The sequence below is a fragment of the Rhipicephalus microplus genome, chromosome 3 (genome assembly GCF_043290135.1).
Source record: "Rhipicephalus microplus isolate Deutch F79 chromosome 3, USDA_Rmic, whole genome shotgun sequence".
Lineage (NCBI taxonomy): Eukaryota > Metazoa > Arthropoda > Arachnida > Ixodida > Ixodidae > Rhipicephalus > Rhipicephalus microplus.
In genome coordinates, this window is record NC_134702.1 from 17,755,360 (window position 1) to 18,043,717 (window position 288,358).

Here is a 288,358-nt window from a genome sequence, read left to right on the forward strand (position 1 = left end):
TTGGCATCATGCGTATTCCCGAGCTTAGCGCATTTAGGCGTTACAGAACGAACGTCGGAGTGCTTGCCTGTAACTCGATGTCATGCGATGCTCGCTTGCACTTCAAGTGCCAGTCGCAGTACGCCGAATTAACTGAAACAACTTTCTTTTTTTCTTTCTTTATTGAAACTGAAACAACTTTCGCATTGTAGCTACAGTTTGTTTTGATGAGTTTCCTACTTTTCTGAAGCTAGGTTGGATTGAAGTAAGAAGCTTGCCAGGTCCTTGGTATTCAGGAAACCGCGCCTCATGGCCAACAAAACGGGAGGGCCTATGCACGTTCACTTGAGGACGGCTCGCTATGGCCGGCGCGTCCACAGGGGCGCTGATGGCGGCGTTTTCGCAGTGCCGCCTGGGCAGAGTCTGACGTCTATAGGCGAGCTTTACTGGCAGTGCTGTTTCATTATGATGCTTGTATCTGCGTTACATGTGAACATCGTGGCTGGGGAGTATTAAATGCGAAGCATTTCTTGGTGGCAAACATAAATGATTTTCAGCGTATCTATGTATCTAGCCGCTTACGTTTGGGTGCCCTGATGGTCACCCCCTTAACTTGGCATGAACCAAAATTAGCATGAGAGGTTAAGATAATTTAAGGAATACGACGTGTTGGTCAATACTTCACTAATGCCACTATTCCGTCGCGTATGTCGTCAAACACTTCCCGCCAGCAGCAGTAACTGTGCACTTTTTACTCTCCAGTATTAGGGGAGTATTTATGCTACGCAACTATATTTCGCGTGCTAGCAGTGTGACAGCGTGATAGATAGGAAAGTGGCGACCACCGGGCTTTCAAGAAAGGAAGCGCGAGCAAGTCCAATGTCGTTGCGTGGCAGATATCCTCAAATACAACTATGTCAAATACATCATTTTTCCTCGTACAGACGCGGTCGCCGTTGCAATGTGCGTGCTGCTGGCGCTGTCGCGATTGTGGCAGTCATCAGCGGGCCCATCTACGTGCTGCGCTCTCAACACGAAGGGGCTGTGCGAAAAGAGTCCGTGGAGCGGCCGTATTGTCACCAGCGCTTAGCGAGTTAGGCGAGACTGGGTCTAAGATAGTTGGCTGCCAGCCTCACTTTGTAAACCATTACAATTTGTTGCTATCGCATTCATTGCTTCACCCTTGCGGTGAAACAGTTTTAGGGGCGAACCACCTTCGTATCTAGGCTTGCCCGTTGTCTGGTATGGTGATGACGAGAGAGAGAAAAGGCTTAATTCAAATATCCGGTGGACGACTATCCTATCCCCGTGAGGGGAGGGTCATTGCGATGCGGTCACACATCACCTGGGCGTGTCGTCCTCTACTCGGCGAGCAGACTCCCGCCTTTGGCAGGCGCGCCCACCCCTGTGCTGGGTTGTAGCGAGCACCTAGCGCTTTCGCTCGGGCTCTATCTAGGTGCTCCCTAGGGCTCTAGGAGGGGGGGCGACGCTCCTTCGCGCGCACTTATCTATCGGTGGGGAGAATCGTATGTCTTGGCGGGCCTAGGGATTTACCTGGGACAATTCTGTTGTAGTTACCGGGCGCACGAAGGTCGCTGCAATCATTGTAGTCTCCGTTCGTGAAAAGCGCGCGCTTTTCAGACGCAGCGAAGTAACAACTTAGACGCTTATTCGCGTGCATTTGTACCCGTGAGTTCGTTTCGTGCGTAATTTTTGCGTGAGAAACGCCGTGCACGTTTCGATCTGCTTTCCATTCTGCGCGTGACTTTCCAATTTGTTGCTATCGCGTTCATTGCTTCGCCTTTGCGGCACAGCTGTGACTTTTTTGCATTATCCTCTGCCGTTTTGACAGTGCTTCGTTGGAGGAGGTTTGCGTGGCGTTCTGAGATAGCGAGAACGAAAGCCTGGAAGATTGGGAGAGTTGTTGAGGCGGCCGTAAGAGCGGCACGCGCGCATTGTGCCCTTGTGCCGCTCCCCAAGTCAGGCCGTGACCACACCAAATCGTTGTGCCCTTTTAGCGGCGAAGCTCCTTACGCCGTGGGTCGTTCTCTCCTCTTTAGTACCATCCTGGTAGTAGTAGTAGTAGTAGTAGTAGTAGTAGTAGTAGTAGTAGTAGTAGTAGTAGTAGTAGTAGTAGTAGTAGCCACCTCTAGTTTGAGTTGCTCTATAGTTGGCGTTTTATATACAAGTCCTTGGGAATAATATAACTATACGTTAGTGGTTTTCACAGCATATCCATGGAGTGAATGACAAGTGGGGCGAAACGTCCGTCCGTTCCAAGGAGACAGACGGGTAAAACCCTCAGACGCTTCGCCCCACTCATCATCATTCGCTCCATAGATATGCTGCGACTTTTTTTTTCGCTTGAGGGAAGGTGCATGCGCCGTGTCACTGTCAACATTCGTTGAGTCCAATAATTCCATATGTTTTCATACGGAATCCATATGCTTTCCGTATATTTTCCATATATTTCCGTAAGATTCTTACGGAAATATATGTGGTGGAGGTGGTAGTGGTTTGAGCATGACATGAGAAAAGGCACCTAATTTCTGCAACCCGGTCGGGAGCACGGCGCAGTGCCTCATGTGCAGGACTGAGGAATGCATTTCTCAATCCTGCACGAGTCGTTCACATGGAAGCTCTCTCCAACACCGGCGAACATCGTGCTTGCGCAGGCCCGGTGCTAAGAGACTAGAAGGCAACAGATACCTTTTACTAGCGCGGACGAAGGCGCAGTTCTCTTTCCCAATGTGGTATGTGTTCTCTCGGACGGTTTTTAGGGGCGAAACTTCTTATAGCGTACCCGTTCGTCTCCCGTAGTATGTAACAAGTATAACATTTTGACCTCCAAGGTGGTGCCGGTGAGAGACTTCTTCTGTGCATTGTTGAACAATAAAAAATAATGCTCAATGTACATGTCAATGGCTGCTAATGGGGAATGAGAGACAGGAGCATTCAGCTTTTAGTTAACGCGCAGGCTGCGATCACCATTAGCAGCCATTGGCATGTACATTGAGCACTATCTGACAAAAAATGTTTGCTACGTCATACTCGCTGGGCGTAACCTCCTTGGTTTTCGAAAGGTTTAGCGAGCGTTCGGCCGCAGTGCCATGAATGCAGTGAACTAGTATATACCATGAACTCGAGGTGGTTAAAGGTGGGAAGTGGACCCGAAGCGCAAGCCGTAAGAAAGCGTGCGTGTGCCACCTCTCGTTTAGTCCTTGGAATGTCCGCTGGATGGCGGTGCTTCTATATGGGGAATATATGATGAAAAGATGCGAGATGGTCGTACTTGGAGTGTTGGATAGATGGACGAACGGACACATAGACAGATGCATGGATGGACGCATGAACGGACGCAGGAGTGGCTGCATGGACGAACGCATGAACAGACGCACGCATGGACAGGCTGATGGACGCATGGACGGACGGAAGCAAGAACGAATGGACGGACGAATTCTTCGCCCCACTCTTCATCATTCACTCCGTGGATATGCTGCCATTTTTTTTTTTTTTGCAGCGAAGTGAAAGGCTTCACTTTGGAGCTACTGCATTGCACTTACCTCTTCCGCGAAATAGTCTGGAGTGGCGCGCGTTTCGAATTTAGTTTAGGTTTCTTGACCTTGCATGTTTATTGCGACAGCCACTCCATTATTCGAGCAATCGTGCTCGAATATTCGAACCTAGGAGTGTGGATGTTTTGTTACCATGTCAGTTCATGTTACAGCCAACACGTCGTAGCGACACGACGTGGTTTTTCTAGAGCATTTGCGTGTACCTGTCATTATGCTAGATGTTTTTATGTCACGTGATAGATTCGTCGATGTCGCGCGTTACGTACACACCAAGTGGCTGGGGTGAGCTGACGTAATAAGCGGTATGTATTATGTTGAGATATATCTTGCGCGCTCGCTGACGTTACACCTCTGTAAACATCCTGTGCGTGAAAGTCCACCTGGTGGGTAGCGCGCTGTTATTCTAACGCACAATCTCATTACTCCACTATGTGGGGTTTAACGTCCCAAGACCACCATATGATTATGAGAGACGCCGTAGTGGAGGGCTCCGGAAATTTCGACCACCTGGGGATCTTTAACGTGCACCCAAATCTGAGCACACGGGCCCACAACATTTCCGCTTTCATCGGAAATGCAGCCGCCGCCGTCGGGATCTGAACCCGCGACCTGCGGGGCAGCAGCCGAGTGCCTGAGCCACTAGACAACCGCGGCAGGGCATTCTAACGTACAATCATCTGGGCTTTAAAAGGGGAACAGCAATTGGTTAAAAAAAGTGCACCTGGTGTGAGTGGAACGCTGCATAAGTAGTTCCGCTTATGTATTTTAATTGTTTCGTTCTTAAAACCATCTACGTTATCAAAAAGTTCGTCCTTCAAATTGAAGGGGAACGGGTAACATAAGTGGTGACGTACGAGCGCTTGTAATGAAGCGCGCTGCACGCACGTTCAGAAGCAGACGGGCGCCCTCGTCGTTGCTCAAAAGACTTCACACTTGGCTTCTGGGTTGAGAAACGTGCCGGGCTCACACTGGAAGGCCTCCGAAAAGCGGCGCACGTGCCGCAGCACGTGCGAGCACGGGTCGACTTCCACGTTCTCGCCGTCAACGATGCGCTGTTCGCCGCAGCGTAGGAAGCACCAGGCGATGAAGAACATCTGCATCTCGCTGTACTGCTCCAAGCCACCGTGGAGCACGGATAAGTCGTTGCTGCCGTTGGTTACGATGGCATCGGCGAGGGCTTCGAGCGAGGCCAACTCGGCGACGACCGTGGCGACGGAGTGTGCCACGCCCTGCAGCGACTTGTTGACGCAGTCTCGCGCGTTCCTGAAAGACATAGACTGATATTTGTTGCGCGATTCACCGAAACGACACCCGGAAGAATCATAGTTCAAGGTGTGCGGGTTGTGGCAACGCCTCCTCTAGGAAGATGCCTGCCGCATGAGAAAAAAAAACAGCTGCCACACTCTTTCTCTCCTTCATTTTGAAAGTGTTCTCGGTCGCTAGCGTCACCTGTGGCGGACGGTGAAACAACGCAACACTTTGCATAGCCTACGAAACAGCGGTGCACAGTTGCAGATCTCGAACAACTCTCGACTGACGCGCCCCTATGGGCCGCAGATGAAGAACGCTGAACTGGTACCGCCCGTCAGGCAAACTCCGCTGGGAGCGCGAGCCATTCCTCTGGCATCTTTCTAGAGGAGGCGTTGGTTGTGGTAAGGCCGAATAAATAAGCCGAGTTCTATCAACACCCTGGGGACTAGCTATAGTCTGACGGGTGTGGACAACTCGTTTAATGAACCCATGGAATGGGTTCAATAAGTGAGCCTATTAACGCACAAATTACCCACCGCAAAAATTTTCAGAATCTGGCCAGTACGAGCGGAGATACAAATATTTATCGCACGCTGCGATTGCTTTCTCTGTTTTCTCGTTCCGATGAAAGCGCTGGAAGTTAAGCAGGAAGGCGAGGCACGGGGAAAGGAAATGCGTCACGCGTGCCTCTTGACCGTGCTGATAATCGACCGTACGATCGATCGCGTGCGCACGTGTGGACAAGTCGCAGCCTCCCGCGGCGGCCTCTGTAATGACCGAGCCCGCCATGCTCAAATAAGCCAATGGTCGGTAGTTGGTCCCTGCCGCCATGATTTTTTAGCCAGAATAGCGCCATTTATCGAGAGAAAAGACATAGCTGACATTTTTTTTTTGTGAGTTCCAGGCAATGTTCTTGGTTATAATATTTGGCTCGCGTGTTTTCGGGAGTCTCGGCTACCGATCGGCAGCGTTTTCTGACCATGCTCAAAAAGCACTGCCATGGGCCTGACCACAAATACGCGTCGCTGTGTGTCAGCGCGTTCCTCTTAGAGAGAAGGGGCATGCAGCTTCGCGTAGCCATCGTAGCGGGCTGACGTAGCGCTAGCAGAGGAGGATATGAAGAGGCCTTAGTTAGCCTAGAGGATGTTGTTTCTGTGCAGTACGAAAGAATGAATAATCAAGATAACGTCATACAACAATATAGACGTATGACAGATGAGATGGCCGATAGGTGTGTACATATATATAGGGCGACACGGATAAGCTCAAGTATTGATTACCTAATTTATCCATCTTCTAAACTGACGTCATCAAAAATCACCAACTCATATTCCGGCTCATTGCGTCAGTGAGGAGGCTCTGTACTACATCAAGCAGGGACGTTGTCACTGATGGCTACATTGCGCTAAATAGGCTGCATTTCGACACCGTTTGGCGACGAAGTAACCATAACACCAACCAGGAGAAGCTAACGTTATAGCTACCGTCTGGTCACCTTTAAACTTGTGATGTGGCGCATTAGGCAGCCATTTCTTTCTCACTATATGCAGATAAAATACAATATTAGCTCCTCTGTGGTTTCAGCCGCTGCATACGCGCCCGTCCGTCCATCAACAAGCGGGCTGGTACGGTTCGAGGAACCCTCACACAACGTTCAGGGGCAAAATCGCGTATGTATACATGTTGACAAACACGTGGCCAGCACGCTTGCTGTCTGCCATCTCTGGTGGTGCAAAGCGGAAGCGTTGACGAGTAATGCTGATGCATTATAGTAAAGTGACTCGTTAGGCGAGTTGGTTCATTCTTACGGTAGACTTAGCGCAAAAAACAAAGACGAGAGAAGAACCACACAAATTGCCCACCTTTCGTCTTCGTTTTTTTTTGTTTTTTGCGTCAAGTCTACCGTAATAATGCTGGTGCGCAGTGCGTGTTCTCGTGTAAGCTTGAAAAAAAAAACGGGTCCGCAACAAAATGGAGCTGGTCTGTTCATGATCAACCACATTTTATTTTCAGAAATTGGCCTTGTATTACGTAAATTCCGCTAATCAAACCGAATTACACATTCAAGGATAACGTCAACATTTATTTTCTATATACTGACCACGACCTTCTCTATAAACTTTTTTTATTGAGGAGGTCGCGATACTGACTTTCTCGCTGAAATGTTCTAAAAAAGGGGGGCCTCATACATGTGGCCTGCGGATTCACAGAAAATAAACTTTGTGAGTTCATTAAATGGCTTTCACTTGAATTTCTTGGCTATTGTGATTGATGACGCTTAGTTTTGGGGATAGTTCTGAAGCCTTTCTTTCCTGAGGCATCCCATGTAATCATTATGTGTTGAAACACCACCGTTGAACAAAAACTCTATTTCGGAATTTTAGTCATTATGCAGGTCGGTATTCATATCTTTCTAACCTGTCTTTCTATCCATAAATTTCTAAAGGCACACTAAAAGGAAACGATTTTTCTCGTCATTAGTAAATTTAAATTTTTCATTGTGACGGACTCTTACCGCGAGAAGACGTGCTATAAGAATTGATAAAACGCACGATACGAAAATGGGTGTGGCGAGGCCACTTTGTAATTCCCGCACCAAATGCAGTGACATGATAGTTTTAGACGGCGTCTCCGTGGAGATACAAAGCTTCTAATCGGTAAAAATGAAGTACATCGTCCTCTGAGGGGGTCGTAGACTGAACATTCCATGTTTCGGGAAACTAAAAGTGAGGATTGACCTAGAAATGCAAGACACCACGCACAGATCTCGACGCGAAACTTGAAAAATGATATCTTGACTGATTTTCTCCTTCCTATAATGAACCCATCATAGCGAAATTACATAGTTCTTAGAGTGTAATTTATCAACTTAAACTAATTCGATGTTTCTCTTCAGTGTCCCGTTAAAAGTATTACTCACTGAAGGTACGTTGCCATGTCCCAGTCGTTATGGGCGTGCTGCTGGTAGTGGTAGAGCAAGACGACGGAAGACGCCAGCGCTACTTGACTACCGAGCCCGCCATATTTGAGCGCTGGTGTGAGCTCCACGTCATACAGAGGGAAGGACAATGCGAAAGGCGACAAAAAGAAGTCTTCGTTGTTCCAGTCGATGCTGAAGAAACCGTAGCGGAGGATGTCCTGGACGTCCAACTTGCCTTTCACCGAAGCGCCCGAGCGCCACGCCTGAGCCATGATACGCCAGTTGGGCACGAAGTGCGTCGTGTTCATGTCGGGAAAACCGGGCACCGGTTTCCTGTAGTCCACGTGAAGCTTGTGGTCCAGTACAGCGAAGACTGGTTCCACCGAGGACCAGCGCGCCACGATGTCCAGGTTCCGCGAGAACGGCTTCCTGTCGGTGATACGATCGGTGAAGCCGCGGCGCACCGCGTACACGAGTGCCCTGGTGTCATCGCGGAAGAGGGAAAGGGGAAACGCGTCAGTGAACCCTGCGAAGACTAGGTCTCCCATGCTTCTGTAGCTGAGGACCAGGCACAGCTTGCGAAACTCGAGGCCATGCTCCTTGAGGTCCTTGCCGTACATGTTGTACAACAGCTCGCTGTTCGCGGTGAGGGCGGCGTACTGCACGGCATGCCACGAGACGCATCGGTGCATCATGCGCTCCCCGAGCTTGCTCCAGAGGGCGAAGAGGTGCGTGACAAAGCTGTCGTTGTCGGTGAGGAAGCGTGCGTCCTCCGGCAAGGTCCTGCCGAACCTCCGCGAGAGCGCGAGCAGCCAATCGGCGGCGCTCGGGAACAAGTCCTCGTCTCTTAGCCAAACGTACGGGCCCTTTCGCAGGAAGTAGTTGAGCGGAGCGACGGCGATGTCGGCTTCCAGGACTTCCCCGAAGGCGACGTCGTTGCTGGTGGATCTTCCGGTGTAGTGCTTGTACAGTGTGTCGAAGTAGGACCGTCGCTCGTCTTTCGTGAGCTGGGTGCTGGCGTGGTGAATGTTGTAAAACGAGCTCGCCACCGTGATGAAGACGACTGCGCGGCCCACATCTGTCGTCAGTTGGAAGTGCAGGAACGCGGGCCAGTTGAGCTGGACGTCCAGATAGAGCATAGTATCCATCACTTCCGGATTGGCGGCCTGCTCGGGCCACAGGACTCCAGCCTCGGCGAGGTACCGCTTGACGACCTCGATCTCGTCCTGCTCGCCCTTTTTGACGCGGTCGCAGGTGGCGAGCAGCGCTGCTGCCTGTTGCGGAGCGTTCTGGTGGCTGACAGGCACCTCCGTGGACTTGGCCGTGCGCATGAGCAGTTCCAGGGCATTTCTGTAGTAGAGCGCACGCACCGACAGGGCGCTGCTGAGTTTCCAGCCGTCGCAGACGAAGCGGCCGAAGCTGTGGCACGGATTCACAGAGCTGCTGGGATGAAACAACCGAGATATACTATGTATATTCCAACGTAAACACATGTGAAATACTGTATGTATATATACTACCGCACTATTAAGCTGTGGCCGACCTCATGTGCTCGTACATGGTGCTAATGAGCCGACGTACATATGGCTACTCAAAAAATTTTTCGCATTTCGTGCGCGAAATGTCTAAAAGTGGGATATGGCACTAAGCGCATGCTGAATTTAAATGATGAAAGAGCGTATGACAACATAAAAATAGTTCAAGACGTTGTCTCGGTGTGGCTTCGCTCTCGATCCGCAAACATCACAAGTATACAAAGGGGGGCCAAAAGTTCCCAGGTCACTATCCCATGTATTTCTATGGCAGCGTGCCCTGGGGAACTTTTAACCCTCCCTGTACTTATCAAAAAGTTATTTAGCCTTGTGCAGGTATCCCATGATATGTATGATTGCTGTTTTCCTGAGTATTAACGTCCAAACGCAACGCAACGTGGTTGTTAAACGCCAAATTTGTGTTTAGTCGTCTTCGTCTTGTCCTGCGCTGTTTGACCATTCAAACTCGGGTATATAGGTGGGTGCATCCCGGATCATATCAAAGGAAGTCACACTGCATCAACGCATGAAAAGATTATAGTTATGTACATGTGGCAGGAAAGTTTGGGTGCAAAAAGCTATACCCACGTTTAGCTCGGAAACCTGCTCGTATACCAGCTGCAGAATTTGCTTTCTTATTACAAAAGCTACAGCTCCTCGCGAAGCATGCATTGTCACCTGTTCATGGAGGACTTGAGGAGCTTGGCAAATGCTGTACAAGCGTTGCTGGAGCAGTGAATGGGTCTCGAGCGCCATTGAAGCATGGCGAAAAGAACGGCCAAGCAGACCACAATCACCACTATTGCCAATGGCAGCCATAGAGGGCACTGCTGCAGGTGCGACGACGCCTTCTCTCTCAGTGTAAGTCCTGTGGCGGGGGTCGTCGCGGGAGGCGACACGAATATGTCCACCTGCAAGACCGTGTTGCATGCGTGGAGCGTCGTTCATTCAAACTTGGAGGACACTCGAGCTTCGCCTTCGAAAGAAGGAGGGAATTGCGCAATCGGGACTCGTTAAAGCCGCCTTTGTCATCACTCCCGTCATTGTTAGTTCCACGACGCTTTGTGCACGGTAGACCCGCCTCGTCGGTCTAGCACTTATAGTAGTTATAGTACTCGACTGGTGATCCGACGGTCGCGGTAACAAATCCTGGCCGCTGCGTCCACGTTTTCAGTGGAGGCAAAAGTGCTTGATTGAGGCAAGTGTGCTTTGATTTAGGCGCACCTCAAAGAACCCCAGGTGGTCGAAATTTCTGGAGCCTTCTACTACAGCGTCTCATAATTATATCGTGATTTTAGAATATTAAACCTCAACAAACACTATTTTGATTATATAATTTGCACGCAGGAAAGGGGCCCTCACCGCGAAACATGCGAATGTAATCTGACATGCGGCCAGGCACGGCCAGATGGTTGGCAGATGACACGCGTGGCTACCGGGTCACACTCGGGGGCGGCGCCAGGATTCTCTCTCTGGTGGGCATCCACAACAAGCTAGTTTTTTCTGGGGGCATAGAGGCTGGGAACGTATGCGTTGTGTTTTGACTATGCTCGTTCTTGGTGGGGGGGCAGGCGGAAATTTTCGGGGGGTCCCAAGACCAACCCCGCTGGCGCCACCCCTAGTCAGACTTTGCGACGTAAAGAAAGAACATACCTTTCTGACGGGTGCCGTCTTCGTGTCTGCCATCACGTGTGCTTGCGGGAGAGACGACGATGCTGTCGATCGAGGTAGCGCAGCTGCAGGTACTAGCGTAGCGCTCGACGATGTCAGACGGCGAGCTCCTTCGGAACGCAACCATTGGTTCGGCTCACGAGATCGAACGCAAGCACATCACGCGGAGCATGCAGCGCGCACTCTTGCTTCTCAAGGATGGCGCACACCCGCTACAGGAAAGAAATCGAGGGGGGGGAGGTGGACTTCCTTAAATAAATTAAAGCAACTTCACACAGGTGTTGCCAAACCTGAGGGGAGTTTTCGCTCTTCTTCCTCAAATTCTCGCCGCAACTCAACCCGGGGAATAGGTGAATTGGACTGTGCCTCGCTGAAGAACTTCACTGGCTGAAGGAACGAGCTGAGAAATGAATATAGTTAGTCAATTTCTCACGAACAATATAACCTCGTAAAATAAAGAAGAAACATTTATGGAAAAGCGACTAAAAATACGTATATGCATATGTGATATACAAAATGAATTTTCGAAAAAGAAACAGACTTAAGTTGCACTTACGTGAAATGTGGAGCTACACGGTGTGCCTTGTTGCGCTTAATTTTCTCTTTCTTTCATCCTATCTTTGCTCTCTTCTATTTCTCTCTCTTTTTCAATGTATATTTGCCTCGTATATCTATTTCTTTATCTCTATATCTTTACTTATCCCTCTCTTTCATTTCCTTTTTTCTCTCCCGCTTTTATTTCTCCCTTTTTGTGTCTCTTTCTAAGCGTCTCTCTCTTCGAACGCATTATCACGCCTATCAGTGTTATCGCATCCGACGCATGACAAATTGGTGCACGTGACCCGAGAGTTTAATAGTCCCTTGTAAAGCCTAACAGCACTGCTGTAAAAGCAGAAGTGTTTGCGATGGGCACCTTGGTAGCTTTATATTTCCTTTATTTGTGAACTGTCAACACTAAGCTCGTGTGGATGTCCTGGTATGGCGTACTACCAGAATAGTTTAGCACAACCTAACGCCGGATAAGCGCTTACTACAGTCTTCATTGACAAATAATGGTTAATATTGACTACTACATGTTTTTAAATAGTGGCAGGCACCGTCGTCCTACTGATGTGCTTGTAGCGACGTCATGGTGCGTATAGGCTCCGCCCAGGCCAAAGCTTGCCACCACGCTATGGTCACGTGACAACTGACACATCCGTCGCAAGGCTGCCTCTGAGCGCCCCTCGAGTGGAAAGCTGCAAAGTGCCTCTTGGTGTCGGAAGCCTTCGAAGTGTAGGTACCAGTTTTACTGGCCTTTATTAGGGCCCAACTAAAACGGCGGAAGCTGGTACAAGAAAATGAAAAAAGGCGGATTTTATAAACACTTTCAATCTTACAGGCATGTCTCATTATTCATTGTCCAAGTCTTAAGAATTGTTAGCGGTTCGCGTCCCAAGACTACAATATGATTATGCCAAACACCGTTGTAAAGATCTTTGGAAATTTCGACCAGCCGGGTTTTTTAGCGTGTACCCAAATCTAAGTACTCGGGCCTCAACCATTTCTGCCCTTACAGAAAATAAAGCCGTCATCAGTCGGGCACCACAGCCACTAGAACACCTTGGCAGGTGCTTAAATGTCAGTCACATTGAGAAGTGATGTCCACACCGAACAAAAAGAATTGTGTGTCATATTTTTTGTTGGAGTCCATATTGTTGTTTAGCGATTTTGGTTCCGGGTTTTAGTAAATGTGTTAGGGAGCGCTGCCCTGCTCTCTATATTGCGGCGCCCTCGTTATTAAAAGAGTTTCCTGAGTGTCAGCCTGGGTCTCGGCTTCTGCTCTCCCCTTCTTCTTGGCCCGCGCTCCGGCCCGGACGCCGGGCCCCTTGCTCTCCGTACGTCAGGATACTACACTTATATGCTCTCGCACATATATGGACAACAAGCATGCTGACTGGTACAACCAACATATCTTCTTCCTTTATTATACACTGCTGTGAACGCGTCCTTCTGGGGTTTAATACGACTCTTGTTCAATCCCCCTGAGTAGTTAGGTCCGAACAAAATACCGAACCATCATCATCATGGTCATTAGCAACCACCATCATGATTGTCCTCATTATTGTCGTCATCGTCGGAAGCACGCGCCTCTGTGCTTACGTCATTCAGAAGAAGTTTTGATTTGTGAGCGCAGTACATCTACCTCTACATCGACTGGCACTTCGGTCGTACCGCCGGGGACGATGGAGAACGAAGAGAAGACCTCTGATGTGTCCAAGTCGCGCAAAAGCAGCCGCTGCAGAAAGTCAAGCCGTGACTTGCGCCACAATCCCACTGCTGAAGAGGCCCAGCACACTGACATGGGGCCGACCGAGAACCCGATGTCGAAGCCGCCTAGGAACACTTTGGACGGAAGGATGGACAAGTCCAGGCTTTCCCAGGATGAGTCGCAGAAACTCAAACAGGCAAAGGAAAAACCACAGGGGGAGGTCAAGCCAGTCCTCCAGGTAGGTACAGTCACGCTCAACACGAGTTGCAACATTGTGGCCCTTAGCAAAGGGGGCTTCGAGCTTTAACGGTGAAACCGGCAAACGTTCATTTCATTTACAAAACATCAGTAGCCGGAACGACGTCTATTTCACTGATTTTGCTATTATGGCACCGCTTTGCGCTGTTGACGCCATTCAGAGCGTTGTTATATATACTTTGAGATGTCTATTCGGGGACACCAGATTTTTCTTTGTCTGCAATCTTATAGTACGCTGTAACAATATATACCCGGGGTTTCACTTGCAAAACCATAATATGATTACGATGCCCTCTGTAGTGGGTGGCTCTGAAATTTCTATACGGTGTCTGTGCACTATATATCGTGCGCTGGCAATCTGCACTGACATCACACGGTGCAAGGCCTCTAACGTTTCAGTTGTAAGGTAGTTGCAAGGAATCTGTTGTGAGTTAACTTAAGCTCATCGGAGGAGTGCCATCTCACTCTAGCAAAACTATTCTTTTATTATTTATTGAACACGATCGTACAAAGGAATAGAAGATGAACTTGGTGAAAAGAAGGTGAAATGCGGGGGATTAAAAACAAGAACCATATATGGCGCGTTATACTTTCGTGATATGCACTTTAGTATTCTCATTACCGCATAGTGTCGGAACAGTTAAATAAAAACTAGCCCCACTTTTTTTCTGGTTTACTGAACTGTCTTGTTGGGTGGTTCTGTCACCGACGAAGACCACATGATAATTGAGAGAGCAAACTCGAGAAGTTGACATGGTGCATTCGCAGGAACAAGTGGTAGCACTGCCACCAGGGCCAGAAGCATCAATACCTAGGCCACCCGTCGAGTTACCTCCGACTACAGTAGCTGTGGCCGAAAGACGTACGCCCAAAACTGGGCCGCTTATTGACCGACATGATGCCAACGCGTCGACTAAACCTGTGGTACGAGACACTTACGGAAGCGAAAATTTTATCCATCCATCAGTTAGATTTTTCCGCAGGAAATGCATCAGCTTTGGTGCTTTAAAAAATCCGCCAATTAACGAGTGCCTATTTAAAGCGGCCTATCCTTTGCCACTTCCTCCTGATGAACTACGTCAAGTAATCGTCAAATAAACGTATCGGCCAATCGTTTTTTTTACTTTTTTGGGCTTTCTTTTCTTTCAGTCGCCTCGAGTAGGCCTTCTTTCGGTGATGTTCCTCCGCACAGCTTTATCTACTGAATGGTCCACTTGGCTACCACTACCATCATTAACCTTTGCCAAGCCTATGCCACTATGTTTTGACAAGAGCTGAAATCCGGCCATGTCCTAAACGCAATTGTTTCCTTATTTATTTATTTACTTATTTATTATTTATTTACTTATTTATTTATTTACCTACAGCCTCAATGAGCATTATTGTAGGGGAAGAGGAACGAAAAGAATACATTACAGGTGGTATACAGTATCAAGAGGTAACATAACAAGATCATTAATTTGCTTAAGATTACAGATGATATTGCACGTGTGCATTCTGATCAGATGTCCCTTTAATATCAGACCCGCCTGCACATCTCGTTTAATTCGCTAGATTCATCTTAAACACACGCCGTCAGAAAATCTGCCGAGTGCCACAGTCTGCTAGGTTCTGTAGAGGTTCGTGGTTTCTCTCGTAACATCGCAAACTGTCATAAATGCACTTTATTCGTATGAGAGTCTGGACAGAGACGGATTTTTCGAGTTTTGACAAAGGAACACGCGTTCTTGCAGCCGAACCAGGACGTCGCCGTACAGATGACGCGCGCCAGCACCGCCGCCATCCCGGAGCCGTCGGATCAGAAGGACCTCTTGTCACTGGTCGCGCTCTTCCTCGCCGTCACCATCGCCATCGTGATCGTGTTCGTCGCCGTCCAGTCGAACCTCAAGCGCGAACTGTGCACCACGGCGTCCTGCTCCGCGTTCTCGAAGCTGCTCGACGACTCCGTCAACGTGTCCATGAACCCTTGCGACAGCTTCGGCCGGTTCGTGTGCGACGGCTGGCGCAGCAAGCACATGATCTCGGTGAGGGAGTCGGTGTTCCGCTCTGCGATCGAGGCCACCGTCGAGTCGGTGTCCAGAACCGCCATCCCAGACACGAACCAGAACGCCGGCGAGCAAACAGCGGCTCTATTCCGGTCCTGTTACGAGTCCCTCGTGAAGGCAGACACCGGACCGGCGAGTGACGAAGTCGACCTTGTTAGGGAGTACCTAGCCGAGGCCGGCGTCGTGTGGCCGTGGGTTCCGTCCCACCCGGACGTGTTGGAGACAAGCTTGTTTCTCGCTTTCGAATTGGGCTGGCCTGCAGTCCTCGACTTCAGGGTCAAGGGCACCTCGGCGCATTCGAGCAACGTGATCGTCGAGCCATCGGCGGGCTTCGCGCGGCTGATGGCTCTGACCGAGCCTCGAACGTCGAGCGAGCACGAGCAGAAGAGATATTTTGACGCTCTCGTCCGGCATTACGGAGACGGCGACGTCGGCAACGTCACCTACAGTGACGTCCAGGACGCCGAGCTCCTCATGAGGAAACGTTTGAAGGACGCTCTCTCATTACAAAACTGGACCATGCTGGACTCTAGCGAAATGCACCCCGGTGCAAGCGCGTGGGCCGCCGCGCTGGCGAGGCGCAACGTCACCGGGGCGCTACGATTCGCCACAAGAAGTCCGTCTTTCGTTGACGCGTTCAGTGAGCTCTGGGAAGAATACGGCAACGATAGGATGCACTTGTACGTCTCTTGGTGCGCTGTTCAGTACGTCTCGATATTCACCAGCCGAGACGCCGTGCTCGCCGCCATCGGCGGTACCCGACTCCCCAGCTGGACCTCCTCGCCGTCGATCTGTCTCATGTTCACGTACGGCGTGGTTGGGGACGCCGTTTTCGTGCCGTACAGCACGCAAGTTCTCAGGTCTGGCGTGCGCTCGGACGTCGCCAAGCTGGTGTTCTCTGTGCGCAAAGCGTTCACCGAGCGCTTCAAAGCCCAGCCGGCGTTCTCCGGCAGCACGACCATGCTCACCGAGTGGGCCTCCGTCAAGGGGGTGTTCGAGGCGTTTGACTACCCGGTAGGTCGTGACCTGCGCGCCCCGTTTGTGGGTTATCCAGACATGACGTCGTCTTTCGTGCGCAACTGGAGGAACGCGTCGCGGCTGCGCTACCTGGCGGACACTAACGCCGACGTTCTGGACACGGTCGACGCCATCATGAACAGCCAACTTTACACCGTCAAGAAGGGCGCGCAGGACTTCGTGATGTTGCCCTTCGCGCTGACGTTCCCAGTGTACGACGCGGAGATGTCGGTCGCGATCAAGTACGGCACGCTCGGCGCTCTACTGTCTCGCGCGTCGGCAGAGATCGCCCTCGACTATTACGGCAGGCTGGATGCGACCAAGGAGCATCTGGACGAGTCTCGCGAGTGCTTCGCCAGAGACGCCCGCACGATGTCGATCGCGCCGCGGGACGACGTCATGCTGGAGGCGGTCGCCCTCGAGGCCCTACGGGATGCCGTCCAGGAAGCCTTTGACCGGAAGCGTCAGAATCGCGAGGGTCTCGGTCATTACTCGGCGGAAGAGACGTTCTTCATCTCCTGGTGCCTGATGAAGTGCGCCTCACCTCCCAACGAGCGTAGCGCCGACGTGGACCCTTGCTCGGCGCCGCTGCGGCACCTCCGGAGGTTCTCGGAGACGTTCGGCTGCCAGCCGGAGACGTCGCTCAATCCCGTGCGCAAGTGTCTGGTTTTCTGACGATAGCGTTGGCCGGGTGTATACTGCTCTCGCACCACTTTCCCGCGAACGTATTTTGGAAATTTCGACGCACGCGAGTTTTAAAAAAATAGGTAGAAACTGCCGAAGAACTATAAATATATGTCTGGAAATGAACGTGTATGCCATAATATATGATCAGCTGCAAATACTTTTTATGTTTTTGGCGACGCTTGTCGGCGTTGGAACGACGTGCTGGTTTTGGAAATTTCGGTTTACATGGCGGGAGTTTTGCAGACTAATTATTTTTCTTTTCATTGTACTGTGTTTTTGTGAACGTATGTTTTTACGTTCTTTCTTTAGTACGTGTGGTGTTTGATTTAATTGCTGTGAAAGTATGTAGTGCGCCTTCCGATTCACAGGGAAAGCCGCATTTCTTTACATGCACCTTCAAATAGCGAGGCTAATAACAGGCGCACAGCAACGGATGGTAATTACAACTCATGCTCATGTGAGTCAATTTATGAAGATTCGCAACTTCACTCAGCCCTTTGAAAGTTCGTTGCTTGAAGGCGATGCCCTCGGCCTGTGCGGAATGCCTACAGACCACAAACAGTATAAGACCTATACTGCAGGAGCACCGTGGGCACAAACGAAAAAAGAATGTTTTCCTTCACGATTCATAGTTGGGGCGTCTGCATAAAATGCTCGTCTCCATGAAGCGTATTGTGAAGCGAAGCCTTTTGAGTACATTAATCATGATCTGACATTTGCCTGCAGCGCGTTATGTTCGTGTTCATTATGGATGTTCTCATGCTACGAAGTGGAGAGTCGTCAGTGTTCGTAAACGCAGCGTTTTCTGATTGCTTATGCTTTCTAAATCTGCATGACGTCATTTCCACAGTAAGTGTCGAAAGAAAGTGGGATGCATATGGGGTGAGTTCGAATTAAATATCGTTGGAGCCTCTATAGCAGCATAACATTCTGTGCTCATTAGTGAACGCATACAGCCATATTTAAGCATACCTGAAGGGCAAAGGCCACTGAGTCGGAACCGTATGAGGTGTTCGGAAACGTAAGTAGATGTTCGCAGAATACTGATGCTATAATGCCCTTTGTCTACACAGTTTTTCATACTCCATGTTTGGGACACTGACAACCGGAGAACACTGAATTCGGCTGTAATCTATCCTGCATTCACAATGTGGTGGTCGTGAAATGAAAGGTGCCTGGGTTTTGCCTGGACGATGTACTTTGCACTTCTAGTGGATATGTATCTTGCAAATACGCGTCGCAAAGAAGAGATATATGTAGGCCTTTATTGACAGCGATATGTATTGAAGCTGCCGGTAACTTGCGCTGCGTCGTGAAGAAAAACTTCTGTCAAGAATCGGCACGCGTTCTCTCTATTCTCTTTGCAGTAAAGCTGTTTAAGCTTATTGGTAACTTGTGGCCCGTCGCGCGAAATTTCTGGGTGAGCGATTTTTAAGCACCACTACCACGTGCAGAGGATGCGAGTGTTGTTTGTTGTTTGTTGACGTTGTTCAAGCTACGCCGCGCATGGAGCGCCGGCGACCCGATTCAAAGGGTATAGTCGTGTCGCCATCGCCATCGCCAATGAAAACGAACGCGTGAAATAAGAGATAGGGAAATAAAAAGAGCGAGACAGAAAGTTATATGAAGAAAGAGGAAGAGAAAAATTGAGGGAATGTAGATGAAAGAAAATACAAAATTAAAAGGAAAACAGAAATAGAAAACAAGAGAGAAAAAGAAAGCGATAGAAATAAAGAGATAATAAATAGACAGAATAAAGATAAACTTCAAACAACAGAAAAAATATATAAAAATCGAAAAAGAAATGGAAATAAACGAACACAAGGTAGAACAGAACCAGACAAAGAAAAAGAGAGAAAAACAAAGAAATAGAAAGAAGCAGGAAGATATGGCGAAACGAAGTTCGTTGCTGGGCTGGCTCATAATCTTATACCGGATAGCGAGAGTACGAAATAGTCTTGTGCTTCTGTGTTCTCTCCTTGTTCTGTATTGAATTCGGGTATACAGTATTTCAAAATCAAAGAAAAGGAAGAAAAAGAAATAAAAAAGTTGGAAAAGTGAGGAGGAAGAAGAAGAAATGTACAAGAAAGATTCAAGAAATTTATAGAAAGAATAAAAAAGAGAGAAGGACGGCCTGGCAGTGTGAAGCTGTCAAAATGTTTGCTTGATGCAGAGACATCGGAAGTTACGCTCTTTGCCTTAAGAGGCCACAAATGACGTTTCCCTTTCTTTTTTTTAAACTCACGCAAGTCGTACTGATAACCAAGCAATCATTTCCCGCGCGTGTTTTGCATAGACAGATGACATACACAATAAAAAACATCCACCCAGGTAACATGAGGATGAAGGGGACGCGAAATGCGGCAATGGTGAATCACTGATCCCGTCGGGGCGACAATACATATTTCGTGTTGCATCATACTCACAAACTCGTAATCATGCCAGAGCTTATTTGATGTTTTACTGAGGGGGGCGAGGAGAAAACGGTAGGGGCGGGAAAAGGAGAGCAAGTGAATATTCACCGAAAAATGCCGACTCTACGGCTTCGACCGCTCATCTGCGTATCGGGCCACACAAGCATCGCTTTTCTCTTGCAGTGAAACACAACATTGCAGCTGTGTTTGATCGCTCGCCGAACGCTGTTTAGACCGAGGCGACGGAGGCAAGTTGCGGGACAACTATATTTGTGCATGATTAATACATCCGTTTTTGAAGAATACCTTATCACAATGCCTAATTGGCTCACGCGTGCTAGGAAACCATTTGTAGCTCCCTGTGTCTTAGGGGATACCAAGAGATGATTATCAACTATAGAGACTAATACAGTAGTGGTGTCGTAGCATCTGCATTCGTTTATTTACATTCAGCGTTGTGGTTTCTTATTATGTCGTGCAATCAAGGGTATCCGCTTAAGACCGTTGTTCTCTCATCAGCAGTTCCCTCGACATAGCCCGCTTATTACACAGCAATTGCCGCAGGTGCGGGTGCGGCAGGTACCGGAGCAGGTGCTGCTGGTGCTGCTGGAGCTGCAGGCTCAGGAGCGGCTTGCGGTTGGGGCATGGCAGCAGCTGCAGAGAGAAATAGATGATATAACGAATGTCGCTCGCTTTTCGAAACGTTGAACAAAAATTGTGTTTAACGTTATTTATCTGGATGTCGCAACAATCAATGTACACTATGATCCACTGTTAAGGAAAACACTCGAATGAATACGTTTGATATTACGGGCTTGCTAACTAAATCTGGACATAAAAACATGGTTCATGCTTGGCTCTAGTCTGTCAAGAGGATTCCGAACTTTCTGTTAACACAAGAGACTGCTGCCTCTACCACACTCCTCGCTATGCAGGGCCCAAGCTGTTACTCTCCGACTGCTACAAACAAACACTTACCCGAGCCCTGCGGCACTGCACACAATGTACCCTGAACGGTTTCCAAGCCCGGACTGCCCCCTGTGTGGTGGTTATGCGGACTTCGAGCATGTACTGTGGGGCTGCGCCTCTGCCGGTCCCCCTTTCACCCAAGAGGAAATGAAGCGACTCATTAAGGCCCAGGACCAGACCTCTCAAATCCTGGCCGTCCAGAGGGCCCGCGCGAGGGCCGTCAGGTTTAACCTGATGGTCCCCGAGTGGGCCTAGCCAGGTGACGCTGAGTGTACTCGCGTCTATTGTGGACCGAATAAAGTTGTTTCACTCACTCTGTTAACAGTAGCCTTATACAGGTCTAAGCCACTATGCTTTTTCCAAGACTGCGCAATATGAATAGGCAATGCATGCAACTGTTACCTTTAACAGTGGATCCGTCTGTACAGCGGAGCCGAGGGGGCTGTTTCACTGACTTAACCTCGTGAAAGCTGATGAAACAGTGAACCATTCTTAGTTGCTGTGCTAAGCTGTGCTAAGCTTCACGAAACGTCACAAGCATTACAAAGCATTTCGTAGCCAGTAGATCAGTTTGTACAAGCTTGGTAACGTGGTTGAGCGTTTTTTTTGTCAAAGTCTTCGGAAATATTTCTCTAATGTGATTGAACTTGGACAAACTCAGGGTAAAATGAACGGTACTTGTAGCCGTTTCGGAGGTCAAGAGGCGGAATTTTACCGGCGAGCAGATATTACAACTTTGGGGGATCAAGTAAACTAAGGAAGCTGCCGCGAGACAAGATTCAGGCCACCAATTCGCAGGTTATTTAAAAGTTTTCTCTATCCAAAACATTTCAGCCACTTGACGCTGAGGCTCGACAAGTAATAAGCGAAGGTGGTCAGTCAAAGAACAGAGTCCTTACGACGTAGAAGCTGTGTGAACCATTGTACTTTACCGGGGTCGCATCCGGCGAGGGCTGCGGGCAGGCATTTGCCAGCGGCGGCACTGAAGTGCTGTCCCTCTGAACAGTCGAGCTTCATATTGAACAGCTGCATACACAGCGAGTACTTGGAGCAGTCGTTCGGGTCGGGAACCTTGAGCGTCAAACCGGGCACTGCCTGCGCCGGACAGTCCGGCGATGAAAAGCTGAACGACGACACGACTGTGGCACAAACGGCCTGGACAACCACGATCATCACCAGGGTCTTCATGGTTGGCTGTGCGAAACTCTGCGAAGAAAGTTACCGTCGTTGTAGCGAGGAGGACGTAAGCACGGGTTCATATGAAAGTTTATAACTAATCATGACGGGGTGTATATGTGTACACGAATACATCATGCGATAGGCGACAAGTTGGGTTTGTTGGTATAGCATCTTTAAGACGACGTCAGCCCTTTTAGCGCACGAAACTACCCACCGCGTTGGTCCTCTGGCTATAAAGCTTGCCTGTTGACTCAAAGGTTTCGAGATAGAATCACGGCCGCGGCGGCTGCATTTAAGTGGAGGCTTGTATCTGATTTGCATTCTCCGGTTGCAATTTGCAATTTCTTGCTGCCATTTAACTTTGTTCAAATGTAATTCTGTGTTCTACTGCCTTGACATGTTTTTATTGCTTGAACATTCTTTTTAATTAGGTTACATTGTGAATCACTCTTTATTATGCCCCCTGCTTGGTATTTCGGCCGCAGTATTCTGTAAATAAAATAAATAAAATGCTAGAGGCACGTGTACTTAGAATTAAGTGCACGTTCAAAAACGCCAGGTGGCTCAAATTTTTGGAACCCTTCACTAAAGTGTCTCTCACAATCCTGAGACGTGAAAACGCAACGAGTCACTCATTTCCTGAGACATAAAACACCAACAACTATCATTGAGATAGCCTTTAAAAGTTCATGGAAATATGTGATCTTGAAGAGATGGAAAATCTTTGAAGAAACACGGAGTGCCCCTTGAGTTCTCCTCTCGACTGGCGGACAAGTCTTTTTTCAAGGCTGAAACGGCCTATTGCCAACTGCCTCGAAGCTTCAACAGCTTATGAAGTTGCAGCCTTGAAGAAGACAACTCCGTTAGTCGAAGCGCTGGCTCGAACGACACCCCGTGTTTCGAACATTTTTCATCTCAAAAATTATTAACAGCGTACAAAAAGACGAAAGAAGGAAACACAATTCAATGGAGCCCACCACCCATAGCTTTCACGTCGTCTAATTATTTTACGCGCTCCAATGGTATCTTGTGTCTCATAAGCAACTTAGAAGTGTGGCAGCTTGGACTAGATGGTATGAAATTACGATAGTTATAGCGTGAGAACAGAACGATGACGATAAAGATACAATTTAAGGACGCGAAGGACACAAAGTGCTCGTGTCCTTCTTGTCTCTTCGTCGTCGTACTGTTCTCGCGCTATAACTATCCTCATAAGCAACATTTAGGCTGCAACCGTCCGTTTGTCTTCAGCTTGACTACAGCGTTATGCCACCCTACAAATGTTTTACGGCAGTCACTGTTAAGGGCCTACTACCTCTTGACTACTCGAAGTAGGTCAATGCCGTCAGTCAAACTCCCTAATATTTCGTGAGATAACTACTCTGAAGAAAAAAATGAGACGTTCTCATCGAGCCTCGATGACTCGAACACAGTTGCTAGTTTGAATCATACAGTGTAGACCAACCTTTGTATTTTTATGTTTCTCTATCCTATCTTCACAGGTGTAGCTAAGGAAGCTAATGTGCCGCGGTCTCTCTTTCTGATTACTCCAACCTGACATATAGTGAGTACTAGACAAAATGATAAAAGAAGAAAAAGAAACATAACTGGTGGTTGTGCAAGAAAAGGAAACACGAAACTAGACAAAATCTCTCTAAGCTCGATTTCATTGCCAAGTAGCAGAAATGTTGAGCAATAGGATCACAAGAATTGTTGGGGTTTTAAGAACTAATACCACTGCATGATTATGAGAAAGGCCGCAGTGGAGGGTTCCGTAAATTTGGATCACCTTGAAATCTTGAACGTGCACCTAATAAAGGCACACAGGCATCAAGCATTTTTCCTTCATTGTACCGCGGCCACCAAGATTGGGATTCGATCCTGGGACATTCGGGTCAGCAATCAAGCACCACCACCACTAGATCACTGCAGCGAATAGCAACAGGGTCAAGCGTGCACAGCAAGAATACGCTCGCCAAAAACCGGGGTTGCAAAGAACTCTACCAGGTCTGCGATCTCCTCACCTTGTCTGCTTGTTGGTATGCTCCTTGACAATGACGCTATGTGTCCTTATATCTTTCTACCGCGAAGCAACGTTCTTATAAACGGACCTAAGTCCGTGTCACGGAGAGTGTGGGGAATTGTAAACACATGTGAGTTCCACGAGACTGCTCTTTCTCCTTCGTTATCTGTTCCTGATTGCTGCAATCCACGTCTGCAGTCATTAGACAACCAGACGAGTAACGGAAGTATAGAAGAGAGAGTAAAACAAAAATGAAATGTCGCATGGCCCGGACTCGCGAACAGGAGGTGGACATGCTTTTTTATGGAAGCACCACCAGTGCAACGTCAAGAAGGAATGCACCTGATGTCACTTGTCATCCGGCTTCTGCGTGCAAGTGACAGCTTCCCTTCTGAGCCTCACGCCTCCTCCTTATCCCAATTTATTTGGTACAAAAAAGTGGCATTGGCTGTCAAGGTTTGTCAAGAGGCCAGTTCACTGAGCAGCATTGCTCAGCGCTTTCGGCGATGAATGAAAAGCGGAAAGGAATGTGTGCAGGTATCTGCTGTGACAGCATGCGAATGAATTTTCATGGCGTCATGTCTGACGTTCATTGCATCATGTGGAACAGGAGAAATAACTTCAGCAATCGTTCATGCACCCTTGCTCATACGTTTTACTAAGCCCCATTTATGCGAGATAGAAAGTGTCTTTCTTTACTTGTGGTCCAGCGCATCAGCATTAAATGAGACAGCTGAAGTCGAACCCACTACTTCGGGATTCAGAACGTGACGCCAAGATCATTGCCACCGTAAAGATCATTTCTCGTTAGGAAAAAAATACGTGCTGATTCTGCTGATGATGATAGTGCAATCATTCAGATAGTGAGATTGTGGTGCGTCCTTCTTTCCATTCACCTCCCAGCGGCACTTGTTGTTCGGGAAGTTGACGCATCACAACGGTGCAATAACGTGCACGCACCGAGTGCCTGACGGAAAGATTACAAGCGTAAAGTTCACTCCACCGCGTCGAGATGTATTTAAAAAGCTCGGCCATGCTGTCGAGTGCTGTCTAAACAATGCGTGCATAGCAGAGCGGTCAAACAGAGGCCACACTTTAAAGCAACCATGAGTGCTATTGGTGTAAATACAGTCGCAGATGTAGTTGTTTTATCACTGTATGCCCAAAGGCATCCTACCTCTTCTACCTCTGTTTTGTTTTTGTTCACAGGGCATTTAGCGTTTTGTTAAAACATGGTGGCAGATTGCAAAGAGAGATCAAACAAAGCTTTAAGAACATGCAGATAAGGTCACATTAATGGTACCGTGTGGTTGGCGGGTCCATAAAAGCGAGCACTGCGCAGGTTGTAACTGTAGTATATATGTCCCGGTGCTTCAAACCGTCGCTGTCCGCGCCTTTGTTAAAGACTACGAAGCACTGCCGCTTCCGTGCGAGAAGGTTAACGGAAATCCGGGACTAAAGTGTTAGTGAGCATTATTTGAGGATGGCGTACTACATTGAGCCCACAAAAACGCATAGACGAAGTAATTTTACAACGGAAGCTGGTACGAAATCCCAACTGTCGATTTTGGGGGGTGTAGCTGTCCGTCGCCGCCGCCTGACTCCGTAACCGCTATCACGCACAATGAGAAAATATATCCAGCATCAAGCGGGACTTGAACCCAGACCCTCTACGCGGCAGTCGGGCCAGTCGACCTCAGAGCCACGCCGGAGCTCGAAGCTGCTTCGCAAAGAAACCGTATGTACACAAGTGCTATGTCGGGCAAGGAATCTTGTAAACAGATGTAATACAGGGTTGCAGAAGTTGCAGAAGACCAAAATAATAAATGTAGACGTCATGTGATGCAAAGTGCATAACTGTTTGGTTGTTTAAAAGCTTTCCATTCTATACAAATCGTTCATCGCTATCGACCGCATTATCAATGCATGCCTTTTGTTTCGTTAGGGCGGCTGCTTCGTTTACCCGCATAACTGGTTGTTTATATAGATTATTTATTATCTATATTTGGAGGTGTCAGTGAGCGCCATTGCATGCAATGGCTGCGTAGCTAAAGTGCTCTTCGAGTCATCATTACCTGTTTTAACGGCTACTAAGCTTTGATATCATGTTATACCGAGTTCGAATGTGTATTTTGCTCTTTTGTATTTATTTTTGTGACCGGGGTTTTCCAAAATCTGTACCTATAACAGTAAGTGGAACCCCGCAGTTTTCCGGTCCCAGTATATGCTTTGAGATGAGGTGGCAAATTTTGTCCGCATGCTGTGGACATGTCCAAGTGAAAACGATGGTGTAGTCCAAGTCAAAACGATGCTCCACACTGTAGAATCCTGAGATGCCCTGCTCCGCAGCCCAGACCCCAACGTTCAGCTAGATATCAGCCAAGCCCTTGCTGCTGCCGAGTCCCTAGGGATTCTGGGCGACGGCTATAGGGGCGATTGGCCATGCCTGATGTAGTTGACTGGCTTTTATTGCAATATAACTATACGGGCACTCTCAGCTGGATTTTGCCGCCGGCGTCCGCGTACCTCACCATATATGCAAGAAGGAAAAATAATCCATAAAGAGATTCCGACGCACGGAATTGAACTTCGGGCCTCTGAATAGTGGGTTCGAGGCGTTAACCACTGAGCCACGGAGAAACACGTCATTAAATGTTCAAACGGCAAGCTATTTATATCTGCCACTTACCGCAGGTGACGGGCATCTAGGGGGGGGGCACGAGAAGCACAGACTGCTGGGTGAGTTGGTAATTCATCTTAACTGCATGAGCGCGCAAAAAACTTGCATTTGGGAGAACTATCGTGTTTTCAGCATTACCAGCAAGATGGCGCAATGAATGGCCGTCGTCACATCTTCTGGACTCCTCGGCGCGCGCTCTCATCTCCCACGCGTGTTTTGCCCCGCGGAGAGGAGGGGGACACTCACTCGCGTGCCCTTATCTCGCGGTGGGGAGGATCGTACGTCTTGGCTGGCCTTTGGATTTCACCAGAACAATACTGTTGTAGTTACCGGGCGCACAAAGGCCACTGCAAAAGTTTCACAGCTTCCGTTTGCAAAAAGAGCGCGCTTTTCAGACACAGCGAAGTAACAACTGAGACGCTTATTTGCGTTGATCTGTACCTGTGAGTGCGTTTTGTGCGGGCACGCAGAAACCCGGGGCACGTTTCGATGTGCTTGCCATTCTGCGTGTAACCTTCCAACTTGTTGCTAGCGTGTTCATTGCTTCACCTTTGCGACAAAGTTTGAGTTTTTTTCTCTCTATGTCTTGCGATGTATACTTTCGTACTGTGCGGTAATTAAAACATTTCTTGTGTGTTCTTTGAATTGTTTAATTGGGAAGCGTTGAAAGTCAACTTAAACAGGCCTGTCTTCTCAGGGAGAACACCGCAATAACATTGATCATAAAATATATTTTTAAGAATCCCGAACTAGTTTTCCAAGTAATCATTACATGACCTTACTATCGGAATTCATTACACCACGAATCGGTTGCTGTAAAATTTTCTGGAATCCGCCGAAAAAAAGCAGAATTAGTGATCTGTCGTACACTTTAAAAGTGCTTTCTGTTTTGTTTCGTCCCCACGAGCGCCGAGTTGGAAGTGATACAGAGAGAGACAGAGAGAGAGACGCAACATTTATTAATACTAATAATAAAGCTAGCAGTTGTACCGTATACGAATACAACCGAGGGGCGAAACTCCTTAGAAATGGCGCGCAAGCGACTATACGCCTGATCTGGCTGCTGGCTTTCATGAAGGCGGTAGAGTGGGGAGTGGGTGGGAAGAGCGTTTGGTGCGTTCTACGGTGGGAACGACAGAGCGAGTGAGCGAGCTGCGCGTGTGGCTACGCGCGAGCCATCTGCCGGGAGCACGCGCCTGTTGTTTCGCTCGGAGTGCTAGCCCGGTGCAGAGAGCTTCGACGGCGACGGCGGGGTGTGGGCCTAAGGAGCTTCTTTTTAGAAAGAATTGGCGCAGTTTGCACAAACAATGTTTGAAGCAGCGGAACTGTACAATTTTTAAGACTAATCTGGTCGCCTGTAGGTTGTTCCTGGGCCTTAGCTGTGTGATGCGGGCTCTATAGGTTCCTTCTGGGTCGTTTCCATAGGCTTTAGCTAGGTGATGCTCGCTTGCTTGTGACAAACACCTGTGACGCGTACCTGCATGCCGTGGCTCATGGTATAGGAGCACGTGCTCCATGTGTCTGCCACACTCGTCACGCACGTGCCACACTCGTCACGCACGTCGTGTGGTACATTTAGCTTAATTTCTCGCTAAGTAGGGCATTGCTGTTGACGATATGTTGTCATACATTGTGCTTTCACTCTGACACAAATTGCTAATAGCCTGAATGCTATTTGACTTTAGTGTCCCTTTGACGCTATCGCGTTAATATCAACGCCTTTTCTGAGCCCCAGCGAAGTCCTGGCGCTTAGGCACAAATGAATGTTAACTAAGGATCAGAATAAAGCGGCGCATTTTCCTCTCCACATTCCTATCGGCTTCAGAACGACTAGACCGATAATTTTTTTCCAAGTTGACAGTTATATGGCTAGCCGTATAACTGTCAATTTCACTCGCCCTCCGCCATCTCCTGACGCCGTGAAGCTCTCGCTGAGTGGCGCCCCGTCCTCGGACTCCTTCGACCGTGTCTCCATCTTTCTTTGTCTTATCTTTACTTCACACTCAGTCCAATTTGATCCCTTCTTGTCCCCTTCCATCGTGAGCCATTGTTGAGGTATCGTACTTAGATGCAGACAGTTATGGGACTCACTTTTATCTTTTCTCTTATTTAGGAATTCTCCCCCCCCCCTAACTAGTAAAGCATTCATGTTGATCCGAACTTAAAGACAATGATTTCCAATCAGGAAGTACAGCAAAAATAACGTGCGAAACATATCTTTTTATTTGACAATTGCAAGCTCCTTTGAGGGTTTGAAACAACCTAATCAAACCAGACTCCAAGGAATAGGCACGCTTCCTTTCGATGAAGCGGTCAACAATCAGGCTTCGCGCGTTGACGTGCGTCAACGTCCGCGAGGAGTGCAAAGCGCTCCGCAGTTAAGCTGCGACAGCAACCTCCTGGGCGACTGCTTCAGCGTCAGCGGTGACAACGGTGACATCGACAGCATCGATGACCTCGGCAGGTGCGGCTTCTGGCTCAGCCTCGACATTCACGGCTGCTTCAGACGCTTCGGCCTCAGCAGCGGCAGCCGGTGCAGCTGTAAAATCTGTAAAAAAAAAGAGAGAAAGGTTGACAACAATTCCTCGAGCCATGCAACGCGGCGCCCTTGTCCAAATAGTTTGTAGTCTCTCTTGCAGAAAATCGTGCCATGAGTTAGCGATAAAGATCGTATATAGACTGACCTCTAGAACAAGCCATACTGCAGTGCTTAATAAGGCAGAATTTTGTGAGCACAATTTTTGTGCAATATTTGACTTCAACATTCCACCAAGTAGAGATTGGTGCATAGAAAGGACTAACTTCATTACCAAATGTATTTTCAAATCGAGCACTGATAGTGCAAAAATTTATCGCATATTGCAAACGGCTAATGGAAACGATGTCAAAAAGAGAAAAAATATATATAGTGCACAAAAAGGGCGTGACAGGGGGGTTTTCGTAAAGGCGTCGGGTGGTCCAAAGGTGATGTAAATAAAATGACGATGCTTCTTTAGATTTAGGAGAGTACTCTTACACTTCGCGTTTTTATTGTATTCTTCTTGCGTTATTTGTTTCGCCAACCTTTTGGCATACCCTATACGAAACTACACTAAAACCAACAACCCATCATTCGGTGTGATGAGGGCCGTGTTAAAAACTCTTCACGGGCCTGACTAACTAGTAACATGATTCCGTAGAAAACTTTACTAGGCTATACTACACTACACAATATATTACAAAACTGTACTACACACGTGATCGTTAGCATGATCCCGTCGTTTGTGTGCCTTAATTTTTTTACTCGTTCCTGTCACACTTTAGCATAATTAACCAGTACCACCTATCTCGTTTCACTGAGCTCCTACACTTCATCAAGAAGAAAAGAACAGTATATAGATGGAAAGGCAGAAACGTTAACCAGTAGCACGGATAATTGTGTGCATTTTCTTGTTCTAGCGTCCGTGTTTGCGTGCGCGCCCTTGTTCAGTTAAAAGAGGCTAACCAATCTTGGAAAACCGGTTTGCTATACCCTTCTCTTGGGAACGAATCGAGATAGATTGGATTGTCGAGAGCAAAGAGATACGGGCTTGAACTATCGTCTGTGATGGTCATGGACCTCGTAAGAGTGATGGACTGTGATTGTCTATGCGTGCAGTTATGCCGTGTCTCTTGTTCTTCTAAAGCTGTCCACCGTACGTACCGGGGTCACATGCAGCCTGTTCCGGTGCTGTGCACCTGTTGTCGGCCACGCTGAAGTGCTGTCCGGGAGGACAGGTGAGCTTCAGGCTGAACATTCCCGTGCACACGGAGTACTTGGTGCAGTCGTTCGGGTCGGCCACGAGCGAGGCTCCGCCGCCGGCGGCCGCTTCAACGCCGTCGCAGTCCTCGCTGGGAGGAGGAGGTGTCCCGAACGAAGCGCCGCCTGGTCCCTTGCCGACCTTACCGGCCTTACCGGCCTTGCCAGCTTTGGCACCCTTGCAGTGGACCACGGGAACGACCATGGAAACGACGACCATGACGACAACCACAACCACCACCATCCGGTTAACCACAACCCTCGTCATCTCGCCTGCTATCTGAGTCTAGTTTGCAAGATCCTGCGTCCATGATAAAAAAAGGTTGGTAGGAGTGGAGGCGTAGAAGGAAAATAGCGGGTAATTTTAACGCCCTAGATGTCTTATTATTGCTGAGATTCACCGCTTGGGGCCGTCAATACGTGTTATGCAACAAAGCATAATCACGTGGTGACGTAACCATATGACACGACTTCACAGATGACCAAATTTGAGTTGTCATCATTGCGTTGTGATTACTTCACTACTACGTTACTGTGACTCATGTGGTGATACGCGATGACGTCATCACATGGCATCGTCGCTCGGTTAAAAGTGGGACGATCATAGAGGGAGAAAAGAATCAATACATCGACAGACAAAAAAAAAAAAAAAACATAGCTCTCACTTTCGAGTCGTCTCTGACAAACGCAGGAGGCACCCTGGGAGGGCTTTTTTTCGCAAATCAGCGTCGTTAGACGCGCAACAAAAACAGCTATATTTCTATCCTATTGTTTACTTCTTGCTGCCTTGCCGATGCGAGTGCTAAGTGTTCTCTCTCCCGCTTATTGTAATCGTGCAGGGGGCGAGTGGGAGAACTAAAGCACCGTTATGACTGAGACAAGGCTCATATACGGAGGCATTACAGAAGCCTTACTATCGCGGTAGTTGACCTTGCGTCCATACAGGGACATAAGCTGTCATTACCTCATCCACCGCTATCACATCTCGTCTCAATGTCTGCCCGAACGAGATCCCTGTGTCGCTACATGGTGGACACGACGTAAGGCCACTTTTCACCAATGCCAGATTTCTCACTTTTGATTACTTTATCGGCCGTGCTTTATGTACGCCCTTCGCGGTTATCGTTGCAGAATACGATAAACTTGAAACTCCGTAAAAGGTAGACAGCCGCATAGAGGGAACGTGCTCATATTAAACTGTGTTTGATCCTCACCTGTGCTTTATTAATTTCTTATTTCGAGCTCTCATAGTACTGTATAGTTTATTCAATCTATTTTGTCGTATCTGAAGTAGTATTGTATCTTAAACTCTCGCTAATTATTGTGACGCACTACTCAAAACAGTTTTCCGGACAGCCCAATGCCAGGGGATTTTCTGAACATGCTATACCGCATATACCGTATGGGCGTGTAACCTGTAGCGATAATCATGTCAACCAGTGAAATATTAAACGCCGGAGCAAATAACCATCCCTCAGGTCTTCCTCAGGCATCACAGTGGTTAAACATTTTTCCGGGTAAAATAAAGGCAGAGATTCAAAGATAAACGCGAACCATCCGGCTGTACGAAAAACAGCTCGGGTAAGCTATTTATCCTGAACGACAGAGGCTTATACGAACGCTGTGTACTCCGCTGTTTGCTTTCTTAGAACCGCGCGTGTCGTAAAACATTCTCCCTAATTGCATCCTCGTTTATCTCCTTTATTAGGGGAGCGAGTCCTTGTTCTAAATGTCCACTATCGCTGCGCATGGAACGGCTTTCTGCGTGACAGTCACTTATTAACAGACGAAATGACGTCGAAGTGTTGTGTGACCAGGTTTACGTTTACCTATAGATAACCATAAAACGAGGAGTTATTGTTCTTTTTTTGATGTTTTGAATTCAGCTATTGCGTCGTTATGCGCAACCTCATCCTCCTTCTGTTCTACCTATTCGATTTAAGAGGTAGAGTGCAGCTATTCGTACACGAAAACACTCCCAAGGAAGGTATTTGCTGCACTGAATAAAAGCGTGCGCATTAGCGCCATCTCTTACTCTATGTACGTACTATGTACACGTCATAGTAATGTAGCGAATTGGGCTAGTTGGAACATACTCATCACAGTCACCGCACAAAAAAGCAAAAAAAAACCCCAGAAATTGCACGACACAAGCGCTTGTGTCGAATACTTCTTTGTGTTGTTTTTTTGTGCACTGATTATGATGAGTACTGTTCATAACTTCAGGTCTCAACGTTATGATCAATAATTTTTCATGTTAACGCTGCTTTATGAGTAATTAAAACTACTGCTTAGATAAGCTGCATTTGATATCGAAAGAAATTACGCAAAACGTAGCTTCATAACCGTACATATATAGGGCTCAAATAAATGGCATCAGACGCTGTCTAGTCGGAAGCACTACGGGATAATGCACATCAGTTTTTCCTCATCGGTCCCGGCACCTCCACCAATTGTGAGGCACGGCGTTATTCGAGTCGAGCTCAGGTTCACGCATGTTGATGATAATATATACAAACGCGGGAGTTGCGAAAATGATGATATGTCCAGATGACAAAGAAGAGTCAGCAACTGCGCGCACAACTGTTTTACTGTCCGAAAGCTATAGCTACATAGGAGACACCTCCTGCATTCAGAATACGGTGAGTGGTAGCGAAATACCGTTGCCTATTCGAAGTAGGCCAGCTTCTTTAGTAGCGAGCTGGCTTCTAAGAAGGACATAAATGTGACTTCACTGAAACGTTTCAGCAAAAACTCGTTTTGAAAAATCATTGAGTTATCCTCACCATTCGTTTTGGCATACTGCGAGCAACGAGAGCACTTTTATGGTGATACAAGTGCATGCTTTGGCTCAGTTGCTTCTTCAGAAGTGCACGTATTTCAGCAAAATACGTAGCATAAGAACGATGCGAGTCAGAAATAGAAAGGGGACAGAAGGGAGAAAGAAACAAGAAGCGAAGTGAGACGAAATGTTCGAACAACGCTACGCCTAAAATTCACAAAAAATCATGAACTTGTTGCTGAGCTCTTAGAGTATTGCGGCTCAACAACTCTAGGACGCATTTCGCCGAGTAGAAACTTCAGTGGGCGTTGAGCCGGTTAAAATGAAATTTAGAGGGATAGCCGAGAGCAAAATAGAAAACACATGTGTTAAAAGGTGGGGTAATAGCTGCGAAGCAGACCTGAACTTCACTGTAGCGGTAGAAATGGACACTGTGTCAGCGAGACTACTTTCGTGGAGATCCGCACAAAACTGAAGAGTACAAGGTGCGTTAATACGACGGGACGTAATTTTACTTTGTGTTCGCTTAAAACTATCAAAAAATAGTTTGGGCGCACAACACTTACTTATCGTCTCGGTCTCCTGGGCTCGTTGGCGAATGCAAAAGTCTTTGGGACTGGAGGAGAAGGGACACCAGCCGGCTTATAAGGCGGTTGCCGCGTCGCGCACGTACGAGAGAAAAGAAAAGGATTATCTTTATCACGGCTACACCAATTGCCCTCAGATAGAAGATCCACAAGCTAAAAGTAAATTAAAGGTCGTCGGGGTCGCGGCCTTTACGACGGGACCCTGAAACTCGCCCAGAACTCGCTTTGAGCGCAAACCGGATTTTCTACGGACAGGAAGCGGATAACCAAGATCTCCGCCAGATATGCTGCGTAATTGTTCCTGAAACCGTGATGCGAACTTTAAGGGCAATAGTCAATTTTATCTTAACGCAGGTCTCAAGTAATTATCCTTTCTTAATCCTACTAGGGCAGTCTTCCCACCGACTTCCTGCCGTCTGCTGCATCATCTATAAGCCGAAACTGGACACTAAGCAATAATCTTTACCTGCGGGGATGGCACGTATGCATGAACATGCATTATGTTCATAATTTAAGCGCGACAAAATCATCTCCACTTCATATTGTTATAGATATATCGTCATCTAGAAAAGAATTCTCATTCCTTCATGTTTTCGTATTTGCGCATGCCGGAGTGACTAGAATTTTTCATCTATGTATTTTTGATCCGGCTTCAAATAAAGCATTGATAGAATTCAGCGCTTGTGTGCGTTACTCGCTGTTTCGTCATTTCAGTGCCACGCTTAAAATCATGAGTATGTTACACCAACGAAGTCAAGTACCGACTTGAAAATGGTGTTGATACAGTACGTCATACATCAAAAGTCATCGCGTAATGACGTATAACACGTGGAGAAGAAGCAGACAGAACAAGCGCTTGTCCTGTTAGCCTTTTGTTCCGTGTTATTCGTACTTACGCTATGGTTTGTAATGTACGGAGATTGACGCTTGCTAAAAACACGCATTGACAAACAAATTCAACTTGATCGAGGACACCATGCAGATCCCCATACGAGCGTCCACTGTTACGATACATGTGTAGTGTGATTGATTGATATGTGGGGTTTAACATCCCAAAACCACCGATGGCATAGGCATGCGCAGGCTTCGACAATAAGGGAGGTTAGTTTTTTTTTTTCACCGGAACGATTACCTCTTCTCTCCCCCTCCCTCCCCTTACTCCCAACATCTATTGGCTCAATCCTAAAGAATACAAGCTACAAGATGGATGCAAAAATGATAATAAAGCAATGACGTTTCTCACAACGGCCTTCCATTGGTCCTTGTCGTCTCAAAGGTAAAGGTGACAGGTAAACATTTCTTTGGATGCAACACCAGGAGTCTTCGGTCACCGTCGAAGTCCAAAGGCATGTTTAGCCATAAAAATTTGCAGTGAAAAGTCACGCGATATGTCCGTCTGAGTAAAGGTATGCGTCGAAACTGGCACCTCCCTTATATGATTAGGTCGACAGTCACAACCCTTCCCTCCCCATCACAGCTTATGCACACGTTTAGGGTGAAGGGTGTATGTACTTATATTTAATATAACTCGCGCACAATGTCATCAGTCCGCACCATTAGTTACAGTCGAAAAATTACACTTTGCTAGATTTCGTGTAGGGTAGGTACAATTGAGACATCCTACGTCGTTAACATTATTGGAATAGGGTTACTTCATCATGCTCCTCTATATTAGGAGCCAAAAAACATTTACTGCCTGCTGCAAGCCGATTTATGGGCTGACTTTGCCCTATATCCGGCACCCGTTCATTTTGGGGTTCACTTACGTTGCCACGCCTGTCAGCAGGGTTTTCAGATCTGGGAAATATGCTTGCTTCAAAAAGGCTCGGCATGGTGGACAATTATGATATCTCGCTTTCGAGGTAAGCGACGTTCAAACAGCGTTCATCCCCTCAATGAAAATACTCTTTTTATGTTCATAATTTCTCTATTTTCATTACGAGACTTTATTTCACACACACGGACGAAAGATTGCGGTATCTATTTTTTTTTTGAATATTATTCGGCACTTTAATACGTCCACCACCTTCCTTTAGAGACGTTAGACTCCACCTCGACATTCTTAGAGTTTTATCTACGCCACGTATACTCCACCATTTACCCACTAATATCATATCTTCTTGCTTTGCGGGCCCTTTTACACTTAAGCAGATCCTCACTTTTTGCCTTAGCTTTGCAGAAATTTATCCTGATTCCTCCTTTTACGACCGTCAGCTGACACTTGTCCGTGAGCTGAAGTAAAAAAAGAAAGGGGGGGGGGGTTAGTAATGGAGGTGACTTAACAGGCCAAATCTGCGACGGGATTACGAGGCAAGCCATAATGAAGTGGAGGGGGGGTGGAGGAGGCGCCGGAGTAATTTTGACAACAGGATTACGTGCACTTAGCTAGGCACAGGCAGGCGTTGATGAATTACGTCCTAAAATGCGCACGCAGTGGCCGGGAAGATGGCACCCATGCCTCTGAAGGAGCTCCGGCACTCAATGTTTGGCCACCGCCCGAAGGGAGGGAGCAGGGCTAGTTTATTGGTCCCCGCACATCTTGGCCCCAGCAATGACAGAAAATAAAACTTCACCTTCTCCTGTCGATGTTATCGACCAAATATCGACGATGTCCCTGACAGAAGATAATGCACTCGTCGAGATGTTGCGCTGATTGCTTTGAATACAGGCAATAATATGTAGATAAGCGTCGTTAATGATCCAGGAACTATATGACTCTACCTCGGTTTGACGTATTTGCTGGCCTAATGTACTTTTTTTTCTTGCGGTTCCGACATTCGTATCGTTGTTTTCCTTTGCAAGGCTTAACGGCTTCTTGTTTAAAATATACATTTGAAGGCCACATCACTCTTCATACTTCTTGTTTTTTTTTCGTTTGTTCTCTGTCTAGAGTACCTCATTATGGGGCCACTTATTTTATTTAGTGTAAACATAAATTACGCTGGTGATCTGTATTGCTTTTCTCCTTCATATTAAGACGTAAGTAAGCGTTTACTATACATAGGCTAATACACAGCAGTTAAAACGCACGCTATTTCTTTTCTTCATGCTTAAAATATCAATACGAACAAGCCTGACCCTCGGATTTTTTTTTAAACTGAGTTCAGACTTCATATAATAGTGACATACTGGGCTAGTTGGGATAGATTAATATTTTGCACTGTGTATGCCGTCCCTTCTTGATTATCACCATGCACCCGTTCGCGCTGCAGATGAGAAAATGTGCGTTTTAACGTACTTAAATATATCAAAATAATTGCAAAAGTAAAGAATTTAGCCATCCACGATGTTTATTTATTTACAGGTTACTGCTAGCCTGGGTGCCAGGCTTTGAGCAGGTGTGGGCGATACAAAAGAAGAAAACAGGATAACATACAAGCATAACAATGCACTTCTAAGGGTACACTTTGAACCGGAAAAAAAAACTGTACAAGTGCAATCGGTAGGATAACAACTACTATTGAAGACTAAATCATGCCGAATTCAACAGGGCACGAAGAAAGGATGAGACATCAGAATATTGCACAACATTAGCAGGTAACAGATTCCACTCATGGCACGTACGGGGAAAAAAGGAGTTTTTGAAGACGTTTGTTTTACACGAAATTTCAGCGACCTTCATTGGGCAATTAGATCGTGTTGGGCGGCAAATGCTCGGCTGGATGTATGCTTCCTTGTCAATTTGAAGTCTATCGTTATACATCAAATAAAAAAATTTTAGCCGATCATGATAACGTCTTACCGCAAGGCTTTCCAAACCGGCCCTGTGGAGAAGACTCGTAGGAGACGTTTTCCAGCTGTATGAACTGTAAACAAATCGCGCGGCTTTTCTTTGTATGCTCTCAAGCTTATTAGTATTAACTAGAGTGTATGGGTCCCAGATAATTGAAGCATATTCTAATAGTGGTCTGATGTAAGTTTTGTAAGCTAGCAGTTTGGTATCCTGAGAAGCTTTCGGTAACATTCTCCTTAAGTATCCCAGTTTTCGCATTGCCTTTTTCTGAATGTACGTGACGTGCTCGTTCCATTTCAGATCGGATGTGATTAAAACTCCTAAATATTTGAAGCATGATACTTCAGCTAGACTATGTGTTTATTTGGTACGTGTGCTTCAACGGGGCCTTTTTGCGTGTAATGGTCATTGAAACAGTTTTTTTGTAATTAAGAGTCATCTGCCACCTAGTACACCATGTTTGTATTTTTTCAAGTGACGCGTTTAAGACGGCCTGATCGTTATGGTTGCAGATTTCATTATAAAGAACGCAGTCATCTGCGAAAAGTTTAATTTTTACCGGTATGTCATGTACAATATCGTTAATCAAAACGAGAAAGAAAAGTGGCCCGAGAACAGAGCCCTGTGGGACGCCCGAAAGTACTGGCGAGGCCACAGAACATGCGCCGTTAACGGCTACGCTCTGTTGCCTGTAGGAAAGGTATGATTTAATCCATGCCACTAAAGTTTCATTTTTCAAAATGGCCGTCAATTTACTCAGCAATTTCGAGTGCGACACACGGTCAAACGCCTTCTCAAAATCTAAGAGTATGACGTCCACTTGCCCCCGTTTGTCCAGTGTTGCAGCGAAGTCGTGAAGCTGAGTTACAGTGGACCGTCCCCGGCGGAAGCCATGCTGTCGGGCGTCCACAATGCAATTGCTCTCAAGAAATTGTGAAATGTGCTTAAATATGATATGTTCGAGCGTTTTGACACATTTTGAGAGAATAGAAATCGGTCTGTATGACGATAAGTGAGAACGGTTTTCGTTACCTTTCGGTATTGGAGCGATTTTAGCATACACCCAATCCTCGGGAAGTTCAGAGCACTCGAGAGATTTGTTAAATAGTAAACACAAGTACTTCGCGCACCACTCAGCATATCTCACAAGAAAAGCGTTGGGTATGCCATCAACACCTGGGGACTTTTTAACATTTAGATGGAGCAGAAGGGAAAAGACACCTTCTTCATTGACACACACGTCACTGATAGGAGGCACTTTAACGAAAGAAGGAAATTGCGGGATGTTTCCATCGTGATCAGTAAACACTGAACAGAAGTACCGGTTCAAAGCATCTGCAACATCTAGGCTGTCGTAAACAGGCTCATCGTCCACGTAAAGACTGATAATAGTGTTCTTTTTCGGTGCGAGATAACGCCAGAACTTGTCTGGAGACGAAATCATGAATTCTTTTAACTACACTTGCTGATAATGCTCTTTTGCTGTCTTAATTTTGTTTTTCAGTTGCATTCGCAAATCGTGCATTCTATCAGAGGCAGCTGTTGATGGGCGCTGCTTACATTGCTTTCTTTGCTTTTTTAGTTTTCGTCCCATGCGTACGATTTCTTTATTCATCCACGGATTATCCTGCCTCAGTACTTTCCTCCGGAAGGGTACAAATTTATTCATTGTGTCAAACACTACGCTTTTAAAGAAACCCCAGATGTGGTCAATCGAATATTCTTTTGATCCGCACATAGAAACAAATTCAGGAAACGAGCTGTCAAGCACATCAAGTATGTCTACATCACTAGCACGTGTGAAATCGGGTATTAGACGTTGTTCTTTTGTAGCTTGAAGCGGAGCGTTTAATTGCATAGTGAGGCAGGTGCTTTTATGGTCCGATATACCCTGAAAAACCTCAACTTGGGGATTTCGTCGCATAATGCCGTTATTTACAAGGAACAGGTCTAAAACGGACTCAGCTTCATTTTGCACTCGGGTGGGTGTAGTAACCAGTTGTTTTAAACCATGAAGCACTACGCAGTCAACAAACGGCTCCGAACCAGCACTAAGGGCTTCAGGTACGTCGTTTTGCCAGTCTACGGAAGGGAAATTAAAGTCACCCGCCAGGAGCATATTAGAGGAATGTTTGCCATAGGAGCACAAGAACTCGTTAAATATTTCGACAAACATGTCGCAGCTAGGAGGGCGATAAAAGGCGCCAATAATGATGTGAAGTTCTTCAAATATTGCTTTAACGACGACACATTCTAGTCCATCCATATCGGGTAATCTGACTACACGTAAAGATTCTAAAAACAGAATAGCAACACCTCCCCCTCGAGAGCCTCTGTCCTTGCGGTATACCTTGAATCCGGGGGGTGTTATTTCAGAATCGCCAATATCACAGTGTAGCCAAGTTTCAGTTATTATCAAAATATGTGGTTTATACGTGATAATAAGGCTTTCTAAGTCCGCGGTTTTGTTTATTATGCTGCGAGCATTTAAATTCATGCAACGGAGTGTCTTCTTTTTACGCTCTTTAGTAGTTCATTGCGCCGAGTCTGTTCTGGTATATTGCGCCGAGAGATAGGAATTCTTTTCGCTTGGGCATTGTCCCATTCAAACATGTCATCGTCAATTTTGATTTTGTTGTGCATGAGCTTTACCTTCTGGCCCGCTTTTTTTGGCTTCTTTTGCGCTATCCCAAAGCTGCTTTCTTATTTGCTGGGTAGCGGCCGAAAAGTCCTCTGATACGGATATGCCCCCCCCCTTTTAGTTTAGGGAAGTTTATCAACACGGCTAATTTTTCGCGGTGATCTAATGTTTTCTGAAATAAGTCTTCGATTACACTCTTAGCGAGCCCTTCTGCTGTCTCGTTCACGACTTCTGGAAGCCCGAACACTATCGAATTATTGCGCCTACTTCTGTCCTCCAGGTCTACCATCTGGTTTTCTAATGCCTTTATGCTGTTCTCGAGCTGACTGAACTTATTATGGAATTGTTTGATTACAGCCGTACATTCCTCAACGTTCTTAAGTTTTGTTTCTATAGCCTCAAGCCTATCCTGAACGTTCTTATGACCATCCAGAATTTCCTTCAGCGCCTCCTCGATGGGAGGCCCTGGGTTGGGCTCTACATCCCCAGAAAGCATTAGGAGAGAAAGGATAACATCCATGGCAAACGAGAAGCATTCACATACGCTGTTTGGGCATGTCAGCTGGAGAAAACATCGATTGCTCGTTTTTACAGACGAGATTTTTTCACTAACCTGCATTAAGAAGACGAAAGGGTTTGACATCGCTGCTTCCTGCGGCCAGCTGACACGCCCACTGAAGCAGTCTTGCGCACGTGGGGTCTTTATATCGGTCGATGTAGGGGGTGGTGTCCAGTTGAATTCCACGTGGGGTAGTGCATCCCTTGCGCAGTTTCCGTGATCCATGGCGATAAGGTACGGCGGTGAATAGTCGCTGGCCGTCCGTGACGTTCCCAGCAAAAGCATCTGCATTAAGAAGACGAAAGGGTTTAACATCGCTGCTTCCTGCGGCCAGCTGACACGCCCACTGAACCAGTCTTGCGCACGTTGGGTCTTTATATCGGCCGATGTAGGAGGTGGTGTCCAGTTGAATTCCACGTGGGGTAGTGCATCCCTTGCGCAGTTTCCGTGATCCGTGGCGATAAGGTACGGCGGTAAATAGTCGCTGGCCGTCCGTGACGTTCCCAGCAAAAGTATCTGCATTAAGAAGACGAAAGGGTTTGACATCGCTGCTTCCTGCGGCCAGCTGACATGCCCACTGAACCAGTCTTGCGCACGTTGGGTCTTTATATCGGTCGATGTAGGGGGCGGTGTCCAGTTGAATTCCACGTGGGGTAGTGCATCCCTTGCGCAGTTTCCGTGATCCGTGGCGATAAGGTACGGCGGTGAATAGTCGCTGGCCGTCCGTGACGTTCCCAGCAGAAGTATCTGCATTAAGAAGACGAAAGGGTTTGACATCGCTGCTTCCTGCGGCCAGCTGACACGCCCACTGAACCAGTCTTGCGCACGTTGGGTCTTTATATCGGTCGATGTAGGGGGTGGTGTCCAGTTGAATTCCACGTGGGGTAGTGCATCCCTTGCGCAGTTTCCGTGATCCGTGGCGATAAGGTACGGCGGTGAATAGTCGCTGGCCGTCCGTGACGTTCCCAGCAAAAGCATCTGCATTAAGAAGACGAAAGGGTTTGACATCGCTGCTTCCTGCGGCCAGCTGACACGCCCACTGAACCAGTCTTGCGCACGTTGGGTCTTTATATCGGTCGATGTAGGGGGTGGTGTCCAGTTGAATTCCACGTGGGGTAGTGCATCCCTTGCGCAGTTTCCGTGATTCGTGGCGATAAGGTACGGCGGTGAATAGTCGCTGGCCGTCCGTGACGTTCCCAGCAAAAGTATCTGCATTAAGAAGACGAAAGGGTTTGACATCGCTGCTTCCTGCGGCCAGCTGACATGCCCACTGAAGCAGTCTTGCGCACGTTGGGTCTTTATATCGGTCGATGTAGGGGGTGGTGTCCAGTTGAATTCCACGTGGGGTAGTGCATCCCTTGCGCAGTTTCCGTGATCCGTGGCGATAAGGTACGGCGGTGAATAGTCGCTGGCCGTCCGTGACGTTCCCAGCAAAAGTATCTGCATTAAGAAGACGAAAGGGTTTGACATCGCTGCTTCCTGCGGCCAGCGGACACGCCCACTGAACCAGTCTTGCGCACGTTGGGTCTTTATATCGGTCGATGTAGGGGGTGGTATCCAGTTGAATTCCACGTGGGGTAGTGCATCCCTTGCGCAGTTTCCGTGATCCGTGGCGATAAGGTACGGCGGTGAATAGTCGCTGGCCGTCCGTGACGTTCCCAGCAAAAGTATCTGCATTAAGAAGACGAAAGGGTTTGACATCGCTGCTTCCTGCGGCCAGCTGACATGCCCACTGAACCAGTCTTGCGCACGTTGGGTCTTTATATCGGTCGATGTAGGGGGCGGTGTCCAGTTGAATTCCACGTGGGGTAGTGCATCCCTTGCGCAGTTTCCGTGATCCGTGGCGATAAGGTACGGCGGTGAATAGTCGCTGGCCATCCGTGACGTTCCCAGCAGAAGTATCTGCATTAAGAAGACGAAAGGGTTTGACATCGCTGCTTCCTGCGGCCAGCTGACATGCCCACTGAACCAGTCTTGCGCACGTTGGGTCTTTATATCGGTCGATGTAGGGGACGGTTCATTAAATAATTCATCCATTTATTCAATGGCTCCTCACAATATGAACATAAGGTGTCCCCCTTTTTTCATCGTATTTCCGTCATTGTAAGGCGTGTTTTTTCACACTAGTTATCATATTCCAACTATAGTCTAACAACATTTGTTAGTAACTTCAATACTGACATAGCAGCAGCCATCTAAAGTGTCGTTGAAATAAACTGTAAGTGAACTTTAATTCGAGTTAGAGTTGGCGTGAACTTCTGCAGCGTTAACAGTGTCTTCAATATATGCACTGATTAGGCAAACCGGTGAATTTGTCGGCCATTTGGTTGAGAGTCCTAAACACGGGGCAGCCTGAAAATCGGAGACGCAGAATTTCCACCACGAAAAGAAATTTCTCCGTGCGCCCGCGGTACCATGTCATGGTGCCCACCTCATATGGTCACGTGGTCGTCACGGTGCAGAATACTACGGCAGAACTCGGGAATACGCAACTCTTTATTTTGCTGAACTTGTAGCACTGTTTCCTATGTGGTTGTATACGTTTTTCACCATAATAAATACCACTTGATATTTACGATTGCTTAGTGCCCATTTTCTCTTCGTCTATCTCGCCGTATCCTTGTTGAACTTACAGCCGTGCGTGTTCTGAACAATCATCGTTTTTAAATTCTTCAATCACTCGTCTGATGTGATATGAATGTTGTTAATTAGCTAAAATTCTGAGAATCACCTCCGATAACAATTTTCTAGGTCTGATTTGTGCCTTCGACCGTTCGAAAAAGGCGCTACTCAATACCTTTGAAGTCAAGTAATCCGGTAACGTGAAACTCACCAGAGGGTGGATTTTTTTTTCTTAGCGTACGTTTGAGCCAACATGAAGGCTTGGGTTCCAGGGACAACCACGAAATGATGAAGGACTTTCGCAATAAAAATAATAAAATCTATTCAGGAAATTTTTTTACAGAAAGTAAAAAAGAAACGGCAATACAAATAAAGGGGAAAACAAGCTCAATTTATACCGTAACAAGTCAAGAGTTGTCCTGTGAATTCATGGCAATTTTTTTTCCATTGCGTGTTCGATTTTAAATGCGAAGCATTTTTAGTGAACTTCCGCGGCTTTGAACGTATCTATCTATCTATCTATCTATCTATCTATCTATCTATCTATCTATCTATCTATCTATCTATCTATCTATCTATCTATCTATCTATCTATCTATCTATCTATCTATCTATCTATCTATCTATCTATCTATCTATCTATCTATCTATCTATCTATCTATTTAATCTAGCCGCCTACAAATTTTACCTCTCCTGGCCGTTTCGATAATGGTATAGATAACAAACTTGGTATGGCATAACAAGACTGTATGAAGAACATATTTGACTAGTCATAACATAAAAAGCATGACATGTATGTCATGAATGTCATGATTTACATTTCATGGTCCTGCAGCTCTTGCGGTGGTTTCATTCACATGACATGTTGCAAAGCTGGTATGGCATGACATGATTGCATGGCGAACAAAAATGACAGACCCTAACACAAAAATTATGACGCGCGTGTCATGTAACAACATGACTACATTTCACGCTCATGATGCGCACGCGGCCGTTTCACTAGCGTCACATATACCAAAATTTGTATTATGGTACGTGAATGGATGGCGAAGGTATGTGACTGGAGCAAACATGATAATAATGAGACGCTTGTCATGTAACAACATGACTACACGCAACGCTCATGATGCGCTGGCGGCCGTATCGCTAGCTTCACTTATAACGAATTTGGTATTACGGGACGTGAATGGATGACGAAGGTATGATACTGGTGCAAACATGATAAACATGATATGCGTGTCATGTAACAACATGACTACATGCTACGCTCATTATGCGCTCGCGGCCGTTTCGCTAGCTTCACATGTACCAAACTCGGTATTACGGGACGCGAACGGACGACATAGGTAAATGACACATCCGAACATGATAATCATGACATGCGTGTCATGTAACATGGCTACATGCCACACTCATGATGCGCTCGCGGCCGTTTTGCTAGCTTCACATATGCCAAGTTTGGTAATACGTGACGTCAATGGATGACGAAGGTGTGTGACTGGTGCAAACATGATAATCATGAGATGCGTGTCATGTGACAATATGACTACATGCAACAGTCAAGGCGCCAATACATTTCGACGTGACGCGGTGCGCGTGCTCACCGGCCTTCATTTCGTCGTGTCATACCGGCGTTCATTTATCGCGCCACTCCGGCGTTGCCATGCCAGGCGCCGGTATTGCCGTATACTCGCAGGCGCGCGCTGCGCTGCGTTGGTCTGACGCATGCGCGTTTCAGTGCGTCTGGCGTCCCTCCGTCACGAAAAGAAGGAGACGCAGTGTTGTCTGGGTAATGCATCTGCGCGAAATGCAGCATGTCGCATTTCGCGCCGGTTGCCGTCCGGCCGCGTCGACGGACGCTGGTCGCGCTGGTCACGCCTGGTGTCAGACTATAGAGTTCTCGTGTTGCGCTAACATAGCGTCGCTGTGTCCAGCGTGCGCGTGCGTTAAGGATAGATTGGAGTATATGGGACCCTTCATGATGTGCTCGCGGCCGTTTTACTAGCTCCACATATACAAAATTTGGTGTTACGTGACGTCAATAGATGACGTAAGTATATGAATGGTGCAAACATGATAATCCTTACAAGCGTGTCTTGTAAGAACATGACAACATACCACGATGATAGCGTGCTTGCGGCCCTTTCGCTAGCTCCACAAATACTAAATTTTGTATCACGTGACGTGAATAGATGACGAAGGTAAACGACACTTCCAAACATGATAATCATGGCACGTAAGTCATGTACGGCATCATTTACCTCCACCTCGTAACATTGTGCTGATTTTAAAGTGACATATCAACCTTTCTCATTTGTGCTTCGCATATCATGGATTCCCACTGTACGTGGGATCTGCCAATTTTTATTCACGTACACAAGCCAGTCATAACTTTTTTTAGTTTGGTTGCACACAGGTTACTGCCTTTTTATTTCATCCATCCGTCCATCCATACACACATACAAAGTAAAGACAATGTTCAGGAACACACAACGCCATCGCTTTTATTTCTTTGCAACGGGTATCTCGGAGGCTAGGAAAGAATCCATGGGCATCCTTGTTCCGTAATGTGTGGCCCTGTTTCACGCACGTCTCTATAGCGAAGGTGGTCGTCGAGTATAGACAAGATGTCGGTACTTGCGGGCACACACAGCCGGCGTGTGGTGCACACCGAATGTTTAAACATCGGTGGCGACGATGTTGGCGGCATCAACCTCCACGTCGGCGGCGTCAACGACATCGGCAGCAACGGACTTCACATCGACGTTGATTGCTTCGTCTTCGGCTGCATCATTGTCGGCAAAAGCTGCCGAAAAAGAAGAGAGAAAACGTTATGCTGACTGATTGCATAACAAATGTGCATCACCATGAAGTTCTTTTTTAGCATCCTGAGCAGTTGGACCAGCGCACAGGGAAGGGAGCAGCCCTACCCTGCTCCCCCGTCCATGTGAAGGGAGTTGCCAAGTCTGCCCTCATGCGTTTACTCAGCCAGCCCTGCCCGTCATTGTTTGCTCAATATACTGGGCAAGGGCCATGTTGGTTTTCGATAATAATTATTGCTCTAGAACAATGATGTTGCGTTCCGCTTATTGCTTAAATCCCACCTTTACCTTTCGAAAACCAGGGACCAAATGCAGGACGACCTGCATGACCAGGGACCAAATGAACCAGGGACCAAATGAAAAGCACGTTATCACATCATTCCGACTAATGCGTCGATTGCGACGATTGTTTTCATTGGGACTCGATGAATTTCTTAAGCAGGGGGTGCTGCTGTAAGATTTCTACCCCCCCTTTCCCTACTACCTTCTTGATAGAGAAACCTGCGCATGCATGTGCCTTGAAGCAAGATACTCTAATAATTCTGATTCATTTCAAACATCAAGGTCATTTGCCTTGACGTTCTCCACCTGCTTCAAGAGCTGGATAGAAGCGTAGTTATTGCTTCTTGTTATCCTATTTGATAATATATTTTCGAGACAGTGTCGTTTCGTAGTTCCGTAGAATATTCAAGACGTTATTGCATCGGGTCTATCCTAGCTTCAGCGTATGTCGGTTATATTAAATTTTTGCTCTCACGTTGTGCCACCACTTCAAGTCTGATAAGGGTGGTCTTAGCGGAAAGCCGAAGTAGAGGTATTGATCAGTTTTATCTGTCACCTTCATGACTGAATGTACGCCACAGAATAAGGGAGGTATATGGAATGTATAAGAAAGTATATGGAAGGTTCTTCTGTTCCTCCTGCCTTCGTTCTCCTCTTAATTCTTGTATGAACCAGTTACGGCCTCAACAATCGTTTTTATGCTAAAAGAGAAAGCCTTTTAGTGCGTCATAAAATGCGAAAATTGATTGTCGACGCCAACACGAGTGACACAAGGAGTCACCATTACGTGACGTCATATGAAGTGATCATGAATGGCGTGATCACATGACGTTGACATTGGTTCAGGTGGGGGGGCGGAGCAATCACGGAGACGTGCAAAACCAGGTGCGGGGGGGGGGGGCAGAGAGCTTGCAATGACTTCGATACTGAGATCGCCGGACGAAGTGCAAAATCACCTAAGTGCAGAACTGCTATTTATGGTATTAGCCAAAAGGCCGAAAAGCTTTCGGAGGGGGAGGGGTGGGGGTGGGGCGAGTCACATCGAATGAGAAGAGAGAGACGACCGCTTTCTCCTTCAAGACGTTTTAGACGAATGCATAAGGAACCCTGCAAGTTATATTCCCCGTAAATTTAGTTAGGTTTGCTGAGGTTGGTAGTTTAGTTAAGTGCCAGTATTGCAGCTGTTGAACAGACAGACAGACAGACAGACAGACAGACAGACAGACAGACAGACAGACAGACAGACAGACAGACAGACAGACAGACAGACAGACAGACAGACAGACAGACAGACAGACAGACTTTATGAGGCAGCTGTTTAAATGGGGTGAATAGCTTACCGGGGTCGCACTTGGCCTCCTCCGGGGTCGCGCATCTGTTGTCGGCCGGGCTGAAGTGCTGGCCGGGTGGGCAGTCGAACTTCGAGCTGAACGTCTCCGAGCACACGGAGTACTTGGTGCAGTCGTTCGGGTCGGCCACCAGGGCGGCAGCACCTGGGGCGGCCACCACACCCACGCAGTCCTCGCTGGGAAGAGGTGGTCCCAAGAACTTCGAGAAGTCCGGGGCGCCGGCCGCTGGTCCACCACTGCTGGCCTTGGGCTTTCCCTGGACCACCGGCACGACCACGGACACAACAACCATGACGACGACCGCAACCACTGCCACCCCCTTGACCACGACTTTCGAATTGACCATCTTGATTCTTGTCGATGTGGCTGCGAGTTCCTGCGTTCACGGCATATCATAAGTCACATAGGGGTCCAGAAAACGGGGGGTGGTGGCTGAAAGGGTAAGGGGGTGTGCTGCCTCCTGGAATTCTCGATAATGATTTTCTATGCGGAAGAAAGAAGGTACACAGCTTGTTTAGCATACTGGTCCCGCACATCAGTGTAAATACGGCCTTTAGGATTGCCCGATAACTTTGCGCGTTAAGACTTTCGACTAATTGTGTTGCCGGTCATGTTACAATAGTGGAACAAAGGCCACCTGTGCTGAATTTAATGCCCAAACGTCAATAGCGTTTTCTCTTCATGTTCTTTCATAGTATCGTAGTATGAGGTCATGGGTCGGAGATAGAGCCCTGTTACAGTAGCTGTCTGCCGACGTTGGCTAAGAAACTGTTCAGCGTCCGTCTCTAATGCGTGTGTGCTTCTAATTCGCATAGTACGAGTTTCAGTGATGGCCATTCCTGTAAACGAATTTTTTACCAAAGAGTGTAAATTATATATTCGTAATATACGTTGTCGCGATAGATTCGAGCGGCCATGCGCACTGCAGTTCAAGTACAGTTCGTCCTGTGTATACAGCTTGCGCAGCTTGTCGTTTATTGCTGATTTCCACAAAAATCAGCTACGGCGCTCTGAGCGAGCACTGGTGGCCTTTAGAGATGTTGCCAACAATATAGTTAGGCGTTCGTATTATTCATGACTGTCTTTAACAATAACTAGTGGGTCCACTTCATAATGAATATTGGCACCCAAGAGAGACCACGGTCACAGTTATGCTTATATCGCATGGGTGTATACCTTCCCCGGATACACTTGGGTCATGCTTTGGAACACGCCGTAAATGCTCAGAACGAGTTTCGACATAATAAAAGAGGTCTGAATAGCGGCCATGTTGTAGTAACAATACACGGGTTTTACGGGCTGAAACCATGATGCAATTATAAGGCACACCGTATAGTGAGTGAATGGCTCCGAATATTTAAATCTTCATGTATTCTATGTGTGCACTTACATCGCACACTACACGGGCCTCTAAAGCATTTCGTCTATATTTATATGAGACCACTATGGCTGGGATCGACACCACGAATTTAGTGTTGGCAGCGGAGCATCGTATTCATAGTACTAATGGGGTACGCAGGGGCCAGGTTGTAGGTTTTGTTTATTCTGATGCATAGGAGATATTTTAAACAATTGGGGTGTTTAATACTTTGCTATGAGTATGCCGTTAATTTCATGTCTAACGCCATGCTGTGCTTTGAGTTTCATAGAATGTGAACTGGACTACGCGATTGAGACAAAGGGACTACATACGCTGCTTTGCCCAGAAGCACATGAGCTCTGTGACCACGCTGCGATAATTTTCACGAAAACGAACCATCATACGGCATAATTGGCAAACTAAAACTTGTTAAAATGCTGTCCATGATTGCGTCGAGTGCAAAGCTGTATGAATTGCAATAAAAAAATACTGTTACACCGCTAGTCCACATTGAAACTCAGTTGTTAAGAAACCATTGGCAAAGCTTACCTCAAAAATGTGTCTTGTGCACGCCGGCGGATGAGCGACCTCCGTGACTTGGAAGGGTGGTACCAGCTGCTTATAAAGCAGACATTGCGTAATGTGGCGATTAAAAGATTGTTCTTATCGTACCTATGCTAATTGCCCTGAGATAGAAGATCTACGAACACAAGGTCCGTCAACTAAATCTCTCCGGCAGCTTTATGACCGGACTTGTGCATCGCAACCGCAGCTCTCTTCGAGATAGACTTAATCTCAAAAAGAGAAAAAAATAAATAAAGAGATGTTGAAACCTCAGCTTTATTTCTCTAAATGCTATCTAATCTGCCCTAGAGCAGGGTGCAGCCTTCATCAAAGACATTTTGCAACTTCATCGTCCCGCGTGCGCTGTATGACCTTCTTCCCCATTTTCGGTCAGTTTTTTCACCGCCCTTCCTTCTTATCAGCTTTATTCTGTTTCAGCCAATGTCGCTAAACGCCAATGGACTACTGCTCTTTGTTGCGTGTGAACGTAGTCTCGTCACTATTTCAGCAAATGCAGGAGCTCTCTTTAAAGAAAAATTGCTGGTGATCGCAATATTGCCTGAAGTGAAAAAAAAAATCACAGCATATCCACGGAGTGAATGATGATGAGTGGGGCGAAGCGTCCATCAGCCCGTCCATGCATCCATCCGTCCGTTCGTTCTTGCTTCCATCTGTTCGCGCGACCAACCGTGCGTCCATCCATGCGTCCGTGCGTCCATGCGTCCGTGCGTCGATTCGTCTGTCCATGCGTCCGTCCATGGGTCCCTCCATCCATCCATCCATCCATCCATCCATCCATCCATCCATCCATCCATCCATCCATCCATCCATCCATCCATCCATCCATCCATCCATCCGCCTGTCTGTCTGTCTGTCTGTCTGTCTGTCTGTCTGTCTGTCTGTCTGTCTGTCTGTCTGTCTGTCTGTCTGTCTGTCGGTCTGTCTGTCTGTCTGTTCGTGCGTCCACTCGTCCTACGTCCACGCATCTATCCATTCGTCCGTCCATGTGCTGGTCTGCCTGTCCGTCCGTCCGTGCGTCCGTGTAGTGAACAGTCCAAGTACCACCGTCTCCCATCTCGCATCCCCTGTGGCACATACCCGCTCTAGAGCGGGAATGTGCCACCGGTGGCTACGTGCGACTACATACATACAAGGAAGGACAGGCCCACGTATAAGGAGCTTCGCTCCGAAATATTTTTTTGCGTGTGCGATTCATTCGCTTCATATATGAATCTTTAAGAAGAGACGCTAAGTTTCTTTTGGTTTCCATGTCCACTTCGTTCTTTGGTCAACATAAGCTGTAAATCACCTCTAGTACATTGACAACGCCTCCTCTGTTCTAACAATGCCGGCCAGGTGCTCCCGATCTAGCCGTTCACCGTCCTCTCATCTAGCCATTTCCTGTTCTCCCCCATCACCTAGCCTTCGCGTGTGCTTTGATATCATGGGGGAGAGAGCCCCACATGCGGTGCCTCATGAGGAAAATCATATGAAGTAATGTTTTGTTCAGTTGTGTACAGATCCGTGGGCCGGTGTCTTGCATTCCTCGTGTTCGCAATACTGGTGCCCGGTCATGCTGGCTCCACGAAGTATATATTGTTTTGAGATAGCGTATAGCCATTGTAGTGGAAAACATGCCTATCGCATCTACGGGGGAAAACGCTAGGAAGCACGCGCGACGCCAGCAGCGCGACCTAGAGGTATTTCGTATAAGCTACCTTTAGGTAGCATGGCCTCCGAGATTGCGGGCGCAGCTTGCTATCTCGGAGGCCATGTAAGTAGTAAAGTTGCGCCTCTGTTTTCCGGGCGCCGCTCGCTCCGCCTGCAGGAGTTCAGTGCCCTTATTCACCGAGTGCCATCCCGTGGTCGTAAGTGGTTCATTTGCACTGCGCAGAAGCCAACACCACGCAGACGACGCTGACAACTGCGATGCTTCGCAGATTCCTGGCAGATCAAGCCTAGTTGAAAGCGACATTTGTTATTCTCACCGCGCTGTACAGATAACTCTGCTCGGTACTGTAGCTATGTTCCCTGTTCGACGCGAGAAATGGGGTAGCAAATGCATTCTGTGTTGAATTCTGCTACGTAGTAGGGCTCATGTGATTAGACGCTGGAGCAGCGGGTGTTGCTATAAGAAGATTCGTGTTCAGTGAGGAGGGCAAAACGCTTGGCGATGGTCGTCGGCATAAATTTCTCTTGATGGTGCAAACCATTGTTCCTTCGGGGCTTAGGAAGAGGCAGAGGGCGAGTCTAACTACAGCGTAAACACGAGATTCTAGACAGAAGCGAAAACGAGCATGCATGGTATAGCCTTAGAAACTTACCGCATAATGAAGAGCTCAACAATGTATCAGTAATACTTTTTGTTCTGGGACTAATATAAATTTGATACCGTGTTTTCACGTATTTAAGACACTGGCTGCCATTGTTTTTCATCGGAGTTATTGTGTGCACACGTGTGGTAGAGTTGCCTCGGCTACGTATACATGGTCGTAAGAACGAATGAAGGTTACCCAGCGTTTGTGTGTCACGTGTTTTCTTCGTGGGGCACCTGACGTGCTTGCTCTGTCACTTATCACATCTCGATTAGGAAAGCACCGGGAAGTTTGCGAAGAAATCTTTGCTTCATAAACCGCAAAAAAAAAGAAACGTTTACATATGTTTTCGCTCACGTCATCTACGTTATGAACACTTGCAGCTAAAGATCTAAAAGCTACAAGGGCTAACATTCGATTCTGTACCGACACAGTTTGCGGATATGCGGACGAAACCTTATTTTGGTTAGCTCGCTGTCCCACGCGACGCGTTAAGGGGACTTTAAAGTCAAATAACAATTTACGTCAGAGTGAAAGCTTAATGTATGACAGCTCTAAAACGACAATATTATGAACAAAAGTGCCCTACCTACCGAGAAATTAAGGTAAATGTACAAGAGCACAAGCGCCGCAGTAGGACATTTTCAAAATGATCGATATGCTTAGTTTAATGTCCCAGATTTTCAAAACAATCCCGATGACATCAGATGGACCACCTACAATTAATCACTAGTAATCGATCTAACTACACTGAATAAAGAAGCTTCCGTGCATCAAGAGACGCAATAAAATGCTGCTTGTTTGTTTCTGTTTGATTCATGGAAATAAGAACCGCAGGACGTTACTACGGGCCGCAGTTGAAACAAAAACGTCTGCGATCTCGAAGCCGATGGCGAGAAATCGATCAATGGCCGTTGTTGCTGCTGTGGCTCCCGCTGCTTTCGGTCTGCTGCTACTAGCGTAGTAAAGCTGGGCAACGTTGTGCACGGCAACAAAGACGTGAGTCGGTCCGGTTGGTCCGCTTCTTTAGGCGGGTAATTTGAAGTGCGCTAAACCAACGCGGACCACTAAAACATGATTTCATTTCAAAATAGGCCCTTTCTTGTCACATACGTAGCACTACAAGGTTTCTGGACCATTATTTTAACAATCGACGTTGACTTCATAGTTGCCTTTGGTGTCCCTTTAAAGTACGTGACGTCGGCAGGAGGTAATAAACTATATGGCTGCGATAGAACGAGAGCTTAACGCCGACAACAGGGTCAGGGAATGTGTCTGCGCTACAGGTGCGCAGCCGATAAGCACGTCGGCAAACTGTTCTTGCGAAATAACGAACCATTGTAGCGAAGTACAGTCGGAGGAATTTTTAGAGTTCGGTTCGGAAGGAAATTTCTCAGAATACCCTTACAAAATCTCTACGAAATGATGATTTGAATGATTCGTAGTGGCAGCTTAGAGGCTCAAGGGGAAGGGTTCGATTCCAGCCTTTGAGCCACATTTTGGGGGGAGCAAAAGGCACAAAAACGAAAACAAAAATGATACAAAGCACTCGTGCGTTATGTTTAGGGGAACTCTAAGAAACCACAGCTGGCTAAAATCAATGCGGTGTCTACACTACGGAGTCCTTCATGATCACATCATCTTTGTGATAACTAACATGTGAGGGTATAAAATACCCTGGCCTTAAGAACTGTAGGTATACCCTCGATTTGCTTCAATGTATCTTTAAATTTAATTTTGTAGTTTATGAAAGAGCTGTCTCATCATGGTGCCCACAACTATGGCTACTTAGGTAAAAGTGGAAAAATCTTGTGCAGACAAACGGGCAATTTGGACGTATGCCCATGGGCACGGCTTCTAGGACGAAATAAGTTTCTCATTAGTTTCCTGTTCACTGAATATCATGTTTCACGACAGGTGTGCTTGAAAAGCCGAGTCTCTTCACTGATTATAGTTTGCCGACAATATAACTGTCACTTGCTTCACTGTCGGCAGTATATGTTGCGTCGTGCAACCAGCGGTGCCACATTGTCACAGATGATGTACGGTGATACACGCTATCTCTTATGTATAGCGAGTATCGAGAGTGATACAGAAAACTTTGCGATTTTGAGCAAATGGTGCTCACATTCAGAATGTACATACGCGAAATTTCATCGTTGCCACTTCTGAAGAGTCAACTGGAACTTGCCACGGTGCTAAAACTATAGATTATCAAATAATTTCGTTTTGTAATGCATAGCCATCCTTAATCAAACAGTTCAATGAAAACACACGTATTTTTTGTTGACAAAAACAAGTAACACTGTTTCTTATGCCTTCTTCAAACGTGTAACTTTTCAATAATGTAACATAATATGCCCATGATTACCTTTTGCTTTATATTGTACGTGGTTCTTATACAAAGAATGTTACTTCAACTGTTCCAGTTTGTATAAACTTTTTCCTTGGTACTCACGTCCAAGTGCTTCTTTTTGTTTTCATTCTTGTTTGCGTACTGCGTAATGAGCAGTGTAATTATTTTCACAATTCACATGTTTTCGCTGGTTTTGCTCCTGATGTCAGACACATAAGTCAGGACTCGGAGTGAAGGCCCATCAGGAGACATAGGAGTTTCCTTTTGCCGTATGCCTCGTAGACATATTTCACTCGATGAATTGGGTAAAAAAAATATTGGCCAGCTAATCTGATCACTAATATAAACGGATAAATGAATACCGTAAGGCATCACATGACCCCGTAATCGTTCGCCTAAAGTAACCAGATTGCGAGAGCCACCTTTCTTAATCTTCTCCGTTTATTGTGTTGATTTCTACATCGCCCTCACCCCCGCTCCCTCAACAGCAATCAGCACCTAACGCGATCTTTCGCTACCTGCAATTCTACACAACCTAATTGCAACTCAAGTTGCAAGATGCTATTTTCGCCTTACGTAGTTTTGCTGGTGCCTCCGAGATCAGTTCAACTTGATAATGTGATGACGCGATTTGATGACGTCATCACGTTACGTTGTAATGATGTCAAGGTTCTTGGCGGTCTGAGACGTCACGCAATGATTTATCGTATCACATCAAGGGGACGACGGTCACTCTCATATTTTATAAAGTATCTAAAGCTTTTGACCTAATAATTAGTTTATTTGATTGGTGTCGTGTGAAGTACAAAACAAGAAAAAAAAGAGGAACGGTTATCGGGATGTAAAAATTGTGTGCGCAGAAACACGACCGAATTCGCTATTCCGAGAAAAGAAACGTGATATTCTGAAGGTCGTCTAAGTACGAACGTTTTCTAATCTTCACCTGAAAGCGTGAAACAAACAAAGGAAAGAAATGATAGCCCCTCATAACAGTTAGCGTGCGATGTAAATCATTCTGATATCTTGTCACCGCGTCTTGTTACCACGTCTCTTGTCTGCGCTTCTGTTCATTTACCGAAATCTAGCGTCGAAGGAGCAAAGTGCTAAGACAGTTAGTGAGACTCACACTCAGAGATGGCAGCAGCTGCTTCGAGGAGGCATGCATGTCGCAGCTTTTTATCTGACTGTACTGCCACAAAGCCTTGCAGAGAATTCTCGACAACTGCTTCGCACTACACCATATCTTCGGTGTTGGTCCTCGCCTGTACAATCTTGAAGTTGCGTGCAGCATTGTTTTTCCAGTGCTGAAGACACCAGCGTGGCACTGGAAGTCAAGAAAGAGCTTGCAGTGTCAAAGAAAGGCGAAAAAGAAGTAAATGAATATAAATCAAGAAAGAAAACCGACCACTGATACAGTGGCAGGTTGAGTGATAAGGTGCCATGCTATTAGGTATATACATTGCGATTTGGTACCATACGATGCTCCTACCATACGATGCTCCCAAAGGTGGGAGCACTACGTATGCTCCCACCTTTCCTGCCTCTTGTCTTCAATTTTTTACGCCCAACCTCACATGGGCTGAAAACGAGATAAGGCAGGCACAAAATAGTATGCCGGGCTACTAGTACGGAGGACCTCAAAGGGCAGCATATTTATTAAAAATGTACCTGATGAGGGCATAGGAATGAGAAAGAGAGAGGTAGTGAAAGAGAAGTTTCCAGCTTGCGTGCACGGATGCAAAGAAACTGTGTTGACGATATGATATAATTACGATGAATTACACCTCAAATGTATCGCTGGATGTCATAGCGACCGCACTTATTAATGTCTGTCTCTAAGCCTGGTTGTACTTGAAAAGCGCGCAACACTTTCACCGCCTTCTGTGCTGATGTTGGACTAAGTCTGTGTCCCAGGCAGTGGCATAGACAGGGGATTGCACACCAGCCTCCCCCCCCCCCCTATCCCCGTCCCGAAATTCTTTTTTGCTATGGCATACAGAGCCCAAAACGACCCTCGACCGCATCTGCCTGCGCGGCCCCCACTTCACGAGAAGTAGGTGCCACCCTCGAAAAAAGAAAAAAATCTGCCTACGTCCCTAGTTCCAGGATCGTTCTTCCGACAAAGGGCGATTACCAAGTCTGTATGGCGTGTTGGGAAGTTCTTTTCAGCGCGAACTGAAACGGGGACACTCACGGCGAATAAGACGTTGCCACAAATACGTGACATGAGCCTCTTTTTTGGCGTTCCGAGTTCATGAGTGGTGTGATAAAAACCACCCACATGTGATAGCGCCCCTTTATAGGCAAAGGTATGTTCGCTTTACGTGATAAGGGAGCTGACCAGAGAAGAGGCGTAAATATTTAGTGCCCGTCTAGTACTTGTTGCGGAGCTGTTGTTTGGGTGATAAGTATGGCTCAATCATCACCCAAACTTTAAGAATAATTCCAAACCGACAATATTACTAGAGTATTGAGAAAAAAAAACAACCTTGACATAATAAACTACGAGGGCCTTGGGTGGGGTGGTGACAAAGGATTACCGAGGTGTTATTGCGTTATTTGCGCCAACCTAAGTAGTCGCGTCTGACTGTGCGATTAAAGGGAAATAAGAACTTCGTCACCTTTAGTTCTAACCGTAGTTATGATATGTACAGAAATACGCCATTAAAAGCGTGGTTCTTATTTGAACACACAAACTATTCATTGGCGTTAGTTGGAGTATATGAAAAACTAAACTATAGATTTTCGTTCAGTTTAGGACATTAACCACCCTGGGGAACATAAATTATAGTGTAGCATATATAAAAATGACATAATTGCGCTTACTATCACTCCTTTATTGTGTCAAAAATAATTAGATCAGTGGTCAGGTGGCCTTCTATAAAAATAAGCCAGCTGTGATAACAGTTTTTTTCAGTGTACTAATTACATGTCGCTGGAAACTGAACGGAAATTCTACAGTTTCATTTTTTCGTGTGCTCCAAACTAAACTAATAAATAATTTATACGTTAAAATAATAACTACGATTTTAATTATGTATGTTCGTACATACACTCGTTACATTTGCTGAAGCATCTCACATCGGTATTATGTCACACCAACAAGGCCGAACCCCAGGACTGTTCAAATTTTATTTCTTTCGCGACAAATTATAGCACACTTTTGTACTGTTAAACTGTGTATTTAGGGAAATTTGTCACCACGGGGCTGTTACAGTTATATAAAGCGTAATTGCGGCCGCCACAAACGCGTCCTAGCATTTCCTTCCATCTCGTCGATATGGATGCGTACTGCAACTGAATATGTTTCTTATATGCTATGCAGGGGTAGCTCCCACTTAAGTAGAGTGTACCATATGGTATGAAAACCAAGGACTCGTTTAGTTCGATTCTTTTCCTCAGTAACAACTACTTAAGAACGTTCACTCGCAGTGGCAACGCACTTGCTCAAAAACAACGTGAGGCACGAAAAGAAATAACGTATTGAGGTCAAACCGCTACGTTACCGGAAGTGGTTCTTAAGAGAGAAAGAGAAAAGTGAGCCCCGTAACTGTCTGCTTCAGCGAGCGACACCTCAACAGTTACACACAAGGTATGGGGGTGAGGAGGGATTAAAAAGGGTGGGAGCAAAGGTGTAGAAAAGAGGAAGAGGCGTGAGGTGGTAAGCCAGAGAGAGCGATGACAAATCGAGGGGATAGGAGAGATAGGAAAGATGGAAACACGGTCACAGGAGTCCGAGCACGGGGCACCACCTGCGAGAGCTCTTGTCGGCGTCAGTAGATGGCGTAGAGCAAGTCCAGTCGGTCACAGCTACACTGTCGTCGTAGGTCGGCGTCAGGAGATGACGTAGGGCCAGCCGAGTCGGCCAGATCTGCGCTGACGTCGGAGATCGCGAGGGCACAACCGGTCGGCACGGAATCCAGCAAGCAAGTCCTGCGCTGCAGCGCTGCTATTTGGATCCTGCTCGATTCCACCATTGTAACCAATTCTGTAATGGCTGAATTTTAAGCCCATCAGAGAGGCCGTACTGGAGTTCTGAGCCAATCAGAGTTGAGAAGATGGTGAGTTTTGCCACTGTGGTGGAATTCGAGTGGACAAAATAAAGCTTGAAAGAGTGTATTCTTGGTCATGTTGGTAATTAATGTTCACTTGTATTGTACACGCACCTTGTTCTTATTTTGTGCTATCATTGTAAACAAGAAGTGCGCAGTATATCACCCCCCCTCTTTCGACGAAGAGAAAACACAAGCGACTACATAACTAGCAACAAATAGTTAAAATTGAAAGAAAAAAATCATATTGCTCACACGGAAGGAAAACTGATGCTGAAATGACATTGAACTAGACACGCTTATGCGACAAACCACTGCGACGCACTTATGCTAGTACGTTCGTTGAGGAAAATCAGATATTAAACAACATTACGGTCGTATTGGTGAACAAAACTGTGATAGAAGAAGGACAGTATACGCACGCTGTTGTAGATTCAGGACCTGAAGTCGCCTCACGAATGGATGCGATGCGAAAAGCGCCCGGGAAAAGTTTGAAGCGCACTATTCACTCACTCATGGTTGGCAACAAGGCGACCTTTCGTTGCTCTCGCAAAGGTTTTGCCTGATAGCAGTTCTAAGATCCGCTTGCCCGTTGTGACAACCAGCACAGGACCTTCTTAGTAACACACCGAGTCAGGCCATACAAAAAGGGCTGAAACGCCTAACTTTCTGTCATAAAGCGCCCTAGCTGTTGCGCTGCGCCGGAACCTTCGGTCTATTATCACCGGAAAAGGGTATTCGGAGTTTCTCCCTGTGTGCTCAGCACCTCGGTATGCATTGCAGCGTGTGATACTGCAAGCGTTCCGCATTTAGCGCGCATAAAATTACTCACTAACTTGAACTTTATGTTCAATTCGCTCGCGATCTTCTATGTATGAACTTTCTTATCTATTTGAGTCTCAGTGGGAACCGTCTCGGCACTATGAAGTACATTCTGACGACCTGTTTACTTTGTGTCGCGGTTACGCTATGCGTCTCGGCTGTCCATATTTGCTCCAAATGTCAATGTCACAGAGACGGCAGACCGGGTTTATGGTTTAACGATGGCGCCATTGCGTCTCCTTGTCTGCGCACCCCGCAACGGGTGTGTGCTTACGGTCTTAACATGTGCGCAGCAAGCGCCCAGGTAAGCTTCATCGACTGGGGGATGGCAAGAGGGCATTCTCGGCCTTATCTCGAACCGGAGATGGTCATTCGTTGGGCCCCACGAAAACCAGAGGCCCCCCCGCAGACGCTGGCTGGGTGCCCGTTAAAACTGGGGGCGCACCTTCTGGAGACCAGCAGAAGGAGAGACGCCGGACTGCTGTTCAGAGCATCGCAGTCACTTCTTAGGAGGACGTAGTTTCGTTGTCTCGCCACCAAACCAAGCGTCCCTGTCTTTGTGCAGGTAAGATCTTATTATGTCATTGCTCTGTTAGATTATTTGACGTAAATGTGATGAGATATGGCCATCGTCCGGATTCTGATGGAAAATATGGGCTGATTACGAAGGAGTGTGGTCCCACACAGCGGCCCATTGCGTGATGGCCACCGTAGTGGAATAGGGGTCTGTTTAGTGTTTTGTGTTAGCTTAGTATCATGCCTTCGAATGTTTCTGTGGCTCAGTCAAACGAGAGGTGTTTTATAACAAATAGCTTTATTTCAAAGAATTGTATGCAATATTTTCAGCTGAATGTGTATCGCTTAAAGCGTTAGACGAACCATTAACTCCGACTTACGGTTGGATAGCTCATGTTTCTGGGCATGGAATATACCATAAGTGTGACTTCACTGTTGGATTGAAAGGGAGGGTGAACCTCCACAGTGGTACAGTAATAGTCTTCAACTGCCGACTAGGTAAGCGTGGGTTTGATCCAGGGCGGGCACTTTCGGTGAAGGCGGGAATAATAGTGACGTGTACTTAGATCGATTTATGTGCACATTCTTGTGTTTGAAATTTGCGGAGCCCTCCACTGCGGCGTGCCTCATAATCTTGATGCAGTTTTCGTACGTGAAACTCCAAAAATTATTATTATTCTTATAATAAGTCACTTGATATCAACTGCCGTGTTTACTTGCATGCTACTATAGCATTCGTTCTCACTCACCAACATTGGCTAGTGTGGCTAGATGACCGATGATGTCGACAGATGTGACTGCAAAACATTATGGCACCAACAACGTTTTTTTTAATTCCATCTCACTTCTGCCGGCACGATGTCTTACGATCGTTGCGCATTTGATACGAAAACCACCTTTTGCAGCTTAAATGATTGAGGCGCCTCTGTTTCGTCAGCTTTCGGGTCTTGGTTAGGCGGGTCGCCAAAGTGATATTACAGTGAATACTAAAACAGAGCAGTGGCCATGGAAAAAAGAAACCGACAAGATAAAGATACAACGGCTCAACAGTCAGCATTTAGGCAGGCTTGTAAAAAATACCACTAGCGGAACGAGTAAGCTTAGTAAGTATACGGACAGTGCTTGTCAAAAGATCGCAGACCACGCTCCCATAGGGATACATGGGAGATTGGCCTGTGAACTTTTGACAGCCCCTGTACATATAAGATGGTAAATAGTGATGCGTGAAACTTCAAATAAAATGTAAAGTTGGTGCAAAAAGAGGACCTTTTGTTATAAAATTAAGGAAGAACCTGTTTTAGGGCCGAACCGTTTTATTACTTGTCGAATGTGCGTGAGATCGATTTCCTGACCGATTTGAAAAATTAACTAAAATTTGAGATTTCAAGTCAAATTAAGTAGAGAACACGGGTAAATAATATTTATATAAGACATTAAACACATGCTTATATACGCGGAGAACGGATGAACGCTTTTGGAAATGGCTTGATTATTGTGGCTTTTACTAAACAACAGTAATCAATTATTTTAATCAATGATGAGCCATGGTCTTTGCGAAAGCTGCCATGAAGTTATTTCTCGTTTGTTAAGTTTGAATCTCCCTGCAGGGACATGTTGGCGCAACCGTCACGTACTTAGGTTCACAAACGTACTAAGCCTAGACAGGATGTCCTTACCCCAGTTAGGCTTGCAGTCTTTGTTTTTCAATCAACATGATCATGCTATTCTGGTGCTTTCTAGGAAAGGTAACCATGGCCCCCATTGGCACGCTGCTAGGGCTGGCGATTGTATCAGCCATTTCGGTTACATCCTTGGCCGCTAGCTTCGGCACAGGGTACGCCATGTCGCCGGTAGGGGCGCCCTTCTCGGGCGGAGCCCCTGCAGGCGGCGCTGCGGGGCCAGCGTTCGGGCCTCCCGGAGGCTCAGCTTTCGGACCTCCCGGTGGCTCAGGGTTTCCCGGATTCCCGGGTGCCGGCGGTGGCGCTGTTCCCGGAATGACCATGCCATCTGATCCCAGTTGCCCTCCGACCAACGGCATGGTTCCGCTGTACGTGCCCGATCCCGACGACTGCACCAAGTACACGGTGTGCAGCGGCGGCTTCGGCATGCAGCTCGACTGCCCGCCGGGACTGCACTTCAACCGCAACTCTAACCATTGTGACTATCCGCCGAATGCGGGCTGCGAAGAAAGTGAGTAACGGTGAATGGAGGAGGAGAAAAAGAAAAACAGAAGGATGGGGGGTTGAATAGCTTTGTGGCTCTGTAACAAACCTGACCACACTTTGCGCGGTTACCATCGTTGAATAGCTAACATCGCAACAGGGCTATAAATGCGGACAGAAAGAAGGAAAGGACGCGGCACTGCACTCGCTACTAAATTCATTTTTGAAAAAGAAAGAACGTATACAGATATCTATAAGTCATCAAAACGGCACACATGTGTTGCAGTTTATGTGGCTCATCGATATTCTTGTTCATTCTTTTTCAAATATAAATTTAGTTGTGAGTTCAGCGCTATGTCTTTTTCTTCAGTTTTCTTCAGTAAATCATCTTTTGCGCCTATAGTTGGTTGATATTCCTACAAGTACTTCTCAATTTAAAGACACGCCACAAAGAAAGAGATAAAGAACACAAGCGCTGACTATCAACTGACCTGTCAGTTGATAGTGAGCGCTTGTGTGCGTCCTCTCTTTCTTTGTGGCGTGTCTTTAAGGTCGCGCTGTAAAAGTACTTATAGTCCTCCTCTTCTTTCTGTCCGAATTTATAACCTTGTTGCACTGTCACTTATTCTGCGATGAACATCCACCAACCAGCCTTACGAGCCATACTGCTTTGCATGACGGCATTTGCTGATGCTGTCTCTTCGCAAAGCGATGCTTGATTTGACCCTCCCCATACTTTGATTGGACGGCTCTCACGTCGGGTTATGCCGATGCAGGACTCGGGAGACACTCTGACCGTAGGCGCGCGCGTAAAGGGGGGGGGGGGTGAGGAAATCGTCCACCATACTCTGAACCTCTTAGGAGGGTGCCCAGTTTGGCCCATCTATTCACTAAGTCGCACCTGTACCAGCATGCTTGAAGGGAGGGTTAAGATCCCACAGGCTTCTGACTGTAACGGCGACCGAGGTCCCCTGATGTTGCATAAAAAGAAATGCTCACTTCAGAACATCACCCCCGGGTAGCCGAGGACCAAAGTAAGACCGTTGTGAGAAGCGCATTCATTGCCCTTTTTGTATCAATCGCCAAGCTTGCTTTATTTTGGATTCGACCAAAAGAAGAGATAGAGAGAGAAAAGAGGGGGACTGCGTCGACATTTCCCTACCCCTCCTTATGGATAACTTTGCACACGCATATGCATCCAATGAAAGTGCGTCCATCCCAGAAACTACGTTAACAAATGTATTGCAATTTGGCATGCCAATCCCAGTACTCGTGTGTGATGTGAACTCGGGCAAGTCATTTAACACTGTCTGTAACGGGGACGGATCGTGGAAGTGGTGTAACGTAAAGAGCACCCATTATTCTTATAGCAACTATAAGTAGAGTAAAACCAATATATCTTTCCTCGGTACATATTTCAGCACGTAAATCGCGAAGCTATCGCTGGACATTGACAAACGTTTTTTTTTTTTGTCAGTTCCACCTGAAGATCCAACAACTCTGACAGGACCACCCGGGATCAAGAAGGATGCTTATTTCGGTAAGGATGACCTCTGTAAACTGTGAGAGTCCATGCACACACTGCGCGATTCTTTCTGTTTGATTTTAATCTTTTCTAATACGTGTGCGCATCCTTAATCAACAGATTCGGTCAGAGCCCGTTTTAGCGAGTCATCGGTCCTTACGTGACGAAAATATCAGCCGGCCGACAATCAGTACTGAGTGTTGCCTGCTTCAGGACAAGAATCACTTTATTCATTCAATAAATGACCGTAACTACATGAATAGTACATACAGAAGAAGGTCCCAATTTCGTCCTGAGCACAATGACTGGAATTTTTATAACAAACAGTAATTTCAACATAGTTAGAAATAATAAGATAAATTATGAAAAATAGCATAACTGAACATAAAATAACAGTTAAATGTGTAAGTTATCCAGGAAGGCCACTCGATCCTGCAGTGATACAGAGGTAAAATTTTTCAAAGCAAACTAGAAGTGTGCAAAACAAATAGAAAGATACACAAGTGATCGCGAAAGAAGAAACGTATGGGAATTATGAAGGTGATTCTGATGCACCGAAAAGAAAGTTATTCAGTTCACCTGAAACTTGTGAGCTTTCAGCATTTTTAAAGTGAATGGTGGCGGGTTTCAGAGCGATAATGCTGAAAAGTGTAATTACTTTGTCGCAGTTGATAAGAGTTCTAAGTTAAACAAAATTTTTTGGCAAATCTATTCTAATTAGAATGAATCAAGTAAGTTTATGTAAAGATGGGCTACTTTCAGATATGAGCCTCTTGAGTGGACCTGGCTTCCCGATGATTTTCGGACAGCCTAATCCGGGAATCGGTCAACTGAAGAATCCACCTGGCAAGCCTAAGACTCCCGCTGCATAGGAATCGCTACAGCCATGCTTAAATGCGCAATGGCTTGCTGTAACCGCACGGGCATTGAACATGAAGAGAAGGCTTCAACAGTGAAGGCCAGCACAATGATTTTCATCTCGAGTATTTCAGGTGTTGCGGTATCCCCGAGCTCTAACTGAAAAGGTCGATACAGTCATCGTCATCATGGGCTGATGCCCTAAAATAAATTTGTGCCAAGTTTATTTCGACTTTGTCGTCTCTCCGGTGCCATTTTGCGTTCAACAGTTCATTCACGGAGTAGCACAGCCTATAGCTTTTCATTGAATTCAGTAATTCAAATTTGGTTCTTCGTGGAATTGGTAGCAACATGACCGTGAAACAGGAAGTGGTAGCTTGAGCATGGATAAGGTCTTAGCCACTACAGCAGGTGCTGCTAGGGCATGGGCCGGCACACGTTTTTTTTTTCAAGCATCTCAACTCTACAAATAATCCAGTCACAGAACATATAAGATAATTATAAGGAAAATAGCGGAGACCGGCAGCTCTACTGTCCTTACCGATTTCAGATTTGGTTAAACTGCCGTCGGTTAGTTTTTCAACGCCAGTCTGATAGAGCATTGAAGGTGTTAAAAATCATGAGGTTTTGTCCTGTTGATTTTCCATTTTATAGAAATGAAATAAAAAAAAACGCTGTTGGCTGTCTTTATGTCCCGGTGGCTTTGGCAACTTCTGCATGCAGCTTCGCGTCATAAAATCCAGGTGTCGTTAGATGTCTGCATCACGATGCGCCTCCTCTAGTACAAGGTGCGTGGCCGTATCGCAGACCACAGCCGCCAGCGTGCTATCTCGAAGGCCATGGTGTGGCAGAGGCAGTTGAAACTTAAAAATGAAAGATCAAAGCGAGGTGCTTACACTCCTCGTTGTCTCCGAATTAAGAGTCGTGCCGTCACGTCCATGTATTTACATAACAACGACCGTGACAACTAGGCAACCACAAATGAGGGTGCTACATAACAGTTCAGCAGCGTCACATGTGCGAAAATATTTATATGTATATAATCTGTTTAGCAAGTTTTTGTAGGAATGAGTAAAAGACATTTTTTTTTACTGTCAAAGAAGCCACAGTGGACGTAAATTACTTTTCTATTCCCTCTTTCGAGCTTCTCGAAAATTTTCTTACCGCTGGCTTTTGTGAGAATCAGCATGGCGTCACGAAAAACTTGTTTCTTGCGAGCCCGGAAAACACATATGCGAGAAACGACCTGAAAAGAACCGTTATAAGCCGCTTTCCTGAAAACCATTTCATGGTTCAAAAAACACTGGCTGTCTCTACAAAGTGTGCATTTGTGTGCTTTGGAAGTTGAAATATGATTTGTCGCCTGCTTAGATTTAAGCCTTTATAATCCCTGAGCGTCGTTTACTGGCTGCTTGGTCGGAGATTTGTTTGTCATGATATTTTCAAGCCACGTCGAAAAGAAGATGATGGTTGGTTTGACCCTGCCGCTCTGGCCTGGAGATTAAGGTGCTCAAAGGTCGAGGGATTGAATCCCTGGCCACGGCGGCAGCATTGTGATGGAGACGAAATGCGAAAGGCTCATGTACATAACTTTAGGAGCACGCCATCCATCCATTAAAAAACCCCAGGTTGACGAAAGCTCCTGAGCCCTCCACTACGACGTTCCTCATAATCATATCGTAGTTTTGCTGCGTAAGATATCAACAATTATTATACGAGGATAGCTGGCTTTTCCTATGCATTCTCTCTAGTCTACATGAAAATTTATTTATTCCTATTTATTTTTTATCTGCGGAGTTCGAATTCACGAAGCAACAGCGTCGCGTGGAACACGCAACACATGTCTCCTCGTCAGCTGGATGGGAGGTCTGAGCCCGTTGTGACCCCGCTTAGAGCATTCACTGCAAGTGCTGTTGCAAACTAACAACTACGCCGTAATCCAAGTCGGGGGTCGCACAGAGGCCCGTACCCCACCACCTCCTGAATTTTAGTTTTTTTTTTTTACCTTGACATCAGATCACAAAAGGACAATGGACCACAACCGTCTGCCCGGCCCCATTTCAAATCAAGGAGATGTCTTTCCCCCCATCTTGCGACAAAAATTCCGCCACGCCCTTGAAAATAGTGGATTATCCGCCATACGAGTGTAAAGCAACTGGTGCCCCTTCATAGCTGTTCACGTTGCTGATGCATTACAAAGAAATTAGCTCTTTGTAATGAATGGAAAGCTTTCAACAGTCGACGCGTCCTTACTCGGTTTCTTTGGCCTGACGCTTGAGGCGATTCAACGATCCTTCCCCGAAATTGTATGTCCGTTAACGCGACTCATCGCCCCACGTAACGCCCGTGTATAGGGTCTATTTTTCAGAAGTAGTTCGAAGTGACCGCTTTGAGTTCTATCCGGACTGGTATCTGCCGTTTATGAAATCTAGTGAATTATTACCCGTTTAGAGAAGGCTTCCTTGAAGATTGTTTTTCGTAAGGCTTGCTGTCCCTGGTGAAGGCAACCTTGGCTACTTTGTTCGCTTTGCGCACACATTAATTCGCTCATAACAAAAACCATGAAAGAGAGAAAGCAGTGGTTCTCCGACAGAATACTTGCCAGCCGCGCAAAATGCGGTGTTCGATTCCGAATCAATGCCCCTCCCCACTCTTTTTTTTTCTTTTGCAGTTTTTTTTGTCTTTTTCTCTTTGCGCGTGGTAGCTGTGACAGACAACGGCGGCAGCAGCGGCAGTGGCGGATGACATCGCCACCAAAATAAATCAATTATGTGATCTCACGATAGCTTCCACTGCAAAAAAGAATAAATACATAACCAAACGACCATAGCCAAAACTGCGTGACCACGGAATGGTAACCCCTTTATTTTGCAGGCTTTCGCGTTATTACAGGTGCGCACATTTTGCCCAGGCTTAAATTTCTGTTTTAAGAACAAAAATCAGCAGTTCTCATCTGCATGACAGTCCTCTTCGTTGACAAGATCCACCTGCGTCGAGCAATAAGCCGGAACCGTTCCGGCTGGAACAAGTTGTTATCTATGCCCAACTCCACTGGGTTCGTTATTCTTCTCTTACTTATAACTCTCTCGATACTTATTTGTGCCAAATAACAGCCAATGATAGTAAGTAACTCAGTTCTTGGCAAACATGGACACTCCAGATATCTTGAACAAGACAGCGCCTCCATTAGCAGCCTTCATTGCACATACCGGTGACATTTGAACGAGAAAAAGACACACAACACGGGTATGCTGCGTGGGGTGTGGTGTTCGGCCTCGACTCCGTCATTGTTTTTGTTTGTTTTTCACATTGTTTCCCGAAACAAGAGGCCCAGCCAGCTAGCCAACAAGTTCACCTTATTAACGTGATTGCGTCAAAGAGCTCGGTTCGCCGCAATGTCGGTTCGGTGTCATTGTGTGTGTCGGTGTTGTGGAGCACCAAAACCGCGTTGTAAGTGACCAAAATATCAGGCTAAACAATAAACACATTCAATAAAAATATTTGGTTTGAGTGCGATTTGAACCTAAGCCATCTAAGCGGTATACAGGTGTTCTAGCACCGAGCCTCGTGTTTGCTTAAACTGCTTCGACAACAAAGAAAGAAAACACACAAAATGAATGTCATATACTGGAAGCAGTCTCGTTGACGCGTGTAATTCTGCGTGACAGAAGCGTAGAAGTGCGTAAGTCGTCTAAACACGTGACAATGAGTGGGTGTTTCAACGGCCCACCAATTACAAAATGCGGAGGTATGTTTAATCCATCGTCAGCAGCAAAGGCATCAACAAGGTGAGCGGCTGTGTATAGCCTCGCTTGTTGCCTTACGGCGACGTATAGCGGGCCTTCGCTGATTATTCTTCCTTCGCAATATGAGGAATTATGACATAGTTGGAACTCCGCAACCTTACTTGCAGTAGGCGTTCCGACATTCTTCGAAACTATACTATGCTATATGCGCATATATGCGTTTGCTTTTTCGCAGCATGGTTCAGGCATCCTCGGGAAACCGAAGCCAGGCTACCAAGTGACAAGGCGAAGCTCAAGTGTCCCCCAGGTTTTCAAACTGAGTAAACATATCATAAATAAAAAAGTCGCAGATTTGCTCCAAAGGCGAAGCAATGAACGCGATAGCAACAATTTGAAAGGTCACGCGTGGAATGAAAAGCAGATCGGAAAGTGGCTTGCGTTTCTCGCACACAAATTACGCACAAAACGTCCTCAAAGGTACGGATGCACGCGAATAAGCATCTTATTTGTTACTTCGCCGAGTCTGAAAAGCGCGCGCTTTTAGAGAACGGAGACTGCAATGATTGCAGTGACCTTTGTGCGCCCGGTAACTACAGCAGAATCGCTCCACGTAAAGCCCAAGGCCAGCCAAGGCGTACAATCCTCCCCTCCTCACCACCGCGAGATAAGGGTGCGCGAGGGAGCGTAGCTCCTCTTCTCTAAGCCGGGCGAATCACGCGTATAGGAGATTAGAGAGGGCGCTCTAATCTCCTATGTGACGACGAGCGCTCATTGCTCCATCTGTCTGGTAATGTCGAAAACACAGCAGCGGTAAGTGGTAGATATAAATAGCCGTTAGAACGGTGAAGAACGTTCTCCGGGGTGCCTCAGTGGTTAACGCCTCGCTTTCAGGACGCAGATGTCCCACGTTCGATACCGCGCGCCGGAGTGCTTTTTTCCTGCATTTTTTTCTTTTTTGCGTTTTCATATAGATACGTATACACATACGGTGCATGACATCGACGCTGACGTCAGCGGCAAAATTCTGCTGAGAGTGTCCACATAATTGCTATCGCAATAAAAAAACACTGTCCACCAAAGCCGTATGTCACTGGTGGAGCCAAGTGGCGAGGGTGGTATAGAGTGGAGGCTTTAGCTCTCCCCATTTTTTTAATTTTGTGTGCGTAGGGTTCATAAAAACGCACGCCCGATCATACATAAAAGCAGGTTAAATCTACGCTCGCCTTCTTTCTCGAGAAAAGAATCCCCGGCTTAACCACGGCACGCTCTGAATCACAGGCCTAGACGACCAATTCTTTTAAACTTCCCATACTTCCGACACTTGCCAAAGCATCACAAGAGAGAGGGAGAGGAAAATAAAGGAATAATTCGCTCATTAAATTTCGAAAGAGTGTTTTAGGCGATGTTCGCCATCACCTTGCACTGGGAAGGCTTCCTATTCCAGTCTTTGTCCGACTTCGACTGCCCTCTTGGTCCCGGCGAAACGTTGTCACTGGTCTTCCAGGGGCTTTAGAGTGCGTTTGGGCTCGCCTTTTTCGATAAAAAAAAAGTTGTGGTACAATCTCTTTCGCGGGAGGCGCACGTTCACATCATTTTTTTTTATTTACAGAAACGTCCCTTCCACGGCTTCGCTGAATCTTCAGAGTACTCGCAGTGCAGTTTTGCAAGTAAAGCCATCATTGCGATTTCACGGTGAAGACGTAGCAGCAAATTGGCAAACATGACATTTACATTTTCGCCACAAGATAACAGTTCATGGAAAGATGGAATATTGAAGTGAACGCTTGAAACCTGAAGTTTCGCTGGATCGAACATTTCGACAAGCGGGCTTAATTTTTGTCTTCTACAAGGCCGCTGCAGTCGTGAAGATGACAAGCCTGTTTGTCAAAACGCTGGATCCAGTGACAGCCCTTGCTCCAAAGAATTTGCTTTAAACTTTTTCACACGTCACACTGCACGGCTATACAAATGTTATGCCATCCACCATGTGCCAAAGCACGCAACGGTGACTATAACGAAGTTCAGTAAGAATGTCACGTATACCTAGAACAGTTCACTGAGGCTGAGCCAGTTGATAGCGATTTGAAAGAGACAACATAGTGTTTTCAGTGTATTGTAGGTTCTCTCGCATCCTTGCTTGCGTGCCTCCACTTTTGATAAGGTACTACGAAATCGGAGCCAAGACAAGTCATCCGCCGTGGTGCAGCAAGGGTTATGGTGCTCGGCTGCTGACACGATGGCCCCGGGTACGATTCCAGGGGCATCGGTCGCATTTTAATGGAGGTTAAAGGCCTGGGGTACGTGCGATGTCATAGCCTGTTAAAGAACGCCACATACTCGAAATTTCCGGAGCCCTCCATTACGGCGTATCTCGTAATCATATTATGCTTCTGGAACGAAAAGGCTCAAATAACATTATTACCTTCTTGGGGCCAGTGGTTCGCCGCTCCGTGAGTGAAAACGTTCCCGCACACAGTATACTGTGTTTGGGAACACTTTCATTCTTCAAGTATATACTCTCTTGAGAGATCGGTACAAGTAGCGCATTTACTCAAATGGTGCATCTGTTATATTCGCCAAGCTCAATATGACACAATAATCGAGTATTGCGTCTTGTTGAGAGAGATTGAGATCATTATGGGATAAACCAAGCGTAAGTGGTTCACCGGCCTCGACGGTTTTATCACGCAAGCCTGCAGCAGCGCAAGCCCATCTTGTTATCCATTCGCGACGCGCGTCATGGCCGACAGTTCATGAATGCGTAAAACTTGCACAGATCTAACGCCAATGTTTTATAGACTCAATATAAAGTTAATAATAATAATAATAAATATAATAATAATAATAATAATAATAATAATAATAATAATAATAATAATAATAATAATAATAATAATAATAATAATAATATCATGACCTGGGTTTTATCGTCCGAAAACCACCATATGATTATGAGAGACGCCGTAGTGGAGGGCTCCGGAAATTTCGACCACCCTGGGTTCTTTAACGTGCTCTGGCACCACACCGTTGTACAGGGGCCTCTAAATTTTCGCCTCCATCGAAATAGGACCGCAGTGGCCATGAACGGATCCACGTTTTTCGGGTCAGCAGCCGATCGCTGTTGTAACCCTGAGGCGAGTGCAAATGCAAGAATGAATTATAGTGTATTTTATAGCAACGAATTGCCATTGCCACCTAATTATTCAGCCAATTACTGAGCAGTCAGTGATCCCTGTATTTTTTTATAAAGCGAATTCAATCAGCCACTCTAATTACATCTTTGGTTATCAGTAAGCCAAAAAGCGTTCCCCTAAAACATAAAAAAGTATATATATTTCGAAATTCCTGCCGAAACGCCCCGAATTGAGTGCCTCGTCAAACAACGTACTGCTTTGACCGAAGTGTTGATGTGCAGCGAAATATTTCCTACAGACAGACTATATGATAACTTTAGCAATCATAGATGGTTAATGTACCATTAGCTCAGTGTTAAGTGGAGTTGAAAAAACTTTATTTGCCCAACGGTTGTTGCTGTGCCCGGGGCTAGGCTGCCAGGGACACATCGTTCAAGGAACATCTTTTGAGGTCCTCGGCGACGGCCCTGGCCCGCTGGACGGCCCACACCTGGTCTTCGAGGGCCTCGCTGAGAAGGGTGGCTTGCCATCGCTCAGCAAGGCGCCCCATTTCGGTGGGTCCCTCAGTTGACGTCATTATTTTTTTTGCAGTCCTTTTTAAGCCGTCACTCAAAAACGAGAAAAGTAAGTCGCGTGTGGAACTGTACACAGCCAGTCGCAAAGGGTTTCATAGCTGTGACGACGTGTGAAAAACAGCAAACGCATTGGCACTAAGTTGCACCACGCGGCATTGTATTTTCGCTCTTTTTTTGTTCTTTGGAGCAGCAAAGATAATCTGCGGGTCAACTAGTCTTGTTTCTGGAATTTTCGTCGCGCATGCGCAAGAACCACAAGACAATTATCCCGTTTTTATGACTTAACTACCTCGCCTCGAGGTATCCGCACACCAGCATCCGGTCTGCAGCCTTGAGTTCGTTTCCACGTCAAAGGCTATAACGTACGCGAAGCGAAGGCAACGTGCTATGTCGACGTCACAGGTCCGTTATCTCCTGACCCTTTCTTCTTGCCTGGGGTTGCACCTACGAAGACGGGCGCTGGTGATAAAGGTAGCGCGCGTGGACCCTTCGAGGTGGTAGAAAAGGCCGGCGTGCGTCCTTTCTGCCAACCACACGGACTCGAGCAACCACAGCCAGACTTTTGGACGGGCGATTCCAGTTATTGTACAGAAAGGTAAGAAATGTGTATCTTCTCTGTTTCGCAAGACTTCAGAGAGGGGTTCTCAGTGTTAACACTTTCTTAAGAAAACAAAGCTAGAAAAACACCGTGTCACTTATGCGGCAATTGAAACTCGAGTGTCTCAATTACGAGTGATGCTCGGGATGATGGCGTTAAAACTCTTTTCAGCCTTTAACATATCTACCCGAACAGTCATTTAGTTCTTCTTGCAAAAGTACAAATACGAGTTCGTCGCTCTTTTCGTGGAAGAAAAAAAAAGACGCAGTGCTTCCAGAAAGAGACAAAGGTGGCGTCGAATTCCGCCTGACAACTCGAGGGTGCTCACGAAGAGCGTTCTTGTTTGGCGTTTTTGTTGAAAAGCTAGAGCTTTATGAAGTAAAGCCAAATTCTCAAATGTTTGTAGCCGTTCTGCACTGTGAACCTCGTGCTGGACTTACAGCGTTAGCTATGTTAAATGAGCAGTATACACAATAAAAATGTTATGCGTCTTCTATAAACTGGTGTAACTGATATGCGAAACGTTTTGAGAAGCAGCTCTAACTATACTTTATTGTATTGTTAGGAATGGAAGCTTGAGCGATTTGGCATGTCTTAGTTGATACAGCAGACAAGAGAGAGTGATGAAGAATAAGAAACAGATGAGAGGCTATGTACGGGCTTTTATAAAAGTTTGCTTGATAAACCGAGTTGTATCTGGCCCGGTGAATTATCCTGTACCCAATTCTAACTACGATGGGTACACATGAAGTGGTGACGACAATATGGTACCGTGATGAATTAAACGCTATAATTCGTTCCGTTACAACCGCTTCAGTAGTCTAACTGCAATGACATCTATTGAGTGAACTTTGCCAAGCAAGTCAATAACATCCGGCCACTCTTTTTAGCGCCTTTTGTATCCAGCACTCAAAGTTAAAAAGAGCTGCGCATAAATAACGAACGCAACGATGGTCTCTAATCCTGGTGCATATATCCTCGCAACGTACTGAAAGGAAGCTCAAAAAGTAGAGTCGTTGAACCCATTCCTTAACTGAGATGCATTTCAAGATGGCCCAGCTCAGATTCTTTTAGACATATAGAAGCGTGCCTTAAGTGCAAGCTGCGGATGTTAGCATGGCTGATCACCTGAAATGGTATCTCACCGGGTGAGGTATGGTATTGTTTTACGGAAGCCTGTGAACTGTACATTCGTGGGCCAAAAGTTTATGTAAGCGCGACGTGTACACTCATATGCTACTATAAGTATTGTCGTGAACTTTCAGCACGAAACCGCCATTGCTCCTGTTTCCAGTTACGCGTCAGCATCTCTGTGACTATATAATGATCGGATGATTTAATACAGATGGTAAACTTTGTCAAAGTGCTCTGACATACCATACACATAGAATAGGCAAAGCAATGTCAAGTACATGTAGTGATGCCATGATATTTTGTCTTTCGTTTCATCCCTTCAGGTCAAAACCAAAACGACGCAGAAAACGACAGCGATGGGTTACCCAACATTCTTGCTCGTCGTATTCGTCGGGACCATGGCCGTGTCCGTGACGTCAGCTGCAATGTTCGCAAGTCCCGGAGGACCACCTGCCAACCCACCGCCACCGGGGATCGGGGGTAGCCCCGGTGCATTCGGAGGATTCGGCGGTGCACCACCGGCGGGGTCCGGGGCAGGGGGTGCTGGTGCACCAGCCGGAGGTCTACCTTCTGATCCCAGCTGCCCGCCAACGGACGGCATGGTGCCCCTGTACGTACCTGATCCGGACGACTGCACCAAGTATACCGTCTGCAGCGCGGGTTTCGGCATGAAGATGGACTGCCCACCTGGTCTGCATTTCAACAAGGTCTCCAACCACTGCGACTTCCCGCCTCTCGCCGGTTGTGAAGTCAGCGCCTGATAGGACTCGTGATGGCGGTGTACATATAAACTATGGAACTTGTATGCGGCTATATGTCGGTATACGGTATAGTTACTTACTCATTAATAATTGCTTGAGCATGTCCGTGTCCATGTTAGTGTCTACAACATTCCACATGATAGAGACCTTGATGCCAACGGTTGATGTGTGAATGAACAAGCGCCTAGTTGCAGTGATTTGATTGGGTGATGGTTCACTCCATCTAGCCGCAGCTCGGAATTAACTGCTAACTCTTCGTAGTGAAAGACTAAGTTTCAATTCTACCTTGACTTTAACCAAAATCAGATAACCTCCTCCAGGTTATTTCTCCCTGCTTAAGATCCATTTTGCCAGCCATCAGCGTCCCTAAACCTGAATGCTCTGAAAAATTTAGTTCCATTGCCTCGACTGTAGAGTTAAGCCATTTACAGCAAAGTATCAGGTGTTCAGCCGTCAACAGGAATGGTACTACCACCTCTCGTCGTTCAGTTCAATGAGATCGCAATGGTGAGTTATGTGCAACGCATGTATATTACAGCGTGGGAACGTCGGTAGTCGTATAATCACCGTTCGTGCAAAATCACCGCCCCCCCCCCCATTACCCTTCAAAATATTCTACTAAAAGTACATTGAGCTACTAATAGCACAACTGTAATTAGCAATCACCATTTCTCCAGTCGATTTTGTCTCTGTTTGTGTTTCTATACATTAGGCAAACTTCAAGATCTGTATAGCAGAATGAAGCTATAGGTATTTTACTTTGTGCGAAGGGGATTGAATCAGTTATGCTATTAAACTTGTAGGGCAAGCCTTTGCGAAATGTGCTTTACAGTAAGGTTTCTGCACTGCACAAAATTCCAGCGTTTCAACGTTGCTACCAATACGTATTACATCTTTTCTTGTCTTTATCTCCTCAGAAATACGATAGTGTCTGTGATTTAAGCGTCGCGTATTCTTTCTTTTGTAAATAATTCCATTCGGAAATAAACAATTCGGACTTTAGTCTTTATATCTTCAATGTCATTCATGACCCTCGTAGCCGTAAAAGAGACGGCTGGTTCCTCGACTTACAGCACTGGCGTCCATGAAGAGATGACATTTTGTAAGTTGTTTCCGATGAAGGATTCCCCTGATTATTGTTTCCTATAGCTGTTATGTTTCTATAATCCTCTTTTGCATTCAGTATAAAATATGCTTTTTGTTAAACATAATTACGATGCTTGCCACCCTCTCACTGATGCTATAGTATTTCTCTACATTTCCAGCGATATTCCTGTGTATGAGAAATCTCACTCCTAGTTCTCTTCTGTCAACTAATCCATGGTAGCATAGGATGCATCCCTTCTTCAGCACTTTATAAGCTTCACGTGTCCTCATAACTTCGCTGAGCCCTATTAAATCCCATTTAACAACCTCTGATTCCTCGAATAGCACAGATAGACTAGATTCACTAGATAGCTTTCTAGCGCTAAACGTAGTCAAGTTCAGATTCCAATGGCGGCCTGTCCGGACCCAAAGATGAAGGTGGTACAGGCCTACACGCCTACATCGAGCCACGATGACCATTTGGTCGAACGCCTAAAAAACACAGCAGTTTGGTCGAACGCTTAGGGAAACACAGTAAAAAACACAGCGTACTATACTGATGGGTGATTTTAATGCCAAAGTAGGCAAGAAACAGGCCTGAGAACATGCAGTGATAATATCGCATCAGCTCTATAAATGCCAGAGGGGAGCAGAGTTGGCAGAACGTAATAATTTACGGTTCTTGAATACCTTCTACAGAAAACGGGCGAAGTGGACGTGGCGCAGTCCTAATGGCGGAACTAAAATAGAATAGACTTCATTCTGTATGCACACCCAAGCATTGTACTGGATGTAGAAGTAGTTGGCAAGATCCGATGCAGTGACCATAGAATGGTAAGAGCTCGAATTCACATATATTTGAAAATGCAAAGGCATAAACTGATACGCAAGAAGCCAATTAATGAGCTAGTGATGAGAGGGAAAGTACAGTAATTCAGAGTTTCGCTTCAGAGTAGATTCCTGGCTATAAACGAGGTAACCGACGTTATCGTGTACACAATGAACGATAATCTTACTAGCATCATCAAAGAGTGTGCAATGGAAGTCGGAGGTACAGTCAGTAGACAAAGCACTGGCAAGCTATCCCAGGAGACGAAAAATCTCACCAAGAGATGACAAACCTTGAAAGCATCAAGTGCAACCGACAAAATATAGTTTGTGGAGCTTTCGAACTTGATCAATAGACGTAAGGTAGCCGACGTTAGAAGTTATAACACGGGGAGAATCGAACAGGCCGTAAAAATTGGCAGAAGCTTAAAAGCTTCGAAGGCAAACTTGTGCATAGGCAAAACTCGGATGTATGCATTAAGGGACAAGGAAGACAATGTCATAACAAATATAGATAGTAGTGTTGAGGCAGCAAAGTAGTTCTACAGGGACCTGTACAGAAGCCGAAACAACCAGGATGTTATCGTAAGAAGCAATAATAGCCCAGGGGACTTTAACAACCTACCAGTAACGACAGGAAAGCCTTAGAACGAATGCGAAAAGGCAGAACCGCTGGTGAAAATAATATAACATTGAAACCGCGGAAAGATGGCGGAGAAATTTTTTTAGGAAAATTAGCCACCTTATAGGCGAACTGTCTCTTTACGGGCAGGACGGGAAGGGTACCAGAATCTTGGAAGAACGCCAATACATTTTAATCCATAAGAGAAGAGACGTCGGGGACTTGAAAAATTACAGGCCGATCAGCTTACTGTCAGTAATCTACAAACCATTTACAAAAATAATAGCCAGTAGAGTTAGGGCGACATTAAAGCTCAATGAGCCAAACGACCAAGCAGAGTTTCGTGCAGGTTACTCCACAATCGACCATATTCATACTGTCAATCAGGTGACAGAGTAATGCGTGGAATGCACCCTATACATAGCCTTTATAGATTACGAGAATGCATTTTACTCAGTGAAGACATCAGCAATGATGCAGGCACAACTGAATCAGGGCATCGACAAACCCTACATTTAAATATACTGGGAAAAATCTACAGCGGATGCACAGCCACCGTAGTTCCCCATAAAAAAAACGGCATAATCTCAATAAAGTAGGGTGTAATGCAAGGAGTCGCGATCTCACCAACGCTATTCATCGCGTGTTTACAGGAGGTTTTCATGTCCCGATATTGGGAAGAGTTTGGTATGAGAGTTAATGGAGAGTATCTTAGTAACCTGCAATTCGCTACGACATTGCCTCGATGAGTATAACTCAGGGGATGAATTACAGCTCATGATTACTGAACTGGACACGTAAATCAGAAGAGTAGGTCTGAAAATTAATATGCACAAAACTAAAGTAATGCGTAACAGTCTCAGCAGAAAACAGTGTTTTGCGATAGGCGGAAAGACACTGGAAGTTGTAAATTACTATGTTTATTTAGGATAGGTAGTAACCATGGAGCCGAATGATGAGAGCGAAATAACTAGAATAACAAGGAAAGGGGGGATCATATTCAGCAAGCATTCAGAAATCGTGAATGGTAATCTACCACTACCCCTTAAGAGGAAGGTATATAACAGCTGCATCTTGCCGGTACTTACCTACGGAACAGAAACCTGGAGGCTTACAAAGGGGGTTCAGCCTAAATTGAGGACGACGCAGCGAGCGATGGAAAGGAAAATGATAGGTATAACCTTAAGATACAAGAAGAGAGCAGAGTGGATTAGGGAACAAATGGGAGTTAAGGATATCATAGTTGAAATGAAGAAGAGGAAATGGACATGGGCAGGGCACGTATAGCACGTATAGGCAGGATAACCGCTGGTCATTAAGTGTAACTGGATTGCCAGAGAAGGCAAGTGGGTTAGGGGGAGACGGAAAGTTAGGTGGACCGATGAGATTAAAGAGTTCGCAGGTTTAACGTGGCAGCTCGAAGCATGAAACCGGGTTGATTGGTGTATTATGTGAAATGCCTTTGCATTGTAGTAGGCGTAGTCAGGCTGCTGCTGATGATGAGAAATATCGAACGTCTAAGGGATGGCTCTACGAAGATGCTCATCGACGCGCTACAATTTCGCTGCCATTAGAATATTTTTTTAAGGAAAAACTTGCAGGATGCTTGAGCCTAAAACGTGATAGCGTCATCGGCCCTCGCGTACATCGCCTTCTCAATTGCTATAGCCGGCCTTCTATTCTCGGTGCATGCCTCAAGTGTGCCGTGAGGAATTGAATGAATGTGCACGCAAAATTGGCCATTTGAAAACATTATTGAATGCCAACTGCAGCTACAGTTTTTGAGTACCCACAACGCCATGATTCTTCACTTCAAGAATCAGTGAAGTGCCCTCTACGCGTCCTTCAAGAAAGAAGCGGAACTACTCAGCTGCTCACCTTGTTCATAATTTTGTAGCTGATGATGAATAAATATGTCTGAGCGTATTGAAAGGGCTGGCCCTTTAGAACACCAACTAGTTGCGCAATTCACAAGTCTCGACGCCTCGCTCAACTCTATACGCTTCTCCCACAGCAGTGTTACATGCGTTATGGAGACTTATTCCACTCCGTGACAAAAGTAATGGTCCTTTTTTTTCGAAGCAGCTCCCGGCAAAAACGTGGCGCTAAGTTAGAACCCTGACTTGCCACACAGACGCCCTGAGTTCAATTCTTACTGGAACTGAAGTTCTTTATTTCATTTGCACCTTTCTCGAATTTTTGGTCATTGAGAAAATGTTGATTTTTCGCTCACTACCAACAACGACGACGCCGACACCCACACTAGAATGTATGCCAAGTGAACTTTTTAACGCTATTATGTTAAAACTCGAGAGTGTTCGACCCGTGGCTTTGGAAACTCTTGCGTATTCGTGCGTGGGCGTTTTCGCTGACGACTCGGAACAAAAACTGTATCAGATCACAACAAAATACGTCGCAATGCAAGCATGGCAAGTGCAGCAGCGTATGACACTGAAGTTTTCATCACCCGTGAACAAAACTTAAAAAAAGAATTCAACGTACTTATCAGTGACACGCGTCGAACGAGTCTCGCGGGGAATTTCCTTTTCCTTTATTGCTATTCGCAATGCCCACGAGCTAATATTTTGCGAATTAATTTCAAGTCACTTTTCTTGTAGTTTTTAACTCAGGGTCCTGTTTTTAGCATTCATACGCTGGGACCCTCATATGTATACAAATGCATTATGCAATCGATACTCATATAACTAATAAACTGAAACAATAGGTTGTGCGCGCTACAATTCAAAATGACACCCGGAGGATGGTCGACCCGTTTAGAACAGATAAGACAAGCAAACGTACGGACCAAGCCACTTTCACCGGATGAAGTAATCAGCTACCGTGATCGCTTGCCGCTGTGTGAAAGGTTGTATTTCAGCTCCGTTACACAGTGAACGAACGAAGCTTTGCGAAATCATCAGTGCTACAGAAAACTCCATGAACTAGGATTGACGTATGAACTGAAGAGAACTGCGAGGCAGTATGTAGGTAGCTTGCCTGACTGATTTGCCGCAGTATTAGGCCCTATTCGCAACTCAAATAAACATGAGAGGGCGCTGTGGAGTTGCAGCATGGCGGATTCACGAAGGTCACCGCGTCCGCTGTGCAAATATTGCAAAACACAAATTTGCAAATATGCAAAACACAAATATTGAGTTCTCTGCAGTGTGATTGCTGCTAGGTGCCGCATGAATTGCTGGAGTCGCGAATAGCGAGTAGCGCCAACGCGGCTGCACGAGACAGAATGTTTGACTTCGTGATTGTTTGCATACATACTGCGCCGTCATTCATCACCTGCGCTGTCAGGTACATGGAGTTGCTTCTTCAACAGAAGACAAGCATTTAACATTCCGTTAAGTAGCACTTGAGTCACAGCCATTCTCAGACTGTAGTCGTGCGTAATTTACTCTAATGTTGCAGGTCCGGTCAGCCCTATCGAAACATGAGTATCGAAAAGAATAAAGGCGTATGCGACAACGTCGAAATTGCAAAAATTCGCGGAACAACGCCGTTCAGAAGACACCGGTAGTACAGATGTTAGTAGAAACACGTGAATTGTAGCCGTAACTGCACATTTCATCGCTCTATTTCACTTCGCTGGTAGAGCTCGAGCATGTTGTCTCCTCATGAGGCGCTTTATAATATCCACAGTAATAGGGCTACATGGAATGGACCAGAAAAACTATGTTTTTATTTTCACCTAACTGAAATATATACGGTAAATAGAAATAAAGTGACTTACGAGCGTGAAAAAAAAAAAACATCAACGCACGAGGGTACGGGAAGTGCAACTCACTCCTCGTGAGGCAACTGATCTTAATCGTCTGTGTCATTCTTGGCCCATTGACAGCCTTCTACGTCCAGTGAAAAACTCTCCTAGTCGGGTAGTTTTTTTCAACATCACTGCTGAAAGCAATCAGAGGAATGCCCTCCACCGAACGACTTCGACATCATCACGAACAACACCGCGTCATGGCTCCCCTGCGTTTTTCTGAGCGTGTGCAACATATCGCCAACTTCACTGTGAAACCCATCAACAAGCAAATCGGTTGCAGTGCGCTGCCAACTATCGACAAACGTACAAAAACAAGCGGTACAGCGCTGGCCAATTCGAGCAAATCGTGAGCCCAGGCGACTTTCTGTGTTCCATGTTTTGGGATTCATGCACTACAAAAGCACTGACGAATGCTATATGCAAGCAAAACTAGACGAGTATACGAACTGGAAAGGTCAGGCGATTACGTTTAACTAACTATATGTGGCTACAGAAAACCTCGCGGAGCTGATATGTATACTCTTCGGGCTATAATCGAAAGCGCGAATTGCCAGGTATTTTCACGAAAAGTTCATGTCACGCAAAAACGAATCAGTTTCATAGTGCCGCGGAGCGTCGGGTTCGTCCACTGATGCAGGAAACATGCAAAGTGGGAGCGTTCGTTTTTTGCTAATGCGTTAATTACCACTGAGGCTAGCACAGTCAAGCAAGGGAGCATCTGCAACGTGACCTTCCTCGAGAGGACGCTCCCAAATTCCGCTTGATGGCGTGACAGTCTATGGATAGTCTAGCGGGCAGACTTAACTAGAAGGAGGTTATCTGATTGGTGGCTAAAGTCAAGGTACGAGTGAAAATAAACCCTTCACTGCAAAGTACGAATCCTCAACCTGACTATTTAAAGGAAAAAAAAGATAAATCTAATGGTTAGTTCACTAAGTATTACGGCTAGGTGGCGTTAGCCGCCGCCCGATCTAAAGGGTACAGCCACATCCATCCATCAATCCATCCATTGTGAACATACAGGCCCAGCTTACATTCACTGATAATGATTCACTCATTTATGACAGTACCATGAGCATTAATTTGCATTCTCGAACATCTGTGTTAGCCACATGGAGGACAGCATACCAACAATAGTGCGAGAAACACTTTGTAAAATTGTCCTTACGAGCGAGGTTTGCAGACATACAAAACTCCGTGGCATGACGCAGCTGTTTTCTTTCTTTTTTTCCTCTCTCTTGCATTTGCATCGAGAGATGGAGCTCAGGCAACCACCACGTATGTGGGCCTGTTGTTCATAAGTTATTCGCTATTCTGTTATAGGAAAAAGAGTAAAAGATAGGGTGACGAAAACTGAACGTGCCACATCTGTTTACAAAGAGAGCACGGAGTTCATTAAACCGCTATGCGGGCATTCACGAATGAATTGTGGGAAGAAACACTCCCTGCGATGAGGCGTTCTCGAAACATCTAACAGGTGAAGCTGACGCAGCTGACAGGTTCAAATTCGTGGAAGGTGCACAGTATCTGCAGAAGTGACATCATGAGATCGCGTACCACTCACTCACTCACTCACCCATGTCACTAAGCCACTAACTCTCACTCAATTCACCCACATCACGCACTCACTCACTCCCTCAGCTCACTCATCAACATCAATGACGAACTCATTCGAGCAACTCACTCACTCACTCATTGAGTTGTTACAAAATCACTGAACTAACTCAGAAAATATAAAATCTAGATGGCGGCCGACACATGGAAACACTTAGAGGGATAGTCAGGTTGAACAGTAGAAGCTCCTCAGACAGGCTGGCCGACGTTTCGATAGGAGGATCTATCTTCGTCAAAGGTACCTTGTCATCCTTGGCATGTTAGTTTTAAAGGGGTTAATAGTGACGTCACCCTCTGGTGGTGGCGCGTGCCCCTGTAGGCAGTCGCCGTCTGGAAAGAGAAAAAAATTATACAGCAGAGGAGTGCAGTCCTCATAGTTGTTCGGGAACAGGCGTTAGCCGCTATCGTCGGCAATCCTTTGTAGCGGCTGGACGCGGTGACCGTCTGCAGGCTTCGAACTTTCAAGCTCTTTCCTTTTTTTCGTGTCTATAGCGGACACCACTTTGCAGCACACCCCTCCTAGTTGGCGTGTTCCTTCCTCCTTTTTCCCCTGTTTTTTTTCTTTCCTTTTTTGTCTTTTCTCCCCATCCTCCAAGAACATTTTTAACCTGAAATGAAGCGAGGACTGCACTCCTCCGCTGTATAGTTTTTGTCTTTCCAGACGGCAATTTCCAACAGGGGCACGCGCCACCACCAGAAGGTGACGTCACTATTAACCCATTTAAAACTAACACGCCAAGGGTGACAAGGTGCCTTTGAAGAAGATAGGTCCTCCTATCGAAATGTCGGCCAGCCTGTCTGAGGCACTTCCACTGTTCAACCTGACTATCCCGCTAACTCAGAAAATAGCAATTTACTTACCTCAGTGAAGTGGTCACTTAATCGCTCTGTCACTCACTGCATCAACCCTAGGATATTTCGGGCATCAGTTCGCATACACCAATCCATCTACAAGTCCTTATAGGTTCTTATAATACTCAATAGATTTGTCATTTGATAACTTATACTCCCGTTCTCACAAAGTTACTTCAATTATTCAATCAATCAATTAATCAATCAATCAAAATCAATATATCAATCAACAAAAAAAAACGTCGCTCTTCAGAGATGGGACTTTGCACTGCACGTTACACACGTCTGTAATGACATCGGCGCCTTTAGAGGCGCTGCAGTATATACTATTATTTCAAAATTTACACTTCGCAGTGTCGCGTCAAGCGTGTCCCTCTACTTGAGCTCTCTGCCCACAGCAGTCCACCTTGCCGCGAACGCAAGCAGCCTGTATGCACTCGCGTGAAAAACTGCTGTGGGAGGGGGTGAGGTGAATAGAATCGGGTCGGAATATGGGGGGGGGGGGGGGGGGCTGTGACTCCGGCGCAGCTGTTGGCGCTCACAGTGTTTCTTTTATTCATTTTGTTTTTCGGGGCTGAAAGTACGAGTATCGCGCTAGAGCCACAAATCGTGAGCGGTGCGGCGCGGGCATATCTTTGTTTGTTTGTCTTCATTTTGCGCCTCTCCAAATAAGCTCGTGAGCTCCGTTCACTGGATTGGCACGAACGACCGATTGGCCGCGCTCGCCGTATACGTACATACCACAAGCTGCTCCGTCTTACACGCGTAAACTTCTGCTGTTTCCGCCTGCGCGCGCGCGTTCCGTTAGCGCTGGTTATCGTCTGTACGTGGTTCTGCGTTAGCTGTAGTAGAGGTTATATCCCTGCAGTCACACCCTTCGTGCACGGAGCTCGACCGGCGTGACGACGCCCGGGCCTGTATGTCTAACCACAGCCGCACGAGGCAGGACCTTTTGAGGAAGAAAGAGAACTCGTGGCCTGCAGGTGCGGCGACAACACCGTTCGCCGAAAAGCTCCGTCGTTGTCGCCGCCGGCCGTTACGCCGCCGACGCTGGAGCGCGAGGGCTTGCTGCGCGCATCCCCGTCATCGTCTAAGACGTTGCCAACATCGAAGAGTCAGTACCGGTCTATCGACGTGGAGTGCAAGGAAAGACCTGGCTGTGTCGAGCGTAACGGAAGCTACAACGCGTCACGTTCCTCTTGGACCATGCGGCGATTTGAAATGGTGAGTATAAAAGGTCGACAAGTTCTGTTTCACGTCGAACGAAGGTTCAGAACATCCAAGCCATACGCGGAGAGCAAGTGTTGAGCAAAGGAGCTTCAGGTATGAAAGCTGTTCTTTGGCCATGACGCAAGTGTTTAGAACTCAATATGTTCTGCTTGTTCTTACGGCAAGGGAAATAGTGATGCGTAAGAACTGAAGTACAAACTTACACGTTCCCTTATGCGCACATCAAGGATGTCTCTTCCATGTGCTATTTTCATTATCTGATTGATTGGGTTTAACATCCCAAAACCACCATATGATTATGAGAGACGTCGTAGTGGGGGGCTCGGGAAATTGCTACCACCTGGGGATCTTTAACGTACACCCAAATCTGAATACGCTTGCCTACAGCATTGTCGCCTCCATTGAAAATGCAGCCACCGCTGCCGGGATTCGATCCCGCAACTTGTGGGCCAGCAGCCGAGTACCTTAGCCACTACACCACCATGGCGGGATTATTTTTATTAAAATTATTTTTTTTAATATTTTAAGATGACGACGCATTGTTCGCGCACCGCCACTCTCGGATAGCTTTCTGCATCTATGTAGTTTTGCATTGCCTCCAAGATAAGAGGCACCTTGCCTAGTTTTGTACTGCCCTCGTGATCGGCCACCAATGACCAATATAAGGTCAAGTCAAGTCAAGTCAAGTTTATTAAATAGTTCAGTTGAGTTACATGGCTCGCGTTATTACAGCAGGATGTCCCAAAGTTTCAGAGAAACTGACAGGGGGACCTTCTATGTCTACATGGATGGGGTAATTACAAAAAAATACAGCAATAGTATACGGACTTGTGAGTAATAATGAATAAGCTTGGTTAACAATAAAAATACGATCAATACACAACATAATGGTAATACTCACTATTGAAAAATAACAAGGAAATAGTCAAAACAAGTGAAGACAAAAAACAATATTAATGAACAACTCTACGTGACAAATGCAACACATTTCCTTATCTGTGTTATCAATTATACAAAGGCAAATTGACGTAGTAAGATAGCACAGAAATGTGGAGAGCTATTAACAGTTAATTACACAAATCGGATGAGTTGATTAATTCCTGAACGTAATATTTCTTGCTGCGCGGTGCATGTAGTGACGTCATAATGTGACGTGACGTCACCTTGATTGTGCTTGAACAAGTTGATAGGTTTGTTAGCAAATATAGATTTGCCCAACAGGTGTTCGTGAATCACGTGCATTTCTTGTCACGTTAAACAACGTAGGAAGCATTCTAATGGATATACAAGAAATAAGTAGCGTCTGAAGTTATATTTCATCGGCGGCGAATTCCGCCGTGATACTGCCCCAAATATGTTCCGCTAGGATTAGCATATGGTGAGGGTCAGATACAATTACGGGGGCCGGAATTACGTCCCGAGCGTAAAATCAATTGATTACGAAAGCTTCGAAACTTTCGGTTGCGAAACGTACGTCAGCGAAATCGTCTATTGTGTTCGAAAATTCCAATATATATATATATATATATATATATATATATATATATATATATATATATATATATATATATATATATATATATATATATATATATATAATGTGTGTGTGTGTGTGTGTGTGTGTGTGAGGAGAAAGTCTTTGATGCCTCGCGGAATGCGAAAATTCAACACAAAGTGTTTTATCATTATCCCGAGCCGTGAACAAAGTCATCATCACGGGATATCACCATGGCGTGGCGTCACAAATCGAGAAAAATTTGACGTCACCATGACATCGCACAATTTTACGTGGTATGATCGGTCATCATATGACTCCATCGCTTGATCAATGATGTGCCCGTCATGGAGGCAATGCAAAACCAGGTGACGTGCGATGGCTTGTAATGACTCAGAACCTGGAGGCATCACTCCATTCTGGGGAAAAACAACATAATGGAATCTACCATAGAGTTTCATACAATAATACTTAGAGAGGGATCTGGCACTGCGATCGTGTACCCTAATGGGAATTATGGGAACTACAGGCTTCGGTTTGGATTGCCTTAGCCAGCGAACTGTCTACGGATCTTTTTCTACAGTTTCAATTTCGTTCTTCGCTTAGGGTTTGTAGTTGGGTGGGTGCAAAGGACTGAAGCTGCGCATTTATTGTTCAAAAAAGCTGAAAACTGCTAGGCCTCTCTATTCGATGCAACGCTGGAGCTGTACAAGTCGTGTTTGACACTTTAAGCGAAGCGTCGTCCACTCACAGCTGCGCATAGATGTAACGTCCCACGCCAGTGTAGGATCTAACATTGAGTTCACGTTTGTTGTCGTGCGTCTTGCCAAAACTCGTTGAAATTAACTGCAAAACGATGGCGACGCGAAGTAGACGCACCGCCATGCTCTTCCGACTCGACTTCACAACGAAACGAGAGGTGCGTTGGGTGCAGACCACTTGAACAAGTGCACCTAGCATCGCAGCAGACGAAACGTCAAGTGTTCCTAACTTAATAATGTGCTGTTATTTCCATCAATAGATATTGCGTACTTTCGAGGGCAAAACAAGAATGCCTGTTTTGAAATGTTGTAAAGAATATTTCATGGCATTTTGATGCCAAACCTAGAACGCAATTGCACAGCAATGCATACCCTAGTGGTTGAATTTGCCCCGCTTTCACTTCTACCACCTAGTCACAAAGACCTTTTGCAATAAAGTTTGCGTACAAAAAATGAAGGAAGTATCAATTAGACATAACGTCATATAACTTTGTTTCACTCTCAGCAAACAAGCGTCACGAATCTCAAGAACGTGATCGATCCGAAGCAGATCCGAAGACTGTACTTCCCATAATTTTCCCAGCAAGGAAAAAAAACAACGCCATGATGGGCTGCGCGCGGGATTACAAAGGCTAAGGGCACAGCGTTGTCAGTGCATTTTCGAGGGTACGCGCCGATTTGCACAGCCCAAGAGGGACTATGGCGGCGCCCAGGGAGGCGTTTATGAAAGGGTGAATAAGCGCCGCTGAAGGAGCCCGCGTAGACACTAGCGCCAGATTCCCCTCTAGGTATCATTGTATGAAATTACATGGAATCTACCAATGGTAGGGGCTTTAACCAATAGTAAAGAGACTTTAACCAATAGAACACACGAGCTTCCTCTGGAGCAAATGGCAGAGTCAGAATGGAATGCGATGCGCGCCTCATTCTTCTTGCATGAGTGGACATGCTGGGCTCAGCGACACCATGCTAACAAAACGTGAGGTCCGACGCGACCAGCGTCCGTTGGCGTGCCCAAAGCTGGCACCATTTCAAGGCACGTGGCACTTGCGATTTCCGGTCTAACCCGCCGACTTTCGCGGAGTATAGAATAAGTTGCTCCGTAAAGTGGATCTCACGAAGGAGCTGTTCGATATCTGCACTCTCAATCTGCTGATGGAACAGACTTGGTCAGCGTGGAGCAGAAAAAAAATTAGAGCATATCCATGGAGTGAACGATGATGAGTCGGACGAAGCGTACGTCAGTGTGTCCATCCATTCATGCGTCTGTCTATTCGTCCGCGCGACCATACGGACAGACAGACTGACAAAAGCACGGGTGGACGCATGGACGGACGGACGCATAGATTGACAAACGGAAGCACGGACGCACAGAAGCACGGATGGGTGGACGGACGGGCGAACGGATGGATGGATGGACGCTTCGCCCTACTCATCATCTTTCACCTTGTAAATATGCTGCGAAAATCACTAACGCCATCTATTTATATTATTCCACAAGGACATACACACAACGCCATCTATTGAGCAACTCATAAACTAGAGGTGGCTACATACTACTACTACTACTATTACTACTACTACAAAGGAGGGAACGACCCACTGCCTCAGGAGTTTCGCCCCTAAAAAAGTATTACCGGAAGTGCTCCGAATCTCCTAATGGGTGACATCGACACCATTAAAAATGGGGTCGACAGTGTTAAAAGCCCGTTTTGCAGAATTTTGGCTTCCGTGTCGTTGGTTGTGAGCGAATATTCAAGAGGTGTAAATGAAATTGGAGAGAGAGAGAAGAAGACGATATCAGAAAAGTAGGGAAGTTTACTATACCAAGCCCAGTTTGCTACCCTACACGGGGAAAATGTTCTCTTTGAATGGAAATCAAACTAAACAAATGCTTGGCAAGCAGGCAGGCGTTCTGCCACACAACCACGCTTTTGCTCAAAACTGTTTTGAAAGAAAAAAAAAACTGTAACAGTGTCATGTTGTTCGGGTAGTCTCATTGATACAAGTAATATTGCGTGGAAAAGGTGTGAACAGGTCCCTTTTCCGGGTTCGTATAGTGTGAGCATGCGCGCCAGCGTCAACGAGGTACGTGCCATGATTTTCGGTGGACAAAACTCGATGACAGACACTGGACAAGCGACATCAGGTTTCACAATCTTGTAAATTTTTTTTTCCCTTAAGAAAGGTGTGAACGCCGTTCTCCAAGGTTGTCTACTGGCGCTTTTGATAATTTCGGGGGCCGAGGGACACCAGTTTCGATTTCGGCGATCTCCACTGCAGGCGCTGTTAGGATCCGGAATAGTGCAATTGCACCAGACGTCAAAGCATGGGAATTGCGCACCCAGTTTTTGGTTTGAAGATCCGCCATTTACAAAGTGAACAGACATAAACAATCATAACTGCCTGCAACAGCATCAACGAAGTGTGCAGCTGTGCACTTGCGCATGTTGCTTTACGGACGTGTATAGTCATTTCGCAAATGGAATAACTATTAGGTATCGGGCACTTAGTTAAAAGCAATACCCGCAGTCAGTATTCTAGCATAGTTTGAAACAACTGTTGTTGCGCGCACAAGCGTTGGTTTTCTTGCGGCATGTTTCAGATGTCCAACGGGAAGCGAAAGCAGGCTAGCGTAGAAGTGTGGCAGTTTGGGCTAGTTGGAATGACATGGCGATAGCTATAGTGCGAGAACAGAACGACGACAAAGAGACAAGAAGGACACGAGGTTGGAAGTTAGCGCTCGTTTGTTTGTTTATTTGTAGCCTCTAATCCATGGTTCATGTCCTTCTTGTATCTTTGTCGTCGTTCTGTCCTCGAGCTATAACTATCGGCAGGCTAGCGATTGAGAAGGTGATGCGAGCGGGGCTCGATTATACGCTTCTGAGTTCGATTCCTGATGGCAAAGCTCAAGCACCCTTCAAGTTTCGCGGGCTAATTTCATTTCGCTTGCCGTCATTTTCCCCCCAGGGCAAGGGTACCTAAATTTTTCGCCAACGTTATCTGCAACAGTCACATGCAACGCATTTGTCTGTCTGAATACCGAGGGCTGCAGTTAGAATTCAACGAATATTTGGGCCGATCGACTGACCATATGAGGCTGTTTTTTTTAATTGAATACTATATCTTGGGATGGTACGATGCGTTAGAACTAGTCATCCCTATATCACGAATCTGATATCGATACCTCTAGATACAGCACAAGATTACGGCATGATAGAACACTAACACCACATCAAACGCGAAATAATGCATTTAAATATTCTTTTTTCCCCAGAACGGTGAATGATTGGAATTTATTAACAAATGAGCAAGTGTTACAGTCTTCATTGGCAAGTTTTACTTCTAGTCTGTGTTCATGAACCTGGATCTCATTTATATTTCGTATATATGCACACATGCGTACTTAGTAAGAGTGCACATTTATTCTTGAAGGTCTATGCATGTATTTGTGTTTCATTTCGTTATTGCTATATTATTTACCTACACTCGGTATTTTGTTCTTGTGTGCACGTAATTGCATTGAGGATTGCTATATATGTATTGGTATGCATGCGTACGTGTATGTTCAGATGTGTAACCGCGTTTCATTTTTTTGATAGGTCACTTTCTGTTTTACGTCATACGAATTATGTGACCTGGTTACGCCTACCACTTGTTCCACACATTTCGTAGTACCAGATCATGCATTGTTCATCTTCCCACCCTACCAAAGTCCCGACTAGGGATTGTAGTATTTATAAATAAATAAATAAAAAATTAATAACTAAGCAAGGAAAAAACAATAGAAAATTAAAGTACTCGCAGTGTGCCTTGAGCGTTCATACAGCTCGATGGTGAAAGCCAACCACTTTTTTTTCTTTTCACTCGATGTAGTGATCCTGTCCCGCCAGCCTTCGTATAGCTTTCCGCACCTAACGTGTTTTTCAATGGCGTCCGTGATCAAAACATCATTGACCAACCTGCGGTGTCACGAAGTGACGTCATCATGTGATGTCCTTATCATGGCACAAGGCTTGCCGATCGGTCCCGCCATCATGACTTCGTAGGGTGACATCATTACGTGATGATTACTTTTTGCATGGTCGTCCTCCATGCCGCTGGACGGTGACGGTCAAATTTAGCGTTTGATGGGGCATCTAAGGCCTTCGCCTCAATAGTCAAGATCGCTATGCATACATACGATCGCCAGCGTGTAAAAAAGATAACTTCGCGGCAGTTAACTGTGCTTTTCCCAGGCTCCGCCATATCGTGTTCTTATCGCATAACATAGTTGCTGTTATGTTGTGGCAGTGATGTCTATAGCGCAGATAGGTTTTACACTGGAACTGTTAGGCCACGTAAACGGCAGCATTGCATGGCACGCAAAACTTAGTAGACGATGACTTTAGCTTTCTTGGAAGCGCCGCTACTTTGTCTTCTGTTTTCTTTAATTGTTTGAAGCCTCTTGTAAAGCTGCGGGCCTTTTCGCGTTATTTCTAGCGCAGACGCAGCATCCAAGCCGTCGTGATTCGTCGTGCAGTATACTCTGACATGACAGGTATTGATTTAGTCAGTGATATCCTTTTGCACCCCTAGAGTACCGACTGTTTTAGGCGCGTGCGCAGTTTCAGAGGCTCTCAGTTTCCCATTACACTGCGCAGTCGTGGTGGCGTCGCACATTGGAGCCACACTGCAGCGTGTGCATACTCTTACTAATTACAGCTGGGAACGCTCCGTCCGTTTCACTGATTTCCCGTTCCGAAGTGCCGCAAGCACGACAGGAATGTTCAAAAGTCATTCGGTGTGCACGCAAGCTCGAGTAATCAATCCAGCTGACAGCGCAAAACCATCCCAAGTGTGACGGACGCGCGCAGGCATGCACGCACTTTGACATTCATTCGTCGGCGGCCATTCACGCAGTGCAGGCGTCGTTTACTCTAAATATTCCACGGGCTATTCTACCTCTTTATCGTCACCCGTTGACTCTTTGCTCGTGGATCCCGCCTGGCTTCACTCACCACTTCTCTGCTAGTGACTCACTCTGTGGTGACTTTCGAAGATGAGAGACCCGAACTACAAGTCGGTGAGTTTGTCGTGGCGATCGCGATCAACTTTTGTTAGCCAATAGTGGCTCTGTGGGATAACTATGGAAGACAAGTATTTGCTTCCGCGTTTTTACAAACGATGCTTAAATTATATATGAAGTCTAGCTCTTTTGCGTGTCTTTCTGTGGCCAAAAGATGTCGGAATGATCTGTTGACATCGTTTTCTTTATAACTGATTCTATGCTAATCGGCAATCGCTTGATTTTGCGCACTTTGGAAACGTGTGGCCATTTCGGGCATTGTTGCAGTAGCCATTCTCGAGCCAGTGGCAATACACGATGCCAATTTTCACGATCTCATGTATGTACAGCCAGATCCAAATGTTGTTACACTCTAAAAAAAAGAGCGAGTAATGAAGGTGTCTTTTTGTCCTACAACAATAATCGTCATCTATATTGCGTTCCATCCTTGCGCTATCGCCCCGCGCCCTGTACAATCCGGTCACGATCGACATGCCCATTATCAGGGTCACATTGCATTCTCGATAGGAAAGTGGCCAGCGCCGAATTTTCAAGAAAGGAAGCGCATGCAGCAAGCCTGATGACGATAATTGTTATGCGGCAAAAAGACACCCTTTTTACTCGATATTTTTTTTAGAGTGTAGCTATGGGAATGTGTGTTTAGAAAAAAATATTTAACGATTTCGAGTACTTCGTACTCAACTATATGGGAATGGGGGGGGGGGGGGGTTAGAAAAAGGGGGTAACGATTTTGAGCACAGGGTATGGGAGCGTATGGCAGCGTTGTTGACGTATAGTGCCAGCTATGGCCAGTGCGAACAGGAGACGTAATTAGTTAAATGGACGCCACACTCCGTTCCAGTTGTGTGTGGAATTACGATTATATTCCGATTCACCAAATTGTCTTCCTCATTGCAGCACTCATTGTATCAGCTGTTCCTAGTTAGAACAAACAATTTTTTATGCATTCTGCAGCGTCGATGCATGACGTGTCGACTTCTAGGCAAAATAGCCGGAGAATGTGTTTATTCTGCGAATGTTGGACGTCCTTTTTGTCATTCGTTTGATCGCACATTAAACACGAGTTTTATATGACGCAAGACGTCTAACTGTTCGTAATGGGGCACGCCAGTCTTTCTGAGAAGTAGCCTGATTTTGCCGTCTTGACGTTATTTCACCATGAAGAACATTGTCGGCTTATCCGGCGGCCACCGCTTCTATCAACAATCAAGCGTGCTCAGCGACACATTTATAGGCACTGAGATTAGCAATCAGTGCATTTTAGCCTTATGAATGGATGCGAAACTTTATTGCTCTCACCTTTATGAGTTTTCTTCAAGGACTTAGCTTCTATTAGCGCGGTACATATGAAAAGGAAAGAGGAAAGAATACAGAGACGTCAAGACAGGTAGGCGCTAATTTAGCGCCTACCTGTCTTGACGTCTCTGTATTCTTTCCTCTTTCCTTTTCATATGTACCGCGCTAATAGAAGCTAAGTTCATGGATAACCAACTCGCCCGAGCCACAACACTTTTCTTCAAGGAGCGAAGCTCCTTAGGCTCGCACTCAACCCCCGATCCTCCCAATGCTGGCAAGCGCGCCAATCAAAACAACAGGTGCGCGCTCCTGGCTAGTGCAGGCGCGGCGGCAAATGGTCTGCGCCGCATGCACACTCCCTCGCTCGGTCGTTCCGCCACCGAGCGCAATAAACGCTCTTCCCAACCGTTCCCCACCTTAACGTCTTCACGAAAGCGAGCAACGACATCAGGGGCTTAGTTGATTTGCGTCCAATTTCAAAGGGGCATCGCTCATCGGATGTGTTAGTGCGCGGAACTGCTAGACTTTTTGTTCTTTTTTTTTGTCAGCTATCCTGATCAGCATCACAAGTGGATTTTCATGCCAATGATTATGCTTCCACAGACTTAGCTACTTGCTCTCAAAGACTGTAGGTATGGGTTTCAAGGTATAACGTGTCCAGTTTTGCTAATTAGTTAAGATTCATTCTTCTGCCTATACCTTCCTAACTCACACTTCGCTTAGATAGCACTACTACCTATCTTCGTGATAAAAAGGTGATCGGGTTAGTATTTGGCGATGTGAAAATGACCGCGTCATTCCGATATATTCACAACACGGAAATCGTACCGCGCGAAGATTCAGGGCACACTTTAAATTAAAAAGACATAACTTCGAGCATATCCTTTCAATTTTGCCATGTCATCTTCTAATTGTGTGCATGCGCAGTTTTTACATAGCAGATGACTGCACTTTTTTTTTATTCGCGAATGGTGACTGATCTATGACGATGAGCGCTAATCAGTCAATCATTTCTGTTTCGTCTTTCATTTTCAACGTCCAAAGATCTGCGGAAATTCCAGCTTTACGCTGGCTCTGCCTAAAACCAGTGTTTCTGCGTACCCGTGGCCTCCGCGATTTGCTGCCGGCGGTGCCGCGGGCCGCCGATCGCGGAGGCCACGGCGTACCTCCTGCGCTTAGTGCCGCCGCCACTCGGTGGCGGGTTTCAAAGAGTGGTCCATTATCAAAATAGCCAAGCCTCTTAGGGCCGCAAGCCCAGCGCCGCGCTCTGCGCATAACGCCAACAAAGACTAGCGACCCTCATGTGCCACCATTTGCGTAGCAGTGCCACGCCAGCGGGAACCTCTACACGAGAACCGTGGAGGCGAGGTGGACTCCCCGCTGTTCACTCTCTCTAAGCCGTGTGAGCATCCGACTCGACATGTTTCCCGCGGTAGACCTCTTGGAGGTGGGGAAGGCATGATCCGAGGTCGCGGCTACAACAAGGCTGGATTACGTGGGCGCGCCACCACCCATACCGTCCAGGTACCTGGATCATGGAATGGACCGGAAACTTCTCTGCCTGGCGTGCAAGGACCGACAATAGCTGCGGCATCCACATACGCTGGATTACAGAGGGACGCAAGCACCTCCTGCCAATGCTGCCTAGTCTGTCTGGTCTTGTCTCAAGGAATGCGTTCCTAATGCCAGCGCTTCTGAGTCGTAAGATTACAGGAGCTTACCATTCTCCCAGCCATTCCGGCACTGTTCTGTTCACACTGCGAACTAAGGTGTTAGCCTTCCTCGGGAACACACCATGGCAGAGTGGACCATTGTCCATTCGTGTGAGGTACCTCGCCCCCAGACGCTGGGTTACAGAGGCTCGCCACCACCTCCGGCGCGGATATAACCGGGTACCCGTCCAAAAAACACATGATTAGATGGATGGATCGGGTACAATTTTGATTGGAGTCGCCTATATGCGTAACTCATAATGTAATATGTGTAGTGAGAGCACATTTCACCCTTGCCTCGACTTTAGCTTCCCACCAGATGATCTTTTCTTAGTTATTTCTAGCAGTCAAAGCTCTATTTCTTCTTCAAGGTTCCTAAACCGCAATGCTTTGAAAAATGCAGCCCCGTGTCTTTAGACTCATCAACACCCTGACTACGGCCACTGCATGCTGCCTCCTCGCATCATACCACAATGCGATAGCCTACTTTCACAGGCATGCACAGGAGGTGCTCCTTAAAACTCGCAGTGGCCACGCGCTGTCTCCGTCGCATTTTTATCTGTGAATAATGTACAGCTAGCGGCAAAATAATACGGACCACATAGGCACGTGCCCAAGTTGTCGTCTAAGCCATCTATACTCCATCTCAAAAGTTCCCTTTAGCACTGTCGAGGCTACAGGGCCCATTAGCGAAGAGTAAGGGTGGTTAGCCCCTCCACACGTCTTCACCCGCACCGCGTTGTCTGCTAAGTGCGTGCACACGTTCGGCAAGCAGACGGCAGCGCAAAAAAAAAACAAAAAAACAAAACATGGCTGCACCTGTAGACGCTGGTGTCCTCCGCCACGAGTTTGTCACGTCGTTGTCGTTAGCATGCACCCGCAAGTTCCAAACGGACGCTTGTATTTGCTCCATATTTATGTCTTAACCCTCCTCCCCCAGTGTAGGGCAGCCAACCGCACGTCTTTCTGGTTAACCTCCCTGCCTTCTCCCTCTGTCTGCTTCCTTATGCCTTGGCGCTCGGAAGCAATGTACTCATCATCACACTGTGCTGTTTATATGAACCGCTATGAACTTCTCGGCGTGTTAGGCTTAGCTGTTGTCGCTAAGGAAGCAGCTTATATCGATAACAACGACGGAACCAACCCGAAGCTTTGTCCTCAGCGTGAGTTGGCACAAAGCAATAGCTCAGTACAGCATTTATTTGTTCGTGTAAGCGCTTTGGGCAAGCAGCAAGGGCAAGTTTGGATCGAAGAGGGTTGTCGCGTCTGAATGGGCTCTGCCATGTTGATTTGTAACTACAGTTACCGGTGGTTACGGATGCATAAATAAAAAAATGCGACGTAATTGCGATGAAGAACAGACGCATTACTTACTGATGTGCAGCAGTGTATGCTAAACAAGGGCAAATGAGATGGTAGGGAGGCGGCCCTGTCCAGCCAAGATGCCCTAGTGGCCAGCGCAAGGACTGGGGCGCAAGCCAATGGGGTCCCGGACTAGTGACTCCACCCCCACCCATTTAACAATGGGTGTAATAAAGTTTTTAATCATCATCATCCTCTCAACTTTGCAAATTGTGAGGTAATTATGACTAGAACTATTTCTTTTTCCTGCGCAAGCATGTGGCTTGATTACACGCCGTGGCTTTGGCAGGACTGCTGAACGATATTAGTGAGATGAAGCGTAGTGACGAGCCGTCTGCTATCGAGTGCATAGCTGTGGCCGCGCGTTTACCAGAGCAATGCTTTCGACCGCAAACGGCTTGCCACCATGTATACGGCAATTTCAGCCCCTGCTCGCGTGGTCCGTATAACTTTGTGGCCGACTGTATACGTGACCATATTGAATGTATAGGACTACGAAACGCCCTTATACGGTGTCGCTTCGTTGGCGCTTCGTTGTGCCATAGTACATGTCCCTCGAGTGCTTTGCACAACAATGGTTGCCGTTATAACTAGTGGCAGTTCCATTTCATCGTTACCAGTGTTCTTCATGCGTGTGTTTGGGCCGATTCAACGAAGCAAACGTCAATGGCGGCGCTCATGCAGCAGATTCCGGCAATGACTAAGCGCTTCAAGAATGCAAAACAAATCGACTAGTTGCGACATCTTTGTGTCAGTCGCACCAGGTGTCTTCCATCAGTTAAACACTTGTGTTATAATGCGACTCGCCGCCGCTGCAATGATAGACGTGCATGTGCGCAACGCATGTACTCCGCGACAAAAAGAAAAAAAAGAACCGCGCATCTCTCGCTTTGTTGTCATCATTGTGCAATTCCGACGCTGTTACCCTGGCGCATTTCAATGTTTACAAACAAAAAAAAAACGACTGTGTACTTTTATTTGACTTCACGTTAATGAAAGCAAGCAGGTCAAATTTTACTGTGCTTAGTTTTTCTGCCTTCATGGCGCGCGTCTTTTTGCATTTCAGTAAGCATGTGACCAGCTAGCCCACCAAGTAGTTTTATTTGGCTAGTCAAAGCTTATCCGGGATGCCCAGCTGTGCCACGTAATCATATTGCTGACACTATATACTAGTAAAGCTCCAGAATTTCCACTTAAAACTACTGGTACGTTTAAATGTCTTTGTCTGCTTGGTTCCCTAGCTCTCATACATTGTGTGTGTTTAATTCTTCGTTCTCATCTTATTATTATTGAAGTAAGAATATCTGAAGTGGGAACAACATACTCGGGTTGAGTACAGGCAAATATTTTGGACAGCTAGCGTTTTGGAATGAACACAAAAAAGGGAAAAGGGAAAATACACAAATAAAATAATGTGTTCCTCAAAAATTTGAAGGACTGCTGGACACTCGTTTATAGGCAAAATCAGTCATTACCAGATGATGCTGATTCAGAGGACAGTGCACGAGACGAAAGGAAGCGTTTCTACGTGCTAGTGAAAAAAAAAAGTTGTTACATTTAAAGCATGAGAACTTCGAGTACGATATTCATTTAGCAAACATGACAGAATGGCAGTTACGAAAGCCAGATAGCAAGCTAATGAGGAGGCGATAATACTTTAGCGAATCAATTTGATAACGCTGCAATAGTTATTTCTTTCGTAGTTGCATTCCCACCTCTATTTCCTGCATCGCAGCGTACACATACAACAGCAAACGCAGGGCACCCCTCGCACGTCAGGCTGTCCTGAGCAGGCTTTAATCACCTTACACAGCCGTCCTCACTTTGCGCAGGCGATAATACTTTAGCGAATCAATTTGATAACGCTGCAATAGTTATTTCTTTCGTAGTTGCATTCCCACCTCTATTTCCTGCATCGCAGCGTACACATACAACAGCAAACGCAGGGCACCCCTCGCACGTCAAGCTGTCCTGAGCAGGCTTTAATCACCTTACACAGCCGCCCTCACTTTGCGCAGCTGAGAAAATGTCACCTCACGGAGACCATCATTCGCGATGTGCGAAGCCATGGCCATCATAATAACTATTTTACAGGAGCTCGCTGGCAGTGGTGCATTACTGTCCGGATATTTTAAAGGGGCCCTGAAATACTTTTTTGAGTAACCATGGAATTAGTTAACTGGAAAAGCGTATTGCCTCACAAATTCAACGGCGCAAAAATTCTAAGAATCCGTTCAGTACTGGCGGAGTTACAAAGATTTGTCACAAGATCGCATTCTCTCTTCTCTCGTCCCGGCGAAAGCACTGGAAGCTAAGCAGTGAGGAATGGGAGGGGCAAACAAAAAACGTCATGTGTGCTTCGTGACCTTGAGCATTTTTTTCTTCTTTTTTTTTCTTCAAATACGCTGCTTTCTCAGTGCGATCGCGCGCGCACGCCTGGACAAGTGACGGCCTCTCGCGGCGATCTCTGTAACAACCAAGCGCGCCATATTCGAATAAGCCAATTGCTGATAGAAGAGCTTACTACGAGTGATTTTTGGGCTTATTTCTTGATTTGTTGAGGGAAGATAAAGCGATTTTTAGCTGACTTCGATAATCTATTGTGAATTGCAGGCCGCGTGCTGCACTGTAACATTTGGCTCGCGTGTTCTTGGTAGCCTCTGCTACCAATCGGCAGCGTTTTCTGACCATGCTCAAAAAGTATTACAGGGCCCCTTTAAGCACCATCAAGCAGCTCGCGCTTCTGCTGTCGTGTGCAAAAAGCATGCTAAGAATGCGACGCTTTTCTTTTCGCGGAAACATGCGCCCTAAACAGTTCGGCACCCAGCATACCCGAGCGGAACTATATTTTAAGAGCAAGTGCGTAGCCACATTATCCCGCGTGGCCGCTCGTGCAAAAGGGGGGAGGGGGGCAGGGTGCCCTAGGGCTTCCCCACCCCACTACAATTGTGATAGAGGGTGTTTTACAAAACATAGTAAGAAAAATAGGCATTTTACTGAATAAAAATTCAGACACCTTTAAGCTTCACCTTTAAGAGTTGGACACGATAGCGATATTCTATTCCACCCCGCCATGGTGGTCTAGTGGCTAAGGTACTCGGCTGCTGACCTGCAGGTCGCGGGATCAAATCCCGGCTGTGGCGGCTGCATTTCCGATGGAGGCAGAAATGTTGTAGGCCCGTGAACTCAGATTTGGGTGCACGTTAAAGAACCCCAGGAGGTCAAAACTTCCGGAGCCCTCCACTACGGCGTCTCTCATAATCAAATAGTGGTTTCGGGACGTTAAACCCCACAAATCAATCAATATTCTGTTCCTATAGTGCTCACTTCAAACAATATACTTGATTTTTCACTCACAATAAACGATGTCGGCACAGACAGTGAACTTTCTGCGTAACGAGCTCTTTAAACGTTAATAGTCGCGGTCTTCCGCAAGTCGGCCCCCTGAAAAAATTGGCCCCGTATCTGCATGTTACACTGCAAATGTCGTCGAAAGGCGATAGTCTTGCGTCTGGAGAGAGTGAACAAAAGGTTTATATGATGTTCTGCGCAAAAAAAAAAAAAGTCGGTGAATGGTATTCTGTAGGCACTGCGTTAGAGTGCCTCGAGCGTGTAGCGGAGGCGAACGAGTGCATCAAGGCACGTCACACGTGAGACATGAGCGCTATCTGGCAGTTATCTTGGTAAACGAAGCGGATGGCGTGTGCGCCCGTCTCTGAGGTGATAAAGTGTAGAACGTAAGGTGACGAGTAGGTAGGTGCCACCATAGAGTTTTTTAATATACACTAGAGGGAACTCTGGTGCTAGTGTCTATGGGAACTTCAACGCGCGGCGCTTCAGCGAGGAATGATGGGTAGTATACACATTTGTCTAATATTCGTACTTCTGGCCTGCTTTTGGCTCCGTTTGTGTTCGTGTAGCTTGGAACTGTTTTCTTACAAAAAAATATTAGCAAACGGTCAGCGGCTGCGCTTCACCATCTTATTCTTTTAGATTACCTCTCCAAATGGGGTCACGAAGTTCAAAAGGGTTGAATCTTTCTTTCAAAATAAAACCAAAACACAGCAATAAATGAAGCCGCAAGTACGATTCGCCGCCCACAAGTACGAAGACTAGGCAAATGTGTGTACTATACCCATCATTCCCATGGTCGCTGAACAATCGCAGCGCCAGTGTCCCCTCTAGTTAATTTTAGGAAATTCTATGAGGCCACCACCGTGTCGTCTTTGCAAAGCGTTGGAAACACTTGCCTTTTCGTGCAAGCGTTGCATGGTCCGTGCAGCGTGATAAACGGTACGGTTGTCAGAATTACTAATGTATGGCTTTTTTAGTAAAACGTACACATACATAATATTGGCATGTTGTTATGGTGCCTAAGATATGCGCAATGATTGCTTTTTATTTGACAGTAATAAGTATGAAAGCTGAACCTTGGGCAATATTGGTAGGTGCTGCGGTTGGGGTCGCCCGTTTGGAATATCGTTTGATCACTTTGGTGCTGTTTAGGGTACCGTTAAGGGCGGACAAACAGACAAATGTACAGACCGACAGACAAAAAATTTTGCGTCGAAGGTCCCCAAGAAAGGCTATCGTCTTTAAAAAATTACGCCGTCGCCCGCTAAAGGGAACTATGTGTATACGGTAGATGCGAATTAGCGGGCGCTAACGCTTACACTGGAGGTGACGTTGACGCTGACACTCATCGCGGCGTTCCGCTGGAGACAGAGAGAGAGAGCTAAATAGAGAGGAAAGGCAGGGAGGCTAACCAAGCTTGGCTCGGTTGGCTACCCTACACTTGGGGTGGGGGAAAAGGAGAATAATAGAACGGAAAGAGATAGAAAAGAAGAGGAGTAAGAAAGAGAAGCATGAATAGTCAGCTCGAGACTACACAGCACGGTCTCGCACAGTTATTTCACAAGCGGTCGTGAAGTCTGGTGGTCCTTAAAAAGTACAAGAGGGCTTTAGTGGCTTTGCGCGTATGGGAAGCCGTCGGCCGCTGGAGAGAAACCAGGGCAGGCGGATAGCACGCAGGGGTGGACCGGTGTTTCCTACTGGAACATGCAAATCACTGTTTATGAACAGTGAAAGACAGAAGACTCCGATTGGTCACAGAGACCCGTAGTCCGCGTTTAGTTAATGCGCACGCTTTCAGTTTTCATTGTTCAACAACGTACAGACGAAATCTTCCACCGGCGCTACCTTTGAGGTTCCAGTTCCTATATACGGGGTGGCTAGTGAACTGTTGTGCAGCGTGAACAATCGATTTTTTTTTCATTCGGAAAATTTGGTAGCAGTTGCTGCCTGCGTCGGTGTTGCGAGGCGAGAGAGGGGAAGCGTAGAAGAGGATAAAGGGGAAAAGGGCGAGCATGCGATATATTGGTTGTTAATGCCGCAGGGAGGAATGTCCTGAGGAGAGCGGGAGTAGGTTAGCACACGCTTCCTGCATCGGCGTTGCGAGGCGAGAGGGGGAGCGTTGGAGAGGAAAGAGAGAGGGAAGGAGGAGAGTTGCTCATGTGTAGTGTGAGTGCAGACGCCGACGACAACGCCGACGCCGCGGGACAAATACACGAGCAAGAGATGCATCTGAAATTTAATGCCAAAAGATACCAAGTTACAATCCAGTCTATAGTACAGTCGCCTCTCACCGTTGCTGCTGTACTGCGTTGTATAAACGAATCCCGTCCAGGGGAGCTATTGTCGCGGTGTCCGATCCTTGGACATGTCGAATTCGGCCTCTCCTAATTCGCTTGAGCACGCCGCCTTTTTCCGGTTTTTTTTTTTGCGCAACGTAATTTTGACCCCACGCAACTTTCACAACTTTCGACACAAGTGAGAATGACGGAATGCGTTTCGCCACAACGAATGCTGCCCCCCGAGATTCACTTTTGGACGCACGTCTTGGAGGCCGTGCATAGACTTTTATCACGTTAGCCTTATAGATAGGTCTAACGCGGCCGCCCACCTGGCGCCCCTGAAATGCCTGTACACATTCCCTGCATCGCTCTTCAAACGTCTAAACTTACATTCATACACACGGTAAGACTTGTCGAGTTTGTTTAAGAGCCCTGATACTCTACATTTCGTCAACTTAGTGTCCTATTGAAATACTCTGAAATGTCGCTATTCTGTAGTTCTCGCTGTGACTGCGCCGCTCCTTCCGCGCAGGCCTGGCGTTTTTTTTGTGTGTGTGTATATATAACTGAGAAGCGCTCCAGTGAACCGGACATGCCCAAGGGTCGCAAATCGTGGGAAGAGCTCCCCAGCACTCTCGCTTGGCAGGTAGCCGTGATTCCCGGAAAGCGGCTTCATCATCAGCAGTGTGAGCCTCCTTCGGCATCCCCATGTCTGCGTCAAGCGCCGCGCACCGTCGCCACGCGCGAGCTTTATACGTCACGTCTGGCACGACAAAGTTCGCTATAACCATGTGGCTGCTTGCAGACAGGAGCACTTAGTCTTAGTGTAACAATGTATGGTAGCGAATCAGGTGCACAGCTGTGCAGCCAATCACTAAGCGATGCGCGATGACGTCATCATGGCGTGGACTTTTTCGTTCGCCATGGACACATAACGGCTGGTTTAAAGAAAATTCAAGAGTTCGAAATTGGGGCATGCAGCTAGGCATTCGTCGCGCGAATAGTGAGAAAACCACGGAGCTGCTTGCCTCTTCCTTCTCCCCGCCCTCGCGTCGCTTCTCCTGCTTTGAATTCACCTTTCCCGCCTCTGGCTATGCTATGCTTTGCCTCCTCCCCTCCTCTTATCACCCAACCTCACCCCGAATTCCCTTTCGCATCTCTTTGGTATACTGCACTACGCATGACTATGTTATGTAAGAAACTGCTTGGCACAAACCCGCTTTCTGTGGCTCCTATCCACGCTGTTTTGCGCTGACGTTACCGGAGCTTCGCATAAAATCTTTGCTAGCTGTTGTGAATTGCGAGAACACAGCCTCAATGATTAGTGTGCGCTAGTTTTGAAGGTTCATCAACCTCACGTGTTGGGGGCGCGCACGTTGACCTTTGCCACGCAAGCTTTGCGTTTGATTTGCATTCCGCAGGAAAACGAAATACCATCCGTCCGGTGAGTGGAGGTGGGTAATCCCGTTTTGTGGACTCGCGACGCTGCATCCTTATCGCGCTTACTGCGCTAGCTGATAAGACTGAACTGCTTCCGGGCTTCCGCACGTGTCCGGTTCAAACCGGTTCCTTATTCCCTTCAACAATGCAAGGCGAGGGGCACAGACGGGGACGCTTGTGCACGCTTGGCTCCAGTGCTCTCTCGTGGTCGACTGTGACGTAAAAAATCCCTGTGCTGGCCCCGACGACAGATGATAACTGTGGTCGAGATTGCATGACGTACGCATCCTCTAAACAGGGAAATGATACTATACACTCTAAAAAAAATATCGAGTAAAAAGAGTGTCTTTTTGTCCCACAACAATAATCGTCATCAGATTTGCGTGCACTTTTTTTTCTTGAAAACTCGGCGCTGGCCACTTTCCTATCGAGAATGCAATGTAACCCTGACAATGGGCATGTCAATCGTGACCGGAATGTACCGGGTACGGGGCGATAGCGCAAGGATGGAAAGCAATATAGATGCCGATTATTGTTGTGGGACAAAAAGACACCCTTTTTGCTCGCTCTTGTTTTAGAGTGTAGAAACCAATCTGGTCTGTAGACGATCTTACGTAATACGTAGGGGTGCCATCACCTTGGGCTGTAAAACAAATGTTTTCTTTTTTTCATGACGTGAATTAATAACGCCACGAAACGCCCAACGCAACTAGCCGACCATTTTCATGCGTACAAATCCAACTAAACACTGTTTGTTGCGTTGTTAAAGAAAGCAGGTGTCAAGGGTACAGAGCCTACGGCGGTGCCGAAACCCGTGCGTAAAGTATAGTCTATATCAACTATGAAAATTTAGAGAAATCGCTTTTGAGAAATATGCACTTAAGAAATGAAAAACAAAAACGAATAACTCGCATAGTGTGGCTTGTGTCTTTTACCCTCTATACAAACTACGCTGACACAATAATATGTTCAGATTAGCACGTCCCGTCTTGTAATTCACGACGACAACAGCTGGTTCTAAGAAAGCTTGCATCGCTGTATGTTAATCTAAAAAGAGAACCTTCTCAAATCGTGGAGCACCGAGATGGGTGTATCATCAGTATTCCCATCAAGTGTGTCACGAGTCGCTAGGTGCTCTTTTCTAAAAAAAAAAGAAATTCAACAAAATTACGTAAGAGTAGAACTCGTGGCTGTCTCATTAGATAGTGCCGCACAAAATATAGAAAAGAAATATGTTTCAATTTGTTGCACTTACGCAAGGTAGCGCAGTACGGTGGTGATGAAAAATATGAAAGAAAAGAATAGGAATGACGGAAAAGTGCAGTAATATCGTCATGCATGGCTGTTCGTGAAAGCGGGGCAATAAAACTCGCTTCTGAAAGTGGTGCGCACATTTTTTTTTTCGTTCTCATTTCATGCCCCCCCCCCTTTTTTTTTGCCTTACGTGCCCCTTCTTTCGTTCTGTCGCGCCAAAGCTATGCCGAGTATGCAATTTCGCAAACTATTAGGTATGCGCTTGAACACCATAATATTTTTAATGCTCGTTGAATGTCCCGCGTTTCTACAGTGGATATTAAGAAAGTCGCAATATTCTAGTCCCGTCGCATCCTCCTGAACTACTTAGGCGACAGTTTTACATCTAAAAAACAACAACGTCGTCGCGAATAAATGTCGTTGCCGTCAAAACATATGCACATATACCGAGTAAATATCTGGTATGCGTGATTGCTTCTGCGCACTAAGAATTTGTCTCCGAAAAAAAGAAAAAAAGTAACTTTCACAGGTTGTTTCATGAATTCGGGTAAGCCAACTGGAAGGCGAGAGCCGCTTCTTTTTCTTCTATGTTCCGTTATAACTGTGTTGCTGTGGAGAGGTTGAGGGTCATATCACCTCTGCTACTCCATATCAATAAGTTAATAATAATATCTAGGGTCTAACGTCCAAAAAACACCATATGATTATGAGAGACGCCGTAGGGGAGGGCTCCCGAAGTTTCGGCCAGCTGGGCTTCTTTCACGTGCACCCAAATCTAAGCACACGTGCCTACAGCATTTTCACTTCCATCGATAATGCGGCATCGAGCCACCCGTCGTATAGGCAATAGAGAGGCAAAACTGTGACGCTGCTTTGACAGCTTTCACGTACGGAGTGGACCCGGCAGGATGTTTTTCCTAACCAACCGAAACGCATATGATATATTGGGTTTAACGTCCCAAAACCACCATATGATTATGAGAGACGCCGTAGTGGAGGGCTCCGGAAATTTTGACCACCTGGGGTTTCTATACGTGCACCCAAATCTGAGCACACGGGCCTACATTCCCGCCTCCATCGGAAATGCAGCCGCCGCAGCCGGGATTCGATCCCGCGACCTGCGGGCCAGCAGCCGAGTATACCTTACCCACTAGACCACCGTGGCGGGGCAACCGAAACGTATAAACATAGAGGAGTCCAAAGACGTGAGTGAGTCCGAATCCCTATAGTCCAACTCAGGATGGAAAGTCAGAAGTCCACGCAAAGAGACTGTAGCGTGATCATCATATTCATTCCGGTTTGATTTCGGGAGGTTGAGGGGGGGGGGCAATCTGTAGCTTATTCATCATCGCTATTTATCAACATCCCTTACCAACCACCACGCCAAGCCTCTTGCACAGCTCATGCTTAACTAGAGGCGCCAGCAGCAAAACGAGCTCGCCCGAATGGCGGTTCGGACGCCGCAGCCGTTGCCAACGCTCTGTTTCGGCCTTACATGAAGTGGCGAGATCGGCACGACCACGTGAGCCACCTTCGCGACGTCTCACGTCTCGTCTCGCTTCAGAGTCCCTTTAAGCAGTTCATCTCCCGCGTCCAAGTCGGACTCACAGTTCGATAGTCCGAGTCGGGAGTACACGCCACGTGTCTGAGTCATGAGTGCATCTGACGAGTAAGTCTGAAGTTCCGTGGAGGTTCTTGCGTCCGAATCATGTTCTACGGAGATCGAGAGAGCGAGAGAGAGAGGTAATGGTTAAGTGAAAGGCAATAATATTAGCCGGAATAAATTTTTGGCTTGCTTCTCTGCATTGGGGAAGGAGTAAAAAGAAATAGAAAGGTAAGGAAGAAAATATAGAAAAGGCTAAAAAAGTATTTAAACAAAGCCCACACACACTCATATTTAAGCACATGAGTTCCATAATCGTTTAACGAGACCAGTTGATGGCAGAAACTTCAGTAGCGCCTTTGTCGCTTTGTGGTAGGAAGCTCGAATGTTCCGGGGCTCCAGAATTGATTGTTCGTAAAGCGGCTTGGGATCTAGGTGAGCTAACGTTAGCGATAGCTGTTGTCTCTGGCAGCTGTAGTGTCGGGTATGATACAGGACGTGCGCAATGGTTTTCTCGCTGCTACCGACATCACAGCCAGCATGGTCAGCCCTTCCTATTGGGCGAGGAAGGCTGTTCGTGAATGCCACTGCAGGCCACAAGAGTCACCGTACTGTTGTTTCGAATCGGGATAGTCCAGAAGGAAATTGAAGTGCAAGTGACGGATCCAGACAGTGAAGGGTGCTATGCAGGCGGCCGGACGCGTTTCACATTGAATGCGTTATATAAAGCGCGGATACAGAAGGCGAAAAAAGCACTGTTGAAATTCCTACGCGACACGGACTTGAACAAGCGGCTGTAACAGCAGTGTCACACACCACGAAAGACAAGACTGGACTATGACTGAGTGTTCGCGCGTGTGCTGCTCAATGTGTTGTGCTTGTCTCTCTTCCCTCTCTGCTCTCTATATTTCATCTCCCCCCTCTCCCTCCCTTGCGCAGGGTAGCAAACCGGCTGCCTATAAACTGGTTAACCTCCCTGCCGTTCTTTTCCTCCTATTTTCCTTCCTGCCTATATAAAGCGCGAGATAGCGAATACTGGAAGCTGCGTCGGTTCTTGATAGTGCATTTGCTATTGAAACGCTATTGTAAATATATGAACCGTAGTGGGAGCCAATAATAAACGCGCCTCACTCGAATAAGTATGCAAAACAGGGGAGGCCTTTGAAGGTGGCCCTGTCATTGAGGCATTCTCGACGCATTCACGATTGCTTTGACCGTGAACTCCTATACGAGTGAAGCTATGCAGGCGCGAAACGCGCAGACAGAAAACGCGCCCTTTTCTCGCGTCGCCCTTCATCGACTTGTTCGGAGGCGTCGAGGGCTGGTTCGGCGACTCTCGATTAGCGAGATCGATAACGGGTATATGCAAAACCGGCTGTCTTTTTCCTGCTATTTCTCTTGAGTCGCCCCTTGAGCATTGTCTGAGAGAAACCATGAATAATAAAACATTGACGCAAAGCGAGAAAGGGGTACAAAGCCTTTGCCGCATTTGTAAAAATCGCTACTGCCTGTGTGTCTGCGTCGGCACATGCAAAGCGGGTAGTCCTCTAGCGTCGCATTATAACGGCTTCCCTTCACCGCGCGTGCCATTTGAAAGAACAGTCTGTGGCCTTCAGCATCGTCATTGGAATCATTATTCCGTTTATGTGAAGTCGTGAGTTGCCTTAACAAGAAAGCTCCGACGCGTGGACTGGAGTACTTTGATGCCAGCCGCGAAGTGCTGGAAGTTGTTGCCGAGATAATACCTCGGTGTGTTTAGAAAGTATGTCGGCATGCATATGGGTAACATCTCGGCAGCAGAACCCAAACCTACGCGGTGCTAGACTCTTCCATGACGCGCCGGGGAGCGTTCGTGTTGAGCTTGCTGACGACTCTACGTCGCAGGACATGCCGGTCGTGCACTTTTGTGTACACTTAACTCGGTCTTGCACTAGCAAATTCCAAGCTGTCCATGAATGCTTCCTAAATGTTAGACTTCGCCGAGCGAAGTCATTGTCGACGGTGCATTGCTTCCTGTGGCACGGATCCTGTACACCTCATAGATTGATCGCCGGTTTTCCACCTTTACATTTCATCTCCCTGATATACTATTTATCGCTCTTAATGGCAGATGTATATTATGTGTTATCTCAGCTTAGTCTAGAGACCCTTAATGTAACGTAAAAGTGCACGCCAATGAGGGGACACGCGCTGAAATATATAAAGACGGCTCTCAGTGAGACAGTGGGTGTGTTTTAAGAGCGAAACTCTTAAACCACGAAATAGAACGTCTGCCATTCACACACACACACACACACACACACACACACACACACACACACACACACACACACACACACACACACACACACACACACACACACACAAAGATTCTATCGCACCGTTCATTTAGCCCAGCGAATGCCAAGCAACGCCCGCCAACGGAAACAGACCGAGTAGTTGTCAACAGAGAGTCAATGATTGATGATTAGTCGTATATAAGTATCGAAACGATTCATCTTAAACGGCCACTCTAATCACAATAGTGTCAGACTCAGTGTTACACAAAATGGGAGTCGGCATCGGCGCCATTTTCGTGACTCATGGGAGAAGCAGTGGATGATATCATGAATGCAATGATAAAATGAATGAAATAAAAAAAAATGTTCAAGCTGGAATATAAACGAAGTATTCCGAGCGTGTGTCAATCGTTGTACCACTGAGCCACGCCCTTGCTTGAAAGCAAGAAAATCATCCTGCACAGTTGTCGTGTCACGCGTCAAGTCAAAATGAAATTCCGCCAGGTAGCAGTGTCAAACCGCACCAGGTATCACAGCATGCGAATCCAATAGCGCAATGAATGCGTGGTATTACGCTGCTCCGCCATAACAAAGCACTCGAAAACAATTCATCATCAGCTGTTTGCATCAGCAAAGGATGCTGCAACGCACGGGTGCGTGTTTCCTTACAGGCACGTGTGTACATCGCCACTCCGCAAACAATAACAAGTGACTCGTGCCTTCAACCAAGAAAGGAGTGTTGTCCTAAGATCTGCGTGGTTGTGCGACTCAAGAGCGGGGCAGGTGAAAGAGATGGCGATTGTTACGGAGGCTCCGATAACGCTATCGCGTACCTCTCTCAAAGGCGATAGCTCCAATTTTTCATACTGCACTTGGCGGCACAAGTCTCCTATTCACACTAAACTAAACGTTGGAGCATTCACGACGAGCTTTTCTTCAATCCCCGCCGCTTAACATATAACGCCTTTCTCCCTCCTTCGTTCATGCAACAGGCAGCGCATCCTTAAACAAGTCAGCACGTTTATTCAAATGAAGCCACAATACACGTCCGGCGCGTCGTCGTCATTTCGCTGCAGGAAACGCCTATACAATGCTGTCCCGCAAATCTCTCGAGTCCTCGAACATTTATTTACTTTGTCTTTCTTGTCCCACGCTCTCACTATTTCTCCACATCGCGGCGAGGAGGTTCTCACTGAACACAGCAGGTCTTGGAAACTGTACAGCCGATGAGGTACTGGAGCCACCAAGCTTGCAAGCTATAGCTATAGGCCGTTCTCCAGTGTGGTCCCCCCTTTCATTCTTCTTTCTTTTCTCTCTCTCCATATGGTGGGGAGGAGGTATTGAACTGTGTGAGAAAGTATAAGCCGTTTTCCAGTGTGGTCCACCCTTTCACTCCTTTTAATCCTTTCTCTCTCTGCATATGGTGGCGAGGAGGTATTTCAGTGAGTGCGAAAGTGTGTAGCCGACTGAGCTTGCAAGCTATAGCTATAAGCCGTTTTCCAGTCTGGTCCCCCTTTCATTCTTCTTTCTTTTCTCTCTCTCCATATGGTGGCGAGGAGGTATTGCACTGATTGAGAAAGTATAAGCCGTTTTCCAGTGTGGTCCACCCTTTCATTCTTCTTTCCTTTTTCTCTCTCCATATCGTGGTGAGGAGGTATTTCAGTGAGCGCGAAAGTGTGTAGCCGACTGGCTACTATAGCTAGCTAGGCTGCTAGCCAGCTATAATGCCCACGCACTCAGTCTGCCCGCGCTGACACGGCAATCGACGCCTGCCTGCTTGCCTGTCCAGTACGCGAGAGCTGGCGAGCAGCAATAGACAACGCGTTATCAGCGGCGCTGATCGTTTAATGGCCCCGGGCTGTTACCAAACTGCCGTATATAAGGGCGACCAGTAATCCGTCTAGGTCCGACCCCCTCACCACCCTCTCCACGTCGCCGCGAAAGCGTCTGTAGCGTGTCACTGCCACTCCTCGGCATTTTTTTTTTTTTCGTTGCTCTCATCCCGCCGTTCACACCTTGATCGTCGCCGTCATTTAGTCTGGAAAGAACGCACCGACTGGGACGATAGCCATGAGCTCCGCCGCAGCGGCCGCCAAGAGCGCGCTGCAATGTTCTGACACTGCCGAGGTCACCCAGGCACTGCTCAATGGATCTGTTGTGGACGACGGCCAACGGAGGCGGCATCATGTGAGTCAATAGGTCAAACTTTATTATACGAGAGGCGGATTGGATGCCATACTACATGTCGCCCATTTATCTTCATTTGCCAAACAGGAAATTCGACTGGGCTTGTTGATATACAAGTCAGTGATGCCAAGTTATTCCTCCCCCCCCCTTTTTTTTTTCTGTTCAGGCAGATTGGAACACAGCGCCACGGTCATTCCCGTTTTCGTGTATTCCCTAGACACTTAAATTTTTTGGAACGGTAACTCTTTATTTGCATACGTATGCAAGTTTATGGTCGACCAACCAAGTTTGTTCCCGAGTGGTTCGGTTTAGAAAGTCTGAAGAGATTGAAGCTTTTCACAATAATAGCTCGATGTTTTTCTTTAATTTCACGTTTTCATATGCGTCTTATTAGACAGGCAGTAGACGTCTACCAGTTTGGGGTTTAGATGTTAAAGAAAGTCGACAGCTCTCAACATTGAAGCATTCTGATTTGCCAGTTGCATGTTCTCCTGTCCTATAGGAATTATATATATCTTTTTTTTATTGGTGTGATAGTTCTCTCGCAACTTCTGGATGAGGGCATTCAGCTTTGATCCACTGCGCTGAAGCAGACAAATGGCGGAAAAAGATCTAAGGTGTGGATTTTCTTGTAGGTCGACTGTCTGGTGTTTTCTTTTTCTTTTATTTTTGTTATTACGCGCATATACCGCTTCGTTCGGAAGGCTGGTCTCTTGAGTTTTCGACTATAGCGTCCGTTACCGAGTCACGAAGTGGACGCAGGGTTGAACATGCAAGCCGTTGTAACCTCGTGTCCTATTACGGCCCGCGATACTCTCGTAGATGTTCCTCAATCACGGCTGCACGTTGACTTCACGCCGTGAACAGCGATTGCGTACTTTGCATTTTCGCGTCGAATAAGGATTTTCCATTGAAATCTCAGCTTACATTGTGACGTAGTCTTGGATGGTGATTTTCCTGACAGTTACTGCCCGATGATGATGATGATGATTTGTGGGGTTTAACGTCCCAAAACCACTATTTGATTATGAGAGACGCCGTAGTGGAGGGCTCCGGAAATTTTGACCACCTGGGGTTCTTTAACGTGCACCCAAATCTGAGTACACGGGCCTACAACATTTCCGCCTCCATCGGAAATGCAGCCGCCGCAGCCGGGAATCGAACCCGCGACCTGCGGGTCAGCAGCCGAGTACCTTAGCCACTAGACCACCGCGGCGGGGCCAGTTACTGCCCGACTTTGAGAGTTTTAACCCAGTGAGATCTTCCCTACGCAACATGTTGAGTGTGTGATTTTACATAGCTGTGTCTACGTTTTAACGACACGACTTATGAGATTGTCTTCTAAAGCGTAACGTAGCCGCCTAATTTCAATGTTCCTGTGCTGCTTTCTTCGCGCTGACCAAGCTGCCATAGCGCATCTCAGAGGCCACGTAGAAATAAGCGTGTGGTTGAGCTCAGCCCCACCAGGTGTCGAAACGATCCTAACCACTCACAATCTTTCGCTAAAATCAATCCATGTTCATTGATTTACCTTGACAGTTACTTGGCACCCTTTTTATAAGTAACTTTACACCATGGTGTGCCGTGTTGAACCCCATGAAATTCTTAACAAGAACTGAAAGATGAATTTATATTTTGTTTTGTTTAGAACTTTTTATCAATATTCGGGAAGCCTCAAGTACGTGCTCGACTGGGTACGATTCGAAATAAACTACAAAGCAGAGCGCGAAAAAAAAAAGACATAACAAACGGAACTCTTCGTCTTTCTTGTCGTGTCTTTGTGTGCTTTTCTTTTGGTTAACCACAATGAACCAGCTCGCCTAGAAAAGCATTCTATTCGACAGGATTTGAAGAGAAACAAGAACGTCACTATGTGTTCGGACCACTAAGAAAAATATTTTCAACTTTTCAACACGCATGCTTTTATAATAATACAAGTTTTAGTTAGTTATGTTCTAATATAATGATAGAAAAAAAGCTACTGCTTTAGCTCGCGACAAGGTGGCCCAAAAATAAAGCGTGCTCTATAGAGAATTCCGGTTCCATATGCTTCGCGCTAAAAGCACTGCGAGCTGTGCTATACAGCGTAGCACGTACACGTGCAGTCGCGTCTCTTCTCCGCCATACCGAGATAGCTTTCTGAATATTCATGAGGCGGTGGTATGCGAACTTGGCCGTAACCACAACGCACCTAAAGCGTATGTGTATCTATCACACTAGTCGGAGATTCGCGAGAAAAAAGAAGGAAAGTTCTCACGACCTTCTTCTTTCGTCGCAGCACGAGAACAGGGAAAAAAATTGCAAAAGAAAAGAAACCTATCCAGTGGAAAGAAAAAAAAAAACGAGAGACGAGAGGTCAGAAAACGAACTGAGCATGCATAAAAACTTACGCTCGCTGTAATATGAACAATGCAGCATTATCTCTAGACGAAGTAGGTCAGCGAGCTGAGGACTTGTGTGCATGTATCCATCCATTTAGCATGCCGGGGGGTGGACCACTCGATTTCGACATTCAAGCAAAAAAAAAAAAGAGCGATTGCGTCGCTTTTCGCTCGGCAGCGCACCAAGGGAGATGAAACGTGCGACTAATCCAAGAGTGGAAGTTTTATTTGTTTCTTTTTCATCTGCATGTGAGCTTGAAGGAAGGTAATTATGCGAAAGATTCGTCGTATGGCCAGGGTCGGGAGAACGGGGCGCGCCAGAAAAGTGAGGCAAACGTTACGTGTCGGCCTGTAAGTATATATGCTGGTTTCGGCCGCAAAGGAACGTGCCGGCGTACTTGTGCCCCGACTGTATGCTGTAATGGGCGCCGTCGTTTAGGGAACATGAACGGAAAGCTAAGCGAGTGAAACGTGGGATAAGCCGAATGAAGTATGGCGACTGTAAGTGGATTAGCAAACGCCATTCGGTTGCGAAACGATGAAAAGACACCATATCATCCGATTGTACTGTCATGGTGACGTGGTATGCGATACGATGTTCAGGAGAGTACGTAGCCAAAATGCGCGTTTAATGCCCAATGTATTTGACGACTGTCATAGGCTAGTCCACCGGAAGAGCTGGGTAGGGGGGGGGGGATGATGTGTTCCGTTTCCCTTACTGATGTTTCGTCTTTGCACGGCGTTCTAATCTTGAAGGCCTCAGTATGAAAGGGTCGGGAAGGAGAGCAAGGGGAGATAGAAACGATAAAAAAGGAAGGAAGGCAGGTTAACCAGATGCTAGTATCCGGTATGCTACCCTACGCTGAAGCCCCGCCGCGGTGGTCTAGTGGCTAAGGTACTCGGCTGCTGACCCGCAGGTCGCGGGATCGAATCCCGGCTGCGGCGGCTGCATTTCCGATGGAGGCGGAAATGTTGTAGGCCCGTGTGCTCAGATTTGGGTGCACGTTAAAGAACCCCAGGTGATCTAAATTTCCGGAGCCCTCCACTACGGCGTCTCTCATAATCAGAAGGTGGTTTTGGGACGCAAACCACACAAATCAATCTAATCAATTACCCTACACTGGAGTTGGGGGACAGGAAGGGGAGCTGCTGCAAAACTTCGCCTCCTCCCCTCTACCCCAACCCCCACTTTAATGAATAACCCTGCGTTTGCCTTTTACTGCTATGACAAAGAACAGCTGATAGAACTAGTAAGGCAGGCATAAATTTTACGAGATAACATATAGAGCGTATCTCAGACGTAACCGATGGCTGATTACAAGGAGTCGGCGTCATAAAAACTGTTTTATATTCTGAACATACGCACACTAGTGATCTCATTCTTCGCGCGTGGCGATAACGAGTGAGCAGAGGAGAAGGCTGCATGAGCACACACTCGTTAATGACGAGATTATCTCTCTTTAATGTAAAAGCGTAGCTGCGATAGCCCGCCGCCATGACAGAAAGTTATAAAGAGAATTGCTTCTGCCGTTAGACGATAGCAGCGCCCTCCAATGAAACCTGTCTCTGTCTTTTTTTTATTTTTTTGCACTTTTCTTCGGAAGAGATGGAGTGTTAAACAGCCAATTTTAGTTTAGCGCTCTATAGTTCACACACAAAAAAATGAAGCAACGAATGAAATGATCCGCCGGAAAAACGCCCACATGTAGTAGCCAATGATGTTTTACGAAAAGCGATAATTAACACATCGAGGGGCAGAGAATCAGAGAGGTAGAGATGATTAGTAAATTTCCGACACCACATAAAACTGTCCAGTGATGCCATAGAATGAGACCTCTTAAGGTCTCATAGAATGAGACCTGTGCCATGCAATGAACCGAGGGTAGGCTGTTGCTAGTCGGAATAAGAAGTCAATATTTTCACAGATAGCCTATGCTTTGGTAGGAACTAAATCCAAGCTATTACCGGTTTTAACTGACAAAAAGCCCCAACTGATTACATAGCATCGCTAAGGCTTAGATGAAATCATGCAAGTTTCGTGCGCTGGGCTGTCCCTTGAGAACTAGAACTCGTCGCTCCCATTCATTCATTCATTCATTCATTCATTCATTCATTCATTCATTCATTCATTCATTCACTCACTCATTCATTCATTCAATCACTCACTCACTCACTCACTCACTCACTCATTCATTCATTCATTCATTCATTCATTCATTCATTCATTCATTAAGAGGGCATGCGACGAGCAACCTATATTCACAGTCATTATTATTCACAGCTTCGTTTATAGTGACTGCCATCGCAATCGATAGCGATAGAGAATATCTGAATGAAAGCAAGTAATTCCACATTGTAAAACAAAAGAATGACATTCGTGCGCTGTGACGTGTGTCGTCTTAATAACAGTAACCATGCTGGTTTAGAACTTCATGCGTGATTATCATAACTTCCAGCTCTCCATCAGCGACGAGCAAAATGCGGTCATTGCCACACACCTTTCCGTATCAAGTCACCTAATGTTCCGGACTCACCCCATCTCGCCTCATTCCTTCGTTCTAGACGCACCTTATCAAGCTACGCAAACACTGCCCATGTGTGTGGTCTAGTTAGCCGAGGAGCGTTGGCCTTAACATGACATGTTCATCCTTATCGCGACGTTATCGCTTTTCAACACCTCGTGTGGGTCATATCGTGTTTATACACTGAGGAAGAGAGACGAGTAGCAGTACGTAATTAAGGTGTCATTTGGTTGTTTCAATGCCATCTTGAAAAAATAAAAAAGATGGTAACGTGTGCTGAAAAAGAGATAAGCAAGCACACCCCGTCTAGGCACTCCGGATGTTCCACGGTTGCTTTCGCTTGGCCGATAACAGGCCAGAGATGATACTGCATCCTCCTTTGCATGTCAACTATGACGTTTTTTTTTGCCGCGTCTTCTTCCAAGTATCTTCAGTTGTGGTCACAACACCTGCAAAAGAAAAAAAAATTGGGGAACCCTTAAGCTTCGCCTTTAATAGTTCAACGCGATAGTGAAATCCGGACCCTATAGTGCACCTTTCAACCGCTAAGTGCATACTTATTGATATGTTTTGTTACATACACACGCATGCACACAAATACGCACACATTAGATTGGACCAGCGCGCGCTATTATCGCCGAATGAGCTCGTTTTCGTCGTCACACCTGTCGAACAAAATGCGTTAAAGAGGCCCTGAAATACTAGAAGAGCATATTGCCTCGCGAGTTTAAACGCCGCAAATTTTTGTAAGAATCCATCCAGTGCGAGTGGAGTTGCAAAGGTTTGTCGCATGCTGCAATTGCATTATCTCTTCTCTCGTCCCGACGAAAGCGCTGGAAGCTAAGCAGGGAGCCTCGTAAGCTTGAGCACTTTTAGGGGCGAAGATCCTTAAAGCGGCACCCGTTTGTCCCTCGTAGTAGTCGTAGTCGTAGTGTGTAACCAGTCTTGCGTTTTGACCTGCAAGGTGGTGCCGTTGGGAGATTTCTCTTGTGCGTTGTTGAACAATGAAAAATTCGCAGCGTGCGCGTTAATTACAAGCCGAATTCTCCTGTCTGACATTCCCCATAGGCAGCCATTGGCATGTACATAGAACACTATCTGACAAGAAAGGGTTGCTACGTTATACTCGCTGGGCGTAACCTCCTTAGTTTTAGAAAGGTTTAGCGAGCGTTGAGCCGCAGTGCCACAAATACAGTGAACTAATATATACCATGAACTCCAGGTGGTTAAAGGTGGGAAGTAGATACGAAGCGCAAGCCGTAAGAAAGTAAAAGCCGAATTCTCCTGTCTCTCATTCCCCATTAGCAGCCATTGGCATGTACATTGAGCGCTATCTGACAAGAAAAAGGTGCTACGTTATACTCGCTGGACGTAACCTCCTTGGTTTTAGAAAGGTTTAGCGAGCGTTGGGCCACAGTGCCATGAATACAGTGAACGAGTATATACCATGGACTCGAGGTGGTTAAAGGTGGGAAGTAGACCCGAAGGGCAAGCCGCAAGAAAGTGTGCGTGTGTCACCTCTCGTTTAGTCCTTGTAATGTCCGCTGGATGGCGGTGCTTCTATATGAGGAATATATGATGAAAAGATGCGAGATGGTGGTACTTGGAGTGTTGAATAGATGGACGAACGGACACACAGACAGATGCATGGACGGACGCACGGATGGCTGCACGGACGGATGGACAAATGGACGGACGCAGGGGCGGATGCATGGATGAACGCAGGGAAGGACGCACATATGGGCGTGCGGACGCATGAACAGACGCACGCATGGACCGGTGGATGGATGCGTGGACGGTCACACAGACGGACGCATGGACGGACGGAAGCAGGAACGAATGGACGGACGGATGCTTCGCCCCACTCTCCATTATACACTCCGTGGATATGCTGCCATTTTTTTTGTTCAAATGCGTGGCTTTTTCAGTGTGATCGCGCGCGCACACGCGGACAAGTAGCGGCCTCCCGCGGCTATCTTGGTAACTTTATTTTTCGGTCACAGACGCACAGACGATTTTTCACTCACAACCAACGGGGCCGACGCCGGCAGTGGGTTTTCTGCGACACGAGCTCTTTAATGCTAAAGCGTTAAAAAACAAGTGCGTGACGTGGTGCGGCGCGCTAGCGGGTATATGGTGGGAACGCAGCTAGCCACAATGTTTTGCCAAAAGAGGTGGATATGGAAGCCCTTCGGCTCGTGACGCTCGAAACCCACTTTGCACGGCGAGAACACCTATAAACGCGGGGCCGCTGGACAGGCGTGCTCTCTCAATAGTTTAATGGAGGAAGTCTGGAGTAATTAGTTAGTGGAAACCCTTAGGTGCCCCACGAAACGCCAGAAGTTTCTGTCGCCGTCTAATGAATCAGTGCGACTGACTCGAAATGTCGATGACGCCATACAAGACGCCCAACATTAACTGAAGCACCACACGAAGTGTTAGAAGAAGAGATTAAGAGTACTTAAGATTAATTGAAAGTAACTGAAAATAATTCACAGAAATTGAAAATGGCGTCGAAGCAGTGCAGTCTCTTTAACTGTGTGTTCGTAGTAGCCGCGCTCCAACTTGCGGTGATGTCAGATTTACGTGATGTATTAGTACACGGCTGCACAGAGCACCGCAAATCCTTCCGCCGTGAATGTCGTTATGTGAGGTACCACGCATTCCACTGTGACTTGTTTTGAGTCACAACGTGCATGAGGTCTCCGACGTGTGCAGGATGACTGTTGCCTGTCGCAGCGCCACAAGTGGAACAGCCAGAAAGCGACTGAGCTCGTCGAAGACAACAAAGAGGAGACAAAGACAAGTATAAAACTCGCAATGAAAACAGCCGGCTCACCGAGGGCGCAGAGCTTGAGCCGCCGGGAGCGTTCATCATCAGCGCGTCACAAAACGTGACACAAATTAAGCGCGATTATGCGGCGCATTTCTCAATCCTCTGTTCGTACGCTAGTGTCTCAAGGTCAGGGACAGAACGCGTGTCCGATTTTGAAGGACGGCAGACGACGCCGCGACTCGCGGATGTTCTGGTGGGCGTGTACACGCCACCGTCACCGCGAATTCAGCCACGTGATAACCTTCATCGCTATTCATAGTTCTGTCAAGAGTGGGCGTTGAGTGGTGCAGCTGGAGCGGAAGGGTTGGCCACGTGGTTTGAGCGACGGGACCGAGTGAGCACAAGAGAGAGAGAGGAGAGAGAGTTGACTGCGTAGAAAGTGGCCAGGATGCGCGTAATCGCGCATACGAGAGCGGAGGACAAAACGAAATGGAAACATTAAGCAACAGTGATGTCAGCTTACGTTTGCTTACACCGTAGTCACACAGCCAGTTTTAGCGAGCAAAAATTTGTGAAGAAACATTTTTTTTCTGTCGCGTTTGCTCTTGCGGTGTCGGCCCTGCACACGACCTTTCGAAGATGAAAAATTCATAGGTGCCGGTCGGCTATTCGTAGCCAATTCAAAAGCTGAAAGGACAAGGACACGAGAGCCTACGAACACAGTGTTTTCCTGGTTCTACTTGTCCTCTACGTTTATTCGCGATTATCTATGAAAGCCAGCGTGTTAGCTGAGAATGTTTCCGGAATGAATTTTTCAGCGCGAGTTAAATAAAAGGAACATAGCAAGTGAAGGGGGGGGGAGCGACGACTGGGCGAGCTAAATTCTAACAACGATGCTTTATTATCGAAAACCAGGTAATGCGTGCACACTGAACCATGTGTGCATATCAAACAGTCGATAGTGCGTAAAGAAATTTTTGTTGCGGTATCTCTTGGCACGTTCGTAAAATTTCATTATTCATCAGCTAACGCGAGCTGTGGTGGCTTATGGATACACGCTTCCTAAAGCGCAGCGAAGTGTTAAGCTTCTATCATCCCTCTAGCAAGTTCGCAGCTAACACTACCACTCGTCTGGAATATTCGTTGGGCTCGGTGGATGTGCCTCAAACGTCAATAGCGGGCTGTGCCAATAAGACGTTCATGTTAAAGCGTGAGACTCAGGTAGGGGTGCGGCGATGGCGTAGTGGTTAGAGCATCCGCCTCGAATGCAAAAGTTACGTGGCTCAAATCCCGGTGCCGCGATTTCCCAACTGGATAAAAAAAAAATCCGCGTGGTGATGGAGCTTCATTAAGAGGCCTGGGGTGCGGCCTCACTGGTAACCACCGCCGGGAACGCACTCCCTCACCAGAGAAGGATTGACCACCCTGGTGCAGTATCTGGCCACTACTTCCCACATGCATAAGTCAAATAACTCACGGCCCTCAGTCCCCAGCAGCTGCGAAGCAAGTGACCACGGCGGCGGCCAGATCTGCAACGCAGCAGAGGGTGCTAAGAATCTCTGGATCCGGACAGGCCGCCATTGGAACCTGAACTTGGCAACGTTTAACGCTAGAACACTATCTAGTGAGGGAAGTCTAGCTGTACTATTCGAGGAGCTAGAGGGTGTTAAATGGGATATAATAGGGCTCAGTGAGGTTGGGAGGACAGATGAGGCCTATACGGTGCTACAGAATGGGCACGTCCTTTGCTGTCGAGGCCTGGCAGACAGAAGAGAACTGGGAATGGGGTTCCTAATTCACAGAAACATAGCTGGCAACATAGAGGAATGCTATAGCATTATTGAAAGGGTGGTAGGTATCGTAATTAAACTGGATAAAAAATACAAGATGAAGGTGGTACAGGCTTAGGCGCCTACATCCAGCCATGATGACGCTTCAGTTGAAAGCTTCTATGAAGACGTGGAATCGGCAATGAGTAAGGTAAAAACACAGTATACTATAGTGATGGGCGACTTTAATGCAAAGGTAGGGAAGACGCAGGCTGGAGACCAGGCAGTAGGAGATTATGGCATCGGTACTAGAAACGCCAGGGGAGAACTACTAATAGAATTCGCAAAACGAAATAATTTACGGATTTTGAATACCTTCTACCGAAAATGAGGAAACCGCAAGTGGACATGGAGGAGCCGTATAGGTGAAAATAAGAATGAAATAGACCTTATAATGAGTGCACACCCAGGAATCGTGCAGGATGTGGAAGTGGTTGGCAATGTATGATGCAGTGACCATAGAATGGTGTGGTCTCGAATTCGCCTAGACTTGAAGAAGGAACGACAGAAAATGATACGCAAGAAGTCAATCAATGAGCTAGCACTGAGAGGGAAAGTACAGGAATTCAGAGTGTCGCTTCAGAACAGGTACTCGGCTCTTAGTGAGGAAACCAACCTTAGCATAGATACAATGAATGATATTCTGATGAGTACAATTATGGAGTGTGCAGTGGAAGTTGGAGGCAAGGTAGTTAGACAGGACACTGGCAAGCTTTTCCAGGAAACGAAGATTCTAATTAAGAAGCGTCAAATCATGAAAGCCTAAAGTACAACAGACAAAATAGAACTGGCAGAACTTTCAAAGTTGATTAATAGGCGTAAGGTATGCGATGTAAGAAGGTATAACATGGAGAGAATTGAACACGCTCTGAAAAACGGAGGAAGCGTCAAAGCAGTGAAGAGGAAACTTGGGATAGGCAAAAATCAGATGTATGCACTAAGGGACAAACAAGGCAAAATAACTACCAATATGGATAGGATAGTTAAAATAGCGGAGGAGTTTTACAGAGATCTGTAGAGTAGCGGAGACAACCACGACCCTAATACTATAAGAACTAGCAGTAACCCAAATGACACCCCACCAGCAATGATAGAAGAAGTCAGAAAAGCTTTAGAGCGCATGAAAAGAGGCAAAGCTGCTGGTGAGGATCAGGTAACATCAGATCTGCTGAAAGATGGAGGACAGATTGTGTTAGAAAAACTAGCCACCCTGTTTACGAGGTGTCTCCTGATGGGAAGAGTACCAGAGTCTTGGAAGAACGCTAACATCATCTTAATACATAAGAAAGGAGATGAAAAGGACTTGAAGAATTACAAGTCGATCAGCTTGCTCTCTGTAGTATACAAGCTATTTACAAAGGTAATTGCTAACAGAGTAAAGAAAACATTAGAATTCAATCAACCAAAGGAACAAGCAGGATTTAGAACAGGCTACTCAACAATCGACCACATTCATATTATCAATCAGGTAATAGAGAAATGCTCAGAATATAACCCACCACTATACATAGCCTTCATGGATTACGAGAAAGCATTTGATTCAGTAGAAATATCAGCTGTCATGCAGGCACTGCGGAATCAGGGCGTCAATGAAGTATATATGAACATCCTGGAAGAAATCTACAGGGGATCAACTGCTACCATAGTGCTTCATAAAGAATGCAACAGAATACCAATCAAGAAGGGTGTAAGGCAGGGGGACACAATCTCCCCAACGATATTTACTACGTGCTTACAGGAGGTTTTCAGATGCCTAGAATGGGAACAGTTAGGTGTAAGAGTTAATGGAGAGTATCTCACTAACCTGCGCTTCGCCAATGACATTGCATTGCTAAGTAGCTCAGGGGACAAATTGCAACTCATGATTACGGAGTTAGACAAGGAGAGCAGAAAGGTGGGTCTTAAAAATTAATCTGCAGAAAACGAAAGTAATGTACAACAACCTCGTAAAAGAGCAGTGCTTCGAGACAGGTAATGGTGCACTTCAAGTTGTAAAAAAATATGTCTACTTAGGGCAGGTAATAACCGCGGAGCTGATCCACGAGATTGAAGTAACTAGAAGAATAAGAATAGGGTGGAGCACATTTGGCAAGCACTCTCAAATTATGACAAGTAGATTGCCGCTATCTCTCAAAAGGAAGGTATATAACAGCTGTATCTTGCTGGTACTTAGCTACGGAGCAGAAACCTTGAGACTTACAAAGAGGGTTCAGCTTAAATTGAGGATAACGCAGCGAGCAATGGAAAGAAAAAGGGTAGTTGTAACCTTAAGAGACAAGAAGAGAGCAGAGTGGATTAGGGGACAAACGGGGGTTAAGGATATCATAGTTGAAATAAAGAAGAGAAAATGTACATGGGCCGGGCATGTAGCGCGTAGACAGGATAACCGCTGGTAATTAAGGGTAACAAACTGGATTCTCAGAGAAGCGAAGCGGGTTAGGGGGAGACAGAAGATTAGGTGGGCAGATGGGATTAAGAAGTTTGCGGGTATAAATTGGCAGCAGCAAGGACAGGACCGGGTTAACTGGCGGAACATGGGAGAGGCCTTTGTCCTGCAGTGGACGTAGTTAGGCTGCTGCTGCTGCTGCTGCTGCTGCTGGTGATGATGATGATGATGCGAGAATCGGGTATTTTATCAAACGCGAAAACTGGCAGTCGGTGGCGTCGGCGTCGACTCGAGCGACGCGAAATGATCACCATCACGTGATGATATCACTACACAAGAGCATGACGTCACCGATCACCGAGTATTGTGACGTGATCATTACATCACTAACATGCCATATAACGTGACGTCACGTGACGACGTTATCACGTGACATCGTCACTTGGTGAATGGTGGGCCAATCACGGAGGCCGTGCAAGACGTGACGAGATGCAGAAAGCTTGCATTGTTTCTGATCTTGAAGGCAATGAAAAAACACGTTTCGTGCAGGACGCTTTTGGAGGGAGCCAGGGAATGGTTAATACAAAGACTGAAATAGAGAAAAAAAAAAGATGGATTTCGCTTTCAAGCAGTCGTATACGCGAATGCGTCAGCGACGTTGCAAGTTTTTTTTTTTTTTTTTGACGTCAGACATGTTGTGCTTCGCTTTCTCTTATGTCATTCCGCCTTCTTGGCTGTGCAACTCTGTGTGTGGTACCCAGGCAACGTGTTGCGCTTGAGCGCGAAATACAGACAATCGCGCTGATGAGAGACGGCTGAGGTTGGAATAGGAGGTGGTGGTTCTCCGAATCAATTGCTCGCGTGGTAGGAACCTTCCCAACGCGGAAATTATGTCACGAGGAAGGCTCGAGGGAACGTAAAGATAAAGAAAAGCAAAGAAATGCTGCCGACATTGACGGAGTGCGGTGGCGGCGGACTGTGTTTATCTCGTTCCGTCTGTGCGCATTTGTTTGTGTGGAGCGCATGTGTGCACGCGATGCAACAGCGGAAAAAACAGACACACCCCGGCCTATCAATCGTGATTCTATCTGTCTTATCTCTTATATCCTGCGTCTTTATTTGCTCTTGGAGACTTGACAAGCGATTCCTGGCACATTGTCAGCCCGCCAGCTAATCATATAAGGGTGAGAGAGCAACACACTCTTTCGTAAGAAGGGCCTAATGTAAAGACATGTGACTTACAAGAGAACCTATGTGCACCTCGACAGATAAGTCTCGTTATGTGGGCATAAACGTCACTTAGAACAGCAATAGTAGAACGACACATGGCTGTCGACTCTGGCTATGAGAGTGTAGTGATGCGGTCAAACTAAGAAGACGCACGAAGCGACACTGTGTAGAAAGATTTCACCCCTCCCCCCCTCGATCGAGTCCGAAAGGAAACTAGCTTTGCGATTTGAATAGGTGTGCGCAGGGATCGCCTTCAGGAGGGGAAGGGGGATCGTCGCAAAGGCTTTCTCCCTATTATGTATGGGGCTGACATTGCACCCTTCCCCTAGTCACAGCGCACCCTCACCGTTTTGTCAATGTACGCATCTGCTTCTGAGCCCTTCCTCCTAAAAGCCTAGGGAGGCAGCCCCCCCCCCCCCCCGCCCACCTCTTCTGCACCCCAATGGAGATTGGGGCCAAAAATATGCATGGAATCGTGAAGAGCTTTTCACAGTGACCTGCCTTTGGTCCTAAGCTTTCCGGAGGTAAAGGTTGGAAGTAAGCAGTTCTTGAAACACGCACCACATCAGTTGTGATTGGCCGCCAGTATCGTCAAAACCTTGCGTGGAATCCAATCGTGACCTTTCTCGTGGAATCGCGGAAAAAGCCACGTAAAATTGTCTTTTATTAGCAGTGGGTGGCATGTTCCGTAATATTATCATGATTTTGGCGAACAAAACCACCAAATATATAATTTTTCCAGGTGCTGAGTTCAAGGCCTTGGGTCAGTGCTCGAACAAAGCGACCTCCGTGGCGCCTGTGTGTACACATTTCAGTGTACGCGACGGCACGATGCTTGACATTGACAGGTCTATATAGCCGCTCGACGCCGATGGCACGCCAGGGGTCGTAGAGATAAAGTGGGTATACTTTCCTCGTAAAGTTGACTTCCTTCCTGTGATGACCCCGAGAACGTGCTAGGTCGCCATTCACCATATGGTGTGCTTTATAACTGTGCGCCCACGTCAGTTCAATATAAACAAGTCTATACGGAGCTTCCAGCTCTGTGGAGCTTCCAGCTATATGGAGGATGAGCTTCCGTATAGAACACAATCCGGCATACGGCTCCGGCAAGCGAAAATGCTTTTGAATAACAGTTATTATTTGCCACTGTAGCTTAGCCAAGTTTCTCAGTTTCAGTGTGATTCATGACACCACCCAACCGACAGTATACCAGTAAGCGTCCCCAGCTGTACGTCTCAGAATGGGTACCAGAAGGGTGTATCACTTTGCTATGACGTTCATCTGTTTATAGTTTCTGCAAAAATATCAAGTTCACCGAGACTCGATCATCATAATCCTATTGGTACGATACATTTAAAGGGTATAGTCGTTCATGTTATGTACTTGAAAACCGAGACTTTGTTAATCTGATCACAAAGACACAGGCGCACAGCCACGCACACTTGGCGGGTGTCATGTGAACAATGTGGTTCCGTTTAGTCCCCTCGTTCAGATGGACACATACTTCCTGTTTGCTGAACGTATGAGAAATGCTCAGATAATCTCATCGCTGAAATCAGGTGCACTGAACCGCAGGGCATAACCTCGCATTGCTTTTTCATCTTTGGTTGCAAGCTGGTGAGGCGGAGGTCGAAGCGTGTCATTCATTCATTCATTCATTCATTCATTCATAGTCGCTTACGAGGCCGCAGTGTATCGTCCATACACATGGTCAGTCTCCACCAAACCATATATGCAAGAGAGGGTCAACAGTCTTACGGCAGTTTAAGATTTCTACTGCATTCAGTTAGAGACATATATTCTTTAAGAAAATGCTAAATATGCAAGTGGTGGTCGATCATTATGACGCGTGCGCCGATAATTGTGTAACAGCAAAGCACATCCATGCACAAAAACACACATGGTAAACTGTTTATAGTGTTTCGTTAAGGTACATGGACTGCAAGAACGTCAGAAGCGCCAAACGCACATTTCGTGCTTTGCCTGGCCAGTAATATGCTGCACCATAACGTATGAGCTTATTTTATCATGTTCAGTTTTGTGCACTGGAAAGGTTTCGCTCTATCACTATATACACTAGAGGAATTAAGAGTCATTTGATTGTTTTCTACGGCTTCACTTGTCATGTACATTGCTCTCTTTCGGGAGACACAGGAACACTTTTTGAAAATGTTTGCAACTCTCTCCGGGGAGTCGTGGCAGCCAGCAGAGAGTTTATGTGTCCGTATAGTGAGAGTCATGCACGTGGAAAATGAAGAGTCATCAAAAAACAACGACAAAATTTTATATTTTCTGTCTGCAGGATCGATTTATTGGGTAATTCGGAACGACGTGCTTTAGCACGTTGCGGGTCGTTCCCATGTCGGAACAAAAAGACGAAGTCTCTGCTGCGTCGCGGGCCTGTCGGGCTGTCCATAATTGTTGTTCAAGTCCTGAACAGGTCGTTGTAGCCGCTCGATTTGATAGTCATATCCGGAACCCGGAGGAAGTCTATTATAGGAATGAAGGAGTCTAAAAGAATATTCCACCAGCCCGAAACGTGCGCAGCGGTTGCATTCACTATACTTATGAACGCACGTGGTTCAATGCTTCACAGGAGAACGTACGTGGTTGCCTTTCTTTACGTGTCATGACGACATCGCAAGCCGTTCGTTCTCTATTTTTTTGTAATGACTGCGCTCGATGTGCACGTAAAAAGAATAGGCTAACACTGTCTGTAGATGGTCGCGCGGTTCCAGAGGAAAAAAAGTTTAGCAACCTCGCGACTTTCGATGATGGATTCGTCTTGGAAGACGTGTGCGATGGCGGATTGGCGCCTGCCCCCCGGAAGGTCAAAAAGGGCGGAGATGGCGTCGTCCTTAACGAAACCTTTCCTTTCACCGATTTCAGTTGTGTCGCTTTCTCGAAAAAGAGAGACAGAGAGATGGTGGGGGACTTGCCCCCCGCTGTTCTCCTCGTCGAACCCACCCCCTTTTTTTGCGGCAGCCTTTCGTACTCTTTTGTCTTTCCAAACTTTCGCGCGGTCAGTCAACGGGGTGCCGTACCGCTGCTAGCACGTACCCATCCACCTCCGCTCCACATGCTTCTCCTCTTCTTACGCTATCCGCCCACACAATCCTTAGCGCAGCGCCTCAGCATCGGAAAGAAATCACAATAATCTCCGACTTCTCACCTGTGGCGCTTTTTTTTTTCTGTTGAAAGGCGTCCAAGTTCTGACGTGGATTCACCTTTGAGGGGGCGGAGCTCCACGTTTGAGTTTTTTACGATCGCACACTACAGCGCTTTTTTTTTCTCCTTTTTTTCACGCAACTTGTGCCCCGCAGTTCGACAGACGTCAAAGAAACAAACTGGCACCTCGGAGTTTCTCTGTCGTCAACTTTTTCTTGAATTTTCGTTGTTTGATGGAAGCCTTCCATCTTCACAGGCGCGCTACGTGAATGCAGACACTGCACAGAACGAGAAAAATTCAGCGCCTTATAGTGACAGCAAACTATCTCGTAATTAGCGCAAACTACCACGCAAGCTAACGACATGTCATGTATTTTTCCACTCCGTGCGGTATCTCTGTCCAATTAGCGCACCTCTAAAGATGAATAAACACCAAATAGCCAACACAATTGGCTTTCTCTTAATTTATTTTTTTTGCCGAGAAGTTTCCACAAGCTGACTGTATACCTTTCCTGAAATCCTTTCCTCGTTCTTAAACTTGGAACATTTTCTAGTTTTATACATTGTAATTCTTCGGAATTGACGTCCCAAAACGACCGTGTGATCATGAGAAACGCCATAGTGGAATACTCCGGAAATTTTGACCACCTGGGGTTCTTTAACGGGCACCTAAGTCAACGCACACGGGCTTCAAGCGTTTTCGCTTCCATCGAAAATGCAGCCGCCGTGGCCGCGATTCAATCCCGCGACCTCCGGGTCAGTAGCCGAGTGCCTTAGCCGCTGAACTACTGTGGTGGGTATCGTTTTTAACATTAAAGCGCAACATGAATTTTTACAGTATACTATCCAAATGTTCGATGATAAGAAGCTGTTCGTATACCGACAGCTTTTCTTTTTGTCTTGAATGCTCTACAGAGCTTTCCAAACAGAAACAGGCGCAGTGAGCGAGGTAACAATAATTATAAATTTTAACAAATCTAGATCAAACAATCACCTCATCATATATGATAGTCAATTTTTTGCACAGACCTCAGGAAAAGAGACGGATAACAAAATTGCATATTCAACGGTGCTGTTACGGTATTTGATGGTCATTTCAATCAAATGACGTGCGTCACTAAAGTGAATTAACACTTTACGTCTGAGTGAAGGCTCAATATATGACAACGTCCTACCCTCATATTCTAGAATGTCCCTCCACTCAGCGCTTCACCTTCACTTGAGAAGGCCGATGGGAGCGCCGTCTCTAGGCAGGGAAAGTCACTGCATATCAGCGATAATCTGCCGCGATTCTTGAGTAGCGCAGCGTCACTTTCAGCCGAGCAGTGGCGCAGTGCTCAACTCTGTCAAGTGAAGGGTGAAGGTCGAGTCGAGGAGCATTTGTGAATACGGGGGTTAAACAACTATACTATCAACAGCCATAGCCTACTTACCGTGAAATTAAGGTAAATGCACGAGAACAAATGCGCCACAGTATAGGACGTTCGCAAAATGATACCGATGGCGTCGGACAAACCTACAATTAATCCCTAGTAATAAATCTACCTGCACTAAATAAACAACTCTCCGTCATCAAGAGATGTAATAAAATGCACCCGATGTTATTATGGGGACGCAAGTGGTCAAAAATTCAATTTTCGCCTAGTTAAATCGGCAAGGTCGTGTCATGTAGCGGGCACCAGCTGAGCAATCATCGCTGAAATTTTGAAGACCGCGGTTAAAAATTGTTCGATGGCTGTTGTTCCCGCTGTGGCTTCCGCTACTTTCCCTCTGCTACCGCACATCAAAGCTGGGCAGCGTTATGCATGGCAACAGACATCACACGTTCCGTTGAGGTGGGTAATTTGAAAACCCGATGCGGACCACTAAAACGCAATTTTATTTCAAATTAAGCACTTCCTTGGCACAAAAGTAACACTACGAGGTGTCTGGGCTGCTATTTCAACACTCAACGTTGACTTCATAGTTGCCTTTAATGTCCCTTTAAATACACCCCGAGAAAAAAAAAAGTACAAGTTACGAAGGCGTTCGAAAGTGTTATGATTGGCGTAAACTGAGCAGGACAAAAAAGTATGGACAAAAAATAAAGTAAAAGAAAGTATGGACTTAGCTTTGATAGGTTAAATTGGGGTTGTTAATCTGGTGATAACCCTGCGAATTCAGTGAGGAGAAAGGAGGAAGAAAAAGTAAGCGGTAGGTCAGGTAGGTTAGCCAGTTCTTAGACCGACTGGCTACCCTGTACTGTTGAAGAGGCTAATGGGAAAAAAAGATGATAGAGAAGAGGTGTTACAAAGATAGAGAGAGAGAGAGCACAAAAGATAGTGAAAGATAAAAGCAATATTAAAGAGAATACGACAGTAAAGTCTGTCTCTAAGGGATTCAGTAGTTAGGATCACTCGCTGATGTACACAACAGCCCAGTTCTTGGGTCAATGCTAACTTAAAATACTTACCCTTCTAGACGCTGCTCGCCGAAATCTCGAGTGTAAATATTCTGCCAACCTTATCCTCCTTTAGCTGATGGATAGGCACTTCGTATGTCATTCGTCACTGACAGGAAAGCGTTAACAAAGAAAAAGAAAAACACTTTGCGTGCTTGCATGAATCCTGGAAAGAATTTCCCATTGTTTTTAGAACCATGGTGCTCAACTGCGGGATCAGTTGTCTGAACGTTATTGATGTGATATCAAACGGATATGTTACTAAATTTAGATAGTTGACGGTATTATTTCTCGTATCTATAATCATAGATACATTGATTATGCGAGTGGAGGAACCGAAGCCCGAACTTTCAGTTTTTTAACTATTACGTCTAAACTTGTCTTACATGCATGCATGCATGCATGCAGACAGACAGACAGACAGACAGACAGGCACATACACATACACACATACACACATACACACATACACACACATACACATACACACACATACATACACATACACACACATACACACACATACACACACATACACACACACACACACACATACACACACACACACGCACGAACAGAAATGTGCCCGGGAATGGCGAAGCATGGCATCTCGATACAAAAAGAAATGCTCATCAAAGCTGCTGGAATCTTCAAGGTGGCAAGCTGTCACGAAATTGAGCAATCATCATCGCAGCCATCCTCTTATCTCTTCCCGCCACCACATCCTCCCCTCCCCGCCTCCACCACCTAATCGCGGCCGCTATCTCATCAAGGTGGAAAACACGGCCCCTGTTTGCCCATTTTTGCTGTCTCTACCTTGGGCTTTCGTCACAGACACACACTTCTCGCGCAATTTTCTTTATTTCTCTTTAGCCGAGACTGTTGTGTCAGCTGAGAAAGAAAAGAATTACATGAAAAAGAAACGTCCTCATCGTGTCCCGTTTGTTGGCGAAGAGGCGCGAGTGTGCCGTCGTGTTATTGTTATGACCCTGAGATGACGGGACGAGGAGTGACAAGGAGAGGCGCGCCGCACGAGCACGCGCCATCTATGGCGGTAAAAAAGATGGGAGCCTATTTGTTTACGAATGAACGGGGATGTCTGCGTGAGAATGTATACCAGAGAAGTACACGTAAGCTGTCTGATCCGCGTCTGAAAGTTCTAGCTCGCTTCGGGGATCGTAAAAAAAACAAAACAAAAAATCCTCAGATAGAAGCGAGAAGTGTGACAGGCTGCTAAACCATGCCAAGAATGAGTGTCTACACAAAAGGCCGTAAAAGGAACAACGCTTTAGCAGCGGTTCATGGACGACAAGACACCACAGTAGTATGCAAAATTAGACGTGTGGGGGAACGTGGGGCTAGTTGGAACTTCGAACACCCCAGTTTCCCGAGCGAGAACAAAAAGAAAGAAAAAAAGACTTAAAGGGTTATGGCAAAAATTTTGTTTAACGTTTCTCGTTTTTCTTTTAGCTGCAGTGTATCACCGAGGGCCTATTAGTCATAACACGATAGATGGCTTACTGCAGCACTCGTTTGATTGATTGATATGTGGGGTTTAACGTCCCAAAACCACCATATGATTATGAAGACGCCGTAGTGGAGGGCTCTGGAAATTTCGACCACCTGGGGTTCTTTAACCTGCACCCAAATCTGAGCACACGGGCCTACAACATTCCCGCCTCCATCGGAAACGCAGCCGCCACAGCCAATATTCGATCCCACGACCTGTGGGTCTGCAGGCGAGTACCTTAGCCACTACAGACCACCGCGGCGGGGCAACTGCAGCACCCGTGGCGATATTTAAATACAGTCTGTCTTATCAAGCCCCCTCACTTTCGGTTTGGGAGTGCTCCGATAAGTAGAAGCTGCTGGTGCATCTAACGCCATTTAGTGTGTGAAACGGCACGTGGAACTATGAGTCCATGGACTCCGACATTTATTCTGGCAGCGCGCATTTTCGGGGGCCATGGTTACCCAGTCCGCGTGGTCCGCACCGTATGCTGACGTTGTTTCGCCGGCGACATGCGTTACATCATCAACTCTCATCATCGTCGTCTGGTGGCAATGATATTATACAGGCCTCCCCACTTTCCGCATGTTGCCTGCGTGAGGTAGAGAACGAAAAATAAAGGAGGGTGATTATGATTATGAGAGACGCCATAGTGGAGGGCTCCGGAAATTTCGACCACCTGGGGTTCTTTAAACACCCAAATCTGAGCACACGGGCCTACAACATTTCCGCCTCCATCGGAAATGCAGCCGCTGCAGCCGGGATTCGATCCCGCGACCTGCGGGTCAGCAGCCGAGTACCTTAGCCCCTAGGCCATTATGGCGGGACCAGTGGCAATAATCACATTTCAATAGGTGGTTTGCAATTTTTTTACGAAACTTTTGTTGCCAAGTTTCTTGGCTGTCTCGCTGTCTTCTGTAACTATGGCAACTGTGGGTCAAAGCAAAGAATGAAGAAGCAATTTGAGATTCACTTCGTGAATTACGATCCTTGTGCTGCCTTATATACCGAATGTACGTTTCGCGTCGCCATGCTTGTCATCGTGTTTGAGGTAAACGCCGTTTCATTCGACGCCTCGTTTCATCAAAATAAAGGCGCTGAGCGCACATTGTGTTTAACAGTGCGGATCATTGCATACGTTGTCGTTAAGTTAGTGGCCAAGGCGATGTACGCAGCTAAAGTGGCGCCGACTAAAAGTTGTAGGTGAATTTTTTTTTTATTCGGCAACTTGCATTTCACGTTGTTGCCATCACAGCGTCCGCCCTTGAATATTCAACTTTCTCAAAGCGGGGCCCAGTTTTGCTGCAACAGGGGCCACTACCTTCAATGAATGTGTTTGTGCAGGCAAGGGGGTTTTCTCTCTCCGGGAAATGCGAGTGAGTTGCGTGCCAGGCTTTGCATTCACAGGAGAGTGCAATGCGTCCATCTTTTCGTTCGTGGGAGTGTAATTTAATATAAACAAGTTATCTCTATGCGTAATACATGCACACAATACGGGCAAAGTTATATATATATATATATATATATATATATATATATATATATATATATATATATATATATATATATATATATATATATATATATATATATATATATATATATATATATATATATATATATATATAGTCTAGTAGATCCTCCGTGAGCGGTCACAACGTGGTTTATTTCGGCGTTTCGCCCTAGAGTCTGGCCTTCATCATATATATATATATATATATATATATATATATATATATATATATATATATATATATATATATATATATATATATATATATAAGACGGCCGAATATGATATCGTTAAGGACGATACAATGTCTTAAAAAACGAAATGTTTCTATTTTTTTTCGCTCAAGAATAGTTTTAGCGGCTTCGCTTCAGTGACGATCATGATCGATGTAACTGATCGTGATTGATGATGATTTATCGTGATTGCTGCTTCAATAACGATCGATGCATTGATATTACACAGCTCGCGTCATTTCCCGGTGTGAAGAACCTCGCACGGCGTTTTTCATGCAAGGCGTTCGTACTTAGATCCTGAGACAAGCGCTTACGCAACAGACACTTAAATCTGGCACGAAATTATAAGCCGGTGGGGAAAAATTCCGGTGAAATTACACAGCTGTGTTAATTGGCACACGTCAAAATAATGACGCTCATACACTATGACCACAATGCGCATTTTAATGCATACACCTATGCATACTCTCCCCACCTGGTTTGTTTACTCTCGTACTGTGTGACGCTGGCAGGTTCTCCCAGTTACTTTTTTCTCACACCTTGCCCAAATTTACAACAGTCGTATGGGTGCACGACACACCACATATCGCGAAAGATTACCAAGATTATCACGTTGCGACACCCAAGTAACACACTCACACACGCACATGCAGCAACGTTGATGCCACACGTTTTGCTGGCGGTAAATCACAGCCGCGCGCATTCCACAGAACACATACGCGTACATTCAGACTTCACCTTCACCTTACTGCACATGAATGACCCCGACAGTAGGCATCCTACAGGGACGTAGAGAATAGCTAGACGCCATTCTGCTGCTTCACGCTACCGAACCAACGGAACGCGGTGAAGCTCTGCCACTTCGGTGCACTTGAAACGTAGCAAAATCATAAACTCCAGCATCTAATGACGGCCGACGAAGATGATGCTGAGGTCCAGTGGATGAAATAGCTTCTTCTTGACAAAGAAACCAAAGAAAACTGAATAGACGCCTGGCTATAGTGCCTAGTCTCGGTGCAGCGACACATCGCCTCTCGTCACGAACGACGCCATGCTGAATTTGTCATTGGCTCCTCGTGACTCTTACGTCATAGTAATGAGCAGGCGCAGCTGGACGCGCATAATACAAATTGACAGTGGTAAATCTTACTTTTATTCTTAGCTTGCAGACACCTCTAGTGCACTCTAGCCTGGCTAGACGACGGCGCGCCTACCCGCGGCTTCTTCTCGCCTACAGACAGAGAGAGGCGGCGCGGGTGAGGATATGATGCTGACGTGAGGAGCGGGCTCGAGCGTTGCGAGCGGTAGAGTGGGGGAAGCGAGAGAGATGACACGTGGCGAGCGGTGACAGGCTATGGAGAGAGTGACGTCACGCGCTCGCATTGCGAGGAAAGGCGTGACCTACTTGGCACCATGCGCTTAGCGCTGATCCTCCGATGCGGAGGGACAGCGCTACACAGGCTAGTCAAAGAGCTGCTTCTTATCTAATAGATAAAAAATTTGTTTGGTACGGGGGGAAGAGTGTGAGGTACTCCCTAGAGACGATTTTCCGCAGCCGTTTCATTCAATCCAAGCTAGGTTGCACTACCACACCATGGGGCATGCTTTCTACGGCGTCTGAGCACAAGAGTAAAAAAAGAACTGGCGGCAGCACACACAAAAAAAAAATAGTTGTTGTTTCCTTCCGCCTCGAACCTATAACGTCGTTGTCCTGCGCTGCGCGGCCCGCAAGTTAGCAACGACCGCATTTATTTGCTTTCTATTTACGCCCTGCAGCTTCGAGAGCAATGTACTCATCGGTATTTTGCCATGTTTTCAAGATTCATTCTGAAATAGTCGCAGATGAGGCTTAGCAGGCATGGTCAAGTATAAACACCAATAATCTCAGCAATAAAGGAACATACATGATAATTTGCCTCAAGCGTGAGATAACAAAATCAGCTATCGCTTCGAGTATTTATTTATTGCTGTGAATACAGTGGCGTGTAGCAAGCGCGAGTTTGGATCGAAGCGAGGGGTTGCGTCTACGTGCTGCCATGTTGGCTCCTATAACCCCTGCTGCTGGCACTGAACGGCCATGGTCGTTTCGCTGACCCAGTGCGTTGGTGGGGCGATTGGCTGAGATATGGCCGGTTACGGTCACGTGATGACACTGATGAGACATGGTGCTGCACTCTCAACTCCTGGCTATTCCCATGTCGAAACAGGGATAGGGAGCCTACATGAGCGGCCGTTAAAAACGGCCGTTCATGTAGGCTCCCTAAACAGGGAGACCGAGGGGCGCCCTCTCACGGACCTTCCGGTCAGCCAGGAGCTGAACGTTGTAGCTTCGGTCGTTGTCGGTGTTTAGGCATGTGCCCTATCACTGGTCGTCGCGCGAGTTCTGGAATAATCTCGAGTGTTCGCGTCTTGCGCGCCACCTGAACAGAACGATCTACAATAATCGCGACCCTTCTTGGACAGTGAGGCGCAGTTTGCGCTGAGCATTCCTGACAGGCATTGTGGGCAAAAACCGAATGAAGCAAAATTGAAAATAAGAAACGCGCGTGGCAATATATGTATTCCTGATGAAGGCCAGACTCAGGCCGACACTTTCAAAATAAGACTTCCGTTGTTACTGTTCTCACGAAGGTTTCCCATACACTATATTCATAGAAGAGCCATAGAGAATACAAGTTTAAGAAATACAACTTGGAAATACTGAAATATATTGCTGGCATAATGTTTATTATTGCGAAATAAGTATTGACAAGCTGGTTGGCAATCCCCTGATCTTAAATGCACGTCCTCCTCTGTCAAGTTTGTGTGCACTTTTTTTTAATGTGCGCTGCTCTAACATTCGTGTTAAACAAGCAAAGTGAGCAATCGCCTAATGTTTCACAAAGAAAGAAAGAAAGAAGGAAAAAAAGGAAAGAAAGAAAGAAAGAAAGGAAGGAAGGAGCAGCGACAGCGAGAAAAAAAAAACTGGCACCCGAAATGCGAAAGGCATTTCGGAAGGCCTCAATCACCGGTTTTTAAAGAGGACTTCACGATACCCAGACCCCTGTTTTGGCCATCACTGCTTTACGGTGAAAGGCATTTTCATGTGAATAATAATAATAATAATAATAATAATAATAATAATAATAATAATAATAATAATAATAATAATAATAATAATAATAATAATAATAATAATAATAATAATAATAATAATAACGATGATAACGATGATATTGGAAGTACTGATAATGATAATAATGTGTTGACCTGTGGGTCGTGAGGTTGCTCAATGGGAGTACGATATGCATGCTGCGTGTCCTCAAGTATTGGGAAATCTGTGAACTTACTACCAGTGTCGGACGACGACGAAGTGATTGCTTAGCAGATCGCAGTTTCAGTAGGTGCTCTCTTTTTTCACCTAATTTTAAGTGAACTTCGCGATTATCACATCCGTGTCCGTCGGTGATGGACGTGGACCCCCACGGACGTCCGCCAGTTACGGCGGCGTCGGCGGTGGCCGCATCCAGGAAGCGTACGGGACTCTACAGCGACTACGACAGCGAGGGCACTCTTGGTTACTCAATGAGCAGCGAAGAGCCTTCTGACGACGACGATTTTAAGCTGGTGCTGAGCCGTAAAGCGAAGAGGCGGAACGTCAGAACATCTTCGTCATCGAGTACGTTGAATGACAGAGTGCCAAGGAGACCCGTGACAAACACTATCCTTTTTGTCCCTGAGGTACCGGACGGTAACATGAAGCGCCTCAACAGGCAATCTGTTTCGGTGATGCTGGAAGGACTCGTGCCAAACGAGATCACAGACATCAGAGTGAACACGCGTAAGAACGTATTGGCCATCGACGTTTTGCATGCTGCGGCACTTAATGTACTGCGCAACGTCAACGAGTTGGGGGGAATGAAAGTTCGCTCCTACATTCCTGTGAGCTCTAACGTCGTCACTGGAGTCATCTACGATGTGGATACTGCCATTCCCAGCTCCGACTTCGATGTTCTGGTAAAACCGGTAAATGAAGCCAGCGTCATTGCAAAAGTTGTCCGTTTGGGAAACTCACGCTGCTTGAAGATCATGTTCAAGGGCGACACTCTTCCTTCACACGTAAAGGTGGTCCATTTTCGGCATTCAGTGCGACCTTTCATACCGAAGCCCTTACAGTGTTATAAGTGCATGAAGATGGGCCACGTGAGAAGCGTATGCGAAAATAGGACGGTGTGTCCTCGTTGCGCGGAAGCCCATTCTGTGGATGACTGCGAAGCAACTACCCTCAAATGCTCGAATTGTCATGGGTCACATGAAGCTTCGTCAAAAGAATGCCCCAAAATCCGAAGAGAAATAGCGGTATCGAAACAAATGGTCAGAGACAATTCGTCGCATCGAGAGGCTGCCAGGACCGTCCGAAAGAGGCGTCACCGTCGCCGCAGTTCATCAAAGAACGCCGCAGACGCTACATCGAAAGCACCACTCCACCACCCTTCTCTTCCACCGCCCTTGCCTCCCAGACCTAAGGCGGCCAGCGCGGTCAACAAAACAACGAGCTGCACAGTTGCAGATGAATCAGTTTGGCCTTCATTGCCGAAATCACAGCCACCTGCAAATCCCAAGCGCACATCGACAGTCACATCACTCCAGCCAGCCGCTGACAAGCTGCCTGAGGAGGACACAGAAGTCATCAGAATGTTCCGAACACTGCTGGATGCCATGCGAAAGCTGTGCAGCAGCCTGAAGTCTCCACTCGCTCAGAGTGCACTACAAGTACTGGATGCTCTAAGTTCAGTATTTGCAAGTCTCCAGTAGCAACCATGGCTCGACCAATTTTCTCCTTCCGCAACGAGGTCCGACAAGCGTCGATAATGCAGTGGAACGCGAGAGGCCTGAGATCCCGCATCTCTTCGTTCCGTCAGTATATGTTCATGAATCGTATTCCTATGATAGTTATATGTGAACCAAACGTGCAACAACCTCCTAAACTATCAGGGTATGAATCTTTCGTTTCTTCAACGTGCGAGGAACGCAGCAAGGTGGTTGTTTACATTCGCACAGATTTCACTTATGTGCATCATGCAGTTCAACCGCATGATGACAATCAATATGTCTGCTTACGTGTTAAAAAGGAAAAAGTGTCATTCACACTCATTGGTGTCTACATATCACCATCCGGACGATTTGAACAAGACCGACTACGAGACATACTGACAACAACTACGGGCCCGTGGGTTATAACTGGAGACTTCAACGCACATCACTTAATCTGGGGTAGTTCGACGATCAACGCTAAAGGAAGAAACCTCGTGTCATTCGCTTCCAAGCATGACCTATGTTTCTTAAATGATGGCAGTCCTACATACCTGCGGGGCCTTACGTACAGCAGTTGCCTCGATTTGACTCTGGTATCCAGAAACTTCCGGTCGCAAGTGCACTGGTTTTCAGACATCGAAACGCATGGGAGTGACCACATTCCAACTTATATGCGAATAAGGGGTCTTACTAACTCCTTTCCTAAGACCACAATACGAAGAATTGATTGGTTCAAGTTTCAGCGACTCATGGAAAATACATGCCGTGAAGACCCTGACCAGAACTTGGAGGATGTCATCAAAGAGGCAATGAGGGAAGCTTCCTGTCTCCTCCCGTTCACCGGCAAGCGTTCAGATTTCGATGTTGAACTGGAAAAACTGTGCGCGCTTCGCCGAAGGGCGGAAAGAAGATACAGGCGGACGAAAGCAATATGCGACTTGAGGCTGGCACGACGCATACAGAAAAAAGTCCAACGACGTTTAGACAAACTTGCACAGGAACGCTGGAAATCATTCTGCGAATCATTGGATCCCCGAAAGCCGTTGTCCCGCATCTGGAGCACTATTCGTGGCCTGCGCTCGGCTCCCCAACAAAGACATCCTTTCATGGCTTTAGCCCTACATTCAGGCCACACCCAACTTGAAGTGGCAAATGAGTTTTGTACGCGAATCGCCGGTGTGTCCGCCTTGTCTGCTGGCACCATTAGGAGTGTTATCCCTGAACCCCGCATCTACGAAATGGACAATCTTTTCACTATAGAAGAACTTGACGCATCTTTGGCGGCTTCCCGACGATCATCTTCACCAGGACCCGATGGCATCACCTACGCCGCTCTAGCCAACCTTCAACAGGAGGCAAGGGGACAGTTGTTAAGCTATTACAACCACTCATGGCTGGCGGGCAATGTTCCCCAGGATTGGAAGATAAGTAGACTTGTGCCACTACTCAAAGCAGGAAAGTCACCATTTGATTTGACATCATTTCGCCCTGTTGCCCTCGCAAGTTGCGTAGGAAAAGTCATGGAAAGGATGATACTTACACGCCTAGAATGGTACCTTGAGCGGTACAACGTATACCCAAACTGCATGACGGGTTTTCGGCGAGGTAGATCATCTCTTGACAACGTGATTGATCTCACAACATTTATCCAGCAACAGAAGAGCCTCAAGCGCATACCACTGGCACTCTTCCTCGACGTCAAAGGGGCTTATGATAACGTAACACATAAAGCCATCCTAGACTCGTTGGAAGCTGTTGGAATCGGTGGTCGGATGTTCCAATGGATCCAGGATTATTTGATAAGAAGGTCCTTTTTTGTACAAACCTCAGATGGACCTACCACCAATTACTATATCTCCCGTGGCGTTCCTCAGGGCGCCGTATTAAGTCCCACTTTATTTAACCTCGTGATGGTAGGACTTCGTGAAATTTTGCCAAGTACCATCCTCATATCCATATATGCTGACGATATTTGTCTATGGACTTCGGCTGTAACTCGTCTACAAGTACGTGCAAGAGTCCAGCAGGCTGCCACCTTGACATGCTCATATCTCCGCAAGCAAGGTCTTTCCGTCTCTACGGAGAAATGTGCATTGGTTGCGTTTACCCGCAGAGCTATGACACAATACCCCGTTACCATCAATGGACAAAATATTCCATACCAGAAGAACCATCGCTTCCTGGGTGTGATCATTGACCGGGACCTTTCGTGGAGTGCCCACTGCAATTACCTGAAGAGAAGGCTAACTTCCATTGTCCATATAATGCGGTTCCTCTGCGGAAAATCTTGGGGCGCATCTATAAGGTCAATGATGCAGCTATACAGAGCACTGTTTCTGGGATTTTTGCGCTACAGCTTGCCGTTACTGGCAAGTACGTGCAAGACGAACATCCGCACTCTCGAAAGTCTACAAGGACAAGCACTACGCGTGTGCTTAGGATTGCCGCGATGCACCTCAACCTACGGGGCAATTATGATCGCAAGAGAGCATCCAATTCGAACATACATCACCACTGACAATTTGAGAGCCCACATAAGACACCTCTGCCGAGTTCCTGGTCACCATGTTGCAGTGTTGCCACTTCAAAGACCACACGCGATCTTTTCAAAGATTATTTCTGCCCATAGAGAATGCCTCCCTTTTGGCTTCACTCCCGCAACAAGACCAGCGTCACCCCCGTGGTGCCTACAACAACCACAGGTGTGCCTCACTATTCCGGGAATAACGAACAAGAGCCATCATTCAACAGTGGTTCTACGACAGGTGACATTGTCGCTACTCAACGAAAAATACGGCCAGAGGACCCACATTTACACCGATGGATCGGTCTCGGCTGACAGCTCCACAGGTGCTGTTGTCATCCCGGCGTACCAGGTCACTATAAAGCTCAAACTGTCGCATAGGACAACATCCACAGCAGCGGAGCTTGCCGCCTTACGTGCTGCTATACTTTATATTGCGGAGGCCCGACCTCAAAAATGGGCTGTGTTCTGTGACTCCAAGGCATCCCTTCAGAGCTTGCAATCAGCTTTACGATAGCGGGAGCACCAACAACTAGTGAATGAAATAAGAGAAGTGATTCACGAAGTTTTATCGAAAGGACATGACTTGGTGTTCCAGTGGTTACCGGGACATTGTGGTATTGTCGGTAATGACCTTGCTGATAATGCTGCCCGATCCGCCCACGCGGACGCCCAGACAACCCCAATTCCATTGTCGAGAACCGACGCTGCAAGGGGCCTTCACTCGTTCGCTAACACCATGTCGGAAACTTGGCTGAGTGACCCCAGTGTCAGGAACCGCCGCCTACACAAATTGGACCCATCGAGAAAGCTTCAAGTTCCATCGGACCTCTCCCGCCAGGATGCAACTTTACTGTGCCGCCTGTGGTTAGGAGTAGCTTTTACAAAGGCGTACTCCTTTCGCATAGGAATGGCGGATAGCTGCCGATGTGAATCGTGCGACACTGACGAGACAATAGAACATCTACTGTGTTCATGTGAACGTTTTGCGAGCGAACGCAATTTGCTACGCGAAACGTTGGAGACACTAGACAGTAGACCTTTTTCCGAAGAGAAGATACTTGGCTCATGGCTCTACGCGTCGCTGGCCAGCAAAGCGACGCGGGCACTGCTAAGTTTTCTGAAGACGACCGGACTACGCGACCGCTTATAAGCGTGCAATGGACAAGGTCCCACCAACATACACGTTGCCCTTCACTTCTCTCTCTCTTCTCCTTTAATCCCCTCACCCCTTCCCCCAGTGCAGGGTAGCAAACCGGACGTGCGTCTGGTTGACCTCCCTGCCTTTCATTTCTTCCCTTCCTCCTCCTACTACCAGTGTCACGTTAGAGGTTATATATGTCCAAACTAATACGTAGCACCACGTTACGGTATGCATGATAACCGACACTTCCAATACACTGTACTTCCAATCAAAGGAATGTAAACCGGGGGGGGGGGGCAGGTGGGAGGGGTGCCACCCCGGCTGGTCACTTGAGATGGCGGCGCGGAGCGCCAGTCCCATAAAATGACGTCAGGGGGGCTTGCACTGTTACAAAGAACTCCGCATACGCCACACCACGTGATCAGCCCACAAAAGGAATACAGTGAATTCATCCAACAGAGGGGGTTAGCTAACATCAGTCAGCAACCTTGAGGAGGCGGCGTTCGAGTCGCACGATTAACGCAGAAATGTCTCAGAAAGTGAAGCGATCGGAGAAAAAACATAATTATAGGACTTCTAAGGAAGCCTGCAGCGCTGCTTTTGGGGTGGGGCGCGGAAAGGAGTGTGTGGGTAAGGGGGTGTAGGAGCTTTGAAGGCAGTGACTACCTAAATGTTGGAAACGGTTCTCTTGAGCGAATAAGCCTCTGCTGTAAGGGAGGCGACGCGCTCTTTTTTATATCCTTCCACTCAAAGAACCGCTCTCCCCGTGCCCCGCTGCGGTGGTCTAGTGGCTAAGGTAATCGGCTGCCGACCCGCAGGTCGCGGGTTCAAATCCCGGCTGCTGCGGCTGATGGAGGCGGAAATGTTGTAGGCCCGTGTGCTCAGATATGGGTGCACGTTAAAGAACCCCAGGTGGTCGAAATTTCCGGAGCCCTGCACTACGGCGTCTCTCATAATCATATGGTGGTTTCGGGACGTTAAACCGCTCTCCCCGTATGTTATTTTTGAAAAGAGAACGTCTATTAAAGCAATAAGGGGAACAATGCGTGACGTCAGGAAAACTTAATCCAAATATGTAAACAAGAGAGCAGAGTCGGTGAGTTTGCCTCGAAGCGTTTTGCACTTTAGACGCACTGGCCGCACAACCCAGCGTCACCTTCCGTTTTCACGATCTGCTAGCGCCGCATTTGTGTGCCACGCCCCGTCCGCTCTTGCGCGTGCTTACAAGCAAGCAAGCGAGATAACGAATAAAAGCCGATCAACAAATACACACATGCATAGAAGCGCAAGTACACACGTCACAGATGCACATTACACTCTCTCCGCTCGCGTCGGGTTTACTAACAATCAGCTAAGCAAACGAACATTAAAAAGGAACAAGTACAGGAACACAAACAAAATAAAACATGTGCACCCACACGCCGTTGCCAACAGTGCGTCCTCCTCACCCGCCCATTTCGCAAGCGCCGTTTGAAGTGCTGCCTTGCTTTACTGCTGCCGCTCGTTTTTTTTTTTTTTTTCGGCTGGGCTTGGAGGGTGCTTCCGCGACAGAAGCCAGGGCTTGGGAAAAAAGAAGCAACCAATCAAAACAGAGCAGGAAAGAGAAGGTGTGATGCTGCGGGTGAGGGAAGCAGGAAAGGGACGTCCGCACGCGAAAGGAAGTGCACAGAGATGAGGGCTGTTGAGAAAGAGGAGGAGGGGAAAGTAATTCGTCCTGCTGGCGACCACGGATTTGCTGAGAGGAGTGAGACATTGAAGGCGAGGGGAAGAGAAGAGAGAGAGAGACGGATGAAATGGACTGTGCTTCGATGACATCTCAATCGCCACCAGGGGCCCTGTATACAGTATGAGCCTACCTAAGCCGGATTATAGTGTTGTTCTCAGCGGGATTAATGATCAAGGGGCTCGACTTACGTCAAGTTGAGAACATGTCGAAGACAGCTGGAAGAAAAGCCATGCTGTGTGAACATATCTTACGTTTACGGATGTTCGAGACAGCTTTAACGAGGTCGAGCTGTAGGTCAATAGGCTATTGTTTTCCTTTCATTTTCCGCATGTGTAGCGATTCTAGATCTCGGGATATTACACGAATGAATTCTGCGTACCAATCATGGTATGCAGCCGCTTTCATGCACATGAGTGGGCCAGCAACTATGCAATCCAAAGTACGGCTTCCGTGCTACCTATGAAGTTCTGTGGGCCGCTGCTGATTATATATATATATATATATATATATATATATATATATATATATATATATATATATATATATATATATATATATATATATATATATATATATATATATATATATATATATATATATATATATATATATAATGCCACCAGCCTGCAATTACATGCAAACCAGTAGAGATATGAGCCTGCGTCGCATGAGAAGCGAAATGGCAGTGGATATGAATTCGGACGTCCTCCGACTGCATTTGTTGGGGTAATATAATCATCTATATCATTAGTCTTTTTTTTTACTGGCTGCAGGCACGAGAGGCAGCTGCTCTAAGAGGATAAGAAAAGGGAAAATATTGAAGGGAATGGCGGGAAATACAGTATGCTCAGCTCTTCACTCCTGGCGCCTGCCAGGCACCCTAGCTGCTTGCTGGATCCTTCCAATGGGCTTCTCCACCATGCCTCCAAAATACGACTTCCGAAGGCGAAATATATAAAAAATTCAGAACAAGGGATGCGGACGCTTTGGCACGACAGCAAAAGAAAAAAAGAGAGAGAAAGAAATCTAAGCAAACGAATGCAAGACAAAAACTGGGGAGAACACTTTTGCGTACACATATCGCGTAGTGTCTACCCGTATAACGTGAGCAAAAAAGCACCGTTTTCGACGCCAATGGCTCCAAAACAAAACAAAAAAAAAACAATAGAAAACAACGACCAGTGGCAGTCACTGAAAAGCAGAATCATCTCCCGGTCTTCCCCAATCCACCCCCTTTATTTCTCTCTTTATTATTATTTCAACGTTGGCGTAATGATGTCTCTTTCCGACCCTCCCTACCATCGTAAGCTTCCATTCTGCTTCGTTTCTATCCCCGGGTTGGCCGATCCCCGGTTTGGCCGAGAAACGAACCCCGGAGTCGGAGAGGAGGACGCTATGAAGAAGAGAAATGAACAAGAGGAGGAGAGATTGTTTCGAGACAGAGGGAAAGGGTGGTGTTTCTCTCTCGATCCTCTGCAAGCCTTGCGTGCCTTACTTCGTACGTGAGCGCGTGCTCTTGAGAGAGAGGGAAAAGAGAGAGAGTGTGAGCGGCGTGTCTAGCGCACGCCGCCGGTAGCATCGGGGTGGGCGTCGGGGTTCGGTTCCCGTTGTTTGGATTCACCTCCGGTCCAGATCCCTCTTCCGTCTGGTGTTGGCCGCCACACACTAACCCTGCGCGTCGTCTGCTACAGCAGAGAACGCAGACGAAACTGCGTTTGTGCGTACCCTACGCAAGGAACTCTCCACCACACCATTTGGTGTTTTTGCCCGAAACCGGTTGGACCACGCCGAATCTGCGGCCGCGAAAGGAAGAACGGACAAGCCACTCTACCTTGTTACGCGGTGTCACGAAAGGTGATCTCAACGCTAGCCGGTCTCTTCAAGGAGGAACGGTTTTGACGTTGGACGGCATCCCGCGGTTCACGGTGGTGCTGCTTCTAGTGGCGGGTTGCAGTTTGTTGCTTTGTTGCAAACGGACGAGGCCTTTCCGCGTTGGATCCAGCGCGCCGGCGTTCGTGGTGACAAAAGGAAGCCGGCGGCTGCGGCAGCTCGGAGCCAAGTAGTCAACGGAGTAGGCGGTGTTTTGTAGTTGGGCGCCGTGTATTCACGCGATCGGTTGTTGCGGCGTCGACGAGGTGTCGTCCGAACGTTAACGTTGACGTCGTCGTAGTCGTCGATCAGTCGTTGAGAAGGCGAGTTGTGCGGTTGCGACCGCACGTCAAAGCCCGTGAACACGACGCCCAGGCGACTTCGAGACGGTGGACCGATCCCTTTGTTTCTTGAAGGCGGAGGAGGAAGGCGTGAGTACAACAGTTTGAGCTTTCTCTCTTCCAACAACATTGTTTTTTTTTCTTGTTAGTTCCGGTTTGGTTAGTTAGTTCCTAGGTTGTTACCCAACACACCGCTTGCGTTGGGTGTGAGCCAAGCGGCTATACTACTGTGTTCGCTTGCGAAAGGTAGCTGTGCTTTAGTGAAGAGTGATGTGCGCTTGCGCAACGTTGGATGCGCAGTTAGAGATAAAAAGGGGATACTTGGCTCGCACTTCCTGTATATATGCCCCGAGCACCCGTTGGCGGGACCTTTTTTTGTACATAAACGAAGCATGGTTGTAGTTTTCGTTTTCATCCACCCTTGAGTGGATCAGTTGGCCTTGTCGCGACGTAGCAGAGCCGCGATTTGCATATCTATAAAAATTCAGCGATATAAATCAGAAATCAAGTAGACAATACCACACATTGCCTGGAGTTAAGTCGGCTTGCGTTGGCGATTTTAGTTCGAAAGTGGCCGTTTCTCTGTGAAAGTGAAAAAAAAAAACTGGAGAGAGAGGGTAGCTTGAACTTCGGGGAACAGTGAAAGGATTGTCTTGAAAATGTACTTGAACGTAATTTAATCTGGTGTAAACCAGTGCGTCAGTTAGCACGCTGGAAAAGAAATGCCTAGATTAGTTTAATTGGTTTTTGTCCGGTGTACTTCGTTGGTCTCTCTACCGCTTAATTATACTAATCCTCGCGTGTTATCAAAACTGAAGAAGTCAGAAAACGCATCTTCTTATTTCGGTATTCGCAATGCGCGTGAAAAGTTTTCCGCCACCATCTTTTTTGTGTGCTACCAATTTTGCACCATTGTACCTTACGGGAGCATTTCTTCGTACGGGATACAGAATTACATTAGTACAAAATGAATACCATACTGACTCTGTAAAATTCGAACAAATGAAGTCATTCATTCGCTCTGTGAGTTAAGCCTGCACCGTGGCGAACGATCTAGAATGGAAAAAAACGAAGGCCTGCGTAATATAATAAAACGCACATATCAAATCGCTGTATAGAGCTAAGTGAAAATATCAGGGCTCGTTTTGCTTGCTAGACATGATATTAATGAGACCTAACAAGTAACGATGCCAACTATTATGTCTATTATCATTAATATTGATGACAGTAAAAAAAAACGTCGTTTTCGAGTGGCATTTCCTTTCTTACTAACTTAATTGTTTGCTTTTCATTTCGAAAATTGCAATGAAATGCAATATTAATAATGAAATGTAATTTCAGCATCATTTATGTCTAGTGTGCTTTTTTCATTTAGCGCGTTACTTTAGCAGTAAAAAATACGGGGTATTTAGGAAAAAAAAAGGCACTTTGTAAGCTGTTGCAGATCTTTACCGAACACCGAAGAAACAGGAAATAAAAAAATGCAAAGAAACGAATTGAACGGGCACTTATGCGAAAAGCAATCGGGGTCTATTTATACCTATGGTTTTTATTTTACTTCCTTTTTTTGCCATCAGATACCACCGAGTTATGTCTTGCTGGATGACATTGTTGATGCGCGTCTTATGTAACGTCTGTATACGCGATCACCACCCAGAACTCGTGTTACTGGATCTTAGATCCCGCAAAAGGCACCGGTCATATAACGCGTACGTTTTACAGCCACCGTCCCAGTTCCTTGTTGGCGCGATGCGAAGGCTTTTTCGAGGTCGCATGTCGCGGCCGCTTAACTGCCGTTATTATAGTTAAGGGCCGCTCCAGTGACCGGGTCAGAGCGCCCATCTCTTGCAGCTTCGAGAGACTGTGCACGCTTTGTTTGTTTGGGCGCTCTAAAGAAAGATATGAAGAGTGTACCGCATTTACTCGGTGTTGAGTTTGTACGCGGCAATCGCACCGAGAAGTCTTGCATCAAGTGTGTAGGTTCCAAGAGCAGTCCCGGGGAGGGGCAAAGCATGGTTTCTGTAATTGACTTCCGCTTTCCACACGATGGTTCGCCACTTTAGTTATCCACATCGGTTTGTCACTTCGGTTTGAGACTTCAGCTTGTGGCTTCGGTTTGTCACTTTGGTTTGTCACTTTGGTTTGTCGGTTTGTCACTTTGGTTTGTCAGTTTGGTTTGTCAGTTTGGTTTGCCACTTTGGTTTGCCACTTTGGTTTGCCATTTCGATTTGCCACTGCGCTTTGCCACTGCGCTTTGCCACTGCGCTTTGCCACTGCGATTTGCCACTGCGATTTGCCACTGCGGTTTGCCACTACAGTGTTCCACTACGGTGTGCCGCTACGGTGTGCCGCTACGGTGTGCCGCTACGTTGTGCCGCTACGTTGTGCCACTATGGTCGGCCACTACGGTCGGCCACTACGGTCGGCCACTACGGTCGGCCACTACGGTCGGCCACTACGGTCGGCCACTACGGTCGGCCACTACGGTCGGCCACTACGGTCGGCCACTACGGTCGGCCACTACGGTCGGCCACTACGGTCGGCCACTACGGTCGGCCACTACGGTTTGCAACTACGGTTTGCAACTGCAGTTGGCCACTACTAGGGTACCACTGTGATTTGCCACTTAAGTTTGCGGCTTCGGTTTTCACCTCGGTTTGTCACTTGTTAGTTTGTCTCTTGTTGGATTGTCACTTCGATTTTTTTTCTGGTCCATTTTTTTTCGCTTCAGTTTGCCACCTCGGTTTTCCACAAGGCATTGGCACTCGGGTTTGCCGATTGGGTTTGCACCTGGGTTTGTCACTTCGGTTTGTCGCACACCGATGTATTTCTGTAAAAACAGCTCTCAACTAAATTATGGTACGAAAACAGCGGCACTAGTCGAGCGATCAGAGCGTCCACCTCCAATGCCGGAGGCACTGGGTTCGATTCCCAGTGCTGGCGGGCCCCAACCGTTTCTTTTTTTTCTATTATATTGATGCACTCGGCTTGGCGCTTGGCGCTGTGGGTGCTTGTATATCTCGATGTGGCTTATCATTTCGCACTGTACTTCCTCGGAAAGAGACATACGCGCATTTTCTGACCTCAGAGCACCACTGCTACTGCACGCACAAAAATGTGCAAATGTGCTTGACAAGATACTTTGCTGTGACTGATTAAGGATTATTTATCGTTTCGGAGCCGCTATGAGAAACCAAATGAAAAAAAAAATTCTTTGTTCCTGGACTGAACTTTGCGATCCCGAGTGCGGCGGAAATTGCTTTATATTAGCCGTCATCGCGCACAGTAATCGTTTCATCGATTTGAAATTAAGGTACATACATAATAAATGCTCGTCAATAAGTGGTAAGACAGTCATGTCGATCATAGATATATATACCCCATTTTGTAAAGGTGTGGGCAAAGCGGGAATACGTATGAAAGAAGAATATATACTTAAATATATAAAGGTATATGTTTATTTGGCTACACCGACACATTAATGGGCAGGCAGATATGCAGGTGAGTATATGGTTGGACGTATAAATTAATACTTAAGTAGGTTTAATGATAAACAACTGAACATAAATATGGAAAATTGAATTCATTAGACAGACAGATGGATAGATAGATAGATAGATAGATATAGATAGATAGATATAGATAGATAGATATAGATAGATAGATATAGATATATAGATAGATATATAGATAGATAGATAGATAGAATTTAGTTTCTAAGCTTACGCCGATGTAGGAAAAAGAAGTTATCCTATAAGACTTCGAAGAAGTCTGTTTGTGTCCTCGTGACTAATACAATTAGCTGCGCCTCACAATTGAAGCGGGATTCACTTTCAGGAGGAAAAGTAGACACCAGCAATCCCTGTACTCATAAAGCTTTCCGAATACTGAGTCGGCCGATCAGGGTGTCAACCGTGGCTAAGAGTTCTCAGGATTGATTTGATTGTAATGTGGGGTTTAACGTCCCAAAATTACCATATGATTATGAGAGACGCCGTAGTGGAGGGCTCCGGAAATTTCGACCACCTGGGGTTCTTTAACGTGCACCCAAATCTGAGCACACGGGCCTACAACATTTCCGCCTCCATAGGAAATGCAGCCGCCGCAGCCGGGATTTGAACCCGTGCCCTGTGGGTCAGGAGCCGAGTACCTTAGCCACTAGACCACCGCGGCGGGGCAGAGTTTTCAAGACTGTCTGTCTGTAATAGAACCCCTTTCGGTACTCTCGCTCCTCCGCTCCGCGGAATGATTGTCCTCGGCGTTCTCCTCGGGAGCTGACACGCACCAATTTTGGCGTCGTCGTGACCAGTTTTCTGGGTGTCGCGTGCCACCGTCGTGCTGTCGTTCCTGCCTCCGTGCTCGAACCCCGTGCTCGCCACGTTGCGCAGGCCAACGCAGCCAGACAGAGACACTCCGACGCGGGTTCTATTTTGGAGAGAACGCGGGGCCCGCTCAGAGAAGAGCACCTTTCCCTTTCTGGATTTTCTCCCGGTCTCGGGTTGCGTGCGTCCCCTCTCCACTAGCTATAGCTGCCCGGTTCGGTTAAAATTGGCTGTTTACAATGGGACCACCCTCTCCAACTGTCTCTTTCCTCCTTGAGAGAGACATTTTATTGTTTTTAATCCTGCCTATACCCGGCAAGACGCACACACAAGTACGAATGCGTCTTGGTATTCAGCCAAGAAGCTGTTTTGCTTTGCTTTTGTTTGTTTGCGTGCTGTGGTAGCGGAGAGACAGAGAAGTGCAGAGGGAGAGGACAGAAAGAAGGAACGCAGTTCGCTCTGAAATGATGGCGCAGAAGAGAGCGCGATGATTTATCTATGCTTCTGTGTCGGCAGTAATGTGCTTTTCGGCGCATTTTAAACGTTATTTACGACTAAATATACAGTGCTCGTGAAGGGGGGATGAAGGAACTCTGGCAGCAGTATCATGGCATTGAACTACAGCCGGCGTTTCCTCGGTGATATCAACTAACGTGACGATGGAAGCTGGCGAAGCCAGCGGCTGGGGCAGAACGTTCTGCGGTAGCGGCTTTACGTCCTCAGCGGACCCATTCTCGATTCTGAGAGATTGTGGTTATAAGAGGGAAAAGAAGAGAAAAGTGAGCCCCGTAACTGTCTACATCAGCATGCGACACCTCAACAGTAGCTCACAAGGGATGGGGGTGAGGAGGGATTAAAAGGATAGGATTAAAGGTATATATATATATAGAGAGAGAGATAGATGCGCAAGAACAGCGAGCGACGACATAAGAAAGATAGGAAAGATGAAAACATGGTCACAGGAGTCCGAGGACGGGGCACCACTTGCAAGAGCTCTTGTCGGCAACGGGAGATGGCGTAGGGCTAATCCAGTCGGCCAGAGCTGCGCTGACGTCGTCGTAGGGGACCGGCGGCATGACCAACCCAGTCGGCCAGAGCTGTGCTGTCGTCGGAGATCGCGAGGGCACAACCGGTCGGCACGGAATCCAGCGAGCGAGTGCTCGATTCTGTGCGCGTGGGCACTCCTGCAGTTCCCGCTATTATTCGACCGAGTGATCGACACGCCTCCGCCCATTAGCGAGATTAAAGCACTAGCTACACGTACGCGTTACGGCGCGTCAGCGCTCGCGGCGAACCTTCTCGCCATGCGCTCCCTCTCCCTACGAAGGGAGAAGGCGCGCAGCGCCGCGTATACCTGCATGCCCTTTCCCCCCGAAGGGAAAGGACATGCTCCGCGACAGGCCACGCCAGCGCACTGCGACGCGTACATGAGGTTAGGGCTTAACGGGCACATTCCGGTAACAGTGCTAGCGCAATCAGTATGCGTCACGAGACAAAGGAGCACAGCGAATGGTGGGTAGTGCTACCACCGGGTATAGCGAGACTAATCAGCGATGGCAAAGGGTACTTACTTGCGATGACGGGAGCTGCCGAAAATTGTTGTTCCGCGCGTCGTCGCTTTGTCCACGAATACGTTCCGGCAGCACCGCACCATATGCGGCTCGCTAAGATAGGGCAGCATGGCACGCGATGGTATTGCACAACACACACACACGCACACACACGCACATGCACACGCACACGCACACACACACACGCACACACACGCACACACACGCACACGCACACGCACACGCACACACGCGCACGCACGCACACACGCGCACACACGCACACACGCGCACGCACACACGCACACGCACACGCACACACACACGCACACACGCGCGCGCACACACGCACACGCACACACACACGCACACACGCGCGCGCACACACGCGCACGCGCGCGCGCACGCACGCACACATAATATATATATATATATATATATATATATATATATATATATATATATATATATATATAGCTGAAATAGATGATCAGAGATTCTTCCGGCTACCGTAATAAAAGTTATAAACATCGAGAATAGTGCAGTATAGGAAACAAAACAATAAAATATTTATCTAATCCTAAATCCTAACAGTTTCGGCTGGCGGACCAGCCTTCTTCGGAGGATTTAAGCGAAATTTCGCTTAGATTCTCCGTTTCGCTTGATCCTCCGCTTAGATTATCCGCATCGTTGCAGACGTTTCGTCTGCAACGTGGCGTGGCTTCGTAAAGTGGTACCACAAGAGGAAGAATTTCGACGTCTCATTTCTGTCCCCACCGTGGTGGTCTAGTGGCTAAGGTACTCGGCTGCTGACCCGCACGTCGCGGGATCAAATCCCGGCTGCGACGGCTGCGTTTCCGATGGAGGCGCAAATGTTGTAGGCCCATGTGCTCAGTTTTGGGTGCACGTTAAAGAACCCCATGTGGTCGAAATTTACGGAGCCCTCCACTACGGCGTCTCTCATATTCATATGGTGGTTTTGGGACGTTAAACCCCACATACCAATCAATCAGTCAATCACGTCTCGTTTCTTCGTTTGACGACGCGACACTACCTAAATGAGAACAAGCAGATAATGAAGCCAATGAAGGTACCGGGGACGATAAGTGAACTGTTTTAAGTGTATTGTTCACTTGCCACCCATGGGGATTTAGCCAGCAGCCTTCCTATGGCAGCATACAAGTTGGTGGTTCCAATTACTGCAAAGGTTCATATTCACTGCTGTGTTCAACGAGCTTGAATATCGGGCGTTGCCAGAACGATCACGGCCTCCGTGCAAGATAATGACCAAATCAGCCTGCGATCACATACAACATTCGCGACACGTCACGAACCCACCTTCCCGTCGTACTGATATAGTAAAGCAAGGTAACTTCAGTGATGTCAGAGTAAGCCGCAATAAAATGCACAGTTAAAGACCTCTAGGGTCAAGTCAATTATCGTAACACTTGGATGATTTGTGCAAAGTAAACTAGAAGGGCGCTTCTAGCTTACGAAGCTACTGTGGTGTCAGTGCGCTGTACGGTGAGACAAGAAGCGGTTACAACTAGTGTTCTATTTTTGTCATGTTTGTTGTCATTGATTGCAGGCACAGAGCAGCTTCGAAGATGCATGCTTGATAAAGAGAACCTTCGACACAATTTCATTATTTTAGATAGATATTCTGGATAGTTAGTTCTTTTAACCTTGGCTGTTTAAATGTTTTTCCAGGACTAATTTCTGAAAACGCGAAGGGCCATCCCCAATACATTTATTTAAAAACTTTTGTCGACAAGCAGCATGCACTTCTAATCTTTATAGAGGTCTCCAAGGAGCCAGCAATGAGAGTACCCTTCTGCACTCGAGATCTATAGATAATACGCAGTATGTTCTCTGTGTTCTCTCACTGTCCGGTTCGCTTGTGTTTCGCCATAAGTACAATCTGCTTTGATTTTTGTGGATTTTGAGGAGTTCCGACATAGTTTAAGAAGTTTTTAAAAAAGAAATCAGGAAGGTAGCTTGGATAACGCAGCCGCCTCAAGCACCAGGCCTGGTTGATTGGCGAAACAGCCGAGATCACTCTGCCCTACAGCGGGCGTATCAGGCTGCTACTGATGATCATAATGAGTATGACACCGTCATTTCCTGTGATTCTCAAAATTTTCACAGTGACACCTTCTCTCTAACTGAAGCGTGCATCCATTCTGTTGCATCACCTTCTGGCCTGCTCTGTTACTGCAGAACGCCTGAAAACATTAAGACTTGCTACGAGGAGGACTCTTATTTTTAGCCCAGCGACATAACGGTTGGGCCCCTCCTCTCGCCGACTTTTCAAACTTCTTTCCCTGCCTAAGCGCAGGCTGTGGCCGAAAAAGTGAAGGGAAAGGGCAAAAGTGAGAGAAGGGGCAGTGACTAGACGGAGTACGTTGAACTGTCTGTGCCCGCTGCCTGTCTGTGCATGGGCTCTGGCGCCTTCTTCTCGTGTTATAAGACGACAGCCTCGTTGCGGTGGTCGTCGCACGCACACAGACTCGCTTGCACTGTAAAGCTCACGGCTGGTCTCTGTGCACCGCACCGTGGAAGCGTGATCAAGACCAGGTCGTCAGAGCAAGGAGGACTTGGGGAGCGGGTTGAGACTCGACACCTTGTCTTGTTGCGGCAGATAGAGTTGGCACTTCCCAGTTTCTGCGTCGCTTGCATTTTTTCCTTCCTTTTTCCGCTGTCTTTCCTCCTTCCTTTCTTCCTCCTTCTTCTTTCTTCTATTTCTGTCTGGCTTTACTGAGGCACGGTGTCAGTGTCTGCTTTCGTCGCCTTGGCACCCTAAAAAATGAAGTAGGGGAGTAATCAAATCGATAACAGTAATGTTCTCGTGGAATGGCATTGCTGACTTCACGTTGCGCGCTGGTGGTTGCGGCGTCTGATTACTCCGGCCGCTTATCATCACGACATTCCCCGAAAGGGTAACCGGTACTGTTCTTTGTGCTAAGGTAACTAGGTATAGTGTTGGCAACGTATTCATGCGTCCGAGGGCCACAGATGGGGAAGAGGGGCAGGTAGGACGCCCCCTCTCCAGTCATTCAAAGGGAAGCGCTAGTTATGTTCGATACTTTTGCCCTATCACACCTTTCTCGTTATTCCTAATGCGCAGAGGTATGACCACATATGTTTCTTGACAATAATGGTGACCAAGGACCCGTAGTTTTGCATTCAAATAAATATTTTCTGCCCATTTTGCCTTGGAAAGTCTGAGATCAATGGCACGTACGTTTTTGTGGGATGCACGTAGTCGCTTAATATTCATTTTCGCAGCTATTTCTTCCTTTCGTACTCGAAAGGGGGAGTGAGGTGATGTAATCTAACTTGTCTTTACTGACAGCGATACCTTAGCATGCCTATAGTTGCAAATGTTCTTGCACGTTCCTTGTACGATCAGTTGCTTGCGGAACCCACAAAAATAGTTCATACCTATCACAAGGTGAGAGAGAAAATTAGATGAAAAAGTTAGCCGGTGAGGTGTGAAATTTAACAATTGACAGAAGAGTGGGCTGGTTTGAAATTACTTGGAGTAACGCAAGGTGTCGCGTTGTTATTATGGGCATGGGGTCGATTTCCGGCCACGACGGTCGCATTTAATTGGAGCGCGTAATACAAACAACACCCGTGTGCTTAGAGGTTCACGCTAAAAAAAAGACTCCCGGTGATTGACATTCGGAGTTCACACTGTGGCGTGCCTCGTAATAGTTTCGGCACGTGACATCCCGGGCATTAGTCATGCTAAGACTATGTCCTTAACGTCGGCAAAATTCAACCAAGGGTATAGTGCCAATGGTTATTCGATCGAAATAATCACTGGCAGCGTTTACGCTGTTTTGCTCAAAGTTGTGATCTGAGGTCACGTTTAAGAGTCGGGCTTCAGGCGTATGGTCTCAGGCAGCCCATCTTTGAAGTGGAGCAGCTCATCCTATGAAATTCTAGTCACGAAATTTAACGCAGTAGCTCTAAAAAAGCCAACAGCCATTTTGTTATTCATTCAGAAGAGCGCGCATGCGTCAAATTTTATTCGTGTAATACATCAGGAGCGAGTCAGCTAAGGCAAACACAGCATTCATCGCGCACTGAGTGAGTCTTCTAGGAAAAATCCCGGGAAAATGCCTGGTGCTTTTCATTGCGCGGGACTTGCACCGAAGGTCTCCAGAGGTTCATGGCTTGAGGTCATCTATCCTGGTTGGACTTGTTAGCATCGGCCTGCGTCCCCGGTGCGGATCAATCAAGTCCCATCAATTCTCGTACGAGAGAGCGCGAGTCACATGATCGTGTCTCTCGAAAGAAACGAGAGGATGCCCGACCCAGATACTGCAACGAGGCTTCGTCCTTGGCTCGGCTCCGTGTCACGAACACTGGAAGACTGCGCTGGATTCGCTAGGAAGGTTGATTACGCGGAGATCTGGTGCAGACCAAGGACGTCCACAGAACTCTTGCTACCAGTGCATCCGTAGGAAGAGGGCAGTGGTACAAAGCACAGGCAGCCTTTCTTTCGCTGCCAAGTAATGAATAATAAGATTAGTCTATACTGTCTAACATGCAAGAGTTGACCAGCAATTCTCAAGGCCATTGCACACGAATATGCGGAACCTAAATTTGCTCACGGAAGTGTGTTGCTGTGTAGCTGTGTAGCTTATTACTATATCCTCAAATTCAGGGTGAGGGAGGATGCTGCCCCGCCTTGCACCCCCCTGCGATCGCCCATGGGGCACGCCTCGACTAGTTGTTATTGGACAACAGACGAACACGAGACAACGGCCAGGAAGGAAGCAGACGCATAGACAAAGACAGGCTGGTTGTCTTCAGTTCGCTCACGCTGACTTTTTCCCGGTTTGGAAATCACTGCTAGTTCTTTTTGCGTACGTCTCTCTGACTTCACAAGAAGCCGCAGGGGGACATCCCTCTTAGCGAGCACCCTCGCTATCCTGGAATAGACCAGCTGTCGCAATCAGATTGTCACTCAAGGACAGGAGAGCCTACTGCTCGTATATGCTAATGTCGTCATTGCGCGTCAAGTGATGCGGCCCCGCTTGGCCGGTTGCGCCTATACCCGTACTGCTACTCGATCTGAATTCAGTTACGGTGACCAATTGACTCCGATTTGTCCCAATTGTGTCGCGCGACCTTCTGATTTCGTCAGGCTTAACATCTCGTTTCGTGCATCCATTCTTCCTTTGACGTTGTTCTTGCGTAGACTAGGACGCCGTCGTGGTGGTGCCAGACGCCAGTAGGTGATGCCGGGTCACTTTTTTCTATCTAGCAGTCACGGGACTTGGACCGTTGCGTATAATGGCGTCACATTACGTCCATTTCCCATTGGTGGTTCGGTTAGTGAGAGACCACTTGGTCTTCTCCCCAGAGATTGAGAACGTTGAGCTTTATTAGCCCATTGTGCCGTGCCATCGAGGCGAACATCTCATTCCCTCGGCTATGTATGCGGGCGTTTTGTAGCCGTTATTTTTGTGTATGATGTTATTGACCTGTGAATACGATGAATTATGGAATGCGGTACTTTATAGATATAACGAGGGAGCAGCTGCCAGTTAAGATAGATGGAAAACAAATCTAGCCACTCCATTGCAAAAAAATGTATTAATTATCACTCAGTTACTGCGGTTTGCGTTAACGCTGTGTTAAAACACGAATGGGATGCATTTCCGTGTTCAAATTTTAAACCGGAAATTCCCTTTCGCAATATAAATAATTTTCAGGGCAAACATAACACATGCGCGGATGGCACAGAGAGTTATAAATATTTAAGCAAAGATATTGTTTTTTTATACTTCTACGTACACTGCAAAGAAATTCCTTTGATTACTTCTTGTGACTTTTCACTTGCACGTAAACGACTCCCCTTAAAGAGACACGGGAACTCTTTGTCAATCATTAGACTCTCCTCGGAGTGTCGTACCATCCAAATGGGAGTTAACGAGTCTCTTTAAAGGGAGTAATATACGTGGTCACTTAGGAGTCATCGAGAAGAGTAACACACACTACTCCCACACACCCTTTTGAATGTACTTCGGCATTCGGCTATTTCGAGTCATCAGTGACATTGCCAACAATCACCCAGCAGTATATTTGAAAAAAAAAAGTATCAGCCCAGTGCGAGGAATGGATTCCAGATGTGCGGCATGACATTTTTGTCATCGTGCCAACAGTTGACAAGGGACGTGGAATGTGTGCCCCGTGTGTGTCGCAGTTCAGCAACAGAGCGTCTCGGCGTAGAGCTGTAATGAGCTCAACAACTGCAGAGAGAGATAGTGTAATGTTGTGGTTACGCGATTAATAGTTAACGTGAGCGCGGCATCTGGATGGCTTTCGCAGAACAAACACCATGAATTTGTTCAGCCATATATTTTTTAGAGTCCTTTCGTGATGTGCTGTGCTTATCTCTCTTCCCTCTCTATCTTTCATCTCCACCATACCATTCCCATGCGCAAGGTAGCACACCGGCTGCCTATAGGCTGGCCAACCTCCCTGCCGTTCTTTTCCTCCTATTATCTTTCCCTCCTTCGTGAAAAATCACAGTACAGTGATTGGTAAGCTTTTACCTTCGCGGAACCGCAATCGTTTTTCTTTTTTGTCGGTTGTGCGATGGCAACTAACAAGATGCGATCGCCACTTCACGACTACAAATGCTCTTGTCGCAACAAGCGAAATAGAACGGCATTTTTATTTCACTGTGGATCGAAGTTTTTAACACTTCAATCGCAACGATGGCGCTATCACTATTCGCTATGCTGGATTACAACCTGTCGAAAAATATATTTTGCGCCCACAGTCATCGCAGTTTCTCCCGCAGAGAATTCGTGTAGTTGCCCCCGCTAATTATGCTCGCGTATTTTTCATGACGTCACTCATTTGTCACTTGTTTTGGGCGATCAACTTCACCATACAAGTACAGCTTTATGTCACCGGTTTTAAGTTGGAATCTTAAACGTCCTGATCAATTAGATTTGCGAACCTGATATTGTTGATTAGCCAGTCGTAAATTTCTGTTTTCTAACAACGAACCTTATATTTGCAGCAAACGTATTGTTTACACAAGCGGAGAAAGATTGCTTACAATTTAAGCGGAAAAAATCTAGAATACGACTTTTTTTCGCAGGCTTAAGGGCAGGCGTGCCACAGTTTTGTGGGTGAAGCTTACTTTTGTTTGTTAATGTTGTAACGGAGCATAGCAGTTTCAGTTCGACTGCGTTTCAGCGACGCATTTCCCGTGCGAGTATAGCGTCAACGTACTGTCTGCGTGATCTGCGCCGTTTGACAGGCTGTGATCGGGAGTTCCGTATCGCCCAAAGCGTACGCATTTTGCAGGCCGCCCCAACTGTTTCCGTTCGTAGCTTCTACACACGTAGCCACTCTCGGTACACGTATCGTCGCACGTGCGCGCATCCGTGATCCAACCTGGGTGCAAACATATTAACGGTCGCCGCACGATTTCTTTCGGAGCACTGGTGTTCGCCCATGTTGTACCACAGAGTAAGCGCCACAGACGTCCCGGAGGACACTGTCATACCATCATCAAAATGGACGGTGAGTAATTGGCTGATATGTGGGGTTTAACGTCCCAAAACCACCATTTGATCATGAGAGACGCCGTAGTGGAGGGCTCCGGAAATTTCGACCACCTGGGGTTCTTTAACGTGCACCCAAATCTGAGCACACGGGCCTACAACATTTCCGCCTCCATCGGAAATGCAGCCGCCACAGCCGGGATTCGAACCCGCGACCTGCGGGTCAGCAGCCGAGTACCTTAGCCACTAGACCACCGCGGCGGGGCATGGACGGTGAGTAGGCTAACTGTCGTGCTGGAAATAAGCCTCGTTATGGTGTATCCAGAGGTTAGCGCAATAATATACGATGGTGCACGGTGATTTCTCTGTTATCAGCAGTCACAACTGAGATCAGCGTCTTAGAGTGCATCTCTGTCCAGATGTTAACTCGATATTATGACAGAATGTTGAACTAGACATGCTATAGTGACATCAGCTAAGTATGTAATTGATATAAGGGGTTTAACATCCCAAAACCACCATATGATCATGAGAGATGCCGTAGTAGAGGGCTCCGGAAATTTCGACCACCTGGGGTTCTTTAAAACGTGCACTCAAACCTGAGCACACGGGCCTACAACATTTCCGCCTCCACCGGAAATGCAACAGCCCCAGCCGGGGTTCGGGCCCGTGACCTGCGGGGTAGCAGCCGAGTATCTGAGCCACTAGACAACCGTGACGGGGCTCAGCTAAGTATATAGGACTGACAGTTAAGCCAGCTGGTACGGATGCAGTGTGAATAAAGCAGCAGGGCGTTCGCAAATGAATTTATTCGAAAGCGCATAACAAAACATGCACGCACATGGTTACCCACTACAAAGCAAAAAGCCAGCGAAAAAAAACCCAGAAATAATTACGCTGCGCCGTTTTTTTTGAGCGATTCCACATATGTTAACAACTATCGGCAAGGCAGGTGCTCGAACACGGGAACACGGGAATTCTTCAAGTGATAGGGATATAAAAATTTTCCGGGAGAGATAGCCTGTGGGCTGATTTCCGTGAACCTTTGTGTCATTTGCAAAATATCGGGATTGAATATGGCTTGGAATTTTATTTTTTTCTGTAAGTCTTGGAGATTCCATGCGTGATCTGTAGCGCTATACGCAGCACTTCGTGGCATTGACACACTTAAAAGTGACGGTGACCCCCTACTTCCCCAACGTCCCCAAGCTGCAGTCGGTGGAAGTTATGATGACGTCATCGTCGTCATTTTTCACACTTCCTAATGTGTACCACGTGGAAGTGCATCACAGTTATCTGTGACGTCGCGGTCGAGCGTTGCACAAGCCAGGTGGTGATAATTGCGCCCAGGGTCTTTTCGTTTTGGGGGCTCTCTCGAACGAAATACGAGACTAGTCGGTAATGAATAACCTGCGTAATTAATTACCTGTAGCGCGTTACAGCAACTGGTGTGCCGTGTTATGACTAACAGGCCCCTAGACAAATATTTCAGAAGAAAACAAACTCGAGGCCAGAATTTTTGTGTCAGTACGCCTTAAGGTTAGTTCACACCTGCGATTACCACAGGTCGTGCGACCAAGTTAGTCGCAACGTCACCGGTCGGGAATGGTTTCTTTTGCCGCAGTGCGACTGCTTTGGCTCAGTCACTCACTGCTCAGCTTTTCATGTGCTGGGTTACAGTCGCAGACCTCTGAAACAATATAGTGCGCTGCAGGAGAAAGTCAGATTAAGTACGGGGCAATGGTAATAGACCTGCTCGATGACTGTAAACAGCGGTAGGCGCCGTCGACGAGGTGCTTGTATAGCGACTTCACGGCGCGTATGTAGGTTTCGCCCATCTCAAAGCTCGCCGGCATTCTGTATGACCACGTGACAACTGGCACAGCAGTTGAAAAGCTGCCTCCGAGCACAGCGTGAGCCTCCCGCTTTGCCACGCGGTCATATAGGATATGAATACTTCATGTTTCCACCGCATATTCCTGTATCTTTTGCTTCCTATGCTCGAACAATATTTTTTAATCGCGCGTCACCAAGCGTTTTCTCCGTGTACAATTATCGTCTCGGTGCGCGATTACTGCCGAGGACAACAGCTGCGATTCACCTCGAGGCCAGCTGTATAACGTTGCACGCGGCGCTTTTTTGTTGATGCCACTACAGCTGTGTGGCGGCACCACCACATTCTCGTATTCGTTGTTTTTCTATGTGAAACCAATATATATATATATATATATATATATATATATATATATATATATATATATTTTCTTGTCTCGGATTCCGGCCAAACTTGCATAGCACTGAGCCCAACGCTAACGAGTATCTATCTATCTATCTATCTATCTATCTATCTATCTATCTATCTATCTATCTATCTATCTATCTATCTATCTATCTATCTATCTATCTATCTATCTATCTATCTATCTATCTATCTATCTATCTATCTATCTATCTATCTATCTATCTATCTATCTATCTATCTATCTATCTATCTATCTATCTATCTATCTATCTATCTATCTATCTATCTATCTATCTATCTATCTATCTATCTATCTATCTATCTATCTATCTATCTATCTATCTATCTATCTATCTATCTATCTATCTATCTATCTATCTATCTATCTATCTATCTATCTATCTATCTATCTATCTATCTATCTATCTATCTATCTATCTATCTATCTATCTATCTATCTCTACAGCCCTGTGTGAATAATGCAACTGGGCCGTTTTAATCTATTTTAGCACAGAGAATGCAGAAACAGAGTGCGTGAATATGCAAACGTGAAGCACCTCGTATTTATTTCGTGTTTGTTGAAGTTATAGAAAAACATGCTGAACATGCATGGTGTTCAAGAAATAAAAAAAAAGAGAATTAGCAGAGTCAGCCTTCAATATTCGCACATTTTATGCTTGAATATATGTGTTCGAGGCATCGGTGGGAGTCTGAGCGCTATGCCAGAGACTATATAAAACCTGGAATTGTTTTTGCGTACGGCCATGGGTAGAAATTATTTACTTCAAATGAGGGGCCATGGCGTTTAGTCTTTCGTAAAAAAGAATTTATTTCACGATGTTCTGAAAAGATCCGAGAAACGCAAAAAACAAAAACTAAGTGGAATACGTAGAGGCGAGCCCAATTGCGATATCCGGTTTTCAACACTGCTTTGGAGAGAAAAGAGTGGAGGGCAAAGGGAGAGAATGCAATCGTATAGGACATTCAGGCAGTCCACAGCACATGTACTGAATAAAACAAGCGCCCGACTGTATCACTGCACACCCCAGGCAGTTGTTCGAAGTCACAGCGCGTGACCATCTGTACTGACAATCAGTGAGTGCAATATTTGATATTTAACGATTGTAATGTGCAAGCTTCCGCAGCGTTTTTCACGCAAATGATGCAAGGGTGCTCTCAGTGTATGAACACATCGACCTTTCTGCAGACGTGGAGTGTTTGTAGTTTAGAAGTCGTGCAAATGACGTGCATTAGTGACCGTAGTGCCTATGCATTCCACTTGTCAAGTTGTAGCTTGCACTTAAACAGTTTACGGAGTGCATCTCAGTGAAAGAGTTGCACGCTTCTACTTTAAGTTTTCTAAAAAGGTCAGATTCATGACGCCTGAAGAATTCTGCGCCAATAGTAACTACACTGACACTCTCGATGGGTTTTTGCCGTCGCCGTGATGTTGAGCATAAAACCAGTCAATAACATCACGCTATGCATCGTATGTTCTATACAAGCGAATAAAAGCGCGTAAAACGAACGCGGCTGAAGCAGAAATGAAATGAGCTGGCCATCTCCATCGCACGACGTGCGCATGCTAATTCGCATAACAGCTACATCACGAAGAAACGCTGCTTCCCCGTAAATGGTGCATGTAGCCTGTGATTACATGCTCTGTCAAGTACGTTTGGTGCGCTGGTACGCGTTTCTTCCACGGTGGTGCGTTATTGTGTCAAATGATATGCCCCCTTGGTTTGCCGAAGTTTGAAGCTTCCGAGATTGAAGTTTGAAGTTTCTGACAATCAATGATCACTAGTATGGTCCCACGTCAGAACGACGCTCTAAAAGGCGCGCTAAGTGACCCAGAGTGACACAGAGCGCGGAATTCACAGGTCATAGCGCTGCACTAAGTGACCCAGAGCGTGGAATGAGACAGAGATCTGGCATGTGGGTGCGTGTGAGTAAAAAAAAAGGGGGGGGGGGATGCTGCGTTGAAGTTGATGACAGAGCAACGATACCGGTGGAAGGCCATCGGTGGGAATACCTGCTACAAGAGATAACCACGCTTATCACTATAATCCATAAACCGGCGCTGACCAGATCACGTTACCTTCATTAAGCCTTGAAGAAGAGAGACGGCATGTATGCAGCAACACGACCGCGTTATGGGTCATGTGACATAGCCTGTTCTTCCTCGGGAGCGTACGTAGATAAGCACGTTGGGGTACTTGAACACGCGTGTCTTTTAAATGGACACTAAATACAACTATTAGGTCGACGTTGATTGTTGAAATGGCAGTCCAGAAACCTCGTAGTGTTACTTTCGTGCCAAAAAAGGGCCTATTGTGAAATAAAGTCACGTTTTTGTGCTCTGCACCGGGTTAGCGCACTTCAAATTACCCGCATGAATAAGCGGACTTACAGGACCGTCTCACGTCACTGTTGCTGTGCACAACCTTGCCCGGCTTTACTCCACTAGTAGCAGCAGACCGGAAGCAGCGGGAGCCACAGCAGCAACAATGGCCATTGATCAATTTCCCACCATTGGCTTCGAGATTGCAGACGCTTTTGTTTCAACTGCGCCCTGCTAGATGGCACCACATGTACCGTGTGGTGCCAATTTCTGAACCACTCGCGCCATTCCCCATAGTAACGTCCGGTGGTTCCTTTTTTTATAAATCAAATAGAAACGATCAAGCAGCTCTTCATTGCGCCTCTTGATGCACGGAAGGTTCTTTATTTACTGCAGTTAGATCGATTACTAATGATTAATTGTAGGCGGTGCATCTGATGTCATCAAGATCATTTTCAAAATGTTTTACTGAGGCGCTTGTGTTCTTGGGCATTTACCTTAATTTCTCGGTAAGCAGGGTACTGTTGTTGGTACTATTGTCGCTTTAGATGTCATACATTGAGCTTTCACTCTGACGTAAATTTTTATTTGACTTTAGTGTCCCTTTAAGGTCTCGGCTCTCCCGTGATATCAGCTGCAGAAGTTTATCTTTCTTCTGACCACATGCAAGGGTTTTCTAGAAAATATATTCCGTGCATATGCATTCTCGCTGGCGCTATAATTTCGAGCATTCATCGAGTTCTTAATTGTGTGTTATTTATCCAACTGTAGGAGCATTTGCCTGGCCGTATTCGTGCCAATATTTCACGCGTTATCGTCATTACCTTCTCCTGCCTCTTGTTCTGCTTCTTCAACTACTAATACTACTATTAGGTCATTATCATAGTGTTCTCCTTCCACTACTACCAACACCACCACCGCCTACGTGACGTAACATTTTACAGATTATTGCCTGTTCGTTCTAATAAGGCTGTCAACAGCTTTGTAGGATAGCAAATCAGACGCGCGCCTAGTTGGCCCAGCCTTTCCTTCATCTTCGCCCTCAGGTTCCCCCTTGTTCACTTTCGCAGTTTCTGGTATCTTCACCTATGCGTTCGACGCCTTCGACATACATATTACCAATTAATTTCCTATTTAAGGTCACATGAACAGATAAATCGACATGAGGCTGGCAAACTTTTTACTGGGCTGAGAAGGGTTAATAACAAAATGTCATAAGAATTTAGAGAAGTGGAAAATGTAGTCCTTATCCATCGAACGGAAAGGAATTCTTTCTTTCTTTCTTTCTTTCTTTCTTTCTTTCTTTCTTTCTTTCTTTCTTTCTTTCTTTCTTTCTTTCTTTCTTTCTTTATGTCCTTGTTTCTTTCTTTCTTTCTTTCTTTCTTTCTTTCTTTCTTTCTTTCTTTCTTTATGTCCTTGTTTCTTTCTTTGTTTCTTTGTTTGTTCCTTTCTTTGTTTCTTTGTTTGTTCCTTTCTTTATTTCTTTGTTTCTTTCTTTCTTTTTTCGTTTTCTTTCTATCCTTATTTGTTTTCCTTTTTTTCCGTTTTCTCCCTTTATTTCCTTCATTGAAGGAGGACTTGCGCTCAGCTCTACAAGTTGCCGACCTCATGCGCTAACAGCGTAGACCGCGCGTGAGGTCTACGCTGTTAGCGGATCAAGAACACTTGTGACATCCGTGTGGTACATAAATTAAACAAGGACGATGTATATCCATTTGGTGCCATTGTGCGAGCCCCCAATGTCTATCTCTTTTACGTCTGTGAACTGTCATGAAATGATTCATAAAGCCTGTAACAACGCTGACGGACGTTTTTTGTGTGTGTGGCTTACGCATATTTGAGGTAGACAAAGAAAGAACATGCGTTAGCAACGAGCAACGCTCTGCGGGGAGTGATACACTCCACTAAAAAGTGTAATTTTGTATACACAGTGAGAATACCATTGTGCAATGATTATATTATAACAAAGAAATATACTATGGTGAACAAACTTTTATGTACTTGTTTTTGTGTACCCGTGTGTCTCGCTCCGATATAAACAGCGTGTATTTATTCTGCATGCGTTCACGTCTGACGATGTTTCGCGTACGTACTTGCGTTATTCAATGAAAACGTGTAGTACTTGATGATAACGCAGAAACAGCTGATGCTGATGACACAAACAGGAGCATAAGAGGCAGCGCCAATTCATGCATTTATATTTACAAGAGCTTGTGAGAGCGTGAACATTAAGAACTAAATGCAATCAGTATTAGAACGACAAGAGTAGAAATTATTGATAGACTGATTGATATGTGGGGTTTAACGTCCCAAAACCACCACATGATTATGAGAGACGCCGTAGTGGAGGGCTCCGGAAATATCGACCACCTGGGGTTCTTCAACGGGCACCCAAACCTGAGTACACGGGCCTACAACATTTCCACCTCCATCGGAAATGTAGCCGCCGTAGCCGGGATTCGAGCCCGCAACCTGCGGGTCAGCAGCCGAGTACCTTAGCCACTAGACCACCGCGGTGGGGCAAGAGTAGAAATTATGAATGCGTACTGTTTTCATCCACGGAATCTAAAGAAGAAAACGCCGAAGAGAGGGACTGGCTTTCTTTAAATGCCCAATAAAATTTTCTGTTTCGGAATTTTTTTCACTAATTTTCTATATGGAAATATACATTTTCAAGTTTGTAAATTTGGTTGCAACCGAGAGATGGCACCACAAGCGATACGGAAATACCCGCACTCTTCAAAAATCAAGCAAAAAGAGTTGTATGAAAATACTAAGCATTCAGGTGGTAAAAATGATCTTCTTTCCCATCTTTCTGTTTCTCATTATTCTTCATTGGATTGGCGTTCAAATTCCGACCAACGCGTTAACAGCTCATCTTCTTCGCCTTAAGATTGTCAAGTAGGGCAAGCTGGATGGATTGGTGAGAGTTCATGACTTCGAATCAGTAGCACGTGAAAAACGGAGGCAATAAACAAATATTTGTAGAGAGAGTAAGTGCTAACTTTGAAACACTTTTATACGGGAACATGCACGAATGTGTACTGACTTCAATAACAAATGTCTATCACGTAATGCTCGTAAATTGAGAGTAGTAAAGAACCCCTTACTACATCAGGGGAAAAAACGTGGTTGATCCACCTAATAGGAATTGGTATAACAAAAAAGTTAAACATGTCTTTACAGAGGTAGTTGAGCGTTTATTGTGCATTGTTTCAGAATCAGCAACAAATTGTTAAGTCACGTTAAAAACGGCAAGCAGCTCAATACTTGCAGTGCACACCTCAATCATAAATTACGCACAAAATCAGCATATACACGACGGCTATGGTCTAGCAAGTGTCAAAGCTCAACACTTAAAGCGCGCTGTTCAAACAGAAAGAAAGACGCACGAAACAAGCACACACAGTATACACAGGACAAGCGTGAACTGTCACAATTATTCCTGCGTCGTGTGTCAGAAGCGCGCTTTTTTCGTAAACGCGGCCGCGGCAGCGTCCGAAGTGACTTTCGTCATTTACCGAATTACGAGTCTGATAAGCGCGCGCGCAGGAGAGACCACGCTTCTTGAAGGTGGCGCTTCGTGGAGGCGACGACCTTTAGAACGCGCCCAACGCGAGCCCGTCGCGCCATCTTGCCACCGATAACGAGAACGCCCTAAAGTTTCGAAGCTTTGGTGACTGCCAAACGGTGGATGGTGCATATAAATTGCTTACCGTTAGCGTTCCAGACAACGAACGCTCCGTGGCGTAAGTGGTTAGCGCCGTGCACTCAGAATCGAGAGGTTGCTAGTTCGCTTCCCCGCAATAAATGCTTGCCTTCTGTTTTTTCTTTGCAATTTCTTGGTATGTATTTTATGACGTCACTTTCATGACGGAAGTACGTCAGCGGAGCCGTTGTGGACCCTGGCAATAAAAACTTTCGTGTTAAAAAAAGAGGCAGCTTGCACTGGCGGTTCCAAGCCCAAAGGCAGTATGGAGCTGGGCAGCGTTATTTGTTTTTCTTAGGCTTTCCACTTTCTTTGCACCTATCTTTTAGTTTTGAGTTTTTGTCTTTATTTCTCATTATTTCTGTGATCATCAAGGCGTTCGACCAACAAGGTGGAAAAGACTTCTGCTTGGCGCAAGCGCGCGCCTTAATGGCTATATGCTATGTGAGGTTTTCCGTGCGTTCCTTAAACCAAAAACCCCGTACGACGACGACCACATACGACAGCCGCGTAATCTAAATTGTCCCCGCACTTAAAACTGTGACCCTGCTAATCAAGAAATCTTCCATGTGTCAGCAGCAGTGACACCCAAAGATGCAATATCGAAAAAAAAAGACGAAACAGTTAACAGAAATTCTATGGCGGGAAAGTGGTCCGCCATTCACGTCAACCGTTCTGTTATCATTTGGGGGCCTCTGCGCTGGGACACTCGGACAGGAATAAATGCAATGCTGTCGAAAAGTTTGTATGCGACCTAAAATGATTCACTAGTTGAAACAACTGCTAATAAATGTTCGGTATGCCATCCTAGTATAAAATATGATCTTTGGTTTGTGGGAGGTTATGCAAAATCATAATTTTTGTCTAGCACTTAAATAATAATAATAATAATAATAATAATAATAATAATAATAATAATAATAATAATAATAATAATAATAATAATAATAATAATAATAATAATAATAATAATAATAATAATAATGCCCCGCCGCGGTGGTCTAGTGGCTAAGGTACTCGGCTGCTGACCAGCAGGTCGTGGGTTCAAATCCCGGCTGCGGCGGCTGCATTCCCGATGGAGGCGGAAATGTCGAGGCCCGTGTGCTCAGATTTGGGTGCACGTTAAAGAACTCCAGGTGGTCAAAATTTCCGGAGCCCTCCACTACGGCGTCTCTCATAATCATATGGTGGTTTTGGGACGTTAAACCCCACAAATCAATAATAATAATAATAATAATAATAATAATAATAATAATAATAATAATAAATGCGGTGTGCGTGATCCACCCGACTCTCGGCCGATCCCAGCGATAGGTCAGTGAAGGATAAATACCATCAAAACCTTCAAGGCAGGTTTCGCGTGAAGGTAAGTAATCAAAAGTTAGTTACTCAATATTGCTCACTGAAACGGACTCATAGTTCGAACGAAACGGCCGGAGCATATTAGGTGAGCCGGCCCCCCTCCGGTATGCTGTTGACTTTCATTCAGCAAATAGAATCGTCACTCTCGATTCATTCAGCGCTGCCGTGTGAGCTTTCCTGGCAAACTCTCCGGGATCAGGGCAAGGTGATTCCCAATCGCAATTAAGAGGCGACGAGAGCGGAGAAAGACGGCCTCTTCAGACTTATATCGAGGGCGCTCTATGTCGATGCTCCATGCGCATTCGTGCTTTTATATTTTAGGTCTACCCCTTCTTTACGTTCTCATTTTCGTAAGTACAGTACTCATCGCCGACGAGGTAAGACGCGTCTCAAACTTCACAGGAAGTTGTTCGCTTCCGTTATCAGTTCTATAATGAACTCGAAAGCAATCTACCTTTATTGGGATGTGGTGAAACTGGAGGATTATAGGCGGTAACTGTATAACAGAGTCGAGTCCAATTTTTCAGGAAGTTCGATATTCGCTCGAGGAACGCGAGCTTCTCTTCTCGGCCGGGCACAGCAGTGGAATGTCTCGTTGGTATTTCGGTCGCCCTCACCAGGATTTGGAAACACGTGCTTGTAGCACTGTCTCTTGTCGGCCACAGTGGATGCCTGCCGTATAACTGAACGGAATATTGGCGGAAAAAAAAAAGCATATCTGATGAAAAAAGCAAGTTACCAAAAACGGCTCCTGGTTTTAAACAGCCGAGACTTACTTGAACACATTGGGAAAGTTACAGTGCCATACTACAAACCACTTAGCTTCCCACAGCGTTTAACATTAAAGAAATGAATCCAATGTGTTTTGTGGGTGTTATTCAATTGTGCTGGAAATCCACACGATTTGTAGTGCGGTACTGCACTTTCGCCAAAATGTACCAGTGGGTCTCTGCTACACATAACCCGGAGTCGTTTTTGATAAATAACTTTTTTTCAAGAGGTGTGATTTCCCTCGCCTATTTCCCATTCAGTTACGGCAGGCCACCATCCCCTCTGCCGAGAGATTGCGCCACGTCCAGGTGTCCCCAATTCTTGGGATTGTTTGTGCCTCACCGTGGAGTACTCAGGAGTTTGAAGACTAACAAAATTTAATAAAAAGGAGTGTTAACCAACCGAATAAAATGAGTGAAAGTCAGACAAAAGTTCGTACCTGGCGAAGATAAAGCGCTACAGTAGCAGCAAAAAAAAAACAAAAAACAATAACATTTGACTCCCCTATAGCTAACACAAAGAAACTAGAGAGGAGCGAAGCATGTAGGGAATGATGTTCCAGCTCCGCAAACGTGAAACCTGGGGAGGGGCGAGGCATGTGGTATTCTTCTTTCTCTTCTTCTTCAGCTTCCCTACATGCCCGGTTTTATAGTTACCTACGGCACGTACAGAAGAGTGTTCAGCTTCCTCACATTCCCGGTTTCAGTTCCCTATGGCACGTACGGAAGAGTGTTCAGCATTCCTACACAATGCCCGTTTTCAGTTCCCTGCTGCAGGCACGGAAGAGTGTTCAGCTCCAGTAACGTCCTCGGCCATTTGTTCAACTATCAGTTGCCTTCTTCATATTTAGTAGACTGGTGCCTAGTATTGTAAGTCAGCCAATTTTCGTGGTGGTAGACATTTTTATGATGACACGTGACTACATGACACACCGTGGTTACATTAGGTGCCGACAAGCCGAGACCTTGACATGAGCTGCTTCGCCACGTCTTGATCACGTAGAAAATTTTATCGACCTTGTTTCATCGGAATGCCGAGATAAGATGACGTCATCACGTCACATTAGCTTTATTGTAGACCGGGATTACATACCGCCGGGAAGACAGGTGACCATAGGGTGCTTCGCATAAAAAAAATGAAAAAGATAAAGGAGCAATAACGTTTTCCTTGTAATTACGTTACTGAGGTGGGCTAGTTGGTTACTGGTGCCATGAAACGAATTTTAGCGGTGTGCGATAGGATGGGAGACAGCGAGCATTGAAGTATGCAGCTTGGTATTACATACATCCTCTTGGCCACCGCCTACGTTTCCGGGCCCAGTGTGAGCTACTTGCCACCAAATGTACCCACCGGCTAGGTGGCAGGACATCAATCCTGGTGAGCTTTCGTGTGTGTCCAACGTTGTACACTGGAAACGCCGACGGGAGTCGTTATAATGTGTGCGCGCGCGTCTGTCTGTCTGTCTGTCTGTCTGTCTGTCTGTCTGTCTGTCTGTCTGTCTGTCTGTCTGTCTGTCTGTCTGTCTGTCTGTCTGTCTGTCTGTCTGTCTGTCTGTCTGTCTGTCTGTCTGTCTGTCTGTCTGTCAAGCCACCTTCATCAGGATGCTTTCGTGCTCGCCTCCTTATCTAGGGACAGGCCAAAAATAGTACGGAGGGTAGTAGAAGGGTTTGGTGAATATGTCTGCCTGATCCTAACATGAATAATGTGAAAATCCCGGCTCGCGTACATCGTCAAATACTTTACTCCGGATGCATGGGGCACATACCCGTATACAAAGGGCCTTGGTATTCAGTTATGGCCACAGGTGATTGACACTTTATATCTATTCAGGCAAGGTGAAAACAGATGTCGATAATTAAAAAGCGGGATCATTAAAAAAACTAACATAGGCAGCGTTGACCCGACGAACACACTTGATATATACAATGGTGCCAGCAGGAATTGAACCGAAGCATTCTGCGCTGCAATCAAGAATTCTACCACAGATCCAGGACAGGTCTCGGAACTACTTTGGGATAATACCCTATGCAGGCGTAATGTTGGTGAAATGCCAATCTCAGTCACTACTCAGTGTCCTTTTCAATGAATATTACATATGTACTCTGATTATTTAGGCTTCATGGTGGGTGAAATTTAATTGTATACTTCAGTGCCATTCGGGGTGAGAGGGGAGGGCCCCCTTTTTACGTGAAGTGGGGCCGAGTGGGCAGATGTGGTTCAGTTCTATTAGGAGGTATACGCGCCAATGCAAAGAAATTGGAGCATATTCACGGAATGAATGATGGAGAGTGGGGCGAAGAATTCGTCCGTCCATTCGTTCTTGCTTCCGTCCGTCCATGCGTCCGTCTGTGTGACCGTCCATGCGTCCATCCTCCCGTCCGTGCGTGCGTCTGTTCGTGCGTCCGTCCCTGCGTTCGTCCATGCAGCCACCCCTGCGTCCGTTCATGCGTCCATCCATGCATCTGTCTATGTGTCCATTCGTCCATCTATTCAACACTCCAAGTACCACCATCTCGCATCTTTTCATCATATATTCCCCATATAGAAGCACCGCCATCCAGCGGACTTTCCAAGGACTAAACGAGAGGTGGCACACGCACACTTTCTTACGGCTTGCGCTTCGGGTCCACTTCCCACCTTTAACCACCTCGAGTTCATGGTATATACTAGTTCACTGTATTCATGGCACTGCGGCCGAACGCTCGCTAAACCTTTCGAAAACCAAGGAGGTTACGCCCAGCGAGTATGACGTAGCAAACTTTTTCAGTCAGATAGTGCTCAACGTACATGCCAATGGCTGCTATTGGGAAATGAGAGGCGGAGAATTCGGCTTTTACTTTCTTATGGCTTGCGCTTCGTATCTACTTCCCATTTTTAACCACCTCGAGTTCATTCATGGTATATACAAGTTCATTGTATTCATGGCACTGCGGCTCAACGCTCGCTAAACCTTTCTAAAGCTAAGGAGGTTACACCCAGCGAGTATAACGTAGCAACCCTTTCTGGTCAGATAGTGCTCAATGTACATGCCAATGGCTGCTAATGGTGATCGCAGCCTGCGCGTTAACTAAAAGCCGAATGCTCCTGTCTCTCATTCCCCATTAGCAGTCATTGACATGTACATTGAGCACTATTTTTTATTGTTCAACAACGCACAGAAGAAGTCTCTCACCAGCACCACCTTGGAGGTCAAAATTTTATACTTGTTACATACTACGGGGGACGAACGGGTGCCGCTATAAAAAGTTTTGCCTCTAAAAAAAAGAAAAAAAAAGGAGGCCCGCACCAGGAGTGCCACCCCCTGGCTATACATCACTGACGTAGTGCTAGCCAGGACAACTATTCTCACAAGCAAAAAGCACTGTAAAAACGGCTCACTCTTCTGATATTGGTAATATCCATGTTGATGTCGGCGTCGTTGCGCAAGTGTGTACAACTGGTTGCGCAAAACATGCGTGGCTGTCCAAGGTATCTTCGCGTGCAACACTAGTACGTATCTTTAGCTTCATTTCGTAACACCGCACTTCATAAAAAGTTCAACACAGTCACCTTCCCTCCACATTCTTAGTAGAACATCAATTGCCATGGTACGGGGACCTGCAAAATATATTTTTGGACAGCGAAAGCTCTTATCAGATCACAACAAGGGTGGAGTGCGCCGTAGTTTTCCGCCACCTTCGCCGCCACTGTTCGTAAGCATTATCGCACGAAATCATAAAAAAGCTAAGTAAATAAAAAACACCAAGGTCACAATAGGATTCGAACCCGGGTCTCCCGCGTGCCATCTTAGTATTCTACGGCAGACTGGTGCTTGAAACTGCTGCTGCTGGAAACTCTGCAGCAAACTGACCGCTGGTGCTTGAAACTCTGCAGCAAACTGACCTGCTTTAATCAGACTTGTTGTCGGGAGATGAATCACGTTAATTGTGAGTAATAAAGCGTTTTAGAACATAAAAGCAACACCCCGGCGTCACACAATGCGAATTGCGTAAGAAGTGGGTCATTGACTGCTCCAACCCATTACAAAAGCTTCAAGCGTAGTTCTTTTTTTGGTCGGCCACGGCTATAAAAAATTGCGCGAAGTTATTTGCAACTATGTAGCGGGTAAAGTAAACAGATTACCAAGCTTCTCCGAAGAATGACGAAGGGTGGCATAGTCAACACCTTTCTACTACGCAAACACTATGATGATTTATTGCGAGGTTGGTGCCCTGCCAGTGTGCTTGTATAGCATTACCCAAAGAGTGTTAAAAAAAAGCTGTGAATGGCCTTGCGTTTTTTTTTCTTGTTATAGGTGTGCTTTCGAAATGTTTCTGTTTTTTTATATGTTTTCGGAACAGTCTGTTTTGGGTAATCAAAGTGTACGTGGCGGTACTTCACACTGTTACAGCCCCTAGCGGCAGCTTGCCTTATGTGGCTGGCTTGTCAGTGGAAAAACACCAGTCGCAGGTGCAACGGAGCGCAGTCGTGCCGCATGCTCCTCGTGACGCCGGAAATTGCCTCTAACGTCGACTACAGTCGAATGCTTCGTCCACAGTTAACCATTTTTATGTCTGCACAGGTGTTTTTTTTTGTTTACTGAGGCGCCGCGCTTGAAGCTACCTAACTTATCACGTACAGAAAGTGAGCACTGTTAAGCCCGAAACATGTGCGGCGTTTTCCCGGCGCCCCTTCGGGCCTTCCCTCGGCGTCAACGCCGCCAGAGGGGGCGGCATACCATACGAGGAGCGCCGAGAAGTGCCAAGGCCAGCGTATTCCTGAAAACCGGTTTCATGTCTTATTTGCAGTTCTGTCTTATTTGCAGTTCATGTCTTATTTGCAGTTGGTGAGAAAAACAAATCACAGTACTACCAAACATACAGTTTCCTAATATACACTAGAGGTAACTCTGGCGCTAGTGTCTATGGGAGCTGCAACGCACGGCGCTTCAGCGAGCATGGCAATGATGGGTAGTACGCACATTTTTCTAATCTTCTTACTTCTGGACTGCTTTGGGCTCCGTGTGTGTTCGTGTGGATGGGAGGTGTTTTCTCACGGAACGAAAATCGGGAAATGTTCAGCGGTTGCGCTTTACCACCTTATTCATTTATACTTAACTTTCCAAATCTGGTCATAAAGTTCAAAAGGGTTTAATCTTTCTTTCAAAACAAAACCGAAAGACAGCAATAAACGAAGCTGCAAGTACGATTTGTCACCCGCAAGTACGAAGACTAGGCAAATGTGCGTACTATCCATCATTCCCATGGCCGCTGAATGATCGCAGCGACAGTGTCCCCTTCTAGTTCATTTTAGGAAACTCTATGCCACCAAATGTTTGTTTTTTACTCTTAGCGCCAGTTGTTGAGGATAGGAAGAACCAGAAACACGCAATACACGGCCCCTAAGCTTGGCATCTGTTGTACATCTTTGAGGCCACGTATTCAGCCGATACACTCAGGCTGAAAACCCTGCCGATGGACTTCAGTATGGCGTTCGAAAACGGTTCCAAGACATCCCGAGCGATTCTGTCGAAGCTTCTGAGGAACAAGCTAAGTCAAATACAAGCATCAGTTGAGAAATTTTCGGTCACACAGAGCACGACGTTGATTGTTGAAATGTCGGTTCAGAAACCTCGTAGTGTTACTTTTGTGCCAAGGAAGGACCTGTTTTGAAACAAAATCACGTTTTAGTGGTCCGCATCAGTGTAGCGCACTTCAAATTACCCGCCTCAAGAAGTGGACCGGCCGGTCCGTCTCACGTCACTGTTGCCGTGCACAACGTTGCCCGGTTTTACTGCGTTTCAAGCAGCAGACCGAAAGCAGCGGGAGCCACAGCAGCAAAAATGGCCATTGATAAATTTTCGTCAATCGGCTCTGAGATTGCAGACGCTTTTGTTTGAACTACGCCCCGCTTGATGGCACCACCTGTTCTGTGTAACCACGCGAAGCTTGAATTTTTTATTCACTCGCGCGATTCTCCTTAGTAACGTCAGGCGGTTCTTTTTTCCATGAATTAAACAGAAAAGAACATTCAGCATTTTATTTCGTCTCTTGATGCACGGAAAGTTCTTTATTTAGTGCGGTTAGATTTATTACTTGTGATTAATTGTAGACGGTCCGTCTGATGTAATCGGAATCCTTTTGAAAATGTCCTACTGCGGCGCTTGTGTTCTTGTGCATTCACCTTAATTTCTCGGTTAGTAGCGCACTGTTTTTGATAATATTGCCGTTTTAGGTGTTGTCATACATTGAGCTTTCACTCTGGCGTAAATTGTTATTTGACTTCAGTGTCTCTTCAACAGATCCGAGGCGTGCGGCAGCGATTTTGACAGCAGCAACTATGCTGTTACGTAGAGGTAGTAGCTGGCAGCCGTGCGCTGATTGGTTCTTCATTCGTCGTCTCGCTTCAGGCGTAGGCGCCGGCGCTGCAGATATCTTAATCATAGAGAAAGGGACGTTTCGGCCACCGTCACTGGTAGCGTCGACGCTGAGTGACGTACGCCGGGAAATTGCCGGAAAAGCGCTGCCGCGATGCTGTGTTTTGGGCTTTAAGGTCAACATGAGAGCGCATGGCCGACGGCCTTATCTGTACCGCGTAACAGCCATCGTCAGAAACATTGCACATGCGCAGCATGTGCCTGAGATACTCTTTCCACCGCGCGCTCCCCCATCCTGAATGCTCCTGTTCGTCGTCGGCCAGCAGCATTTCCGTCGGCTAAGTTGATGCATTCAACATTTCAAGGTTCATTTGTATTAAAAATTGGTGCGCGAAGCAAAAATGAGCACAGTTTTACATTTGAGGTATTTAATAAAGAAAACTGCAAAAAAAGGAGGAGGAGGGAGGACAAGAACAACAAGAGAGAAGGCAGGGAGGTTAACCACGCACATGCCCGGTTTTCTACCCTACGCTGGGTGAATGGGAAGGGGGCAGAAAGATGAGAGAGAGATAGAGAGAGGAAAGAGAAGAAACTACCCTACGCTTGGGGAATGGGAAGGGGGCGTAAAGATGAGAGAGAGAGGAAAGAGAAGATAAATATCAAGATAACCTTGAATGTAGGCTAGCAGACTATACGAACAAACGTAACCAGGAGGTGGTGCGCGCAGTGGAAAGAATGCATCGTATACCGTGCATTCTGCGCATGTCCAACGATGGCTGTTATACGCGACGCTGATAGTAACGTCGGCCACGTGCTCACGTGTTCGCCCTATAGAACAGTGCTCACCGCTGTACAACGCTGAGTTCGCTATAGTCGCTATTTCCAGGTAGAGGATTCAAGAGCAAAGCTGCCATGCCTCGCTTTAATGTATTGCCAGGTATGTTGCCAGTGCTTTAGCCAACACCTACGCAGCTGGTCTACATTTGGAACATGCTGGCTTCGTTAACATATCGTGTTTCAGCGAAAAAAAGACCGTAAATAGATGCTGGCTCTGCCATTTGTCATCTGTATTTTTATTTTGGGTCTCGAAGTAAAATGCCAAAGGAATAGAAGGATTATCGTTGTACAGCTGTGGCGGATCCCTATGTGGGTGCTTCATGTAGAGATTGAAAGATACAGATTGGGATAGATAGTGAGCAAAAAAAGCCATAAATAAAGAGAAGTGCCTCGCTTTGAAACCCGCTTCGAAACCCGTGCGCACGTGGCAACACATTTTATTACCTGCCGACAAAGAGAGCGTACCTGTCGGCGGTCTACCTCCACACCGACCTGGGAGATATTGGTAATGAGGCCCTCGGTCGAGCACGAGGTTAAAGCGTCAACGTTGCCGACCATGGTGGCGCAGCAGCTTTGCTAACAGTGTCGTATAACCACAGACAGAGAAGGGGGACAAAGGGAGCTGCGGCCACCACCCCTGTTTCCTTAGGGGGGGGGGGGGGGGTACAAAGTCATCTACCATACATTGATATAGTAAGGAAGATGGGGGTGCGGTGACTTCAGGGGGGGGGGGAGGTGCTAAGTCAGCCCCATACATTGACATAATAGGGAAAGGGGTCCTGCCTCTCCCTGAAAGGGAAGCTTGCGCATGCCTATACATGTATACCTCTAGCTGAGCGGTGGAGCAGTGTCCGAACCGGTGTAACAGTGGCTATGGTACTCGGCTGTTTACTAAAATGTTTCGGGTTTGATCCTGGTTGCAGCGGTGGAATTTCGATGTAGGTGAAACGGTGGAAGCCCATGTACTGAGTGATGCGAGTGCACGAGACCTAAAACCCAGGATAATAATAATAATAATAATAATAATAATAATAATAATAATAATAATAATAATAATAATAATAATAATAATAATAATAATAATAATAATAATAATAATAATAATAATAATAATAATAATAATAATAATAATAATAATAATATCTAGTTAACGTATTTACCCTGCTGCAATCAATCATGAATACTGTGCTCGAACGATTTTCCCTTCTTTCTTCCTTTCCTTCTTGCGCCAGTCACGCCTTTTTTCCACGCTTCCTTCCGTCTCCTTCCGTTTGGCATTCGCGCCTTTCGCTCGCCTAATCTTATCTCCCAGAGGTCCTAACCCCCAGCTCTTTGAAGTCGAAGGAAGGTAAAGCGTGGAATCGCTATGCCGGATGTATACAGCTGGGCTTGTAGTGCGGGTGTACGAGAAACACTGCCACGACATTTTCCTCTCGGCCGCCACTCTTCATTCTTTCGTCTTCTCTCTATATATCTGCTTTATTTTAATTTTTTTCAAGGCTGACTCAGGGGCGGATTCTGTGGTGATATCTGAGCCGAGCTGCATAGCCTTGAGACTTCGCCTACACTTCCACACTTATAAATATGCCTTTCGTGTGCTCTTAATATCCTGTCGATCACAAATTTTTTTTCAATGCGTTACTTAGACGACAACAAAGGAGCACTGAAGAAAAAAAAAAGATATTTGTAGCATGAATTAACTGGTCTAGTTCGGTTTGACTCTGATAAGTCTAATGACTTTAGTTTCACGAACTGGTTTATTTATAAGGGAGACTATCAAGACCACAATTTTATGTTTTCTAAATATTTCACACTGAAGTTTCACGTGTGGCATCACGGATCTAATGTTATATTTTTCGTATGCTAGTTAAATTAGGCTCAATGAATTTTTTTGGAACTTGGTATGTTAACCCTCAGGGGGTACCCTATGGGAGGCAATGTATACATTTTTAAAACAAATAGGAACTACGTTAGTCCTGGTATAGACTCTGCTATGATCTATGATGTCACGAAGATTGGTGCGGGAATTTCAAGTTGGCGTCGGCACCCGCATTTTTTGCTGCACTTTCTTTCATACCAGCCGTCTTCTCTATGCTGGCGTGGCGACTTTGATATTGTGAAAGCGTGATTTACTGATGATACAAACTTTTTTTTATTTTAGTGCCGCTTCAACGTTGCTTTGCAAAGAAGTGGGAACATATAGAACTCTTCGGATTCTCTTGTTTCTCTCTCACCTCTGGTCTGTATGACGCGTTTTCGAACTGGGCCACAGCGGTCGTGTGTGGGCCACAGCGGCCACTGCGAAACGCTAAGAGCACGTGCACTTAAGTTTAGGTGCACTTTAGGGAGACACGATCTCTCTAGTGCTGTTCGCCGCGTGTTTAAAGGAGGTTTTCGGGGCTCTAGATTGGGAAGAATGAAGGATAAGAGTGAATGGAGAGTGTATTAGTAACCTGTGGTTAGCTCATGGCATTGCCTTGATGAGCAACTCAGGGGACGAATTGCAGCTCATGATTACTGAACTGGACACAGAAAGTAGAAAAGTAGGTCTGAAAGTTAAAATGCATAAAACTAAGGTAATGTGCAGCAGTCTCCACAGAAAACAGCCCTTTGCGCTAGGTGGATAGACGCTGGAAGATGTAAAGGAATATGTCTACTTAGGACATGTAGTAACCATGGAGCCGAACCATGAGAGTAAAATGACTAGAAGAATAAGGATATGGTGGACCGCATTCGGCGAGAATTCTCATATCAATAATGGTAATCTACCACTAACACTCAAGAGAAAAGCATATAACAACTGCATATTGCCGGTACTAACATACGGTGCCAAAACCTAGAGTCTTGCAAATAAGGTTAGCTTAAATTGAGGACGACGCAGAGATCGATGGCAAAGAAAATAGTAGGTGTAACTGTAAGAGTCAAGAAGAGAGTAGATTGGGCTAGGGAACAAGCCGGAGTTAAGGATATCGTAGTTAAAATCAAGAAGAATAAAAGGACATGGGTCGGACTTGTAGCACGTAGACAGGATAGCCGCTGGCCATTAAGGGTAACTAGCTGGGTTCCCTGAGTAGGCAAACGCATTAGGGAGACAGAAAGTTAGGTGGGCTGATGAGATTAAAAAGTTCCCAGGTATAACGTGGCAGCAGAAAGCGCAAGACTGGTTTGATTGGTGGTTCATGGGAGAGGCCTTTTTTTCCTGAAGCGGGCTTAGTCAGGCTGCTGCTATAGGGCTGATGCTGCTGATCATGATGATGATGAAAGGTACACTAAAAGGTAACAATGACTTGGCTTAGATTGATAAACTGCACTCATAAATATTTAATGCCATACACTTCAGTATCATAAGTTCATTAGTGCGGAGAAAATCAAGCTTGAAATTTCACCTATAAATTTCACACCGATATCTCCACTCGTTACGTGAAAATTTTCAAAATGTATTTGTCGTATTTTCGCAACATCGGCTTGAATAAATTTTCCAAAACTTGGTATACTGGGTCTATAGCCCCCACGAATGTCAATGTGCTTAGTTTTTATGAATCAGAAGTTATGTAAGACTATAAGTATACGCCTTCAAAACGGGTCATGTCATGGTGTTTGGTGCTGGAATCTCATTTCGGCGTCTCCGAACGCTTTATCTTTTCGTGTGTTTTTACCTTGTGGTAAGAGTAGAGTTTTCAGGATTGTGAAATCGTGCTTTACTAACGCGTGAAAAATCGTTTTGCTCTTTGGCGTCCCTCTAAAAAATACCATGTGCTCGAAATTTCCGACCCATAAACTATGTTGCACCTGGTAATCCTGTCGTGGTTGGGAGCTTATAACTCCAACAGTTATTATTATATTTATTAAGATATATGTAAATACATAAAACCACCCTGTTATTGGTCAATCGCCCACAGAGGGTGTGATCGAGCGCCACAGCCAATAGGTGAGCAACAACAGCGACAACAGACGTTTAACTCTATAACGTGAGCATTCTTACAACTGAACGGTGGTCATTAAAAGGTGTTTAGATCACTGGGAGAAGGAGAAAAAAAGTTATACTGGGGACTATTGATGCATGCAAAGTCAGAAATGTATCTAACAGTTAGCTCGTGAAGCTACTTTCCCGAAAGATTCCAAGTGAGAGGCAATCGTGCTTGCGACGTTTGTCGCGACGAAAAAGGTTTTTAGTCGCGACGTGTTTGTCCCGACATCTCACTGGCGTCCTCAATCTCTCCGCGTCCTTTTGTTCTACTCCTTGATCCTTGGACTTGGAGCAGGTTCAAAAAAGGGGGCACACCACCGCTCTCTCTCTCTTTTCTGTTCCTCGTTAAACGGTCACGACCGTACAGCGTGACAAACCACGTGCTTTATGGCGGAGCCAAAAGATCCGCGGAGCAAAGCCAAACAACGCACGGTGGGCTTTCCTTCTTTTTCTTCTCCTTTTTCTTCTTTCTTTCTTTCTTTCTTTCTTTCTTTCCTTCTTTCTTTCTTTCTTTCCTTCTTTCTTTCTTTCTTTCCTTCTTTCTTTCTTTCTTTCTTTCTTTCTTTCTTTCTTTCTTTCTTTCTTTGCACTTTATGCAGAGAGGGAGGGTGCGTGGTTTGAGGTTGGGAAAGACGTTTATATCCGTAACCCAGACAACGATTAGAGGCGGCCTTCTCGAGATGAGTACCGAGAACACCAAGCGCTAGGCCAGGGTAATTCTGTCTCTATTAGGTCGGAGGAGCGGGAGGAGTGGCACCGATCATCGATCCCGGTACCGCCAGAACCTACCGTAGGAGGAGGGACATTGAAAGCAAGAAAGTTTGTTTAGGTTTCATAGAAGGTTTTTATTGCAAATATACTTATGGGTAAACTTCAGAGTGATAATTAGGAATGGAATATACAAAAACAGACCCATCATTTTGATGTGTGTGCTCTATACACCGTAGCTAATTTGTGTGCTTCAGTTAGCCATTATGAACCATCCAGCTCGGCAACGAATTTTCTTAAGCACTGAAGAGTTCGGGCCCTGCGTGCGTGCTTTCGAGTGTGTTAAGGGCAAGGGGTGAGAGGTGTCAGAGAGTTACAGTGTTTGAACAGACTGAAGCTAATGCTACATGACGAAAACAGTGTCATTTACCCGTCCTTCATGAGCTATTTCAAAAGGCGGAGGTAGCATGTGTAACGGTAGCATATAACAAAACAAACGGTAACATATAACAAAAGTGAGGTGTCTTGGCAAGCATTAAACTTTGCCCTATAGAGCCTCGTGCCTGTAACGTACTGTAAAAATAAGGAATTATCTTTCACTAAATTTGAATTAAGAAATTGGCTTCTTCACTTTCTGTCAACACAAACAACCTGACATCACAACAGAAATAGCACAACAACAAGTATAAGGGATTCAGCTGGCAACAACAACTAGGTCAGCAAAACAGCAACGTGGCTGGTGGCCATGCCAAGCCAAACCATGTTTCATTTATCAAGCACGGAAGGCAAGGTATACTGAGTGGATGCGGGATGGGACTATTGTAGAATATAAACGCCGGAAGTGCGTGACGCACTACGCGACGCTAACAAGAAGAATCGAACTCAATTGTGTTAGATACGTAGATAAAGAGCTAAAAGATAACGAAGGTGAAGAAAGGGTAGGACAAGCAATTGGAATCTTTAATTGAGCTGTGGAAATTATTACGGAAAAAGAATATGAGTTGAGGCCACCGCGGTATACGTAGCCTCTGCGTTCCCCTCCCCGCCGCAGGGACCTATTTTTCGTTCGTTTGCATGTGAATTTCTGCACCTCATTCGGTATCACGAATAAGCTTCCCTACATTTTCCTTGGCTTCATCATCTGTTTCATATATGATGTGTGACGTCATGCAGGACATAGAAGAATTGTCACAACTGTGCGGGACCATCATCATTGCTGCAAGCATGGTTGATTTCATTTTTCATTTAGTTATTCAGGAAGAACACGCAACGTTTTCTAAAGTTACATCGCCTAATACATCTGCCATGCAGTATTTATTGAAGAGAGAGAGAGAGATAAAGATGCAAGGAAAGGCAGGGAGGTTAACCAGACGCACATCCGGTTTGCTACCCTGCACTGGGGAAGGGATAAAGGGGAGAAAAGAGGTTGCAGAAAGATGAGAAGGTACACACAATCACGAGCACACTCGGGGAGCACACACAGTCTACAGGCGGTCGCTCAGGTTTGTTGACTTGAGGTAAAGTAGCAGTGCTTTTGTTGCTTTCTGCGCAACTGAGGCAGATGCCCAAGGTCCTAGTATCTTCTGCACACAAAATGGTCCGGGGTCAAGTCGATTCAAAATCATCCGGAGCTGGCATCGCTGTGTGACGTAGCAAGCGCAGCTGCACAGGACGTGTTCGATGGTCTCTTCAGCTCCGCAGTAGTCGCATGTAGGAGTGTCTGCCATACCAATGCGAAAGCAGTACACCTTTGTAAATGCAACATCCAACCAAAGGCGACATAACAGTGTCGCATCGGAGCGGGAAAGTTGTGATGGTAGCTTTAGCTTGAGCGAAGGATCCAGTTCATAAAATTGACACCTTTGGAAGCTGGTAGACGACCAGAACGTGCGTTTAAGATCTCGAGCCAGCAGGTAAAGTTGTCTTGCTGCATCATTCCTTGATAGAGGAATCGGCACTACACGGGTTTCTTCATGGGCTGAGCGGGCTGCATCTTCGGCTAATTGATTTCTGGTAATACCGATATGTCCAGGCAGCCATTGATATATAATATCATGCCCTCGTGCAAGAGCTTCATGATGGCAATGTCTTATTTCTTGTACCAGTTGGTCATGACTCCTCCTACGCATGGCAGACTGCAAACTCTGAACGTCTATTTTAACCGTATGCTTGCCAACTTCCGTATCACTTGGTATATGTCGCACTAAGCGAAACTAACGTGGCGCGATTGCATTGTGTCTCAGCTACATTTCACAGCAGACGTGTGTGAAAGAGTGTGCGTATCCTCACCGAGACCTATATATTTCTGAAACATAAAGCTGACAGCAGCACATTGGCGTCTGATTGCACAAACCTCACAGAAAGCGTGGACTTCCGCTTGCATCGAGGAGGTTTGCATACTCAGCGTTTTCGCGCTTCCGTAGCTGAACTATAGGTGCGTGACAACCTCCTAAATCTTTTTCCCGGAACTTCTTCAGGCGTAGGATCTTCTGTGTGAGATGACCCGTAACCCTCTATTCTCGCGACATTTGCTGGCAAAAAGGAGGTTTGCATGCAAAAGTGCAACTTTGAATCCATGTGCAAATAGCCGCACTGTCGTGTTTGATCTTTTCCGTCGCTTTGCCAGGAAATTCATTTAAACTTATCTGATTAGCCAGCATCGTAGAACCACGTTTGGTGTGATAAGTGCTTGTCATATTTTATTGCCATTGTAATTATGCAGACATTTTAGGTTTGTTTTGGCCCTCGCCGTCACGGGCGTTGTCACCGTCATGCTTTGTATATGCATAGATATTTGCCTGTCTCTTTCTCGTAATCTTTTCTTACATTTCTGTCTGCTCATATCAGGTTCCCAACTCCCGGTAACAAAAAGTATTCATGTTTCAATTCACCTTTCAACGAACTGCATACTGACACGTTTTCTTGTTTTTATTTTTTGATGCAACAAGGTTTCACCAACTAAAACTATTACACGTATGATCGCTCGGTACAAGCAGATTACGTGAATGCATTGGCAAGTTCTTCGGCGTTCATCTACCCGCCATGGTAGTTAAGGCGTTATGGTCCTCGACTGCTAACGTCGAGGTCACGGGTTCGAATCCCAGCCTTTGAGGAGTCGACTGCAGTGGGCGTGTGTGTGTGTGCTTATGTAAAACAAGCTTTGCAGGTTCTGTACATGGCTAAACGTTGGAAACACCATCATTTGAAAAGGCTATGCCAGGAAAGCATGACTCTCTGTACGCTCAACATGCTTGTGCTGTCTTTTCGTCCGGGACGGACTATGAGAATGAAACTGACGACGCTCGACGCAAAAGGTGCCACGAGAAAAAGGCCAAGGCATTCTCCGCGCACTTATCACGCCCATCACGTTTTAGTACTACCGTTGTCTTTTGGAGTGCTATCATTCCGTAGTCGTGTATTTATACGTTAGCACCACACTGACCTGTCCTACATATATATACATTCGCGGTAACCATCCAACAGCGTCAAATATTCTGGCTCATTCATAGATGCCGCCTGTACGGTCGTGAAGTGAGATCACATCAGCGAGGGCCTTCGCGGGGAGGGACCTGTATCAGTAGTCGTTTACTGTCCGGTTAACGACCGTTCTTGGGATTAGAGTGTCCTTGGATCATATCGTTCCCTCGGATATTAGAAATCGCTGCACAGAGTCGTAAGTGCGTGCACACGAAGCGAGGAGATGTCGGTCGACTTCTGGTTAGTAATACTCAACGAAATTTTCTATGCGTATTGTTAATCCTGAGTTTGCAGGAAGGCTTGACCTTGCGTCAGTGTCGCATTCCGACCACAGACTCGCTTCATTCGCTTCACGTAGATCTAAAATCGTGATGAAGGTGAAAAGACGAGAACAGTCTAAGTGATCTTTTTTTGATTAAGCACCCTCCTATTGGTTATCTAAGGATCTGTCTAGGGCAAACGAAAGAACGGGGACGCCGATTTGGGGACGATAGCTGGCCTGATTAGCTCTCCACTGGTTCATCCAATAGTTATAATCTAGCCGCGTGTGTTTCACTGGTGATGAAGTATATCTACAGATCTAAAAGCGAATGCCACGCACTCGTACACTTGTTCATGTTTATTTTCTGCTTCCGATATAAAGCTAATTGGTGCTGACATTGCATTCCTTCGATACGATAATTATTATCGCAAACGTGAAGTAATAAAACGTTCGCGGCATGTTGGTACTCCTTGGTATTCCCATCTCTTATTCCTTATCTCGGTTATCCGTTTTCGTCAGTGTTGTAAGCGCGTGGAAGCGGGCTTTTTGTGACTGACGACCGTCAATTTGCATGAGCTGACAGCGTTATCTCAATCTTAACGAAACAAAAAAGTTGCTGCGATAAGCTTTAGTGCGCGGAAATTCCTCGACAGAGATGCGCAATGATAAATGTACACCGCAAACTGAGCGGACGTGTGTTTTTCCACCGGAGCAGACGCCACACATTCTTGAGCTGGCTTTGTGTTTTCCGATGGTTCTGCACGACGAGGTGAAGAACTTCGACTTAAAGACTACGCCAAACAGCAAACACCAAGATGCCAGGCAGAAATTATCTTTATAGCTCTAGGTTTTTTTTTTGTTGATATGCTGGTCGCGATATGAAAGCTGTTGTGCATACGTGTTTGCGAAGCAGTACGTTCTTCCGTCTGGAGGCGTATGACCATGACCTTATCTTCGTGACACGGTTTCTTTTCATGTAAGAGGTGAAATTTGGAAAAAAAATGCCCCATCCCCTCCCTTCTTTCTCCCTAGAGACAATTCCTACGCTCCTCGTGCTTGGCTGCTGACCCAAGTCGTATGTCCTATTCAAGTCGTAGCGGTCGCATATGTATAGATAAGTAATGCTTGAGGTTGATGTACTGTTTACCAGTGAAGGTTTAAGAACACCAGATGAGCGAAAGTTGCGAGGCATTTCACTATGACGTACCTGGCGATCATCATCAGCATCAGCATCATAGCCATCATCATCATCATCATCAGCATCATCAGCATCATCAGCATCATAATAATCATCATAATAATCTTCATCATCATCATTTATTTTCACGTACACCTACTGGGTTAATAAATAAGGAGGGGGGTTACAAATGAAGGAAAACATATAAAACAGATGAATTACCAAATCACCTAGCACTTCATGCTTCTCAGATAAAACAGATCGGGTCACCACTTCCAAAGTAGAGGCTCTCAGGGAAACGCAGTTTTTAAGGCTTAAGACAAAGAGGCAATAGTTTAAACGATTGAAAAAAATACGAGGTCATTATGAATATCGCAGTAATCAACTCACAAAAATCTTGCGGCATTGGCACGTGAAACCCCTGATTAATAACTGCCATTACAAGCTTTTCGTTACACAAGGGTGTCTCCAGGCCTCTGGAAAAAAAAAACACTGCCCAGTCCTTGCACGCCGTTCGTTCGCTCGCTATTTCTTATCGCTCGCCACCTCTCCTGGCGTCGGTGCGATACTTCCATTCTGCGGCGCCGTTACGCCAGTTCCTCTCGGTTTCGTCGCCTGCTCCGGCGGCTCACTTCCTGCCCTGGCTCTGTTCCGAGTGCGGTCGGTTTGCGGGAGTCCGTCGAAGTCGAAGAGACGTGACACTCGCTCCCACCATCGCCTCGCCGCGGGTGGTTAGAGGCACACCATCTCAGGCGCAAGCCTTAAACGACGACGACGACGAATCGGTGCATTGTCATTCGCGATGACGACCCCGAGAATGACACCTACTCCTTTTCTCTTTCTTTCTTTTGCGACGTCGCGAGTTTCTATTCTCTTCCTCGCTCCCGGTTGGCTCAGCTGCCGAGCGGCACGCTGATGTGCCGTGATTCCATTCAAAAGGCAATCGTGTTTTAGGGGCGAAGCTCCTTACAGCGGCACCCGTTTATCCCTCGTAGTATGTAACCAGCCTTACATTATACTATTTCTCTATGATTATACCTCCAAGGTGGTGCTAGTGGGAGATTTCTTTTGTGCGTTGTTGAACATAAAAAAATCACCGCAGCGTGCGCGTTTACTAAAAGACGAGTTCCCCTGTCTCTCATTTTCCATTAGCAGCCATTCGCATTTACATTGAGCACTATCTGACAAAAAAGGGTCGCTACGTTATACTAGCTGGGCGTAACCTCCTTGGTTTTAGGAAAGTTTAGCGAGCATTCGGCCGCAGTGCCATGAATACAGTGAACTAGTATATACCATGAACTCGAGGTGGTTAAAGGCGGGAAGCAGATACGAAGCGTAAGCCGTAAGAAAGTGTGCGTGTGCCTCCTCTCGTTCAGTCTTTGGAATGTCCGCTGGATGAAGGTGCTTCTATATGAGGAATATATGATAAAAAGATGCGAGATGGTGGTACTTGGAGTGTCGAATAGGTGAACGAAGGGACACACAGACAGATGCATGGACGGACGCATGGATGGCTGTACGGACGGATGGACGCATGGACGGACGCAGGAGCGGATGCATGGACGAACGCAGGAACGGACGCATAGATGGACGTGCGGACGCACGAACAGACGCACGCACAGACGGGCGGATGGACGCACGGGCGGACACACAGACGCACGCATGGACGGACGAAAGCAAGAACGAATGGACGAACGGATGCTTCGCCCCACTCTCCATCATTCACTTCGTGGATATGCTGCCATTTTTTTTCAGCTGCAGATGCGTAATGGAGAACTGTGGGAAGGTGTCCACACAAAATACACCACCGTAGCCACAATGCAGTGAGTGCCGACTCGAGTAAAAAAAATTGTGTGCAAAGTTTCGCGTATTTTATTATATCCATTCGCAAGGGTGACAACGGCCACTGAGAAGCGCGCCGAGGTGTTTAATGTGAAAACTGGTTTTGCATGTACCATCGCAATTGAAAGAAACGTAAGCAGTGCGGCATCTACGCGTTCTCCGGCTTCGCATTCATTTCATAGAGTTGTAGCCTGTATGGCAACATGAAGCCACTAGAGATATTCATGATACGAACAAGGGAAGACTCTTCGTAGCATCTTCTTTATTGCCACCAAGGTCATAGCCCGATGAAAACACTGCTACGCCCTGTTTGCGTCTATTTCCATTGTACCCGTACATCTGGAATTGCATAAACGTGTGCCACAGAATTTGGTGTTGGAGGATACAGATGGGCCACACGTACCTGTACGTTTCGGTAGGAAGGTGTGTAGGATGAGCGATGAATTGTCTTACCAAGAAGTTGCGCGCTGTTAAGTGTCGTCAGATCGATAGTTGTGTGCAGTGTTACGTGGTATGCACGCTGCGCCACGAGTACGAATGAACTTCACTTGGGCGAGCTAGGAAGTTCTCTAGAGGAAACGCCGTTGAGTACCAATCAAATACCGAATCTGAAATCGAAAGACTCTATTACTAGGAGCGAAAATTCACCGTGGGCGTAAAGAGGACTCAATGATGAAAAATTAGCTACAGCGCAATCGGAAGACGCAGGATTTAAACTAATGCTTGTGGACTTGATAACCGGTAAAATATCAAGCTGCGCGGGATACTTTATGATACCACACGAAGTGTACGCATGCAAGAAATCTGGGCAGTACACTGATTTGTATGCGCTAGCTGCTAGAGCACACACAGATGGAATGCTCGCGTAGTGGACATGTTTAAAATGGCAAATCGAGTCATGTTGACAGACGAACTTTTTCTTTAGTTCCTTTAGTTCCTGCAAAGGATCGCATCTGAATGGAACGAGCTCCCCGCCTCCATTGCCAACAACCAAGGCTATTCATGGTTTTAAGCTGCCTTGCGCAATGATTCTCGAATGTACACAAATGCACCACTCATCTCTGTAACGCCTTTCGGCATTGGGAAGATAAATAAATAAATAAGTAAATAAATGAATAGAACTAATAAATAAATAAACAAATAAATAAATAAATAAATAATATTATTAATAAATAAATAAATAAATAATTAAATAAATAAATAAATAAATAAAACACAATGTAAGCGGTGTCGGTTTTGGTCTAAGCTTGAATATTTTCGATCTCATACAAACTTCACTTCAATCTATCTTAAAGTGCATCTTCGATGTGAGTGGCGCAGCGGAAGACGGACTGATAGTAGTTTTTTCTTGTTTTTTTTGAAGGTGGAAGAGTCACTTGGTTGCCAAATAAAGAACGTCGGTCGCTTTGGTCACGAAGTATTCTATCAGATATGAGTTGATAATCTCAGCATCGGCAAATAGATCTTCAGAAGAGGGTGGCATAGGGAGGGTGAAGAAAGAAAGTAGGCGTAAGGACAGAGAGGAATAGGCACACAGGGGAGACGGCGGAGTGCACGTAAAATGCGAGTGAGGAAAGGGGTACGCAGTGACAAAAAAAAAAGAATTGTGTTCTTGTAACGTGTGGCGTCACGTCACTCCCTTACCCGCGCCTCATGCTCGCATCGCTTTCACTCAACCGTGCGCGAGCGTACGTGAGACGATGAATCGGCCAATCAGCGGCCGGCTTCTCTTCCCCGAACTGCGAGGGAGAGAGGGGGGCTCAGCGTACGAAGCGGCGCGCTGTCTGAATCTGCCACGGTTCGCACTCGACGTCGCCGGCGCGGGTCGCTCACTCGATCGCAGTTCATTGCGTGGTGAAGACACCAGGCTCACGGGTTTCATTTCGAGCCTCGGTATCACAGGCTCTGCCACATTCTTAAGGCCAAGCCCAAGTTGGAGTCGTGACTGCGAAAGGCAGCTCACAAGCATACACACGCCTACGAACCGCCATTCCAGTCTGGTTGTTCTTGTCACGGACTTCGTTGTTTCCTTCTTTAGTCGGGGAATTTCGAACCAACTAACCAGAGAATCTGACAAGAAATTTCTAAGATGAAGGTAAGCCCTTTTTTTGTTTTTTGGAACATCACGGAAGTCTATTAGAATATAATTGACGAAGTTTTACGTCCCCGAAACTGCGATGTGATCATGAGAGACCCTCTGGGGTGTGTTCCGGACACTTCAACCACGTGAGGTTCTATTGAAGAGCATCTAAGTTCAAGCACACGGGCCCACAGCACACTCTGGCTCCATTGAAATGCGTCCGGAATTCGATCCCACTACCTTTGAGTCAGCAGCCTAGCACCCTGTAGCCATTGTACAACCGCAGCGGACTGAGAAATATCCTGGCTTTACACCTAATTAGGAGAGAGGAAGTGACTTGCATGGTGCCGGAAAAGCAGTGGGATCGGCCTGAATCAAAATTCTTTCCCGTTACTGAGCGTTCAGGAAAAGGAAATGGCTTCGAAAGGGAGGGAAATGTCACTCACGCAGGTGAAGGGGTTGGTGAATGAACTTGAAAAGCCAAATGCTTCTCGATGTATGTCGTGCAGTCCGCTCAAACGTAAAAGTTTGACGTCAGCCTTGAGAAGGTCACTTTAGTGGCAGTAGTACGGCTGAGGTATAGGTTAGAAAAGAACCCACTTTAGATTATGGTCGATGAGATTCTTATCAACGCTTCACGTTATGGGAAAAATTCGACAAATTAATGACATCGTACGAAACTCGAACATCAATCATGTTTATTTGCAGCGAGCGTGTCATGAAGTTGCAATTTATCGACACGGGTTTCAAGGTCTGACCCCCCTGCCCCCACTAAAAAAAAAGGAACAAAAGAATTTTATTTCTTGTGCCGAACATTCTGAGTAAACTAGCACGTGGAGGTGTTCATCGGTTAGTAGGGAACGTAAGTTTGGTTTGATGAACTTCGTTTTCGAACACGGACGTGTGTGCAGTCGTCAGCAAGAGAAACCCGAACTCTCAGCGGCATGGCCTTGACTGGTTTGACTGATGCGAGCCGCGAAACGCTGGGCTGTGTTACCGAGATAATACCTCAGTATGCACAGGTGGGCGCATACCGGTGACACCTCGGCAATAGAAACCAAAACTACGCGGCGCTTGCGTCCAGGCAACCGGCTCAGAACACGCTGCGGAGCATTTGACGTCTGTACGGCCGAACGCTGTTACCCACGTGGCGTCCTCGCGTATGATGAGAAGATTCGCCCTCTGTGTTGGTGGGGAGGAGTAACTCTTGCCATACTACTCTGTGACAACTTATGTTGGCACTGGGGCGAAGCCTACAGAGCCACATCGTGGGCATCCTATACCGCCAGTGAATGCAGTTCCACAACAGAGCCCGTATTTTCACCGTGAAACACAGAAGTCCTCCCTTTATTTTCTACGTGGAGCTATTGGAGACAGGACGCAGCTCCCAGCATCAAGATAGTCGTATTTATATTTTAATTTACTTTTTGTGACTTCGCGTATTTTTTGAACGGCCGAGGAAGTCCCGCCTCTTTGCGTGCAGCTGAAACGCTAAGTGGCGTTTTCGTCTACATGAAATACTGATGGTGCGCCCCCGTTACTTTACATGATGTTTTGAGACGCGCGTTAAAATAGGCTACTTCGCGTGGTGCTACATGTGCACTCCACCTCCTTAGCTTTCCCTCAAAGCCAAGAAAAGTTGTCGCCGAGTATAAAATACTGTTGGATGAAGGTAAGGTGATTTCTTGACATGGCATTTCCAAAGAGAATTTGCCCCCCCCCCCCTTTTTTTTTACACGTGCAAAGAAGGGAAGTGAAGACGCTTTCTAACTAAAAGTTAAGATTGAAGACAATGCCACCGGGAGGGATCGTTCTTTTTTCCTGTTTTACACCATTCGAGTCAAAGCTAGCGTGATATGCCTTAATATAGAAAGTGACCAGGCGAAGCGAAAGCAGGTGGGGGGTTGCCAAAATCTGATTCATACCAATCAATTATTATTTTAAGATCGCTATTGTTCTCGTTTTTTTCCATCATAGGACGTTTATTAGAAAAAAAAATAGAAAATGTCCGCTTTAAATTTCACCCCGTAACTTCACCTCGTCAACACCGTTGTGACGTCACCAATTTCAATGTCATTTTTTTGCGCCTTTTGGTTAGATCGGCCCAATTGATGATTTGATTGATATGTGGGGTTTAACGTCCCAAAACCACCATATGATTATGAGAGACGCCGTAGTGAAAGGCTCTGGAAATTTCGACCACCTGGGGTCCTTTAACGTGCACCCAAATCTGAGCACACGGGCCTACAACATTTCCGCCTCCATCGGAAATGCAGCCGCCGCAGCCGAGTACGTTAGCCACTAGACCACCGCGGCGGGGTCGGCCTAATTACGTTCTCTGAAACTTGTTAAGACGCTCCGTTCCTCAAAAAACAATGTAAGCGTTTCTTTACTGCTAAATGATTACGTGGGCCGAGCAGACGACGCCAAAATCCACGATGCCGGGGTGCAGGAAATTATAGATGGTGTCCCGCATTTATTCTTTCTTTTAGTACATTTCCTCGCTTACAAAGCGTTTCCACGTAGTAAGCATGTTGATTTCGGTATTGGGAAACTGCAATTTACCAATACAAGAAAAATCATTTATCTCTTACGTATGTCTCTTTAACGCCATGCCAATGTCTTGCGTCTTCACTTAAGAACTCTCATATATCTTGTTTGCGGCAAGCGGAAACTCCTTGAACACGCAATCATTTTTAAAAAACTGGGTTCTTTATTGCGGAGCAATAATATACCATTCGTGATTTTACGTCCCAAAACTGCGATATGAATGGACACCGTAATGGAGGGCTTCGAAAGTGCCCGCTATCTGGTGATCTTTCCTGCACTAGCCTTCATCAAAACGCGACTGCGGCAACGGGAATCGAACCCGCGACCTTTTGTTCTGAAGCCGTGCACCGTAGCCGCTACACCATCGCGGTGGACATTCGCCGCCGCGCAAGATGCGACGTATTATGAGCGTGCGTCTCATTCAACTTGCGTGTGCGCATGCGCAAACATACGAGTGCTTCTGTTTTTTTTCTGTTGCGCGATGTGGCCTATATTATCTGCGTGGCGGTCGCCATCGCGAGCTTTACGAGTCGGACATGTTTGTGGGACACGCAGGGACGGTACGTGGCATTCCCCCCTGGACGCATTTCATTGCTCCCTTGACACATCGACGGTGCTCGTCAAAAAACTTAGCGGCGTGTTTACGAGTTGTTCCCTCGTCGGCCCTTCCTCTTCCGTCGTAGACGATATACTGAGCGCTCGCGACATGTTGACGGCGTCCCAGCGGCGACCCTTTCTTGGCCGTAAAAGAAAGCGAAAACAACACTCGGTATGTTTCCGCTCGTTTACTATCACGTACGGGACTTGACAGTTAGGGGAGTTGGCATGGATGCACTGTTTTAGGAAAACAGTGCAACAGATATGGCGAAAAGATTTTTAAGCACGCGAACACAAGCGCTCACTCACCACTGAAGTTTTATCCAGAAGCGATGAACGAACGATACTACAACAAAGCAAAATAATAATGCATACACTCTCAAACAATACCTTTTTTTTAAAACAATGCGTCCACTATGAATGCTCGGTGTGGGACAGCGGATGTGCGATTGTGTTCTAGTAAATCATTGAGGAAATGACGGATTCTCGAGTGCCTTAGTTCGTAGGCTGATGTCATGCTAACCATAAATATCGCCAAACTTATAGCGGATGCCAAGGAATAACATTGCATACGTTACGTTACTTATATGTTCTAGCTTAAGTACTTCAACACGTGGCAAGACATTATGAATGAGCATGCGTGTTACAAACGTTATGTAAAATTTAATATTTGTGTATTCTGTTATATTTTTTTGCTTAAGTGAACGATTTCGTCAGCGCTTCTCGGGTTGCTTCACTGGCATGCTTGCCGACTCACACGCGATGTATGCTTATGCGTGTCAGTGATTGTGTACTTACTACCTTCGAAGATAAGTACACCTAATACTTAAAGTTGTTACAAGATTGTGCATGTTCTGCTATTTTCTCTTTTCATCCGCGTTGTTCGCGCAGTTTCTCTGGTATTGTTGTAACAAGTGCGACAAAACCTCTCCCCGCGTTTTAGTTCAGCGTGAGCAAAAGTGTCACCTGAATGCTCCAAGTCATAGATAATTGAGGGCAGTGTTTGGAGGCCTTATTCAGAAGATTGTTCCGACGTGAACAGTCTGTAGGAATTAACTCGTATCTGGTCACAGCAGAACGCTTACGAACTAAATGTTTTGGTAATGCGGTCCAAGATTCCCTGGCTTCCCGTAACCGTCTTCACCGGGCTGCCGGCTGCTTCTTTACAAACTTTGCGAATGGTCCAGAAGTGACCCAGAAACAATGATACCATCTTTTCTGTGTCTGATACGTAATTCTTGCCAGCAGATATGCGCGTCTCATTAACCAATAACTCTTTGTTTCTGGCTTTCGCAGGGAGGCGCCGGCAAGATGCTCTCGACATTCCTGCACAAGCTGCGACGGACCAAGGAGCCCGGCGCGGACCACATGCAGACGTCGCTGAAGCGATGTCTCACCACCTTCGACATCACTCTCCTCGGCATCGGCCACATGATGGGCTCTGGCATCTACGTGCTCACTCCGTCAGTGGCCAAGAACATCGCGGGTCCGGCGCTTATCGTCTCCTACATGGTGGCCGGCATCGCGTCCCTGCTCGCTGCCCTCGCGTATGCCGAATTCGGCGTGCGGTTTCCGCGAGCCGGCTCGGCCTACTCGTACTCCTACTTTAGCGTGGGCGAGTTCTGGGCCTTCTTCGTCGGTTGGAACGTGGTCCTCGAGAACGTCATCGGAATCTCGGCCGTGGCCCGAGCCTGCAGCGCGTACATAGACTCGCTCACCCACGGCGCCATCAAGGGTGCCATCATGAACACTACCGGGGAGCTTCCGGGCCCGTACCTGTCCCCTTATCCCGACTTCCTGGCGCTCGGCATCATCGCGGTGTACGTGGCGTTCATGTCGGTCGGCGTTCAGGCAACCTCGTGGCTCAACAACATTCTCTGCTGCGTCAACATCTTCGTCCTCTTCATCATCATCGGCGTGGGCGGCTACTACGCGGACTTCGACAATTGGACCAACCCGGAGACCGGAGGCTTCGTGCCCTTCGGCGTGCACGGCATCCTGGCCGCGTCGGCGGCCTGCTTCTTCGCCTACGTCGGCTTCGACGCCATCGCTGCTTCAGGCGAGGAGGCCAAGAACCCTCAGCGCTCGCTGCCCATCGCCACCTTCATCTCGATGACTGTGGTCACGGTGCTGTATGTGGCCGTCTCCGCGGTGCTTACGCTCATGGTCAACTACAAGGACATCGTGCCAGACTCGGGTCTACCGGACGCCCTGGAAACCAAGGGAGCAATCTGGGCTAAGGTGAGCCTGCAGTGTCAATGCTGCTGCTCAAGATGATATTGATGGTGACAGAGCAGAAAATATGAAAATGGGGACAAAAAAACGCGCACAAGTGGTACCTTTCATACAACTCGAGCATCTGCAGCGAAAAAAAAAATGCGAGCAGAGCACCTATTTGTTAACTGCTGATTACTGGTGATAGTGATAAGTGTTTTTGAAGAAAGCCTGAGGAAGGACACTAAACGGCAGAAGGCAGAAAGGCTACCCAGAAACATGTCCTTTGGGCTACCCTCAGGGGGCATCCCTTCCCTTTGGGCTACCCTCAAAGGAGAATATAAAGAAGAGAGGGAGAGAGGAGGAAAAAAGGAAAGAAGTAAAATAACAATAAATGCGCTGACGCGTTCGTTGGGGTTGTACTACAATGTGTTAAATGTCGCTAAGTGCTGTAACTGCTTTAGGCGCTAGAAATACCAAGTTCACGTCTAGAAAGAGTGGTGAGCGAATGCTGTAATTCGAGCAGGAAGGTTGGAAGCGTACTCCGTGGGCTTCTGAAATTTCGGCACGCTTACAACGCATGACATATCTTTGAAATGTGAGCACTGGGAGTGAAACAGCGAATGTTGCTTTAGTTACCTCTGGTTTTTATTTAGGCACACTTCTTCACTTAATAAGAATCGCTGAATCGATCACTACAGAAGAAAGGAAAATTGATTCTTCACGCCAGTAGTAAGAAAGGTGTCTTTTCCCCCGAGAAAACTGGAGAGTGAACGGCGCTAAGTTCCAAGGTCAAGGAGCACTCCTAATAAGCACGCACAGTAACCGTTGGTTCTTACGTCCGCGTTATCCGTTTGTTCAGCAACGCGTCGAAATATATAGTCATGCACAGCTCGTGCAACAATCCGTTGCTCAGACTGAAGCGCAAGGACATGCCACGTGTTTCTATATCTTAGCCTGCAAATGACGCGAACGTGTCGGTCACGGAAGCTCCGAGCCGCGTTGCAGCGGAGCGTTGAATTTGAGAAGCTTTATTAATTTTTTTGTCTGTCTTTTTGTCGGACCTCTCTGCACTTCGGTTTAGCTTTACCGCACAGTTACGATGACTGGAGTTTGCTTTGAAAGTATTCGGAACATGTGCATAGTGACAGATTTTCACAAGATGGGCTTCACATTCCACTATTCCTATACTGCGTTTTTCTTTTTCGTCGTCGTTGTTGTTCTGGCTACTCCAGCTTTTGATGTAGAACGAGGTATTCCCTGTATGCTCTACCATTGTATTTATTCGTAATAATCCTTCTAAGGACAATTAATCAGCAAATGTCCTCCCATAAAGTGTGCTATTCACCTTAACTGTATAAGAACCTTTAAAGTTGTTGAAAAGAAAACCGCAAGAGGAAGTCGGTGCGGAACATGTTCTTTTCTCTATTAAGTGTGACTTCATAATCTCTTCAATGCTTGTACACTATTTATTCATGCGCAACTCACAAAAGCCTAGTTTACTGGGTACTGTTTCCGTCCATCTTTAATCACTGGATGAATTGAGGGTCAAAACCAGTCCAGATTGCCCCAGTACCTCACAACAGGGGACTGGATAGGTGCATATAGCTTTGTTGAACGTCCGGCGAGGTTTAACGCGACCTGGAAACCTCGCACGCGGGAACTTCAAGGCCTTGCCTCAACGCCGTCACAAGCTTGCTGGGCCGCCCACGTTTGGATGGCGAGGTCTGAGCAGCGCAGTGCGGCGGCCCGTGCACCACGACGATGGTGTCTCCGAAGTAACGGCGGTCATTCTCACAAGTGTACAGCGCAGCCACAACATGCGTTTGAGTTTTGCTGGCCCTTCCTGGCAGGATTTGCACGAGTCATCCTGATGCTTCATCGGGTAGATTCGTTTTAGATGGGATAGGTTAGGCTCGCCCCGCCGCGGTGGTCTAGTGGCCAAGGTACTCGGCTGCTGACTCGCAGGTCACGGGATCGAATCCTGGCTGCGGCGGCTAAATTTACGATGGAGGGGGAAATGTTGTAGGCCCGTGTGCTCAGATTTGGATGCACGCTAAAGAGCCCCAGGTGGTCGAAATTTCCGGAGCCCTCCACTACGGCGTCTATCATAATCATATGAGAGTTTTGTGATGTCAAACCCTACATATCAACCAATCAAGGAATAGGTTGGGAATAATTCATTTGGAGCTGTCTCCGCGTGACGCCATATCGAAGCCATAAATGTTTTTTTCGAGATGGGGGTGGGGGGAGGGTATGCAGTTATACTTTATGTGCGCTCGTGCGAGGGTTTGTGCGTACGAGTGTGTACACACACATACAAGACTGAAATTCTCAAAAGCGTTCGTACCCTTTCCACCTTTCTGGCTATGCCAGTGCCTCACAATCGTGTACCTTTGTTGTTCTGTGGAATCGTAAAATTTCTGAAATCAGAACGAATAACTTCTGTACTACACGTAAACATCACGAAGCAATGCATTTCCGTATGTTACTTTAGTCCCTTTCTCACTACGATGAATGAAAGCTGCCTTGACTCTTTCCGTTTAGCAAGGACATGCGAGGTACACACATTTAAGCCAGTTAGTCATAAATTTACTCGTGTAGGAACCTTTGCAAAGTTAACCGCTGTGTCAACATTGTAAAAGTACTCTTGTTTTACAAAGATGAAAGTATTACGAGCGTGCGCTTTCATTGTAACTCCTCGCAATGACCATTCATTTATTATCACATACGTATGTGCCCCAATGACAATAATACAGTGGTACGTGATACACCCTCTATCAGACCTGAATAAGGTTTCTTTTACCCGTCCATTCGTGCAGATCGTGGTGATCATTGGCGCCCTGTGCGGAATGTCCACGGTGCTCATAGGCACGCTGTACGCGCTGACCAGGATAGCGTACGCCATGGCGGACGATGGCCTCATCATGCACCTGTTCGGCACAGTCAACAAGCGCACCAAAATCCCGCTCATTGCCATGTACGTGTTCTCAGCGCTGGCCGGCCTGCTCGCCGTCATCCTGGACATCGAGACCCTGGTGGAGATGATGTCCATCGGCACGCTGTTTGCCTACCTCGTCGTCAGTGGCGGCATCATCATCTTCCGGTACCGGGAGCCCGCCAAGAAGGTACGCGTCCTGCGACACCTCTCTGGTCAACTCGTCTCGCTCACCTTGACCAGATACCGATGTTTGCACAAAGTATTCTCCAATGTTATCCCTCCCAAACTCCTCGTTAAGTAAAGTAACCAAGACATTGCTAAAATTACTACGGACAACAGACTTGCACGTGCGGCTGCAGACTTGTAATGGTGCCGCACACCGCACAACACTTATGCGCGTGCTCCCCATCTCATTCTCTTTCTTTACTCTTCTTTTAATCCTTCCGTTTCATTTCCCTGCGCAGGTTAGCGTGCCGGTTATGCCTAACTGGTAACAACCCTGCGTTCGCTGTATCGTTTTACTTCCTTTAATTCCTGCCGACGTGCATATTGTTAAAAGGGGGGTGGTAATACTCTTAAGTCCTAACAAAAAATGTTGATGACCTGCGCATTTGGATTGAGTGCTGAGTGATCTCACCTCTTCATCTTCCTTCGTCCCTGCACGTCAGTGCATCTCTTCCTTTTTTCCTTGTCTATATGAACACATCATTGACAGTTTTATCTTTCGTCTTGTATTTTATTGCTGTCGTCCTTGTCTCGTCGTGCTCAAATTTTACATTATGCTACCATACGAGCCCACCCACATTTCCCTCTTTGTGAATGAACACATGCTTAGAGGTGCTTTGTGGACATAAAGGTAGTAAATGTGTAGCCTAATGAAATTTTGCGGCCTTGAAGACAATTGTAACTTTAACAAAATTATAACGTCAGAAATCTTAAATCTCAGTCGAAAACGCAACTGAATCAATGCAAGTAAAGGATGTAAGCGCACTTCATAGTATTCATTTTTTGTGTAACTCTTTATGCACAGACGTGGGTGAAGGTTCCCAATGCACAGTTCACAGCAAGCACAATACATGGCAGTTGTTTTTTTTATTTCATTCATTTTATTCAAGAGAGCTGTAAGAGGGGTCTTGGAAGGCAAAGGGAAAAGCTGGTGTTGGGATTGCTCGACTTGGTTGTGTCACTTGGCGCTTACGGTGGTATCTGTACAAAGCAGATTATGAACCATATGAAATGCATGATGTTGAACGGCAGGCAAACCCGACTTCGAATGAATTTTCACGCTTGTAACATGAGGCCAATCAGAACGTTGTACTCCGGTAATAGTAGTAGGTGCAAAAAAAGAAAAAAAAACACAAAACACAAGTATTGCGAATAACTGAATTTCGGTATTCACGCGAGACAATCCCATATTGTTATACGTAGTATTCAATGCGTTGTATACGCATTGTGGAATGTTTAGCAGGTCAAACGTCGCACTTCATGTCGCGGGATCGAATCCCAGCTGTGGCGGCTGCATTTTCGGTAGAGGTGAAAATGCTGTAGGCCATGTGCTCAGACTTTGGTGCCCGTTAAAAAAAAACTCCAGGTGGTCAAAAGTTTCCAGAGCCCTCTACTATGGCGTCTCTCATAATCATATGGTGGTTTTGGGACGTTAAACCCTACATATTATTATTATTATTATTATTATTATTATTATTATTATTATTATTATTATTATTATTATTATTATTATTATTATTATTATTGACAGGTTACAGGAGGAAGAACTTTAGTTTAGTCGCTCCGTTCATTGACATTTCGAAACGGTTACTCTTTGTCCCCTATTCTATTTCCGTCTTCCTTTCTCTGTTTTCTTCCTCTTAATGCAGGGTTGCAAAACAAGGCTTATCAATTACTGTAAGCGTCCCCATCTTTTCTTCAAACTATGTGGCGTGACCGCAGCCCATGATGCGCGTTCTTCGAACACAATACAAGACGCACAACGGACACCAAGAGACAGCGGAGACTGAGATGGGAGGCACTAGGTCGCCTCATTGCCAAGGAAGGAAAGCTGCCGTCGAGCCGCCCTGGGAGGTGCCGGCACCGCTGGCCATTGTTGCGCCAACGGTGGTACGTGGCGCCAAGGTTTGACCACGGCACGCAACGCATATGAATGGCGCCGGATGTCAGTCACGTGATGTGGCCTATACAGCAGCGTCTTCATCACAGAGACCCATCGAAGCGTTCCTCAGAAGAGTGAAGCGACTTTTACAGAAGTTTAAGCTACCCTTTTCTGCGTCTATTATAAGAAAAGGCTCAAACGAATACCTTAGCTGAGTTGGGGCGCTGTGACCCTTTTTTGATCTTTTGTTCCTTCAAAGTGTAGCTCACACCGATGACAGCAGAAGTTTTTTAGAATGTCATGCAATCATTGCGAATGAGGGCGATGAAGGCGTTGCTAAAATTCTTGAAGACAACGGACTTGCCCCGGTGGAGAGCCACCAATAATAACGTGTGTTTTTTAAAAAAAGGGATACGATTTAAAAGCACTACTGTCTCTACTACGGAAGAGCTCTATGCTGTCGCTATAAAATGTGTCTGCGGCCAAGTGTTATTAGAAGAAATTGTGACCGCTTTTGAGAGCTATACGCAGTCTGCGAAGGGTGAGCCATAGACTGTCCCGGGTCAAAGCTCACATGTGTGACTTTGAGTGTGAGCTTGTGTGATCGAGCCCCCACTCCCCCTCTCCTCCCCGTGTTCTTTTGTCTCTTTAAGTTTTATTTTTATGTTTCCCTGTGCCTTTCTCTAGTTTTCGGTGACGTAGTTACTCTAAACAGGGTTAACATCACTGCTTTTGCTCTGTCTCCAGTTCTTCCTTCTTTTCACTCTCCCGAAACACTTATAGTTTATCTCGGTCCCCCGGTACATCAAGAGCCAAAAGAAGGCAAGCGTACCAAGAGAAGGCAGATTATTTAGTGTGCAGAGGAGCATAACATGTATGGCGGGCTGTAGCAAGTGCAGCAACGGGTTTATTGAAGAAACGTGGGAGAGATATATATGCCCGGCAAGGGGTACAGTCGAGCTAAAGATGTTACTTTTGTCACTGTTGTTGTTGTTGTTGTCGTCGTCGTCGTCGTCGTTGTTGTTGTTGTTGTTGATGATGATGATGATGATGATGATGATGATGGTTACACGAACCACGCAGGATGTGCTGGAGATGGGCTCACTGACCGAGAAGCCGGTGAATGGTTCTTCGGGTAGCCCGGCCTGCAACGGATCCGCCAGCACCGCCTACAACCGACTGTTGCCCCGGTTCCTGTTCATGTCCTCCGTGCTTGGCAGCGTACCCACCGACCTGATAATCTCGCTCAGCGTGGTCGGCATCGTGGTGGTGACGCTGGTGTTGGGCTTCTACGCCCAGGGCCTGTGGGCCGAGATATCCGACGGAGTCTGGTGGGCCGTGCTCGTGCTCGTGGTGCTCGTGCTCATGCTGCTGGCCCTGTGTTTCCTCATCTCCATTCACAAGCAGGCCGTCACGGAGCAGCGGTACAAGGTTGGTCGTTGTTTCACTTTACGAAAAGAGAAATTTTGCAGCATGTTCCACTCTCTGTAACACTTGAAGGCGAATAGCTGCAGAACACTCGGTAACGCATTAAGTTATACAATATGAGCAATACTTCTTGCAAGATATATTGCGCAGTAGTGTTAGAGAAACGCCTGAACATTACCGCACTACACGGGTTGTATAAGCCTCGAGAATTATCCCACCTATAAAAAAAATAAGGGATGGTGTCATTCAGTGACGTCAGAACACGACGTAACGATAACGTCACGATTTCGGTTATCTGTGACACCACGTGATGACCTCACAGTTTCGCTCCAGGTCACAGCGCAACAGGCCGCAAAAGGCTTTCACTTGAAAAATCTCGTTCCACTCATTCGTATCACGACGATGCAATCAATGTGAATCCACATGAAAAAAATGTATTTATTTGTGGAGGGAGTAGTTTTTTTTACCTCGTTGCACTGAAGGAAGCTGGTCTTCATAGCTAAGAGGGCTACGAGAACCTCGCAATGTAGTTTGACATCATGTTATGCATACCTGAAATATTAACGAGGTGCACAGTAAGCCCTGCAAGCTAACAAATAACCAGGATATATCCTAATAATCGTAGAATGTCACTATTCACACAAGTTAGGAGCCGTTAAATGCTACTTACGGCAGATTTAACGTGTTACAAGACACACCAAAATAAATATTTGATTACGTCTTGTACGAATTTTGTGCGTAGTTTTGTGATACAAACGGGAACAAGATGATCCTATTTTTCCCTCTTTTATCAGTTTTACCCACCTTCGCAAGCTTGCTCAGGACCTATTTGTCACTTTCATGAATATGTTTCGCTTTATTTCTTAATGCATCATTCATTTTAGATGACAACTCGTTACTTACAAAGCAACCGACACTTCAAGTTATTGTTCATCAACATTTGTACATTGCGCTGCAATAAAATAGGTCGTCATGCCCACTTAGAAATAAGTGTAGAATATCAGCCAGTACCTAGATAGCCTTCCAAACGTCAGTATCCATGTCAGTCTAAGCGCTGTAGTATTCCACACTGGACGTTTCAGGCATGACGCAAAGCCAACTTGCCTGAAAAAGTCATCCTTTCTAGTCTAGGTCTTTCAGTCACGAATGATGACGCTGATGTGTCGTGTCGATCGTATTTCGTGCAAGTTTCAACCCACTGAGGCGGACGTGGGCTATTGTCATGCTGCTCCTCGAGGGGGAGCCTTCAACCACCAACTAGCCTCCTTTGTATTCCTGATGAAAATTGAATGCTGTTATACTACTTTATTTAATGTTTAGCGAGCTGACCGTCTCGACGGTTTCGTTCTTCTGTGCAGATGCCGTTCGTGCCCTTCCTGCCCATTTTGAGCATCGTGGTCAACACCATTTTGCTGACAACCCTACATGGACTTACTTGGCTTCGTCTTCTTGTCTGGGTAGCAATAGGTGAGCGAAACGAAACTACTGTGCTTTCGTATAAAAATCATTGCTTTGCTTATTGATCAAGTGATCGATTTATGCATGCATTAGCAATGCAATTCTGGCAAGATCAGTGGCTTCGTGATGCGGAACCTTGTGTAAAACGTCTAGGCACATTGGGTTCTTTCTTAAGGTACCTGAGTATATCAGCGGTATTGTCTTTCGCCTCCACTTCAATCTAGCCAGCTGTTGCATGCTATGGAAATCATATAGTTGCATAATAGAACACTAGAGAGAAATCTGGTGCTCTGTCCATGGTAGCTACGACGCATGATTATTCAGAGGGCATGCGAATGATGGTTTGTACACGAATTCGTCAAAGCTTTCGTGTGGCTTGGAGCCACCTTGGCGCAACACGACGTTCAGCAAAAGTTCAGTAGAAGTTCAGCAGTCCCACTTTATCACCTTGACCGTTAATTCAAATCATCCCCTGAGTTTCAGCATAATTCATTCTTTCGTATGAAAGAAAAACCAAGACACAGCAGTAAACAATGTCACAAGTGTGTTTGAAACCGGAAGTACAAAGACTAGGCAAATCCATGTGAGAACCATCCTTCCCGTGGCGGATGAAAGACTGCAGTGTCATTGTTTTCTGTAGTAAATATTATAGAAAACTCGCATGATGTGAACCATGACCTCGAGCTCAGCAGAAGTACATTTCAGCCACGGATATACTAACACACGTTTCATATGTAGTAGACACACTCCAGAAATGCTGGTATCACTAGGCACTTCTGATACTGCTGAAACAGTATAGTTATAAAGAAATCGCCAGGAAAGTGCTTGGTCGTGGGTTAGATCACCTGCAATTAAACAATTTTGTTCTGTTATTCGGTGGGGTTTAGTTTGGCGGGTGATAAATATTTCCCTTCCTGAATCTGTAGAATTCCTACTTGATTAGGTCACCCTCTCGGTAGCGTTCATGCCCACAGTCCTTCATCGATAACCTGGAGCATGTCTTCATCGGTCGCACGTGCATTTGCAAAGATAATGCAGCCGTACCCCCCCCCCCACACACACTCACACACACACACACACTCACACACACACTCGCACTCACACACACACACACACACACTCACACACACACACACTCACACACACACTCGCACTCACTCACACACACACACACACTCACTCACACACACACACACACACACACACACACACACACACACACACACACACACACACACACACACACACAATTCTCTGCAGATACGTGATACGCCGTTTTGTTGATGGAACAGACGGAATCGTACACCTTTATCAACACATCATGCACCACGCTGAATTTTAAATCCGCTTATCCTTCCCGTACTCGTAGCTCTCACAAACTAAATATATTTAACAGTTCTTGCCTAAACAAATGAACACTTCAGTCTTTTACCGTGAGGTGTTCATGAATATCCATGCAATAATAATAATATAGGAAGTTTTACTTCCCGAAACCACGACATCATATTATAAGAGCCGCTTTAGTGGAGGGCTCTGAAATTTTCGACCATCTTATGTTCGTTAACGTGAACTCACATCACACAGCACACAGGCCTCTACCGTTTCACCTCCATCGAAACGCGACGGCCTTGGCTGGGATCGAACCCGCTACCTTCAGGCCAGCAGCCGAACTCTGTGACCAACGCTCCACCACGGCGGTCGATTGCCATGTCGGGACTTCTCGTCTGCACTGGATCTGTCATGTATAATCCCGACACCTGAAATAGTCCAATGGTGCTGCGTCATGTGAAGCTAACTAATTACGTAAATAACGTGACAACTTACGAGCACAGAACACGCTCCTACTTTTTGGTCACGTAGATCGTGTACGGTTTTGCAAATGCCGCACGTTTCACTATTCCCGATTCGCACTTGACTGCGCCGACTTTCTGCAAAGATACGACAAGACGTCGCACTTGCCTCAATTCACACCTGCTACTTCTTTTCGCAGGTCTCACGGGTTACTTCATCTATGGTACCCAGCACAGCAAGCTCAACAAGCCGCAACAAGACCAGTGCTGCAACCACGCCGTCGATGGCATGGCAACCAACGGAAAGTCTCAGCAGCAGTCTTCAGGCAACAGCCACCTCTGAGGAACTAGAGGTGGGGTTCGTCCGGAACCGCCCAAGTCCGATGGGACGTTGGTCGGTCGATGCTATAGTAGTGACGCTGGCGACGTTCAAGTCCTCGGTGAAACTGACGTCGCTGGTGACGCCGAAGTCACTGGGCTGAGCGGGACGAGACGCAGCAGTCGGCAGCGAACCAGGAATGGCATCTCTGCCGTACAAACGGCATCTTCCGGAACGGACAGTTGGCTGGTGATTACGTTGTTACGATCGCGTGTGCGCCGAACGAGTGAACGTAAATGAGGTGCTTCACGTTGACTTCGTAGCCGTGGCAGTAGGAACAGCCACGGTATGGACGACGTAACAGGATTCCTCGAGTCCTCGAGACGTGTTGCGTATCAACTCTCATCTGTACATAGAATCTTCGCGAAGTTTTGTCGGGACGGTTCCTGAAATGGTGCTTCGTCCTCGTGATATTGTGCAGCAATATGCTTCCGACGGTGTTATCCCTTGGTACAGCAGTGCGGACGCGTGCGGGTGTATATCCAGTGGATAGATGGAGCCCTTCACCGCTCAGTGCAATCACGGAGGATCTCGTCTCGTGGACGCAGGCAGCTCACCTTGTCACAGGAACAAGAACAACCAGCTTCATCGAAAACCTTCATACATTATTTTTTGTTTATTTTTTCTCTAGCCCACACGTAAAACGAAACAATAAGTGTTGACCAAAGCAGGACGTTTTCTGTTTCCGAACATACAAAAGGAAAAAAATGTTATGTTCTTCAGGCCAGTCTTGCTACGGGTGAAACACAAAAATCCAATTGTACATTTTCATGCTCTTTGCGCATTTAGTAGCAGCCTTTCGTTCTATTGCGACATTTTTCGCCACGATTCTCGGCTGCTTTACGACGTTATGACGAGCCGAAAGATCAAATTATGTGTACAAAGTGGGGGGACAGCTACCTATTTTATGCACGCTTGATGCCATTGGTCACCGTTGTCCCGCATATGCGGTTTTATGTATGCATTTTCATGGTAGACTTAAGCTTCTCAGGCGATGTAATTTTCACCCCAATAACAGTCGCTCGACTGTTCTACGAACTTGATTCCCCAAACCAGAAACTGTTGTTTGGGCTGAACTTTCGAAATATGGACACAAAAAGATGAAATCTTCGTGGGAATGTAGATGTAAAATATTCGTACCTGAATTGAGGTCTACTTTTTCATCAACTCTTCGCTTCTTTATTTTTCGTCCTAGTTTGTGTCGCCGTGCCTGCGCATAGATATAGATGTCCTTTTTGTTTTCAATTTTATAATTAATATATTTCCTTTGTACTCTGATATGCACTGTAAATACATTGCAGATATAACTATTTATGCATCTTAGCTTTCATAAAGAGCCGTTATTGAATATGTTGCTTTTAATTCACTTCTTTTAATACGTTCGCGAAGCTTTCACAAATTTTAACGTTAATGAGGAGGGATAAAAGTACTGTATTTTTTGGGAAATTTAAAATAGAAAACAGCAAAACAAGCATAGCAGAGTCATGTTTGAATCTAAATACCTCTGCTTAATGATATTTGTATTATAATTGTTGGTAATACGTATTAGCTGCGCGTGTCTGGTGATATTTATGCCGGCACTAAGGGTATAAATATGTATATAGAGTAAAATGGCATTCATATTTCCTTTAGAAAGCGCCATCAAAGCGCTCACGCACTATATATATATATATATATATATATATATATATATATATATATTGTTAGATACGTGTGCTCTATGTGTACATACATAACTTCAACTGTGCCAAGCATGCTCATAGAGAAGCGCTTACATAGTATTTTCTTCTTCTTTTAAATATTTTGCTATCACAACCGGTTTTACGTAATTGCCAAATAGTATTGGACTGCTCGCAATTCTAAACGCAAGATGTGTTTACCCATTACGAATAATATATTTGCCTAAAAACAACTCTTCGGTGCCGGATTGATACTGAACAAAAACATGCCAGAATTTAAAATAGAGATTGTCTTCCATACCTGTCTTTAAAACAATAATGTGTTTTTTTTCTTTCCCGATTTTCCTAATTCAAATTGAGAACATTAATGGTCGTTCTTTTTTGAAAGCAACAAACGTACACGTTTGATTTACGCCAAGTGTATTGTAGGCAATAAAGAAATTGTATGGGAAAAAAATAAAGAGCTGTTGCTGATTTCTTTACTTGTTTCGTCGAGTAAATTGTTTTCGCTCGAACAGTTTGTTGTAGGTAACCTGTCATGCGTTCATCTCACGAGAGAACGCGAAAGAAACGGAACCTTCCTGCAATACCCGGTACGTGTATAACCTGTTTATATCTAATTGGTTGACGAACTACAAGTAGTATTTTGTGATTCGATGTATTCGATCACGCATGTAACAAAAGATTACACGTTTGTTACACGCGGTTACAACAAAGTTAGCCGAAATGAGTGAAATGCAATAAATGCTTAACTGGCAGCAGCGCGTGTAGGTAGCGAGTTCACATTAGAACACTTTGGTGCCACGTGACTTGACGGATAACGTCACGTACGACGTCAACGGCAGAGAAACTGGTCGTTGCTGATTCTGGCTCTGGCAGTTGTTACCAAAATATAGTGGCAAAAGTGAAGTGGCAGAGCCTAAGTTACCCTTGCACATCTAAAGCCCTGTATATGGATGGATGGATGAATGGTAGTATCCGGCTGTGCCCTTTAGATCGGGCGTTGGCTCATGCAACCTAGCTGTAAAGTTAAGTACTATCACTGTGTGTTTAAGGATTGAATTTCACTGGCGCCTCGATTGTATCCACCAATCAGTTAGCCTCCTTCTGGTTATTTCTACCCGTTTAAAGTATATTTTTCTTTGTGTCCCTGTCCACCGCAGTGCGCTCAGTGTGAACAAAGTGGAATAAATGTAGTTGCATTCATTTATTCTTCCACATTAATCGCGCAATAAGTAGCGCATTGAAAATAATGCGATAATCTGATTGAGGTTAAAAAATGACAATGTTACTGCTGGCACTTGCGATCATGAACTGATTTTAATGACTATTGTGGTAAGTGATAATAAGACAATCACATCGAGCTGTCTGTTTGTGTCCCAAGTGTTTTTGCGGCTAATTTTTCCAATCGGGAATCACTAACTGGCACACGCCCACACTATTCCAAGCACGATAGTCGACACTGGCCAATGAGTCAGCGCTAGCATATATATATATATATATATATATATATATATATATATATATATATATATATATATAAAACGCACAAGAAAATTAATCGTTTTGTATTACTACACAATGCTGCAAACTATATTATGGCATTGCCCTCTTTCGTATGTATATAGGCCCACGACGAGAAAACAACGCACATTCATGAATTTCGCCGAATGCCGCGCCGTGGTGGTCTAGTGGCTAAGGTACTCGGCTGCTGACCCGCAGGTCGCGGGTTCGATTCCCGGCTGCGGCGGCTGCATTTCCGATGTAGGCGGAAATGTTGTAGGCCCGTGTACTCAGATTTGGGGGCACGTTAAAGAACCCCAGGTGGTCGAAATTTCCGGAGCCCTCCACTACGGCGTCTCTCATAATCAAATGGTGGTTTTGGGACGTTAAACCCCACAAATCAATCAATGAATTTCGCCGATTTCCACCCGAATGAACGCTCACACTACGTTTTAGGGGCGATGCTCCTTAAAGTGGCACCCGTTTGTCTCTCGTAGTAGTAGTAGTCGTCGTAGTGTGTAACCAGTTTTACATTTTGACCTCCAAGGGGTGCCGGTGGGAGATTTCTTCTGTGCGTTGTTGAACAATAAAAAATTCGCAGCGTGCGCATTAACTAAAAGACGAATTCTATTGTCTCTCATTCCCCCTTAGCAGCCATTTGCATGTACATTTAGCACTGTCTGACAAGAAAGGGTTGCTACGTTATACTCGCTGGGCGTAACCTTCTTGGTTTTAGAAAGGTTTAGCGAGCGTTGGGACGCAGTGCCATGAATACAGTGAACTAGTATGTACCATGAACTCGAGGTGGTTAAAGGTGGGAAGTAGACTCGAAGCGCAAGCCGTAAGAAAGTGTGCGTGTGCCTCCTCTCGTTCAGTCCTTGAAATGTCCACTGGATGGCGGTGCTTCTATATGAGGAATATATGATCAAAAGACGCGAGATGGTGGTACTTGGAGTGTTGAATATATGGAGAAACGGACACACAGACAGATGCATCGACGGACGCACAGATGGCTGTAGGGATGGATGGACGCATGGACGGACGCAGGAGCGGATGCATGGACGAACGCAGTGACGAATGGAACAGATGGACGTGCGGACGCTCGAACAGACGCACGCATGGACGGACGGAAGCAAGAACGAATGGACGGACGGATGCTTCGCCCCACTCTCCATCATTCACTCCGTGGATATGCTGCCATTTTTTTTATTATCTTTCCTGCTCCTTTTTTTCCTTCTGACAGTGAGCGATTTGTATTCTCTTTCTATCGATGTTCTTGAGTCGAATGATTTCATAACTGCCTTGGCATACCATTCTTTCTAGTCAACTTTGGTGATGTCGAGGGGTGATTGTTGCTTATTTTACGCAATATGTTTTATTTTGTGCCACATTGTTTTTCTCAAGTTTATATTTTCCTTAGTTTTTTTTTTCTTGTTTTCAGTCTTGCTTTAAAGCTCCTCCAGCTTAGGTGAAGGTGTTAATAAATAAATAAATAAATAAATAAATAAATAAATAAATAAATAAATAAATAAATAAATAAATAAAATGAATCAAATTGAGTGACCGTGTAGCTATGCTTAAACAATATTACCCACTCCTCAGATAAAATTAGGCCATGCTATTCATTTCTATGCAAGTAAAAAGCCACCCCTTTCCGTCGACACACCAAACGCCGTGCACCAGACGTTGGGCATGCGTACGGTATTTATAGCACGCAGACAGCGCGTTACATTAAGAAAAAAAAAAGGTCAATGCAGTTGGCCTCAACGTGAATGGTGCCATACTGTGAGAAAATTACCGCAACTTCGTATTCCCACAAACACTCGAACACTCACTCTCTCATCCAGCCGAAAAACACACTCGTATAGTCGAGTGCGAGTACTAACATCTGAACACCAAATGCATTTTGAAGTGCACGCCATTTTTTTCTTTAATTTGGTGGAGACGAGAACACGTTGAGACACATAGAAAATCACAAATGAATACGCTTTCACTTGGGCTTTCCGTGGGCCTCACTGTGTCATTGTCTTTTTCAAGCGCGTCCGAAAATGCAGTATTTCATTCCAAACTAAACCAATGACCAGCATTCCCGAAGCGGTTCATACTGTACTTATTAAGTGTTGCTCAATTTCCCTACCTTCCCCATTTTCTTGAAGGGCTTCAAGTCACTCTGCGTGACCGGAAGCACGTTTATTGGAAAACGTTTGTTGTGTCAACTCTTGGTGTATCAAAGCATCTTCATTGGTGGATCTTAGGGAAGCGTTCTAGCACGTCCCTCGTGGGTAATTAATGCGGACACTTCCTAACAGTGATTATCTGGCCCTTCGTTACAAATGCAATAAAAGTTGAACTGCGTCTAGGATGGGACACTACAGTTGATGCACACAGAACAAAACGCATCTTCTATTGTGTCCCGTCCCAAGCGCAGTTCTGGTTTGAATAATATGTCGTACGAACTAGCCCCGAAACACACTTTTCTCTAATACACAATGTTGGTTGGCCCGAACCTTCTCGAGTAGTGCCGTCAGGCCATCCAAATATAGGCTAGCCTCCAATAGCAAGTGAGACAGAGAGAAAGGGATATAGATGTTTTAACGAGCACCAATTCGGTTTGCCTCGTAGCACATTTACCATACTACTAATCCATTGGACCATGATGAAATACCCAACAGCAAGTGTCGTGTGCGAATAGACAAAGGACATATCCCTAACACATCAAAACACTCTACAAGATGGCGTGTCACAATGACTCCAGATGAATCCAGTGTCTCTCGGAAATCTTTTGAGGGCTTTCGCACACGTTCATAACGAGGACGGGCCATTCTTTTGCTCGTTGTCTCAGAAAATGACACGTTTGCGCTATCGCACAAAATGACACTGTCAATAAACCAAAGATAACATAAGCACAACGCGCGCTGCAATCACAAACAATGTTCGCGCGTGCTATTTTTCATGCTGTCGCTATGCTGGTGCGAGCATCAGGTACTTTCGCCATGGTAATTACAGCAATCCTCTGCACTAGCTGCTGTCCCACGATATCCATATATAATCGTTGTTCACCCAAGGCTTTTGTCGTTTCAACAACAACAATAACAAAAAATGACCGTGCCTTCGGCAAACATGTGCAGGGGTGCCATCACCTTGTCTCGCGCATCTGGTCGTCTGGTCCCGTCGTTTTCCATTATAGCGTTTACGCAATCTACATATCGCGAGAAGCACGTGCTTTCCACGTCGTCCTTTCTCTTTTCTCAATCCTTAGTTCTTAAAGCACTTCGCAGGGGTTAAAAAGGGGGCAAGGAGGAGGAAGGTGGCGAAGGAGAAAGGACGGCCACGGACACGTGCTTGCACCACCGAAGACACCGGGCGGTCCAGACACGCTAACAAGCGAAAGCAAAACAAACAAACCATCGACAGCCACGAAGCACCCTTCTCCGCCCCGGAGTTGTGACTCATGGCGCACGCGCACTGGGTTCTAACGCTCTTATTGATCGCGCCGGGGACCCCCGGAGACTGCGTGCAGGTCCACGCGAGCGACGGAAGCACCCCCATCTGGCGTCAGATAGCTCTCGAATCCACCGGCGTGCGAAGGCGGCCATTTACCTTAACTAAGGCAGCCGACTGTCGGACCGACGGACGCAGTGGTAGCTGTTGCAGCTGTCGCACCTGCCAAGCTGCTCACTGCGAGTCACTGCCTTCTGCAAGGACGCATTGCAAGCGACCCATCAGACCTGTCGGCCGGCCATTCACGCCAGGCAATTCGAAAGCGCTCTGTGAAAAGCTACACAGCGTATCGTCATGCGGGGGCCCGTGGTACCTGTCTCACGCACGCCGAGGACGTGTCGCTGACTGCGAGTACAGTGCAGCGCGAAGGTGAGCTATGCCGGCTGCAGCTGGTCAGCGCTCGCGTTTCGAAAATATTGAAACAGTATCTACCTGGGGTCGTGCGCAAGCTTACGTGAAGCGTGTACCTCATCCGGTCGGTATACGTGCTATCAAGGTCCCCAAATGTGCACATATGGTCGTGCTTCACTGCGGATGTTGCGAGAGCCCTAGTTTGCTCCTGGTTTGGAACATCACCCCTTGTCCGGTGGACGTCGTTTTAGAGCAAGCTACGATACGCCGATGCGTGAAAACGGTGATGCACTCGTGATGCTTTCGCAAATATCGTCGCGGCCACAGTTTCAGCGAACATATGGTTGCGTTGAATATCGCGCCCCTTGCGTTAAAGAGAGCGTGCTTCGGGCCAGCTTAATCTTCCAGTGCTCGCAAAGCAAGTTATGTATTCTTCAGATGGCACCAAATGAAGGAGTGAACAAATGTCGACTTCGTGATTTGTCTGGATGTATAACGCGAGCTGTCCCTCAAGGAACTATAGCCTGTCCAGATAGACAATTCTGCACAGATGACTTGCATTATCGTCAGTGAAACCACCGTGTGAGAGCACCAGTGTAGGGTACGGGATGCTAGAGATTTTACATTATTGTAATCAATATCACGAGCAGGTTATTTGTAATTCACGCAAAGGGACCTTCCTACCACATTGGTATTACACTGAATCAGGTTAACCACACCTTTTTTTTGCCATCAAAGCTGCAATTGTGGAGCTCCAGTGCGCGCAGAAGCTGCGCTGAAACGTCGCGTACAGTCTATATGTATGTAATCTGCTTACTTCCTTCTTCAGACCAGTTGAGAAAACTCACATGCATTGCCTTTCACGTCTATCTCCTTTGCACAACTTGTGTTTCTACAGATGTTATATTGGATAGTGAAATGCATCAAAGGCTGCTCCGTATTATTGAAGTGAATGCAGTTATATGTTAAAATCACATGCTGACAATGCCGAGCGGTATAGGTACTTATTTTTCAAGCTTATCTTAGTAATACAATGCCAGTCTACAGCAGGGAAGGCAGAAAACATTACTCATCTATGATTAGGCACAATATTGCGATAGTAATGATGGCGTCGCATTACTGACCACATAACGAGCTAATTGATCGATCACACACTGACAATGCCGAGCAGTATAGGTACTTATTTTTCGAACTTATATTAGTAATACAATGGCAGTCTACAGCAGGGAAGGCACAAAACGTTACTCATCTATGATTAGGCACTATATTGCGATCGTAACGGTGGCGTCGCATTACTGACCACATAACGAGCTAATTGATCGAGTACGTGCCTATATAATGAAACAATATTGTTTTGACGTGCGGATGGGGAGGCTGCCGTGCTTTGCATATCTCTTTTTGAGCCTACGACCATGTACGTATCGTTGCACTACTGAAAGACAAAGAAGGCGGGTACTTCTCTTTTCATGACACATTTTTAAATAGCCTGAACACATGTTCGATTAAAGGATACGATATGCGCTACGCAAGGGGAAGACGAGGGGTCAGTACGTATGGGCGCTCGTGCGAGCTGTCCTTTCGTTCATGTCCTATCGCACGCATTTTATATGCAGAAGTGTGATTAGCGAATAAAAAGCGCTATAACACGTGTTGCACAGAAAAAGGCGGTGCTAAGCGGTTCGTGTTGTCTGTTATTGTGTGCCGCGTGGTTTCGCGGTTGCCTTTTGTAACCATGAACCGACAATCAGCGTGCATCCACAATCTTCTAAGTCCTTCAGTGTCATGAACCAGCTTGGTCCTGAGCAAGTTTTATTTAATGTTCAAGTACGTACGAGATTCTGGGTCGTTCAGCTGGCGATTCAATTTCAACTGACACCCGATGTTAAGATAGAAAAAAGGAAGAATTGAAAGCTTTTCATTAGACAATCGAACATCGCTCAACACTACGACAGCACTCATTAGCGCCAATGTCGCCTCCGTAATCGCTTGGGTGCAGGTGCACATCTCGCTCAGTCTATTTTGTTGGACAAGAGCTGATTCTTACATATGTGTACACCTCAAGGACCCAACTCAAAGCTGAGATATAAGCTTTCAGTAACTTTAGTGTGCATTGAAATCTGTTGTACCTTGTGGAGGCCCGATCTACTGCAACAGTGTTAGCCTTCCACGCAGCGTCGGGATCACATTGCAAGCCTTCTGTTGTCATACTGTGCACGCTACATCTCCCAGATAGCAGCGTCTTTTTGTCGGTCGGAAGTCGGAAAAGTAGCTAAAACCTAAGCCGCACATGTTAAACCTACATATCACGATTTATTCATCATTGACCGTGGCGAACCGTTGTAGGAGTTCTTCGAATGTATTTCCGATATATAAATTATTTTGATATGGAATTGCCCATATATAGAACTATTGAGGTCCCTTCAGATGTGATGTATCCAGGTTCGACTGCATTCCGTTTAAAAACAGATATATTGGGGGTTATATAGTGATATAGTGCGCTTTGAACATAACTACGTGATGTATCGAATCTTCAGAGTTTTCTTTTTGTGAGAGTCTTCTGCTCTGAGCTTAGTTAGTGTCTATTCGAAAGAGTTTTATGCAACAGAAGGAGCAGGAAGGGAAGAAATGAAATGCAGGAAGGTCAACCAGACGCAAGTCCGGTTTCCCACCATACACTGGGTGAAGGGGATCAAAAGAGAAGAAAGACAGGAGAGGTAGAAGAGCGCCGTGTGGGTGCATGTGCGCCTGTCCATTGCACGCTTATAACCAGTATATTATAGTACGATCGCAACAGGCTAACCCCCTGACGGGGACATGCTTGTCTTCCCAGGACCAAATAAAGTTCTTTGACTGACTCACTGATATAATATCGACTTAGCAAGAGAGCCACAACAGGGGGAGACACAAACAGCCTATCATTAGTCATCGCCATAGTTCTGCTCTGAATCTGTGTTTTGTCTTCTCAGTTTAATGCGCCTTGCTGTCATGCAGCAGTGTCAAGTGGTTGAGCTTCCTTTCACACATTGCCGTTCAATTTAGTGGAAACACTGTCACATTTCACGACTATCGCAGGCTGTGATCCTCGAGGGACGTACGCAGCACACCAGCTATTCCCTCCTGGTTACGTGACACGAACCAGGTTGCCATAATGGAGTCCGGATTCAAGGCCTTTCTGCGAAAGCTCCGGAGGACCAAGCCCCTGGGCACGGACCTCCTGGAGACTTCTCTCAACCGATGCCTGTCCACCTTCGACATCACCCTGCTCGGAATTGGTCACATGATGGGCTCAGGTATTTACGTTCTCACCGCCACCGTGGCGAAGTCCGTGGCTGGTCCGGCTGTGGTTCTCTCTTTCCTCATAAGCGGCGTGGCTTCCCTACTGGCCGCCTTCAGCTACGCCGAGTTCGGCGTCCGCTTTCCTAAGGCCGGATCAGCCTACTCTTACACATATCTGGCAGTGGGTGAGTTCTGGGCATTCCTTGTCGGCTGGAACGTGGTCCTAGAGAACGTCATCGGGCTGGCCGCCGTGGCTCGGGCGTGCAGCGCCTACGTGGACTCCCTTTTGGGCAACGTCATCAAGACGTGGACGGCCGATCACGTGGGCAAGATACACGCCACCTTCTTCTCGGAGGAGCCGGACCTGTTCGCGTTCGTGTTCATAGTGGTATTCGTCGTGGTCATGTCCATGGGTGTGCGGGCCTCGTCGCATATCAACAACATCTTCTCCATTGTTAACATCGGCATCGCAGTACTCATTGTCGCCGTGGGCTCGTACTTCGCCAAGACGGAGAACTGGACCAACCCGGCGACCGGCGGCTTCATGCCATACGGCTGGCATGGGGTTCTGGCCGCCTCGGCATCCTGCTTCTACGCCTACATCGGCTTCGACTCCATCGCCACGTCGGGTGAAGAGGCCAGTGACCCGCAGAGGTCCCTACCTCTAGCCACGTTCATCTCCATGAGCATCGTGACCGTCGTGTACGTGTCGATCTCGGTGGTGCTGACACTCATGGTGAACTATACGGAGATTACGAGCGAGTCTGGCTTACCGGACGCGCTGGCGGCCAACGGTGCCACGTGGGCGAAGGTAAGTTGTTGCAGTTTTACTTGCTCTTCTTTTCTATGATGTTAAACTCGATGTACAATTATTTCCGCTCTGCAATCTTTAAGGAAGGAGGGAGGGAAGGAACAGGACAGGGAGGAAAGGCAGGGACCTTAGCCGCTCTCGAAAAACTGTTATGCTCCTTTATGCTGTGGATGACAACTTTGTAAGAACGGTAAGAAAGGATGAGTACACTACGCATCCTTTCTTCATCGTCGTCCTTTGGCCGGTTTATTTTGCAAATAAGTAAGCTATATTTGTCTTAATGTCATGACTAATGGAAGAGATTAGGTGAGATGGAAGTAAAAAAAAAGTGAGTGAGGTTTTTCAGTGTATTTCACCGGCTTGCCACTACACGCTATCTGATGGGAGAATGAGAAATAAAAGAGTAGTAAGGACAGATAATGTTGCTTACAAAGCACAAGGCTTGGCAGTAATGTAGTTACATAATTTCGCCGTAATTAGCGGTGCAATGAATTACTTCTGTGTGCTGAAAATTGAATCATCGCATCAATTTTATCAAGCGAGTAATTTTAAGAAATTTGCTCATTACCTTCCCCATTCTTTTCGATTGAAACACAGCATGTCTGTTCTCTTTCTGGAACGAAAATTGAGCCATTTATCAAAAAAACGAAAAGGAGGATAACAGAGACGAGTTATTCCGAGTGCCAAACCCCAAGCGTGGGAAGCTGAACGAAAGACTCCGCGACTTTAATGTATATGTCCGGTAAATATAGAGTGCACAAGTCGTGCAAGAAGGATGAACGATTGCGTGATTTGAAAGTAATTTCATTACTGTTGAAAAGTAACAGTAATTTAATGTAATTGCTTCCAGCCAGCTCCAACATGAAATGTAGGTTATTTACCTTTACCGAGTAACTTATCTATCTCTGCATATCACCTATAGAAATGTGCATCCAGCAGTGGGTATTACTGATCATCTGTCAGTGCTAAAACCATCCGTTTTAGTTTCTCGTCCTTTAAAATGTGTAAGAACGTTCACTGTTGCCGTCTGCTGCGTCGGCATTTGAAGACTTTTGTTTGAAGGAACATATGTGTGTCTCTTTCCGATAGTGGTTAGTCATCAAAACGAGCTAGCTAATTTGTCAGGAACATGATGGGCCGTGTTTCCATGTGGCTGATTCATTGCCACAGCTGCGCATCGCACTTCTTTTTATTTTCCAGACTCGGTATTTTTCTGCCTCTTATCAGACGGCGCATGGCGGGATTTCCTCGATATGTACTCGATATGTACGCTTCCTCGAAAGAGCTTTAATCAAGCTTGACGAGCCAATGCAGCTACACCACCATGAAAAGAGTCAACGTGCGATAGACGATCGTTTAAACAGTGTACACGGGATGTGTCAAATGCCTCGAACGCTTGAAGAACAAAACGCGACAGCTGATCTAAAAACAAAAACAAACAAATCATTTGGTTTGTTGCCTGACAACATATGAGCTGCTTAAAGTAACATTTTTTGTTTCATTGAGCGCTGACCGGATTTTGAGGCACCCCAAAAAAGAACGTTTCTTGTTTCCATGGTGTGCTCTTTACACGCTCTCTTAACGCTGGGGCCAAAAACACGTACAAAATATTTTACTTTGATTATAAAGTTTTCTGCGCTAAGGTTACACAAGTCAGCCGCAGCAAAACGGACATTATTCCGACATGTCAACATGGTTCACTGCGTTCGCCAAATTTGCCGAATCAAAGAAATAACTGTCTGAGACTTTGGGCGACCATTCCCTCGACGTTGTTTGCATGAACTACGTGCGAATGATATCAAACTCACAGCTGTTGTTAGCTTGTCACGAGATGAAGTAATTCTGTGACGTCAGACCTGTTTTGACAAGTAGCAACGAAGCTCCCCCCCCCCTTGATAACGAAACCTAAATTGCCCTTTTAAAATAGGGTTAATAAAATATATTCAGTGCATTCCAAAGCAGTATGACACTCTATTTGGGGTTCTCGACAGTGGGCTCTTTCATGGTATATAAACAACATGAAAATATTTAAAACTTGTGGCAGTACTCCTTTAAAGACGAAAGCATTATATGCCTTAGAATGGAAATTTACCGTACGCGAATGCACATAGTCGTCGACGTGAACACGTGCGATAACAAAAACAATGTACATCTTCATGGTCAACATTGTCATCGAAGATGATAATTATATGACTATAATAAATTGAACATGAAAGTGATTTTTCTGATGTTTATGAGGGTGATGACCTGATAGAGACACCGGATGGCTTTAGCCTTCAAAATATCTTAAGCGAACACAAAAGCAATCCTGAGGAGTTGTTTTTTTTTCCTATACTTTGAGATTAGAGGCGGCATCTAGTGTTCTGTCTGTTTTCAATTACACAGTGCCGATCTTATAAAAACGACGTAATAAGAATTACACCATTTTATCCCAAAAATTGTGATATCAAAAATTAATGAGTAGATTCTAAAATGTGCACTACTATACAGCATAACTGTCGTCAAACTGGTATCGATATGGTCTTGGTAATGCCGTCGAATCGATATTTGTATGGTCGAACTGGTATTAATATCCTTACGCTCACGAATTGCAGTTCAAACACGAGTAATGTCCGCTTTATACATGAGAAAAATCGCGCTTTTTCTGGACAAACAGAAATGCAAATTCCTGTGCGGTATAACTTTTTCCTGGGCAAGTAGTGCCTATGTACCAAACTGGTGCCACAACATGTTACGTATGGCGCAATGTTTGAAAAAATAAGAAAACGCCGAGGAGCGCTACTCTGTCTCCTCCGCGTCCTTCCTTCATGCTTCAAGCATTGTGCCAGATATAATATGTCTAAGACTGTGACTGGCGCAGCTTAGTGTTTGTCTTTTTTGTACCACTAAGCGAAACCTATGACTACTAGACCTGAGAAATGCGATTTCCGTGGAGTGCCAGTCTGGGAAAATCACGCCAGGGTTGCCAGCTCGCCTGGCTCGCCGCGCAAAGCAGAGGGAAGCAGGCGAAACACGGATTAGTGTAGACACCTACCGGCAACAGAAGAAAACGCCGCCTGGATCGGCGCGCGCGCGACCGCCGCCAGGAGAATTTCTGTGCGGGAAAAATGAATGAATTAAAAAACGTGCTCATTGTGCCCAAACTTTTTAAACCAATCAAAGTCAAGCTGTGACAGCTCGTCTTGAGTCCCTGTAACTACTGTAACCATAGTCGTTCGCGTGGGTGAGAGAAGGGGAAGAGGAGCCATGCCTATGTGGGAGGCTGCATTATATGTGGGAAGGAGGGGACACGTTATGTCATCTTTTATCGTTCAGGGCTATGATACCACATGTTTCTCACATTAATGGTGGCCGTGGGCCCCTTATATTGCATCCAGAGAATAATGATATTAATAATGATCCTAATAATAGGTCCCCCCAGTTGCATCACGCAGAAGTACTGGTAATGATAGAATGTATAAAATGGTAGCAATAACTGGACCTATAGTTACAGAAAATACAAACATATACGTAAAATGGAGTAATATAAATGGAGACAGCACAAGTTATATACTCTTTTGAAATAGCAATAGGCATGACAGGCATGTGTACAAACTCTGGGTTCAAATATTGCAAAGTAAAAACAGTTACATAAAAAATAGAGAGAGAGAAAGAGAGAGAGAGAGAGAGAGGCGGAATAATTTACTTCGCACCTTTGCCCTCGTTAATCAGGCGAGCAAGTGCAGGTCGCTGTGAGAAGCCCTTCAGTTTAATATTTTTCACGGGCGGCGAAGCTTTTTTTCCGTCGGACTCATCCACTGATGGAGCACGCAGGCGCTGCAGTTACACTTGCCCCCTCCCTATAGGGAACTCTGCGCTCGACTATGATCGCAACCACTTATAAGTCACACTGCTCCGCAGGTCGCGGGGTTCGAATCCCAGCCGCGGCGGCCACATTTTCCATGGCGGTGAAAATTCGTGAGGCCCGTGTGCTTAGATTTAGGTGCACGTTAAAGAACCCCATTTGGTCGGCATTTCCGGATCCCACCATTACGGTCTCTTATCATATGGTGGTTTTCGGATATAAATCCACCAAAGTATTCTTAATTATTATTACTTCGTCTGGTATTTTATATGTGACAAAAGTTACAGAGTAACGGCTGAGTTCTTTGCTTGGAGCCGTGGTTAAATATTTTCATTTTCTGAATGAATTGCACAAATATTTTGTATGAAGGAAATAAATTTTCGAGAGTTCGCTTCATTGTCTGACACAACCTTAATGAAAACCAGCTGGCTTGAAGTGAGGTTGCTGGTTATTTGTCGGTTTTAATTAAAGTTCAGTTGAATCTTTGGTGATGACTCGGTACCACAAAAATGACAGGGCTCATAATTCTGACTCTCTTACTTCGGGAGGTACGAAAACATGAACTTCTCTGGCAGGAAACCTTCTCCCCATGCGAGAAAGGTAGAAGTTTTCATTTGACCACCTTTTAGAAGCATGACAATGGAAGGTGATAGCCATTGTGGTCACTTCTGCCACTCTCGAAAATGTGTTCGTTAACCAGTTATTTTGGATTCCTGGTCACTGGAGTGATCGATTTTGCAAGTTTCGGCGTGCTGTTTTCATTTTACTGCCCAGGAAGCAGCTCCCCATCACTGACGCAGACGTGTGCAGCTGTGTTTGTTTCACCATTAATAAACCTTAATGCTTATAGAGTGTGTGTAAATATCTCTACAAGGAACGTAATGAGAAACTTTTATGGGGGTGGGGGGTGGGAGTCAGTTATATTTTAAGCGTGTTCTTGCGCGCGTTCGTACGTGGCATGTACGCAAGCAAAATTGAAAAAAAATATTCGGGGGTATAATAATGATGATGGTGATGATGATGATGATGATGAAGGTGGTTTTCGAAACAAGACTCTGTCGTCTTAGTCAACGCTGCCACACAATCGCATGCTTATTGCTTCGCTATGCGACGGTTTTCACGGCGTGTAAATGATCGAGGTATCGTTTTCCTTCTCAATTGTGACTTATCTCCATTTTCGTTTAGGTGATCGTAATCATCGGGGCGGTGTGCGGCATGGTTACCGTCCTGATGGGCAACGTGTACGCCCTGACACGCATCGTGTACGCCATGGCCGAGGATGGCCTCTTGTTCTCCTGGTTCTCGCGCGTCCACCAGCGGACGCAGCTGCCGCTGGCTGCCATGTACGCCTTCACGGTGCTGTCCGCCTTCCTGGCCATCTTCCTGGACATCCACACGCTGGTGGAGATGATGTCCATCGGAACGCTGCTCGCCTACCTTGTGGTCAGCGCCTCGCTCATCATCGTGCGATACATGCCCGTCTCGAGGCTCATGGTAAGCCCGACGACTCGAGGGAGATTCTTATGGGAAGACTCACACCTAGAGAAAGAGAGAAATCGCTATGGTATGTCTATCCTCTGCAGAGACAAAAAGAGGTTTGTGGTAAGCCTGACGCCTAGAGAGAGAGGCATGTGGTAAGCGTAGTGCCTAGAGGTTTAACGCCTGTGAAGAGAGGCTTGTCGCAAGTTTAACTCCTAAAGAGAGAGGCTTATGGTAAGGTAACGCCTAGAGAGAGAGAGAGATAGAGAGAGAGAGAGACTTATGGAAAGTGTGCCAGTACTGAAGGAGAATCGCTGCTTCGTTTCGCTGTTTTATCTTGTTTTGTGTTAGAGCACTCCTTTCCTAGTTTTGGCAATGAAGAACCAGCATGACATTTTAACAATCCAGCACGTCGCCGAACATTTTAATTGTGGTGCAGTTTCGCAACCGGAAAAGAACTTAGTCAAGTGGGTATTTTCTTTAGGTAAGACAGGTTCTCTAAACAGCTCCTATGATACAAGGCATAACTAGCTCAATCCCTCCAGGTAGCCGACGTTAGCCTACGTGTAAGAAAAAAAAACGCAATGTACAGTGGTGATGCAAAAAAGCGCTAACAGTGCCCCTGACCTTAGCAGTGCTAACCTTTATGAGCTGAACTCCCTCGGTAGCATGCGTGTAGATACAGCAGCGTGCTACCAGCATAAAGTTTTACAATAATACGCTAGAGGTAAGGAAGGAAGGAAAATTGAGGGAAAAAAAGGCAGGGAGGTTAACCAGCCTATAGGCAGCCGGTTTGCTACCCTGCGCATGGGAGAGGGATGGGGGAGATGAAAGAGAGCAGAAAGGGAAGAGAGAAAGAGCACATTCGGCAGCACACGCGCGCACACTCAGTCATAGTCCAGTCTTGTCTTTCGCGGTGTGTGACATTGCTGTTACAGTCGCTTGTTCATGTCGGTGTCGCGTAGGAATTTCAACAGAGCTTTCGTCGCCTTCTGTTGCAATGTATTCTCTCGGGCACTTGACAGAATAGTGTCGACAGACATTTGGCTGTTGTCGATGCGTGCAAAAGCGGATGCCAGTGACTGTCTCTGGATTTCATACAACGGACAGTCACACAGGATGTGGTGTAGCGTCTCTTCGCAGTGACAGGCATCACAGAGAGCGTTGTCGGCCATTCCTATGACAAAGGAATAAGATTTTGTAAATGCCACTCTTAGCCATAAGCGATGAAGAAGGGTGGCTTCTCTTCGGTCGAGTCCAGTGGGCATGCGGAGAGCCATCAAAGAGGACAGGTGGTGTTGACGATTCGTATCGATGCTTGGTGGGCACCATAGTGTAAACGTGATTTCACGCGCAAGTCGTCGAAGATTACTGGCAGCATCGGTCCTCGAAAGTGGTATGGCTTCTTCTCGTGTTCCTTCAAGGGCTGCCCGCATGGCAGTATCGGCATGTTCGTTCCCTATGATGCCGCAGTGACTTGGCAGCCATTGAAGCGTCACATGATGCCCTTTCTCGTGTGAAGTGTGGAGAAGGCATCGAATTTCGAAAAAAAGCTGTTCGTATGGCCCGCGACGCAGTGCTCAGAGCACAGATTGTAGGGCAGCCCTTGAGTCGCTGAAAATCGACCATTGTTGCGGTGGTTCCCGATTGACCACACAAAGTGCAGCGCGCAAAGCAGCTAGTTCCGCTGCTGTAGATGCCGTGGAGTGGTCAGTCCTAAAGCTGATGGTAACACCTCTTGCTGGGATAACTACTGCCCCTGACGAAGGTTCCACGAACCATACACCGATGGTTCGTGGAACCATCGGTGTATACATGTATGCTGTCTGAATATTTCTCGTGCAAAAGAACAAGAGACAGTTGTTTCAACACGGGCGACGAAAGCTCAGATTTCCTCCGGATCCCTGGTACACTAAGATGCACTGTGGGTCGAATAAGACACCAAGGTGGTATGGATGGTTTAGATCCAGGAGTGAAGCCTGAGGGAAGTTTATCGTTCTATTTCACAATCATTTTTGGCGAACGATGCTTGGCGCCTCTCTGAAGGTAACAGTGCAAGGTGATGGCAGGGAGCACGTGCGAAGTGTCTGATGTGCGTTCACAGGACTTCTACAACAATGTGAGTTTGTATCGGATAGTCACCAGCAATTGCAATTGTTGCTTCCGTTGACGTACATCTGGGCAGATGGAGGCACACTCTCCGCGCTTGGGCTTGTACTGCCTGTAGAACACGAACATTGGTCTTGCAGGTATTGCTAAGCACGGGCAAGCTATATCTGAGGAAACCGAGAAACAGGGCCCAGTAGAGATCCATCATTGCGTCTACTGACATCCCCCACGTCTTTCCTGCAGGAACTTAAACAGTTGGGAAATAGCGGTCAGGCGCTTCTTCATATAGGTCACATGCGGACTCCAACATAGGTCCCTATCAATAATGATGCCCAGAAACCGGTGGGTTTTGGCGTAAGAAATCAGTCGCCCGCAGATTGAGATGACATAAGGGGTCATTGCTTTGCGAGTGAAGGCCACCAGCGCGCATTTTTCTGGTGATATGCTGAGACCTTGTTTGAACAAGTAGTTGGCAATCATAGTTGCTGCTTTTTGAAGCCGGGAACGTATCTGAGGACGTGTGACTGCGGATGTCCAGACACAGATGTCGTCTGCGTATATATAGATTTTAATGGTGCTTGGCAAGTATTCAGCAAGGCCAATTAGTGCAAGATTGAATAGCGTCGGGCTAAGAACTCCGCCTTGAGGAACACCCCTGGAAGTATAGCGTCGCGTAGTTGGGCCATCTTCTGTTAACACAAAGAATGATCTTGCAGCCAGATAACTCGAAATCCACCGAAAGACTCGACCACTAAGGCCAACCACCGCAAGAGCACCCAAACATTGGGATGGACGTAGTGCCATCTCTCGTCGCGGACGAGAGATGGCGCTACGTCCATCCCAATGTTCCCCAAATTCTGGTCGTGACGAAGCTCTGCAAAAGCTTCGCCGTACCTCTACACCACCTTGACGCTCTCACACTGAACAGTTCAAATCAGCTCACAAAGTTCACAGCTGCCATTATGCTATCCGAAACAAGCGCCGAATGAAAACAATCAAAAAGCAACATGTATGTTTGAAGTTCCAAACACAAAGGCTTGGCAAATATATGCACCACCCATCATTCCTATGGTCACTGAACGATCGCAGTACCAAAGTATTCTTTAGTAAGTACTGCGGGAAACTCTGTGACTGGTAGCTTGGGTGCGTAGAAGCTGGTTAATATTTTTCTGGGTATTAATTGAGAAGCATTTCTCGGCGAATCCGAGGCACATTCAGCGTTTCTATCTATCTATCTATCTATCTATCTATCTATCTATCTATCTATCTATCTATCTATCTATCTATCTATCTATCTATCTATCTATCTATCTATCTATCTATCTATCTATCTATCTATCTATCTATCTATCTATCTATCTATCTATCTATCTATCTATCTATCTATCTATCTATCTATCTATCTATCTATCTATCTATCTATCTATCTATCTATCTATCTATCTATCTATCTAATCAGCTTAAGTCTGGGTGCTCTCGCGATTGTCTCTGAAACTTGGTTACACCAAGACTGGTATAAGAGGATAAGAGGGATTGACAAATATGTCTGTCTGCTCACGACATGAATAACGTGGAAATCCCGTCGCGTACGTCGTTGAACCCTTTCTTCCAGACACGTGTGGCCGCATACCCGGGCACCATGAGCCCGTGCATGCGGGTATGAGCCATAGGTGATCGTTAATTTATATGGAGTCGGGAACGGCTACAACAGACATTGGTAATTCCAATGCAAGAGTGTTAAGAAAAACAACCGACATAGGCAGCATTGACCCAACGAGTAGAAAGAATAAAAATCATGATTCCAGCAGAAATCGAACCCGAGCTTTCTGGGGTGCACTCAGGTAGTCTGCCACAGAGCCACACCAGGTTGTGAAAGTGGTTTCAATAAAGACCCTATGCAATTGTAATGTTGGTGCAGCGTCAGTTGTGGCTACAGTACTGGCAATTCAATTTCATAGGAAAGCAAAATACATTACATATGTACTCCTATGATGCAGGCGTCATGTCGCTTTGGCGCAAAATGGGGTTCTATCCTCGACACCACTTTTATAGCAATCTAACAAATAAGACCTTTGTATTCCTATGATTCCGCACGCTACAACAAAGCCCGTAGGAATACGCTACTGAAAGGGCCGCATGAAATCCATATTATGGCACCGTAAAGTGCATTAATTTCGATAATACTGACGTCTTTACTCTAACGTGAGTGCTGACGTATACGTTAGACCCTAAGTTACCCTTTAAACGTCAGTGTAGTTGACGTTCATGGTTAGGCCATAATGTGCCCACAACACGTTGGTACATCCCTTGACGTTTTGCTCAAAGCCGAAAACCGCAGCCTATATTATTACTGCCTGGCTGCTTCGCTTGAAAACGGTATACTCAGAGTGTGGAATATGTCGATTTGTTTTTTTTTAGTTTGACTAGCGTTATTAAGACGATGGTTTTCCAGACGCTGCGATCATACTCAACCCCGTCTTTAAGGCACAAGGCAAATGATACTTGTTTATTGAGCTGCACTCGGAATCACTCTGCTTTCACTTGATTGTCCTCGCGTCTCTCCCTGCTCGCGCTCTCCCTCTTCTTCAGTTCCTTGTCCCAGCCCGGAACGTGCAAATTAAACAACATTCCCGGTCACGCGAAGCTAAACACACAGTTCAAGTGGGTACAGTCTTTGTATCGGCCTGATCGCATGGTGACTGCCTTGCAAATTGAGCTTGCAGGAACGAATGAGACCGTCGGCGCTGCGGTACACTTCCGTGACCCTTGCAAGCTTCCATAGCTGGCGTGGCGTGTTGTCTGCATGCACGAGAACGACATCCCTTTGCTTGAATGCTGTAGTTGATCTCGTGTCGGAAAAGTGTGCAGATCGTAGCTGCAACAAGTATTCTTTTTGCCAACGCTGCCAAAATGTTTGAACCAGTAGCTTCCTGTAGTTGTGTCTGCGTATGGCGTCTGCTCGCTTGGAGTTACTGTTGACTTCACCAGAAGTCGCACACGGTATGGAAGTCAACCTTCGTCCAAGGAGAAATTCGGCTGGTGTTGGAAAGTGGAAGGTTCTCGTGTATCTGTCTCGATGAAAGTCAGAGGCCTAGAGTTTTCGACTGCTTCGACCTCAGCCAGCACGGTAGATATTTCTACGTAATTCAGACAAGCTTTGTCAATAATTTTTCGCAGCGGGAGCTTTACTGATCATACGAGACACTCCAATCATCCACTCCACCAAGGAGCTTTTGGTGCAATAAACTTCCACGAAATGTCGTTGGTGCTGAGGTGACCAGCGACGTCCTCTTTAGAGATTATTCGGTGTAGTCGCCTTATGTCAGCTGATGTCCTGTAAAAGGTTCGTGCGTTGTCAGAATAGATCACCCTAGGTAATCCCCTCCAAGCTGAAATCGTCGTAGGCACAACAGAAAAGCCTCGGATGTAATTTCCGAGACAACTTCGATATGCACGGCTCTAAAAACGGCGCACATAAAAAGTGCAACATAGCACTTCGTGTCCCCTTTCTCCGTACGTGCATACAGAGGGCCTGCGAAGTCGATTTCTACAACTTCGAACGAGTTCGTTGGGGACACTCAATGACTTGCAAATGGAGCAGTCTCAGCACTTCCTGGGCCCACACTGAAACGCTTGCATATATTGCAGCCATGCAGCACTTTCTTTACAAAAGTGCGAGCTCGACAAATCCAGTAGCGTTCTCGAAGCTGGTTAAGTGTATCTCTAACTCCTCGATGTAGAACTTGAAGATGAACTCTGTTTGCTAAAAGTGCCGAAAAGTGGTGGCTTGACGGCATTATGATTGGGGGCTTGACCTCTTGTGTGGAGTTCATGAGCGATAAACAGCCTACAACCCGAAGAAATCCGTCTTTGTCTATGTAAGGGCGTAGTTCAGAGATTCGACATGTAGACCCGACTGGTTGGCCGTTGGTCAAAGCGGTGAGCTCTGCAAGAAAGCCTCGCTCTTGTGTTCATCTTATCCAATACTGTTTAGCGTTCAGGATTTCTGCTACCACGAAATGTTCAGTGTGATTCGTCCTTTTTCTGCATCATTCAGTGAATCTGAAAACCCACGCAGTGACTATGAGTAGGTGCTGACGCCTGCTGTAACGTTGAATGTCGATTATCGGAATTGAGAAGCGTGTCACTAGTGCCACATTTACTGTTGCAACTTCACCTTGGGTGGCTTCCGCTATGTCTAGTTCACCGAACTGTAGGGGCCATTCAGGCATTGGTCTAGCTAGCCACTTCAGGACCCTGCCATTTAGAGCTGCACAGCAGTCTCTCAAGCTTCGCATGAGTAGGTCATCCGGGTTGTCCGGTACAAGGTAGTATTTCAACTTTGATGGATCTGTTGTGCACCTAATTTCATTGACTGCGTTGGCTACGAGACAACGTTGGCTCGTTGGTTTCCACTTTTTGACGTCACCTTTTATCCATCACAACACAATGGTGGAATCTGTCCACATCATGTAGTCAACTTGAACATTCCTCAAACCGCTTTTCACGTATGACAGCATTCTTGAGCCCACTAAGGCAGCCAGCAGCTCCAATCGCGGCAGCGTTGTCTCCTTAATGGGTGCTACACGGGATTTTGCAATCAACAGTTTCGGCTTCTCAGCACATGGCACGATGTATATTGCTGCTCCGTATGCCGCTGAACTGGCATCACAGAAAACGTCTACTTGAAGCACATTGGGCTTCCTTGCTCCGCCACCCAGATAGCGAGGAACAACAACGTCGTGCAGGTGCGGCAGCGGAATGACCCAATGATTCCATTTTTTGCAGGTCATTGGGTAGTACTTTATTCCAGCCAATCCCTCGTGTACACAGCTTCTAAATCAATAGTCGTATGACAATAGTATATGGTCCTACAAGTCCAAACGGGTCGCATATTCTTGATGTTGGCGGCAAGACAAATCGTTTTGTGTCCGTCTGTGCTGTCAAAAACCAGAGTAGATTTTCAACCGAAAAGCTGAATTCATCCTTTGCAGGATTCCACACCAAACCTAGGACATTGAACAACGTTTCGTGAATAACAACCATATATTTACTAGTAGACTCTTTTTTTTGTGTTCAAGTGCTCGCATTAAGTTTCCTGAATTTGTTGTTCACTTTCTCAAGGTCACGCCGGCCGATTTTATTATTGTTTGCACTTCTCGGTAAAATTTAGCGGCTTCCTCTTCTGTATCGGCACCAGTGACTAAGTCATCCACGTAAAACGAGTCGACAAGAGTTTGTGCTGTTTGTGCCATGGCAGCCGGTGCTCTTTTCACGTTGTAGAGAATAGTAGCTGTGAGCAAGAATGGGATACATGAAGCTCCGAAAGACACTCGTGTCATCCTCCACTCTTGCAGCTTGCCCTTGCATAAATATCCTTCTGCAAACCAGAGAAAGCGGAAAGCGTCTCCGTCGTCTTCCCGAATCACAATCTGAAGGAATGCCTTTTATATGTCCGCGATCACTGCAACCGTTGCATTCTGAAGCTTAGCAGAATTTGCACGAGGTCTTAGTACAAGTTGTCACTTTTTTCAAGACAGTCATTAAAGACTGCATCCTTTGGCATGTGACGAAGCGTCAAACACCTCTCTAATTTTCGTCGTCAGCGCTTGTTCACGGATGACTTGCATTTAATACAACTTCGTCACATCTGCAGGTACATCACTGACTACTTCGGCGTGTCCTGCCCGCAAGTACTCTCTTATGGTATGGTCATACGTTTCGAGCAGTCCTTTTCTTGAGTCGAGGCGGTTGACAAGCTTGTGCAGTCGAGTAACGGCGACTTGCCTGTTGCTTGCAAGCTCGAAACCATCCTTCCAAGGGAGGGCCACTTCATATCTTCCGTTTGTAAAGCTAATCGTTTTCTCAAAATGCATCATGGTGTTGCTTATTTCAGGTGGCTTGTTTGTATCGGTAGCTTGGACTTTTAGCACGCACACCATCATTTGTGGAGTAGTTGGTCGAGATACCAAGTGCGATGTGCTTCCCTGGAAGGTTCACCGAAGCTTGGAGTTCAGTACGATCAATGATTCGTTGCCTTCGCACGGTGAAACTTCGCCGGTCAACACTTTCCACATCTGATCGGACCCAATCAGTACGCTGATGCCACACTTAGTGATGATAGATGGGTATTTCAGTTCATCGGCGACATCCTTTCCCAGATTCTTGAAAGAAGCGACGAAGGCTGCGTCTATTGCTTTCTCTGCGATGTCCTGGCAGATGCTTGGAATCTCTGTTGCTGTTAGGACTATTTCCGCGTCGGAAAACTGGCTTCGCAGTCGTAGTTCTATGATGCGACGCCTCTTCCTCTTGCTCTGATGCACCTGCAAAATTATTGAAGGTTATTCTAGTTGTTCCAACGCTTTTCAGCTGGAGGTGCTCGGCGAGATCTTCAGCTATGAAAGTCCTCTTACTGCCACCATCAAAAACGCCTCGTATGTAGCGGCAGGTGTCACCATTTATGGCCCATGCTCTGAAAGTCTGAAGACAAACGGAAGCGATAGATCCTTCTTTGACAGGTCTTCTTCCAAGTGATGCGCAGACTGTCGTAGTTTTTTCGACGTTCTTGTTAGCATAGTCTGACTCCCGCGAACGCCTGTCGGGATCGCACATGCTTGTAGCGTGTCGAGCTTGGCATCTGGAGCAGGAAAAATTATTTTTGCAGTCCCGAGCCCGATGTCCTTTGGTGGTGCAGCGGAAACACCTCTTGTCGTTAGAGAGCAGTCCTTTCTTTTGCGTCAGTGACAAGTCAGCTGTACATTCTTCCAATCCGTGATGACTGGACAAGCAGAAGACGCAGTTGTCCTTTTTTTCTCGTACCAAGTTGCCGTGAAGCACATATGACGTTGGTTTCCCACGCCGAGAATACGTGGACTGACTTTCCACTGGGAGTGTTCCTTGTTCTCCTCCTCTGGCATCCTTAAAATCGCTCTTCTCCAGGCTTTCCAGCTCCATATACAAGAAATTGAGCCCAAGGTCCAGTCCAACGGGTGTAGCTTCACATATCGAGTCATGGGCCAACTGGACGGCACACGATCGATGTTACTGCACGACTATATCTCGCGGAAGAGCATGCAGTAGGATGTCGCAGAGATTACGAAAATGACGACTTGTGCACACCCAAAGACTTTAGGCCTGGGATATTAACGCGAACTTGGTCGTACAAGCTGTGTAGCGCTTTGGTGTTAGCTGATGAACGGACAGGGCTCAACATCCGCGTAGCTTAGCAAAATATTCTTGCGCCAGGCGCTTGTTGTCCCCAAGTCACTTCTGTAGCAAGATGATGGCGTCGTTGTTGCAACTTTCGGTCGTCGGAAGTCCCGCAATTACTGATGCAGCGTCTGCTTTCAGATATAGTCGTAGGCAATGAAACTTCTCTGTGGCAGTGATGCGAGCTCTACTATGAAAAATTTGGTCAAATTGTTCCCCAAATTCGGTCCACTTGTATAGGTCCCCAGAAAAAGAAGCTATTGTCAGTTTAGGTAATATAACTCCCGTTCCGTCTGATGGTGCTGCAACTGTCAGGGAAACTGTTTCTTGAGTTCCCGTCGATGTCGTTAGCATGTAATCTTTCTTGCTGAGAATTTCTGCGAGAATCCACGTAGCACTGTCCTCATATTGTTTGACAGTGTTATACTCGGCATCGAACTCCTCGTCAAATATATGCTGCTTGATTTCGTTGTTCAAGTTTTTAAGCTCTTCGTTATTAGCCTTCAGCCTACCATATAAGGAGTTGAGTTGGTCATAAAAGGCAGAGTCTTTAGTGAGGAGAGTACTTGCCTCGTTTATTATCCTCATGTTTTGTGCTCGCCGCGACGTCCGCTTCGACTTCAGTCAGTCCATGCCGCTGCAGTTGACTGGTAGCCGTCCGTAGGTTCCTGGTTTTCAATCCCGGTTCTTCGGCACCATATATTAAGACGATGACATTCCTGACACTGCGATCAGACTCAAATACGTCGTTAAGGCACAAAGCAAAATATACTTGTTTATTGAGCTGCGTTCGGGAGCGCTCTGCTTGATGATGATAATGATGAGCATTTTTCTTCGCTGTCACTCGCCTACAAAAATGGATCGGCAAAGAACCGGGCGGCATGATCATCATGTTAGTTAGTTATGCATTTAAAAATCGTTAAATGGAGTTTGGAAAAATGTATGAAACTGCTACACGAGCTAGTGGTGAGGCCTTCACGTAGTCTCAGAGCCGAAAATATTTATAACACTAGACTAGCAAGGCAATCTTTTTGTTGCTATTATAAACGCACACACAGCAGAGCGAACCTCCCTGTGGCTATAACCTAATAAAATTTCTCCAAAGTATAAAATTACTGCCACGTTTATTTTTGAACCTAGCTTCTCAGCTGGCCTGACCAGGTATCTTTCCCTTTGATAGGAATATCAGTGACAGAATAAAACGAAATGATCTACTGTTTCTAATTGCTTGCAAAAGAGACATAACGGAGATGCTGTGAGTTCAGCTTTATGTAAGTAATAATTCAGCTGCGGAATTATGTATCGTAATCTGGTGATTGTTATTTCTAACTGCCGTGATATACACCACTGTTTGTTCCAGCAAAATATTAGATGTACGAAGTCTCTGACCTTATCCAATGATAATTTCTCTAATTACTTGTGCAAACAACAGCGTTCTCTTTCTTTGCACCGATCTCTCTCTCGTCCGTATTCAACCTGCTCAGGGCGAAGAAAATCAGGAACCACCGGACATGACGAAGCCTTGCTTCTCGGAGAGCGAGGGTGTCTTCGACGGAGCCGGCGACGTGGCCGGTCGGCTACGGGCCACGTTCTCATTCCTGCACCGGCTGTATCCTTTCAACCAGCCACCTGGAATCGTAGTCTCGTACTGCATCACCACGCTTACACTGGACGTCTTCCTTCTTAGTTTCCTGACCCAGCTGCTGCTTGAGCCAATCACCTCGGGCAGCTTCTGGGCCGTACTGCTCGTGGTGCTCCTATCCCTGGTGGCCTTGTTCTGCTTCGTCGTCATACTCATGCACCAGCAGTCCACCACGCTGCTGCACTACAAGGCGAGTATTGCATCTCTCGCGCCGTGAGTCCTTCAATCATTTTTTAGTTCTCAATAAACTATTGCATTTATTATTTGTTTCTATTCGAATACGGATAAATTGCGGCACAGACCACCTAACGAAGACACTGTAGAACAGCGTAGACATATAGAAGGGGACACAGACTAGACAGACGATACAGGCGCTATCACTGGTATTAAGGTGAAAGTCTTATATGCTTCATCAGAGTGACTTGTTGGACGAGTTGGTTCATTCTTAACGTAGCTTATGGCGCGAAAACAAAAACAAAAACACGAGAGACGTACAAACGCTTGTCTGTTTCTCGTGTTTTTTTTTCGCGCCATAAGCTACGTTAAGAATGCTTCATAAAATGTGAAAGGGGATTGCTGGTGTCGGTGGCATCGGTATCAACCGGACCGATGCAACAAAATCACCATGCGATGATTTCATGACTTAACGGATCGCCAAAATATAGGACGTAACCATGAATTTACTGTGACGTCACTGTGAGGTCTCGTAAAGTGACGCCACGTGATGGCGTATGTCATCACATGACATCATCGCTTAGTCGTAGCCTAAAAGGGGGTCGATAACGGAGGCTCCGTGATCTTGCAGTGCTTCTGATCGTGGAGGCCATGCAAAAGCACGCCAAGCGCAGTAAGCTTTTGATCAGTGCAATCGAATAAAAAAGAAAATAACAATAATAAGGCGAGAGCTTTCGCCTTCTGATCATCTTAGGCGAATGCATAAGGGATCTTTTGCCTATTTGTCTCTGAAGGCTGTGTATCTCTTGAAGTTATTTTACATTGCAACCACACCAACTATAACTTCGCTTTTCTTACTACTGCAATTCATCTAGGAATGCTTGTAACAGTTAACGAGCACTACATTGTCGTTGACAGAGTATATTTTAACGTACTTAATTGCACCGATAGTCCATTGATCGCTGTCTCGACGACAGTCCAATGGTGCTGCGAGAATGTGTTCTACTAAGCACGTTGGTTTGCAAGAAAAAAAACAAAATTTGTCTTCATTTATTCCGGCTGCTGAAACAATGCACAAGCCCTACTTAAAGGGCTCTTCAATTAGAATGGTTTGCATCTGGGTGAGTTGGTGGACTACTTCCATGACAAGTGTCTAACTTATTTTGTTGTTTTTTAGCCAATGTAATTTTTTACCACGTGTTTGACACGGTTGATTGCCGCACTTATATATTCTGCAGAGAGTTTCTATTAAAACGCCAGCTGTTAGTGTCAGCACTGTCTTCGTGTCTCTTTCTTTCGCCCGTGCGTTTAAATTTAGCTGCAGCCTTTCGATATGCAGGCTTTTCAAGTTGCTATAAACTGCAAGTGAACCACCATATTTTTCTCCTTGAAGTTCAGTTTTGTCCCTAACCGTTCAGAGTTCTTTACAAACCGGCTGTTTTATTCCTGCTTACAGATGCCACTAGTGCCCCTCTTGCCTACCTTGAGCATCATAATCAACGCCACGTTGATGACAACGCTGCAACCACTAACGTGGGTACGACTGCTGATATGGGTCGCCGTAGGTAAGCTACTCCCGATGTACGGATAAACGTTACTATGGTCCCTCGGAACGCGCTCTAGCACCTTGCGGGCCGCTGCCACGTCGTAACGAAAAGACGAAGTGTCTCTGCTGCGTCGTGGGCTCGTTGGACCGCTACTTACGGATATAAAATCTGTAACCTGGACCGGTGATGCAGAGCCTTGGAACTTATTCCTTGCTGGCATGCATGAATGAGCAACATGTCAGCATATATCTTTTCAGTGTAGAGAAAGATCTCCCCCTTTTTGGACTGTTGCAGTGAGTACAAAGGCTGACGTTACATCATTGACGGTGTAATTTTGAGGGGGGGTCATGCATATTAAGCAATAACGTATTTGTTGGAGTTTTACATCCCAAAACCACGATATCGTTATGAGGGACGCCGTAATGAAGGGCTACGGAAATTTGGCCATCTGGTGTTAAAAAAAATACGAAAGCGAATTGGCATCGTGTATAAAGTCAAGTAATAAGTGTTGGTGAAGTCCACGGATCCAATGGTGGAGGCCGGGTGGTCGGCCAGACCTGAGGCCTGTTGCACAGAGGTGACGACGGTGGCTTACTTGTAGACCTGTGTAAGTCCCCAATAAGTTTGTGGCAGTGACCTTGCAGATAGTGAGTCGCAAAATAGGCACGGTTACGGGCCGCGGTACTATTGCACCCAAGGGGTGGATGGCGTACGCACAACCCCAAGACAAATCCTCCGCAACGTAACCTCCTCTCGAGAGGATAAACCACCCGACATATCGGAATTTTCGGACGTGATACCCCCGTAATTATGACTGTTTTGTAGAATCCATTTGGGCCGGACAATCTACCAAATAACGGCATTGTTGGATCAACTTTTGTTACCAATTGCTATCTTCTTTACTAAAACCGCATTCATAATGTTTAAGCCTAATAAAATGACAAAAAAATATCTATAGCTGCAAAATGCTCCCTTTTATATACAACAGAAACGTAACGGCCAGCATTGCATAATCGAGGCTTCATATGAAAGAAAAGAGATAAGAAAAAAAAAACAACTCTGGGCCAGACTATCGTAATGTTCGTGCAACACCTAGCTCGCCGTGACATAACAAATTTCAGCAGCTCATGTTCAAGCCTAGTTAAGTTTTTTTTTTTTTAGCCAGTACTGACTACATTGTATATGCTACGTAAACGAGCTGAACGCCCATCTTGACGAACTTCGATATCTACTAATAATCAACAAAAGCTCGCAAAACTATAATAACAAGATGTGGAGTTTTATCGTCTCAAAACCACCGTGTCATTATGAGAGACGCCGTAGTGGAGGACTCCGGCAATTTCGACCATCGGGTGTTTTTTTCACGTGCACTGACACAGCACAGTAACTACACGGGCTTCTATCGAAATGCGACTGCGCAGGCTGGGGTCGAACCTGCTACCTTTGGGTCAGCAGCCGAGCGCCCTGGTAAACTGATCCACCGACCGGGCGGAGAGCTCGAAACACTAAGATGTACCAGATTTCGTAATAGTTATGAATGAATGTTGAATTCGACTACGGCGCAACAGCTCTGGAGTTATTAAAACTGAATTCGGTCTGGGCTAGTTGGTTTGAATTCATGATAATAAGGGCTGCAGCGGAATATTCGGCAAGGGACATGTCCGGAAGAAGTTCGCAGTCAGCGCTCGTGTTGTCCTCTTTGCCTTCCGTGCCTCGACTTTCGTCTGTTTCTTCCAGCACATTCGTGCTCGCGCTGCAGCCCTTATTATCATGAATTCGGTCCTTTATTTTCTCTCCTAATAATCAACCTCAAACAGCGAAATAATGAAAATGGGGACCGAAGAGAATGCATTATCGTTCTAGACTGACTGCGTTTGCATATAGGGCTACATTAATATTAAAATGCAAAGATCTGCCTTATGGATAAAGTACCACAGTAATATATGCAGCCACTTGCTGCCGGTGCGGAGTTACCTCTCTTGAAAGTTTCTGCACCTAAGCCTCGTTAACGCACTGCACCCAACTTTTACATCGCAATTGCGTTTAAATATTGATGAGCCACGTGTTGCGTACATGTGGACTTGCTATATGCGAACAGTTGGATGTGGAGCTGCGGAAACTCGGTTTGTCAGAACGAGTTGCTGAACGAGGACATTATACTGTTATATTCATGTGTATGCAGGGGCCTCCGTTGCGTGGGGGTGCATAAAGTAAGATAAGGCGCAATGTCAGTCCACACACGGACACGCAACGAAGGGCTGATAGGAAATGGTTATTTCCTGGTTGGCGCCTTTGCCGGAGGACAAGTTAGAAAAAAAATAAGTGTGCAAGGTGACTGTGGGTAATGCCGGGTTGTCGTTACATTATGCCTAAGAGGGTGTATGCGAAATGTTGTGCAAAAGAGTATTAGAATGAGAAACACTCGGCAGATACGTGACAGCGTTGTTTACTGCTTGGGGTGGGGGCATGAAAGCATTGCTCGCGAGTACAAGAAAAAAAAAGAAAGAAAAGAAGGAAGCAAGCAAAGCGACCAAATAAAGAAAGGAAGAAAGGAAGAAAGGAGAAAAATAGAGATAAATAAATGAATAAGTTAAGGAGGAAGAAGAGATGAACAAATAAAAAAAGGAGGGAAGAAATATAAATAAATAAATAAATGAAGAAAGAAAGAAAGAAAGAATGAAAGAAAGAAAGAAAGAAAGAAAGAAAGAAAGAAAGAAAGAAAGAAAGAAAGAAAGCTCTGTCTAGCGATATGGTCAATCTAACAATGCTTTAGGATGGATCTGTGAAGATGTAGCTCGTTAGGCAAAAGACTTCAGGTTGTGAGGGCGGCATGTATTTTCATACGTGCCGCCCGTATGAAAAGGCCACGCGTGACAGGGAAAGAACAGGAACGTCACAGCTTCAGGAAATGAGCACGGAATACTTCTGCATATCTTATATTTCAGCGCGAAAGAACACTACGCAAAACGGGACACGAGGGTAGGCTGCTGTGCCACTCGTGTTTTTTTGCGCTAAAGCGGAAGATTTGCCATGCCACCTGGAAAGAAAGAGGGGGGATATATCACAGGTCAGTTTCTTTGCTGGATACAACATACTGAAATATACAGAAGAAGCTAGGTAAGGAATGCGAGATAGTGGTGTAATTACTTCTCTGTTTTGACTAGTGTAGCAATTATGACATACACGGAAAGGAAATAAAGTAAACGAAACGGGGTGCTAGATGGCAACAATAGAAGTCTTCCACGCTCACCTTCACGGCTTCGAGCGGCGCTGACACTAGCAGGACTACACAATAAAGTTTGTGGGAGGGTGACCACCGCTGTAGCTTAGATTGGCGGGATATCGGACGCATTATCAGGAGTTTATATAGTGTCGGTGCCTGCCTGCGTCAGGTTGAGGCAAGCAACAAATTGTAAGTTAAAGTGCCGGAATGGGTGCCAAGGCGTAAGAAGCACGGCTGAGGACGGCAAGATATTAAATAAAGTGACGAAACTAAGGAACTTGGAGGCATGAAATAGAATAAGCTCGCTAGACCCCACAGGGTAGGTCTTCCAGCAGTGGCAATAACACATGATGACGATGACAAATGTAGGAGACTGAATTTGGTGCGTTATAAACTCTGATGCGTGCTTGTGTACCTCTTTCTTGTTGTAGCGATGTCGTGAATGTTGACTCTGGAGGCAACACTTTCTCCCATCTCATTCACTGTTCGCTTGAACGACTCGCAGGACTCCTGGTCTACTTCAGCTACGGCATAAAACACAGCAAGCTCAACCCGGACAGCGTCATCTCGCCGCAGACGTCACTCCTCGCCATGGAGTCACGAGACCAACCTCGCAAGTGGGGCGCCATGGACCAGGAAGTGACGTCGGCCACAGTTCCGGCCGAGGCGGGCGACAGCAGCGCCGACGATAAGCAGCCGCTCGTGTCGTCACCGCAGCCGAGATCCTAGGTGCGCGCGCGTGCAATCGTTGCGGATACGTGGTGTCTAGCTGTCCGACGTCGATGACGTGTTTCTGGGCCCCACTTTACTTCATATGCGTGAAGCAAGCCGAAAAATAGTCTCCGAGATCTTCGCAATCTTAACCAGAAGGCCCTATCGCTCGAGCGGGGAATCAGGAGCCACTTATCAGTCCGCTTTTACGTCACAAAGGAGTTATATCTATCTGTTTTGATGCTGAGAATACGTGTGGCTGAGGCTCAGGTGGATTATCGAGTGAACGAGCTTTTCTTTGTCACTACTAGTGCAAACAATGTGTGGATCTACCCTAGGGGGCTTTATTTTTGGCTTTCAGCTCACCCGTCAACTGATCTCTCTATGGTAAAAGGTTACGTTCATTCATGAATTCAGAAAGTGTCTTTCAACGCTTCAGAATGCTGGAAGGACTGCTCGGCCCAATTATGGTGCTCTTAGTTGAGAATCCCCGACAGATGTTTACTGTTCGTTTGTTCGTGAAATAAGAGCGTTCGTTACCACAGTAACATCGAGCTACCAGCTAAGAAAGGGTTTCTAGCAGTCGTAGAAGGCAATACATTGCCACCGTGAGGTGAGTGTGACGATACCGAGAGAGGGTACTACGGAAGTGACCACAGAAGCTTTGGCAATGACGAATTAGGACACTACCTGCATCGCCGACAAAGTTCTGCTTCGGCGTTATACAGCGAGATAGGACAAGGAGCACTGGTGTAGCCACAGTGGCACACCGGGTCCGTACCACCCCCCAATCTTCGCGAAATATTTTTTCGCCATGACATGCAGAGCCGAAAATGACAATCTTAAGGATTGTCACACCCCCCCCCCCCTACCCCTTCTCCCCCCAAAAATTCTGCCTACGCCCTTGACGAGGATAAATTCATAGCAGCCCTCGCATAAGTGGAGGACGTAGAAAAAGAATTACAGGATGATTCAGACAGCTCTTTCAGAAGGACGAATGAAGGAAAAATCTGGAATAAAAGGCTTAGAGTAATAATCTTTTCGGGCGTACACATCATACCTAATTGTGTACAGATATGATATCACCAGGCTCCAAGCTGAAGTGCTGATCTTCTTGTTCTAAAAAATTTATGTTAAAAAAAAGATTGAAGCGTACACAGATATGGCGTCGTCAGGCATCCTACGAAAGATGTATTCAAGTAGTGGATGTAAGCGTCATGCTTTCGTGTGATTCGTATCAGACTTACGGAATAGATATCGATACCACGGGAATTTCTTTCTACTCGGCATGACTCGACAGAACGAGATAAGAAAGCCGACTCTTTATAAGAAAGCCGAATCATTGCGACAAAAAATATCTACGCCGTCTCCGCGATGGCGGTAAATTTGTCACAGTACCACATTATGTCACAGTACACGCACTCTACGGCCATTCTACACAAGATTGCTAGAATTATGCACGCTTTGAGGGAAATAATAGTGAACCCATTTGATTCAGGCTAGAATATTCATTAGTTACGCAACCATTTTCTCGTAAAGAACAGACTATTTGCATATAAACAACTGTCCATAATAAATACCAAGTTTAAGTTAGAGCTGAGGATTCATTAAATAAATCTGCATTATTTTTCACATCACTAGAATACTTTTTTAGCACAAAGAAAAAATAAGTCTGAATAACAATGGGAGGACTAAAGGCGTAAAGGTTCCCAAGCTCTCTGTGATTTTAAACACCGGCGATGACGTGTGAGCTCCTACAACTCAAATCATCGTTCAGAATAGCCAGTAATTGGTGATAAGCATGACGATGATTACTGTAGCTAGCATTATGCATGTTCGCTGTAGCATCGACTTACTTCAGTCCGTTCGTCAATAAATATCTCCCAGTTATATTTCACCACTCACACCTTAGTCCGATTGGCCTGTATTTCTCATGCGGTTTAGTCCATAAAACAGAACGAAATTCGACATTTTGTTCCGACTAAACAAGTCGGAACAAAAGCGCCGAAGTTAAACGGCCGGTTTGAGGTAGAGTCAGGGTATATGCTACCTTTAGGTATCAGAGTAGCGCGATTGTTTTCCAACGGCGCTAGTGACCATGAATTGCGGATTAGGTGGTGCACAGGCCCTACCACCGAAAATGGTTGCCAGCTGCCTGTAATCTATCAAGGATCGTCGTGCGCTGTGTAGCTCATTAGCTATGCACTGGTGATTTTATTTGCTTTAGACTCGTGTCCTTAAGCTTCGACAGCAGAGCATTTGCGTTGATTCGGCATGATTTTCGAAAATAACACTGAAATAAACAATGCTGTAGGCTTAGTGGGGCTCTTCTCAAATCTCGGAGGAACTATATCTTGTGTTTGTGAGTTGTTGCTTGTCTTCCATAGCTGGCGCCACTTGGCCATGTGGCAGCGACGGTGCATGCTATTCGGAACTCTACGCCATATTCGCGCTTTGCGTTACCGGTCAGACTAAAAATGCCTTTGAACGCCCATGGCACAGTCCCGAAAACAGCTGTTTCTTCTTTCTTGACGGCTCTTTGACACACCAGGCACGTCGACTTGCGATCGGCGACACGCTTTGCCGATTGGCGACAGGCTTACGGCTCCTGCAAAACAGAGCGTGTTTTCGCCGCGTAACTATGGTTGCTGACCAGGCAACATGGCGGACCTATGCGCTACTCTGGTCCTGTAGGGAGCATGTACAACTACTCTAGTTTGAGGGAAAAGAAAAAAGGTTATGTAGCACCATCTACACGCTTTGCACCAAAATCAAAAGAGCACCAATCCAGCTTCGAGAGTGTGGCTAGCTTTGTTGCAAATTATAAAGGCTGCGGGTGGTGCGTTCAATATTGAGCAACCAGGGGGAGACACAATACCAGACGGGCCCACACTACCACTGGCGCCTTCATTCGAAACCTTATGGTGATCTACGAACGCAGCAAAAAAAAAGCATATACTGTGAATGCAAGGAACTAAAGGCTATTCTACATTTTATAATGAAGTTAAACTTACCCCTTACACTAAATTTGAAGACACAATATATTTATCGCTTATTCACTGCCCACGAGGAATGAGGTGAAGTCTCTATTACTTTAGGACGAATGCCAAACATTCTGGTGTCAGCGAATTTCAAATTTTAGCTTCTTTTTCTCAGGTAATAACTATTTGTACTGTTCACATAGTTTATCCACCTCATAACAATGTAGTTATGCGAGATAGATTGCGAAACTTTTTAGTCGTGCACATCGTATGAAGTAAGGTATAACAACTGATTGAACCAAGGAGGTCGCATTGGGAGCTAATTGTTGGGTTTGCATAAAATGTATTTTCCTTAAAGAACACTGAAGAGCAACACAAGTTTTCGCGTATTAGTAAAGTACAATTCACAATCCAGAAAACACCACTCTTTCGGTCTTACCACGACACCACACTTGTTAAGCGGGGAAAAAAAAAAACGCGTAAAAAATGAATGCTTGTGGAAACGCCATAGTGAGATTCCCGCAACAAACACCATGACGTCGTAAATTTTGAAGGCGTCTACTTGGTCCTAGGTAACTTCTAATTGATAAAATTGAAGTACAGCCACGGCCAAGTCCGTGTAGAGCACGCGAGAAGCCGTTTTTTTTTTTGCTTTGCGGATCGAAACCTCGGAGGATTTTCGGGCTCTGAAGTGGTGTAGCAGGAGAATGCGAGGCCTGGTTGTCAGGCTGACCACGTCACAGCCCGATACTGCCTCAAAGCTCCGCGCCGCAGAGCGAATACCAGCTGCTCGAGTGCTCTATGCAGACGTGGCCGCGACTGTACGTTGTCTTGTGCGGTTTCCATGAACGAAGAATACGAAGTTTTGGAAAATTCCATCAAGGCAGTCTCGCGAAAACAACAAAAATCTCATTTCAAAAATTTCGACAATACGCGAGGAGATTTCGGTGCGAAATCTAAAAATGAAACTTCAACTACCATTTTCTCCACTAATAATGAACTTACGATGGTTAAAGATATAACATTAGAGTTCTCAAAGTGAAGTTTGTTAATTAAAACAAGTCATCGTCTATCGTTAGTGCCCCTACAAACGTAACTCGTAGTTTACTCTATGCTTTTTCTGCTTTCGTTTTATTCCATATCATGTCAAACATTTAAAGCATAATGAAAGGGTAAGCCAAGGGGTGTTGCCACGTATAGGAATCGAACCCTTACAAGCGCGGTGCCTAGTTACACCACTGAGCCTACGGCAGCGCTATCATGACGTCCACGTTCTAGCATACTTATATGACAATTTATAGTAGGCCCCGAGAGAGTGTGTCTTACGCGCTCGACTTGAGGCCTACTTTAGCGAGTCTCACCATGTTGGGACAAGGAATGACCTCAGGTAATCGTCCGGTGCATACAGTGTCTTCAGATGATACGGGAAGCTAATTTACTATAGTCGTACTGTTTGCGGTTTCAGTGAGTCGAAAGGAAGGAAAAAAATATATTTTTTTTTGTCAATGGCGAGCGATATTGCGCATGGAACACTGCCTTTGCCTACGCCCACTGATGTAGATCAATCAAGATTGTGTATCTGTCAGTCATTATTCAGTTGTGGAATCGTAAGTGTGGTTGCGGAGTCGTTCGTTCAATCGTGGGCACAGCATCGATTTCTGTGGGCATGTTATTGTATTACCCGCAATCTACGACTCGACATAACTCAGTATTAGCGCGAGTGTTGTATTTCTATAAAAAATGGTGTTAGTGTTCTTCGAGAGAGGCACTTACGTAGCGTAAATAACGATTGTTCTTCTTCCTCTTCTCTTTATTGTGGAAACCGAACAATCCAAAACCTTCATGTCTTTCATGCGATTACAAAAAGGGTATATATGATGTACGTCGATCGGCATCATTGTCAAGAGTCATTTCTGGCTTTATCAGATGTGCAAGTATTGAATTTTTTGGTGTGGCTGAAGCACCAAACTAGCCGTTTACAAGTGTGCGCGAAACGCCTCTCTGTGATCCGAGTTTAGATGGCGGCTACACTTTACTTTTTATTTATTGTTGTTCTCGTATACACTCAGAGGCCTTTTTTTGTTGCGTTGAACTGTGCTGAAACCACTATTTTTGGCCGCCGTGATTGTGATTTAGAAGCACTGAAATGGTGCCTACAATGAAGAATAAAAATATGCTTGTTGCCAACCCTGAGGTATCGTTCAATTCATTCACCTTTTACTTCCTTCATCTATGCTCAATGCAAAATGTCTGATTCACCAGATGGGTGAAGCAAGGAATGCCATATAAGGACGTTGGAATAATCTACCCAGTGAATGTAGCAACTTTAGAGGCAACAACAGCTGCAGTAATCTTTTTTGTTGCGTTAAACTGTGCTGAAACCACTATTTTTGGCCACCGTGATTGTGATTTAGAAGCACTGAAATGGTGCCTACAATGAAGAATAAAAACATGCTTGTTGCCAACCCTGAGGTATCGTTCAATTCATTCACCTTTTCCTTTTTCATCTATGCTCAATGCAAAATGTCTGATTCACCAGATGGGTGAAGCAAGGAATGCCATATAAGGACGTTGGAATAATCTACCAAGTGAATGTAGCAACTTTAGAGGCAACATCAGCTGCAGTAAGGATGAATAAGCAACTTTGCGGTGGCGTGGGCGTGACCGGAGTCATATTTAATGAGATACTCAATGCGCTGCGCGTAACGTGCTGGTGTTGATGACAAAAAGACCCTGTGGGCAATTCGTTGGTACTGCGTATAATTTGTTCACCATGGCATAGCACACGCTGAACCCCTCCGGGTGGTTCCCGAACATAGCTACACGATGATGTGATAGTGTCACATGAAACGCACAGGTGCGTTGCTGATCCGTGATTGAGAGCTTACAACGAAGCCTGTGAATCTGACTACAACGGATGCAACGTTCCGACTTGGCTGGACCTGGAAAAAGCGAGTGTCAACATTCATTCTGGCACTCTCTTGAGCCTGAAATGAGCAGCGAATACGTCACAACTATAGATATTGTACTCATGACAAGAGTAGCGATGTGGGCTTGTTGGTCTGTCATGCTTCCTGGATGTGGGCGCAAAAAGACGAGGACGAAGAGAAGAAAGTACACACACTAGCGCAATACACTGACAAAAAAAAACGTTTAGTGCAATCGCCAAGCGGACTAATTTACGTATTCTTGCACAAGCCACGACTGTTGTCTTTTCGCGGTGCCAAATCCAGGATGGCTGCATTCGTGGCTTCGCAGATTGCGTTTGTTGTAGGGCCCGCCATGCTGCGCTAAGCCACGGCCTCTTTACACGCCGATGCCCCTAGCACCATCTGGCGGACACAAAGACACCGATTGCGTAAAGTGCCAAGCGCGTGTTATTGCGTGGCATCTGGTGGTCAGTGAACAAGCCTCAGTGATGCAAAATCAGTGAAGCATATTCAGAGATACGGTAGGCCCTCAATCTTAATGTATGTGCGTAAGTAGCTCACTGCTTGCACACAAGGACATGTATGTGCTCGCGGCTGAGGTATGTAAGGCGTTCCACTAGGGAGCAAAAGGTCTGCGGTTCGACTCTTCCTCAACTGCCTGCAATCTACGAAGGAGGAGAGGGGTGTCAACGTTGCTCTTTTAGGGGAGTAGATAAGCTGCCACAGTCATTATTCTCCTTTAGGTGTACGTGCGAAAGGACGAACTTTTACTCCCCTTTTTCGAGGTTTCTCCCCAAGGCCCGGAATATTTACTTTTTGCGCAAAAGAAAGATCAGATCTTCGCTGACTTAACCAGCATATTGAAATGTGAGCAGACATGCGGATTAGATTTACAAATGATATGCAAAAATCCCATTCAGATATAAATTTCAGAAAATATACAGCGAACACGCCAAATTTTGTTCCGGGCAAATTTTTGATAAAAAAGGAAGCCTTTGAAAATCTTCTATTTTTGAATTTTTGAAATGTCTTACTATTCTCATAGAATTTATACTGGGCGCATTGATAACCAGAAATATAACCATATAAAGCGTTAGAAAAAGTGGTATTTTTTCATTTCTCAAAGTTTTTACCGATTGTAATAAAATTTATTCCGGGTGAATCTCTGACCAAAAAAGGTAAGTCTGTACCCAAGAAACCTTACATTTTTCATTAATGGAACTTTCATTAATTGCAATACCATTTATTCTGAGTGCACTTTAACGCGATGGCGCGAAAGAACTCGTGTCAGAGAAATTCTGGTGTCGGTGTCGGCGTCGCTAGGATCGAGAGAAAAATCATGGTTGACATCGTTAGCGGAGAGTACGCTCTGCCGAAAGGGACAGAGAGAGAAGAACACGACAGAGTGTAAAAACTCATATTAAAAAAAAAAACTTTAGTTCAGCCGGGAACCAATCCCAACGTATTCTGCGTGGCAAGCAGATGCGCTTAAAAAAATGACTATGAGCCCGCGCCTAGACACGCGCTGTCAGTCGAAACACGTCATCTTTTGGGATAGAGATGCCGAAAGCACCCCAAGAGAGCATGTTTTTTTTTTCGGCTAAACAGGCGCTCCTTTCAACGTTATCACTATCTGAAAAGCATGTCAGCATGTACAGTGCTCAACTCGGCTATCTACATCAATGGAGCATCGTGCGCGAAACAGCACGGGCGACATCTGCATGACGATAGTTGTAGCGCGAGAACAAAACGACGACATAGAGACAAGAAGGACACGAAGAACACGAGCGCTAAAGACACTAGCGCTCGTGTCCTTCTTGTCACTGTGTCGTCGTTTTGTTCTCGCGCTACAACTATCGTCATGCCATACCAACTAGCCCAAGCTTCCGCACTTCTAAGCGACATCTGCAGTTGCAAATACGCCACATCTGAGCATGCGCGGCGCCAGTGATGTGCCTCTCTCGCAATACTGATCCCTGTTTATCGCCGCGGATGCAACCACCGCTTTGGCCGTTGAAACCACTCCGAGCGATTTCGCGAAAAAAAAACAAGAAAGAAAGACGAAGTAAAACTGTTATTGCTGTGATATGATACCACGAAGCGAGAATATTTCTTTGTTGTTGCTCTATTTCGATTTTGTAATGTTGACAGCGCTTCGACGGCCCAAGCAGCCATCGCGGCCGCGGAGATAAAGAAGTGTGGAAACAGCAGGGCAGGTGCATCATTGGCAGCGCATGCTCAGATGTGGCGTATTTGCGACTGCAGATGTCGCTCGTGCTGTTCCACGCGTGATGCTCCATCATTATAGAAGGCTGAGTTGAGCGCACATTAGGCCGTGTGCTCCCGAGCACTCCATGCCAGAGCCCGCAACTGCCGCAAGGTGCCGCCCCACACACTAAGGCCGGCTGCGCACGTGCTCTACACAGACGTGTGCGCGGCTGTACAGCGATATTACGCCAAGAAGGTTCACTACCATTTCCGTAAGACCCACCAAATTCATAATAGAACATAGGACAGCCGAACCATCGCAGTCGCACGCACGCATCCTTGGCAGTACGCCACCAAACCCGATCGAACAGCGGTACTTTGCGGGGAAACTTATCGCAAGCTAGAAAGCCGCCATGGACGAAATTATATGCACCGACTACATAAGAAAGCTGTATAAATCGAAGTATTATTACATTATTGGGAGCATTATGATTTTTGTGTTTGCAAATATAATAATCTCATGATAATTTATAACAGTAAGCAGTTTTATAGAGATAAATTTGTGCATCCCACGCGAAATCGCTAAAGAGAAATCAGCCTAAAACAAAAGTTTGCATGGTGGTAGTGGGCTGGGCAAAGCGCCCGTTCATACAGAGTGCGAGCATTTCTGAACCATATGAACGCGATGTACAGGAGATAAGAAATTCAATTATAAAAGGAGAAACATGGAGGATTCATTGAAATATTTTTGTGCAAGAGGTATAAATACGCTGTCTAAAACAATGGGCTCAGTTGAAATAGAGTTTTCTACATGTTCTCTTCTATTCTAACTGTTTTGCTGTGGAGATGTAGAAGTCCATGTTACCTCGGCTGCTACTTATCGATAAGTTGTGCAAATCCTAAAACTCCTGACGTTGCGAAGCTACAACGCCAGACATCGGTTGCAGTGGTCGAAGGAGGCGCCATGCGAGGGACTGCATAACACTAGAAAGAAGTCTAAAGATGCTGTGGTGATGTCGCCCTGCAAGTGATGAATAGCCCGCACTTAGCATGTGCCAACACTTAGTGCATCAGCTGCGAATAACAATTTTATTTGTGGTGTCGTCGTATTCCAAAGACGTGACAGATAAATAGACATGTCAGGTGAGAAAAGATGTGCCTATGTACAAGAAGGGTGCAGAAAAATAAACAACAGTAACAGTCGTCTTCAGAAAGGGAAGTCGTGGCCGTGACGCTTCAGATAGCTCTGCGCCATCAGCTCGAAGGCCTGCAAACAGAAGAAGAAAAAAAGAAGAGATTCTGCCATGGCACAGTCACGAGTAAGGGAAGTTGGCAAAGGCAAGTTTGTAGCATAAAGCTACAATGAAACTTAGAAGTGTGCCAGCTTGTGCTAGTTGGTGCGACATGACGATAGTTTTAGCGCGAGAACAGAACGACGACAAAAGACGTGTCGTGTCCTTTGTGTCCTTCTGGTCTTTTTGTCATCGTTCTGTTCTCGCGCTATAATTATCGTCATGCCACAATGAAGTTCACATGGTTTTCTCAGAAAGAAAGCTTAGTTGCCGAAGAGTGCATACCCAACCAGGGGCCAATGCTTTTTCGGGGCATTCGCTCTGCGTCTGAGAGGGCGAGCTTCTCGATAAGTGCAAGCACGTGGACACGCGATCGTGACTTTTAGTCTGTCTTGCTCACCGCTACACTCAAATTGCTTTGCGTTTACTGAAATACCCGGCGTGAACTGTGTATATGCACACTTAGAAAATGTGGCCGCGGGGCCGAAAGCCGTTGCCGTCTACCTCGAATTTTTCGAGTGGCCGTCGTGCACTCGGTACAGCTTGTTAGCTCCGAACTTACGTCTCTATTTGCCCTTAGTTTGTGTACTAGAGCTTCGATAGCAAAGTATTGGTGTTGATACGGTACATTTTTCGAAAAACGTTTTCAAATAATCGGTTGTGTATGCTTAGCGAGGGTGATGGGTGCTCCCGGAATCTCTGAGGACATATGCGTTATTTTAGTTGCTTTTTATCTTCCATAGCTGGACCCACTTGACGTAGTGGCAGCTATGGTGCACACATAATCTGGTACCGAACTACGCGTTTGCGTTACCAGATTACCGGGCAGACTACAAGACGCGATTATTGGAAATCAGCCTGGCAGAATCCCGCATGGTGGTGGAAGCGATAAGCTAAAACGTTTGAAAACCACAAGTTCGTAGCATGAAGTTAAAAGAAAATTCATGCATACTTATAGAAAAGGAAACTCTTTAGTTGCCGAAACATCCTGAGAAATGTTAGTGAATGGTTTTGAGAAATTTGTTTGTGTATAGAAATTTTTTTTTTACGATTTCGAGTACTTCATACCCAACTATGCGAGAGCACTGAGCCGTCCCGCTGCCAGAACGTTGTTTTCTAATCCCAGAACAGATACCAGAAGATTAGGCATAGTGTACAGCATTCTGCGCACTGTACACTACACATAACCTTCTGGTATCTGTTCTGCGTAAAGAGTGGCCCGTATGACACACTAAATGATGTTTATTGAGAGTATGCCTCGGTACGGCTTTCTGTCTTGCGTTGCAGCTTTGCGCTAAATAGCCCTATAAATTGACCTCGTGTATACAGGTAACGAATTTTTCTTTTATAACTGTCCCACGCAAAGGAGTCCTTTGTGGATCCGGCTGTACACTGTTTCGTGACTCCGTCAGTAAAGGGGCCCATTCACAAAAACGTTGGCGGAGGCGTAACGTCACGCGGCTATGTGGCACTCACAAAAGCGCGTAAAAAGAGCGACCCGGGTCGTGCTCCTATACACTTCTGTGCGTGTGTATTACTTTAACGGTCGAAAAATAATACTGTGGTATCCGAATCATATATTGAGCATGGGAAAGGTGAGCGGACATGCAGCACTCGGCAGGCTGCAGTGCAAGTTATCGTAGGCTCGAACCCACCTCAATCTCGGCCATTATCTCCGGGTCAATGTGGCACCGCACGTTCCCATCGGGATCCTCAGAGAGCAGCCTCGAGCCGCTGTCCAGACTGTGCGCGTCGTCCTCGGAACAGCAGCTGCCACTATCCGTGTGCAACAGGGGAAGCTCTTCGTTCCTGGCCACAACGGCTGCCAGCAAGGTGGCGTGGTCGCCTTCCTTGGCTTCGCCGGTGCCTCCAATCCTCGAGTCGGAGCCTCCGGGCGACGCCAGCTCCCCTGGAGGCGGTGAGGACCCCGTCCTCCAAGCCGGGTGACCGTTGTCTTCTGTCGTCGTCGTGGTCCCGTGAGACGGTGGCGGGTGCTCGACGGTTGGTGACGGTAGACGCGACTCCTGTTCCTGGAGCTGCAGGTACGGCAGCTCCATGTGCTGTTCCTCAGCCGACAGCAGTGAGGCGGCGTCGGCTGACGAGGCCGCCGTTGCAGTAGCGCCGACAGTCGCTAAGGCAGCGCCGGTACCGCCTCCGCCGTGGTGAGCCTTGAGCCGCTTGTTCTGGGACTCGGTACGACCTCGGAATGACTGGGTGAAGGAAGAGAGCACGCACCCACTGTCACTAAATCGCTGACTCAAGCTGGTACAAAAGATGTGAGATACGAACTGACGCACCGAAAGTAGATACTAGTGCACAAAGAAAACCGATTGGATTAAAATGTTTGGTTAAAAGTATAATCTGGAAAATATTTTGCGGAAGAGACCATAGATGACACCGTCAGTGTCTACAAACTTTGTTTTTTTTTCTCATAGTTCTGGTGGTAGTTCTAATTAGGGAAAAGGACTACCTCCTTTCTTCAATTTCGTGATACAGTAGCGCCTAGCCACTTGCTGCGTAAGCACGCGTACTTAAAAAAGTTCTGATCTCACTCAAAACGAATTCCTACATGGCGTGTGAACCCGCCTCTGATTCTATGGCCACCTGCGAAACCTTCAAAACTGTGTAAATGGTTAGATGTTCCTGATTGGATACAACACCACACTAGTTTATCGAAGCGTTCGTTCTCATTAGAAGCCCTACGGGCAATGTACTTCTTTTCTAGGTCACAAGCGGCTACGTAATGACTGACTATTCCCACATTGCCACATAAGATGCAAAATTTAAGGATTATCTGCCTGAACCCTCGGTTTCTATTCATGAATTGAGATCTGGCAGATCGCTAAATCGCAACGGAAGGCCGGAACAGGATAAACAAGCTTATTTTCCGATTTCAAGTTTCCTTGTATACTGGCCAAGAAGAGATGGTGCACCCTTTTAACGCGATAGAGTTAAAAGGGTGCCCCATCTCTTCTAGTGTTCTAACACACACACACACACACACACACACACACACACACACACACACACACACACACACACACACACACACACACACACACACGCACACGCACACGCACACGCACACACACACACGCACGCACACGCACACGCACACACACACACAAATTAAAAAAAAACACGGCCACACCCCTGCTTGTGAATACACTGAAAATAACTTCCGCTGCTTGGAAATAGAGTGAAAGCAACTTTCATGTTTTACAAACACACGCGTACTGTATACATGATTCAAAATGCAACATAAAATATTGCAGTAATAATACGTGGTACAAGCATACAATGTCATTTGGTGTCAGAACATGGGCTAATCATAATGACTTCATAGTTTAGACAGTCCCTCACTACAAAAGGCACACTGCACCCTTAAGGCAACGTAGTGGGCGCGTGTGCCGCCACGGTGGTCTAGTGGCTATAGGGTACTCGGCTGCTGATTCGCAGGTCGCGGGTTCGAATCCCGGCTGCAGCGGTTGCATTTACGATGGAGGCGGAAGTGCTGTAGGCCCGTGTGCTCAGATTTGGGTGCACGTAAAGGAACCCCAGGTGGTCGAAATTCCCGGAGCCCTCCACTACGGCGTCTCTCATAATCATATGGTGGTTTTGGGACGTTAAACCCCACATACCAATAATCAATCAACGTAGTGGGCGCATGGCAAGTTCAAAAATATTCCATGCCCTGAGAGTTTGAAGTACAACAGAATATCGCTATTGCATTCAACTCTAAAAGGCGGAGCTTAAGGCTACCCCGATTTTTCCTTACCTTCTTGTGCGTGCTTCCGAAGCGGCCCTTGCGAGACTCGAGAAAGTCTCCGATGATGCGCAGCGGGCTCCGGCGGCTCTTGGACGCGGTGCGGGTGTCCTCCATTTCCTTGGAGTCAGAACTCTTGGTCGTGTCGTCCGATTCGTCGCCGGCCTTGCCCGCGCCGTTGTTGACTGCGTTAAACACACGCGTTGTTAGAGAGTCTTGTTAGAGATAAAAACTATAGTGAAGTTAAAGGGCCCCTAAACTACCTTCCATATTTTCTTACAAAAAAATTAAACACGAGTCGGGCTCAGAATGTCGCTACGATGAACAATATGCCAAACGTGGTAGTGCTCCGAGCAGCGGGGGCACCACGATTTCCAAAAGACCACCTCGTTTCCTATCCGGGTCTTTCGGTAATCCTCGGCGTAAGCCGTGACCATTGGCGCCTGATCATGTCACCTACAAAGAGAATTTGCTCGCAGTTATGTGAGCACACACCTCGGTTAGTGGTAGAGGCGAGCCGATGAAGGGAGCGTAGCGAAGAAGGGACAGGGCGACGACCATTTTTGAATAATCTAAAGTGTGTACCTCCGCTATTAGGGTGCCATTTCGAAAAATTGTCGCGGCTACGCGTTCGCTGTAGGTTCCGGTACAACTGCAACGCTACAACTGAATTTCAAACTCGGTGAACTTTTGGAATCATTTAATGAGGGGGCACCCATCGGAGTGTTGTCACGGTGACCACGACAACAAAAATGCACTGGTTAGAATGATGGGTGAAAAATAACACACCGTACTTCAGTAGCACTGCGGCGGTGAAATATTTTACTGAAGTTATTCAAGGACCTTGGTTGTGTGTCGAAGAATCATGTGTAATAGCGCGCAATTTAGAACAATGATCTCTGTTGGCGGTCGGGAGGAAGGGTGGAAGTGCCAGCGTCTTTGAACGGTGGCGAATAGTAATACAGCATGAAACTTTCTAGCGCCGATAGAAAAATTAGCGTGCGGCGGGTCATTGTCGGAGTAGCACATCTTCCACAAGCAAAAACGGTATTACGCCGCTGACTACTACTATAAGTGCGATAGTACTGACTAAAGAAAAAAATTGGTCCCGTATCTGCATATAACCTGCAAATGTCGTCGAAAGACGATAGTCTTGCGCGTGGAGAGAGGGCACAAAACGTTTATTTGATGTTGTGCGCAAGAAAATCGGCAAATGGTATTCCATAGGCGCTGCGTTAGAGTGCCTCGAGCGTGCAGCGGAGGCGAACAAGCGCATCAAGTCACGTCACACGTGAAACATGAGTGCCATCTGGCAGTTTTTTTTTTTTTAGAAAACAGAGCGCGTGGCCCTGAGACGGGCACGCGCGCCCGTTTCAGAGGTGATAAGGTGTATAGAACGCAAAGCGACGGCTAGGTGCCACCACCGTGTCGTCTTGGCAAAACGTTGGAAACACTCACTTCTTCGTGCAAGCGTTGCAGGGTCAGCGCATCGTGATAAGCGCTACGGTCCTTAGAATTACTTATGTATGCCTTTTCTAGTAAAAGGCGAACATGCAGAACATATACGTGTTGTTATGGTGCCTCAGATATGCGCAATAATTGCTTTTTAGTCGACAATCGCACACGTATAAACGCTGATTCTTGAGCAACATTGGTGGTAGTTGCCGATGGGATTGGCCGTTCGGGGTATCGGCTGGTGCTGTGTAGAGTACCCGGTTCGCGGTAACGGTGGACAAACAGACCAAAGTTTTTGCGTCCAAGGTCCCCAAGAAAGACCATCCATCCGTCCGTCCATCCGTCCGTCCGTCCGTCCGTCCGTCTATCTATCTATCTATCTATCTATCTATCTATCTATCTATCTATCTATCTATCTATCTATCTATCTATCTATCTATCTATCTATCTATCTATCTATCTATCTATCTATCTATCTATCTATCTATCTATCTATCTATCTATCTATCTATCTATCTATCTATCTATCTATCTATCTATCTATCTATCTATCTATCTATCTGTCTGTCTGTCTGTCTGTCTGTCTGTCTGTCTGTCTGTCTGTCTGTCTGTCTGTCTGTCTGTCTGTCTGTCTGTCTGTCTGTCATCTATTCACCCTCAGTCATATACTTACGAGATGTGTTCGAGGCGGACTTCCTGATGATGGAGCCGTTGTTGCTGCTGCATCCTGCCTCTTCTTTCTGCTTTTTGGAGCGGGGCATGAACTTGGCAGCGCGCACCCTGAGCGACCCCCCAGAGCGCCCCTCGTCCTGTGTCCGCGACACCAGGATGCGGGGCGCCGATGATGAGTCAGCCCAGTTTTCACGCAGGGCGTCCTCCGGAGACAGGTGCCTGTTCTCGAACAGGTGCTGGTACACCTGCAAAAGGGACCAATCATCACACACATTTGTTATTATATAAAATTTGCTGATGTTTCGCGTCCCATAACCACGATGTGATTATGAGGAACACCGTACTATCGTGCTTGGAAAATTTTGGGTCACCTGGGGATCTCAAAGAGGCGAAAGAAAAAGAACAAGAAAATACAGGATAGCGAAGGAAGCATTAGTGCGTTCTGCTATCCTGCGCTGGTGAGAGAGGATTAAGAGATGAAAAGATATAGAGATAAACAAAAGTGAGCTTTGAAAAGTATCGTGGTAGCTTAAAGAACCCTACCCTGCTGTTTTTCAAGGTACTGGGCGCAGAATTTAAGCCGTATTAGGTTACACTGAGACGTGCTGCTAAATTTAGGTACATGTTTCGCATCCGTCAAACTGTAGCCGCAACAACTGGGATTTCATCCCGGAACCTTGGAGTAAATATTGGAGCATCATAATTACTATTCCACCTTGGTGCGTCACAATTGTGAGCTCACGCACGTTGACACATTGATACTTCGGTGACTTGTCAAAATATCCCTTTTACAGGGTTTGTATGTAACTCTGAAAATGTTTCGCGCTGAAGAAAACTGCAAAAGAAAGTGAGAATATAAAACATGTGAAAGTCTCGCGCATTGTTCACCCCCTTTTTATCCATGGCGTATAGCACAAAATTATTGAACCGTTCTGGTAATGTCATAACGTTTATGGACGTGCCGCAGTCGTTACTGAAAAATTACAGGCGTGGAATAACTATCGCAAACACCGATGAACAGTGGAGCTGAGGCGAAGCTTTATTGGTTACTTAGCCACTTCTTTATTATTCTTCCACATTCAAGAATGACCCCGCATCGCCCTCGGCTGTTACAGCAGAGGGGGGGGGGGGGGTTACAACATAAGTCCAAATATTTCTTAATTTGGACAACATACTTGTTCTTGGGACAAGTTGTTTCATTCTGATAAGCATTAAAAAAGAAAAAAAGGAAATGAGAGAACATGCATGTCCTCGGCCTTCCCTGTGTTTTCCTCTCTCCCTTCCTCGTAATCTTCTCTTTCCTTTCCCACGCACCTCCCTCCTCCTCCCAACTGATTCATTCCATGCATTGACACCCCACCGCTTTGCTCTTTCTCCTCCTTCACTACACTCAACCTCGCCTCTCTTTCCCAACTCTGATATACTGGACTTACACTCGCTTCTCTTCTTGGCTTATGCCATGCTTTCTCTCTCGCTATGCGCTTGCCCCCTCTGTCTATTCTGCGCGGGCTATACTATGACACCCTCGCTGTGGATGGACATAGCTAGGCTATAAGAGCTACACTGTATATATTCTTGAACGCAGGGTGTCACAGCCTTGAAGAAGACAAACCCGTTTGCCGAAACATCCAGCCTGGTGACACCCTGTGTTCAAGCGTGTTTCATCTCTCGAGGTTTCCATGTTCCCCTGAACGTGTGCCTTACTTGGATTTCCACCGACGGTACTGTCACTCAGCTGTTGCCCTTCCTAGTAATATACTGTATACCCCTGTCATGACGCCGTTACGTGCTTTTTGAAGTAACTGAACAGCTTACAAAACTGCCAAAATAAAACTTCAGTCCACTTATCTTTGATGACTAGTATTAACAAAACACTATGGTGAACGAGCACCGCATTAATGCTCGACGCGCCGATCAAAATGGAGCCCTTCACATGCAAATCTGCTTAGCCACTGAACAGTGCTTGTTAAAGTCGGCTTTGCCACAGCAAGGATCTTTATGCGGAGCAGCTTGCTTCGGCGATAGCCACCACAGTAGCTCGTTTATTCATCCGCTCGCCCTGGAAAGTGTAAGTTGGTGATAATTGGGAGAGGCTCTCGTCCTACCATGGACATATGATAGGCTCACACAAGCTGATAATGATGACGAAACTCGTTTAGGCATTCATCGAAGTGGACATCGCTAAAAAGGGGCTTTTTTTAGCGATGTCCGATGTTAGAATGAGCTGCGCACTCCACTGTGCTGCCTATTATTTATTATAATTTTGTTTGCATGTTCGTGTACCAGCCGCAATTTTTATGAGTGAAGCTGAGAGTCAGCGCCCGTGCTGTTACCTCCCTCTTTTTCTGTGCGTCATCAGATATCAAGAGGGGGGGGGGGCGGTGTCGTTTGGGGCTTTAAACCGATCGATACTGTAGATAGTGCAGAGTGGCGAATCGTGATGGGTTCCTTCGTCTACCGCGTCTTCGTCTTCCTTCGTCCTTCGTCTACCACAGTAGCAGGGTTCCTTCGTCTACCACAGTAGCAGCATCCGGCCTACAGAACTTACTCATATGCTACGAGCCGCGGCTAACGTTAGTTAAAGTTAGCCAGTGCCACACAAATGAAAGGGCAGCGTTGGCTAGTGTGAAATAAGCTCGTTATATGATGTAATGACACACACACAAAACCAAAAGCAAACAAAAACACTTACCAACAATTACTTAAAAATTTAAAATTATTCACCGATAATTATGGCACTCTTCAGGCATTTTAGAAATTTGGTGTGTGTGTTTTTTTTTTTGCGATAAGTTGAAGCAAATGCTCCTGCTACGGTGGCTCGCACCTCTGGATCCTGGTATCGCCAGCGTTGAGCCTCTGCTCGGGCAGCTCGTTTAGAAGCAGTGGCAGACAACGCACTTCTACCAGTTGTATAGTTGACTGCTCAGAGCTGACCGGCTGAAACTGTTCGTGCACCGTTTACATTACGGCGAGAACACCATGAGTAGTGGGGGACCGCCGCAGACAATTTTGCGCAGACTATTTACAACGACCGCTGTAGACGGAGCACTGCGCGACTGCCTCGCTTAAGTCTCGTTTACGTGGAAGGCGGGGCGGCCAAAGCAGCAGGGTGGCAGGCGGTGAAAGCGGGCGGAAAAAGGAGGCGGCAAGTGCCTTTGGTCAATCTCTGTCGGGTCCTGTTGTGCGCACTGTTTCTTAGTATCTAAGGGTACTTAACAACCGGTTGCAAATAAGCATTCTAAAGCCGTTCATCTCTCTTGGAGTGATGTATTGGTGGCGTCAGCTCGTACCTCTTCCATCTTTTTGTCCCACTCGCGACGCACTTTCTGCGCCTGACGCTCGGTCTGTCCCAGGTTGCCTTCGAGCAGGCGCAGCTTCTGCGTCAACTCCTGGAGTTGTTCTTCGACGAGTTCTCGACCTTCGGGCAACTCGGGTATGGCCCGCGGTTGTGACTTCTTGCTCGGTTTGCGCAGCTGCCTCTGCAGGGTCTCCACCTGAGGCGATAGAGAGCGAGTTTTGTTTTTCTAACAATGCATCACGGAAGGTACACTTAACACCGATATGAAAAAGAAAACACATTTCCACTCAAAGTGAAGGTTTTGACACCTGGGACCTGTTCACTCGCTGACTTTAACTTTGCACACTTCATAAAAGTCATAACTCACATTATTCGTGGTATATATTGGTGAGTGAGTGAGTGAGTGAGTGAGAGGAGTGGAGTGGAGCGAAACAATTCATTTCGAAATTTGACTATACGTACTTGACTACTTACGGCTAGAATATGAAGCTGAGCCCGTTGGCACGTATTCGTGTTAAAAGACTTCAATGTCCGTACAAACACGGACACACACTAGAGAGAAGTCAAAACACCAGAAATGTTTGTCGCGCCTTGATTTCTCTCTTGTGTCCGTGTATGAGCACCACGTCCTTTATCACCAAGTCGCGCTAGTTTTCATGTATTTCTTGTAGCCTCCCTGGCCTGATGTGCAACTCAGGTTTGGTCCTGTAAACGGGAGCACAGCAGCGTGCTGTGCCATTCCTCCCGGTGAGGCCCTGCGGAGTCTAGTTGCTTACTGGAGCACCTTCACAGCATGGGACTTTAGAAGAGATCCACTGTTTCACGCACTTCACGGAATCTAGGTGGCGGTCAGCACATTTATAATTTTTTGTTGACCTTCTAGCAGACTGTGACAATTGTGGAAGTTCTTTAACACCACATGTTTTTCTTATAGCAGTAAGACGGTAAGTTGGGCCAGTTGGTTAGGATACATCGTGAACTTATTTACAGCTCAACACCAAAAAAACACAAGACAGGGAAGGAGCAAACGAGAAAGAAAAGACGACGCTGTGAAGGTTCGAGTCAACACATTGAAAAAAGCCTTGGGTACTAGAAATATATTACAGTAAGACGGTAAGTTGGGCCAGTTGGTTAGGATCCATCGTGAACTTACTTACAGCGCAACAACAGAAAAACACGGGACAGGGAAGGAGCAAAAGAGAAAGAAAAGACGGCGCTGTGAAAGTTCGAGTCAACACATTGAAAAAAGCCCTGGGTAGTAGAAATATATTACAGTAAGACGGTTAGTTGGGCCAGTTGCTTAGGATTCATCGTGAACTTACTTACAGTGCAACACCAGAAAAACACGGGACAGGGAAGGAGCAAAAGAGAAAGAAAAGACGGGGCTGTGAAGGTTCGAGTCAACACATTGAAAAAAGCCCTGAGTACTAGAAATATATTGCAGTAAGACGGTAAATTGGGCCAGTTGGTTAGGATCCATCGTGAACTTACAGCGCAACACCAGAAAAACACGGGACAGGGAAGGAGGAAAAGAGAAAGAAAAGACAGAAGAGAAGCGCCATATTTTCTTTTTCTTTTGCTCCTTGCTTGTCCTGTGTTTTTCTGGTGTTGCGCTATAAATAAGTTCACGATTTTTCCTATATATATTATTTCTTTTTTTAAATGTTCACTCTATAATTATAAACAGTTGGTTACCCAAAAACCCGTTATATCTTTCTTAATCCTTTCAGATGATGTTTATGAAGAACTGTCCATATGTGCGTCAAACTTACATGACAAGATTTCGAGGCGCTTGATATTCTATTATAAGTAAAGTAAGCTCATAAATAATACGCTGATTTATGCGTTTCATGATGGTTATTCTACATTGAATCATAACTGAATGTCTTTTAAGCCTGAAGTCATTGATGTTCTGTTTTTGCACGAACTGATCCGTATTGGTACTTGAAATATAGTAAGAACTCGTTTTTTTTTTCGGTTGTGCTTATTTAGAGCCAAGCGAAGTTTGACTTTTGTATGGGGCTTGCGGAAGGTGGAAGGTCGAACGACTAATCGAACATAATTGTGCCTCTGGCGAAGTGATCATGCGCATCAGCATGCTGCAAAGTGATGTTAAATAAAGGCACAAGCGTTATGCAGTAAGTTCGATTCAACCAACCAACCCTCAATGTATCTTGCTCCGTCTGAGCCACCAGCATAAAGAAGTGTTGTACACAATGAACACTTTTCGTAACTCGCAAGTGCGCTTCTCTGCGCTGCATATTTGTCCAAGTATTGGCGGCGCCCGTCATGCTTCAAGCGGAGACGGGGTCGTAGTTGAATGGGCCGGGAATTGTTCGCACAGCTAGCCCCTTGTTACGTCATTGCTGGCGAGTGGGCCAGTAAACCGCTCTCGTATATTGCAAGTTGGAAGGTCGCAGGTGCAGGTTCGATTCCTGCTCACGGCAAGTTACCTTTTCACCCACTTTTCGTCTTCCACATTTACATTACAACTTGTCTAATAACTTCCTCTATACAATCTGTTAGATCTCATTAATATTGTGTCAAAACACAAAAAAACGAGCGCTTAAGTATACACTTCTTTGCCTTATATATATATATATATATATATATATATATATATATATATATATATATATATATATATATATATATATATATATATATATATATATAACACGCTACGATGACTGGGAGACGTGGCATGGCTCATACGCCATGTTTATTCCGTTCTGCTGACTTATTCCTTCTCTGCTTCTACCATGCCTTCGTACGTCACATGATTCCCCCTCCCCCCGAAAGAATGCGCGAGTTACAGTCAACAAAACAACAAAAAGCATAAAGTGAAGAATGTCAAAATGCGCGGTAGTTCGATTTCAGGAGGGAGTTTCTTAACTCGCACAAAAGCTTCACAGTATAAGGCAGCAGTCCGGTCATGTCTAGGGTAGCTCTGGCGGACGAGGCTGGCTGTTGTGCTCTGGATAGCATAACCCTGCCCTGCACATCTCCACTGATGATGACACGACTTGAGGTCTTGTGAAGAACGAACAAGGCTTGAAATCTGTGTAGCATTGGATTGACGGATGTCTTTGGCATCGGATCCAGCACCGTCGTGGCAATAGATGCTTTGCTTCTAGTTGGCACGCGTGAGAGCCGAGGATGATGGGACGATGTCTTTCTTTCTCCGTTGTATACGTAGTAGCTTCATGTCTCTTTCGTAACTTTCTGTGGCGTTCTCTCAGTTTGTTGGATCGCAGACATGGCTTTGAGAACTGGTGCAGAAAATTTTGTCGTCATTGCTTTCTGCGACGATGGCTTAGGCATCGACTTTGTCTTTGCTTCTTTAATTGATGTTGTCTCTGATGACCTTTCAGCCACAAGTGTACTCGTGAGGAGGTTTCAATTGATCGTTGTTCTTGTTTGAGTAGCCGTTGCAGTTCTTGGAGTTCGTGGAGTTGCTTTTGTTGAAATTGCTCGTCTTGTTGTGAAAGTTCGTCAGATGGGCCTCTTTCGGGAACATGAGTCTGCTTTTCTTTAGATGGTGATGTGATCAGTAGATTGTCGGTAGTCGACACTGTACTGCTAGGCTTGTCTTGCGATGAAAGCAGCGTGACAGGCTGATGAGAAAGCTCCCAAAATAGTTGTGAGACATCCTTGATTGGAAATGCTTCTGTCAGTTGACAATGCGCGGACGTTGGTGGATTCGAAGTTCCGGCAGTGCTTTGACTCACATGTGTGTTATCACTTGACGATGAGAGCACAACAGACATGGCTTCAGGTGGTTCTGATGGCGTATGTTTTTGTTTTTGCAGCGTGGTTAGGCTGACAATGTCTGTCGAACGACCCTGGTCTGGAACGTCAGGGTAGGGGCTGGTATTGTGAGGATTCACCAGCTCGTCACGCGTAATTCCGTCGCACGCTCGAAACCGTCTGGGCCTTGTGTGTGACACGAAGCATCAAAGAATTCGGGTGGTTCAGTAAAATGTGAAGTGTTGTGGTGCATTGAACACGTTGAAAATGCCGATTTCATTGTTCTTGGGACAGCCGGCTTTAGGTTTAGTCTTTTGCCGAAATGGTCTATATTCCTTTCGGTATACGGAGGCTTTACCTTGTCTGTTGCGACGTGCAAGTCACCAGTCGGTGTTCGAATGCGTGACGTTTTTTTGGAAGAGTCATATGATGGTACAATGGTGGCATATTTTCTCTGAGGTCTCGTTTGGGAAATAGGCTTACTGCGGCAAGACTTCGCGTAACTCTGATGGACGAGTTGAAAAGCCTTCCCCTGATGAGGTATGGACAGGTCTTCATAGTATTCTTTGAAACGGGTGATCATTTCCTCTTTGATCTTTTTCCAAGACTCATCATTCTCGAAGATGTGGGTGAGGTAAAATTTGAATGTCTCACCTGAGATGTAGTCAGTAAAGTTGATGATTATCTCCCGTTCCGACCAGGATGCAGTGGCGGCGTGGAGCTCGAAAAGGTTGAACCAGTCTTGTACGCGTCCGTCGTCCGCTGATAAGGTGTACTTGGGTATGTCAAGGTCGTCTGATGGTGCTGTCATGATGCTGGTCTTGGTGTAGTGTAGGGATGTACTTTCGTGGTCCACGTTCGGTCACTACGTCTTGCTGAGACGTTCGAAGATGGTGGCTGGTCGCTGTATGCGGCCAGGAGATGATTCCGTAGTCGATGTATGGTCAGGGCGTCTTGTGGAGAACTGCGTCGATGATGAGACACTGATGAAGTGGCTGGGAGGTCTTCATCCTGTCGACTCGTGTGACGGTATGCTGAACGCGAGACGTGGCCTGGCTCATACGCCATGGTTATTCTAATCTCACTTCTTCATCTACTTCTTCTAACCATCATCGTAGCGTCACACACACACACACACACACACACACACACACACACACACACACACACACACACATATATATATATATATATATATATATATATATATATATATATATATATATATATATATATATATATATATATATATATATATATATATATATATATATATATATATATATGAGATCTAACAGGCAGTAATGCCAAGGAACGTATAAGGGAAGTTATTAGAACAAATGGAAAGTAAATAAGAAGAAAGAAAAGTGGGTGAAAAAAAAACCAGCCTTGAGCAGAAATCAAACCTACGACCTTCGAATAACGCGTTCGATGCTCTAACCAGTGAGCTATCACAGCGGCCTTCTCACATCCTCTTTTTTTGGGGTTTATATGTGAATTTAGAAGTAAAAGAGTCAGTCAGCGCCGTCTATAAGCCAAGCTGCGAGTGCGAAACACCCACTTTTAGATGCGGAGCATCTAATACTCGAGGCTTGTAGTGCGGCGCCGTCCGCAAGCTTCCTCCTCCTTCTTCCACCATCTGTGCATCCCTTCCTCCTCTACACACCGCGCGCGCTTCACTCCTCCACCATCTGTGCACCCTTCCCCCTCTACACACCGCGTGCGCTTCTCCTCTTCACGAACATTCGCTAGCTGTATAATGTAGTGCGCATGCGCCGTCACGCTTCGAGAACATCGGCAGCTGACGCGCGCGCATGCGCCGTCGCGCTTCGAGAACATCGGCAGCTGACGCGCGCGCATGCGCCGTTGCGCTTCTCCCCCTTCTCGAACATTCGACAGCTGACGCGCGCATGCACCGTCACCCACCATCTGTGCCGCGCGCGCTTCTCCCCTTCGAGAACATTCTACAATTCTCCTGATTCTCCAGTGGACGCGCATGCGCCGTCGCGCTTCGAGAACATTCAACAGCTGACAGTGCATGCGCCGTCGCGCTGTATATATACTCAAGGTCGGCGCTCGCTCGCTCAGTTGCCGCTCGTCGGTTGGTTTGTACGGCGCGTCGACGTCCAAGGTCGCGGTGAAATGAATTCCAACGAATCCACAAACACAATGATCGACGTCCCTTCGACCAGCGCCGCCCTTTCGCATACGTGTGTACGTGTTCACTAATTTAACACCCCCTCCTACAACCACGTTATCCAATTTAGCCATCGACCCAAGTAAGTCGCAATTTAACACCCCATTTCACAACCACGTTAACCAATTTAGCCATCGACCCAAGTAAGTCGCACTTTAACACCCCGTTAACCAATTATATGCTCCGCATCCTCCTCAGTGTTCCCCCGAGAGAAGCTGCGGGCAATTTTTTTCGCCCACTTTTCTTTCTTCTTATTTATTTTTCATTTGTTGGTTTAGAGAAATTTATTCTCACAGACAGTGAACATCAACTACAATCCAACAGATTCACTTAAAAAACAGCGCCATTAACGAGAGACAAAAGACAGAAGGAGACAGACAGCGGCAGTGCCGCTGTCTGTCTCCTTCTTTCTCTTGTCCCTCGGTTTTGGCGCTGTTTTTTAAGTGAATCATGTCGTACCAACTCGCCCAAGCAACCACGTTAGCTAATCCAACAGAACATTGCGACAGAACACAACTTCCACAGACACACCAAAAGTTGTTACAAAAAGATATGTGTACATATGTAAACGGAACACAACATACACAACTTAATCAACTACACAGGAATTGTTACAAAAACAAAGTCTACATATGCACAATACATGGTAAACGAAGAACACACAAATGAAATGTAGAGATCTATATGTCAGATATTTACATAGTATATACAAGGTATTTGTATGAGTACTAAACAAAGATTAACCTACCAATACCAGACAGGCCTGAAAACAAGCCTTACACGTCTCTCACAGACGAACACAAAATGGCAGGACCAGTGTCGAAGGAATTCCTCCTCACTCAGAAAGAAGAGTTCCTCCGACAACACAGATAGTATTTCTTTGTACAGTCGCTCCAAAATCGGGAAGAGAGCACGGCGGCGACGACCTGCTGCATTAGCTTCACAACGGTTACGCCAGAGACAGTAGGTACCAGCAACAATGAGAAGGCTGGCAAAGCGGCCTCGAGGACAACGTCCACAAGAAACAAAGCAGTTTACTCCGAGGCCACGAAATCCTGCATGCACAGCCCTCCAGAAAACACGAGCAAGGACATATTGCCTTAACACATGCTGATTTGTTTCCCGTAGGGAACAGTTCGGACATGTTGATGACTAGACCATTCTTCACCTTTCTAGGCGGTCAAGGGTAGGAAGAACGCCCCACCCAAGCCGCCACATGAAGTTCCGGAGGTGGCCAGGTAGAAATGACGCCGTCAGCGTGCTCGAAGACACACGACTATAGAGCGGGTGCGGCATGCTGGAGGAACTAACGGGAGCAACAACGCGGCTGTTGTGTCGACGATATAATTGTCTAACACATCTAAATCAGGGCAAGTCGACTGGATATGACGAAAAAACGTGACAGCTGTTGCATAAAACGAAGGAAGTACTAATGATTGTGGGCCCTGATTAAGGCGCACATTAGGCAATAAATACCGAAGGTGAGTGCCTAGAAAATAATATGCCAGAGTTCGCGCGGGGGATTCCTCTCCTTGTACGAGACGCAACAGCAAGCGCAGGGCCAATAGCCGGCAGTGTATTGAATCCGAAGGGAAAGCAAAACCTCCCTGGGAACGCTGCTGTCCTAACGCTGCTCGAGAAACCAACTCAGTGCCACCAGACCAAAAGAAGGAATACAAGGCAGACTGCAATGACCTCACGATGCGTAAAGGCGGCTGTTCCAAATGACAAAGGTACCAAATGCGACCGCAGAACACAGTCTGCGCAAGGTACCTCCCCTCAAGAAGCGGGAAGTCGAATTCGCGGGCGTTCTCAATTTCTTGTTTTACTTCATCGAGGGCATTTGACCAAACGGAGTTACAAATGCCGTAGTGGTTGTATAGAATTCCTAAAATGCGAAGAGACGCAGCCGGCTGAAGAAGAGATGTGGACCTAAGTGTGAAGTTGGGATAGCCGATGAACAAATACCGGGATTTAGAGAGGTTTAGCGTGGCACCTGAAATGCCCTCATACTGGAAGAATAAACGCAGGCTATGAGAAAAACTATCTTCATCTGAAAGGTACAGGGTTATGTCGTCAGCAAATGCTGTGACTTTTACTGTACTGCTGCCGGGAAGCGCAAGACCCCAGACATGCGAATCTGCTTCTAGAGCACACAAAAATGGCTCAAGGCTGAGGACAAATAGAACAGGAGACAAGGGGCATCCTTGACGGACCACACGTGTAATAGAAAAGGCAGCACTCTCCCAACCATCTAGAACTACTGTACTTTTTATACCAGAGTAGGTATGTCTAATTAATTCAACAAAAGTACCAGGAAAACCAAGGGCTGTGACCAGTTTAAAGATATATGTGTGCTCTAGTCGGTCAATTGCTTTCTCTTGATCTAAAGGCACAAGGAGACCACGCGCAGATCGCGACAGAGTATAGGATATGATATCCCGGGTGGTAAAGGACAAACTGTGTATTTCCCGTCCAGGCATAGATGAAGCCTGGTAATGACCCACCAGGGTGTTCAACAGAGCCTTCAAACGTTGAACGATCACTGTCGCGAATATCTTATAGTCAACGTTAAGAAGCGTGATAAGTCTCCAATCTTCAGGATTAACAGAAGAAGCATCACTTTTTGGAATAAGCACAATGCGTCCATCTCGAAAACTTGATGGAAAGACACCATTCTCGAAACATCGCCGGATAACCGCGGTTAATGCAGTACCAAGCTCATTCCAAAATGATAAGTAAAATTCAACTGGAAAACCGTCTGGCCCAGGGGCTGTCCCCCGTATCATAGATTGTAGTGCTGCCTTTACCTCTTCAACTGATGGAGGGACGTGCAGAGAATCAGCAGCTTGTCGAGGAACGCGAGGCAAACCTCTAAGCATAGGCGGTATTATATCACAGTTTGTCCGCATGGCTGAACATGACATCTCTTCAAAATGCGCCAGAAAGCGAGATCGATCACGCTTAGGAAGCGGCTGTGTAGGTGGTGTCTGCATGGTCGTAAAAACAGGTGATTGTGACTTCCCAAAAACACAATTGCCTCGCATAGCGTAGCACCTCGGGGTGGGCACAAGGGTTGTGCCTACAACGCCATGCAGCCGCCGCCAGAGACTAGGTGGCAATCAAACGCTGGAAGCATTCACGTAATTCCTGTTGCCAAGCTCGCATCAAGGGAGACGGCGTTTCAGCGCGCAATGCGATGCGTAACTTCGCTGCAGTATCGGCCAGCTCCTCAGAAACGCGACGACGAAGGGAACGCCCTTCAACTGAGCAGTGCAGGCGCCACTGCGTTTTAAGCGCATCCCAATCAAATAAATCAGACGCAGCGAGTGACACGCGTATTGCACGGGACAAATTTGAGCGAGAGCGCGCGTCCTGGAGGACGCGAACATCAAGACGCCATGGTTTCTCCGAAAAAGAAAATGGAATTTTTAGTTCTAATAGAATTGGACGATGGTCAGAGATGTACACAGGCGAAGGTGGGATTCTAAAAACTTCCCTTATACGTTCCTTGGCATTACTGTCTGTTAGATCTCATTAATATTGTGTCAAAACACGGAAAAACTACCCTTAGGTATACACTTCTTTTTCTTTATATATATATATATATATATATATATATATATATATATATATATATATATATATATATATATATATATATGCTTTATTATTTAAAAGAAAGTGCCTACCAAATGCGCTAGAATTTTGCCAGCTTGTAGAAACTCTTTATCAGAAAAACTTAACATTTTGCTGGCGTCTATATATCGCAGGCATACTACTCTGTGTAAGGTAGAAGAACGGAACGTTGAGCTAGTTGGTATGTCATTGTGTATAGGGATGGGGAATAAAAGATTTCAGAAGAGGGCACAAGAAATAACCCGCATAACACTAATTATGAATGAAAACTGGGTGCCAAGGACCCTTTAATCGAACCATTTAGTGGTAGGAAGGGTTGACATGTTTAAGCTTGTTGCATAGGTGATTGGCGCAGACTTTATCACTCCTTTTTATCTTTTATAGTGTCATAAACTGTTTTGAACGGCCAGAGCAATATTTCCCGTTGATTTAATACGGCACTTACCTCTTTCAACACGGCTCGTTTACTACGCTTAATCTGGCTCGGCACGCCAAACATGCACGGTAAGTGTTTTCCCGTCAGCCCATCCATTTTCTTTCAAGTACCGCCATTTCTTTTCCACCATCCATCCTGCCCAGTTAAATTACACCCACTGGCAGATTGTTTTCTGAAGTGCTTTTATTCTGTTCGGCCTGTTCCCCTTGTAGGATAACACTCCCTCGAAAGTTTGAGGTGCAGGGTAAGGCTGAAAGTTCATACCTGCGGAGAGCCTCAGTTTGGAGTTAAAAAAAACGAATAAAGAATAACCTAACGTGCAAACAGCAATCAATCAAGGCGGTTCAAGCACCGGCCGGGCAATTTTCGGAAGAGCTCGGCCCACTGCTGGTGAGATTGTGTTGCGCCATCTAAGCACAAAAAAGAAAATAGAAAGAAACGAATCACCTCCTGGCCCTCACCTAAATCTGCGCAAAAGGAAAACCTCGCTGAAGCCTTTCATCACAAGCTGTACGATTTGGCAGAAACCTATAGGCTTGTACGCACGGTAGTAACTGCGTCTTTTCCGTGAAAGGTGTATTCTTATGTAATGCTTGTGTTTACACGTTATAATGTCATTCAATATTTGTGCTTGAACAGCTTTAGAGAAGGTTCTTAACGTTCTGTGATGAAGGACAGTGTGTATAGAGCGAGATAGAACATCATGCACCTATAGTGATATCGCACGCAAATAATTGCACTTTTACGTTAAATAGCTCGTATCGCAGAAACTCCACTTTCGATGTTGTTGGTTGTCAGTGAAAAAATTGTCATCTTGTGCATGAACGAAAAATCGAGACAGATGCAAATAATATAACAAAACAAATCCAGGTACGAGTGGCGATCGAACCCGGGTAGTTTGCGTGTCTTGTAGGTGTTCCACCACACAGCTACACGTCTGCTTGTGAATACAGTGAAAATAACTTAATCCGCTTGGAGTCGCAGTGAAAGTAACTGTCATGATTTACAAACACACGTGTCCTCTATACAGATGCTTCACAATACAAGATCAAATATTGCAGTCGTAATGCGTGGTACAAGCGTACTTTGCCATCGGGCGTCAGAACATGTGATTATCATATTAACTGCATGATTTAAAGCCGATAACTCGCTACAAAAGGTAGACATGTTACTGCGCTTATTCCTTCAAGGCCACGTAGTGGGTGTATAGCACGTTCGAAAAGATTTGATGCACTAAGTATCTGAAGTACGCACTATGGACAGGATATCGCTATCGTAGTCAACTCCTATAGGCAAAACTTAAGGGTAGTTCTTTTTTTTTACTTCGGCTTCTTGTAATTACAAAGTTGATTGATTGATTGATTGATATGTGGGGTTAAACTTCCCAAAACCACCATATGATTATGAGAGACGCCGTAGTGGAGGGCTACGAAAATTTTGACCACCTGGGGTTCTTTAACGTGCACCCAAATCTGAGTACACGGGCCTACAACATCTCGGCCTCCATCGGAAATGCAGCCGCCACAGCCGGGATTCGAACCCGCGACCTGCAGGTCAGCAGCCGTGTACCTTAGCCACTAGACCACCGCGGCGGGGCTTGTAATTACACAGTGTTATTTGGATAGTTATATTCACTTGCGTGTTTAATGACAGACACTGCATCAATAATTCCATGTTTTTTATTTCAATCTTAATGTTTGCTAACGTTTACAAAATCTCCTTTATGGCCGGAATGCATTTTATAAACCATAGTTTAATGTTTTTGATAAATGAATTCTGCACAGACAGGCCACCCACACAGTATGCCGCCGACGTTCGCCACTTAGGTAAGAAAAATCCCTTCATGGCACTCTTTTACTTTTTTGTTCGGTTTCTCCACTTCAATGAGCTGCGCTGCCGCAAGAAATACATTATATGGGGCCGGTTTATTCCTCAAAAATAGGTAAGAAAACTACATTAACTTAACCATGACTTTCTCCTGATCAAACAGCACATCCATCAGTCTGCCGGTAAAACTACCTTGCCTTTCCCTGAGTGTTTTTTGTTGTCATCTCCCTTCCTCTCGCCACGGTCCGGACATGTTGTCAAGCGGTTTAGTTTACAAAGCAGGAATCTGCGGCCCGCGAGGCTGTATTATGTGACCACTGACACAAGGCCATACCTCCCCCCCCTCTCTAACTAACCAATGAACGCCTACACTACTTTCTGCGCCTGTATGTTCGTAGAATTTTGTGAAGTAGGTAGGTAAACAACTTTACTGCTTCACGAAATAATAATTTGAGGGGAAGGGGGAGTGGAAGCAGAATGACGATCACTCTATTTAGAGCTCTTGGGTCGCTCTAAAATACCGGCCACTTCGGTGGCCACTTGGTCCCAGCCCACTCTGTAGCTCCGGTTGCGAGCTGCGCAGAGCAGCTCGCAACTGGTGTTCGAAGCATGGTGAACATCGCTCCTGGTGTTCGAAACCTCGCCACGGGCCCTTGTTTTTGCTTGCGAAATTCGGAAAGGCGTGATTAGAGTCGGCCCTGGTGCTAGGACACAGTATGCAATGAATAGCAGTTTCGCGATGCGTAAAAAGGGGAGAAAGAAATGAGTCCTGACTGTGGCCGTTTGAAGACTGTACCTGGAAGCCTGGTAACTTCTGGTAAAAGGTTAAGGTGGTGCTAGGATACCTCAGGCAGAAATTTCGGTAATAGTGAGTTACAACGTGGTAGCAGGGGCGTTGGCTAACAATATTCAGCATGATAGATCGCAAAGAAGGAGCCCCCCCTTGTATTAGCTTGTACCCCATGTTTATAATGTGCAACCTGGTGACAAGCGTGCTGAAAATGAACACGATATCTGCTCCGGCATTGCGCATCGCTACTGTAAATTAACCGAGTTTTTCTTGTTTGTCTGCAAATATCCCTCCCCCTTTACCCCTTAAGTTTGCCTTGTTGCCACGCTATGTCAGCTTTCATGTATTTCGGCCCGACCTCAAGTGCTGCCCGACCCTGCTATAGCGCATAAAACGAATGGCAGCAAGCACTTACTCCTAATACCCCGTGTAACGAGCACTTCTTGATGTGACGTGGCCAACGATGCAGAGCGCGCGGAAGGTAGATGTACCGGCAGAACCAGTACGTTCAAGCAAGAACTTGTGTACGTCCACGCGATAAGCATGAGAGGACAAATCTCTCACTCCACCATGCCAAAGAAACTCCGGAAATGACAAAATGGCCGACGCGGCAGTCACTTACCACCGAAAAATAAATGAACAGAACAAAACGAGAGCTTGTTTCGGCAGAATACGCTCGTTAGTAAAATAATGAACGCGCCCTCTTTTGAGGCCGCCTCGATCGGCCCGCGCTCGCTGAGGGACGTCAGAAACAGCGCCAGGGAGCAGGCTCAGCAGCAAAACAAGATTTAAGGCGTGAGCACAATTTTTTTGAGCAGGCACATCGGTTTTGGGACGTTAAACCCCACAAATCAATCAATAAAAGCAGGCACATCGGCTGCAAATTACGCACATGCGCTTTATATACAGCCCTGTGGCGGAAGACTGACCTTGAGCTCAGTAGATATCTTTCGCTGCCTCAGGTGGGTGGCCTTACGGAGTGCCTCCTGATGGGCCATGATGGAGGCTTGTTCGACTTCCTCGACGTCCTGGGACATGCCCATAGACTCCTGCAAATGGTGTGGGAACTCTTTTAGCTGATAGTCTCGGAAAAGAAAGAGAGAGAGAAAAAGTCATTTATAATAGTATATATATATATATATATATATATATATATATATATATATATATATATATATATATATATATATATATATATATATATAGTACAAGTTCACGGAGGGGGGTGAGATTTCTAACAGCCCTGCCTTCGAGACCCCCCCCCCATTTTTTTTTACAAATCGGCCCTCGTGTGGCATCATATCTAATTTCAAAATTCAAGGGGGAGAGAAAGAAGCTCAGAAACATTCGGTGAAATGCAAGTGCGACTTCTACGGAGACATGAGACACAGATAGACGTAGACACTAGGCTGTGTCTTTTTGTGTCTTCGGTCTTCGTGCAAGTCGCGCTGCATTTCTCTCAGTAGGAAAGAACTCGTCAAATATAGGTACTTTTAGACACAATTTTATTAAAAATTAATAAATGAAGGAAGAAATATAGAAAGAAATAAAGTACACTTAAATTTCCTGGAGCACGCATCTGATGCAATCTATTGTACGCAGTAACAATGCTTATTTGCGAAGCTGCACCGAGAAAATAAGAGACACGAGAAACGTGAGACGACTTACATCTCCTTTTTTGAGCTTCTTGCCGTCAGACTTTTTCTTGAGTAGTTCGTCGAGAAGTTCCAGTGTTTGCGCAAGCACATTCTCGTCCGGTTGGACCTTGCTTTGAACTCCCGGCGCTGCCATAACAGAAATCGAATAAGGCAAACAAGCCAAAAACTTAGCGAAGCGGAACAACAGGCGACGGTATACATATCCAGACATCCGACTACACAACGTGCATCTGAGCCGTGGTTATACTGTCACGAAGTTGAGGACATTCGTTGTAGCAATTGTATGTACGCGTCCACTCTGTCGCAGAGTTACCTTTGTATGGCGTCTTTCAAGTATACCGTACAGTTTCACGCACCAGTCTTAGCGTTGGCTTGGGATGACCTAGAAGTAAGGGGGTTTTCCCTTGTTTTATCTTATAGTATATAGTACACGAATATATTTTTTTAGCAGCAAAGAAAACATGGCGGATTCTACTTCTAGGGTTATAAGGCTGGTCTGTTTGTCACAACCCTGTAAGCATGCTTTATTTTCTATGCACTTTTTATTCAGACGTGATGCATCGGAACTGATTCAATGTGAATGCTATTCGACTTACAGAGATGAAACAAACTTCAATATCTTAGAATGGGCCTGCCTGCCTGACCGCCCGCCCGCCGACCCGCTTGGTCATCCATCCGTCCATCTGTCTAATCAAACAGCGGCCGAATTCACTGTTCGTCGTTGAAACCTACCGGATGGGTAGCTGGAGCATCCCTCGAGGTTCAGGCCCTGGATGCTGAGCGAGCACGCTTGCGTCCTCTTGCGGAGCTCTTCGCCCCACGACTGCTGCTCCTGCGCCGTGTCGGCCGCGAAGCACACCGGCGCACTCTCCTGCGCAAGTTGAACAAGAATGACAGCCGCATTTAAGCGTTACTGACGTATAAGTCTTCATGAACTTAGCTTGCATTAGCACGGCACGCATAATAAGGAAACACGAGTGATTGATTGATTGATTGATTGATTTTATTTGGTGTTTAACGTCCAAAAATCACCACACAATTGCCAGAGACGCCGTAGTGGAGGGCTCCAACAATTTCGACCATGTGGGGTTCTTTAACGTTCCTTCAAATCTGAGCACCCGGGACTATACACCATTTTCGCCTCGATCGAGAATGCTGCCGCCGCAGCCGGGATTCAATCCCGCGACCTGCGGGACAGCAACCGAGTACCTTAGCCACTAGACCTCAGCGGTAGGACATATAGAAGGAAACACAACACAGACCTAAAGAGAAGGTAGGCGCCAAACTTTCAAATGTTTCTTTCATGCCATTCACAGCCATCTTATGCATGCTGAAAAAAACCAACTCATCTTGAACATGATCTCTTTCCAAGACCGTTAAAGCAATCGATAGCGAACTCGCACACAAGTTGCCCATACCTGCTGTAGCTCCGGTTTCTTTTATTTCACGTGTCAGCTGATTTTGAGACCAACCGATAATAATACAGCTGTACCGATTAGAGAAACCTGTACAGTTGCATACCTCGCCCATACAAGCTAGGCCCACGGATGACCAACTCGCCCGAGCTACAACACTTCTGAAGTAATCAGTTGCGTTTTTTTTTTTACAGCGAGGCCATTCTAGCTCGGCGTAAAGTGAGTGATCGTACCCAAGAACACGTTTTACGCTGATAAAATAAAGTTGTTGTTAATAAATTCTTGATTTGTTCATTTGTCCATCAATGAGTGCTGATTCGCAGGTCACGGGATCGAATCCCGGCTGCGGCGGCTGCATTTCCGATGGAGGCAGAAATGTTGCAGGCCCGTGTGCTCAGATTTGGGTGCACGTTAAAGAACCCCAGGTGGTCGAAATTTCCGGAGCCCTTCACTACGGCGTCTCTCATAATCATATGGTGGTTTTGGGACGTTAAACCCCACAAATCAATCAATCGCAGTCGAACGCCCGTTCTTCCTTGTCTCACGTGACTATCGGGATCGATAAACCAAGTTCGCTTCGTTTTGTGCGTTTTATACTGCGCAAGCCGAGATGGCGTACAGCCGCGAGTGCGGCATTCTGATAAGCTCAGGGCTCAGTCCTCACTCTGCCGGCGTGATTAATCAATAAATAAGTGACGAAAATGATATCGCGCCTGTAGAAAGCGTAGTGAAAGCGAGAACGAAACCACGTTCTCGTCTTTGAAATCACAGTGCTTCAGGGGCCCATTAAGTGTCGTTTCGTTCCCAACAACTTCTTTATTGATGCTTAAGACGAGTGAACAATTGGTTTGCGACCATGAACTGACGCGAGAAGTACTTTTAGAGTAGACGTAGTTTCCGAAGACGGAAACAGTGAAATAATCCTAGGAGTCGACGAGACTCACTGACCAGCAGGTGGCGGCATCAGATCCCGGCTGCGGCGGCTGCATTTACGATGGAGGCGGAAATGTTGTAAACCTGTTTGCTCAGATTCGGGTGCACGTTAAAGAACCCCAGGTGGTCGGAATTTCCGGATCCCTCCACTATGGCGTCTCTCATAATCATATGGTGGTTTTGGGACGTTAAGCTCCACTAATCAATCAATCAATTGACAGATTCAGGACGCACTGGCAAGCGGAGAAGTGTTTTGGAAACCCAAAGCTTCTGAAGTAAATTATGAAGGCATCACGTGTCGCAAAGTACCCAGCTCGTGAAATATTTTGCATTTACGCTTCACTTACATTACCATAAGGCTTTGTGTAGGGGAAGTACACCTGAGTAATATCATAACATAGTTGCAGTCAATATAATAGATACAACACAACAATACATGACACTTAAAAAAAAACTCGAATAATGGGGAATCACACAAATTGAAAAACATCACTCGTCATCTCTCGCTATAGAATTGAGTCATATCATGTATCTTTTTTTTCTTTTTTGCAAAATACTGATGGTCTTTCAAGGAGCACGACAATCATATTAAAAGAGAACCGCCAAAGAGTAATAAAATGCCTGTAGTGTGCCTCGTAACGGCGGTAAAGTGCTTGTAGCGTGAATCCGGAAAATTCTTCGAAGCGTACGAAACGAACAATCGGGCCTTCTGTTCCTTACCACACTGTGGTGCGTTTTATTACTGATGTCTTATCTTTTGCGATTCAGGAGAGAAAGATGCGCCAAGACACGAAAATACTCATCTTCAAGGAGGCTTTAACGAGAATCGAAGTTCCCACGGTTTGTACGCTCCTTTGTTTGATATTTGACGCTTGACGCTCACGCGTTTGAACCGAACAAAGTGAAAGCGCAGCAATGAATACGCCTATGCGCGGAAATTGTATGTATATATATATATATATATATATATATATATATATATATATATATATATATACTCTCTCTCTCTCTCCCTATATATATATATATATATATATATATATATATATATATATATATATATAGAGAGAGAGAGAGAGAGAGAGAGAGAGAGGAAAGGGAGAGGAAAGAAGCAAAGAAAGAAAGAAGATAATGTAAGAAAGCGGGAATATCAAGCAGAGCACAAGAATAGTGTACTGCAGCAAAAGCAACAACACCAATGAAAGTATGCCAAACACCACAAGCGCTGCAGTGAAAACTGGCGCCACAAGAAAAAAAAATAACGGTTAATAGACGATGAATTCCATTGGTCTTGCGACTGCGTCATAAATGGCGTACTGCAGCAAAAGCAACAACACCAATGAAAGTATGCCAAACACCACAAGCGCTGCAGTGAAAACTGGCGCCACAAGAAAAAAAAATAACGGTTAATAGACGATGAATTCCATTGGTCTTGCGACTGCGTCATAAATGGCCGGCTGCGGCGCTGTATACGTCGTAAGGATGTAGTACGTAGGAGAAAAGAAAGGCGATATTGCACGCTCGGCGTATGCTGCGCGGGCGGTAATAGACGGAGTCGATTTATCTTCCGCGAGCCGTTCTATGGCCGCGTCGTCGGCTTAGAAAAAGGACGACGACGACGACGAAGACTCGAGGTTCGTTCGGAGGACGAACCTCGTTATGTATTTCGTTATATGCGAACGAAATATGTTAGGGGCCTACGAGCTCCATTTTTAGGGCAGGCCGACGGGTACTAAACGACAACGTTGCGCGTCAGTATAGATTAATAGAACATTATTTCGGAATTACATATCGTCCAAATTCTCCGTAATAAAGTTCTTTCTAGAAGATAACAGCGAACATTAAGGGTTTTTTTGTTCCCGCGCCTTTATTAGGAAAGCCTTCGACTCCTCACCAGACGCGAAAAGCAGCCATCGACGCATAACAGAAGGAGTGCAACAAATAGCCGTCATATCGCTCCAGAAATAACGAGTGAACGGGAGAGCCAAAAACGAGTACCTTAAAGGACCACTCACCACCCTGCGTTCAAAGACGAGGGGCTGGTTTTCACCTCTCCTGCGCTACCCTTCGCACACGCGATGCATCCTCCTCGCCATTTAGTTCTTGAAAGCACGAATTGAAAGCGACAATTGCACTTAGCGAGCTTAAGATGTATAGAGTGGTAAGATTGAATAGCTGGGTCAGTTGGAGTGTATCCATATTTTAAGTTTTTTCAAGCGCGCACAGAAGAGAAGGACAAGAAAAATAGTCACGAACGAGCGCTAACTCTAAACTATTTATTTGTGAAAGGAACCATACATATGTACACACGTACCAAAGAACCAGGCACTGCACCGTGCTCCCCACCGGGTTGCAGAAATTAGGTGCCTTTTCTCATCTTCTAACCACTACCACCACCACCACCACCACCACCACCACCAAAGAACCCGCATAAATCATGTGTGGCGCAAGTCACGTGACACGTTGTCAGAAAACATAGGGCTAAACAGAATTGAAAAAAAAGAACTCTCGGTCTGTTAGAGCCACCGAAGGTTGATGCATTTTCTTGCACAACTATTTATATGAAAGGCTTCCTTAAGCTCACGCGTTGGTTCGTTTTTACTAGCAAACAAAATATGTGTTATTAAGTCGACGACGTCTTTGCTTATTATAGGACAGGGATGACTTTAGGCTTTCTCATAATTGAGTAATAATTGCTCAAAATTGTTAAACACATTTTCTAACCGCACTCGGGATCACAATGACATGGTTTACAATGATTAGACAAGGGTAACGTTTTTTTTTCATAGAGTCAGCATGCTTTTTAGACGTTGATACAACGGCCAGTCTGTCATATTTGTACATATTTCAGCAAGTTACCGTCATCCAATAAACCATGCATCCTTTTTAGGCATTTTGCGAACTTTGATTACTTGTTTTCGGTGCTTACTAACTGGGAAAATAAACATGGGGTGGCAAAGCACAATATACAATATTAAAACACCATATCGTGTACAAATCAGTTTGAAGTGACTGATTAACCGATTGTCTCGCGATGTGGTTCATTTCACGGAACTTCTTTAAGCAGGGTGACTCGCGTAGGATTTTCACTTATTGTGCATACCCCAGAGAAAGAACTTGGGATGTGTTCGCGATTTACGCTTTCCATTTCCACCACACAGCAACCCCCCGAGAGCCGCTCCGCCTTTCCCAAATCCACTTTGTGAACACCAGCGGCGGTTGGATCTTCTTAGGGGTTCCGGGCGACTTAGCGACATTATACTACATCCACATGCATGCGCACACAGAGTATGTAACCCCCCCCCCCCCAAATGGTTTTGCATTGGTGGCTTCTAAGCCAAGGGAAGCCGAAGCAGCCGAATTGCACTAGAACAACATACCTGAGCCAACATACCTGAACGCGTCCACCGTCGCCAGCAGCTTTCGGCCCGGACGGTGATATTGTCTATTCCCGACAACTGCGTGATTGGAATGGATGTTTTCTTTAGAAAGAAGTTGGTTTAGGAAAATATTGATGGCGTACAACAGACATGATTCGTTCGTAAGACGCAAGGATGAGTGAACGGAGGTCGATAGGCGACGTGAAAAAATAAAAATTCAATATCGGTCAGGTCGTGTGTGTGTGGGGGGGGGGGGGGGGGGTTCCTGTTCGTATCGGTAGCGAGGAACAATTGGATTCGAGGCTGAACGGAAGCCCCCAGAAGGCTGTTCTTTCGGGGGAATACAAGTTCTGGTGGAACGCCTGGGGGCTTACAAACTTGGCCGGCTTGATAATGTTTACAGGCCACTGTAGGGTAGTATACTTCTACGAGAAGCGCATACCTTCCACGATACGAGAGTTTTTGTTTCCACACTTTTTTTTTCTGATCCTAAAGTTGCTCGAGGGCTTTGAAGTTGTGCGCGTGCGGTAGAATAGCGTCGTGCCGGCTAAGTGGCTTTGCTACGGCTTTGTCTCGAAAAAATTGTCTGTACGCTTCGCGGAATTGTCGGGCTAAGCTAGCCTGGAAGTCTTTCGTGGAGGCAGTCACAAGCTTCCTGCGTTTTTTTTTTTAGTGTTGGCTGCAATAGCGTAGCCAGAAATGTTTTTCCGGGGTCGGGAGGCGAAGGTATTAGCTTTACTGCAAGTATGTTCGAGCACGCATGCGTTTGTAAGAGGTACTGAATATAAACACATGCGGCAAACTTGAAGGGGGTGGAGGAGGGAGCGCATTGAGCAAGGGAAGCGAGTGCCCACAACACTGCGGAACTATGAAGGCTTTTCATTGGTCATTTTTAAATGCGTCATCCCCCTCCTCACAAGTTCATTATGGATGGCACCCAGTGTGATGGCGCGGTACTAAGAGAACATTAACGTGATAACGTTAGAGAGCTCATGTCGCAGAAATCCCGCCGTCGGTGTCGGCCCCGTTGGTTGTGAGCGAAAAATCAGCTGTGCTTCTGTGACCAAAAATCAAGTTGCCGATATCGCCGCTGGAGGCCGCTACTTGTCCACGCGTGCGCGCGCGATCACACTGAAAAAAACCGCGCATTCGAAGAAACAAAAAAGTGCTCAAGATCACGAGGCGCGATGGTTTGTTTGCCCCTGCCACCCCTCCCTGCTTAGCTTCCAGCGCTTTTGTCAGGATGAGAGCAGAGATATTGCAATTGCAGCATGCGACAAACCTTTGTAACTTCACTCGCACTGGATGGATTCTTAAAAATTTTGCGGTGTTGAATTCATGAGGCAAAAAGCTCTTCTAGTGAATTCATTTCATGGTTACTTGAATAAATGTTTCAGGGCCCCTTTAACGGATTTAGTTCGACATGTGTCACGACGAAAACGAGCCCATTCGGCGATTTGTAGGCGCATTTGGGAAGCCTCAAACAACCTCGAAAAAAAGGCCGGGATAGTGCAGCCATCGCCGCTAAAAACACACAGCAACTTTCAAACAGCTCTAAAAATGGATAACTATGTCCATCTAGCGGAAAACGCATCATACCTTTCCAGAGGCGTTGATCAAGCAAACAGCAAGCGCTAGATAATGTGCTGCTATTTGTGAGGCATCGTGAGACTCTTTATGGCCTCCGAGATGGCGAGCGTGCAGCGTGTATCTTGGAGGCCATGCGACTCTTGCTTTAGATCAAAATCCTGTATGTACCATTCGCGCGAGCGCGCGCTGGTACGATCTATTGTGTGCGTGTGTGTCTATGTAACACAACATGTTAATAAGTATGCACTTGGCGGTCGAAGGGCGCACTATAGGACAGGATTTCGCTATCAACTCTGAAAGGCGAAGCTTAAGGGTCCTTCAATTTTTATTTTGTACTTCGAGCAATGGCATATGCCTGCTGAACTCCGATAAGCTTTATTCGCAGCCTGAATATAGGGCAGACCGAAATGACCACATCGTCGGCTACACCTCACGTATCTGTTCTGGTAGGCTTTGAAGTCTGCGCCAGTTTCGAAACACGTAAACTTCCCTTTCGTCTTTCGATCGCTCTCTTTCGCTGGAGCAATCTGGAACGTGTGGTGTGTTAAAGTGCCAAGGTCTGCGGAAAAGCCACAGGTGCAGGCGGCAAAAGGTGCGCATATATTTTTTTCGAAAGCATTGGTAAAGAAGGGCCGAGACTTATAACGTAGGAATAGAATTCTTTCTTTATTTCTTTCTTTCTTTCTTTCTTTCTTTCTTTCTTTCTTTCTTTCTTTCTTTCTTTCTTTCTTTCTTTCTTTCTTTCTTTCTTCTTTTCTTTCTTTCTTTCTTTCTTTCTTTCCTTCCTTCTTTCTTTCTTTCTTTCTTTCTTTTCATACCAGAGGAGGCGGACAAATCTTGCAGGAACGACCATACGTTCTCACACACTGCGACCCCGTCGAAAGTGTGTAAGCATCAGGGTGCAAGTTTGCTGTGCCATTAGAGGTTTTTAGTGTGTGGGGAACATCATCGCTTTACGGCTTTGCTGGGAGCCAACAAACGAAGCAACAGTATATGGGTGCTGGAGGCCTGCAACGCGCGAGTTCTCAACGGACGATGATTTCTGCCGACGATGCAGAAACCCAGGGAGGGCGGAGGCACGTATAGAGGGACGGTACGACAGTCTCAATCGCTCGCACTGCAGAAAGCCCGAGTCCAAGACAAAATAGTTGACGGTGCAGAACTTAACACGAGCGGCTGAGTAGGCGGAAGCAAGGACTGAAAAACGGTTGACAGGTGCGACGACACTTAACTAAACTTCTCGCGCCGACTGAATTGATGCGGGGGATTTCCAAAACGTCTGCGCCACAGAGAGTAATGAACAATTCGAAGAAATAAGCAACGTCCAAGATACATTTCAAAGGGAGACAAAGGCGTAATCTGGACAACTCCTGTAACTTTCATCGTCCAAACCACATGAAGGCATCATGCTATTGGGCTAAAAAAGAATTCAAAAAATAAATATTGTCATTTAGCTGTAGTGTAGTAATTATGTCAGCTGACATGAATTAATGTGGACAAAAAAGTGTTGCGCACTCAATATTGCGGAGATTGTAATCAATTATCTGTCACGTGTTGCAGCAAATGATGTTTCGTGTTATGCCTAACAGGCCCCCAGCAAAGCTTTATATCAGAAAACATGAGGCCAAATTTTTCGTGCCAGTACCCTTTGATTGATAAGTGGGGTGTAACGTCCCAATACCACCATTTGATTATGAGAGACGCCGTGGTAGAAGGCTCTGGAAATTTCGACCACCTGGGCTTCTTTAACGAGCAACCACATTTCCGCATCCATCGGAAATGCAGCCGCCGCCACTGGGATTCGATCCCGCAACCTGCGGGTCAGCAGCCGAGTACTTTAGCCACTAGACCACTGTGGCGGGGCAGTCAGTATCACTTTAAGCCCACGTAGTGGGCATGCATAGCAAGCTCGAAAAGATTTCACGCGCACAATTGCCCGTGGTTTAAAGCATGCTACTACCCATTACACAGAACATAGCCGTATGCGAAGGAGTCGCTTGCTGCATTCCGTGCCGACCGGTTGTGCGCCCGCGCGCTCCGCGCGCTTGCGATCTTCGGCGTCAGCGTAGCTCTGGCCAACTGGGCTCGCCCTACCGTCACCCCCTGCCGCCGACGACCTTCGATGACAGCGTAGCTCTGACTTACTGGCCTTGCTCTACGCCATCTACAGACGCCGACAAGAGCTTTCGCAAGTGTGCCCCGTCCTCACACTCCAGTGACCGTGCTTCCATCTTTCCTGTCTCTCTTTTCCCCTCAGTTTGTTGTTGCTTCTTCTTCCTCTTTTCTACCCCTTTACTCCTACCCTTTTTATCCCTCCTCACCCCCATCCCTTGTGAGCTACTGTGGCGGTGTCGCTCACTGAAGCACACAATAAAGGGGCTCACTTTTCTTTTCTTTTCTCTTTCTTAAGAATCACTCAGCCGCATGCGAAAGCGTCCCTGACACAAGCCATTTTGAACTCAGTACACACTAAAGACAGGATATCGCTATCGCGTTAAACTCCTAAAGGCGAAGGTTAGGGGGTCTCAAAAAAAAAAATTACCACTCAGGTCACAAGGTTGCAATTTGCAAAAATAAGCTACAGGCAAAACAAAGAGAGAAAAGGCTTTTTAAATCAGACTTGTGGTGCTGAGAATTTTTAGGCAGGTCGCACATATCTCAAGTTACTTCACCCATTTTTCTTACCTATGCAAAGAAGAGAAGGAAAGACGTTACTTGGCTAAATGTTAAGAAAAGCAACAATGCCAAGTAGAAGCGCTATTTTTTTGTCTGTGCCCATTTCATTTTTCAGTCAAAACTGCCATGTCGGCTTTTAGACAGGAGGTGATAATGGAAGAGGTGTGTCGTAATAAGGGCTGGGGGCTTATAATATACTGCCCCGTAGACCGCAGGTTGCTGAGCTGCACTCTATAGTAGAAAGACGTCTCCTGCTATTCAATACGCCACACTCATAGCGCCACATTACAAGTTCGCGCTGATTATAAACGAACTCGATGTTCTCCCTCGAATCGCTAACGACTGTACATGGGTAAGCTCAGTCCTGGCAACCGGAACCAACTATAGCCCTTAATTGGATCCCTTGCGTGCCACCACCGTCTATAGCTGGTTCTTACGTACCACAGGAGCGAATCACTCACGGTTTCTCGGTCAGTCGAGACGTTGTATCCGGTCGTCCTTGATGGTTGCACACACTTGTCGACACACAGCACACGTGTGCACTCACTGCAGATCAATGCGCAGAGCGCCCCCGCTAGCGAACCACACAGACCTTCGCCCTGTACCAAGCTGGTGGACAAGGACGACGTCGTGGACGCAGGAAGGCACTGTCACGAGCTCTCCGAAGTTTCTCAGCAAAAGGCGAGAGTTAAACTCGACCACGAGAACATGACGCAGTGAAAGGAGGAAAAGGTCCTTATATATAAACGTAAGCCTGCCACCACCACCATCGTACGTCAAGCGGAAGCGGGCACGGGGACCTCCTTTCTCAAGATTACTTAATTACCCGCTGGTGGCAGCTCTTGTTCTAGCAACACCTTTTTTTTTTAATCTCTCTAACGCAGCGCCCGATGTTCTTCGCGCCTGTTTTGCTACTCGATGTTTGTTGTTGTTGTTGTCTGTATTTGCAGCAATCGATCTCTGTTAGTCCCGGGGGCGAGGAAGGTATTAACGGCGAGTTAACTCACAACCAGAGCAAAAGACAACAGCGCCATATTTCGAAAATGGGAAGACGTGTTGCGACGCATGCTCAGTATGAGCGGATCTTGCGACCCCCCATCCTCTTACATTTCAAAAGCAATCAGTGTTTCATATAAAAAATCACAGAATATCCATGGAGTGAATGATGATGAGTGGTGTGAAGCGTCCGTGCTTCTGTCCGTGCTTCCGTCCGTCCGCCCGCGCGACCACCCGTGCGTCCAGCCATGCGTTCGTCTGTCTGTCCATGTGTCCGTCCGTGAGCACGTCCATCCGTCTGTCCGTCCGTTCGTGCATCCATCCATCTGTACGTCTGCGCGTCCATCCATCTGTACGTCCGTCTTCTAGTCTGTCTGTCCGTTCGTCTGTGCGTCCATCTAGTGAACACTCCAAGTACCGCCATCTCGCATCCCATGTGGCACATACCCGCTCCGCGCGTCCATCCATCCGTCCGCCCGTCTGCAAGTCTGTCTGTCCGTCCGTCCATGCGTCCGTCCATGCAACCATCTAGTGAACACTCCAAGTACAGTCGTCTTCCATCTCGCATTCACTGTGGCACATACCCGCTCTAGAGCAGGTATGTGCCACCGGTGGCTAAACGTACGACAACGATGGAGGAATGACAGACCCACGCCCTAACGAGCTTCGCCCCTAAAAACAAGATAGAAATCTAGCGCTAGTGTCTGTGGAAGCATGCAAAGCATACGCTTACGCTTCAGTCAGCATGGGAACAACGGGTAGGTATAGTATATAGACTTGCCAAAGTTTCATTTTTTTGGCTGCGTGTGGCCCCACAACCTCTTCATCGCAAGACGAAGTAAAAAGAAATTTTCACAAACCCACTTCCCTACCTTAACCTTTTTGAGGTTGCCGATTTCAAATTCGCTCATGAGGTTCGCAGTCAGTCGTTCTGTTATCCGAAACAAAAGCCAACACACAAGAATACAGAAATCCACAAGTTCGTTTGAAACCGCTAGCACGTACAATAGGCAAATCCACGTGATAACCATCACTTCCTTCGTATAGCTGTATTATCGCAGCACGATAGTTTGCTATTCAAAATATTTTAGAAAACTCAATGATTAAAATAACTGTACGGTACAGGTCTCCCCTTGCCACCTGAGGTTTCATTCCGCGTCTCCAAGAAGTGACCTTGTCCTGGTGTCACGTGGCAGTTGAACGCATTGCTGTATCGATTGGTCGTCTGCTACAGCAGATGCCCGTAGCGCGACTCGATGGGTGTGTTCCAAAACTCACCGTAGACAGCTAAATAGGCAGCTAAATGGACGGCAGCCATCTTAAGTCCCATTACAATTTTCACGTAGCCGGCAAAATAGACAGCTCCGAGAAGACCGCATCGTAGACAATTACGATGCACGCTACTTTGCTGTCTAAACAAGATGGCGGCTCAGCGAATCGCTCAGATAGATCAAATCTCGTCAGAATGGTCGTGTGCACACAAGCAGACGCTTTCCGAACGCTCAATGTGAGTAACGTATATATGTTTTTGATTTAAAGACGAAATAAGCTAGAAAATACAACTGTTTCGTTTGTTTATTTTAGCTTCTTCCTCTAGACGCGAGGTGGCGCATCGTCGCGTAAGAGCCGTCTAGAAGTGTTCCGATTCTCGGACAGCATGGGCTCGGTGCTGTCTTCTAAGCAGTCTGCGTAGACTGTCTACGTGCTGTCTAAAAATTGGAACACAGCCGATGTAGCAGCGAAGCAGACCAGGGACCGAGTCTGAGCAGCTATAGTGCCGACGAGACGCCGCGAAGTCATGTTCTGCTACCACGTGACTACAGCGCGCATCAAGAGGTCAATGTTCATATAACTCGGGAACGAAAGCGAGAGATCGGTGGTTTAAGAAAAAAAAGTATAAAGCTATGAGGGGTTTTACAAAGAGCTGGAGCCGGAAATGTAACTGCGGGATCATCAAAAAATACTGATTAGAATATATCAGACCCGTAGTCAATTCTCCAAACAGGTATATTTTGAGCGGAATTTAGGCAGGGATTGAAATTGAACAAAATTGTGTGTTTACGACAACTTCTGTTTTCCTGTTGCGTTTTCTAAACGTTTTAGATGGAATAAAATTAATGTGGTAATCAGTGGTCAAGAATTACTGCTCTTCAGTACAGAAGTGAAAAAAAAACTGTGTAAAGTACATAAGGTTCCGACTATAACCTTAGTCGTAGAGTAGAATGTAGTAATAGTAGCTTTACTGTAAGCCCACTTCTAGTGCAGCGCAATACTAGTAGCTGGAACAGTAATAGGAGCAGACGAAGAAGAAGTACAAGTAGCAGAATAACAAACGTAGTACGGTTTTCGTCGTAGCAGGAGTAGTCGGCGTAGTAGTAGAAACAGTATAAGCTAAATGTATTGTAGTATATAGTGCAGTAGTAGATCCAGAAATAGTAGTAGTAGTAGTAGTAGTAGTAGTAGCAGCAGCGGTACTAGTAGTAGTAGTAGTAGTAGTAGTATGGTAATTGTTAGTAGTTGAAGTAGTAGAAGTGCAACGAGTTTCGTACAGTGCTCGTGATAGTAGGAGTAATAGTAGCTATGCCAGTAGTCCAGTGCAGTAGTAGCAGCAATAAGTTCACTATTTGACAGTGGCCTGGTTCTATCACTCGTCACTTCTCGGCTTTTTTAGTTTTTCTTTTGCCTGACTTCTCATCATCATCGTTTTCTCACCTTCCAGATGGGATGTTTCGGCACGATCGTTTAGCAACTACAACGTTGCCAGTGGCAAAACTAGAGAACAGAGCACGGCACCGACGATGGATGACTCGTAAACCGCAACGGGCGAGTGTGACGACAGAAGCGTACCACAAATACAAAAATAACAGCGAGGATCTATCCTCTCCAGGCGCGGAAGTCTACTTGTGTGCTTGTTCACGGGCGCCGAGCCGTGCTCCTGAAAGGGCTACGGAACATAGCGCTGCACTCTCCTTCACCTCTGCAACCTCATCAGCAACATCCTCTTTTTCTGGCGTTGAAGCTAATGCGTCCAGCTTGAAGTGGCAGGGCCCACTTGTCCCGTTCCTAATGGCCGTCCTCGGCAAGGGCATCTTCTCAATGGTGTACCGCATCCGCCTTCCCTACGCTTTGCCGCAGTGGCCACGGAGATAGGGTGGACGTACTAGGGGAAATTAGGGAATTGGGAGAGGGCATAGATGAACACTCCGCAGTCCGCGCACTGCCACCGGTGCAGTCGGCGCCTTGAGTCCTCGCTCTCTCCCTTAAGCTCGCCGTAGTTATCTCTGGCTAACGAGGCTTCCCTAACTCGCCTGGAGATCGATCCAACGTGCTGCAACGCCACCGCAAAGTTTCCTTCCGTGCGTCTTTGGCCAGGAGTTAATTGAAGAAGCCGTCGCACAAGCCTAACCCCCCCTCTCCCTCTCAAATACAAGTGGTGTGCGTCCCGCTTTCCTTTCCTTGCCCTGTTCTCGGGTGAATCTTCCCTCAAACCAAGAGCCTTTCCCTAAAGAGGAATGACGTAGGGGGCGGCATTCGTACATTCCCCGACCCTTTCTTGCATCTCGCCATGCAGTGCGTCTTTACCGAAGAGAAGAGGTCCTAGGGACGAAGATAGCTACCTCTTCCTTCCCATTTCCCTTGCACGAAGAGAGCTTTTTTTTTCTTCAGGAGCAGGGAAGTTTCGAGAAAGAAACAGAAAATGAAGCCATTGAAAATGCACACTCTATGCCACTAAAGGCACGTGCTGCGTATTGAGCCCTGTGGAACGGCTAAGGTCAGATGTGAATCACGAATCAGTTTGTATTTGCAGGTGTGTTCTTACACCTGCAAATACAAACTTGAGTCGTGAACCACTGCATGATTATCTCGATTATGGCTGCGGCTATCGTATTTGTACAGAGCTGAGCCCTTCATTCGAAGCCAAATGGCTCCTACAGCATCCGATAGGGAGTTACTAAAAAAAAACTTTTTTTTTTTAGATACAGCATCGACTAGCTCACCAAGCCATGCTTGTGATGACCAAAACAATGACGTAAGGGAAAGCAATCGAGTGAAATGACGTTCGTATTGTCTATTGCTTCAACGTAAACTAAACGGTCAAAACGCATCAATCATGAAAGAAAGAGACGTCGATCGACTGATTTCTGTCACGACAAGTTCCATGCGACTGCGCCTGGTTGAACGAAGTAACCACTTCCTAAAATCCATAGTAGGACTAACAATACTATTGAAAGTTGGGATAATTGGTACGGCGACATGTTTGAATACACCACGAGAATGACGAAGACGGAAGCCGAAAGGGTGACGTATACGTAAATGCATCGTTGTCTCTAACGGACACAGAGTTCAACTGCTTATCCTGTCAGCACGCGAACACGCGTGCCTGTTTGTGATTTTTTTGTCTTTTTTTACAATCATTTATACTCACGCTTATTAGCGGTGCGCTGCCCCGCCACGGTGGTCTAGTGGCTAAGGTACTCGACTGCTGACCCGCAGGTCGCGGGATCAAATCCCGGCTGTGGCGGCTGCATTTCCGATGGAGGCGGAAATGCTGTAGGCCCGTGTACTCAGATTTGGGTGGACGTTAAAGAACCCCAGGTGGGCAAAATTTCCGGAGCCCTCCACTACGGCGTCTCTCATAATCATAAGGTGGTTTTGGGACGTTAAACCCCACAAATCAATCAATTATTAGCGGTGAATTTTCTAGGTTTCTGAGGGTACACTGTAAGCAAAAGTTAGCCGAGATGGGAGTTTCTCCAGCACATGAGCCCACAAAACTCCCCTGCCCCAATTATTTACTCCCTGGTAGAGAGTGAACTCGAGACATGTCGTCGTAAAATGCTCCCTGCTTAATCGCAGAGTTTATGAACGACATGACCTTGTTAAACTCCCCAGGGAGTTTCAGGTAACGTGGTTACAAACTCCCTATAGGAGCTTTGAAAACCCTCTTTGGGCGTGACGTGTGTGTGTGTGTGTGTGTGTGTGTGTGTGTGTGTGTGTGTGTGCGTGTGTGTGTGCGTGTGTGTGTGTGTGTGTGTGTGTACGGGCATATGTTTGCACGTTGGTGTGAAACACATGTGCTTTGTGTGGCTAACCGTGTAAGCATCTCTCAACAGGCAACGAAATTATAAGTGCAGCGAAGAATAGCAACAACCAGTTGGTATTTACTGGGAACATTTCAATATATTTCGCACCGTTAAACCACGCTGCACCTCGGTCCGATTCCTCAACGATACGTCGTGAATGCCGCGCTTCAAAGGGCCGAGTAACAAAAAACTTCGAAGAATAAATGAATGGTATCAAAAGTAAGCTGTTACGATCAGCGGCTGCTCCTGGAGTTTCACCATCAGAAACTTCGAAGTGGTCTGAAGTAGGCTTCGCTCGACTACGGCAGGCTGACCGGCAACCGGTCTGAGAGTTGCGCCGGCGACCACTCGCCCCGTCTCCGCCGATAGTGGCTTCTCGGAGTGTCACCGGTATTTCACCGGCTCCAACATCTAAGCGGTAGGAAGGCCTCGCTATGCCGTCGCTATCAAGCCGGCATCGTATCGAACTCGCACTGCGCGCCGGCCACCGCGGCAAGCGCTACGAGCTAGCACCGACCACCGGCGATGCAAAGAATGTGTTTCACAAAAAATGAAGGCTGCTGGGATGTATAACAGTCTTCTGCGCCTTGTCACCGCAGCTGTCAATGACTAACTACAAGGCGAGCGCCGAACGAGGCGGAGTACTATCGTCAGCGATTGCACCGTAAAACTTCGAAGCGGTTCGAAGTAGGCTTCGCTCGACTACGGCAGGCTGGCCGGCACCCGGTCTGAGAGTTGCGCCGGCGACGCGCTCGCCCCGTATCCGCCGATAGTGGCTTCTCGGAGTGTCACCGGTATTTCACCGGCTGCAACATCTAAGCGGTAGGAAGGCCTCGCTATGGCGTCGGTATCAAGCCGGGATCGTATCGAGCTCGCACTGCGCACCGGCCGCCGTGGCGAGCTCTGCGAGCTATACATGCAATGCATGCGAGCAACGGGATCAGCGACTGCGAACCGTCTCATTCGTTTAAGTCTATCGCTCCGTAGCTTAAAGTGCGTGGATAGCGGACACCTATTTCTGTGCATGGGAAAAACGAGACGTAAACTGCACATCAGCAATCATTTTGTGATCGCCAGCTGTCATTCATCGAATCACCGTACCGTACTCGTGAGTGAGGCCTAGTCGTCGAACGCGGTAGCGGCGGTCTACCTCGGTCAATCGCTGGAGCTGCTGAATGTGCCTCGTTAATGTGTTCATTCAAGGCCGCGCGCACTTTGTGTATGATTCCATGCATTTTACGGGTTCACAAACAGTACTGCTAATGCAAATTCAGCCCGTACGACAGAGCGTCAACTGATAAAACTTTTTCGCTATAGTAAAGAAATAATAAATATTAGGCAGGCTTAGGATAAAAGGCATGTGTGTTGAAGTGCTTACATCAGACCACCGCAAGTTCATACTTACGCCGTGCGTATTTATTGCCTAATTAATAGCGAAAAAAGGCCTTCACTAGGGCTACATGGGAGGCAAAAATGTGGTGCATACATATACCCGGTGACTATATGGTAGGTGTGTACTGCGTGTGGCAAGCTGTGGTGAGTGCGAGTGTTGTGATATAACGTGAACATTGTGATAATGTATGTGTACTGTAATCATTGTTGTGCGCATTAAATGTTATGTAATTAAAGTTACGCTTGCGCATGGTACGGCTGCTGACGTAATTTTTTTCTTTGTCGATGCAAAAAATTTACTCCCATACTGACCTGAAAAGGTTCCCCAATGGAAGTAAATAAAAACCCCCCTGGCA

The 288,358-nt window shown here is 46.3% G+C and overlaps 9 protein-coding genes across 16 annotated transcripts in view; 4 read left to right on the forward strand and 5 right to left on the reverse strand.

Moving 5' to 3' along the window:
• Positions 1-4,471: 4,471 nt before the first annotated feature.
• LOC119163662 (neprilysin-1) lies at positions 4,472-10,943 on the reverse strand. Its single transcript, XM_075887665.1, has 4 exons — positions 10,911-10,943; positions 9,936-10,168; positions 7,726-9,168; positions 4,472-4,817 (listed from the first exon to the last, which is right to left on the reverse strand). The coding sequence occupies exons 1-4, from the start codon at positions 10,941-10,943 to the stop codon at positions 4,472-4,474; spliced, it is 2,055 nt and encodes a 684-aa protein (XP_075743780.1).
• A 4,251-nt stretch (positions 10,944-15,194) lies between these two features.
• LOC119163654 (neprilysin-1) lies at positions 15,195-17,174 on the forward strand. Its single transcript, XM_037415702.2, has one exon. It carries the CDS (start codon positions 15,195-15,197, stop codon positions 17,172-17,174), a length of 1,980 nt encoding a protein of 659 aa, XP_037271599.2.
• A 2,841-nt stretch (positions 17,175-20,015) lies between these two features.
• Positions 20,016-23,859, reverse strand: LOC119181299 (uncharacterized). Its single transcript, XM_075888985.1, has 3 exons — positions 23,773-23,859; positions 21,502-21,775; positions 20,016-20,254 (listed from the first exon to the last, which is right to left on the reverse strand). Exons 2-3 carry the CDS (start codon positions 21,755-21,757, stop codon positions 20,145-20,147), a joined length of 366 nt encoding a protein of 121 aa, XP_075745100.1. The 5' UTR covers positions 21,758-21,775; positions 23,773-23,859; the 3' UTR covers positions 20,016-20,144.
• Positions 23,860-28,651: 4,792 nt separating this feature from the next.
• LOC119181292 (uncharacterized) lies at positions 28,652-33,655 on the reverse strand. Its single transcript, XM_037432499.2, has 3 exons — positions 33,578-33,655; positions 30,134-30,530; positions 28,652-28,999 (listed from the first exon to the last, which is right to left on the reverse strand). The coding sequence occupies exons 2-3, from the start codon at positions 30,495-30,497 to the stop codon at positions 28,830-28,832; spliced, it is 534 nt and encodes a 177-aa protein (XP_037288396.2). The 5' UTR covers positions 30,498-30,530; positions 33,578-33,655; the 3' UTR covers positions 28,652-28,829.
• Positions 33,656-45,632: 11,977 nt separating this feature from the next.
• On the reverse strand, positions 45,633-49,640 carry LOC119181283 (uncharacterized). The gene is made up of 3 exons (XM_037432488.2): positions 49,517-49,640; positions 47,599-47,983; positions 45,633-45,960 (listed from the first exon to the last, which is right to left on the reverse strand). The coding sequence occupies exons 2-3, from the start codon at positions 47,951-47,953 to the stop codon at positions 45,833-45,835; spliced, it is 483 nt and encodes a 160-aa protein (XP_037288385.1). The 5' UTR covers positions 47,954-47,983; positions 49,517-49,640; the 3' UTR covers positions 45,633-45,832.
• A 9,862-nt stretch (positions 49,641-59,502) lies between these two features.
• LOC119163647 (uncharacterized) lies at positions 59,503-74,188 on the forward strand. Its single transcript, XM_075887666.1, has 6 exons — positions 59,503-59,641; positions 61,333-61,782; positions 63,232-63,294; positions 64,042-64,145; positions 72,068-72,187; positions 73,648-74,188. Exons 2-6 carry the CDS (start codon positions 61,344-61,346, stop codon positions 74,083-74,085), a joined length of 1,164 nt encoding a protein of 387 aa, XP_075743781.1. The 5' UTR covers positions 59,503-59,641; positions 61,333-61,343; the 3' UTR covers positions 74,086-74,188.
• A 9,772-nt stretch (positions 74,189-83,960) lies between these two features.
• Positions 83,961-206,739, forward strand: LOC119181253 (cationic amino acid transporter 4). 6 transcript variants are annotated; one of them, XM_075888989.1, is made up of 6 exons: positions 83,961-84,086; positions 193,558-194,502; positions 197,298-197,603; positions 200,607-200,954; positions 202,310-202,418; positions 204,400-206,739. In XM_075888989.1, exons 1-6 carry the CDS (start codon positions 84,069-84,071, stop codon positions 204,540-204,542), a joined length of 1,869 nt encoding a protein of 622 aa, XP_075745104.1. In that variant the 5' UTR covers positions 83,961-84,068; the 3' UTR covers positions 204,543-206,739. The 6 variants fall into 6 exon arrangements, with proteins under 6 accessions (XP_075745104.1, XP_075745103.1, XP_037288353.2 ...); XM_075888988.1 differs by lacking the exon at positions 83,961-84,086 and adding an exon at positions 91,162-91,413; XM_037432456.2 differs by lacking the exon at positions 83,961-84,086 and adding an exon at positions 109,746-110,182.
• Positions 206,740-211,359: 4,620 nt separating this feature from the next.
• Positions 211,360-237,941, forward strand: LOC119163637 (cationic amino acid transporter 4-like). The gene is made up of 6 exons (XM_075888990.1): positions 211,360-211,630; positions 214,685-215,699; positions 220,729-221,037; positions 231,825-232,172; positions 233,613-233,721; positions 237,432-237,941. The coding sequence occupies exons 2-6, from the start codon at positions 214,761-214,763 to the stop codon at positions 237,653-237,655; spliced, it is 1,929 nt and encodes a 642-aa protein (XP_075745105.1). The 5' UTR covers positions 211,360-211,630; positions 214,685-214,760; the 3' UTR covers positions 237,656-237,941.
• Positions 237,942-246,801: 8,860 nt separating this feature from the next.
• LOC119181245 (uncharacterized) overlaps positions 246,802-288,358 on the reverse strand; it is a 187,376-nt gene continuing 145,819 nt past the window's right edge. For all 3 annotated transcript variants that reach the window (XM_075888993.1, XM_075888992.1, XM_075888994.1), the window contains 8 exons: positions 271,269-271,407; positions 270,547-270,662; positions 269,808-269,927; positions 256,232-256,435; positions 252,943-253,186; positions 250,827-250,999; positions 248,704-249,258; positions 246,802-247,023 (listed from right to left, as the gene is read on the reverse strand). In XM_075888993.1, the coding sequence (XP_075745108.1) occupies positions 246,964-247,023; positions 248,704-249,258; positions 250,827-250,999; positions 252,943-253,186; positions 256,232-256,435; positions 269,808-269,927; positions 270,547-270,662; positions 271,269-271,407 (1,611 nt within the window). In that variant the 3' untranslated portion in view covers positions 246,802-246,963. The remainder of the gene's footprint in view (positions 247,024-248,703; positions 249,259-250,826; positions 251,000-252,942; positions 253,187-256,231; positions 256,436-269,807; positions 269,928-270,546; positions 270,663-271,268; positions 271,408-288,358) is intronic.

Coding starts and splice junctions, on each gene's coding strand:
- LOC119163662 (XM_075887665.1), bottom strand. CDS start 10,943: ATGGCAGACACGAAGACGGCACCCGTCAGAAAG. Junction 9,169..9,935: donor CTCAAGTCCTCCATGAACAG/GTGACAATGCAT, acceptor GTTTCATCCCAG/CAGCTCTGTGAATCCGTGCC. Junction 4,818..7,725: donor GACATGGCAACGTACCTTCA/GTGAGTAATACT, acceptor TATGTCTTTCAG/GAACGCGCGAGACTGCGTCA.
- LOC119163654 (XM_037415702.2), top strand. CDS start 15,195: ATGACGCGCGCCAGCACCGCCGCCATCCCGGAGCCGTCGGATCAGAAG.
- LOC119181299 (XM_075888985.1), bottom strand. CDS start 21,757: ATGAAGACCCTGGTGATGATCGTGGTTGTCCAGGCCGTTTGTGCCACA. Junction 20,255..21,501: donor CCTCGCCGGATGCGACCCCG/GTAAAGTACAAT, acceptor TTCTCTCTGCAG/CTGCTGCCATGCCCCAACCG.
- LOC119181292 (XM_037432499.2), bottom strand. CDS start 30,497: ATGACGAGGGTTGTGGTTAACCGGATGGTGGTGGTTGTGGTTGTCGTC. Junction 29,000..30,133: donor ACAGGCTGCATGTGACCCCG/GTACGTACGGTG, acceptor TTTTTTTTACAG/ATTTTACAGCTGCACCGGCT.
- LOC119181283 (XM_037432488.2), bottom strand. CDS start 47,953: ATGGTCAATTCGAAAGTCGTGGTCAAGGGGGTGGCAGTGGTTGCGGTC. Junction 45,961..47,598: donor GGAGGCCAAGTGCGACCCCG/GTAAGCTATTCA, acceptor CTTTTTCGGCAG/CTTTTGCCGACAATGATGCA.
- LOC119163647 (XM_075887666.1), top strand. CDS start 61,344: ATGGCCCCCATTGGCACGCTGCTAGGGCTGGCGATTGTATCAGCCATT. Junction 61,783..63,231: donor GAATGCGGGCTGCGAAGAAA/GTGAGTAACGGT, acceptor TTTTTTTGTCAG/TTCCACCTGAAGATCCAACA. Junction 64,146..72,067: donor GCAAGCCTAAGACTCCCGCT/GCATAGGAATCG, acceptor TGATAAAGGTAG/CGCGCGTGGACCCTTCGAGG.
- LOC119181253 (XM_037432456.2), top strand. CDS start 110,066: ATGAGCTCCGCCGCAGCGGCCGCCAAGAGCGCGCTGCAATGTTCTGAC. Junction 110,183..193,557: donor GCCAACGGAGGCGGCATCAT/GTGAGTCAATAG, acceptor TGGCTTTCGCAG/GGAGGCGCCGGCAAGATGCT. Junction 197,604..200,606: donor ACCGGGAGCCCGCCAAGAAG/GTACGCGTCCTG, acceptor CGAACCACGCAG/GATGTGCTGGAGATGGGCTC.
- LOC119163637 (XM_075888990.1), top strand. CDS start 214,761: ATGGAGTCCGGATTCAAGGCCTTTCTGCGAAAGCTCCGGAGGACCAAG. Junction 215,700..220,728: donor ACGGTGCCACGTGGGCGAAG/GTAAGTTGTTGC, acceptor ATTTTCGTTTAG/GTGATCGTAATCATCGGGGC. Junction 232,173..233,612: donor CCACGCTGCTGCACTACAAG/GCGAGTATTGCA, acceptor TCCTGCTTACAG/ATGCCACTAGTGCCCCTCTT.